Raw genomic sequence first — 288,358 nt, 5'->3', positions numbered from 1 at the left:
CCCGGACACTCCACCCTCTGGGTTTTGGGTGTTAGATTCCCCGGCTCGGGGTCCCGCGTCTTTTCCCCGCCGGCCCCGGGACCACGCGCAGGGACGACGCCGGGCCCAGCACTCGGCGCCTTAGCACCCTCGGGCCCGGGAGCACACGCAGACACGACGCCGGGGCCGGATGATGTCTTTTCCCCCGAGCCGGTGCTTGCAGGTGTTTGGGGGTTTTGGGGCATTTCAGAGGCCGCCTCCAGGTTGCGGGTCTTCCTCCGCGCCTTCTTACGGCGCGGGGGCTCTCCCCCCGCCTCACCGGCAGCCGAGATGGCAGTGGCCGCCGGCGTCGCTTCCCCTTGCGGGGAGGGAGATGGAGTGGTGGCGGGGGGAGGAGGGGCGGTGCCAGCCGTGGCCGCTTGGGTGGGGCTCGTGGCCTTGGAGGCGGGGCAGTTCTTCCTCACGTGCCCCGCCTCCTTACAAGCATGACACCGCACGCCCTCCACGGTCCAGAAGACCCGATAGGCGGTCCCCTCAAAATTGATAATGAAGGCCCCCTCCAGGCACTCCTCCCGGGCCAAGCGGACAAATACCTGGCGCCGGAAGGAGTACACATGGCGGAGGGCCGAGTCTTTGAGGCCAAGCGGGATTGGTGCAACCCCCGACCTGACCTCCCTCAATTTATTAAGGTGGGGGAGGAGGAGCTCACTGGATAGAATAGGCGGGACGTTCGAAATAATAATTCTCTGGGCGGTGGCCTCAAGGGGGTCCACCGCCAGAAAAGTCCCGCCCACAGTGAGTCCTTTTTGCAGGGCGAGGTGCACCGCCCGCTCGGACCTCAAGAAGAATATGGCCTTCCCATACATTTTAGAGGCCGCGACAATGGCTGAGGGGCCGACGACCCCAGCCATAGCCTTAACGCAGGCCTCTATTGTCATTTCAGGGTGAGCATAGCTCTTTACCCCAAGGGCCCTGGTGAGGAGGCGGAATGGTGACAGGGCAGCGGGAGCAGCTGGAGCCGCAGAAGCAACCACCCCCGCATAGGTTTTCTTTTTTTGAGCCCTGCCACCGGTGACAAAACCGCCTCCACATTAGCCCTCGAGGGCCCGGCCACAGGCAATGGTGAATTGGCCTTAGGGCCAGAGCCATGCCCACCCTGGGAAGGATTGGCCATTTTGTTTGAGGAAAGGGGGTGGGGGAGAGAGGTAGAAACAACCTCCCCTCTTTTAGGCAGGAGAGGAGTGGAGGGAGAGGAGTAAAAGACAGGGAGGCACAGGAGGGAAAGAGGTAAATGTCCAGGTGAGTGTCCTCGATGGTGGATGGACGGTGGGTGGGGGCCTGATGTTCTTCAGGCAGGAGGAGGCGATGTCTTCACCAGCTATTGCTGGCCTTACTGGGAAAAGGGCTGGGTTGGGGGGAGGGGTGGCAGAAAGATGGTTTCAGCACACACACACACCCTCCCTCTCTTCCTTCCCCAACTCCTCCGGCAGTCATCTTGCCTCCCCCTACAAAACACAGTCCTTAATTGCCCCCACCTTAAACAAAAATACACAGTTCAGACACCCACCTAGGATGTTGTTTTTCAACTCAGTCCTGGCCTCCTGGCCTTCCTGTCCTGTAGCAACAGCAGCAACTGTTCTCTTCCATCCCTCTCTCTCCTTTGGCACCACAGGAGCAAGGCAGCAGCAGCAGCACTGGAGGAGCAGCAGCAGAAGCAGCAGCAGCACACAGCATAAGCAACAACCCCAAAGGCAGCAGCAGAAACAGTTGAAACACTGAGGAGCAGCAACACCAACACCACACACCTTCTCTCCTCAGTATCAGGAAACCAACTGAATCCACAATTACCTCCACGAGATCGTTAAGAAAATGAACTCTTGATAATCTTTTAAATGAAAACCAAATCAACAAAATTGGGATAAATCAGGCACAGCCCCTAATTCAGGTCAGCTGTAAAACCAAGAACAAAGTTTAAAGGAAACTTACAAACTTTAAATCAAAATGTGATTAAAGGGGTCAACAAAACACCCCAGTCCCCGCGGTGCCCACCGAGCACGGAAGGCCTCGAGAGTGCCAGCAGACACCGCGTGCTCCTTCTCCAGGGACATCCGGCAGCGAACGTAGCCGCGGAAGAGGGACAAACAATCGGGCGGGACTCCCCCGTCGATCGCCCGCTGCCTGGACCTGTTAATGGCCAACTTGGCCAGGCCCAGGAGCAGGTTCACGAGGAGGTCCTCCTCCTTCCCGACCCCCTTCCGCACCGGGTGCCCATAGATCAGGAGCGTGGGGCTGAAGTGCAAACAAAACATCAATAAAAGGTTTTTCAAATAACTAAAAAGGGAGTGCAGCCTACAACACCCTATGTATACATGGTCCACGGACTCCACAAGACCGCAAAAAGGGCATGTGTCCTGAGAGTCCGTGAACCTATGCATCCTCTTATTATAAGGGACTGCTGCATGCAACACCCTCCAACCCAGGTCCCATATAGAAAGGGGGAGGACACCTCCGTAGAGGGCCTCCCATCGAGGGCCTCCGCCGCCGGACGGCAACAAGGCACGCCAGGGCGTGTCCGGTCGACGGACAAGGGCGAGAAAATGGAAGGTGTGCAGCAGCAGTCCATACAAAAAGCCCCTCTTTGCCGTGCCAAAAGGCACAGAGGGCATGTCCCCGAGGCGGCTCATATTGCGGGGCACCAGCACCCGAGGGAGGGTTCGGGGCTTGGGGCCAATGTGGAATTCCGTCCGAACAGGGGAACGCTCAGACGGAAGACCACCGCGCACCTGGGCCACCTCAAGACCCAAAATAACGTCGGGTCCGAGCACGACCGTTCTCAGGTCTTGGATGGCATCGGCTGCGACCTGGACACTCAGAGACGCGCGTCGCGCCAACTCCTGCGGGAGCATCCAGCCCAGTCCTCCGCCACCCAGCACGTCCCCGATCCTGGTCACCCCTGCAGCCACAGCCCTCCTCTCCGCCAACCACTGAAAAGGACGGAGGGGCGGATTCCTGAGCAGCGGCTCTCTGACGATAGCCGCTACTCCTGACGGGGGAGAGCTGCGTCGTGAGGCGACCACTTTCCAGACTTTGATCAGGTCCTGGTAAAAGACGGGCAACGCCTGCAAGGAGCCACCGAGGCCCAGCTGTTCTATAAACAGGAGCTGCACGTCATAATTCAGGCCGTGCACCTGACGGAAGAAATACGTCATCAGGGCACACCATCTAGGAGGAGGCTCGACGTAGAGGTATCGCTGCAGGGTCTGAAGGCGGAAAGTCGCCACCTGTGTGCGTAGGCACACTAGCGCCTGACCACCCTCCCTAAGCGGGAGACTCAGAACCTCGGCAGCGACCCAGTGCAATCTTTTGTCCCAGAAGAAGTCGACTAACAATCTCTGGATTCTTGTGACAAAGTCCGGGGGAGGGGTCAAAGTGACCAGCCGATACCACAACATGGCGGCGATCAGCTGGTTTATGACCAGAACTCGACCTCGGTAAGATAGCACTCAGAGCAGTCCTGTCCAGCGCCGCAGGCGAGCGGTGACTTTCGTCTCCAGTTCCTGCCAGTTTGCCGGCCAGGATTCCTCAGCGGGGCAGAGATGGACCCCCAGGTAGAGGAGGCTGGTCCTGCTCCAGGTGAAAGGCCTGAGCTCCTCGGGTAGGGGATCCATCTGCCACTGACCGACCAGGAGTCCAGAACATTTACCCCAGTTGATCCTGGCAGAAGAAGCGGCAGAGTAGACCTCCTGGCACTCGCGCATCCTCCGCAGGTCAGCCGGGTCACTAAACATAAGGAGCACGTCATCGGCGTAAGCCGAAGGACCACCCCGATGCCCGGCCCGCGCAGAACCAATCCCGACAACCTCCTCCACAAGAGGCGCAGGAAAGGCTCCACGCAAATAGAATACAACTGGCCAGACAGGGGGCAGCCCTGACGTACCCCTCTCCCAAAGCGAAGGGGCACCGTCAGGGACCCGTTAACCTTCACTAGACACTCCGCGGCGGTGTACAGAAGTCGGATCCGGGCGACAAAATGCGTCCCGAACCCGAAAGCTCGCAGAGTTCCGAGTAAGTATTCGTGATCCACCCTGTCGAACGCCTTCTCCTGATCGAGAGACAGGAATGCGCTCGACAGACCAGCCCTCTGGGAATGTTGGATGATGTCCCGGACCAGATGGATGTTATCATAAATGGTTCGGTCCGGGACGGTGTAGGACTGGTCAGGGTGGATCATGTGGTCCAGCACGGTGCCGAGCCGAGAAGACATGGCTCGGGCGAAGATTTTGTAGTCCGTGCTGAGGAGGGAGACCGGGCGCCAGTTTTTAAGAAGGCGGAGATCCCCCTTCTTCGGCAGCAGGGCAATCACAGCCCTGCGCCACGAAAGGGGCATCTCCCCGGTAGCAATGCTCTCCCCCAGGACCCCCGCGAAGTCGCTCCCCAAGACGTCCCAGAACGCCCTGAAGAACTCCACGGTCAGCCCGTCTAGTCCCGGGGTTTTGCCCCTAGAAAGACCGTCGAGTGCGCCGGTCAGCTCCCCCAGACTTATAGGGGAGTCGAGCTTTCCGGCGCACTCCGGGCCGACCTGCGGCAGGTCCTCCCACAAAACTCTACAAGCTTTCTCACTGGACGGATCCGGAGAGAACAGGGCAGTGTAGTAATCTCGGGCAATGGCCCTGATGCCCTCCGGATCCAAGACAAGGGATCCATCGTCGGCCAGCAGCGTAAAGAGCTGCTTACGGACCCCGTGCCTTTTTTCCAGTGAGTAGAAGAAGGGAGAGCCACGGTCCATCTCCTTAAGGAAACAGATCCGCGACCTCACGAACGCGCCCCGAGACCCGACCAGTTGCAGGTCCCGCAGCGCGCCCTTCTTCTCATCGTACACCGACCGCAGGGCCGGGTCTGCGTCGGGCTGACGGAGACGTGCCTCCAGGTCGAGCACCTCCTTCTCCAACTCCTCGACCCTGGATTTGCGTCTCTTTGTCGACCCCTTCGCGTACTCTTGACAGAAAACTCGGACGTGAGTCTTGCCCACGTCCCACCATAGCCTCAAGGAGGGGAAGCCTCCCCGCTTCCTTCTCCAGCCGGCCCAGAAGCGACGGAACGAGTCCAGGAACCGCTGGTCTTCCAACAACAGGTTATTAAAATGCCAGTACGCGGACCCCGTCCGAGCGCAGAACGAAGTGAGCTCCGCCCACACCAGACGGTGGTCCGTGCACAGAACCTGCTGTATAGAAGCAGCCGGAACGCAGGACACGTACGCCTTCGAAACGTAAAGGCGGTCGAGTCTGGACGCTCCGACTCCAGGTGACACAAAGGTGAACACGCTGGAGTCAGGATGGAGATTTCGCCAGACGTCCACTAAGTCGAAGGACCTGACCAGGTCCCGCAACTTACTCACACCTCGCGTGCAGTGCGGGGTACCGTGACGGTCCCGGACCCCGAGGGTGCAATTGAAATCCCCCCCGAGGACGATGCACTCGCCAGCGTCGATGGAGCCGAGATGAGTGGACACTTCTTCAAAGAAGCTCGCTTGCTGCTGCGTGCCCAGGGGAGCGTACACATTCACAAAATGAAGCACCGCCCCCCCCCAGACGCACAGTGCAGCAACCGGCCTGGCACCGGCTCCTTGACCCCCAAGATCTCCGGCTGAAAAAGCGGGGCCAACAAGATAGCCACCCCGCCAGAATTGGAGGCTAGGTGACTCATGTAGACCCCCCCTCGCCACTCCAGGAGCCACGTGGCTTCGTCTCCCGGAACGGTATGGGTTTCTTGCAGGAAGCACAACGCATACTTCCCGTCCCTGAGGACCGAGAAGTTCTGGAACCTGCGCTGTGCGGCCCTGCTGCCGCGGATGTTGACGCTGGCTATAGTCGTCTTCATTGTCAAAGGTACATCAAACCTTCACCTTAAGTCATTAAAAAGAAGAAGAGGACTTTTTAGTCCTTCCTCTCCTTCAGGAGCCCAGCGAGAAACGTTTGGACCCTCCGCCGCGCGTTCCTATCCAACTCAGGAGACTTGAGAGCCTCGCGAGTGGACCAGAACACCAGCGGAAAAGAATGCCACCGGTCCAAGGCCAACTGAACCCTGTCTCGGCGACCGCGATGACTCGCCAAAAAGTCCCGGAGTTCCCTTGGGGGGATGAGGGGGGAGTCAGTGGAGGGCACCAGGGGATCCACCGCCTCGCTTGAGAGCGACTCAGCGTAATCTCCACGGACACCCCATCCTCCTCCGGGTCGTCGCCTCCAGCTTCCGACCCCTCCCCCGCATTGAGTACGGGGGCTGATTCGGAGCTGCCAGCTGGCCCCACCTGTACCTCGATCCCACCCCCAGGATCAAGGCCAGAGGAGTCCTCTCTGGTCTCCTCTAAAGGTTTTGGGTCAGAGGGCAGCGGCAGTTCTGATGCCCGCTCTCCTCCCGGCACCGGGTCGTCCGGGGAGCTCAGGACAAGCTCCTGACCCAAAACTATGACGCCCGGTGCTAAGGTTTGGGAGGGAGCGGGAAGGCCTTCCTTTTCGCCGCCACCCAATGACCCGTTAACATTTTTTAAATTTTGAAAGCTACAGTCCCCCGACGAGCCAGAAGGTACCTCGGGGGTATCGAGGGTTCCTGAGTCGGGCACCACCTCAAGGGAGGTGCCTTCAGTGACCCCTGAGGGGCCCTGTTCAGGGGACTGCAGCAGGTTGATGGGGGTAACAGTGGTGGGAGTCGGTGCAGGGGTTTTGAGTTCCCCCAGAGGACAGGGCGAGATTTTACTTGGTGGAAACGCCACCACCTCTTCATCGGGGGAAGGGACACACCCAACTTCTTCAGTTTGGGCATCACCCACCTCCTCCTCCGAAGCGTGACGTCTCTTCCGGGTCAGGCTAGGGGCTAGGGAGACCTCCATTTCCGAGGCCCCCTCCTCCTTGTCCAGCCCTCCCGGACACTCCACCCTCTGGGTTTTGGGTGTTAGATTCCCCGGCTCGGGGTCCCGCGTCTTTTCCCCGCCGGCCCCGGGACCACGCGCAGGGACGACGCCGGGCCCAGCACTCGGCGCCTTAGCACCCTCGGGCCCGGGAGCACACGCAGACACGACGCCGGGGCCGGATGATGTCTTTTCCCCCGAGCCGGTGCTTGCAGGTGTTTGGGGGTTTTGGGGCATTTCAGAGGCCGCCTCCAGGTTGCGGGTCTTCCTCCGCGCCTTCTTACGGCGCGGGGGCTCTCCCCCCGCCTCACCGGCAGCCGAGATGGCAGTGGCCGCCGGCGTCGCTTCCCCTTGCGGGGAGGGAGATGGAGTGGTGGCGGGGGGAGGAGGGGCGGTGCCAGCCGTGGCCGCTTGGGTGGGGCTCGTGGCCTTGGAGGCGGGTCAGTTCTTCCTCACGTGCCCCGCCTCCTTACAAGCATGACACCGCACGCCCTCCACGGTCCAGAAGACCCGATAGGCGGTCCCCTCAAAATTGATAATGAAGGCCCCCTCCAGGCACTCCTCCCGGGCCAAGCGGACAAATACCTGGCACCGGAAGGAGTACACATGGCGGAGGGCCGAGTCTTTGAGGCCAAGCGGGATTGGTGCAACCCCCGACCTGACCTCCCCCAATTTATTAAGGTGGGGGAGGAGGAGCTCACTGGATAGAATAGGCGGGACGTTCGAAATAATAATTCTCTGGGCGGTGGCCTCAAGGGGGTCCACCGCCAGAAAAGTCCCGCCCACAGTGAGTCCTTTTTGCAGGGCGAGGTGCACCGCCCGCTCGGACCTCAAGTAGAATATGGCCTTCCCATACATTTTAGAGGCCGCGACAATGGCTGAGGGGCCGACGACCCCAGCCATAGCCTTAATGCAGGCCTCTATTGTCATTTCAGGGTGAGCATAGCTCTTTACCCCAAGGGCCCTGGTGAGGAGGCGGAATGGTGACAGGGCAGCGGGAGCAGCTGGAGCCGCAGAAGCAACCACCCCCGCATAGGTTTTCTTTTTTTGAGCCCTGCCACCAGTGACAAAACCGCCTCCACATTAGCCCTCGAGGGCCCGGCCACAGGCAATGGTGAATTGGCCTTAGGGCCAGAGCCATGCCCACCCTGGGAAGGATTGGCCATTTTGTTTGAGGAAAGGGGGTGGGGGAGAGAGGTAGAAACAACCTCCCCTCTTTTAGGCAGGAGAGGAGTGGAGGGAGAGGAGTAAAAGACAGGGAGGCACAGGAGGGAAAGAGGTAAATGTCCAGGTGAGTGTCCTCGATGGTGGATGGACGGTGGGTGGGGGCCTGATGTTCTTCAGGCAGGAGGAGGCGATGTCTTCACCAGCTATTGCTGGCCTTACTGGGAAAAGGGCTGGGTTGGGGGGAGGGGTGGCAGAAAGATGGTTTCAGCACACACACACACCCTCCCTCTCTTCCTTCCCCAACTCCTCCGGCAGTCATCTTGCCTCCCCCTACAAAATACAGTCCTTAATTGCCCCCACCTTAAACAAAAATACACAGTTCAGACACCCACCTAGGATGTTGTTTTTCAACTCAGTCCTGGCCTCCTGGCCTTCCTGTCCTGTAGCAACAGCAGCAACTGTTCTCTTCCATCCCTCTCTCTCCTTTGGCACCACAGGAGCAAGGCAGCAGCAGCAGCACTGGAGGAGCAGCAGCAGAAGCAGCAGCAGCACACAGCATAAGCAACAACCCCAAAGGCAGCAGCAGAAACAGTTGAAACACTGAGGAGCAGCAACACCAACACCACACACCTTCTCTCCTCAGTATCAGGAAACCAACTGAATCCACAATTACCTCCACGAGATCGTTAAGAAAATGAACTCTTGATAATCTTTTAAATGAAAACCAAATCAACAAAATTGGGATAAATCAGGCACAGCCCCTAATTCAGGTCAGCTGTAAAACCAAGAACAAAGTTTTAAAGGAAACTTACAAACTTTAAATCAAAATGTGATTAAAGGGGTCAACAAAACACCCCAGTCCCCGCGGTGCCCACCGAGCACGGAAGGCCTCGAGAGTGCCAGCAGACACCGCGTGCTCCTTCTCCAGGGACATCCGGCAGCGAACGTAGCCGCGGAAGAGGGACAAACAATCGGGCGGGACTCCCCCGTCGATCGCCCGCTGCCTGAACCTGTTAATGGCCAACTTGGCCAGGCCCAGGAGCAGGTTCACGAGGAGGTCCTCCTCCTTCCCGACCCCCTTCCGCACCGGGTGCCCATAGATCAGGAGCGTGGGGCTGAAGTGCAAACAAAACATCAATAAAAGGTTTTTCAAATAACTAAAAAGGGAGTGCAGCCTACAACACCCTATGTATACATGGTCCACGGACTCCACAAGACCGCAAAAAGGGCACGTGTCCTGAGAGTCCGCGAACCAATGCATCCTCTTATTATAAGGGACTGCTGCATGCAACACCCTCCAACCCAGGTCTCCGATAGAAAGGGGGAGGACACCTCCGTAGAGGGCCTCCCATCGGGGGCCTCCGCCGCCGGACGGCAACAAGGCACGCCAGGGCGTGTCCGGTCGACGGACAAGGGCGAGAAAATGGAAGGTGTGCAGCAGCAGTCCGTACAAAAAGCTCCTCTTTGCCGTGCCAAAAGGCACAGAGGGCATGTCCCCGAGGCGGCTCATATTGCGGGGCACCAGCACCCGAGGGAGGGTTCGGGGCTTGGGGCCAATGTGGAATTCCGTCCGAACAGGGGAACGCTCAGACGGAAGACCACCGCGCACCTGGGCCGCCTCAAGACCCAAAATAACGTCGGGTCCGAGCACGACCGTTCTCAGGTCTTGGATGGCATCGGCTGCGACCTGGACACTCAGAGACGCGCGTCGCGCCAACTCCTGCGGGAGCATCCAGCCCAGTCCTCCGCCACCCAGCACGTCCCCGATTCTGGTCACCCCTGCGGCCACAGCCCTCCTCTCCGCCAACCACTGAAAAGGACGGAGGGGCGGATTCCTGAGCAGCGGCTCTCTGACGATAGCCGCTACTCCTGACGGGGGAGAGCTGCGTCGCGAGGCGACCACTTTCCAGACTTTGATCAGGTCCTGGTAAAAGACGGGCAACGCCTGCAAGGAGCCACCGAGGCCCAGCTGTTCTATAAACAGGAGCTGCACGTCATAATTCAGGCCGTGCACCTGACGGAGGAAATACGTCATCAGGGCACACCATCTAGGAGGAGGCTCGACGTAGAGGTATCGCTGCAGGGTCTGAAGGCGGAACGTCGCCACCTGTGTGCGTAGGCACACTAGCGCCTGACCACCCTCCCTAAGCGGGAGACTCAGAACCTCGGCAGCGACCCAGTGCAATCTTTTGTCCCAGAAGAAGTCGACTAACAATCTCTGGATTCTTGTGACAAAGTCCGGGGGAGGGGTCAAAGTGACCAGCCGATACCACAACATGGCGGCGATCAGCTGGTTTATGACCAGAACTCGACCTCGGTAAGAAGAGATGTAACTCTTTCGACTACAAACACATTTCCATCTGTTCTTATTCAGATGAAGTTACATTGTTTCATCGTTTGCCAGTGTGAGATTTGAACTCTTGATCTTGGGGTTACAAACCCAGTACCATAACCACTTGGCTATTTAAGCCAAGCGATAATATTACATTTAACTCTTTCGAGTACAAACCCGTTTCCATCTGTTCCTGTTCAGATGAAATTACATTGTTTCATAATTTGACATGGTGAGATTTGAACTCTTGATAATCTTTTAAATGAAAACCAAATCAACAAAATTGGGATAAATCAGGCACAGCCCCTAACTCAGGTCAGCTGAAAATAACCAAGAACAAAGTTTAAAGGAAACTTACAAACTTTAAATCAAAATGTGATTAAAGGGGTCAACAAAACATCCGAGTCCCTGCGGTGCCCACCGGGCACGGAAGGCCTCGAGAGTGCCAGCAGACACCGCGTGCTCCTTCTCCAGGGACATCCGGCCGCGAACGTAACCGCGGAAGAGGGATAAACAATCGGGCGGGACTCCCCCGTCGATCGCCCGCTGCCTGGACCTGTTAATGGCCAACTTGGCCAGGCCCAGGAGCAGGTTCACGAGGAGGTCCTCCTCCTTCCCGACTCCCTTCCACACCGGGTGCCCATAGATCAGGAGCGTGGGGCTGAAGTGCAAACAAAACATCAATAAAAGGTTAGTCAAATAACTAAAAAGGGAGTGCAGCCTACCACACCCTATATATGCATGGTCCACGGACTCCACAAGACCGCAAAAAGGGCATGTGTCCTGAGAGTCCGTGAACCTATGCATTCTCCTATTATAGGGGACTGCTGCATGCAACACCCTCCAACAGGTCCCCGATAGAAAGGGGGAGGATACCTCTGTAGAGGGATTCCCATCGGGGGCCTCTGCGGCCGGACGGCAACAAGGCACGCCAGGGCATGTCCGGGTGGCGGACAAGGGAGAGAAAATGGAAGGTGTGCAGCAGTCCATACAAAAAGCCCCTCTTTGCCGTGCCAAAAGGCACAGAGGGCATGTCCCCGAGGCGGCTCATATTGCGGGGCACCAGCACCTGAGGGAGGGTTCGGGGCTTGGGGCCAATGTGGAATTCCGTCCGAACAGGGGAACGCTCAGACGGAAGACCACCGCGCACCTGGACCACCTCAAGATCTAAAATTACATCGGGTCCGAGCACGACTGTTCTCAGGTCTTGGATGGCATCGGCTGCGACCTGGACACTCACAGACGCGTGACGCGCCAACTCCTGCGGGACCATCCAGCCTAGTCCTCCGCCACCCAGCACGTCCCTGATCCTGGTCACCCCTGCGGCCACAGCCCTCCTCTCTGCCAACCACTGAAAGGGAGGGAGGGGCGGATTCCTGAGCAGCGGCTCTCTGACGATAGCTGCTACTCCTGACGGGGGAGAGCTGCGTCACGAGGCGACCATGTTCCAGACTTTGATCAGGTCCTGGTAAAAGACGGGCAAAGCCTGCAAGGAGCCACTGAGGCCCCTCTGTTCTATAAACAGGAGCTGCAGGTCATAATTCAGGCCGTGCACCTGATGGAAGAAATATGTCATCAGGGCACACCATCTAGGAGGAGGCCCGACGTAGAGGTATCGCTGCAGGGTCTGAAGGTGGAAAGTCGCCACCTGTGTGAGTAGGCATACTAGCGCCTGACCACCCTCCCTAAGTGGGAGAAGTACCCTAACCACTTAGCTATTTAGGCCAAGCCCGTTAAGAGGATGTAACTCTCTCGAGTACAAACACATTTCCATCTGTTCCTATTCAGATGAAGTTACATCGTTTCATAGTTTGCAACTGTGAGATTTGAACTCTTGATCTTGGGGTTACAAGCCCAGTATCATAACCACTTGGCTATTTAGCCCAAGCCTGTTAAGAGGATGTAACTCTTTCAAGTACAAACCCGTTTCCATCTGTTTCAGATGAAGTTACATTGTTTCATAGTTTGCCATTGTGAGGTTTGAGCTCTTGAGGTTACAAACACACTACCATAACCACTTGGCTATTTAGGCCAAGCCTTTAAGAGGATGTAACTCTTTCGAGTACAAACCCGTTTCCATCTGTTTCAGATGAAGTTACATTGTTTCATAGTTTGCCATTGTGAGATTTGAACTCTTGATCTTGCGGTTACAAACCCAGTACCATAACCACTTGGCTTGAGATTTGAACTCTTGATCTGGGTGTTACAAACCCAGTACCATAACCACTTGGCTATTTAGGCCAAGCTTAAAAGGAGTGGGGGTTGGGTTTTAGAGGCAAGGGGGAGGTGGGTACCATTTGGCGCAATGGGCACATGGAACACCCAAAGGAAGTATCCCCCCTTCCTGTCTGCCTTTAGCCAACATTGTTTCATAGTTTGCCATTGTGGGATTTGAACTCTTGATAATCTTTTAAATGAAAACCAAATCAACAAAATTGGGATAAATCAGGCACAGCCCCTAATTCAGGTCAGCTGTAAAATCAAGAACAAAGTTTAAAGGAAACTTACAAACTTTAAATCAAAATGTGATTAAAGGGGTCAACAAAACACCCCAGTCCCTGCGGTGCCCACCGAGCACGGAATGCCTCGAGAGTGCCAGCAGACACCGCGTGCTCCTTCTCCAGGGACATCCGGCAGCGAACGTAGCCACGGAAGAGGGACAAACAAACGGGCGGGTCTCCCCCGTCGATCGCCCGCTGCCTGGACCTGTTAATGGCCAACTTGGCCAGGCCCAGAAGCAGGTTCACGAGGAGGTCCTCCTCCTTCCCGACCCCCTTCCGCACCGGGTGCCCATAGATCAGGAGCGTGGGGCTGAAGTGCAAACAAAACATCAATAAAAGGTTTTTCAAATAACTAAAAAGGGAGTGCAGCCTACAACACCCTATGTATACATGGTCCACGGACTCCACAAGACCGCAAAAAGGGCATGTGTCCTGAGAGTCCGTGAACCTATGCATCCTCTTATTATAAGGGACTGCTGCATGCAACACCCTCCAACCCAGGTCCCCAATAGAAAGGGGGAGGACACCTCCATAGAGGGCCTCCCATCGGGGCCTCCGCCGCCAGACGGCAACAAGGCACGCCTGGGCGTGTCCGGTCGACGGACAAGGGCGAGAAAATGGAAGGTGTGCAGCAGCAGTCCATACAAAAAGCCCCTCTTTGCCGTGCCAAAAGGCACAGAGGGCATGTCCCCGAGGCGGCTCATATTGCGGGGCACCAGCACCCGAGGGAGGGTTCGGGGCTTGGGGCCAATGTGGAATTCCGTCCGAACAGGGGAACGCTCAGACGGAAGACCACCGCGCACCTGGGCCACCTCAAGACCCAAAATAACGTCGGGTCCGAGCACGACCATTCTCAGGTCTTGGCTGGCATCGGCTGCGACCTGGACACTCACAGACGCGCGTCGCGCCAACTCCTGCGGGAGCATCCAGCCCAGTCCTCCGCCACCCAGCATGTCCCCGATCCTGGTCACCCCTGCGGCCACAGCCCTCCTCTCCGCCAACCACTGAAAAGGACGGAGGGGTGGATTCCTGAGCAGTGGCTCTCTGACGATAGCCGCTACTCCTGACGGGGGAGAGCTGCGTCACGAGGCGACCACTTTTCAGACTTTGATCAGGTCCTGGTAAAAGACGGGCAACGCCTGCAAGGAGCCACCGAGGCCCAACTGTTCTATAAACAGGAGCTGCACGTCATAATTCAGGCCGTGCACCTGACGGAAGAAATACGTCGTCAGGGCACACCATTTAGGAGGAGGCTCGACGTAGAGGTATCGCTGCAGGGTCTGAAGGTGGAAAGTTGCCACCTGTGTGAGTAGGCATACTAGCGCCGGACCACCCTCCCTAAGTGGGAGAAGTACCCTAACCACTTAGCTATTTAGGCCAAGCCCGTTAAGAGGATGTAACTCTCTCAAGTACAAACACGTTTCCATCTGTTCCTATTCAGATGAAGTTACATCGTTTCATAGTTTGCAATTGTGAGATTTGAACTCTTGATCTTGGGGTTACAAGCCCAGTACCATAACCACTTGGCTATTTAGCCCAAGCCTGTTAAGAGGATGTAACTCTTTCGAGTACAAACCCGTTTCCATCTGTTTCAGATGAAGTTACATTGTTTCATAGTTTGCCATTGTGAGGTTTGAGCTCTTGAGGTTACGAACCCACTACCATAACCACTTGGCTATTTAGGCCATGCCTTTAAGAGGATGTAACTCCTTCGAGTACAAACCCGTTTCCATCTGTTTCAGATGAAGTTACATTGTTTCATAGTTTGCCATTGTGAGATTTGAACTCTTGATCTTGCGGTTACAAACCCAGTACCATAACCACTTGGCTATTTAGGCCAAGCTTAAAAGGAGTGGGGGTTGGGTTTTAGAGGCAAGGGGGAGGTGGGTACCATTTGGCACAATGGGCACATGGAACACCCAAAGGAAGTATCCCCCCTTCCTGTCTGCCTTTAGCCAACATTGTTTCATAGTTTTCCAATGTGAGATTTGAACTCTTGATAATCTTTTAAATGAAAACCAAATCAACAAAATTGGGATAAATCAGGCACAGCCCCTAATTCAGGTCAGCTGTAAAACCAAGAACAAAGTTTAAAGGAAACTTACAAACTTTAAATCAAAATGTGATTAAAGGGGTCAACAAAACACCCCAGTCCCCGCGGTGCCCACCGGGCACGGAAGGCCTCGAGAGTGCCAGCAGACACTGTGTGCTCCCTCTCCAGGGACATCTGGCCGTGAACGTAGTCGCGGAACAGGGATAAACAATCGGGCGGGACTAGAGGATGTAACTCTTTCGATAACAAACCCATTTCCCTCTGTCATTTCAGATGAAGTTACATTGTTTCATAGTTTGCCATTGTGAGATTTGAACTCTTGGTCTTGGGGTTACAAACCCAGTACCATAACCACTTGGCTAGTTAGGCCAAGCCCGTTAAGAGGATGTAACTCTTTTGAGTAAAAACCCGTTTCCATCTCTTTCAGATGAAGTTACATTGTTTCATAGTTTGCCATTGTGAGATTTGAACTTTTGATCTTGGGGTTACAAGCCCAGTACCATAACCACTTGGCCATTCTAGGCCAAATAGATGAGCTGGTAACTGTTTCGAGTACAAACACATTTCCATCTGTTCCTATTCAGATGAAGTTACATTGTTTCATAGTTTGCCATTGTGAGATTTGAACTCGGGGTTGCAAACCCAGTACCATAACCACTTGGCTATTTAGGCCAAGCAAAGCAGTGTTAACTCTTTTGAGTACAAACACGTTTCCATCTGCTCCTATTCAGATGAAGTTACATTGTTTCATAGTTTGCCATTGTGAGATTTGAACTCTTGATCTTGGGGTTACAAGCCCAGTACCATAACCACTTGGCTATTTAGGCCAAGCACAGTAGTATTAACTCTTTTGAGTACAAACACATTTCCATCTGTTGCTATTCAGATGAAGTTACATTGTTTCATAGTTTGCCATTGTGAGATTTGAACTCTTGATCTTGGGGTTATAAGCTCAGTACCATAACCACTTGGCTATTTAGGCCAAGCCTGTTAAGAGGATGTAACTCTTTCGATTACAAACCCGTTTCCATTTGTTTCAGATGAAGTTACATTGTTTCATAGTTTGCCATTGTGAGATTTGAACTCTTGATCATGGGGTTACAAACCCAGTACTATAACAACTTGACTATTTAGGCCAAGCGCCATTGTGAGATTTCAACTCTTGATAATCTTTTAAATTTCAACTCTTGATCTTGGGGTTACAAGCCCAGTACCATAACCACTTGGCTATTTAGGCCAAGCACAGTAGTGTTAACTCTTTCAAGTACAAACACGTTTCCATCTGTTCCTATTCAGATGAAGTTACATTGTTTCATAGCTTGCCATTGTGAGATTTGAACTCTTGATCTTGGGGTTACAAACCCAGCACCATAACCACTTGGCTTTTAGGCCAAGCCCTCTGTTTCAGATGAAGTTACATTGTTTCATAGTTTGCCATTGTGAGATTTGAACTCTTGATCTTGGGGTTGCAAGGGCAGTACCATTACCACTTGGCTATTTAGGCCAAGCTTTAACTCTTTCGAGTACAAACCCATTTCCATCTGTTTCAGATGAAGTTACATTGTTTCATAATTTGCTGTTGTGAGATTCGAAATCTTGATCTTGGGGTTACAAACCCAGTACCATAACCACTTGGCTATTTAGGCTAAGCCTTTAAGAGGATGTAACTCTTTCAAGTACAAACCCGTTTCCATCTGTTTCAGATGAAGTTACATTGTTTCATAGTTTGCCATTGTGAGATTTAAACTCTTGATAATCTTTTAAATCATGAAGTTACATTGTTTGCCATTGTGAGATTTGAACTCTTGATCTTGGGGTTACAAACCCAGTACCATAACCACTTGGCTATTTAGGCCAAGCTCATAGTTTGTCATTGTGAGATTTGAACTCTTGATCTTGGGGTTACAAACCCAGTACCATAACCACTTGGCTATTTAGGCCAAGCAAAGTAGTGTTAACTCTTTCGAGTACAAACACGTTTCCATCTGTTGCTATTCAGATGAAGTTACATTGTTTCATAGTTTGCCATTGTGAGATTAAACTGTTGTAACTCTTTTGAGTACAAACCCGTTTCCATTTGTTTCAGATGAAGTTACATTGTTTCATAGTTTGCCATTGTGAGGTTTGAACTCTTGATCTTGCGGTTACAAACCCAGTACCATAACCACTTGGCTATTCAGGCCAAGCTGACAAGATCCACAGGTAACACTTTTGAGTACAAACCCGTTTCCATCTGTTTCAGATGAAGTTACATTGTTTCATAGTTTGCCATTGTGAGGTTTGAGCTCTTGAGGTTACGAACCCACTACCATAACCACTTGGCTATTTAGGCCAAGCCTTTAAGAGGATGTAACTCCTTCGAGTACAAACCCGTTTCCATCTGTTTCAGATGAAGTTACATTGTTTCATAGTTTGCCATTGTGAGATTTGAACTCTTGATCTTGGGGTTCTAAACCCAGTACCATAACCACTTGGCTATTTAGGCAAAGCTTTGAGAGGATGTAACTCTTTCGAATACAAACCCATCTCCATCTGTTTCAGATGAAGTTACATTGTTTCATAGTTTGCCATTGTGAGATTTGAACTCTTGATCTTGGGGTTACAAACCCAGTACCATAACCACTTGGCTATTTAGGCCAAGCCAGCTTGCCATTGTGAGATTTGAACTCTTGATCTTGGGGTTACAAACCCAGCACCATAACCACTTGGCTATTTAGGCAAAGCTTTGAGAGGATGTAACTCTTTCGAGTACAAACCCGTTTCCATCTGTTTCAGATGAAGTTACATTGTTTCATGGTTTGCCATTGTGAGATTTGAACTCTTGAATTTGGGGTTACAAACCCAGTACCATAACCACTTGGCTATTTAGGCCAAGCTAAGCCTACTGCACCTGGTATTCCCAGGCAGTCTCCCATCCAAGTACTAACCAGGCCTGAGTCTGCTTAGCTTCCGAGATCAGACAAGATCGGGCGTTTTCAGACTAGTATGGCCGTAGGCCTAAACCCATTTCTATCTGTTTCAGATGAAGTTATATTGTTCCATCATTGTGAGATTTGAACTCCTGAGCTTGGGGTTATAAACCCAGTACCATAACCACTTGGCTATTTAGGCCAAGCCCTCTGTTTCAGATGAAGTTACATTGTTTCATAGTTTGCCATTGTGAGATTTGAACTCTTGATCTTAGGGTTACAAACCCAGTACCATAACCACTTGGCTATTTAGGCCAAGCAAAGTAGTGTTAACTCTTTCGAGTACAAACACGTTTCCATCTGTTGCTATTCAGATGAAGTTACATTGTTTCATAGTTTGCCATTGTGAGATTAAACTGTTGTAACTCTTTTGAGTACAAATACATTTCCATTTGTTTCAGATGAAGTTACATTGTTTCATAGTTTTGCCATTGTGAGATTTGAACTCTTGATCTTGGGGTTACAAACCCAGTACCATAACTACTTGGCTATTCAGGCCAAGCTGACAAGATCCACAGGTAACTCTTTTGAGTACAAACCCATTTCCATCTGTTTCAGATGAAGTTACATTGTTTCATAGTTTGCCATTGTGAGATTTGAACTCTTGATCTTGGGGTTCTAAACCCAGTACCATAACCACTTGGCTATTTAGGCAAAGCTTTGAGAGGATGTAACTCTTTTGAGTACAAACACGTTTCCATCTGTTTTTCAGATGAAGTTACATTGTTTCACCAGTGTGAGATTTGAACTCTTGATCTTAGGGTTACAAGCCCAGTACCATTACCACTTGGCTATTTAGGCCAAGCCTAGTTACATTGCTTCATAGTTTGCCATTGTGAGATTTGAACTTCCTAGTCAGATGAAGTTACATTGTTTCATAGTTTGCCATTGTGAGATTTGAACTCTTGATCTTGGGGTTACAAACCCAGTACCATAACCACTTGGCTATTCAGGCCAAGCTGACAAGATCCACAGGTAACTCTTTTGAGTACAAACCCATTTCCATCTGTTTCAGATGAAGTTACATTGTTTCATAGTTTGCCATTGTGAGATTTGAACTCTTGATCTTGGGGTTCTAAACCCAGTACCATAACCACTTGGCTATTTAGGCAAAGCTTTGAGAGGATGTAACTCTTTCGAGTACAAACCCGTTTCCATCTGTTTCAGATGAAGTAACATTGTTTCATAGTTTGCCATTGTGAGATTTGAACTCTTGATCTTGGGGTTCTAAACCCAGTACCATAACCACTTGGCTATTTAGGCAAAGCTTTGAGAGGATGTAACTCTTTTGAGTACAAACACGTTTCCATCTGTTTTTCAGATGAAGTTACATTGTTTCACCAGTGTGAGATTTGAACTCTTGATCTTAGGGTTACAAGCCCAGTACCATTACCACTTGGCTATTTAGGCCAAGCCTAGTTACATTGCTTCATAGTTTGCCATTGTGAGATTTGAACTTCCTAGTCAGATGAAGTTACATTGTTTCATAGTTTGCCATTGTGAGATTTGAACTCTTGATCTTGGGGTTACAAACCCAGTACCATAACCACTTGGCTATTCAGGCCAAGCTGACAAGATCCACAGGTAACTCTTTTGAGTACAAACCCATTTCCATCTGTTTCAGATGAAGTTACATTGTTTCATAGTTTGCCATTGTGAGATTTGAACTCTTGATCTTGGGGTTCTAAACCCAGTACCATAACCACTTGGCTATTTAGGCAAAGCTTTGAGAGGATGTAGTTGTACAGCCTGGGCACGTGTGTTAATTACTTGTACATGCTGTTCACTATTGTCAATAAACTCCCAAGAATGTCTCCCTGCCTATGGCTCCTTGTTCTGATGAGCAGTGTTCATGTCACTCAGATATGAAACCTTTCTGTACAAGTCAAAAGGCAGGTGTCTCAGTCCCGGGCCTCTTCCCTGTGCAGCCTTCAGACCAAAGTGATGGTCTGGTCTCACACTCCCTGGACACGTTAATTGCCTGCATCTCGATGGTGCTTGTCATTGCTGCCAGAATATAGTGGGCAGGTGTCACAGAGTTCTCTCATTCTCTCTGTGTGTTCTCAGCACCTTTAAGGTAGGGCTGGCTCCCATCTCTTCAGCATCTGTAACCAGTGATGCTGTGCTTCTGAAGGGCTCAGGTCTGAAGGCAGACAAAAGATCAGATGCTTTTAAAGTTTCATGGCTGGTGTCTCTATGATGTGACCCTGATCACATAGCGCAAGTGAGCTGCCCTCTGTCTGACTCCTGTCTGGCCTTTTCAGAGGCTCCCTGAAGATCTATGGAGTGTCCTCACTGCATGTCGTCATCATCCTCCTGTAATCGAGCGACTGTTAGGGCCTCCATTGTGTTTCCATGGCAGGAGCATTATCTCAGAGGGTATGTGCAACTGCCATAAGCCAGACTGTAGTCAAACATTCATAGATGCAATGTGAAGATCTATGCTGTCTCCTCACTACTTTTCGTCATCATCCTCCACAAATCTAGCAGCTATGAGGGCCTCCTGAGCACACCTGCCTCATCTGGCCAGTGCAAGGGCCTCATTGCCATCATTGTCGCCTTCAAGGACCTCCTCACCCTCATCAGCATCGACGTCTTTCTCATCGGAGGAGATCTCCAGCTCCTACATCTCCTCCTCAGCCAGCTCCTCTCCTTGTTGCAGCGCCTGGTTGTAAAGGGCACAGCAGGCAACAACGATGCGTAACACCCTTTGCGGACTGTATTGCAGGGCTCCACCAGACCGGTCCAGGCACCGGAACCTCATTTTCAGTATCCTGATGGTCTGTTCCACCAAGTTGCAAGCTGCAGCATGAGCCTCGTTATACCTTCACTCTGCTGCAGTCTGACGCTACTGCATGGGTGTCATCAGCCATGTCTTCTGTGGGTAGCCCTTGTCTCCGAGAAGCCATCTCTGCAGCCTCTGTGGGCCCTGGAAGACGTCTGTGACTGACTGAGAATGTAGAAAACAATGCACAGACCTGCAGGATGCATTTGTGGTGGTCGCACACCAAATGCACATTCAGCGAGTGGAAGCCGTTGTGATTGACATAGTTGACTGCATGTTGCAATGGAGATCTGAGCGCCATGTGAGTGCAGTCAATCACATCTTGCACTTGTGGGAAACCCAAGATCTGGGCAAATTCCAGTGCTCTTGCAGCCTGGCTCTCCTGGTCCCAGGCAAAATGCACAAAGTTGTGTGCCCTTGCAAAAATGGCATCTGTGACTTCATGGATGCATTTGTAGGCGGAGGCTTGTAATATCCCATAGAGGTCACCTATGGAGCCCTGAAAGGAGCCACTGGCATAGAAATTGAGTGCATTGTCACTTTCATGGCCTCTAGCAGCGGATGCCGTCCATGTCCATGTGCTGCCAAATCCATGCAGTAGTTGGCAGATGTGACCGACCAGTTCCCTAGACATGTGCAATCTTTGGCAGCACTAGTTCTTGGTCGTCTGCAGGAATGAAAGGCGGTGTCTACAGACCTTGGGTCTAGCTAGGCACCGACTAGTGAAAGCTCACTGTGGATCTTTGATGGTGCGAGCGTGAGCCCCAGTCGCCCCTTCTTCCAGAGAGTGCTGCTCCTCCCCTAAGCAGCCAGGCATTTCAGTCACTCTCTTTTCCGTCATCTTCACTCTCTGTATGCCATGAGGAATACAGCCAGTTCACCAGCTCCATGATCCTGATGTGCTCTCCTCCTGCAGGATGAAACAGAGATGCTTGGGTTAGCACTAAGAATCTCTCTTGGTTACATCTGAAGGCCCCTTAATGCATCCTGGGGTGTGTTGGCCACCACTTGGATAGTCACAGATTAGTGCACTGTATGGCTGTCCGAAACCCCACCTTCCTCCGCCTTACTCCACCTGACCGATTGGCAGCAGCTTTGCCCACTGCTGTGCTCTCAGCTCAGGTGCAGGCATTCTCTTAACCCACACTGCAAAGCTGCACTGTTAACTTGAACCATGGGGGAGACTGGTCCAAACCAGGATGATGACATTGCAAGGAGCTGTGAGCACCTCCATCAGGGAGTGACTGCTCCATGGCCAGCTTTAGCAAGGAGATTGTACAACATGCCCAGTCGTCCAACTGTTCTGCAGTCCACTAAAACGCTCATTTGTTTGCGGTCTGTGCCAAGGGATGTAAAGCTCTGGAGCACTTGGTGGCACTTTGATGCCTCCGCGTTGCTTGAGTGGGCAGACAAGCTAGAGGCGCAACTCCAATCATATCAATGTGGCTATGCCTGAACTGTCTCAGTCGCAAAGGACTGGTTACTTTGTACAAGGTGACCCTAATGTGTGGCTGCTTCCCTCACCCACTGCCCTCCCTACCCCGCACAAGTGCTTATGTACTACCATCAACCACAGGGCAGCCTTTGCAACAACTACCACCCCAGCAAAGTCACTTCAACCACAGGGCAGCCTTTGCCCCCACCCCCAAAGTCACCTCAACCGCAGGGTAGTGTTTGCTCTTACCTCTAACATGTCTCAACCTTGAAGTCCAACAGGTGTCCCTTGCGAGCGCTCTGCAACGTTACTATGCACTCACCTCTGAGTTCTCCTCAAAGTGCAGCCTGCCAAGTGCACACCTTTTATGTGCTGTTGCGAAACACATTGATATGATGGGTGGACAATCCAGCGAGAGGGGTCGAGTCCAACAGGCCTAGCCTTATAATGATATGCTGATGTATTACAATGAGGTTCCTGACGTCCGATGGCGGGAAACATGGCTCACCATCAACAGGCTAAGTGGATGAACGCAAACTGGATTTACGATGTCATGAAATGGATTTTTGGCCTTCTCGCCATAGTGTCCACTCATGCCACCAAACACAGCTGACATGAGCGGGCACAGATAATTCCACCCTCTATCTTTCTCATGAGGGTTTCCAATCTCACTCTCAAAGAACTTGCCTTGAGAATCTCATTCTCAAAGAATTTTCTCCTAAACAACGCTTTCTCTTGAATGTCTTCAACAAGGATCCACCTCCAGTGTTTCAATCTCTCCTCCTATGTTCCTCTCCCTGGATCACCAAATGAATTCAAGCCTCCCCTTCCATGCACTCTCTCTGATACACAGTCATATCAAACAAAACACCACTGCTCCAAAGCACTGCATTAAGGAGTTGCCGATCTTTGGCTGTCTCCTTAGATCTTCTGACTTCTCACAAGCCCACTTTGTTCTAAGTCTGCTCCCTGCAGCTCTGTCTTTTTAACTAAAAAGGAACATTTTCTTCTGCTCCTTACTTTCAATTACACTGGACTAGTTTCCAATCCCTGTCCTTGTTCCATGGCTTAACCATCTTCCTGGGACTTCTTTCTGTCCCACTCACTAGTTTTTGGGACTGTCTTCTTTTCTTTGGAACCTGCTCCCACTCTCGTGTCCAGCTTCTTCTGGCACCTTCTGCAGAACAGCATTCTCTTTTGGATCACCTGACCCCCTCCCCCCTTTTCATGCTGTTTCACTTTCTCTTGTTTCCTTCTGTGCAAGCACAGAGCTGGCTTTAATTGTAAAAAAAATGAAAAAGAACAAACTGCATTTGTGCATAGGGCATCTACGGTCGGTCAACATGCCCCAACTGCGCATGTGCAGAAGCCGAAGATCAGGAAAAACTAATGACTTGCGCATGTGTGACCTTTCCAGGGCCAGCGCATGCGTAAAGACTGCTGAGGCCTGTTGGGAACTGTAGTTTCTGAATGCCAAGGCCCAATCTCCATTTTTAAAAGGTAAGTTTTCTTCTTTCTTTTCCTGGGCTCGTTACAATGGTCCTCAAGCAGCAACTTATGTTTGTCTCAGTGTGCATCCCTAGGGATAGCCTGTAGAGTTCTGCGTTACGAAGTTGTTCAAAAAGAACCTCAACAAAAACCACTGCATCTCTTTCCAGACTTTCTTTCCAAACACACATTCCATAAGGTAGTGGGCGATGGCTTCTTCCCCACCATAGTCGCTTCAAGACAGCGTATGATGGCACTGAGATTCCATGTATGCATCAAGGATCTGACAGGGAGGGCCCTTCCCACCACCTGCCATGTTACTGTGTTGTTCGAAAGTCTGTAACGCATGTACTTTTGAAGGTACAGCTTTTGCGCTACGCACACACACTGCTAGTGTGACATGCACCGGATGCCATTTTGCTAATGGTGGTAGCACGAGTGTTAGGAGCATGCACCGGAAGTAAGCAGAGTAGGCAGACCATCAGCCAATGCGTAACGTTATTTTGACACCAGTGCTTCTATTTTGTACCTCACTATTCCAGATCTCTTAAACATGCACTACCAAAACTTTCAGCAGGGAGGACCAAACAATGCTTTTTAAAGGGATCATCAACTACTTTCAGATTAGTTGCAGATTGATTTTTGTAATGGGTTGCTATGGGTGTTATGAGTTTTCCACTACTGGTTAAAGTTGATAAAGTCGACAGGGAGAGGTGCTGCATGATTAGACCACTTGTTCCTAGTCATGGGTACTGTAGTTACCATCAACCTTGACCTGTAGCAGAGATTTAACAGAGGCAGTAATTGCTCATAGAGGGAGGACGGGGAAGAAGGGCTTTTAGCAAGAGGCCATGCCCAGCTAGGGTCTTCCGGGAGCATTTCCCTTACCACAAACTAATCCACAAACAGTATGCGAATTTTATGAAGGAGGTGCGCATGGAAATCAGCCATCTCTTGCAGGCAAACCTGCAGTCTCAGAGCTGCACCCATGCTTGTAGCTGCGAAGGTGACCATGGCCATGAATTTCATTATGATCACCTTAGAGACCAATAACTTTTAAAAAGAAATTCAAACTTCCAATGAATGACTGAAAGGGTCACAAGATTTAAAGTATTAAGACTTACTGTAACAAATTAAAAGCAACAATGACTAAACATTATTTCAGTCGGCAACTTATACTCTAAGCTACAGAAATGATTACCCATTTAACTGTTATATTTTACTCTGTCCCTAGAGTAGAACTTCATTCCCCAGGAACCAGCTCCTTTTCCCTTTCTGAGCCCAATAACTTCTACTCCCGGAACTGATTTTCATGGTGAGGGCTGAATTGGAGATCCCTCCCTCCAGCCAAAGCTTGGCAGATCTTTCAGTTTCATTTAAATCCCCAAGAACTTGGTCTCTTCATTCTGAGTGCGACATCCCACATCCTGCCTGGTGAACAATAAGAGACTGGCTGCCTTTATCTTTCTGCGCTTTCTCTGTCTCAGATTCTTGAAGATTGATTCTATCTGTGAGGTTCGGTGATACGTTTAGGAAAATCTGTAACCCAATCCTACAATGACTCTTCCCCTCTCAAACTTCTTCTACATGGCAACGTAATCACATTAATCCTGTATCCAGATAGAAATGCTAAATAACTATCCTCTAGACCCCAACATCGTGTATTAAATAGACAGTTTAAAGTATAACCATTTATAAATCTGACACTCCATGTGACTTGGAGACAAATGGTCTATTCACTGTCAGCACAGCTGCTCAGGTCATTGTTTAAAAGAATGAATATCCTGCACCTTCTTCCCAGTAAAACAACCTGGATCTCCCTTTAACAATCAAGCCACCCAAGCTTGTTATCAGACAGAATTCAGAGCAGTTCCACGTCTCCCTTCATTCCTCCATTTTATCCAAAATTAAAGGGAGTGCCAAAACATAACAATCTTACAAACTACATGTTGTAATATCAGCATCCTTCCAGGCTGGAGAAGATGAAATCTCTAACATCTAGTTTGCAGGCAACTGCTGCACAAAGGATGTGACTGACATTCTTTATGCTGGGGGGGGGGGGGGGGGGGGGGGGGGGGGGAGGTGTACATTTTGTTTTCTCTGACTAAAGAGAAACAGGCAGAGCATACATGAGGCTTTGACAGGCTAGCAGGCTTCCCCATGGTACCATTGATTTGCTCTGCAAGCGCCTTACCCAAACACAGGGATATACCGAATCCTCAAAGGGCTCCACTTCCTAATGTGTAGTTAAGAGTGTGATCATGTTCGATAGATCATGCAGAGAAATTCTTGGTATCCTGGTAGTAGTCATGACGCCTTTATTCTGCACTAGTTCACTGTTTTCTCAGTATTTGAGGCACCACATCAAACCAGGACATGTCTCCTGGCTGACAAGGGCTGTGGGCTGCACAACCCAAGCACAAGTGGGTAGCATGCACATAATGAGAGCAATGTTGTCATAAGAAACATCAAGGCAGGTCACTGGAGTGTTCCACTCTTCCAGAGTAGACTACCCTGGAAGAGCTCTGCAGTACTCGCTGGAACATGTGCCCGATTTATTGCAGTCCAATGTATCCAGCATAACCTTGCCATGATGAGGGCACAGCCCTTGCCAATAGGGATATGGTGAGCTGTTCTGGGGCAAGAGGAGGAGGGCCAGGAGGAAAGAAGAGGGAACAAACACATCCCTTTTCCAGCCTGACTGTCTGGGATTGCCTTATCCAACTATAGTTCCAGTGAACACAACTTCAAATCCCCATTCAACACAGTCACATACCTTCCCTCTGTCACTGACCATCGCAGCATCCTCTCGGTCACAATGCTGAAATAAAAGCCACCACAAAACAACCATTCCAAACCAACTTTATCAAAGAAACCATCCAATATTCCATACAAATGTCAACTAATACCCCTTGTGCATTCCCTTAGGACCTGTCTTCCAAGTGCCTTTGCCTGTCCTACATAGTGCTACCCCACTGATGCAACATAGCTGATGGAAGGAGCTAGCTTTCAATGGGGCAGTCTGTAGATGGCCTTGTAGGGGATCCTCAGGCACCATTGGCCCCAAGATGGCTTGGCTTTGGAGTGCACCACCTCGGCATGGGCGGTAATAGTCTTGGTTGGCTAACAGGCAACAGGAAGGGCACTGGCAGAGTGACGAAGGTGGGAGGGCAAATGCTGTCATATTGAGAGCCACTGTCACTCTCCTGCGGGTCTGGGGTCTCAGCAATTCTAGTAATCTGTTGCAGCACAGATTGCTGTACTGCTGCAAGTGCTCTCATGGAGTTGACCACTACTTTCATGCTTACAAGGATTGACTCCCTTCTCCTCTATGCTCCTGCACATTGACAACAGGCTTTCTGGCAGGCCTGCTAATGCACCAAGCATTTCATTACACATGCCCATCAGCCCTTTTCTGAATGCTGCTTCTGTTGCATTCTGCAGTCTCTCTCATATAAATAATTTTGTTTTTGTATTCTTCCTACCAAAGTAGACAACCTCACACTCCCGACATCATACTCCATCCGTTTTTTGACCACTCACTTAACCTACTATATCCCTTTGCAGACACTTTGCATCCTACTCACAACTTCCTACATTCCTTTGTACTGTCAGCAAATTTGGCTACAATACACAGTCCCTCCATCCACTGCGGAAACTAGGTATCTGAGTGTCCTTGTACAAGGATCACAAGAAGTATGCAGGTACAACAAGTAACAAGGAAATCAAATGGAATGTTGGCCTTTATTACATCCCTATTTTCAGGCAGCATTTTCAAATGCAATTGCTTATTTTTTTCCTGGCAATAGAAAATATTTCTTGATGGATTTAAGAGTGGTAATCTTGTGCAGTTTATTATGAAGCTGAAAATAGGTTTATCACAAAAAATGAGCATTTTTAATCAGTGTGGAGTCCAACTCCTGTGAGTAGCCTGATTTCAAACAACTGAAAATGACTTTATAAAAAAAACTGTACAGAACTATTTGGTAGATTAATTGGTTTACAGTAGTCAATTAGGTTAAAATATTTTAATATTTAAAAGCTTTCAAGAAGTACCTATTGATATCCGTGCACCAAAAAAATTATTTTAAGAGCCTCCTTGAAAGCCTGCAAACAGAAGCAAAGTGCAGAAACTTGCCATGATGAATTAATTCGATCTGGAGGTGTTACCAGCTTTCAGCATGTTGGGCTTTTTAAACCAGTGCAAAAGATCACGGAAACTCAATTTGCACTGGACATAATCTGCACTTGAAATTCCTCAAACCTGTGAGTCAGTTTTGCCGATTTTGGCTGGAAAAGCCAGTGTTATCTAGCAAAAACACTACCTCTATACCTATATTTAGATATAGATTTCAACTCATACATGCACAGGAAATCCACTAAATAACAAACTGCCGACATAGAAGTAGTCTCGGTCTATTTGGTTGCTGTTGCCTCTAATTTTACTTAAAAGGTCATGGTGCTGTCTACATATAAACACAGCTTTTGAAATTAATAGCATATCTATTAGCACAGATCAAACCTCAGACATTGTTAAAAGATTTCACGGTAAACTTAGCCAAAGCCAGCTTTCCGTCACTCTTCTTTCCTTCTAAAGAAAAGTGGTAGGAATTTTAAACAGGATAAAATTACTAAAATAAAAAGAAACTGATACAAGTGGGAGTTGCATCACAAGAAGTATGTAAAACATCTAATGCTGATTTCTTCCTACCGATAGATGCTGCCATATTCATGACTTGGCTGAAAACACTTCTTGCTGGTGGCTTGTCAGCTGCAATACTTTAAGAAAAAAGTGTTATTGAATTTGTATCCCAGCAGCTAATAATGTACATAAATGTGCATAGGATAGAGGGAGAAGCAGGGATGCATTGGATAGAGGAAGATCTACTGTACCTTATAAAAGGAGGGAGTAACTTACAGGTCTGTTTCCTAGATTCAACACAAAACAAGTCAGAAAAAATATTTTAAAATGATCATGTATATTTTATTGTTGCATTTTTTTCAATTAAATTTACATTTTACATAATTTTCTACAATTGGTGCCACAAGCGCATAACTAGAGACGATCTATATATAACTTAGTCAATAGGAAATCAAATAAGGAATTCAGAATAAACTTCTTTACTCAAAAAGTGGTAAGAATATGGAACTTTCTACCACAGGGGGTGGCTGAAGTGAACAGTATAGATGCATTTAAGGGGGAGCTAGACAAACATATGAGAAAGAAGGGAATAGATGGTCCTTTGGTAAATTTAGATGAAAAAAGATGGGAGAGGTTTGGACAGAAGATAAACAATGACATGGACTAGTTAGGCCGAATTGCCTGTTTCTGTGCCATTTATGTCCTATGTTCACAACACCCAACTTGGCTCCAAGGTAAGCAACATTACTTGACAGATAATCCCATTCCTGAGCTTGTAACCTCCAGAGTGGGAGTCAGATGCTAAACTACTGGAGTTTTTGTATCATCTCTGTTTAAATGGTTGTGGAAGCTCTCACATATATAACATTCCCTTCTTAGGATATACTTTTGTACATTTGATATTCTATTACACCTTCCAAATGCTTAAGGAAATAGGAATATATGAAATCAGATTTAATAATCACAAGTGATTAAAATGGAGTAATTTCAGTTCTTGAATCTGATCCAATTTGAACAAATGGAAATCTGAAATAGGAGAAAATGCTGGAAATGCCTATCAGTCCAGTCAGCATATATAAAGAGAAAAGGCAGGTTATAGTTTTTCAACTAATGATGGGTAGACCATCTGAAATTGAGATTTTTTTTTTAAACACATGCTGACTGACTTGAATCCAGCCTATATTATTAGCAAAAGTCAACTACACCTTGCAAAGTGAAACTATATGGACATACTCTGTATCTCCACATCGGTCAGCAATGCTTTTTAATATGAAGAGTTGTAGAAATAGGCATGAAGAAAACTAGTAACTGAGGTGTGAAGAGAATGGTTAGACAAGGTAGCTGAAAACTTGATTCAAGACAGGATTCTTTTTGGATTTTAAAGATGGAGAAAGAGGCAGAGAGATTTATGGTAGAAGCTCTAAAGAGTAGGTGGCTGAATACTCCCTTGGAATAAAAGGAGGGCTGGAGGGGAGTGGGGGGGAAACTCAAAAGGCTGGAGTCAGTGCAACATGCATTTGAAAAGGGCTATCGGGCTTGAGGAGATTGCATTGATAGGATGCCACAAGCTCATGGAAGAATTTTTAAAAAAGAACTAAGTTTAATGTGATTGGATGGAATGGTCACAGAGGACATGGGTGATTGGCTAATGGGAGTTAATGGCAGGCAATGTTCCGAAAGTTCCTGGGCAGGCTACTAACAAGTTGTTTCCTTTAAGTTGCTGTGTGTGCATGGCTGAGCAAAATATTTACAGGGCCCATGCACCACAAAAAAAAATGAAAGGGTACGATGGTGGCGGGATGAAACATGTGAAGCAGGTTTTTGATTAAGTTTAAGGATTGGTGGTCAGCAAAGAAACTTTTATAGCAGCAAAGGCTGAATGTAACATGCATAATGATACTCTGATGATAACAGAGACCTAGCTCAGAAAGGGTACCAAATATTCTTGGATACAAAATATTCGGGAAAGAAAAGAAAGGAAAGAAAGGAGGCAGGATGGGAGTACTGATTGACGAGAATGTTACAGAGCTGGGGAGAGAGGATGTTCTAGAGGGGTCAAGAACAGAATCGATTTTGGATAGAGCTGAGAAACAATAGAGCTACCATTACACTGCTGGGCGTATATTCTATGAGCCACCAACTAGTGGAAACAATTGCAGAGAACAGGTCCCCAGCGTTTGAATGTATATCACTTCTACTAAGTGTAAGTGAGCCATGCTACGAGCTTGATTGATCATCTTAAATTGGTTGTTAGCATAGCTGTTAGCGCACTCAGGTTGTTCAGCAAGTGCTGAGCAATTGTGGCAATACATTTAACAGTAGGCATTTTGTTTTGGATTTGGCAGGCGTAGGCTGGTTGAGTACAGTGAGTACTCTGTCTATTATGAACAGCCAGTGGAATTTGCCGTTTGATTCAATCAACCATTCATTGGGACGTACGACCTGCGTACCTAGCATTGTACCAGCACTGAAATGCAAAAAAATCGGAATATGTTCCAACCTTGAACCTTTTTTAAATTACCTGGAACCATGTGGAGCCAATAGTTCCTTATTGCTTTCTCCAAGCTAACACCTCAGTTAATGAGAGTTGACTTGCCAACCAGTCAGCACCACTTTTCCCCTGTGGTATAAATTGTTGTGATTGTTCAAAATATGGCATTCTTGAATTTGGCCTGATGAGTGCAAGATGAAAAGCTTTAGCAACATGTCTCTTTTCAGCAACATTCAAGTTCTGATCTTAATGATCTTTATTATAGACTGGAATGGTAATAATGCAAAAGGCAGAGAGGGGGAAGAGTTTCTGAAATGTATTCAGGAGGATTTCCTTGATCAGTATGTTTCAAGTCCAACGAGAAAGGCGGCATTGCCAGCTTTGATTCTGGAGAATGAGTTGGGTCAAGTGGATCAAGGGTCAGTAGAGGAACATTTAGGGGGCAGTGATCATAGCATCGTAAAGTTTAGGTTGGCTACAGAAAAGGACAGAGAGAGTTTAGAGTAAAAATAACTAATTTGGGAAGGGTCAGTTACAAGGAGGTGAGAACAGACCTGGCCCAGGTAAATAATAATCAAAATAAAAGCAAAATACTGCGGATGCTAGAAATCTAGAACAAAAACAAAAATACCTGGAAAAACTCAGCAGGTCTGACAGCATCTGCGGAGAGGGATACAGTTGATGTTTCAAGTCCGTATGACCATTCATCAGAACAGTTCTGATGAAGGGTCATACGGACTCGAAACGTCAACAGTATCCCTCTCTGCAGATGCTGTCAGACCTGCTGAGTTTTTCAGGTATTTTTGTTTTTGTTCTAAATAATAATCAAAGATTGGCAAGCAAAATGGTAATGGAACAATGGGTTGCCTTTGAAGAGGAGATAATTTGGGTACAGTCAAGAAACATTCCCATAAGGGAAGAAGGTTGGACAAACAAAGCCAGAGCTCTCTGGGTGACAAAACAGATAGAGAATAAGATGAAGCAGAAAAAATGGGGGCATGACAGATGCCAGGTTGATAATACAAATGAGATCCAGGCTAAATATAGAAAGTTTAAAGGGGAAGAAAAAGAGAAACAAAGAGATTGTGTGAAAGGGACTTGGAAGGTATTATAAAAGTGAATCCAAAAGACTTCTATTGGCATATAGGCATACCTGTCCAACCCAGCCAAATACTGCCCCACCAGTCTACTCTTGATCATCAGCAAAGTGATGGAAGGGGTTGAATGTACTATCAAGCTGCACTTACTCAGAAATAACTGGCTCACTGAAGCTCAGTTTGGGTTCCACCAGGGCCATTCAGTTCCTGACCTCATGACAGCCTTCTTTCAAACATGGACAAAAGAGCTGAACTCCAAAGGTGAGATGAGAGTGACTGCTCTTAACACCAAGGCAATATTTGATCGAGTGTGGCATCAAGGAGCCCTAGCAAAACTGGAGTCAATGGGAATCAAGAGCAAAACACTCCAAAAGGTTGGAGTCATACCTCGCACAAAGGAAGATGATTGTGGTTGTTGAAGGTCAATCATCTCAATCCCAAGACATTACTGCAGGAGTTCCCTAGGGTAGTGTCCTAGGCCCAACTATCTTCTGCTGCTTCATCAATGATCATCCCTCCATCACATGATCAGAAGTGGAGATGTTCACTAATGATTACACAATGTTCAGCACCATTTGCAATTCCTCAGATACTGAAGCAGTCCTTGTCCATATGCAGCTAGATCCGGACAACATTCAAGCTTGGGCCAATAAGTGACAAGTAATATTCGCATTACAGAAGTGTCAGGCAATGACCATCTCCAACAAGAGAGAATCCAACCATCTCCCCATGACATTCAATAGCATTATCATCATTGAAACCCCCACTATCAATATCCTGGGGTTACCATTGACCAAAAACTGAACTGGACTAGCCATATAAATACTGTGACTGCAAGAACAGGCCAGAGGCTGGGAATTCTGCGACGAGTAGCTCACCTATTGATTCCTCAAAGCCTGACCACCATCTACAAGGCTCAAGTGTCTTGGAGTACTTTCGACTTGTCTGGATGAGTGCAGCACCATCAACACTCAACAAGCTCGACATCATCCAGGACAAAGCATCCAGCTTGATTGCAGCCCATCTGCCAGCTCCAACATCCACCCCCTCCACCACCAACACATAGTGGCATCGGTGCGTATCATCTACAAGATGCATCTGCAAGTTCCTCTCCAAGCCATACACCATTCTGACTTTGAAATGTATCACTGTTCGTTCACTGTTGCTGTGTCAAAATCCTGGATCCCCTTCCTAACAGTGACGTAGGTATACCTATACCTCATGGACTGTAGCGGTTCAAGAAGGCATCCCACCTCCACCTTCTCAATTAGGAATCAGCAATGAATGCAGTCCTAGCCAGTGATGCCCGCATCCCGTGAACAAATTTTTTTAAAAAATCATTGAATGTAGCAGGGCAGGTTGAGAATGTGGCCCTGGGCTCTATAAATAGAGGCTTAATATACAAAAGCAAGAAGTTATGATGAACCTTTATAAAACACTGTCATAAGAAATAGGAGCAGGAGTAGGCCATTCGGTCCATTGAGCCTGCTTGCCATTCAATAAGATTATGGCCTATCAGATTATGGCCTTATCTCCCTCTCCTGTCTGTACCCTTACCCCTCGACTCCCTTGTCAATCAAAAATTCATCTAATTTAGCCTCAGCCTGAATTCTGAGCCCAATTCTGAGCAATTCACTTCAGGAAGCATGTGAAGTCTTTAGAGGACATGCAGAAAAGAAGGCTTATGAGAATGGTTCCAGGGGTAAGAGACTTCAGTTACATAGACTGGAGAAGCTGGGGTTGTTTTCCTTAGAGAAGGCTGAGGGAAGACTTGATAGAAGTGTTCAATGTACATTCATAACTTTTACTGGGGTTTTAACTCCAAAATGCTTCCCAGTTTTTCCATAGTTTTGAATTGTTGACAGTAAACATGTACTATTGGGCAGGCAGGCTGGAGAGTAATGTGGTGAATGACTTTAAAGTGAAACTGGCAACCTAAACATTGTTAAAGTTCATCTCTTTTAAATTAATTCTCTACAATAAGGTGCCGTGAAGCTAGTATTCACTATCAACCATTTCAAAACTATGAAAAAATCAGGCCAGAATACAAGAAATAAACAAGAGATCCATAACTTTAAAATAACATATGAGAATTCTGGCAGCTCTCTTAGTTGTTCATACCTGTTCTAGGCTTTATCGTACTTAAGTAAGGTACAAGTACAATTTCAAGTCCATATTCAGACATAAATATTAAACTTTTATGAAATCAAAATAAAGTTTCTCACCCTTCTGGAAAAACAAGCCTACAAATTCTTTTGTCCTGAACTGCAAATATGTACCTGTTTAAAATAAACAATTATTTAACAGACATTCAAAAAATACCCCAAATATAACATTTCAAAACATAAAAATAATAGCTACCCAATAAATAACTTACTGTTTTAGGAACTGGGTGGTGCAACGAGTTAAAAATGAGTCTTGGACTTTGGAATGTGGGTTTAAAGCCAGCTCAGATTGATGGGATGGAAGGCTGCTCCCTGACAACTACTAGGATTCTTCATGAACTAAGTTTGAGCAGCCTCAGTTCAACTGACTGAGGCCATCAGCACAAAATTTCCCCTAATTAAACACTATGACAATCCCAGTAGAGACCAAGGCCGGGATTTTCCGTGCCCGCCGGCATCAAGTGTGTTGAAGGCATGAGTGGACAATATGGCACGATCGGTTTTATGATGGCGTGAAACCAGTTTGCAATCATCTGCTCAGCCCGCCAATATCAGGCCACGTTTCCCACCATCGAACGTCATGAACCTCATTGTAATACATCTGCATATCATTATAAGGCCAGCCTGCAGGATCATATGCCCACGTTGGCAGATAAACACGCCGTCGTGTTTCACAATAACGCATAAGCGAACTACACCTGCTGGGCTGCACTTTGCTCGGGACTTCAAGGTTTGTTTGCCTACCTTGCTTCAGTCTGCACTCATAGTCATCAGCGCCAGGCTTCACAGATAGCACCACATCACTTTTATGGAGGCTCACGGGTAGGTCTCTACCTACCAGATCAGCTGTATGTGGGTAGCTTTTCAAAGGCTGCAGGGCAAGGTCTTGCTTGGGGAAGGGGGAAGAAGTGGCCTCAGGCAGGGGATGAGGCTGCAGGATGAGAGCTGTACTGGGGAAGGAGGGTATCCCAGGGTGTGTGTGGGGGCACATGTTGATCTGTGCAAGTGGCCTCAAGATGGTGAGGGCTGATGAGGCAGTCTCAAGAGGAGATGAGGCCAGATGGACATGTGAGGGTATGTGTGTGAGAATGGGTGGTGATGTCCCTTGAGCTGGCAGTGACTGAGATGCCAGTGAATGTGTGATGGACTTAAGGTGTGAGTTTAGAGTGATGAGATGGCTGCCATACCCTGGCTGCACAGATGAGATCATTCATCCTCTATCTGCATTGGATGGCCAACCTCTTCTGTGCAACATTGGCACTGACCACCACTGCCACCACCTGCACTGCCGAATTGGTGATGCTGCTGCCTGTCCTACAGCCAGAGTGGGGGTAGAGGATATCATGGCGGGCCTCCACAGTGTCCAAATGGCATTCCAATGATGCATCATTAAACCTGGGGGCTGCAGTCTTTCTGCCCTTCGTGGACATTTTCCCTGCAGTTGTCCTGAGTTGGAAGCACTGAGACGTGTGTGCATGGCTGGACTTTAAATATTCACCCGGCATGATGAAATGGTGAGGTGATGGTGTGGCAGGCGAATGACAGCCCACCTGCCATGGAAACGACATGTTTCCCGGGAATGCGTAAATAATGCAGCGCGTTTGGTATGATACAGCGTGAAAAGCTGCCATTGTGGCCAGCGGGTAAAACATTATCTTACCCGCCCACGACCACACTTAGTGCAAAACTGAGACGATTCCACCCCAATAACATGAAACAACCAAACATCCCAAATGGCTCCAATGGAAGAAACTGATGGATAAGAGCTCACTTTTACTGTAACAATCAAACCAGAACTAACATAAATTAAACATGCAATCTGCCACTGCCCCTGTCTTTATAGTCTGGTCTTGATCTTTCCAATAGCTTTCTCACAGCCTCCACTATGCAAAAACTCCAACCTGTTCAAAAAACAAATCAGCCACTGACAATCAATCCCACTATATCCTGTTCACCCATCACACTCCTTCTCACTTACACAGAGTGTCTCCAACACACAGGGTAAAACCTTTATCTTCAGATCCCTACCCCATCCCCGAAAATTCTTTAAACCTTACATGCCCTGTTGCACATATCAGTCTTCTGACCCTAGCTTATTGCACCTCCTTACCTTCCTCATCACACTGCTGATGACAAAGCTGTCTTGGCCTGATTCTCTTTAATCCCGTCCTTAAACACCTCAGCTCAGTCACTCCTTCTCAAAGCCTTCTTAAAATTAATCAAACTTTTTGTCACCTCTCATACCATGTTTCGTTGTATGATCCTTTTATTTTCTTACTCTTTAAGGTGCTTTGGGACATTTCCTATACTAAAAGATATGTCAAGAACGTTGCGGACAATGAACTGTTGTTGAACAAAATTTAGGATACTACAGATTATACTTTAAAACTGAAGACAGATAATTCAACATTTTTCTTCTTTGTTCACCCATTATATTAAAATGAATTGGACCATCGATTTAGAAAAATGCAGCTTGGTAACTAACCTAAAGATTTAATTATGAGGCCAGCCTGAAACACAAATGTACCAAAAAGATTGAGGTCTTAAGCTGCCAGAATCAACACAGCAATGCTTCATAAAAGAATGTATGGGTTGCATGTAACCATTTTACATTTAGAATCAAGTCATATTGTCCAATGAGGTGCCATTTATCTTACCTAGGAGATCTGATGTAACAAACATTGTAAAACTCATTTAGCTATACAGTTTGGTAAAGGGTTCACCTCATGTTTTGTTAGCATACAAAATAAGTAACTGCCTACACTGGTGGGTGTCTTTGGTCCTACCAGCATAAAAATCCAAAGCTCCATAATAAACCATATTTTATTGGCACTTTGCCTCCAGAACATTTATGTACCACTGCATTGTTAAGTACCGTGACCTCTTAAAATAACTGAACCTCAAATAATCCAAGGTAAAAGCTCTGGACATGGCTTTTTGAATCGCTTAATTGAACGTGGAGAATGGCAAACTGTAGACATGTGATCAGGGCATATCTGCCCATGGAAAGCCAGGTTCAATCAGTTTTTAGAATGATCCATATTTATTTCTATTTGGCATAACCTACTGATTAAGGCAGTGGCAAAAAGTGAGATTTTCAGATCGGTGAGATGGGAGTGAAGATAAATGCCATTTGTGGGCTTAACAGGTAGATGCTGAGAGTTGTTTCCCCTTGTGGGAGAGTCTAGGACTAGAGGACATAATCTCAGAGTCTGTCCGTTTAAAGGGGTTGTCCATTTAAGATGGAAATGAGAAGGAAGTTCTTCTTTCAGAGTGTAATGAATCTGTGGAATTCTTTGCCGCAGAGGGCTATATAGGCTGGGTCGTTAAGTATATTCAAGGCTGAGATAGACAGGTTTTTAGTCAGTAAGGGAATCAAGGGTTATGAGGAAAAGGCAGGAAAGTGGAGTTGAGGATTATCAGATCAGCCATGATCTCATTGAATGGCACAGCAGACTTGATGGGCCCAATGGCTTACTTCTGCTCCTACGTCTTATGGACCTTCTTAAAAGTGTCTAAACATTTGATCAAATTATCCACTAGGTGGAATATTACTGCCAAATATAAACGCATGAATCACATCCTACAAGATATTAGGATTACATTCAATACAGGAGCAAGACCGAGTGGATCAGAGATTATGGGCAACACTATGAGAGCGTTGCATCGTCTTGTAGGTGCACGTTGTGCCGCCAACAACTCCTGCTAACAGGAAACAGAGAGTAGGGATATTTGGGTCATTTTCAGGTTAGCAAGCTGTAACTAGTGGAGTGCCACGGGGATCAATGCTGGCCTCAATTATTTACAATCTACTTCAAGACTTGGATGAAGGGACCAAAGTGATTGGGCAAAAAATTTGCAGATGGAGTATAATGTGAGAAAATATAAACTTGTCTATTTTGGTAGGAAGAATAGAAAAACAGCATTTTATTTAAATGGAGAGAGATTGCAGAACTCTGCAGCACAGAGGGATCTGGGTGTCCTGGTAAATGAATCACAAAGTTATTATGCAGGTACAGCAAGTAATTAGGAAGGAAAATGGAATGTTGTTGTTTATTGCAAGGAGGGTGGAATATAAAAGTAGGGATGTTCTTCTAGTTGTACAGAGTGTTGGTAAGATCAACCTGGAGTCCAATGTACAGCTCTGGTCTCCTTACTTAAGGAAAGATATATTTGCATTAGAATCAGTTCAAGGAACATTCACTTGACTGATGCCTGGGATAAAGAGGTATCTTATGAAGAAAGTTAGGGATTGGGCCTGTATCCATTGGAGTTTAGAAGAGTGAGAGGTGATCTTATTGAAACATGTAAGATCTTGAGGGAACCTGCTAGGGTGGATGCCGAGAGGATGTTTCCCCTTATGTGTGAAACAGTTTAAAAATAAGGGGTCTCCAATTTAAGATAGAGATTAGGAGAATTTGTTTCTCTCAGAGTTGTTAGTCTGTTGAAATCTCTTCTCCAGACAGTAGTACAGGAAGCATCACTGAATATTTTTAAAGCCGAGTTAGATAGATTCTTGATTGCCAAGGACGTCAAAGGGTATGAGGATGGATGGGAAAGTTGAGTTGGGGCCACAATCAGATCAGCCGTTATCAAATGGCAGGGCAGGCTCGAGGGGCTGAATGGCCTACTCCTGCTCCTAATTCTTATGTTTGTTTGTTAGTATGATACAACCTCTTGAGAAGGTTGCCTGGATGGGTGTCCCCTGCATGCATTAGAAATGATGGGACGCTATCCTGATATTGCAGAGCCCCACCAGGTGACAATGCTGGATTACCTAATTTGGACCACGCAGATCGAGGCAACAAAGTCACACATCATTCCACAAAGAACAAGTGCTGAGCTGCAAAATGGACTCTGCATCAGCGTTATTAAAAAGGCCAGAAAAACAACCTGCAGGTAAGGTGATTTTCAATAATGTCTGTTATCGCAAAGTGTCTGGAAGTACTCTGGAGTGTTTTTGGAGGTGTTGAGGTGAATTCCTGGATTTGCTAGATAGTGTTGCTGCATCATCACGGGGAGGGCAGAGGATCAATGACCTGCCAAAAGTGGCAGTGTCTCTGGGTCTACAGTAGCAGGGAGATGGAGCAGAGGCTATGGAGAGGGCAAGCTCTGCATGATGCCCTCTGGCAATTTGGAGCTGGACTGCTCCATGCTCCTTGACAGGGACAGGAGGCTGTCTGGGCAGGCCAGCCAATGTACCCAGAATCTCAGTGTGTATTCCCACCAACATTTGCCTGTATGCCGCTCCATCATGGTCCTGATTTGAGTTTTCCGCAGCAAAATTTGCCTGGAACTTTACAATCCAGTGAGCTGCCAAATGACCCATTCTTAATCCCTGGCTTGGCTGCAGCCCATTCATGCCCTGTGATTCACCATGTGCCAATTCCACCTCCAGAGAAACCTCTAAGGTATGCACAGTGCCAGTAGCTGAGCTGGTGGCTGCCAGTGCCAGATCAAGTGACAGAATCTGTTTACCAGTGCTGTGCTATGGCTCTCTCTCTTTACCCATGGGCTGCTGTGACTGAGCAGACAGCCGTTCTTAGGTACCTGAAAGCAGTAAATGAGAAGACGGTTGGTGTGAGGGAAGGAGGGATGGGGTGGGGAGAAAGAGGTTTGTGGTCACACCATCTGCAGCTTGCATATTATGTCAAATAGCAGGACAAGAGTGAGCTGGGAGTAGAGATGCATGAGGCAGGAACATACCATCTGTCATCCTCAATGTTCTCAGTGATCCTGGATGACACAGACTCTGTCACAACCAGTCCCATAGTGCAGAGAACCAACTCCTCCATAAGGAACCACTTCTCTTCCACCGGTACTGCTCTGCTCCCAGCCTATTGTGCATCACCTTGTTCTGCAAGAGAGATGGCAGAATTTCACTAATGGTATTGTACTGTGTTGGGTGATGTGACTGCATAGCTGGATGTTTGTGGAGTCAGTGAGATGTGGGTGAGAGACTGAGGACATCAGTAGGTGTGGGCAAGATGGTTTAATTGAATATTGGACGCAAGTCTAGATTGCCAGTGAGTGCTGCGAGGTGAGTGATGGAGGTGTGGCACATTGGGCAGAGGGAGATGTGGTGATGTGGTGGGTAGGTGATGTCAGCTGAAGATGCATTTTCCTCCTGCCTACTTTCACTAGTAGTGCCTCCAGTGCTGCATCTGTCACTATGATACCCTCCATCTGCCCTGGTGTTCAGTTTTCCACGCTTTAAATTGCAGAAATATTGTTCATTGTAGCTTCTCTTTCAAAGGAACAAGATGGCTGCAACATGCACTATTAGCACAATGCTGCCCAGCCTCCAGTGGAGCACAGTGGCAGCCAGCAACAGAATAAAGGCTCAACCTCACACTACAATCATGGTAATGAAGTAGCGGTACCAAATTTATATGCTGCCCACCTCCAATGGAACCTGCGTGGGCAGATGGTAAATCATGACACCTGTTGTGCCCAAAAATCAGGGTAAGCCAATTTATAGCCCTATGTTATAGTTGTTATTTGACACATTCACATTCTGTCTATAAAATGAAAGTAGTCAGCTATTAGAAATCGGCTATATGCCAATTTTTTTATTCTTTCAAGGGATATGGGCATCGCTGGCTAAGCCAGCAATTAGTGCCTATCCCTACTTGCCCTTGAGAAAGTGGTGGTGAGCCGCCTTCTTGAACTGGTGCAGTCCATGTGATGTAAGTACAATCATAGTGCTGTGAGGCAGAGTGTTCCAGGAATTTGATCCAGTGACAATGAAGGAACAGCGATGTAGTTCCAAGTCAGGATGGTGTGTGGCAAGGACAGGAACTGGCAGTTGGTGGTATTCCCATGTGTCTGCTGCCCTTGTCCTTCTAGATGGTAGAGGCCATGGGTTTGGAAGGTGCTGTTGGAAAAGCCTTGGGTGAGTTGCTGCAGTGCATCTTGTAGATGGTACACACTGCCTCCAGTGTGCTTCAGTGGTGGTGGAAGTGAATGTTTAGGGTGATGAATGAGGTGCCAGTCAAGTGGGATACTCTGTCCTGGATGGTGTCGAGATTCTTGAGTGTTGTTGGAACTGCACTCATCCAGGCAAGAGTATTCCATCACACTCCTGGCTTTTGCCTTGTAGATGGTGGACAGACTTTGGGGAGTCAGGAGGTGAGTTACTTGCTGCAGAATTCCCAACCTCTGACCTGCTCTTGCAGCCAAAGTATTATAAGGCTGATCCAATTCATTTTCTAGTCAATGGTAACCCCCAGGATGTTGACAGTGGGGGATTCAGCAATGGTAATACCATTGAATGTCAAGGGGAGTTGGCTAGATTCTCTCTTGTTGGGGATGGTCACCTGGTACTTGTGTGGCGCAGGTGTTACTTGCTACTTATCAGCCTAAGCCCGAATATTGTCCAGATTTTGATGCATAAAGACTAGGATTGTTTCAGTATCTGAGTAGTCGCAAATGTTGCTGAACATTGTACAATCATCAGGGAACATCCCTACTTCTGATCTTATAATGGAGAGAAGGTCATTGATGAAGCATCCGGAGATGGTTGGGCCTATATATGTATATACGGGGGATGGTTGAGATATATATGCATATACAGTCAGCTTCAGATAAGTGGAGGAATAGGTTAGTGCTCTAAGTATTGTTTTACTGCAAAATGTTCAAGGTTTCATTTCCACAGAAGCAAGGCTAGTGAGATCATTACTGTTGAAAAAAAGAGACATGTCCACTCACCAGGACACTTCGCAAGAATACCAATATAAGGGGGAAAACAACAATTCATATTTATGAGAAGACAGTGCTGATTGGTTGGCAAGTGTACTCTGATTAGTAGAGGCGTTGCCATGGAGAATGCACAGTTGATGGTGACTGACAGTTAACTGCCAGCATTGTTTAAAATTTAAACCAGGCAGCTTGACCCTGATTGGTCAATGCACTGCCCTGATCATTATTCTTTCGTAATGATGGCTATTCTGAAAAGGGGCCCTTGAACGTTAAGGCCTCTCGCAATTGTGGGAAAGAAACTGGTAGATACTTAAAACAAACAACTATACTACAAAGCTGTGCTAGGCTTTTCATTTAATTATGCCTAATTAAGTTGTTTGTTGAAGAACATGTGTTCTTTAATGTGTTGAAGTAGAATAGAAGTTATTTAGGAAACAACACCATGGTTCAACAGCCTGATAAGAAATAAAAACAGCTGAATGGGATGGCCATAACGAATAGCCTTAGACAGAAATAACAGATAGCAGAATAGATACAAATAATGAAACTTTTGGGAGTTAGTTTGATGCCAGGGATGGAATGTTACTTGGAGAATGAAACGGGTCACGGAGAACAGCTTGAAATGCAATAAAGAAACGATGAGGTAAGATTAATTGATCAAGGCCAGAGGGTAAATGTGAAAGCTCAAGAAGCTAATGGTAGGTGAATAACATTAAAGGTGGGATTTTCGACCCAAGTTATGTTATATAGGGTATTTTGAAATAAAGTAAATTTCTATGGGGCAAAAAGGCCACATCAGTCCAAGTGTCCACCCTAAAAATGGTATCAAGTAAGAGATTTGGGAATGCTCAGCGCAGTAGACAGTGGAAAAGAACTCATAAGGGACACTCCACTGAAACACTCCTGAAGGGTTCAAGAAGTCGAGAAAACTTGCACACCCAAGAAGACAAGTGGAAGAAGGCAGAGCTGTTCATGCATGTCAGCTGTCCTGCTTGTCCTGGACTGGTACACGTTACTTGTCATGATCGTATGTTTTTTCTGTATAACTAGTTATATCCTGTTATTTGTTATATCCTGTCTTAACTGCCAATTAAACTCAACATCCCACCATACTGACTGCACTCAACCCTGACAGATTGATAAGATAGTGCTAACTCTCAAGTATCTTTCAAAGATTAAAAATACTACAAATTTGTACCCAAATAAATCAGGATAAGCCAATTACAGCCCTATATGGTTGTTATGCTATGTTTTCACACTATATATTCACATACTATCTGTAAAATAAATCTAGTCAGCCTTCTGAAAGACTGGAGACATCAATCACCAAGGCCATCTATTCCTAGCTCCATAACATCGCCCAACTCTTTCCCTGCCTCAGCTCAATTGCTGCTGAAACCTTTATCCATGCCTTTGTTACCTCGACACTTCACTATTCCAATACACGCCTGGTCGGTCTCCTACGTTCTACCCCCTGTAAAGTTAAGGTCAACCAAAACTCTGCTGCCCACATCCTTACTTGCAGCAAGTCTTATTCACCTATCACCCCTGGGCATGCTGACCTATATTGGGTTCGGGTTAAAAAATGCCTCAAATTCTCATATTTGTTTTGAAACACTTCCCTGGTCTTGCTCTTCCCTATCTCTTTAATCTGCCCCAGCCTCACAATCCTTCCAGATGTCTGCGTTTACCTAATTTTAGCCTCTTAAGCATCCTCAATTTTAACTGCTCCAAGATTAGTAGCTGTGCCTTCATCTGCCTAGACCCTAAGTTCTGGACTTCCCTTGCTAAACCTCTCCCACCTATCTTTCTTCCTTTAAGACACTCCTCAAAACTTACCTCTTTGGCCAGCTGTCCAAAAATTACATTTTGTAGCTCTATGTCACATTTTGTTTATAAAACAAAAGCTCCTTAGAAGTGCCTTAGGACATTTACTACAGTAAAGCAGCGGTTCTCAAACCCTTTCATCCCTGGACAACTTAAGTGGCCAAAAGACCACCTGCCTTTCTTACCCCACCCACTTGTGTTTACCACCACATAAAACTCATCAAGATTAATGGGAAGAATGGTGCAGCTTTTGATGATGCACCATTGAGGCGATGTCTGGTTTCAAGCTGGAGAGCTTCAGTCTCATGTCAGGTTCTACGTTCAGCCAGTTCCCCTTCTTTGTATCCAGCCCCCCGAGTGTTGAAAATCAATCTTGCAAGTGTATGTTTTTGGGAATGGCAGCAGGTGCTTCAGAGCTGCATCAGCAAATCCAAGATCATCGAACCATATGTGGAGCCAAAAGTCTCCCAAACTTTTCTTGCAGAATACCAGCTTCGGTGGCTTGTATTTTGAATCTGCCTGCAGACCATACTTTGAGAACCACTGTATTAAAGATGCTATTTAGATACAAGCGTTTTTGTTGTCTTGCTTCTTTTCGTTCTTTCCTGTGAGTAGAAGGGGTTTGTCTCAAGATCAATCCAATAGTTAGTGCCCTGCTCTCCTAAAGTACAGGATTCTTGCTAAAGATGTGGAATCACAACCCAGTCTAAACTAGTACAGGAACAAGACAGAGCAACTCAGGAATTCATGTCAGATGTCATGGTATCATTAACCAAGTTAGCAAAAACAAACTCATCAGATTTAAGGTATGACTTCATAAATACTTAATTAGAATTAAAACATAGAAAGGTAACCGTAGATATGTCACTAACTAAAAATTAACAATGTATTAGTTGGATTTAATACATACATGATTTTAATTCCAGTTGGTATACTCAGAGGCATACTGGAACATTCATTCATTCATCTTGATCTACGACAATACAGCTGAAGCCCCAGAATTTTAATCCCACCTAAAAATGGGTGCGCAGGGGACAAAGGGATCAAACCCCGTGTCTGAATGTATGGGCTCAATGATAACCCAGTATTAGGTCTCAAGCCTCATTATCATCAAAAAGCCTCAAGGATTGGCCTGCTAGGGTGGAAGCGAGAGCCCTCAGCTAAGTCCTTAAACAAAATGGGGGAGATTGTGAAGGCTGGGTAGTGATCAGGGAAGATTACTAGTAGGGAAGGGCAGAGGTCTGATTTGGGGAGAGGTGAAGCCAGGTGGGGGGAGGTGACAGATGTAATTTGGAGGATGGGTGGGGGGTGGGGGTGGTGGGGGTGGGGGGGGGGTACGGTGGTTGCGGTGAGTTTGCAATTGGGAGGTGGAGAACAGAGGTGGTAGAGGTCACAATGGGGAGAATGGGTGGGAAGGGTAACTAAACCAGGATGGGGAAGCTGTGGTCGACAGCAGTCCATATGGTCTTAAGGTGTTAAGGTGAGTAAGGAGCACTCTCGACTCCACATTAATGGGGATGCAGCAGTCCCCTCAAGAATCTGTTAGGTAGATTTGGTTGCCCTGAGTGCAGCTAATGTCAATGTTGGCTGCCTCAGCATAAGTCAATCTCACAGGTGACCTCAAACAGGTCTTAGGCCCCCTTACTTGAAAGGGACAAATGCAGGTTGAGGTTTGAGCCTTGGATATCAATTTCTTCCCTTACACCAGAGTACACCCATCTTGCAATGAATGTGTGTTTCCTGATCACCATGTTGAAAGTTTGCTGTTCAGTGCTGGAAAAATGACTGCTTGCAAAGTCAAATATCAAGGCAAAATGAAAAGAGTCAATAACATCTTCTACCTCCCCAAAGAAAGTGAAAGAGCAGAAAAGACAAAAATTCACTTCAACTGAAATCATAACCTATTTTTTCAAAAAATGTGATTTATATAATAAAAAGAAAAAAATTAGCAAGGTGAACTTACACAACCCAGAGTCCAATTGCAGTAAGGGAGCTAACCATAATGGGTACAAACATCCAGAGACTAGTTTTCTTCATTCTTAGCCTTCTTTTTTTCTTTCTTTAGAAACAAAGGTGATATTAAGATATTATCAAAAAAGGAGATAATATAATTTTTAAAAAGCTATCTGGCATTGTTGTGATATTTATTCATCTTGCCACATTTGACTGCTGACTAGTCACATTAATCACAATTGATAAAACTTTCATTATTGGATGAAGCAAAGTTTTAGGACACCTGTCTTTTAGCTCAGAGAACAATGGTTTAAATAATCTCAGAATGATGACAATTTTGTAAGGTTGCCAAGTGAAATTATCATCTTGGAGGGCAAGGGTATCAATGGAATGAAAATCATTTAGAACCTCACTGCACCAAGGAGCTTTTTTCCCCAATATCCTTCATGACCTCACCAATCAAACTCCAATTCCCCAAAATTCAGCTGCCTGTATGCCATCCCGAACTTCGCCCTTGTTATCCTCGATGAATTAGTAGCTCTCAGTCCCTCAATATTTTAAAGTAAAATCTTCATCTTCAGATTCTTCCATTTGCTTCATCACAACCAATCTTTACAACCTCTTACAGTCCACACCCTTCCAACTCTTGACCTTTAGTTGCAACTCTTATCTCTCTCGATTCAAGTGGTTAAACATAAAGTGAGGAAATCCTATTAAAAATTAGTTAAAATGTCTACAGCAATGCAGACAGTGCCCATAATAAAACAGGGGACCTGGAGGCAATCATGTGTTGGGAGGAACCAGACACAGTTGGGATTACTGTGATACAGCTGCAGAAAAATCAGGACTGGGAGGTGGAGTAGCTATGTTTATTAGTAATAACATAATGGCAACAGAAAAAGGGACAGCAATCAGCAAGACAAAACTAGACTTCTAATGGATAGATATAAATTATAAAAGGATCAATCAGGCTAATAGTATAGCCCACGGACAACCTAATTGTGAAAGTGGTGGAAGAAATATGCAGACAAATTAAGGAATTGAGTAAAAAATATAGAAAAATAATCATGGGGATTTAAACTACACTGACAGCGTGCAGGAAAAATATATTCTGCTAAAAGGAAAGAACAAACTAAACACTAGTGAGGATCCATGGATGAAAAAAGACATGAGGGAAAAATGGAGGGTTAGAAAAGAGACATTAAGTACATAGGCAACAAAGGAGTGCAGGATAAGAAAGAATACAGTTAACAATTACGAAGACAAAGAGGAACTATGAAATTAAACTATCAAGGAACATAAAACAAAGCTGTAAAATATTTTACAGCATATCAATAAGACAAGGAAGACTATAATGGGAATAGGACCATTAAGGAGTAGACAGGATAATGCCACAGGTAGCAATAGAGATATGACAGAATTTTTAAATCATTCTTTTGCTTTGCTATTTACCAGAAATAGAACAGGTCAAAATGACATTAAATGATAAGATGAGTAATGAGATAAGTGCATTTAAAATTTTAAAAAGGATTTATTGAATAAACTAAACAAACTCAAAGACAATAAAAAATCCTGTCTGGATGGATTACATCCACCGACACAGTAGCAGCAGTGTGTACCGCCTACAAGATGCACTGCAGGAACTCACCAGGTCTCTTTAGACAGTACCTTCCAAACTCACGACCACTACCATCTAGAAGGAGAAGGACAGCAGACACATGGGAACACCACTACTAGGATGTTCTCCTCCAAGCCACTCACTATCCTGACTTGGGAATATATCCCTGTTCCTTCACTGCCACTGGGTTAAAATCCTGGAACGCCCTTTCTAATAGCACTGTGGGTGTACCTACAGAACATGGACTGTAGAGGTTCCAGAAGGCTGCTCACCACCACCACCTTCTCAAGGTCAATTAGTAATGGGCAATAAATGCTCGTCCAGCCAGTGATGCCCACATCCAACGAATGAATAAAAAACTCATTCTCTGAACACCTTTGCCTGTTTATCTAACTTTAAAAATTTTCTCAAAACCCCATGTTCCAAAGTCTTCAGGTCCCCGCCCCCACCTCCACCAACTCCCTCCCAAACTTTATTTCACTGCAGGGCATTTGTTCCATTATCAATCCCTTTTTATCTTGCCCCTCAGCAGAGTATGCAGTGACATTTTTTTCATTGAAGATACCATATAAATACAAGTTGGTGTTGTTGAAGCAGAATAGAGAAAGTTTTGGTCTGCAATATATGAAGTGGGAACACGTGACACTTGCATGGGGTAGCCAAAGTGAAGAAGTACAATGTAAATAATAACATAGCAGTCAGGCTTTAAAACTACAGAAAAATGGGATGTTAAATGGTACACCGGTTGAGACATATTATCATCTTATCTCAAAGAACCAGCTTTGAATCTAACTCAGAACAAGAGATGAAAGTTTTCTCTCTGCAGGCTGCATACATCCTAAGAGAGGTTAACAGCCTCAAACCAATTCCTACTAAACAATAGCCACAGGCCAAAACTTCCCACAATTTAGCACGCCTCAGGTTATGTTATCTACTATTTATAGTATTAGCATATAAAGACATGAATAATCAATTAATTTGCAATTTTCCTATATCAGGCAAATACTATTGTCACATTTCAGGATCTTTTGACAATGCTGTCACAAACAGGATTTAAAAAGGTAGTTACCTTAAAATATGGTGTTTTAAAGAATCATGAATTCACACCAGTGAAAATAGGGCTCCGAATACAATACAGAATTAAGATGCTAATGAGCTAGCTTTTTTGTTCTTTTCCCATAAAGTGTGTAATCAATTTGTTAGCTGCTGCTGCTTGTAGCTACTTCTGCCAGGAGATCTGCTGTCATGTTGGATCAGGCTGGCCTGTCTTGCACCATCCTCACACATCCACTGTAACTGGTCTGCAACCGCTCTGTGACATCTGTCACCCAACTATGTCTAGCTCAACCCCTCTTTCTGTTGCCCTCCACTTTGTCCTCTAGAAGAAATCTTTGTAGCTTTTCAGCTCTGATCAAATGGCCAAAGTGCTGACATTTACTTTTCTGGATGGGAGTCGATGGCATATTGATATTGTTACCAGGGTAATGCTCTGGGTACCTGGATTTGAATCTCATTATAGATGTTGAAATTTGAATTAAATAAAAATCTGGAATTAAAAGCCTAATGATGACCATGAAACCATTGTTGATTGTCATAAAAACCCAACTGGTTACTAATGTCTTTTAGGGAAGGAAATCTGCCATCCTTGCCTGGTCTGGCTTACACGTGGCTCCGGAAAAACAGCAATGTCCCTCTGAAATGGCCTAGCAAGCCACCCAGTTGTATCAAACCACCACAAGGTCAATCAAGAATGAAACCAGATGGACCACTCGGCATCAACTTAGGCACCGGAAACAATAATGCCCCTGCAAAGTCCTCCTTACTAACATCTGGGGGCTAGTGTCAAAATTGGGAGAGCTGTCTCATAGACTAGTCAAGCAACAGCCTGCCAGTCATACTCATAAGGAGCATACCTTACAGATAATGTCCCAGGCTTCACCATCACCATCCCTGGGTGTGCTGTCCCACCGGCAGGACAGACCCAGCAGAGGTTGGCTCAGTGGTATACAGTCGGGTGGGAATTGCCCTGGGTGTCCTCAACATTGACTCAGGACCCCATGAAACTTCATGGCATCAGGTCAAACAGAGGCAAGGAAACCTCCTACCATGTACCGCACCCCCCACCCCTTCCTCAGTTGATGAATCAGTGCTCCTCCATGTTGAACACCACTTGGAGTAAGTACTGAGGGTGGCAAGGGCACAGAATGTACTCTGGGTGGGGGACATCAATGTAGCATGTCAGGAGCAGTATCTGGCATATCTAAAAATGAGGTGTCATTCTGGTGACGCTACAACTCAGGACTATTTGTGTGCCAAAAAGTGTAGGCAGCATGCAACAGACAGAGCTAAGCGATCCCACAACCAACAAATCAGATCTAAACTCTGCAACCCTGCCACATCCAGTCATGAATGGTGATGGACAATTAAACAACTCACTGGAGGAGGAGGCTCCACAAATATCCCATCCTCAATGATAGGAGTGCCCAGTACATCAGGGCAAAAGATAAGACTGAAGCATTTGCAACAATCTTCAGCCAGAAGTGCCAAATGGATGATCCATCTCAGCCTCCTCCAGAGGTCCCCATCATCACAGATGCCAGTCTTCAGCCAATTCAATTCACTTCATGTGATATCAAGAAACGGCTGAAGGAACTGGATACTGCAAAGGCTATGGGCCCTGACAATGTTACGGCAATAGTACTGAAGAATTGTGCTCCAGAACTTGCTGCGCCCATAGCCAAGTTGTTGTAGTACAGCTACAACATTGGCATCTACACAGTTAGGGGGAGGCGATGGCGTAGTGGTACTGGTAATTCAGGGACCCAGGATAATGCTCTGAGGACCTCGGTTCTAATTCCACCACAGCAGATGATGGAAACTGAATTCAATAAAATTGTCGATTGTTGTAAAAACCCATCTGGTTCACTAATGCCCTTTAGGGAAGGAAATCTGTCATCCTTACGTGTTCTGACCTACACATGACAGTGACGCCAGACCCAAAGCGATGTGGTTGACTCTCAAATGCCTTCTGAAATGGCCTAGCAAGCCACTCAGTTCTCACAAGTCACAAAAATAGAATGAAATTGGATGCACCACCCAACATCGACCTAGGCACTGGAAATGACAACGGCAATCTCAGCCCTGTCAGCCCTGCAAAGTCCTCCTGGTGACTAGTGCAAAAATTGGGAGAACTGTCTCATAGACTAGTCAAGCAACATTCTGACATAGTCATCCTCACGGAATCATATCTTATAGGTAATGTCCCAGACACCACCATCAACATCCCTGGGTACGTCCTGTCCCACCCACAGGACAGGCCCAGAAGAGGTGGCGGAACAGTGGTATACAGTCGGGAGGGAGTTGCCCTGGGAGTTCTCAACATCGACTCAGGACCCCATGAAGTCTCCTGGCATCAGGTCAAACATGGGCAAGGAAACCTCCTGCTGATTACCATGTACCGTGCTCCCTCAGCTGGTGAATCAGTGCTCCTCCATGTTGAACATCACTTGGGGGAAGCACTGAGGGTGGCAAGGGCACCATCTATATTCTGGGTGGGGTCTTCAATGTCCATCACCAAGAGTAGCTTGGTAGCACCACTACTGAACAAGCTGGACAAGTCCTAAAGGACATAGTTGCTAGGCTGGGTCTGCAGCAGTTGGTGAAGGAACCAATAAGAGGGAAAAACATACTTGATCTCATCCTCACCAACTTACCTGCCGCAGGTGCATCTGTCCATAACAGTGTCGATCGGAATACCAACTGCACAGTCATTGTGGAGATGAAGTCCTGCCTTCACAATGAGGATACCCTCTATCACGTTGTGTGGCACTTCCACTGTGCTAAATGCAATAGATTTCAAACAGACCTAGCAAGTCAAGATTGAGCATCCATGAGGCACTGTGGGCCAGTAGCAGCAGTAGAATTGTACTCAACCACAATCTGTAACCTCATGGCCCTGCATAACCCCCACTGTACCATTATCATCAACCCTGGTTCAAGAGTGCAGGAGGGCATGCCAGGAGCAGCACCCGGCATACCTAAAAATGAGGTGTCAACCTGGTGAAGATATAACACACGACTACTTGCGTGCCAAACAGCATAAGCAGTAAGTGGTAGACAGGGCTAAGCAATCCCATAACCAATGGATCAGGTCTAAGCTCTGCAGTCCTGCCACATCCAGTCATGAATGATGGTGGACAATTAAAGAACTCACTGGAGGAGGAGGCTCCACAAACATATCCATCCTCAATGATGAAGGAGCCCAGCACATTAGTGAAAAAGATAAGACTGAAGCATTTGCTACAATCTTCAGCCAGAAGTGCCGAGTGGATGATCCACCTCGGCCAACTCCGGAGATGCCAGTCTTCAACCACTTTGATTCACCCCACGTGAAATCAAGAAACGGCTGAAGGCACTGAATACTGCAAAGGCAGTGGGCCCTGACAATATTCCGGTAATAGTACTGAAAACTTGTGCTCCAGAACTTGCCGTGCCCCTAGCCAAGCTGTTCCAGTACAGCCACAACATGGGCATCTACCCAGCTATATGGAAAACTGCCCAGGTATGTCCTGTACACAAAAAGCAGGACAAATCCAACCAACCAATTACCACCCCATCAGTCTAATCTCCATCATCAGCAAAGTAATGGAAGGGATCATCATCTGTGCTATCAAGCAGCACTTGCTTAGTAATAACCTGCTCACTGAAGCCCAGTTTGGGTTCCGCCAGGGCCACTCAGCTCCTGACCTCATCACACCCTTGGTTCAAATATGGATAAAAGAGCTGCGCTCCCGAGGTGAGGTGAGAGTGACTGTCCTTGCTATCAAGGCAGCATTTTTCAAAGTGTGGCATCAATGAACCCTAGCAAAACTGGAGTCAATGGGAATCAGTGGGGAAACTCTCTGCTGGTTGGAGTCACACCCAGCACAAAAGAAGATGGTTGTGGTTGTTGGAGGTGAGTCATCTCAGCTCCAGGACATCACTGCAGAAGTTCCTCAGGGTAGTGTCCTAGGTCCAACCATCTTCAGTTGCTTCATGAATGACCTTCCTTCCATCATAAGGTCAGAAATGGGGATGTTCGTTGATGATTGCACAATATTCAGCACCATTCACGAATCCTCAGGTCGTGAAGTAGTCTATGTCCAAATGCAGCAAGGCCTGGACAATACTCAGGCTTGGGCTGACAAGTTGCAAGTAACATTCGCAACACACAAGTTTAGGGCAATGACCATCTCCAACAAGAGAGAATCCAACCATCGCCCCTTGATGCTCAAAGGCATTACCATTAGTGAATCCCCCACTATCAACATCCAGGGGGTTGATGGTGAGCGGCCTTCTTGAACCACTGCAGTCCATGAGGTGTTGGTACACCCACAATGCTGTTAGGGTGGGAGTTCCAGGATTTTGACCCAGCCACTGAACTGGACTAGCTATATAAATACTGTGGCTACAAGAGCAGGTCTGAGGCTAGGGATCATGTGATGAGTAACTCACCTCCTGACTCCCCAAAACCTTTTTTTCATAGCCTATGAAGCATTAGTAAATATTCTTGTTTACTTCTAATTGTTTATCGATGAAGTAACAAAAGAACATCCAAAAGCCCTTGAAGAAACAGTAGTAGAAGTGATAACAGAAATTTGTGATCAAATATATACCAAAGGATACGTTCCAAGTTACTAAAGAAACCTAGAACAATGGAGTGCAATCAATTTAGAACTCTAAGCTTAATGAGTTATTTCATTAAATTGATCTTGAAAATCATAATAGAAATAAATAATAACACATTTGAAGCAGAAATTAGTGAAACAAAGTCAGGAATTAGACCTGGGCCTGAATTTTCAGCTCGGTGGGCAGGCACGATCAGTGGGCCCAGGATCTGTTGGGAAACGGACTGGTGACCATGATCAGCCCTCGACTGCAATTTCACACAGGCTGCCCAATTAATAGCAAGCCAGTGTGAGATGCACGCTGAAAAGCTCAGCACTGCTGGGGTGGAGGCGGGAAGAGGGCAGATGATGATGACAACGCAGGCACGGGCCAGCGCTGACAGAAAGCTCCCTGAAGTCAGAGAGCTACCTCAGGGAGCTGGAGAACACAAACAGCAAAAACAAAGATGTCAAAAGCTGAAAAAAGTGTCCATACATCATAATCAGTCACCTGAAAATTTATGAAAAATGCTGTCCACAGAAATTTATTTATATTTCATTTCATCATGGAAATCTCATTCCACCTGTGGATGAGGTTTGTTGAAAAATGCAAAGGACACCTGGCCAATTCGCCATCCACCAGCCGTAAGGTTGGACGGGCTACGTAGAATGACAGACAACTGCGCCATTAATGGGCTTAATTGCCTTCTTAATTGTCAGTGGGCGCACTTCCAACTGTTGCGCATGCCCGCCAACCGAAATATTGCACGAGCGCAGGATGATGTCAGTATGCTCGCCCAATGTCATCTCACGTGATTTCACGCCTGACTGGGTCGGGCACGCACTCGCCTGATTAGCATTAATATCAGTCCCTGGAATAGGAACAAGAGAGGGAATATTTAACCTAAGATAAATATTGCGAAGTAAACAAGAACATTCACATATGCTTGATAGACTATGGAAAAGCATTCAATTGTGCTTATCACCAAAGCTTAATACACATGTTGCTTTGCTGACATCTGTTAACATAGCTCAGTAGTCAATAAAAAATCACATCCATTGTCCCGTAAAGTCACTGTTCATGATGTTCGGCTATTGTCCAGCAGGCTTTCTGAGGTGTGGACAGAAGGACATAAGACAGACTGAAACACTGTCAGATTTTTGAAACAGGTAGCTGCAAGATAATCCAACCTTCCAAGACTAAGAGGCTCAAAATGCTGGAAGAGAGTTAGAAGTCATTTTACTTAAATCAAGTTAGAGGGCACACTGATGTGGCGAAGGGTAGCATCTTCTTCATTTTCTACTATTACTTAACAATAAATTATACGAACTGAATTACAGAGATCTAATCATAATTTGTTCGTTCGTGTGCTGTGGAAGTAAAGCAATTTAATGATTTGCATCTGACTGAAAAATTCCTACTCAACCCTCTTGCAAAGATTAAATAAATACACTGTGAAAAACATAAATATTCATTTCAGGTTACAACAGAAAAATTGTTACACCTTTGAGTTATGCTATTGAACTGTTAAATCTTAGGTAGCTCAGGAACACTCCTAAATGGAAGACACTCAGACTAGTTAGAGCAGTGATCTTCACTATTTTTGAAGCAAGGGCCACTTTAGCAAAAAAAACCTGCAAAGTGAGAGCCACATTGACCACTAAATTATCATTGCTTACTACTCCTTCATAATGTTAGTGTGACTAAAACAAAATTACATATTATACTTAAAAATAAATACACGTACAATTAAAAGAATACAGCATTTATAAAACAATAACTGGAAAAATCTAAGGAATTAAAAATGCACCAATGCAAGCAAACTTTTTATGAGCTGAATAATGCAAAAGCTTACTTTAGAAACTGGAAGACCTAAATTCCTAAGTTGGTAAATTAAATAAAATTTATATTTTTAAGCTTATTTTATTTTAAAAGAAAAATGTAACTTTCTACTTACAGTGCCTCCTGCCTGCCACCAATCCTAAACCTCCTGCCCCCTTATCCTCCTGGTAGCTGCAAATCCTCCTCCTCCCCAGCCCTCAGTATTTGGTCCCTCCCCTTCCTCAACCTTCGAGCTGTGGTCTCTTGCCTGTCTCTTGAGTCACCCTTGCACAGAACCTCCCACACCCTCTCACCACTTCCTTCTCCTGGGTTTGCATTCCCATTCAAGATCCAGATCCAGTCCAAAGCCAGAGCTCCAATGTAGCAGAAATGCAAGTGCTGATGGTGCAGAAGTATCAAGCTGGGACTGCTACAATCCATGTTTTTTTTTAAATGCTCCCACTTGCTGCTTCCCTCTCCTGAAACCTTGCTATGAGCGAGGCAGCAGCAGCTTCAACAGTCATGGATTGTAGCAACCCAGCTCGTTACTTCTGCACCACTGTGACTCGTACTTCCACAACATCACAGCTCTGGTTTCAGGTCAGATCTGGTTCTTGAATTGGAACACAAGTCCAGGAAAGGGAAGCGGCGAGAGGGTGGGTCAGGGAGCGGCAGGTTTGGCGAGAGGATGGGTCAGGGAGGGAGAGGTTTGGCCAGAGGATGGGTTAGGGAGGGGTAGGTTTGGCCAGAGGGTGGGTCAGGGAGTGGCATGTTTGGTGAGAGGGGGGTCAGGGAGTGGCACGTTTGGCGAGAGGGTGGGTCAGGGAGCAGCACGTTTGGTGAGAGGTTGGGTCAGGGAGCGGCAGGTTTGGCGAAAGGGTGGGTCAGGGAGTGGCAGGTTTGGCGAGGGTGTGGGTCAGGGAGCGGTAGGGTTTGTCGAGAGGGAGGACTGACGAGAGGGTGGGTCAGGGAGCGGCAGGTTTGGCGGGGGTGTGGGTCAGGGAGCGGCAGGTTTGGCGAGGGCGTGGGTCAGGGAACGGCAGGTTTGGCGAGGGCGTGGGTCAGGGAACGGCAGGTTTGGCAAGGGCGTGGGTCAGGGAGCAGCAGCTTTGGCAAGGGTGTGGGTTAGGGAGCGGTTTGGCGAGAGGGTGGGTCAGGGAGCGACAGGTTTGGCAAGAGGATGGGTCAGGGAGCGACAGGTTTGGCGAGGGCGTGGGTCAGGGAGCAGCAGGTTTGGCGAGGGTGTGGGTCAGGGAGCGGCAGGTTTGGCGAGGGCGTGGGTCAGGGAGCGGCAGGTTTGGCGAGAGGGTGGGTCAGGGAGCGGCAGGTTTGGCGAGGGCGTGGGTCAGGGAGCAACAGGTTTAGCGAGGGCGAGGGTAAGGGAGCGGCAGGTTTGGCAAGGGCGTGGGTCAGGGAGCGGCAGGTTTGGCGAGGGTGTGGGTCAGGGAGCGGCAGGTTTGGCGAGAGGGTGGGTCAGGGAGCGGCAGGTTTGGCAATAGGTGGGTCAGGGAGCAGCAGGTTTGGCCAGGGGGTGGGTCAGGGACAGGAAAGAGACCACAACTCAGAGATCGGGGCCTCCTCGCAACTCGGAGATCAGGGAGCATCGAGTGGCTGCTCCAAAGTGCTGTCAGTCACATGGGAATTGACGTTAAAACGAATCTCACAAAACTCAACGAGATTACAGGCCCCATTAACCTACCAACATGGAGTCCGGGAGCCACACCTAGTGTTGATGGGAGCTGCCACTGGCTCAATGGCCTTGCAATGAAGAACACTGAGTTAGGAGTGATTGGTACCACCTAACCTGAAATATGTTATTATGAGATAGGCTAAGATATAACAGGCAAGGCTCTAAACTTGTAAATATTTTCCCCCCAGTGAACTCATAAAAATTGCCGAAGTAGAAAATAGGGACTGGGGGAGGGGAAATCACACTGATATCTTAGGGTTTGCTCTTCTTCTATGGTTAAAATCCAATACATTGTTGAAATAAAGCCAACCAGGTCAATTCTTCACCCAAAAAACCCCCACAAACATCGTAACGTCCTCACTCACAATGATTTACAGTCACCAACCAGATTAATTCACCAATTTCACTGGTCCCATCGACAAAAACACAGATTGAAACAGTGGCGCTGCCATCAGAAATTGCACCTCCAGACTTGCCTGACTCTTGACGATGACCAGGGATCCAAATGGAAGAAGCCATAGGTAAACAGTAATTATATTTAAATAATCACGACTAATGGTTCGCTTCTGTAATACACCAGTTAGTGAGCCACGCCACTCTAGTTATTTACTGTAGCCAGATTCCCCCTTAGACGGCTATTCCTTACGTACATACCAAAAAAGGTCTGTGGCTCTTGGCCTCACATCAAGGTGGACACAAGCTCTCTTATTTATTGTTGTACATGAATAAGATGGATTTTAAATGCGGAGGCGCACTATAAAGTCACTTGTACGGATAAAGACCATCAGTCTTCTGACAAGCTGAAAACAACGGCAGTGTTTGACTATGGGTTACTGGTAGTCACTCTTCCGAGGGTAGGTAAATGCTGAAACTCAGTGTTGTGCCTTTCAGAGACACTGCCTGCAGCTCCCAGCGCGGTGCCACCCAGAGCGCGCGCCGCTCTCACCTGGCAACAGGTGACTGACAGTGCCCCCGCCCCCCCGCGAGCCTTTGGCCAATCTTAGCCAATCCTGGAGACAATCGCATCATGACTGACAGGTCATTACACAATCAAACAATCGGAGGCGGTGTCTAACGGTAGAGAAGTTTCACAATGAAAACAAAAACCTGCGGATGCTGGAAATCCAAAACAAAAACAGAATTACTTGGAAAAACTCAGCAGGTCTGGCAGCATCGGCAGAGAAGAAGAGTTGACGTTTCGAGTCCTCATGACCCTTCAACAGAACTGAGTGAATATGAGGAGAGGGGTGAAATATAAGCTGGTTTAAGGTGGGGGGTGGGGGGGGAGAGAAGTTGGGGGGTGGTGGTGTGGTTGTAGGGACAAGCAAGCAGTGATAGGAGCAGATAATCAAAAAATGTCACAAAGGAACAAAGAGGTGTTGAAGGTGGTGATATTATCTAAACGAATGTGCTAATTAAGAATGGATGGCAGGGCACTCAAGGTACAGCTCTAGTGGGGTGGGGTGGAAAGACTAGCAGAGCATACAAGATTTAAAAATAATGGAGATAGGTGGGAAAAGAAAAATCTATATAAATTATTGGAAAAAACAAAAGGAAGGGGGAAGAAACAGAAAGGGGGTGGGGATGGAGGAGGGAGTTCAAGATCTAAAGTTGTTGAATTCAACATTCAGTCCGGAAGGCTGTAAAGTGCCTAATCAGAAGATGAGGTGCTGTTCCTCCAGTTTGCATTGGGCTTCACTGGAACCATGCAGCAAGCCAAGGACAGACAAGTGGGCAAGAGAGCAGGGTGGAGTGTTAAAATGGCAAGCGACAGGGAGGTTTGGGTCTTTCTTGTGGACACACCGAAGGTGTTCTGCATATTGGTCGCTCAGTTTACATTTGGTCTCTCCAATGTAAAGGAGACCGCATTGGGAGCAACGAATGCAGTAGACTAAGTTGGGGGAAATGCAAGTGAAATGCTGCTTCACTTGAAAGGAGTGTTTGGGCCCTTGGACGGTGAGGAGAGAGGAAGTAAAGGGGCAGGTGTTGCATCTTTTGTGTGGGCATGGGGAGGTGCCATAGGTAGGGGTTGAGGATTAGGGGGTGATGGAGGAGTGGACCAGGGTGTCCCTACGGAATGCCGCTTGGGGGGGGGGGGGTGGTGAAGGGAAGATGTGTTTGGTGGTGGCATCATGCTGGAGTTGGCGGAAATGGCGGAGGATGATCCTTTGAATGCGGAGGCTGGTGGGGTGATAAGTGAAGACAAGGGGGACCCTATCATGTTTCTGGGAGGGAGGAGAAGGCGTGAGGGCGAATGCGCAGGAGATGGGCCGGACACGGTTGAGGGCCCTGTCAACGACCGTGGGTGGAAAACCTCGGTTAAGGAAGAAGTAGGACATGTCAGAGGAACTGTTTTTGAAGGTAGCATCATCAGAACGGAGGCGAAGGAACTGAGAGAACGGGATGGAGTCCTTACAGGAAGTGGGGTGTGAGGAGCTGTAGTCGAGGTAGCTGTGGGAGTCCATAGGCTTGTAATGGATATTGGTGGACAGTCTATCACCAGAAATTGAGACAGAGAGGTCAAGGAAGGGAAGGGAAGTGTCAGAGATGGACCACGTGAAAATGATGGAGGGGTGGAGATTGAAAGCAAAGTTAATACATTTTTCCAGATCCCGACGAGAGCATGAAGCAGCACCAAAGTAATCATCGATGTACCGGAGAAAGAGTTGTGGGAGGGTGCCGGAGTAGGATGGAACAAGGAATGTTCCACATACCCCATAAAGAGACAGGCATAGCTGGGGCCCATGCGGGTACCCATAGCCACACCTTTTATTTGGAGGAAGTGGGAGAAGTTTAAGGAGAAATTGTTCAGTGTGAGAACAAGTTCAGCCAGACGGAGGAGAGTAGTGGTGGATGGGGATTGTTTGGGCCTCTGTTCGAGGAAGAAGCAGAGAGCCCTCAGACCACCCTGGTAGGGGATGGAGGTGTGGAGGGATTGGACGTCCATGGTGAAGAGGAAGCGGTTGGGGCCAGGGAACTGGAAATTGTTGATGTGATGTAAGGTGTCAGAGGAATCACGGACGTAGATGGGAAGGGACTGGACAAGGGGTGAGAGACGGGAGTCAAGATAACGAGAAATGAGTTCCGTGGGGCAGGAACAGGCTGACACGATCGGTCTACCGGGAAAGTTCTGTTTGTGGATTTTGGGTAGTAGGTAGAAGCGGGCCGTCCGAGGTTGGGCGACTATCAGGTTGGAAGCTGTGCGAGGAAGATCTCCAGAGGAGATGAGGTCAGTGACAGTCCTGGAAACAATGGCTTGATGTTCAGTGGTGGGGTCATGGTCCAGGGAGAGGTAGGAGGAAGTGTCTGCGAGTTGACGCTCAGCCTCCGCGAGGTAGAGGTCGGTGCCCCAGACAACAACAGCACCACCCTTGTCAGCGGGTTTGATGACAATGTTGGGGTTGGACCTGAGAGAACAGAATGCAGTAAGTTCAGAGAGAGACAGATTAGAATGGGTGAGAGGAGCAGAGAAATTGAGACGACTAATGTCACGCTGACAGTTCTCAAATGAAAAGATCAAGAGAAGGTAAGAATCCAGAGGGAGGGGTCCAGGTGGAGGGAGAATATTAGAGGTAGGTAAAAGGATCCGTTGAATGGGGAGAGGACTCCTTCCCAAAGAAGTGAGCACGGAGACGAAGACGGCAGAAGAAGAGTTCAGCATCATGCCAAGCCTGAAATTCATTGAGGTGAGGGTGTAAGGGTATGAAACTAAGTCCTTTGTTGAGCACTGAACGTACAGCGTCGGAGAGGGGAATGTCATGGGGTATAGTGAATACACGGCCGGGGCTGGGATTGGAAGTTGGGGTGGGGACGGAGGGACAGGTAGGTGTGGAGGGTCCTAGACGGGTGTTGGTGTCGATGAGTTGTTGGAACTTGCGTCCCTTAGCACTTGAGAGAAAGAGAAAAAGTTTCTTGTTGAGGCATCGGATGAGAAGGAGATTCAGGAGATTGGAGCGCCTAGGTTTGGGGGGGGTGGGGGGGTGCCTTAAAGCTCTCAGTCCCTCCTCATGCACAAGTGCAACATGTACAGCTCCGTGCCACCTCCATTGGGATTATTAAAATAGGCTCGCTTATAGCAGGCGATGTATTGGGAGAAAGAGCAGGATTAAGTATTGGCTGTGATGTAAATGAGGAATCACAAAGTCTTGTCTGATTTATTTTTTCTTTTATTCATTCACAGAATATGGGGCAGCATTTACCTGTCCGCAAGCGAGGTCGGGACCCTCTCGCCGATGCGTTAAATGATGCGCAGGCGTGCAGCCCGACGTCACCACACATCATTTAGATTTTCAGTTGGGTGGACGTGCAGCCGGAACTGTCAATGGCCGCTTAAGGCCTTTAAAAAAGTAATTAACCCAATTAATGGACCTGGCCAAGAGCCCAGGCAGCCTTCAAAAAAAAAAATGAAACCTCATCCACAGGCAGGATGAGGTTTCATGAGGGATTTAAAATCTGTATAAAATTTTAAAATAAAATTAATTGACATGTCCCTGCTTATGTGACAGTGTCACACGAGGGGACGTCAGGAATATTTTTGTCTTCCTTTAATAAAGCTTTCAAACTTGAGCCGAGCTCCCCGAGGCAGCATTTTGCCTCAGGGAGATCTATGTGCTCAGGGAATCCCTCACTGCCCACAGAGGGGTCTGCACAGCGCTTCTGGGTGGATGTCACACCAATTAAGGCCCGCCCACATAAAATAGCAGCAAAAATCCACCCGCACCCACACCTGCACAATTCCCTTGATGGGGGAAAATGCTGCCCATGGGCTTGCTTGGAATATATTGCATTGCACACAGGATCATAGTATTTGTTGTATCCAGTGCACTCAACTGTTACTTGATATCATGTGGAATTGAATTAGCTGAAGATTGGCACCTGTGATGTGGGGACCTCAGAATGAGAGATGGATCATCCATTCAACACTTCTGACTAAAGCTGTTTGGAAACACTTCAATCTTGTCTTTTGCATTTATGTGCTGGCTTCACCAACATTGAACATAAGAATGCTCATGGAATCCTCCTCCTGTTATTTGTCCACCACCATTCAAGACTCTTTGCAGCAAGATTATGGAGCAGATCTGATAAAAGTAAAGAACAAACTAGCCAGTAATGATGCAACATGAATGAATAAAGAAACAAGAGAAAATTTGAAACTGAAGAGCCATACTACAACAAAGGAGAGGATTACAAAAGGGAACAATAAAAGGCAAGGTAACTTACAAAATTAAATTATCAAGGAATACAAAATTAAACAGTATCCTGTACAAACACAAATCACAATTAAGCAAAACAATAACAGGAATAGGTTTAGGGCCATGTAGGGATACACATGATAAATTACCAGATCATGACTGCCCTTATTAACAGGGAGACATGGTGGACATGACATTAGAAGAGGCAATCAAAAAGGATCTAAGGACATTTAAGATAGAAACAGGAGAGATAATTGATAAACTAATCAAACTTAGGATCAAATCCTAGGTGTGGATGAATTGCATTAATGCATATTAAAATAAGTTAGGGAATAGCATCAAATATATATATATATATATATATATATAAACAAGTTCATTAAACAAGATAATAGTGTCAGATGACTGACAGGCTGGATGCAATTCTTGAATATTGCTGAATAGAGAGACATATTGTTGAAGGTTTTTGTCTTGTATTCATCAGGACAAATGCAAGAAAGCCAAATTTCAAATGAACACAACAATTTATACTAAAGGAGAAAAGGATGCAAGTCAACTCTGATTGGCTGAGGTGTTGCCAAGGAGGAAGCAATGGGGAACTAGAGGCTCCCCAAGCTCCCAGTTAATTTAAAAAAAGATGCAAAGCCTGAACATATTCCTTTTATTTGCAGAGAATGGGTCTCAGTGTATAAATGTAAATCTCTTCTAGTAAGCATAAATGAATCATGTTACCAGCTCAACTGATTACATCTTAAATTGGTTGTTAGTGTAGATGTTAGCACACTTGGGATTGTTCAGTAGGTGCTGCCCAATTGCAGAATTACATCTAACAGAAGACATTTTGTTTTGGGTTTTGCCAGCGCAAGCTGGTTGAGAATTCTGTACTCTGCCCATTACAAGCAACTGAAAGAACATGCTGTTTTATTCAGCCAATTGTTTGGACATACTGCCTACCTACCTGGCATCATACCAGCATAGGTGCATCAGGATAGCCATTGCCCATAGGATAGCTTTGATGCGCTCCATTTAAATTTAAATAGCCGAACTAAAATTCCCCCAACTGTTGTAGTGAGATCTGAACTAATCTTTGGTGGATTATTCTGGACATCTGGCCATCACTAATATGTTACCAGACAGTATGGGAGGCAAAACACAGGTTTACAGATGGATGTCTATAATAAAGAAATGCTGATTCTTTTTGTAAGAATAACTTTTAAAATCACAAAGTCTTTCATTTCCACTTGAGCTGTTATTCCTGCACAAGAAATTAAAGCAGTTGCTGCTTCATTCATTCACTGGGCAAATAACCTACATAGAGTTGTAGAGACTGGGAAGGGTCCAAGTTTATTCCCCAGTCCATGGGGAGTTGGCTGTTTCAGCTGCAGCAGCAAAATGGTTGCTACATTTGACCTCAGCACCTTGAACTAGGCAGGGGGAAAAAAAAAATCAGCCAGATTTCACACCAATACCCTGAGTTCTCCACTGGACAGTACAAGCATGTGGACTTTAACTTGGCTTTGATGCCCTCCATCACCAATGGCCTCTTGTCAATACACATTGTTTAGGCCCAGGTATGTAGAATAGCTGCTTGGTTGAGGAAGTGAAGGGCTGTTGTAGTTTGTAAAGCTAATTTGAGTAGAGCAAACCTCTTTGTTACAATGATCAGAAAATTGACCATTATAAGTAACACAAACACCAGAGGCAAGGCAAACATGGCATTTATTTTAAACTTTTTTTCAAACTCTACATTTAAGTTAATAGAGCATTAAACGTCGTAATATGCAAACTATATTTGCTGCAATAAATTGGTCAAATGGATAGACAGGTTATTTATGGCCTTTGTTCCCATTTCATTTCTGTTTTCACAAGCCAAATTCCAAATCTCCTAAAAAATATTCCATTGCCTTAAAAGTGCACTAGTGTCTTCCACCCATGAACGTTGTGAACCTAATGTGGTGATTATGGTGACGAATAAATATGCAATTATAGGATCTTGTATTCTATGCAGTCATATGAGAAGGCTGCTTCTGATTTTACTAGGAGCTTAGATGGGTAATTTCACTAGTAACACACCACAGGATTCAGCTCAGGTGAGGCAGGTACATTGGCATTCCCAACGGTACAAGTACTGGTATTTGGCGGGATGGGGAGGTGTGAAGGAGAAGGCTAGTAGGCAATTCAGCAATATTCTGTAATAAATAGATGGGAATAATTTTCAAGATGTTTCCTTATTTTACATGGGCTTGGTTTTGTTTTACAGAACACCTAAAAAGGTTATTCTATGTTACTTGACAGGTTAATGGGCTTTTTATTACCATAAGGAAATCAGAAGAGTTAATACTTGATTGCTGATATAGAAACAATAACTCATCCTAAGTGAAGCAAACCTGATACTAACATGGGTTGCTAAATTGCTTTTTAATTCTATTAGTGCATATATGTTCCATGAGGTTGAGTACAGCAGTGCATCTGGAGTTGCTCCACAGCCTCCTCAGGTTTTCATTCATCATTGCCTTCTCTCAGTTACTTTGCAAATGGTGTTTAGTGGGAAATACATAAAAATAATAAAACTTCAAGGATCTCAAGTGTGGGCTTAGAGGGGAGATGTAACATTAGAAGCACTCATCAAGGTTGTTAGATAGGTCTCCTTACTGAATTAATTATGCAAAGCACAATTATTTACAGATTTATTTTTAATTATCTATTGGCTCCTGTAGTCTAAAGTTGGATACAAGTCCACAGAATGAGTTTGTACAAGACTCTTTTCTAATTGCATGTGGCACATTTCCTATGAGGACAGTACCCTCATTTATAAGCAAAATGAAACCAACACCACAAAACTCAAATATGTTCACAGTTCATTTAGTAAATACTGCAAATAAAGAATGTGCTAGAGAATTGACATTTCTCAGATTGTATAGTATAAATCAGCCAAAGATAGATTTGCAGAAATACATATGAAAGAAAGTTTGCATTTAAAAAATTTATTCCTTTCCACAATTCATTATCACATATTACCACACTTACCATCTCCAGAAGGGAGGAATGGCCGAATGTGTAGAGTACTCTGCAATTGGTGTCATTTGTCAATTTTTTATATTACCTCTAGCTGGAATAAATTCTTCACCATATGTACCTCTTACCACCCAGCAAGACTGCAGGTTGGTGTCAGGGTCAATATACTCACAGGAAGATGATAGCAGGATTCAAGTCAATTCTTGGCATTCTTACCAAACTCACTTAACTAAGCTAAGTGACTTTAATAGCATTCAGCTCCAAGAACGTTCTGTTTTGGAGTTAGTGGGGGAACCAACCGTACTCATTGCAAAATCAGCAAAAAAAAAGCATGTGGTGCTTTGAGGACTTAGTATTTTCAAATCTATTTTGTTGGTATCCTACGATAACCCAAAACATTCGATACATGACAATGGCCAGAGATGGTGAACAGACAAAAGAAGTTGCTATCAGTGTTCAATGAGACAAAGCATGTCAGATTTTAAATAAAGGAAATGTTAGTGTCCTATAGCTGAAAGGTGGATAGAAGTGGCTGACTGCAAGCCATTTGAATAGTTTACAGAGAATTTACTGCTGGAAATATATATCTTGTGTTAGCCTCATCAGTGAATACCGTGGGTTATTTGGCCAGGGCAACATCACAGTGGAGCCAACACCAAATGTCCACTAATTGCACTTTCAACAGAGGTCACAGGATAGCAAATAGGAGCAGGAATAAGGGCCAATTTTCTCCTCCCTAATGCAGAGATACTGAAGTCAATTGGAGCCCTCTCACTACCCTCACTTTGGTTGAGATCACCGAATTCAGTATAGACTAGAATTCAACCTTAGGACCCACCCGGTCTGAATGGATCGCCTATTCACTGAATTAACTTACTATTCATTCAAATTATTTTCTACTCCCTTTCCCAGGTTCCCAGATGAGGCACCAATTATAGATGAAAGGGAAAGTAGGACTGTTGCTACCTCAGTCTTGTACTGTTCCTTTATAGGCAACTAGGTGATGCACAAGAATGGCCAAGTAAACACTCTCCCAGTATTTTCCTGGGAAAGACATTTGGTCTCCACTTGGTAGGCAGACAATTTAGTCATGTGATGGTTACAGATACAGACCCACACAAATCATGTGGTTAATTTCATAAGTACTTGTTCTTTAAATCGGAGTCGTTGATCTTTCTCTTTAAAAATAAAATGACAATATTGATGATTAATTTATTGAACTGTGGTCAAATCCATAAATAATTGCAAGGTCAGACTTTGGTTTATTCAGATATTAACAGAAAATATTTCAGGTAATCTCCTGTTTTATCATTAATAAAGAATACAATAGAAAACAATTAGGTACGCCATCTAACCCACAAATTAGGCATTAAACCCATTACTGAAGAATACTGTCACAAAATATAGGACAAATGGATTATATAAGGTCAAACAGAATGAACACATAATCTTGGAATTTTGAAATGGTGCACTGATTCTATCACAGGGAAAGGATGTAGACTCATTTCACACTTATTATTTTACACTCAATTAAATAGCGCAATGCTCTTATCACCAGAAAGGTGAGGATGGACCGACATTAAGTTGCTGTGATATCATGATGTGTTGCTGCATGACTTATTTATTGCACATTATCACATGCTTGTACCCTTTGCATTTCCCCTCCTCCCTCTCTCCAATTCCCCCTCTTTCTCTCACATGCACATACACACAGTATAAATAGCAGCCATCCCATTGGTAACAAAACAGCAGCAACTTCCTTTAAAGAGTTCTAATAGTGGAGGCACAAGTTGAATTATGATAGTCATTTGCACCCATGAAACACTGCCCAGCGCTCACTGTTAACTGTGTCATAAATGTATAATGGGGTAATATCACCTGCCAAAGTGTATTTTTGAAATTAATATCCAGCACATCTAGAATGCTCATGCCCCTCAAAACTTACTTAACAATTTGATTTTAGATTTTCATATGCCTAATACATTATTGCTCCTAACCATAACCAAATAAATAAAAAATATCATTTTATTAAGCAGCAAGGGATAGAGCAGCCAAAAGATTAGAATACTTGAACTTAATTAGGAAACATTCTAAGATCTGAATATTATTAAAGTTTTTCTCAACATTTCTCAAATATCCTGCATTTACTCCTTCCCATTGAGAAAAGTAGTCTTCTCCCGACCATGATTCATATGTTCATACATACATGAGGCCCACTTCTGTAAATCAGATTTATATTACATGATTTGGTCTCAAAAAGAAAGGCAGATAGCTATCAGTATCTTCCCTAAACACAATGTGTGCCACATCTGATAAACCTTATAAAAAGATTCCTTTTCCCCTCCAACAATTCTTCTTTGTCACACCAGAGGCATCCAAGAAGCACAGCAATCTTCCATTCCATCAGCACACCAAAATTAAATAATATTGTTTTGTTTTAAGTTATACAAAGATTCTTAATAACCATTTATACATGCAGACATCAAAATTTCAAGACTCTTCACTTTCCCCTTGGTAACTACTTTCTAGTACAAAGTTGTCATGGGTTCAAATAAACTGAAAATATATGAAATTATCAACATCACTGGCATTAACATTAAAACAATTTCATGTAGTTTAACCCTTTCAAGCCCACAACTCTGAATTTATGATGTTGCAAGACAACTGCTTCAACTTTCTAGAGTGGGAATTATTTCACAAACCTGTTTCATTAATCCATTATATTGACATCTTAACTGAATATAAAGTCTCCTGAGGGCAGAGGAAACTTGACTGATATACAGTTTTGCCGTTATATACTGCAAGACAGTGTGGGACATCTGCTGTCACTTATTACATCAGACTGTGGCAGGCAGACTAAGTATGCCTTTCTGCAGTCTGTAAAATATAATGAATGCACTCAAGGATGTCTTTGACTTGCATGGACTGAAAAGCGTTAAGTGGGGAAAAAATGAAACTGCAATAAAGCTAGATGCATTGTCATTGTCACAAGCTCAAAATGCAATGACTATATTTCCAAGTTAAAATGACAGCAAATTTAAATGAGTGAAATCTTCATATGGACGTTGAGATTTTCTTTGTGTTTCTTTTAAGTGCTCCCGTCCCCAGTCCTCAATTTGCGTGTTTCAATCATCTGCTTAGAGGCTCGCTTTCGGTCACTTGCCAGGCCAAGCCAACACATGAAATCAATAAAGCATGTTGTTGGGTTCAGCCGGAGGCCAAACTCGCTTGTTGAGTAGTCGAATGGAAATGTGTGGTGATAGTTGTGGAATCCTTCCCCTGTAAGAAATGCAGCAATTTAATATTTATCCAATATATTTCCTGTAGTGGTAATTAGGGCTCTACAAGGACCAGCACGGTGAATGACTTGGATACCAATGTCTATCAGACTATAGTATTCCTCCTCAAACCTCTTTTCAGCAGCCAATAATTTTTTTTTTTAGCTCTTTAGCGATCAGAGTTAAACAGGTTTCAGTTTCTGTAATTATTAATCCTCAGGGTTTTTTTTTTGCTAGATCTCTTTAAAACATCTTCTGTCCTTGTAAAGGAATCACAGAAAGTTAACATGCTGGTGCTGCAAGTAATTTGGAAGGCAAGTGGTATGTTAGCTTTTGTTACAAAGGAAAATGGAGTATACGAATAAAGAAGTCTTATTACCATTATATAATGTGAGACCACACCTGGAGTACTGTGTATAGATTTGGTCACATTACCAAAGGAAGGATACATTCACTTTAGAGAGAGTGCTATAACAAAGGTTCGCTAAACTGATTCCTGATTTGAGGGAATTACCCTTTAAGAAGAATTGAGTAAACTAGGCCTTTTACCCTTAGAATTTAGAAGAATGAGAGGTCATCTAATTGAAACATAAAATTCTTAAGTAGTTTGACAGAGTAAATGCTGGCTAATTATTTCACTGGCTAGAAAGTCAGGAACTGGAGTCCCAGTCTCAGAATAAGGGGTCAGCCATTTGGACTGAGATAAGAAGAAATTTCTTCACTCAAAGGATTGTTAATCTTTGGAATTCTCTGTTCGTGAGAGCTGTGGATGATCAGCCATTGAGTATATTCAAGACAGAGCAATTCTGGGGTACAAAGGAAATTAAGGGATGTGGAATAGTGATCCAGGTTAAGGTAGAAGATCATCCATGATCTTACTGAATGGCAGATAAGGCTTGAATGGCCTGCTCTTGCTCCTATGTTCTCAAAATGTACAATCGGCAATCTTTCACTGTGCCCAATTCAATTATTTATTTGATTTCATATAAATCAGTTAATTTTGATAATATGGTAAATTTGAACACAAGGATATTTTTTAATCTTATATCACAAGATGGCCAAGCAAGATGGCTACCGATAGGATTCTCCGCATGCGCAGACAGGTATGTCCTCATTTGCAGGAGAGACAGTGCCGGTTGGACGGCATTCACCCAGTTTCTGAGCCCCATGGCGGGCGGGCAGATGGGGCACGGCCTCCCCACAGGGGAAGCTTTGGATTCCGGGAATCGGGATGGGATGCTTCTGATCCCTGAAGCCGTTCAGTTTCTGAGCCCCGCAGCGGTGGGCAGACAAGTGTGGCATCAGTGGTGGGTGGACAGTAGGTGGCACCCCATGGCAGGTGGGCAGTTGGGGCACAACCTCCCCCCCAGTTTCCAGTGATCAGGATGGAGATGGAGGGGGAGGCTTCTGATCCACCTGGTGACAGCCTCAATTCCATTTGCAGCTTGGGGGCTTGTTTCTCCCAGCACAGCACATTTAAGTATCAACAGGGCAGGCAGATGATAGAACACAGGCTTAATTACACACCATCTCTTCCACACCACTGAGATATGCTGCTATGACAAGATGGTTTGTTGGAAGAAAGGTGCTTTCCAAAAAGAATGGGGGGAATAAAGGCAAGAATAATGTTAAGGAAATCAAATGGGATAAAAAAAACTGGGACCCCTGAAAGATCCTGCTGCCTGCGCTGTAATATTTCCAATTCCAGGGCTAGTGATAATTGTACATGTGCCCTGCTGCACCTAGCCCCCTATAAAAATGGCAGCAGCGTATACAACTGCGCAACAGCCTGACATAGTAATACTAACAGAACAGAACCATACCTTACAGATATTGCCCCAGATACCACCATCATCATCCCTGGGTATGTCCTGACCCACCAGCAGGACAGACCCAGCAGAGGTGGCAGCACAGTGATATACAGTCAGGAGGGAGTTGCCCTGGGAGTCCTCAACATCTACTCTGGACCTCGTGAAGTCTCATGGCATCAGGGCAAACATGGACAAGGAAACCTCCTGCTGATTACCACATATCACCCCCCTCCTCCCCTCAGCTGATATGTCAGTACTTTGAGGAAGCACTGAGGGTGGCAAGGGCACAGCATGTACTCTGGGTGAGACACTTCAATACCCATCACCAAGAGTGGCTGGTAGCACCTCTACAGATTGAGCCGGCTGAGTCCCAAAGGACATAGTTGCTAGGCTGGGTCTGCGGCAAGTGGTCGGAGAACCAACAAGAGGGAAAAACATACTTGACCTCATCCTCACCAACCTGCCAGCCACAGATACATCTGACCATGACAGTATTGGTAGGAGTGACCACTGCACAGTCCTTGTGGAGACAAAGTCCCGTCTTCGCATTGAGGATACCTGCCATCATGTTGTGTGGCACTATCACCATGCTAAATGGGATAGATTTCAAACACATCTAGCAACTCAAGACTGGACATCCATGAGCTGCTGAGGGCCATCTGCAGCAGCGGCAGAATTGTATTTGACCACAATCTGTAACCTCATGGTCCAGCATATTGCCCACTCTACCATTACCACCAAACCAGGGGATCAACTCTGGTTCAACGGAGAGTGCAAGAGGCAGTCTAGGAGCTTTGCTGATTGGGCCAGTGTTTATTGCCCATTCCTAGTTGCCCCTGAGAAGGTGGTGGTGAGCTGCCTTCTTGAACTGCTGCAGTCCATGTGGTATAGATACACCCACAATGCTGTTAGGAAGGGAGTTCCAAGATTTTGACCCAGCGACAGTGAAGGAATGGCAATATATTTCCAAGTCAGGATGGTGAGTGACTTGGAGGGGAACTTCCAGGTGGTGGTGTTCCCATCTTATCTGTTGCCCTTGTCCTTCTAGATGGTAGTGGGTTTGGAAGGTGCTGTCGAAGGAACCCCGGTGAATTCCTGCAGTGCATCTTGTAGATGGTACACACTGCTGCTAATGTGCCTTGGTGGTGGAGGGAGTGAATGTTTGTGGATATGGTGCCAATCAAGCGCGCTGCTTTGTTCTGGACAGTGTCAAGTTTCTTGAGCGTTGTGGGAGCTGCACTCATCCAGGCAAGTGGGGAGTATTCCATCTCACTCCTGACTTGTGCCTTGTAGATGGTGGTCAGGCTTTGTGGAGTCAGGATATGAGTTACTCGTTGCACGATTCCTAGCGTCTGACCTGCTCTTGTAGCCAGTAATTATATGGCTAGTCCATAATTTCAATGTAGGTTTGCTGTGAATCGATTTTGCGGGGTGAAATTGCCAGGACAGGAATGCGTAATGGGATCATGGTGGTTCAGTAGCCTGTTTTACACTGCACATGATTCTCAAGAATCTTTTCCATTGACTTCAATCTTGTCCTTTTGACAACTTATCTAATATCCCACTCTATCTTGATGTTTTTTATGAGTTTTTTGAGGTATTAAAATATTGTGATAAAGTTGTGTTGCACCCTATATATTTAAAATATATTGTAGTGAGAAGCAGCAGAGATTTCAGACTTGCTGAACACAGATATAATTGTGAACCATTCAATCTTTGTCCTCTGGCCTCTTAAAAATTGTGTTGCACAGAGACATCTAAAGGGTGCAACGCTTATTACTGACAGTGAAGACCTATATTGTTCAATAATTCCACTTTGTTGCTCAGGAATCATTTGATTTTTCTATCCAATGAGATTACTGATTAAAAAGAATCCAATTACACCCCTTGTATGAAATAATTATATTAAATGTATCATGCAAAATGGAAAAGATCTTGTGCAGTTTATCTGGGTTGCAAGTATTGAATCTTTCCTCCAAATATGAATTTATTGTCACCCTGTCCATATGGTGCAATGTGCAGAACATGTTTAATGAGGGCTGAGGCAGTCACTGAAATTAGTGTCATCATATGCACAATGTTATCAATAACTAATGGGATATTTTCCAGTAAAATTAGCAATATTGCACAATGCTGTTAAAGTAAATTTCATACTTTCCTGTTTAACAGTCACAATGGGTTCATCTATTGGCCGCGCACAAACTAACACATTTATATTGTTGCTGCTCTTAATATTAATGACCCATGCTGCATATATATCAGATGATATTTGTAACCAGATGCTAACAATGGGCATTACCTTTTTACCCAGACCTTTCTGTGATTTTTTTGGTGAATTAATTAGTGAATCTTGAAAGAGGAAAAATATCATGCATGGTTGAGGGGGAAAGTTAAGGCTTGGGGGTGGTGGAAGAAGGAATAAGGGGCCCAGAAACAGAAGAATCATAAGGGCCCATGCTTTCTCTCCCTGGCCCTGCAACCCACCACCATCCCCTCCCCTTTTTTGTGAGATAACTGGCTTTATAAATAAAGATATAAAGTTCAAAAGCAAAAAAGTCATGGCAAACCATTAGAAAACACAAGGAGCCACACAAAGATAAATGTGCTCCTCACTGTTTATTTATGTGACACATCAATCATGACACAAACATAAGTTGCAAAATACCTCTGCCTCTGGGTGGTACTAAGTATAACCACTGTATACAGCCAATGCCCTTTCAGTTTCTCATTATGCTTGAGCTGAACTGAAGGAGGCAGCTGAAGAACAGTAAACAGATAAGGAGGGATCCATGCCAAGGTACCATTTTGTTGTTGTCAGTCGTTCAATGAGGGTGGAAATATATGGCCGTTGACCCAGTGTTTTACTTTTGCAAATGATGTGGGTGCCATGAAATGCCATATAAAGGAGGACATCATGTATACTTTTGGATAACCATTACTGACATACACTTCTATTGAGGGAGGCTTTAGAAAGGTGAGGAACAAGATAACTGAGATGGAGTTGAAAAAAACAGGAGCACAACACAGTAAAACAACAAGGGCTGTTTTTTTTTTTAAAAGGGATTGCAAACTTAGAGAATACAGTAAATATATATTATTTTTAATAGTATACTCCTTGTAGTTTCAGGCTGCCGTGGATAAGCACAGGTTAGAAATCAATTAAAATTGAAGATGTGGGAACACAAGGGCCATCCATAATAGTGAAAAAAGTAGAGAAGTATATGAGAAATTAAGAAAATGAAAGTGGGAGAGGAAAAGCTGAGCAGATGCGAGGAAATTTTGAAAAAAAAAATCAAAAAGGAACAATAAAATATTTTACAAGTATATCAGAGAAAGAGAACTGATTAAAATCAGGTGGGATGCTGAGGAGAGGATTCTAATTGGTGGATGATGATCAAAAAATGGTGGTGATATTTAATAAGTGCTTAGCATTGGTCTTCACTAAAGAGAAAGAGAAGTAAGTAGTTGAAATTTGAAGTGATGAGGCCTTAGAAATTATTACTGAGATAATTCTCTGGATTTCTCCCCACTGACTGCTACAGCTTTTATGAAAACCCACATGTATCTAGGGTTACTTCCACTGAATGTTATGGCAACTGTGGCAGCTGATTGGGAAAAATCCCCAAGGAAATTCCCAGCTTCCCATACTTCAGGGTTCTATTGAGTGTGAATGTATACTGGAGGGCTGGAGACCAATATAACACCCATTTTTAACAAGGCGACAGAACTAATCCAAGTAATTGTAGATTAAAAACTTAAAAACTGTGGAAGAGAACATTTCATAATTCTTAATTAAGGACAAAATTACCATGTATCTAGATAAGGAAAAAGTAGTTAGAAGTAGCCAGCACAAATTCAAAAGGAATGGTTGTACTTGATAAACCACAAATTCTTTGCAGAGGTAACAGAAATGGTTGATGGAGGAAACATAGTTGATATAATGTGCATGGATTGTAGAAAAGTAACAGGTTACAGTAACAAGGTTACTTTTTTGTTTAAAATTTCTTAATCGCCTTTAAATGTCTCCAGTAAATGTGAAATTTTTTCTTTATTCTTTCATGGATCTGGGCATTACTAGCAAGACCAGCATTTGTTGCCCATCCCTAACTGCCCTTGAACTAAGTGGCTTGCCACACTATTTCAGAAGGCAGTTAAGAGTCAACCACATTGCAGTGGGTCTGGAGTCACACATGGGCCAGACCAAGTAAGGACGGCAGGCTTCCTTCCCTAAAGGAACCAGATAGTTTTTTATAACAATCGACAATGATTTTGTGCTCACCATTACTGAGGCTAGCTTTTCAATTCCAGGTTATTAATTTAAGTTAAAGACCACCAGCTGCCATGGTAGGATTTGAACCCTCCTTTCCAGAACCTAAGCCTGGGCCCCTAGACTACAAGTCCAGTGACATTACCATTACACCTTCTTCTACCCCTAATTATTATTATAAAATATTAATGAATATGGTATTAGGAGGAGGATAGTGATTGGATTGAACATTAAAGACAGTTTTTCATGTTTGGAAGAGAGTCATGGAGTTCCTTCGGGTTCTTTTCTGAGGCTACTTCTCTTCACTGTGTATATCAGTGATTTGGATATGGACCAGAACAAGTTGTGTCAAAATTTGTAAATGACACCAAAATAGGAGGTACCATTAATTTTTTTTAGAAAATCAAAGGAAGCTGCAAAGGGATATGGATAAGATGGCATTAGGAGGTAAAATGTGGCAGATGGAATTCAATGTTAGTAGGCTCGGTGCTGTGGAAGAGCAGAAGGATTGAAGGCAGCGGTTGACAAAACATTAAATGGTGGCACCTCAGGCTGCTAAGGCCAATAAAAAAAATACAAATAGGACTCCTGAAGGTAAAGTAGCTGTTGTCTTCAGAAGCCATAAAGGAAAAAGTATTTAAAAAGTTCAATTTGACTCCCAAAATCCCAGATACTTGGGACATGAAATTAGCTGCATCCCTGAGCTTCAGTCAGTCCCTTCCTCCTGTCAGTTAGATATCATAAGTTTGAGAAAGCATCCAAGCTCACAAAATAGCTTAACAGCTTGAACCAACTTCCTACTCACCAATTGCTCCAAAAGTAACAAATCTATTTTCTCTAGGGCCGATGTACTTGTCATAGGGTCTATTTCCGTACATGTGAGCAGCACTGTTCACCAACCATGTGACATTCAGGGATACTGTGTATCGAAGGATAGAAGCCAGGAAGTATGAATTCCACAAAGTCTCACCCCAGAAGTACCAGGGGATAAAAGTTGGCATGAAGAAACACATGATTAAAACAGAAGTCTTGTAGTACCTACGAAAGAGAGCAAATCATATTTAGACAGAAATCAACAGCACAATTCTCTTAAAAGCATGATCATCAGTATGTGTACAATGTAAAAAATACTAAAACTGGTAACACTCAGGTAAACCTATCAGTGGCTGGCTAAAAAGAGCATTAACTTCCCTTTCAATGATGGTTCTTTTGGAATCTATGAGTGTTATCTGCAATATACATGTCAGTTTTGGTTACCCTATTTCAAAAGGGATATCACACTATTGGAGAAAGTTCAGTAAAGAGCTGAAAAGGTTAATAACTGATTGCTGTACCAAAGGGCTAGGGTATACCCTGAAATTTTCCAGCATACTGATGGACATTTTAAGATTATGAAGCTATGTAGAGCATTTATCTGTTGTAAACAGTGATCCAGAACCATTGAGCATAAACAAAAGTGATAAATGCCATTCAAACAGAAATGCCATGGGTTTCTTCAAGGGGTTCTCCTGATTCATCCTCATAACTTTGCCAGAAACGCCAGATAGATACAGAAATAAGGTTTCCACTCATCTTCCACCAACTGGAAGAGCCCATTCTGGAAATTCCTGGTGAATTTCTTTAGCAAAAAGCTGATCATTATTAGGAAAAAACTTCCAGTTAGAGAGATCAAATAGAAAACTTTAAGGAGTTCAATAAAGTACCAGACGAGTTCCCAGTCTCTGAATGGACTCATTGTTAATAAATTCTGACAAATGATACAGGGCAGTCTCACAGGAAAGAGATAGGTTATTGGACAGACAGGCTAGAGGTTCAGTGATCTTCTCTTGCCTGAAGTGCTTTATTTTGCTATATTGTATAATATATAATGTAATCCATTGGAAAATGTTTTTCTGCAACCTACATAAAATTCTTATTGTGCAATGTAGGGTATGTTTCTCAGACAGTATGGTATATGTACATGGTCAATAGAATTTTCCTACTTAACCTTTCCTGCAATTGTTCACCCCTACCACCCCCACCCCCCTTCCCCTTATTTTCTTCCTTGTTCATCCAGCTCTTGCTGGAGTTGGATCCAAAATTCAAATGACAACTGTCCAGTTATGGCTCAGTCCATTATTGCTTGACACAACCTGGACTTCATACAGGAAATCACAGGCAGCAATGGGAACTCAAACTGAACCTTCCCATTCAATGCCTGGGGATAGTGTGGATCCTGGCTAGGATTAAACTGACACAGACAAGAGATAAGACCTGGGATTTTCTGGTTCTGAATATTTTAGCAACAGATTAGGTACTGTACCTGCCAATTCAATACCATCTTTTATGTCATATAATCTACATATCACTAATAGTTATTAAAAATGTAAAACAAAACTTGGAAGGTGGAAAGAAGCAATCAATTCTAAAGAACAAATGTGTGTCGCTTATATTAAGGGCAGATTTGGAATATTTGTTGGAGTAGAATAGTGGGTTAAACTGATAACACACCACTGTAAATATGAATACTGTCCTGAATGTTGCAATGTATTCAACCACAGAGGACATCACATCAAAACCTGATCCTATCTTCATCCGACATCCTGACGTCCAGGAGGCAGTCACTGGATAATGATCAACAGCAGGGACCATGGCCAATTGCATTTCCTTTAACTAGATCAGGAGCATTAAAGCAAATCTTAGCATTCCAAATGGCTGGCTTAACTGAAAATAGACCCAAGATTTGAAACTGGGGCCTTCTGGATTGTATGCCTGTAACTACACCAGGGACTCTAAGGGTAAACCATTGATGCACTGACAACTTTCTTCTTGGAAAATGGTTTCAATTCATACATCATTAGCTATTACCTATTTAACATCATAACTCAGTGCAGCACAATCAAAGACAATTGTAGGGTCTATGTATCAAGGTAAAGAACTGTACACTGTCAACATGTGCAAGTTATCTGTGAAAGATGCAATGCAAATTAAGTGGCCAGACATAACTCAAGTAGAATTTACAGGCTTGTAGTCACCAGCTCACCTGGAGATCAGTTGGATTTTCATTAACAATGCATTAGAATCTAGGCACAGTTCTTTTTGTACTTCTACATGAATGTCTTGGTATTATGAAACACAAGAACACTTGTGTTACTTTGGTTATCAACCCTTTCCTTATTTCTGAGGTAAATAAGTCTTAAAAGGTGGAAAAGAAATAAATACAAGATGTGAACATGTTTCTTAATGCCTCTGACAGCTGTAGCCCACACGATTTGATGGAAATGATAAAGTGGTTCAATGTGCATACCTTGAAAACCACTGACATTTCAAATCATGGCCAACTATATCTGAAACAATCTATAAACAAACAATATGACACTATTCTCTTGCCATGCCTCACTCATTGTCACGAAACTATCATATTTTTCAAATTATTGTAGGCTTATGGGTGAGTGTGGATGGTTCTGTGTAACTAATTTAATTAGGTTAGAGGCGCTTAGACTACAAGGCTGAAATTATCAAAAGAGTTGGTGTAAAGCAGACTTTTGAAATATAAATGGATAAGCTGGGATGAAGGTTCCACAGATAGAGTGTGAATGAAATTTGCATTTTTAGATAAGAAGTGGTTGTTCAATTTTCAAAGGGATGGCATTATGTTTACAACTAACGGGATAAGTGAGGCAAAGCAATGCGTTTATTTTTCCCCAAAAGTGCTGACCAAAATGATGACATGAAATATTTTTATGTAATGGGAAAGGTAAATTTCTAAAGACACATAGAACAATGGAATTTTACACATTAAAAAGAGAGAAACATGTGTAAAGAAGGGTGGAAGGTTACATGGGAGTGTGGCAATGTAAAATCTTGAAAGGTACACTGGGTGAAACAGCCTTGAAGAAAGCCTCTAGCCACTCTGCAGAAGAAGTGCTGTTCCAGTAACTAAAGTTGTGTTAAGTGGCTGCTTGTGTTAACCTTGCTGGATTACCTATTTAAATTTTATTTTGGAACTGTTGCCTTAAAGGGCTATGTAGTTGGGAGTCAGGTTAATTAGGAATTTTTGGATTTGTTATAATATCAAGTAAGTGTAATCTTATATATCTGTTTGAATTCTTTTCTTTTGTTAATAAATGTTTTAATTTAATTTTAAAAATCACTAAAGGTGTTAGTGGACTCATTACTTCTGAATTCAATGCACAAATCTTCTTATAATAAATACAAATTGCAAAACCGTTGTGATAGCATGGCCAAGTTTCCTGCGTGAATTTGGTCCAACGGCACATACCACCTGCTGCATCATAACACTCATAACTGAAAGGGTAGTCTCCCACCCCCCAACTCAAAAATACATGCTTAACATCGATTTGACTCCTAGACCTACAGACAAATATTGAAAAATTTGGTGAATTAATAAAAACTGGAACCTGACCTTGGGCATTAGAATCTATAATTTTTAAAAAAACTGATACCAAAGTGTAACAAAAACATGACAACTTTAAGATTTTGTAGAAAGGAAGTGCATGCAGAAGTAATGCCTTTAATATATCATAGATCAGGAAAGAGGAGTGAGACATGATTGGTGTGAATGGGAGCAATTTTAACTGCGGGAAACAGTCTAAAACGAGTGGTACTGAATTAGTGATACACCACACCTGATTTTCCTTTCAATCGAAGAGAATTCAGGCAGGGCTAATAATTAGCAACCAATTCGATATTGACCATTTTACACTATGCGCCAAAGTTATTCCTGATATCTCCAATTGAAGAGCTAGGACCAGTTCAGGTGGGATGGCTCAAAGACCTCCCCCTGTGCTGTAATATCTCTGATTCTTACTTGTTGACCCTTTGGGCTCCAAGCAGCACTAGTTAAAAGGAATCTGAATATTCTGCCTGCTGGTGTGAGCGATGGCATTACCCTTCATTATAAAGCAAGCATTACATCAGGTCTACTATCTGAGTGCATTGTAGCACACTTCTTGTTAAGGTATTGCTGTCAGATTCCACACCTTTCCATCTCCTGGCAGTTGTTGCTCTTCTGTGCAGTTTCTGCAAAAAAAATCAGCATTGCTATCAAGACTAATTTAGTAGGTTTTTAGTGGTAAAGTCACTTCCTCTGAACCATATAGTGTAGGAATGTCTCACATTCAGTCTCCAGTTTGTGCTGGTTTTCTAATCCAAATCAGGACAACATAGGGTCCTACCAGTCTGAAACAGTGCTCCTGGACAGGCAATGCCTGAGGGATTATAAGAACTTAATAAAAAGGAGCAGGAGAAGACAATATGGCCTATCGAGCCTGCTCCACAATTTGATATGATAATGGCTGATCTTGGGCTTCAACTCCACTTTCCCACCCACTCCCCATATCACTTGGATCCCTAAGAGACCAAAAATCTCTCTATCTCAGCCTTAAATATATTCAAAGATGACGTATCCATGACCCCCTGGGAAAGAGAATTCAAAAGATTTATAACCCTTTGAGCGAAGAAATTGCTCACTTTGTCCGAAATGATCGGCTCCTCATCCTGAAACTTAACCCCCTTGTTTTAGATTCCCCAGCCAGGGGAAATATTCTCTATCTTACCTTGCCCCTTCATAAGGTTGAATGTTTCAAAGATATCACCTCTCATTCTTCCAAATTTCAGAGATTATAGACTCAATTTACTCAGCATCTCATCCCAGGGACCAACCTAGTGAACTTTCACTGTACTGCCACCAATGCAAATCATCACTTGGTAGTGTTAGGAAATAGAGACAGTTTAAGTAAGTTATATTTGTGTTTGTGAGTGTTAGGTATGAGTTTTAGCTTTAATGTTTAAGTTTGATTTGTATTTCTGTATGCGTGTGTTAAGAAAAGGTCAAGTGAGTTTTAGTTTCACTTTAAAAGGTTCCTACATCTCTCATGAGTTTTATGACACCTAAAGAGAAGTCAAGTAAACAAGAGTTGAAAAAACTGTGCTGTTGCCTAGCAACAGGGGTCCAGGGAGGCAGGCCCCACCCACCCACACAGAAAAAATAAAAAAAAATTGCAGTTTTGAGTTCAGTTGGAAGAAGGTGCCAGGACAGGCAGGACATGAAAAGGGACATCTAGCAGGTTCTAAAGCTAAAGAAGAAAGTCCCCAAATCCAGGGGAGTAGAACAGGAGAAAATCCCAAGCAGACCTCCTAGTCAAAGGAAGGACAGGAACTTGCAAACGGTCTTGTTAAGTGAAGTTAAGAGTGAGGAGCAGAGAAAGGCTCCAAGCTTCAAGTTAAAGACTTGAATGCTGCAGTAAGCAGTTTTAAAGCGATATAAAGGTTTGTGAGAAGCCAGAAGGTCCAAAGAGACAGGTGAAGGTCTGTAGCTCTTTATTGTGGGTAAGTGAAGCAGTGGTATACTGTTGATGGCTGAGTCAGTGAGAGAGAGTGCATGGAAGAAAGCTTGAATGCACGTGGTGATTCAGAGGAGAGGAACATCGGAAGGAGAGTTTGAAACCCTGGAGGTGAACCCTTGCGGAAGGCATCTGAAAGAAACCATTGGCTTGGGAGAAGATTCTAAAGCCAGTCCTTGGAGAGTAGAGTTTGGAAACCCTCGTGTGAAAGATGGAGTTCAGTGGCTCACGGTGTGATAAGCGTCTGGGGGCAGGAGAGCGGGGTATGAGGAGAGATCCATAGCATCTGTCTGAGGTGGCATCTATCACTTGGTTTCAGTGCAGTGTCTCTGACTACAGGTTGCCTAATGGTTTACATGGACTGTATACTTACTGTGGGCATTAGAGTATAAGATAGCTTTTGTAACTTGTGTTATCCTTACAAATTTGTTTATATCGCTAAAGGTATAGTTACGGATGAAGGAGTATTGCAATATAGTTAATCTTTTGTTTAATAAATGTTTAATTCTTTTGTTAAAAATTCATCAGCTGAATCCTGTGACTCTGTTCAGTAGCTACTCTCCACACATCTAAACAAAAGAATAAAAGTTTAAAATCTATCAAGCAGGGCTCCCCCCTGGGGTCAGGCTTGTACAGTTGTAACATCAACTGGGATCATAACAGTAGTACAGAACTTAAGTATTGTTGAAAAAAAAAGAGACATGCTGTCAAAGTTTTTCATCTTGCACTCATCGACCTATCAGAGCTGACTTGCAAACCAATAGCATCCCTTTTTTCATGCAATATAAGCTGTTGTACCCTTTGAAATTTGGCATTCGTGTCTGTTCTGATGAGTACAAGGCATAAAGCTTTGACAGCATGACTCTTTTGTTCAGCAATACTCCAATGCAAGTACATCCTTCCTTAAATATGGAGACCAAAATTGCACACAGTATTCCAGTTGCGGTCTCACTAAAGCCCTGTACAACTGTAGCAGGGCTTCTTTACTCTTGTACTCCAATCCCCTTGCAATAAAGGACAACATGCTTTCCTAATTGCTTGCTGTACTTGCATATTATCTTTCTTTGTTCCTTGTATGAGTACGAGAGTCTCTCCCAACATCAACATTTACAAGGTTCGTGCCTCTTAAAAGTATTCTGCTTTTCTATTCTTACAACCAAAGTGAATAACCTCACATTTCCTCATGTTATACTCCATCTGCCACCTTGTTGCCCATCATTTAACCTGTCTATGTCTCCTGAAGCCTTCTTGTGTCCTCCTCACAGCTTGCACTCCCAGCTAACTTTGTATCGGCAGCAAACTTAGATGCATTACTCTCTGTTGCTTCACCTAAGTCATTAATGTAGATTGTAAATATCTGAGGCCGCACAACTGATTCCTGTTGTATTCCAGAGGTCACAGCCTGCCAACTGGAAAATGGCCCATTTATGGCCACTTTCTGCATCCTGACAATTAACCAATCTTTTATCCATGCTAAAAAAAAATCACACCCAACTCCATGAGTCCTTCTGTTGTGTACCAACCTTTTGTGTGGCAGCTTATAGAATGCGTTTTGGAAACCCAAGTATACTGCCTCTACTGGCTCCCCTTAAATCTACTGTACTAGTTAGATCCTCAAAAAACTCTTAATATATTTGTCAAATAGGATTTCCCTTACTTAAAACCAGGTTGACTTGTTCTAATGCTACTTTGCTTTTCTAAGTGCATTATTAAGACTTCCTTAATAATTGATTTTGGCACTTTTCCGATGACTGATGTCAGGCTAACTGGTCTGTAGTTCCCTGTTTTCTCTCTCCCTCCTTTCTTGAATAACGGTGTTTCATTTGTTTCCTTGATTAGTGGTGTCCCAACGTTGGTCTTCTATCAGCAGATAGGTACAAACAGATCAAAAGAGATGATTTGGTGCCAATTCTGGAGAAGAAAGGAAAGGGGAAAGATTGGAGGGGAAAAGAAGTCTGGTTTTGCTCCCTATGAAAACACAGGGTGAAGATTTGCTTTGATGTTATGTTTTAAAAGGTGATGATTTTGTTGTATATTGTTGCAGTTTGTATCTCTCCCTAATGTTACGACATGTAAAAAAGGGACTACTATTAATTGCTTCTTAAATAAGGCTAAATTTCAACTTCATCATAGAGATTTCTATGCATTAATTTTGTTTTTAAATCTATAATGCAGTGGCATTATTCAACCCCTGTCATATTATATCAGCTGTAGGAAGAGATATAGTCACATCTGTCATTGTCCACGTACAGCCTAGGAAACGGGGGTCAGAGTATGGGTGAGTTTATCAGCCCAGCTGTCATATACTCAGACGAACTATGTTAACACTTATGCAAATAGTTTGATTTTAATCTATTTAAATTATTTCTTGATTCATTTAGCCTTTTGAATACAGATTGGTTAATTATCTATTGGCAGCTTGTTGATAGTGACTTAACAATATTAAGGACTTTACCATTAGCAATGCCAAGTAAGTAACACTACTCCTTAGATGAGGACAGGGAAATATTTTTTAAGCCCATGCTTCAAACAATGGGAACAATCTTTTAAAAAAATGTTACCTTTTAATCTTATTGGAATGAAGCCTCCAAAAAAAAAACATTTCTATTAATGATGAGCAATGGTGAACATGTATTGCAAACTATTCCTAAGCTTTTATCCCACTCTGTAGTGCTTACTTTCTCTGGAACACAACAACAGGGTCAGCAAGGAGATCGCTAACATCCAGCTTCTTTCCTTTCTCCGCCACATCCGGATGTTTCCGAAGAAACAGCCAGCCGATATGAGAAAAGAAGAATCCACGGGTAGCATTGTGGGGGTCGGCGTTGGACTCAGAGTATTTGTGATGTACCCGGTGATCCCGGCACCATTCGTAGATGTCGTTCTGTGAGGAGACAGGTGCAAAAAGGTTAAGAGAGAGCTGACTATTAAATCATTTTACGAATAATCCTATATCTCCTGATCTAGTTCATTTTACAAACAGTGTAACTCTAACAAACCCATTATCAGCCCAAGTGGAGATGTAGGTCTGACATAACAAGGGTTGTCAATAATCGAGTGATTAAATCCCTTCTGAGCCAAATATCATGTTCGCCAGAATGACTCCCTGCACAATCAAGTACCTTGCATCTGACTTAGCTGATTGGGCCAATCACTTGGCAACTCAGAGCCCCAGAATCTTTCCTTACATCCCATAAAAACACAGCCAAGCTAGTATCTCTGGGATATGGATTATTATTGTTCCCATGTTCTCAAACAACACAGAAAGGCTGAGAGAAAGATCTTGACCGAACCTTCCATTTATTAGGTAAGACTTGCAGGATTCACCTGCAACATATTAAAAGGTCAAATTAAAATCAGACTTTGGCCATTCCATTGCCCAACAACTGCAAAAAACAGGACTTGAAAGCATGTACAAAATGCTCCGGAGACTGTTAAGGAGGCTGTAATCATCTATATTGTTTATTGAAAAAATTGTGCAAAGGAGACAATTGAGCCAGACCCAATGAATTGCTTGCTCCTGATAATGGTCTCTTGACATTTCATCCTAACTGCAATCTTATACACTGTTCCACTGAGGTGGTGACAACTAATATACCCGTCACTCAGTCGATGTTGGTCAAGGCAGGGAGAGATGGTGGTACAGTGGTAATGTCACTGGTCTGGAAATCCAGACATCCAGGCTAATGTTCTGGAGATATGGGTTTGAATCCCACTGTGGCAACTGATAGAATTTAAATTCAATTAATAAATCTGGAATTAAAAGCTAATCTTGGTAATAGTGACTGTGAAACCTTTGTCAATTATCGTAAAAACCCATCTGGCTCACTAATGCCCTTTAGGAAAGGAAATCAGCCGTCCTTACCTGGTCTGGCCGACATGTGACTCCAGACCCACAGCAATGTGATTGAATCTTAAATGCCCTCTGAAATGGCCTAGCAAGCCACTCAGTTCAGGTGTATCAAAGCACTACGAAGTCTAAAAGGAATGAAACCAGACGGACCATCTGACAAGACTCTGGAAACAATAATGACAAACCCAGCCCTGCTGACCCTGCAAAGTCCCCTTTACTAACATCTGGGGGCTTGTGCCAAAATTGAGAGAGCTGTACCACAGACTAGTCAAGCAACAGCCTGACATTGTCTGCAAGGTATGATTCGGTGAGTATGACTATGTCCCAGACACCATCATCACCATCCCTGAGTACGTCCTGTCCCAACAGCTAGACATGCATCAGAGGCGGCAGCATGGTGGTATACAGTTGGGAGGGAGTTGCACTGGGAGTCCTCAACAGTAACTCCAGACCCCATAATGTCTCATGGCATCAGGTCAAATGTGGGCAAAGAAATCTCCCCAGCGCCACCTACAGCAACCAACCCCCTCCAATCCCAACCACCTTCACCCGATGAATCAGAACTCCTCAATGTGAAACACCAATTGAAAGAAACAGAGGGTGGCAAAGGCAGAGAATGTCCTCTGGGTGGGGGACTTCAATGTCCATCACCAAGAGTGGATCAGTAGGACCACTACTGACCAAGCTGGCTGAGTCCTAACTGATAAAGCTGCTGGACTGGGTCTGTGGCAGGTGGTGAGGGAATCAACAAGAGGGGAAAAACCTACTTGACCTTGTCCTCACCAACCTGCCTGCCGCAGATGCATCTGTCCATGACAGTATTGGTAACAGTGACCACTGCACAGTCCTTGTGGAGATGAAGTTCCATGTTCACATTCAGGATACCCTCCTTGTATTGTATGGCACTACCACCATGCTAGATGGCATAGATTTCAAACAGATTTAGCAACTCAAAACTGGGCATTCATTAGCACTGTAGACCATCAGTAGTCGCAGAATAGAATACAACCACAATCTGTAACAACATGGCCTGCATATTCCCGTACTCTACCATTACCATCAAGCCAGGGGATCCAGCTTGGTTCAATGAAGAGTGCAGGAGACCATGCCCAGGAGCAGCACCAGGCATGCTTAAAAATGAGGCGTCAGTCTGGTGAAGCTATAAAACATGACTACTTGGATGCTAGAGAGCAGAAGCAGCCATGTGATAAACAGAGCTAAGTGATCCCACAATCAACAGATCAGATATTATCTCTGCAGACCTACCACATCCAGTCGCGAATGGTGCTGGAGAATTAAACAACTAACAAGAGGAGGAGGCTCCATAAATGTCCCCATCCTCAAAGATGGGGGAGCCCAGCATATCAGTGCAAAGGACAAAGTTGAAGCATTTGCAATCATTTTCAACCAGGGGTGGTGGGTGGATGATCCATCTCAGCCTCCTCCTGAGGTCCCCAGCATCACAGATGCCAGTCTTCAGCCAATCTGATTCACTACATCTGATATCAAGAAACAGCTGAAAGCACTGGATACTGCAAATGCAATGGGTCCTGACAACATTCTGGCGATAGTACTGAAGACTTGTGCTCCAGAACTTGCCACGCCCCTAGCCAAGCTGTTCCAGTGCAGCCAAAACAAAAATAAAATAAAAATACTGGCATCCAACCAGCAATGTGGAAAATTGCCCAGGTATGTCCTGTCCACAAGAAGCAGGACAAATCCAACCCAGCCAATTACCACCCTATTATTCTACTCTTGATCAGCAAAGTGTTGGTAGTGGTCTCAAACTGTGCTTGATCAGCAATAACCTGCTCACTGATGCTCAATTTGGCTTCTGCCAGGGCCACTCAGCTCGTTACACCTCTTTACAGCCTTGGTCCAAACATGGACAAAAGTACTGAACTCCAGAAGTGAGGTGAGAATAACTGCCCTTGATATCAAGGCCACATTTGACTGAGTGAGGCATCAAAGAGCCCTAGAAAAACTGTAGTCAATGGGTCAGAGGGAAAACTCTCGGCTGGTTGGAGTCATATCTAGCACAAAGGAAGATAGTTGTAGTTTTTGGAGGTCAATCATCTCAGCCCTGGGACATCACTGCAGGAGTTCCTCAGGGTAGTGTCCTAGGCCCAACCTCCTTCAGCTGGCTCATCAATGGCCTTCCTTCCAACATAAGGTCAGAAATAGAGATGTTCATTGATGATTGCAGTGTTCAGTCCTATCTCTAACTCCTCAGCTACTGTAGCAGTCCATGTCTATATGCAGCAAGACCAGGACAATATTCAGGCTTACGCTGATAAGTGGCAAATAACATTCATGCCACGCAAATGCCAGGCAATGACCATCTCCAACAAGAAAGAATCTAACCATCTTCCCATGACATTCAATGGCATTATTATTTACCAGAAACCAAACTGGATGAGCCATATAAATATTGTGGCTACAAGGGCAGGTCAAAGGCTGGGAATTCTGCACTGAGTAACTCATTTCCCTACTCCCCAAAGCCTGTCCACCTCTATAAGGCACAAGACAGGAGTGGGATGGAATACTCTCCACTTGCCTGGATGAGTGCAGTTCAAACAACACACAAAAAATTCAACACCATCCAGTACAAAGCAGCCGGCTTGATTGGCACGCTATCCACCACCTTAAATATTCACTCACTGCACTTTCAACGCACAGCAGCAACAAAGTGTACCATCTACAAGATGCACTGCAGTAATTCACCAAGGCTCCTTCGACAGCACATGACCTCTACTATCTAGAAGGACAGGTCAGCAGATGCATGGGAACACCACCACCTGCAAGTTCCCCTCCAAGCCACACACCATCCTGACATGCAAATATATTGCTGTTTTTTCACTGTCACTGAGTCAAAATCCTGGAACTCCCTACCTAACAGCACTGTGGATAGTCCTACAACACATGGACTGCAGCGGTTCAAGAAGGCAGCTCACCACCACATTCTCAAAGGTAATGGGGACGGACAATAAATGCTGGTCTAGCCAACGACACCCACATACAGTGAATGAATAAAAACAAAAAAGCCACTATAGAAAGCAGCCCAAGCATTCTTACTGAAGCTGAGTCAGGCGACAGTGCCGCAATCTGGGTTACTTCTTTGGCTTGGTGCCAGTAGTTGGTCAGCACAGGATCACCCACCATCCACATAGCCCAGACGCTGGGTGACAGCAATACGCACTAAACTAGGTGCCTGTAGCAGTTTTGAAAGCTATGTTGATGCAGCCAAAAATAATCTGATTGTCAGCACTACAGATAAACAGTCCTAGCAGTAAAAAAATTATACCCTTCATCAGAACCAGTCCCTATCTTCTCTACATGAGATTTGCTCCCCATCATTATGTATAATTGTGTAAGGTACACTGCCCATGTCTACTGACGATATACAAATATGATATAAAAAGCAAGCATGCAGGTGCAGCAAGCAGTTAAGAAGACAAATGGTATGTTGGCCTTCATTGCGAGATGACTTGAGTACAGGAGCAAGGATATCCTACTGCAGCTATACAGGGCCTTGGTGAGACCACACCATGAGTAGTGTGTGCAGTTTTGGTCTCCTTACCTAAGAAAGGATATACTTGCCATAGAGGGAGAGCAGTGAAGGTACAAATGCCTGATTCCTGGGATGGCAGGATTGTCGTATGTAGAGAGATTGGGCCGATTAGGCCTGTATTCACTGGAGTTTAGAAGAATGAGAGGGGATCTCATTGAAGCGTATAAAATTCTGACAGGTCTGGACAGGCTGGATGCAGGGATGTTTCCTCTGGCTGGATGTCTAGAACAAGGGGGTCACAGACTCAGGATATAGGGTAGGCCATTTAGGACTGAGATGAGGATAAACTTCTTCACTCAGGGTGGTGAACCTATAGAATTCTCTACTACTGAAGACTATAGAGGCCAAGTCACTGAACATATTTAAGAAGGAAATAGATATATTTCCGGGGTCTAAATGTGTCAAGGGGTATGGGGAGAGCATGGGAGTACAGCATTGTGATAGAATATCAGCCGTGATCATTTTGAATTTTCTATGTTTCTTTAAACAACAGGTGTAATGAATATAAAAATGTATTTTAAGAAAACAATGACTTAACTTCAAAGTTATGCCTTGTAGAATCTTCAAGGAATAATACATTATCATATAATCCTTTTATGGTGAAGATTTCCTACAAGCATAACATCAATGTCAATGAAAATTAATATCAGAGGAGATGTACAACGGACTGCTGATTCGCTATTGCCCATTTTACACTAGTGCACAGTCAAAATGATCTGCAGTCTGTGCTGGAGTTGCAACGCAACTGCGATGCAAGGAAAGTTTGTTTCCTCCCAGTTCAGAACACTGTGATGTCAACTATGCTGCTGCAAGGGGTCCCATTCAAGTGTTATAGAACCATAGAATGATTATAACATAGAAGGAAATCATCCAACCCATCTAGTCCATGCTGGCTCCCTGCAAGATCAAATCTGCCCTTTCTCCACAGCACAGCAATTTTTTTTCCCCCCTTCAGGTATTTATCAAGTTCCCTTTTGAAAACCACAATTGAATCTACCTCCACCACACTTTCAAGCAGTGCATTTCAGATTTCTAAAAATGGAACAATTGGAAATATTAAAGAGCTGGCTTCATATTACTTTCAATTTCAGTGACAAATAAAGTTTGTTCAAATTCTAGCAATACAGTATAGCCATTGCCTTTCAATTCATAAAAACAGAAGAGGAACTGAAAAAGAACCAGTAAGAATCAGAACCTTCTGCAGAATAAAACATAAGCTTACCCTATGTTGAATCCAGCCCCACTAATTCAATCTACTGAAGGAAAGTTCTTGAAAAATTTCTCTCTCACTCCCAAGGGTAATCATGTAAAACTCCAAAACATTTACCTCAGCTTATGCCTTCATTATTCAACTCTGATTGGCTCTTTTCCAGATGACACCCCTATAGTCACAGCAGCACAGGAATCATAGTCCATGGAGTATCTAATTATGTCTATAATCAACAACCCCTTTCCTAAACAGGCGTAATTTATTCAGCATATTAAGCATAGAACTCTAGCTTCACACTGGTATGTTCGAACGTTTTCTTTCAGTGATCATACCTAAATTTCTGAGCTGTTATATATTTCACCAATTGGAAGTTAACAGCCCAATTAAAACTGTAGAAAACGGAATTTCACACAAACATGTTAAGCATTAATTAAAATGCACAATGCAATTTCACCCAATGGATCTTATACCCCATGCCTTCTACATCCTTTACCACCAGCCATGGATTTTGCTTCCTTTTATTCTTCTTCAGTATTGCTTCTGTCCACTGTGTACAGCTTCAGATTACACATCGTAATAGTCAGTTATTTTTCCAATTGCTATGATTTGAAATGAAATTGCTATATTAGGGAGGAGCTTGGATACTTGTCACTGACATTTGTTCAGGAGTAATAAATATGGGACTATTTTGCTGCTGTTCTTTTGTCTGCCATTGTTACTGGCTGACCCTGTCTGTTAAACGGACAATCACCAGAAGTTGCCACAATTCAATAACATATGCTTACAGAGGCTGTCCACAGCTTCAGAATTTATTTCCAAATGATTCTCTATGTGAAAAGCGGATACAAGCCAAAACATCACACTCGATATGGTTGTCACAGATATCAGTAAAAGCAGCGCTTGACGGTGACCATGTTTGCAGTAAGATATATACTGCTTTGCCCTTATATTAATTTCTCTTGGCCAAATAGCCTCAGGAACCACCGTTCCTGATTAGCTTTGTTGGTGGCATGTCCAAGTGTGTCTCTTGCTCTGTAAAAGCCAGAAAATAACTCAAGACAGTTCTAAAAATACATAGGAACTCCCAAAACAACGCATACTTAACATTTTCAATACTTTGCCTTTACATTTTTCATGCTCTGACATGCTGTTGCAGAGTGATTTTAGTTACAACTACCTAGAATGTCATCAAAGTGAGTAGAAGAAATTGTATCTGCCTGCAGAGGAAGTTACACAGCTTTCCTGGAGCTGTTCATTTACATTTCCAGCAGTGTAAAGACCATGTAAAACATATATAAGCTGCTCAACTACCTGGAAATGTCTGTGTAATCTTAAAAAAAACAATTCAGCCTGATCTCTTCAGAAGCAGATTGGAGGACATAAGGAGTCAGACAGCAACAGTGTTTAGCTTCTCTGCATTTAACAATATTTTTTATTATATTTCTACTGAATTATGATCACTCAAGGATCATCTGGACCCAGAGGCCAGCAGGACATCACATCAAGCCAGAGAAGAAGAACATTGTGCTTCATTCAGTCAGACCTCCAAACCCTCCTGGAAGACACAACGGTGACCATGTTTGCAGTAGATATATACTGCTTTGCCCTTATATTAATTTCTCTTGGCCAAACAGCCTCAGGAACCACCGTAGGTACCAAGTCACCCAGAATAGTCACTTATGCAAGTGCCAACTCCTTTATCAATACCATCACACACACCCTTAGAGCTACATAATAGTGCCATAAAAATTGCTCCATATCCTCAGCAGAGCAAGCAAGAGCAAGGAAGCCCCTCTTCCTTTTATTCCTTCCCCACCCTCAGTACCAATATTATTCACTCTCAAATCAATAATTCTACAACTCTCCAGTTAAGGGAGTAGGGATGGTGTGGGGAGGCGGGTCTCTAAATCAGCATCTTGCACTATCCAATATCCCTCAGAGCAATTACAACAACCCCAAAATCTCTCCATCTCAATTGGCAAACATTCCTCAACTATTAACTTCATACTCATTTGCTTCTGCTCACAGAACAAAATGACACACAATGCTGACCAAAAGCTGGCCAATTCTGAGGTCCTGGGAGATACTGAGAAATGGTAAAGTGTAAGTGATACTCCATTAATTGAATATATGTGAAGGAGCCAAAATAACAACTGCTATGAGTTGCGCATAGCAGACAGCTGGTAGTAAACGAACATTAAGAGAACCTAGGATATGATAGTCTGAACTAGATGTAAAATCTTTCCGGCAATTTATGTGGAAAACATTCACTTTAACACCTACCTCAGCTTGCTTTAATTCAGTTCTGGTTCCAAATTTGGATTGTTTTGCTTGCAGCAAGCTGAATAGTTGAAACTGCAGCTGGTTTACTTATTAACAACATGAGAACAGAGCTCACTGTGCCCTCATATCAATTAAAATCAACAGACTATTAGTAAAGGTTTGAATAAAAAATTTAGATAAAAATTTTAATCACTCCTAGTTACATGTAGTTCAAGACAACATCAGCAATAGCCAACCCATTCTGCAGATCCAGCATCACACCAGTATGAAGCATACATCAATATGTGCCCTGTCATTCTACGTGAGGTTGATACAGTAATAATGTGGTTATGATGTTAAACTAGAAACTGAGAGATTGTAAGTTCAAAATCCACAATGATGACTTGCAAGATTGAACTTAAATAAAAAGAAACCATGATAATTTCAGGATTGTTGTAAACACCCAACTGGTTCACCAATGCTGTTCAATGAAGGGAATCTCACCAACCCTTTTCAATCTGGTCTAGATGTGAATCTAGTCACTCACTACTGTTAGGGGGAATATAGGGGTACATTAAGAACTTATTGAAAGGGAATGGACTACTTAAAATATCCAAGCAGCCAGTGCCTGCAAGTACCGTTAAAGGTCAGGCTGGACAGAAAGGAATCTGAACCTTGCACACCCTCAGAGCCTGTGACCATCAGCAAGGCCAGGCCGAACAGAGAGGAATGCAAATATGATAGACTGGGTGTCTTAGGAGTCAGACAGGAGCCTTAGGTTGAAAAACAATCAAGATTGGGTCTGTTTATAGCAGACAGGGAAGGAACAGATGGTCCTAGTTGAGATGGGAGGTCTCTGCTGGGGGTGAAAGTAGGGACAGATGATGCCTGTACCTTGGTACCTTTGTTACAAGAGAGATGTTTGTTTAATGTAAACCTATATGTTGACTAGATCGGAATCTGGAAACTGTTCTTGTACCTGATCAATAATGTATAGATATGGTGAACACTTGTAGTTTAGCAGAGTGCTATCTCAAGCTGCATTGGGATGGTTCTCTCCTTGCAATTGCTCGAATAAACAATCATGACCTGTACCTGAGACTCCTGTGGTCCGTTTGTCAAAGTGACCACAACAGTTTGGTGTAGTTGGTAGGATGCTTGGATCGGATCCTTGGGACAGCTCTGCAAAGTGGGTGAGTATATTTATTTACCCCCGCCCCCCACCCCACCCCCCATCCCCACCACCCACCATCCCCCCACCCCCACCCCACCCCGTAATTAGCGCAGTAGGCCTACCCGAGAACGGGTCTGGTCAAGTATCAAAGAATCGGGAGGAGGACTCAGGACTGGAGATAGGAGGCACCAGGGAAGGAAGCGGTGCCGTGCAGGTGGGCTAGCGGTGCCAAAGCCACGCAGGAAGGCCAGACCTCAGTTAAGAGGAGGCGGAGCCGTGCTGGCAGGTTACGGTTTGAAATATAACCTTAGCCAAAGCCACGCAGGGAGGCCAGACCCCAATGCAATTAGTGAAACCGCACATACCGCAAGTAACTAAGTTGTTAGGGCCGTGCAAACGCACCACGCAGAGATAGACAGGAATAAGAACAGAGTGCCGTCAGGAATACAGAATAGTGGTATGGAACTCGACTGGGGAACCGTGGACTCCATCACGAGGTTCATAGCAGAACGGCAGTCAAAACTAATCACAAAAATGCAGGAGGGGTGGAACCCACAGGGAACCCCTGGAGAACAAAAACAGTGATAGGTAGAGCAGAAAAAGGATAAAGGGAAAGAAAGGGATGAAGGTTATTATTATCTTATACCTGCAGTTGTGTAGACGGATTAATACTAAGTTCCAATCGATTAGAGAGAGAGACAAAGTCAGATTCAGGACAGATCAGAGCAGTGGTGGCAGCTTGTAGTGATACTGATCAAGAGGAGGAGAGCTCCAAAGGAGAAACCTATGATGGAGTTGGGACAAAACCACCCTTATACGAACCAACCGCCCCACTGTGCCCGTTGAATTCCATGGCCCCTATGGCAGTAATTGTTAGGAAAAGTAAATTCAAGAAAGGCGAATTAAAAACTGAAGGGAGAAAGGGGGCTGAGGAACAGGGGGAGGATAAAGAGATTGAGAGGGTTACGGAGAACATACCATTCAGCTCAGGGGAGCAGGTTTTGCTTAAAGAACTGCCGAGACTTAAAACTCGGCATAACTACCCAGATTTTTGGACCAAACTGCGGGAAAAGCAAGATGTCCAAGCAATGCACCCCCTTGACACCCATATACTGGTGAAGGCTAAATGCCCAGGGGATATCTGGGGAAGATTACCCCTGCAGCCTAGAAGTGGAGACTGGGCGAAACCTGGGACGTCCCAGATTGGCAGAAGGTGACAGCCCTGCACAGGGTCTTTGAGGAGGCAGTTAAGGAAGCCTTGGGGGAGGGAGAGATGAATTGGGGGTATATAATGTCCCATGCAGGATGACAAGATTTTCCTGAAAACGTGGAAGGATGATTGGGACCCGAAAGGTCCGCTACTGAATTTTCTGTAACTTAAAAAAATGAATTGATCTAAGTTACAAGAGCTGCTTGCGCTGAAGAGAGAGAGAGAGAGAGAGAGAGAGAGAGAAAAGGAGGGTACCCCTAGGGAGTTAATAAGCACCGACAGGCAGGAGCTGGGGAAATGTGAGCTTTCGTCAATTTGATCGTCCCTTTGGTGGAGCCTTCAAGATCCTCTGCTATTTGAAGTTTCGTTTAGAATATGAGAGTTCTAAGTCGTTAAACAGGGTTAGATGAACCAACCTTTGTACCATCCCCTTGCAGACTAGTAACACCAGCTTCCAAGCTGATTGGGACTGATACATACGAATTAAATTAACTCATACCAGTTAGTATTCCAAAATTCTGAGGGGAAAAAAAATTACCTGAAATTCAAAGGGATTTTAGGAATACCAAAAGACATAAATACACTGTCTAGGTGGTTCCAATGGATAAAAAAGGGTTTATTTTGAAGAGATGAATTGAATATGAATGGAAACCTGCATCCCAACAGCACTGTAATTTGAATTTGGGACAATCTTGAAATGTAAAGTGCAGTGTAATTTAACAGGTTACTTCGAATAATGAGGATGCTATCCAAAGGTAAAGAATGTGTCAATAAACATATGGGAATTATAACTTGGATACATATCAATACGCTTAAGAAAGAGGTAGTTTTAATTTTGATAGTGTAAATTACATTTGTTACAAAATTTAAAATTTGAGGTTTGGTTCCTGATAATTTCTCAAAAGGGAATTTTCATTTTAAAAGGTTTGACAACAATTGGTACTGACTCAAATGCTGCAAAGCTTTTGTATTTGTAAGTCTGTTCCCAAAATATGAAGCTCAAGACCTTGACAAAGTTTGGCAGAAATCCAATTTTTGGCCGAGTTAATGAATCTGGGATAATTCTAAAAGAAACGGGTCAGACACAATTTAGTGGGTTATTTTTGAGACAATAAAATGTTGTTTGAGAAGAAGATAAGGAACATGTCAATGCCTGATTTCTGTTTTTAAAACTGTTATGAGAATATTTTATTTATTTTAAAGTCTCTCCAGGCAACCTCAACAAGATAAGATGGTAGCTGTTGCATGCGTAAAATGGCATGAGGCAAGTAGGAGAAAGAGTTAGGGAAAGAGGACATCGCATGCAAACTTTTTTTTTAAGGGAACTGAATTTGATAATCTGGCCATCAACTGAGACATTGGAAACGCAAAGGGGGAGATAAGCAAAAATCTAGAGACAGAGATCCTCGTTGACACGGAATAGTTAATACGGCCCAAAGAGCAAGAAAACATTACAAACGATCAAGGCAATAGAGAAACTGACCTCAAAAGAATCTTAGGATGATCATGGTCAGGAGAAAAAAAAACTTAGAGGTAAAACTATGTGGAATCTGTAGTTCAGAAATTGAAATGTAAGGATAAATAACACTCAACAACAATTTACCACAAGGTGGATATAGGTAAAGGGAAAGCTGGAAAAAGGCTAAATTGATGTATTACTGATTGTATTAACGTGCATGCGAACTACAAAAAGTAAGACCACAGGATTAACGCTATGATGACAGACAGTTAAGTAGCTCCCAGAGAGAACTGTCACTGGAAGTGAAGATACTGAGCCATTGAAAGATAGGATAAGAAGGTGCATTGTAGAGTTGTGTCAGCAGTTTAAGGAATTGAGGTCCGACGTGGGACAGCAGCAGGAGACAGCAGATTGGAAGGGGTGGAGAATGCCTATCCAAATGGATTCAGATCAGGGAACTCATTTCACAGGAAGAGTCATTAAAGAAATGTATAAATTTAAATATAAACAAAAATTCCACATTCCCTACCAGCCACAGAGCTCAGGGATGGTGAAAAGGATTAACTGAACTTAAAAAAACATCAATCACAAAAGCAATTCAAGAGACAGGGAACAGCCCAATATTCTAATGCGCCTTAAGGCTATGTCAAACAGGACCACCAGGTTCACCCCATTTGAAATAATGACAAGGAGAGCAAAGCAGTTACCCAAGGGAATCATGGTAGAGTGGGAGGTGTAGGACCACTAAAAGGATGTAAGACTAAGTGAGGGAAATAAGTAAGCAATTGCTTGAGTTAAGGAAGGAAGTCAGAGACCGTCAGGTGATTAAGGATATGGAAATAGGCAAATCCAAAGAGCGATAATGGACCAAGTGAAGAATAAGGTGACGGTCAAGGTGAGCCCGAAGTGAACAGGCATGGACCATACGAGGTAATTATGACAGGTGATACATGTGCACTTGTAGATATGAGAACGGGAAGTAAACGGAGGCATTACACATAGTTAAAGATACATGACAATTGACCAAGCAGTAACCTGGAGAACGGGAGCCAAAGTTAACGTCTCCACAAATCTATGATCCTGATCGTGGGCGTATCAGTACTGGCAACAAGGCTGGGGATCATCACTGCTCATCCTGCACTGCAGGGAGAACTTTGGTACAGCACAGACAGTGCCGAAAGCGACAGGCAACAGGGAAGATAAATCCAACAGTAGGAGAACAAGTGCTTTCAAATTGTAGTAAGGGTTTGCTTCAGATTGGGCGTGGGAGGTCCGCCACTATCCAGCCACCTCCCACGTCTACATCCACAGTCCGAGTAGAAATAATTGAATTGATAATTGAAGTCCCTCAAACCATACCGACTGATCCACTATGCATCCAGGACCAACGAATGGTTTGGTACTGGCTAATCAGAAGTTTTGTATGATAATGTACACCATGAGCTGGTACCCATAGTCTTGAACATATCCAGAATTGCCCCGCCCCAGTGGTGCTCAACCCATATTCGAGCACTATATACAGCTCTGATGGACCAGTTGATGACTGAAGCATCTCAGTTCAACGGCAAGATGTGATCAGGCTTGGGAGGGAGCCGTGTTAAGCGCAGCCTGATAAACGATGCCGCTACGATATTCAATACAGGAAGATCAGTGGTTAATTCAGAACCTGGCAACTGTTAACCAGAAGGTCCGGGCCCTGAGCTTTAAGCTTAAGGAGATTTTAGAGTGGGGACAGGGAATTCATAACACCCAATTAAATACAGACCAGGACATGACACGGTTAATCCAAAGCCTGGCTACCGTGCTCAAAAGTCATGCGGGAACTATCAACAAACTGATTGAATTAGGGAAAAATATTTCAGATGAAGCGAGCAGAAATTATGTTTGCAGCACCTATGGATCTTGGGCACTGGAACAAGCCCGAGAGAATTGAAGACAGATTAATGAAGGGTAGTTCCTTTATGAGTAACTAATGAGCATTTATTTAATCTTTCACGACACAAGGATCATGACTTAACCAGTTGCCAGCTCAGAGGTTTAACACGTGTTTATAGAATGAATGTTGAATGTATAGTGAATAGCAATATGCTAATAGGCATTGTATTAGTAATACCTGTCATACCTTTGTCAACACCGGGCAGGACATTATATAGAATAGAAAATATTGGGGTTATACGGGGGGGTTACTATATTAAGTACCACGATATTCTGACCAGTGCAGAAGACAGAGAAGGAAATATGTTAGCACCACATTAGAAGGGTGTAGTATAGAGGCCACCACAGTAGTATGTGCACACTCAATATATGAGATGGAGGAAGTGAAGTGTGGATTTAAAGCAGCAGCAAACTGTACAATGGAAACCATATGAGCTGCAAAAGAACCAACCCATGTTGCATATACAGGGAATGGGAGATATCGTATCACCATGTGGCAGGAAAGAATCCAGTACGGGAGCAAACGGATATGCCCCACCCACAATCATTCGGTGTGCCTAAACCCACAGGTGCCGGCAAGGGTGGGGAAGGTGGAACTGGTTGAAATATACAAGAGAGGAACGACTACTATTCAGGTCGTGGAAAACCTTAAAGATAACCTGACACAGTATCTGATCCAGTTCTCCTACGAAATTCCCTTATTACCAGAGCACCTAACCATGATTCAGAGACAGGCTCAGCAGATGTACAGAACTTAATACACACTGCACCATAGGTTAGAACCTTAAAGGAGGATATCAAACAGATTCTTCTACATGGTGGGAGGACCTGTGGAACTGGGGCTCAAACATACAGATACACCCCTGGATTTGGATTATCTCCCATGGCCTAGTTATACTTCAACTGATATTGATTATCTATCTAACATACTTGATTCATCACACCCGGGGTCACAAAAAATGTGGCGCTGGGGGAGTTTTAAAAGGTGGAGAAGGAATTTGGCAAGTCAGAGGTTTAAATTCAAGGACCAGATGATACAGATGGTCTGACCAGTACTTTTTACGTACCAAAGCTGGATACCTGGCCAGGATCAATGGGCGGCGTTACGTAAAGAGGACGAACAGCACCACTTTAGTTGGCTACCTTGGGCTAGGCCAAGGGCCAAAAGGGGGGAACTGTTAGGGGGGAATATAGGGGTACATTAAGAACTTATTGAAAGGGAATGGACTACTTAAAATATCCAAGCAGCCAGTGCCTGCAAGTACCGTTAAAGGTCAGGCTGGACAGAGATGAATCTGAGCCTTGCACACACTCAGAGCCTGTGAGCATCAGCAAGGCCAGGACAAACAGAGTGGAATGCAAATATGATAGATTGGGTGTCTTAGGAGTCAGACAGGAGCCTTAGGTTGAAAAACAACCAAGATTGGGTCTGTTTATAGCAGACAGGGAAGGAACAGATGGTCCTAGTTGAGATGGGAGGGAAGGTCTCCGCTGGGGGTGAAAGTAGGGTCAGATGATGCCTGTACCTTGGTACCTTTGTTATTAGAGAGATGTCTGTTTGATGTAAACCTATATGTTGACTAGATCGGAATCTGGAAACTGTTCTTGTACGTGATCAATAATGTATAGATATGGTGAACACTTGTAGTTTAGCAGAGTGCTATCTCAAGCTGCACTGGGATGGTTCTCTCCTTGCAATTGCTCGAATAAACGATCGTGACCTGTACCCGAGACTCCTGTGGTCCATTTGTCAACATTACGTAACTGACTGTTAATGACCTCCACAGTGGCTTGGCAAGTTGTAATAAATTGCTACAAAATTCAAAAATAAGAATTAAAGTCAGATGGATACATTAGCAATCCAAGCATAAGGCAAGATTTTAATTCACTCAGAACTCACTCACTTGCACAGAGTTAAAATCGGGCCCATTATATCAGGACAAGACTTAGCCAATCTCAACCGAATCAACACTGCAAAGTCCCCCTCACTAGGAACTGGTGTTCAAGTTAGGAGAGCAGTTCACAGATTAGTCAAGCAAAAGCTAACAGAATCATGTGCATTAGCCAGATATCCCAACATTTGCCATGTACCAGCTGTTGTGTACAAATAAGCTGCTGTGTTTACCTGTATTACAATGGTGAGTGTAACTTTATTTGTAGGTCATTAATTTCTCTCCACAAACTTTCACAGAAATTTCATTTTTTAATTCAAGTCCCTGTGGTTTTCACAGAAATTGCAAATTTTAAACACAAGTTCCAATGATCTTATTAACATATCATTGGTTATGGAGAACAATGGACATTCTCTTGCTTTTTTATTAAAAGAGGAAAGTCTTACCAATATATCATATTCCAGGGACTAACCAGGAACAGTTCTATCTCTATGACTTCCTGCTAAAGAACACAACACAACATTTAGGATCCCTGGAGCCCAAGATTAGATTTTTTTATTTCACTAGCGGAGTTTCATCAATGCAAGGCTTTTTTTGTGACAGCACCTATAAGTTGATTTCTGTTTCCAGTAAAAGCATTAAGACCACAGCACATGCTCAGTTTGGGCCTTACCTTCCCATGAAAGCATCAAGCATTGGTAAATCATTTCCTCACAGCAACGGAGGGAGTATTCATAAGGCAAGTCACTCTGAGATACTCTACTGCAACTTCTACAGAACCATAGAAGTGGCACTCCCCCATGCAGTCCCCCATGACCCCAATTCTTGATTGCCACTTTCTAATCTCAGATTCCTCTGTTTAAAGGATTTCCTTAGCCATATTTAGTTTATTCTACATTTAGTACACATAATCTAAAATTACTATCACTGTATCTACTCATGCTTGTATTGGTTGGGGCTCTGGATCCTTGGGGCTCCTTGTACCACTTTACTAGCTACATCCCAACCCACACCACTTCCTCTTCATCTTCTGTCTTTTCCCACCTCAGTTTCTGCTACCTGACCTCCCATTTCCTCATATCTCACTCTATTAAATTTGGTCCCTGTCACAACAAGCCCTTTACGTAAGGCTGCATTAACTCCAAAATTTCAATCGTTGACAAGGCCATTTATGATTACTTCCCTCTTCCTTTCATCATCAATTTTTTCCTACCCATCATTAACCCCACTATATTCACCCTTTGCCCTAGAAAAAACTTCCTCTTGGGTCTCTCACCACCACACTCTCTAATTCCCAATTTCTTCTCCTCTAGCTCGCTAACTGCTAAAACATTGCAGCTTCAGTCAACAGTTTCCTTGGTTCTACTTTATGGGCAGGATTTTACGTCCCATGGCAAGCACACACCCCACCCACGATGATGTTGGGCAAGCGACCTGACATTATCGCGCACTCATGTGATATTTCGGTCAGCAGCCATGCACGAGAGACGGCAGTGCACCCACTGACAATTAAGAGGCCTACTAAGGCCCTTAATCAAATAATTGGAAGCTATTTTTCGCTGCCTGTCCAACCTTACGGTTGGCAGGCGGGCAAATCGGCCAGCGGCCTTTGGATTTTTTATGAAACCTCAGCCCCACAGGCGGAATGAGGTTTCCAGCAGTAATTTAAAAAAAAATTACACATCATTTTTAATATGTCCCTGCTCATGTGACTGAGTCATATGTGGGGAAACATTTCTCTCATTTTTATATTCTATATTTTTGATTTTAAAGTTCTTCAGCTCCCAGAGGCAACTCTGTGCCTTCAGGGAGCTGTGAGCGCTCCCCCGTGCATGCGCAGACTTTAGCACTCGCGCTCCTCCCGCCCTCACCCCAGCAGAACTGAACTACTCAGTGCACCTTTCACACTGGCTGGCCATTAATTGGCCAGCCAGCGTGAAGTCGTGGTTGGGGGCTGATTGTGGGCGGTGGACCATTTCCCGGCTGCTCCCAGGCCCGCCCACCTCGCCTGCCCGACCAACGGAAAATCCTGTCCTATATTTCCTTGTTCCTTTGAAATCATGTAGCAGCTTCCATTCTGGCCACTCTATTTATAAAGGCCCCATCTCTGCATCTTTAAATCAGGATTCCACCCAGACTCAAACATACATGGCACATAACTACCATTTTTTAAACTCTTTCATCTGTGTTGAACATTGCTGCTAAAGCCAGCATTTGTTGTCCAAGCCTAATTGCCCTTGAGGTGTTGGTGAACTGCCTTCTTGAACCACTGCAGTCAACCTGATGCAGGTACATCCAAAGTGCTGTTAGCAAGTTCCAGATTTTGACTCAACAATACAAAAGGAATGGCAATATAGTCCTAAATCAGGCTGGTGAGTGGCTTGGAATGGAACTTGCAGGTGGTGGTGTTATGCGTCTGCTGCCCTTGTCCTTCCAGGTGGTACAGGCCGCGGGATTGCAACATGGTGTCGAAGGAGACTTGGCGAGTTGCTGTAGTGCATCTTGCATATAGTACACTCTGCTGCCACTGTGCACTGGTGTTAGAGGAAGTGAATGTTTATAAGATGGTGCCAATCAAATGAGTTTTGTCCTGGATGGTAAAAAGCTTCTTGAATGTTGTTGGAATTACACTCATCTAGCCAAGTGGAGCGTATTCCATCACATTCCTGACTTGTGCCTTGTAGATGGTGGACAGGCTTTGGGAACTCAGGAGGTGAGTTACCCTGTGTAGAATTTCCAGCCTCTGACCTGCTCTTATAGCCACAGTATTTATATGGCTGGTCCAGTTAAGTTTCTGATCAATGGTAACCCCAAAGATGTTGATGGTGTGTGATTTAGTGATAGTAATGCTATTGAATGTCAAGGGGTGATGTTCGATTTTCTTTTGCTGGAGGTAGTCATTGCCTGGCACTTGAGGCGCAAATGCTATTTGCCACTTATCTGCCCAAGCTGAATACTGTCCGGTAAAATAAAAGCAAAATACTGCGGATGCTGGAAATCTGAAATAAAAACAGAAAATGCTGGAAAAACTCAGGAGGTCTAGCAGCAGTGAGAAACAGAGTTAACGTTTCAACTCCGTATGACTCTTCCAACAACAGCCTCCTTTTAACATCTGGCACCCCCACCCTCCTGCCTGAGCCCCAACCCAATCAAAAAGGCCTGGCCACTGTGGGTGCTTCCTCCTCCCCGGTCACTCCACTAACAATGCCCCCTCTGTCCACCCCAATGGGTCTCACCTCTCCTCCCCTCCCCACCCTGACACCCCCAAAACCCACCTGGTCCTGGACTCCCAGGACTTAGACTCTGGCAATAGCTTGCAGGCCCAGTACTGGCCACTGCAGCTTCTGGCACTGATGGGGCTAGAACTACTGGCCAATCTCTAGGGCAGGAATTCCTCCGTATGGAGGGGCAGAAGTCCCACCTCCAGCCAATTAACACTCATTGGAGCGTTTAATGGCTGTGTAGCAGGCTGACTCCTTGGATGGTGGGAAGGGAAATTCTGCCATACAAAAAATCCAAGCCCTTGAAATTTGTCAGCTGATGAGTTAGTCAGCTTGGCTTTGTAAAGGATAGGTCAGCCAGATTAACCTGATTGAATTTTTTGAAAAGGTGACTGAAGTAGTGGATAGAGGAATATCTATGGATATTATTTATATGGACTTCCAGAACACAATTGATAAAAAGAGACCGTTAGCTAAATTTGGAGCTCATAATTGAAGGCAAATTACTGACATGGTTAGGAAATTAGCAGAGTGGAAGGAGAGGGGAGGTACTCTAATCGGCTGGATGTGACTAGTGGTGCCCTACAAAGGTTCTGTGTTAGGGTCTCAACTGTTTACTGTATTCATTAACTTAGATGATGGGATAGAAAGCAACATATGCAATTTGGTGATAACACAAAGATAGGTGATATTGTAAACAACGTAGATGGAAGCATTAAATTACCAAGAGATATTGTTAGATTAAATGAATGGGCCAAACTGTGACAAATGAATTCCAATGCAGGCAAGTAAAGTCTTTCACTTTGAAACTAAAAGGACAGAAGGGGATTCTTTCTAAATGTTGAAAAGCTGCAAAGAGTAGAGGTCCAAAGAATCTTGGGGTTTCACATACACGGCTCATTAAAATGTCATTAACTGGTACAAAAAATGATCCAATAGCCGAATGCAATGCTGTCTTTTATATCTAGAGGACTCAAATACAAGGAGGCTTCAGCTGTACAAGTTTGGGTTCTGCCAGGGCCGCTCAGCTCCTGACCTAATGACAGCCTTGGTTCAAACATGGACAAAAGAGCTGAACTCCCAAGGTGAGGTGAGAGTGACTGCCCTTGACACCAAGGCAGCATTTGACCGAATGTGGCATCAAGGAGCCCTGGCAAAACTGGAGTCAATGGGAATCAGGGGGAAATCTCTCCACTGGTTGGTGTCATAGCTAGCACAAAGGAACATGGCTGTGGTTGTTGGAGGTCAGTCACCTCAGTTCCAGGACAACACTGCAGGAGTTCCTCAGCCCAACCATCTTCAGCTGCTTCATCAATGGCCTTCCTTCCATCATAAGGTCAGAAGTGGGGACGTTCGCTGATGATTGCACAATGTTCAGCACCATTCACAGCTCCTCTGATACTGAATCAGTAGAAGTCCATGTGCAAATGCAGCAAGACCTGGACAATATGCAGGCTTGGACTGACAAGTGACAAGTAACATTCGCACCACACAAGTGTCAGGCAATGACCATCTCCAACAAGAAAGAATCCAACTATCGCCCCTTGATGTTCAATGGCATTACCATCACTGAAACTCCCACTATCAACATCCTGGGGGATGCCATTGACCAGAAACTGAACTGGGCCAGCCATATAATTACTGTAGCTACAAGAGCAGGTCAGAGGCTAGGAATCCTGTGACAAGTAACTCACCTCCTGACTCACCAAAGCATGTCCATCATCTACAAGGTACAAGACAGGAATGTGATTGAATACTCCCCACTTGCCTGGATGAGTGCAGCTCCCACAACACTCAAGAAGCTTGACACTGTCCAGGACAAAGCAGCCCGCTTGATTGGCATCACATCCACAAACATTCACTCTCTCCACCACTGACACACAGTAGCAGCAGTGTGTACCATCTATAAGATGCACTGCAGGAATTCACCAAGGCTCCTTCGACAGCACCTTCCAAACCCACAACCACTACCATCTAGAAGGACAAGGGCAGCAGATAGATGGGAGCACCACCACCTGTAAGTTCCCCTCCAAGTCACTCACCATCCTGACTTGGAAATATATCGCTGTTCCTTCACTGTCGCTGGGTCAAAATCCTGGAACTCCCTTCCTAACAGCATTGTGGATATACCACAAGGGCTGCAGCAGTTCAAGAAGGTAGCTCACCACCACCTTCTCAAGTTCAACTAGGGATGGGCAATAAATGTTGGTCCAGCCAGCAAAGCCTGCATCCCGTGAATGAATAAAAAAAATACAAAGCCCACACCTGAAATATTCTTGGAGGGAGTCCAGCAGAAATTTACTAGAATGATACCTGAACTCCAAAGGTTAAATTGCAGGGCAAGATTAAACAAACTAGGGTTGTTTTCCTGGAATTTAGGATTTTAAAGGGAGGTTTAATTGAAGTTTTCAAGACATTCAGGGGAACAAATAGAGTAGATTAGGATAAACTATTTCTGCCAGTTAGGAAATCTAGGACTGAGTGGATTGTTTTAAAAATTACAGCCTGGCCTTACGGGAGCAAAATTGTGAAACACCTATTTGTGCAACAAATGGTAGAAGTTTGGAACTCTCTTCCACTGTAGCAATTGACGGTAAATCAATTGTTCAGTTTAACACCTGAGATTAATACATTTTTGTTAGCCAAATGTAGTAAGGAATATGGGGCAAAGGCCCATATGGAGTTAGATCATAGATCAGCCATGTTTTCAATTAATGGCATGTTAACGGCGTAACAGGCACAAGGAGCTAAGTGGTTTACTTCTGTTTCCGTGCTCCCATCCTCATCTCGAATGCCAAATGCAGAGTTTTATTGGGCCTTTTGTCTCAAAAATTAATGCTTTCTGAGCAATGCCCTCAGCCACCACATATCCAGCCCCAACTCCATATTTATAACTTTTTTCTCAGTCTCCCCACCCTTCACCCAGTCTTCCTAAATGCTAACTACTTAAGCACCTTTCCCTACCCCATTGCTTACCAATGTCAATGGTTCCTCTTAACTGACATCAATTCCCTTTTCAAAATTGCTGTCATAATCCCCTCCTCAAAATGTCAACCCTCAACCTCTCAAGCTCTTGTCCCATTCCTAAGGTTTCTTTTCTTTCCTTTTATTCATGCATTGGATGTGGGCATCACTGGCTCGGCCAGCATTTATTGCCTGCCCCTAATTACCTTTGAGAAGGCGGTGCCTTCTTGAACCGCTGCAGTCCCTGTGGTGTAGGTACACCCACAAGGCTGTTAGGGAGGGAGTTGCAGGATTTTGACCCAGCAACAGTCAGAATGATGTGTGCCTTGAAGTGGAACTTCCAGGTGGTGGTGTTCCCATCTGTCTGCTGCTCTTGTCCTCCTGGATGATAATGGTCATGCGTTTGGAAGGTGCTGCCTAAAGAGGCTTGGTGAGTTCCTGAGTGCATCTTGTAGATGGTACACATTGTTGCCAATGCTTGTTTGTGGTGGACAGGGTGATTGTTTGTGGACGGGTTGCCAATTAACCGGACTGCTTTTTCCTAAATGGTGTCAAGCTTCCTGAGTGTTGTTGGAGCTGTGGGGAGTATTCCATCACTCTCCTGGCTTGTGCCATGTAGATGGTGGACAGTCTTTGCAGAGACAGGAGGTGAGTTACTCACCGCAGAATTCCTAGCCTCTGTCCTGCCCTTGTAGCCACAATATTTATATGGCTAGTCCAGTTCAGTTTCTGGTCAATGGTAACCCTCAGGATGTTGTTAGCAGGGGATTCAGTGACAGTAATGCCCTTTAATGTTAAGGGGCGATGGTAAAGTTCTCTCGTGTTGGAGATGGTCATTACTGGAGATGGTCATTGCCTGGCATTTGTGTGGCACGAATGTTACTTGCCACTTGTCAGCTCAAGCCTCAATATTGTCCAGATCTTGCTGCATTTGGGCATGGACTGTTTCAGTATCTGAAGAGTCGCAAATGGTGCTGAACACAGCCAACATTCCCAACTTCTGACTTTATAGAAACACAGAAGCATAGAAACATAGAAAATAGGAGAAGGGGTAGGTAATTTGGCCCTTCGGGCCTGCTCTGCCATTCAATATAATCGTGGCTGATCCTCTATTTCAACGCCATAGTCCTGCAATCTCCCCGTACCCCCGATACCTTTAGAGGCTAGGAATTTTGGCTGTTCTCTTCTTAAATATATTCAGTGGCTTGGCCTCCACAGCCTTCTGTGGTAGAGAATTCCACAGGTTCACCACCCTAAGTGAAGAAGTTTCTCCTCATCTCAGTCCTACCCCATGTCCTGAGACTGTGACCCTTTTTTCTAGACACCCCAGCCAAAGGAAACATTATTCCTGCATCCAGTTTGTCCAGCCCCATCAGAATTCTATACATTTCAATGAGATCCCCTCTCATTCTTCTAAGTCCAGTGAATACAGGCCTAGTTGACCCAATCTCGCCTCAGAAGACAACCCTGCCATCCCATGAATCAGTCTGATGAACCTTCACTGCTCTCCCTCTATAGCAAGTATATCCTCTCTTAGTTAAGACCAAAACTGTACACAATATTCCAGGTGTGGTCTCACCAAGGCCCTGTACAGCTGCAGTAAGTCATCCTTGCCCCTGTGCTCAGCTCTCTCTCAATGAAGGCCAACATATCATTTGCCTCTTTAACTGCTTGCTGCTTTCAGTGATTGGTGTACAAGGCCACCCAGGTCCCTTTGTACATCAACATTTTCCAATCTATCATCATTTACATAATACTTTGCTATTCTGTTTTTCCTACCAAAGTGGTTATTTCACACTTATTCACGTTATACTGCATCTACCATGTATTTGCCCACTCACTCAATTTGTCTAAATCGCCTTGAAGTCTCCTAACATCCTCTTCACCAGTCACATTCTCACCAAGTTTCATGTTGTCAGCAAACTTGGAAATATTACTTTTGGTTCCCTCATCTAAATCATTGATATATTGTGAATAGCTGGGGCCCAAGCACTGATCCCTGTGGTACCCCACTAGTCACCGCCCGTCACTCCAAAAAAGACCCATTTATTCCTACTCTGTTCCCTGTTAACCAATTCTTAATCCAAACCAAATATATTATCCTCAATCCCATGCGCTTTAATTTTGCGCACTAACCTCTTATGTTGGACTTTATCAAAAGCTTATGATGGAAGGAAGGTCATTGATGAAGCAGCTAAGATGGCTGGGCCCAGGACACTACCCTGAGGAACTCCTGCAGTGATGTCCTGGAACTGAGATGATTGACCTCCAACAGCCACAACCATCTTCCTTTGTGCTAGGTATGACTCCAAACAGCAGAGAGTTTTCCCACTGACTCCACAGTTTTGCTAGGGCTCCTTGATGCCACACTAAGTCAAATGCTGCCTTGACGTCCAGGACAGTCACTTTCACTTCACTCTAAGATCTTTGACTATGTCGTGAAACCCTGGTACTTAAGCAGCCACATGCCTACAAGAATCAGCATATTTCCCAGTATAACATATTCTTAATGCTGACATGGTCTCTGCTTCAAATCACTAATTCTGGTGAGTGTGTTCCACAGCCTCACAACCCTCAGTAAAAAAACTCTCTCCTGATCTACGTCCTAAATCTATTATTAGTCTGACTTTGATGTCCCCTTTCTCTAGACTTCTCAATCGCTGAAACAGTTTTGAACTAATCTATCCCATTCCACCATCATTTTTAAATTCATCAGTTCTAACAAGAGCATTCCATTTTTTTTCCAAGTCTTTTTTTATATTTTCTTACACCAGACTGCATCATGAATCTGTGAAGCGTCCTTTCTATTGCCTCCGACTGTGATCTTACAAAGGTTTTATTGAAATCTAACACGGATCTTGACTTCTATATTTTGTATCTTTTGTCATAAAGCCCCACATTCCAGTAGCTTTTATTTGGCCTGATCTACTTTAGGTTCTGTTTCTTTAAGGCCTTTCCACTGTTGTCCAGCTTGGTGGGACTGCTCTCCTCTTGTTTCATTCTTATTTACCTAATCATATTCAGAGTATCACTTGCAACGGCTTCTCTTCCTACTGGTGCACTGTGACCTTTAGTGTCCCCAAGGATCGACCCTTGGCCCACACCTATTTCTCCTTCAGTGACATAATCTGAAAGCAAAGCGTTAGTTTTCACATGTACGCTGATAATGCTCAGCTCTACCACATCACCATTTCTCTCAACTCCTCCACTGTTGTTAAATTATCAGCCTGATGACTCAGTACTAGATACTGGTTAAACAGTCAACAGTCTGAGACTAAACCAATCTGTTTGCAACCATGTTGTCATTTTTGACCCCTAGATGAGCTTCCAATCATATATTATAGACTCATAGGCGTCATAGCACAGGAGGAAGCCACTCGACCCACCATGTCCGCACCAGTCAACAAAGATCTGACTACACTAATCCCATTTTTCAGCACTTGGCCCATAGCCCTACAGGCTATGGCTACGCAAGTGAATATCTAAATACTTCTTAAATGTTATGAGAGTTTCTGACTCAACCACCCTTTCAAGCAGTGAGTTCCAGACTCCCACCACTATCTGGGTAAAAACATTTCTCCTCAACTCCCCTCATAGCCTTCTACCTCTTACCTTACATCTATTCCCCCACTGGTTATTCACCCCACTACTAATGGAAAAAGTGTCTTCCTATCTACCCTATCTATGCCCCTCATAATCTTATACAACTCCATCAGGTCGCCTCTCAACCTTCGCTGCTCCAAGGAAAACAACCCCAGCATATCCAATCTTTCCTTATAGCTCAGACCCTCCAGCCCAGGCAGCATCCTGGTAAACCTCCTCTGCACCCTCTCCATTGCAATCATATCCTTCCTATAAAAAGTGGTGACCAGAACTGCAGGCAGTAGTCCAGTTATGGCATAACCAGTATTTTATACAGTTCCAGCATAACCTCCCTGCTCTTGTATTCTATGCCTCGGCTAATAAAGGTAAATATCCCATATGCCTTCTTAACCACCTTATCTACCATCCCTGCTCCTTCAGGGTTCTGTGGATATGCACACCAAGGTCCCTCCGATCTTCAGTACTTTTGAGGGTCCTACCATTCATAGAGTAGTCCCTTGCCTTGTTTGCCCTCCCCATGTGCATTACCTCACACTTTTCCGGGTTGAATTCCATTTGCCACTGCTCTGTCCACATGACCAGTCCATTGATATCCTCCTGCAGTTTATGGCTTTCCTCCTCACTTTTTACCACCCTTGCAATTTTCGTGTCATATGTGAACTTCTTGATCATACCCCCTACATTTAGGTCCAAATCATTTCCATATACCACAAACAGCAAGGGCCCAGGCACCGAACCCTGTGGAACCACGCAGGAACCAGACTTCTAGTCACAGAAACATGCCTCTACCATTACCGTCTGCTTCCTGCCTCTTAGCCAATTTTGGATCTAACGTGCCATTTTGCCTTGGATCCCATGGGCTCTTACTTTCTTGCCATATTCATGCCGTCACTACGACCACCTATTTCCACCTCCATCATATTGCCCGACTTCACCCTGTCTCAGCTCACCTACTGCTGAAAACCTCATTCATGCCTTCATTACCTCTAAACTTGATCATTCCAATGCACTCCTGGCTGGTCCTCCACATTCTACCCGCCCCGCCCCCGTAAACTTGAGGTCATCCAAAACTCTGCATCCAAAACTTAACTTGCACAAAATCCCCTCCACCTATCACCCACGTCCTTGCTTGACATATGTTGGCTTCTAATCAAACAATGCTTTGATTTTAAAATTCTCACCCTTATTTTCAAATCCCACCATGGCCTCATTAATGGCCCTAATTTCCTTCAGTCGCACAACCTTCCGAGATATCCGCTTATCTAATTCTTCATCATAAGTGCCCCTGGTTTTAATCACTCCACCATTGGTGACCATGCCTTCAGTTGCTTAGGTCCTAAGCTCAGGAATTCCCTCCCTGCACCTTTCTTTCCTCCTTTAAGGCACTCCTTCTTAGAAACACAGAAACTAGGAGCAGGAGTAGGCCTTCGAGCCTGCTCCGCCATTCATTATGATCATGGCTGATCATCCAACTCAACTGTCTGCTCCCGCTTTCTCCCCATACCCTTTGATCCCTTTCACCTCAAAAGCTATATCTAACTCCTCCTTGAAAGCTTACAATGTTTTGGTCTCAACTACTTTCTGTGGTAACGACTTCCACAGGCTCACCACTCTCTAGGTGAAGAAATTTCTCCTCATCTCAGTCCTAAACGGTCTCATATCCTCAGACCTGGTTCTGGACTCCCTTACCATCGGGAACATCCTTCCTGCATCTACCCTGTCTAGTCCTGTTAGAATTTTATAGGTTTCTATGAGAACCCCCTCATTCTTCTGAACTCCAGCGAATATAATCCTAATTGACTCAATCTCTCCTCATATGTCAGTCCCGCCATCCCAGCAGTCAGTCAGGTAAACCTTCGCTGCACTCCCTCTATAGCAAATACATCCTTCCTCAGATAAGGAAACCAAAACTGCACACAATATTCCACGTATGGTCTCACCAAGGCCCTGTACAATCGCAGCAAGACATCCCTGTTCCTGTACTCGAATCCTCTGGTTATGAAGCCAACATACCATTTGCCTTCTTTACCGCCTGCTGCACCTGCATGCTTACCTTCAGTGGCTGGTGTACAAGGACACCCAGGTCTCATTGCACATTCCCCTCTCTCAATTTATAGCCATTCAGATAATAATTTGCCTTCCTGTTTCTGCTATCAAAAATGGATAACGTCACATTTATCCACATTATACTGCATCTGCCCACTCACTCAGCTTGTCTAAATCACACTGAAGCATCTCTGCATCCTCCTCACAGCTTACCCTCCCACCCAACTTTGTGTCATCTGCAAATTTGGAGATATTACATTTAGCTCCATCTAAATAATTAATATATATTGTGAATAACTGGGCTCGCAGCACCAATCCCTGCAGTACCCCACTAGTCACTGCCTGCCATTCGGAAAAAGACCCGTTTATTCCTACTCTGTTTCCTGTCTGCCAACCAGTTTTCTATCCATCTCAATACAGTACCCCGAATCCCATGCGCTTTAATTTTACACACGAATCTCTTAAGTGGGACTTTGTCGAAAGCCTTCTGAAAGTCGAAAGCCTTCTGAAAGTCCAAATAAACCACATCCACTGTCTCCCCCTCATCAGCTCCACTAGTTACATACAGGAAAAATTCCAGTAGATTTGTCAAGCATGATTTCCCTTTTGTAAATCCATGCTGACTCTGTCTGATTCTACCACTGTTTTCCATGTGCTCAGCTATTAAATATTTTATAATGGACTCTAGAACTTTCCCCACTACCGACGTCAGGCTGACTGGTCTATAATTCCCTGTTTTTTCTCTGCCTTCCTTTTTAAATAGTGGGGTTACATTAGCTACCCTCCAATTTGTAGGAACTGTTCCAGAGTCTATAGAATCTCGGAAGATGACCACCAATGCATCCACTATTTCTAGGGCTTAAGTGCTCTGGGATGTAGATTATCAGGCCCTGGGGATTTATCAGCCTTCAATTTTATCAATTTCCCCAACACTATTTCCCTACTAATATTGATTTCTTTCAGTTCCTCCCTCTTGCTAAACCCTGTGTCCCCCAACATGTCTGGTATGTTATTTGTGTCCTCCTTTGTGAAGACATAACCAAAATATGTATTTAGTTGGTCAGCCATTTCTTTGTTCCCCATTATAAATTCCCCTGTTTCTGACTGTAAGGCACCTATATTTGTCTTCACCAATCTTTTTCTCTTCACATACCTATAGAAACTTTTACAATTAGTTTGTATGTTCCCTGCAAGCTTACTCTCGTACTCTATTTTCCCCTTCTTAATCAATCCCTTGGTCCTCCTTTGCTGAATTCTAAACCGCTCACAATCCTCAGGTCTGTTGTTTTTTCTGGCCAATTTGTATGCCTCTTCCTTGCATCTAATACTATCTCTAATTTCACTTGTAAGCCGTGGTTTGGCCACCTTTCCTGTTTTACTTTCTTAAAACCTATCTCCGAGCAAGCTTTTGGCCTAATATCACCTTATGAAGCTTAGTGTTATATTTTGTTTTAAAATGCTCCTGTGAAGCACCTCGGGATGTTAATACACTAAAGGTGCTATACAAATATATGAGTTGTTGTGAATGTGAACCAAACCCCAAAATCTGTCTGCTTATCACATCAACCAACTTTCAAATCTGAATTAGATTTATTTGGTTTTGTTTAAATCAAAATGAATTACCTCACATTTACATGCATGTGTCACATTTTTTGCCCATCATTTTTTAAGTAACTTTTTTTTTAATTTAAATATTCCCACACTTATTCCAAATTCCCATGGTACTTTAAACATTCACTTTCTACACCCATTCGAAGGAAATGGGAAATCAAAAGTTCAATTCCACATTTTGGAGATTTGAAGGTGAAATCTCAGTCCAAGTCTTTCCTCTCCCTCTTTTATAAATTGAAACACATCTGTTTGCAGTGTTACACATTAATTTCTTGTTTATATAGCTTACAGTGCTAAGAGACACTGAAGCTGGCATAGTTCAGCAATTCACCTTAGGGGTTGATTGGTAAAGACCAAGGTAAAATTTAAAAGAGCCAACTGTTTTATTCCTAATAAGCTTACTTTTCAAACAATAATAAAAAAAAATGACAGGAGCATGTTTTCATAATTTGATTTTAGTGATACCAACTTGATCCATGGCACTTTATTCACCTTTGTCTTCATTTTCTCGATCACTGTTCTGCCCTCACTTCCTTTTCCCTTGGAAGAGTTACAGACCCAGGGTGCTTGCACCTTCTATTATATCTCTCAAGGGAGCTCAGTAAGAAGTTAGTCAATATTATCAAGTTATTTTTCTGTAGGTGAATCATTCACCAGCGACTGAACCTCATATTTCAATCAGAATGATACTGGCGCTTAGAAGGTTAAATTATCAGGGCAGGGTGCATAAACAGGGTCTGTATTTTTTTGAGTTCAGTAGATTGATATGTCATCTGATCAAGGTGCCTGAAATGTTAAAAGGCTAGGGTAAATATGAAGAACCTATTTCCTCTGGCTGGGTAATCAAAAACAAGGGAACATAATCCTAAAATTACAGCTGGCCATTCAAGAGCAAAATCAGGAAACATGTTTTTTAACAAAAAGGATGGTAGAAATCTAGAACTCTCTCTCAAAAGGCTGTTGATGTTGAATCAATTGAAGTTCTTAGGATGGAGATAGATTTTTGTTGTGTAAAGATTTCAAAAGGTATAGAGCAAAGGAAAAAAAACAGATCCATATCAACCATAATCTTATGGAAAGGCTCGAGGGGCTGAATGGCCTTTTCCTCTAGTCTGCATGCCTTAGCTATTTGTTGATTTAAGCAACCTGCCATAGAGATCCTAGCTTTGTTTGCTGGTCTGTGCCTTTTCGCTGTTAATACATTCAGTACAAACGCGCTTCAGGAAAAACTGAAAAAATGTTCTTTTGGTTTTTCCAGCACCTGCAACTATACTCAGGATCAAAGCAAGGAAAATTACAAACTGCATCAACACTGGGTTTTGTGTGAACATAACTAAAAATATAACACTGGAAAGCAGTACAGCAGTGCACTGGGGCCCTAGCATGATTTCACTGGTTATGGATTCTTGCTTGCAGCCCTCTCAAATGCATAATTTTAAGACTTTCCACTATTGGCAGTGAGACTCAGCCACCAGATTAGGTTTGAAAAATTGGAGGTAATGTGCTGTGCATGACTTTCTAGTGAGTATCCAGGTTTCCAAGATACACATCAAATGGAGAAAGCTCAGTGCCAAGGGTATCACGCCAAAAAATGAACCCTCAATTATAGTTACAATGTTACATTGAGGGGTGGTGGCGGCAGATTAGTGGTATTATCACTAGACTAGTATTCCAGAGACACAGGGTAATGCTCTAGGGACACAGGTTCAAATCCCACCACAGCAGATGGTGAAATTTAAAATCAATAACAAAAGTCTGACGGTGACCATGAAACCATTGCTAATTGTTGTAAAAACCTATCTGGTTCACTAATGCCCTTTAGGGAAGGAAATCTGCCATCCTTATCTGGTCTGACCAACAGCAATGTGGTTGATTCTTAAAATGTCCTCTGAGCAAGGGCAATTGGGGATGGGCAATAAATGCTGGCCTAGCCAGCGATGCCCAGATCCCATGAACGAATGTTTTAAAGTTACCAAGTGCGCAGGAGAGCCAGGTCCCAGCGGGTAAACTCAGACAATCCCTAGTAACTAATATACAGATATCAAAATCATGAGGCCAAAAAAGACAAAGACTGATCCAAAGCATATTCCAACGTGGAGAAATGTCCTTTTTCATTAAAAGAGTGAAATGCATTAAAATAAATTAAACTTGTATCTTACAGTTGTTAGGAAATAGAGATAGTTTAAGTAAGTTATATTGGAATTTGTAGCTGTTAGGAATGAGTTTTAACTTTGAAGTATAAATTTGCTTTGTATTTCTGTATCTGTGTTAAGAAAGGTAAAATTGAGTTTTAGTTTCACTTTAAAAAGGTGCTTGCATTTCTAATGAGGCTTTTACAACTGTTGTAGCTAAGGTAAACAAACAAAGGCGGATGAATTGGGTTGCTGCCTAGCAACAGGTGTCCAGTGAGGCATGCCCCTCCCACAGACACATAGAATAAGAAAATCAGCAGTTTGTTTTGGAAGTTGTTGGGGTTCAGCTGGTTTTGAAGATAACTGCCAGAGAAGCAGCCTAGAAGGGGCAGAAAAAATTACTACCCAAGCTAATTTTGGTTGAAAGTAACTGCCACAGAGAGACTAGAACAAGTGGGCCAGGTAGCCAGTCCCAAGCTAAGGAAAGGACCCAAAAATCCAGGGGAGTGGAACAGGGGAAAGTACCAAGCAGGCTTTCTAGTAAAAGGGGGACAAGAACCTGAAAAAGGTCCTGTTAAGTGAAGTTAAGAGTGAGGAGCAGGGAGAAAGGCTCAAAGCTTTAGCTTGAAAGAATCAAAAGCTGCAGAAAGCAGATTTAAAGCGAGAACAGCTTGCAAGAGGCAAAAAGGTCCAGAGACAACTGAAGGTCTGTAACTCTTTGCTATGGGCATGTGAAGCGGTGGTACTGTTGTCAGCTGAGTCAGTGAGAGAAAGCATGTGGAAGACAGCTTGAATGCATGTGGTGACCCAGGGAAGAGGAACATTGGAAGTAAAGTTTGAAACCCTGGAGGTGAACCCTTACGGAAGATGTCTGAGAGAAAACATTGGTTTGGGAGAAGATACCAAGGCAAGGTTTTGGTGAGTGGAGATTGGAAACCCGCATGTAAAAGATTCAGTTCAATGAGACTGATTGACTCACAGTGTGACAAGTGTCGGGGGTGGGGGGAGAGAGTTGAGGAGAGATCCATAGCATCTGGTTGAGGTGACATCTGGTTTCAGAGTGTGGTGTGTCTGACCACAGGGTACCTATTGGCACATGGACTGTGTATTTACTGTCGACATTAGGAGTATAAGATAGCTTTTGTAACCATGTTATCCTTACAAATTTGCATTTATTTGTAAAGGTATAGCTGTGGGTGAAGAAGTATTGTAATATAGTTAATCATTTCTTGTTTAATAAATGTTTTCTTCTTTTGTTAAAAGTTCATCAGCTGACTTCTGTGACTCTGTTCAGTAACACCTCTCCAGGTATCTAGACAAATAAATATGATCCATCAGCTGAGTTCCCACCCGGGGATCTGACTTGTCCAGTGGTAACCTCAGCTGGGATCATAACAAAGTGAACAAGTGTCAATGCAAATAAGTCGCAGTCAAAAGGGAAAATAAAATAAAATTCAATTTACAGCAGAGAACAAGGCCATTCAGCCCAAATAGTCTATGTCCACACAAGCCTCCTCCCATCTTCCTTCGCCTCACCCTATCAGCCTTTCCATCTACTTGTTTCTCCCTCATGCATTTATCTAATTTCCACTTAAATTCTACTCACCTCAACCACTCTATGTGGCAGAATTTCCACATGCTAACCACTATTTAGATAAAGAAGTTTCTCCTGAATTCTTTAAGCGCATGAGACCCATTATTCATAACTAACAATTCACACGATCCATCACAGCAGCAAAGCAACTGCAATTTCACAGGAGTAAGACGACAAAATATCAAGATGACAATCACTAACATGACTGCTCACCGAATGTTTAGTGCTAGTTATTAAAGAAAATGGTTTTCCATGTTGTTGCTTTGGGTAAACATTATGGTCAACTATTTGTTTACTGGTAGTTAGTAGGGATGGTGAAGGGGAGCCTATAGTTTTTAATTTTATACCTGAAGGGTCTGACTTATTGTTAGTTCTTTTGTGCTTGTGGACCATGAGACATACATCTCTGTCCGGTGGGCAGATGTACTGTACTGGGATTAATAGCAGCAATGATGGTGCAGATGTGCAGTGTGACAGCACTCTCTTGTAACACAGACTTCGATCAGGCTGTGATTTTTCCACACAATGAGCAGAGAGAGCAAATGTGGAGCAGGGGCTGACTGCTTTCCTGCAGGAAAAAAAGGAATAAAAAAGTTGGTGAGGCAACCAGGCTGAGTTAACTTTTCATTTCCCATTTTAAATCCTTATTGCTGGACAGAAGTTTACAGAATACACGTAGTAATGTGGACTGATCAAATGATTGGGAAATAAAGAAACTCAGGCCTTACAGCTTGCTTAAGTTTTTTTTTAATTTTGTTAATTGGTAGGAAATATAAAAATAACATGTACTTCTCTGAATCCTGAACAGAATCTTGGGTTAAGCAGTTCATGCTGGCATATTTTGTTTCGAGTTCTTGAGGAGGAAGGACCAAGAAATGTGGGCTTTTCAGCTCAGAAAGCAAGAGATCTTATAGAGGGATATAAAACAGTTAAGGGTATAGAAAAAAATTAACCCTGATTCACCTAAAAGTAATCAACATAAAAAAAATCTGATTATCATATTGCAGTTTGTGGAAATTTGCTGTGTGCAAATTGGCTGCCATGCTCACTACAATTTAAGAATGACTACACTTTAAAAAGTATTTCATTGGTTGTAAAACGCTTTGAAACACCCGATGCTCATGAAAATGCTACATAAATGCAAGTCTTTTATTCGTTTAATTCTCTATTGTGACTATTTTCTTTTATTTGAACTTTAACCTTTATATCTTTCCATTTGTCATTCTCACATTGGAGTACTATTACCAAATACTGTCAGCTAATTGGCAACCAGCTGAGTATCAAACAATGCAGGACAGTGACACCAATCAACAATACAGAAGTGTCGACAACACAATGCAGCAACATGATCAATACGGCAGTACAAATCGATAATACAACATGATATAATATCAACAACACAGGATGGAAGCACAGGTCAACAACGCAGGACAGCAGCAGTTATCGACAGCACAAAACAACACCGCCAATTAACTGTGAAAAATATCCGTCAACAAATGATTCGCTTGTTTCATAGATGCTGTAACTGAAGAGAGGTTTCTGGAACGAAATACAGCCAGTTACAAATCACTATTAAAACTCTTTCTTTTTCCAAAATAGGAATGAAAATGCTTCCACAATCCTGGGCCCTGAATTCATGAGGAGACCTTGAGAGTAGAATTGGTGCCCACCCATTGACAATGTGCCTGACTCCATCTGAAATTCAGATAAGAATTTTGAGTAAGTGCTCATGCTGTTTTTGGTGCATTTGGGACAACTATCTTCTGACAGGGGAATGGGGAGAAGGAGAGAACAGGTTTCACTGCTGTATTTTGTCACAAGATCACCAACACCTCACACCCCACCTCCGCCAGCCACCACAAACCATCATTATAATGACATTTTTTCTTTTTTTTTAAAAAGAATGCTATTGTCTCTTTCTACTGACCAGAAATGCATTCAATTGTTCTTTATTAACTATTTTGCAAAACTGACCTTTAAATGCATAAGTTCACAGGCACTAAGACATTTACATCACAGAAGGCGGCCATTCGGCAATTCATTTCCGTGCCGGTCAACCAAGATCTGACTACACTAATCCCATTTTCCAGCGCTTGGCCCACAGCCCTGGAGGCTATGGCAACACAAGTGAATATCTAAATACTTCTTAAATGTTATTAGAGTTTCTGATTCAACCACTCTTTCAGTCAGTGAGCTCCAGGCTCCCACCACCCTCTGGCTGAAAACATTTCTCCTCAACTCCCCATTTAGCCTTCCACTTCTTACCTTTAATCTAAGCCCTCTAGTTACTGACCCCACTACTAATGGAAAAAGTGCCTTCCTAGTCAGCCTATCTTTGCCCCTCATCTTATACACCTCCATCAGGTCCCCTCTCAACCTTTGTTGCTCCGAGGAAAACAACCCCAGCCTATCCAATCTTTCCTCATAGTTCAGACCCTCCAGCCCAGGCAGCATTCTGGTAAATCTCCTCTGCACCCTCTCCAGTGCAATCACATCCTTCTTATGCAGTGACCAGAACTGCACGCAGTAGTCCAGTTGTGGTCTAACTAGCATTTTATACAGTTCCAGCATAACCTTCCTGCTTTGTGTTCTACACCTCGGCTAGTAAAGGCAAGCATTCCACCTTCTTAACCACCTTATCTACCTGCATTGCTACCTTCAGAGATCTTTGGATATGGACACCAAAATTCCTCTGATCTTCAGTACTTTCCAGAGTCCTACCATTCATAGTGTAGTCCCTTGCCTTGTTAGCCCTTGCCAAATGCATTATCTCACACTTTTCCGGTTTGAATTCCATTTGCCAATGCTCTGCCCAACTGACCAGTCCATTGATATCAAGCTGCAGTTTACAGCTATACTCCTCCAGCCTACCAATTTTCGTGTCAGCTGTGAACTTCTTGGTCATACCCCCTAAGTCCAAATCATTTATGTACACCACAAACAGCCTGTGCCCCAGCACCGAGCCCTGTGGAACTTCACTGGAAACAGACTCCCAGTCACAGAAACATCCCTCTACTATCGCTCTCTGCCTCCTGCCTCTCAGCCAATTTTGGATTCAACATGCCATTTTGCCTTGGGTCTCGTGGGCTCTTACTTTCTTGACCAATCTGCCAGGAGGGACCTTATCAAAAGCCTTGCTAGAGTCCATATAGACCACAACAAATGCATTACCCTCATCAATACTCCGGTTACCTCAAAAAATTCAATCATATTTGTCAAACACAGCTTTCCCTTAACAAATCCATGCTGACCACCCCTGATTAATCCGTGTCTCTCCAAGTGCAGATATATTCTATCCCTCAGAATTCTTTCTAATAACTTCCCCACCACCGAAGTTAGACTGACTGACCTGTAATTTCCTGGACTATCCCTTCTCCCTTTTTTAAAAATGGCACAATATTAGCAGTCCTCCAGTCCTTTGGCACCTCACCTGTGGCCAGAGAGGATTTGAAAATTACTGCCAGTGCCCTGATATCTCTTCCATTGCCTCTCTCAACAGTCTGGGATAAATCTCACCCAGGCCTGTGGATTTATCCACTTTGAAGGCTGCTAAACCCTCTAGTGCCTCCTCTCTCTCTCTCCACGTTAACTTCCTCTAATATTTCACAGTCCTCCAGCCTGATGTCTATACCTGCGTCATCCTTTTCCATTGTGAAGACCAACGCAAAGTATTCATCGAGGACTATATCCACATCTTCCGGGTCCATACACACATTACCTCTATGGTCCCTAATTGGCCCTACTCTTTCCCTAGTTATTCTCTTGCTCTTTATATATTTAAAAAAGCCCATTGAGTTTTCCTTTATTCTACCCGCCTATGCTTTCTCATGCATTCTCTTAGCTTTCCTAATTTCCATTTTAAGTTCACCTTGCACCTTTTAATACTCCTCTAGGGACTCTGCCATATTGAGCTCTTGGCATCTGCCATAAGCTTCTCTTTTATTCTTAAACCTAACCTTTATGTCCCTTGACATCTAGGTTTCTCCGGACTTGGTCCCCCTCTTGTCTTTACAGGAATGTATTTGCCTTGTACTCTTGCTATTTCCTCCTTGAATGCCTCCCACTGTTCTGACACAGTTTTACCTGCAAGTAGCTGCTCCCAGTCCACTTGGGCCAAATCATATCTCATCTTAGTAAAATTAGTTTTTCCACAGCTTAGAACTTTTATTCCCAGCCCAACCTTATCCTTTTCCATAACTATCCTAAATCTAACTGAGTTATGGTCAGTATCTGCAAAACGCTCCCCTACTGATATGCCTTCCACCTGCCCAGGCTCATTTCCGAATATTAGGTCCAGAACTGCCCCTTCCCTTGTTGGGCTTTCTACATACTGGCAAAAAAAGTTCTCCCAAATGCAACTTTTTGCTCCCTCCCTACCTTGCACACTAAAACTATCCCGGTTAATAGTTGGGTAGTTAAAATCCCCTATTACTGCCTTATTATTCTTATACTTCTCTGAAATTTGATTACATATTTGATCCTCTATCTCTCCCTGACTGTATGTGGGCTTATAGTACACACCCAACAGCGTGTTTGCCCCTTTTGTGTTTTTTACTTCTACCCATATGGCCTCATTTGATGATCCTTCCAAGATATCATCCTTCCTCACTGCTATAATTGATTCCTTGATCAATATTGCGACCCCCGCCCTCTTCTATCTCATCTGAATACCCTATAACCAGAAATGCTGAGCTGCCAATCCTGCCCTTCTTTTAGCTAAGTCTCAGTCATAGCTATGATATATTCCCACGTGCCTATCTGTGCCCTCAGCTCATCTGTCTTATTCCTCAGGCTCCTTGTGTTAAAATATATTCCATTTAGCCTTGTTAAACTCACTTCTTCATTACCTAGCCTATGTTTCCTCTGCCTTCCAGACTCACTTACTAGCATTTTAACTTCTAATTCCATCTCAACTTCTCTGTCTCCTGAACTACTTTTCAGGATCCCATCCATCTGCCAATTTAGTTTAAATCCACCCCAACAGCATTAGCAAACCTCCCCGTGAGGAGGTTGGTCCCGTTCCTGTTCAGCCATAATCTTGTACAGGTACCACCTCCCCCAGAAACGGTCCCAATGCTGCAGGAATCTAATCCAAAGTGTCCAGCATTACTAAGGAAAATCCTGAAAGAAATATATTGCACCATGTATTTCAATCACTGAATTTGAATTACTTTAGGTCAGCTCTTGAACATATTAGAATTTACAACAAGGTTGACAGGGAGAAGAAACTAGCAAAATCCAAGTTTTGCCCCAAGAAAAGGAAAGCCAGAATGGATTTGTTAAGGGGAAAAATCACATTTAACTAAACTAATGAGCTTTTTGGTGAGGCAACAGAGAGGGTTGATATGGGTCATGCAGCTGATGTGGCATACCTGGACTTTCAAAATGCATTTGATAAAGTGTTACATGATGAAGTGCCACATAATAGACTTGCCAGCAAAGTTGAAGTTCGTGGAATAAAAGGGACAGTGGCAGCATGGAGCTGGCAGAATGACAAGAAACAAAGTAGTGGTGAACGGTTGTTTTTTGGAGTGGAGGAAGATACACAGTGATGTTCCCATTGTACTAGGTTAACTGCTTTTCTTGATCCATATACATGACCTAGACTTGACATGTACAGAGCACAATTTCAATATTTGCAGATGACAACAAACTTGGAAGTATGGTGAATTGTGAGGAGGATTCAGAGAGACTTCAAGAAGACACAGACAGGCTGGTGAAATGGGCGGACACCATTCTTCCTTTCTTTATCGGCCTTCCCCAAGTTACATGGGATTGCCACAATGCTGGTTGGTCACACCATCGTATCAGCCATCATTTTTCGGATTCTGTGGGTGGTTTTACAGCCAGCTGCCCTTCCTGCCACTAACCCTCCCCATTTATCCAGGTTGGGGACCGGCACCGATATACAGTGGCATGCCTACACGAGTGGCTGGATTCTTTCGTAGCCAACAACTTGAATCCAGGGCCTTCCGGCTCAGAGGTAGAAGAACTACCCACTGAGCCGCTCTAGCTCCCTCCACGGTTGAATGGACAGACATGTGGCGGAATAATTTTAACACAAGAAAATAAGAAATGGTGCATTTTGGTAGGGAGAATGAGGAGAGGCAAAATAAAGATACGAGTCTAAAGGGGTGCAGGAGAAGAGAAACCTGGAAGTCTATGCGCACAAACTGTTGAAGGTGTATGCCAAGAAGCTCAATATCATCCAGTACACAGCTTGATCATTACCCCAAAGCCCCCACACTCCACCACCACTGAACTCAACATCCATCCAATCCACCACCAGTCCATTATGGCTGCAGTATGTACATCTTACACAGTAGACTGCAACAACTCAGCAAGGTTATATCAACAAAACATGCAATCTTGACAACCAAGATAAAGAATGGCAATGTTGGGGGAACACCATAAATCTCCTAATTCCCCTCCAAGTTCTCACACATCCTGATTTCGGCCGACAGCACTGCTCCGTCAGCATTGCAGGATCAGAATCAGAAATTCCCTACCTGATACAGTGATGGTGCTTTCAGACTGATGAGGACTGCCATGCTTTAAGGAAGACACCCACTGCACTAATCTCAGGGCAACTAAGTATGGACAATAAATGCTGGCCTTGCTAATGTTATCTACATCCTGACAACAGATGAAACAAAAAGGGGGTATTTTCTCATCCTCTGCTCAGGAACAAATTGGTGCCCATTTATTCTTTTTAAGTTGAGCTAACCTCTTTGCTCAGCTACACACAGATAATTTCTGTTCTGTTTTGTTTGTGGCACAACACTATTCAGTTAATTTTAGCCATTGCTTGCCAACTATACCAATAGCCCTATTCTGTAGCAGTTTCTTTAATAGTACCTTAAAAGTAATGTTTTCATTTCTTAATGACATTGAGGAAAATTTGGATTTCTATCACATGCAATTTTTGAGAGTATTTTCCACTGTTTACCATTACAGGGAATGGAGGAATAAAGCATCTGCATAGCTCATTCAGTTAATAAGGCAGTGAGGCAGAATAATGTAACTGATTGTTAACAGGATGTAACTTCCCACTAGTGGGATGTTAAGTGCCATTGCTATAGACAGTTTGGTTTAGAAATGCCAGCTGGATTTATCACCCCTCTCAAACTCTGACCAAAATAGCATTCCATCATCTAGCTGGAAGTTAACCCACTCCCACCCCTCCAATTGTTTTTGATTTATCGCTTTGCAGGGGAGCTGGAAGTGATGTGCATTACATTACACGAGCAAGTATATCAGAAACGGGGAAATGAGGTGTGGGGCCACTGTACAAAATTCTCAGATTTCTAACATTAAAACATTTTTAGCTGGAATTTTCAAAGGGGTTTTCCTGAACAACTGTTCTTCCAGGATTTCTTCAGAAATTCTACTTCCTTATTTCGATAGGTAAAAGCACAAGGTAGCCAACTGGAAAATCCAAATATGCATTCACTCATGCATGCATGTCTGCGTCAACCCAGAGCTGGCAGATCTGGCAGCCAGCAATTTACAGAGCAGCGAACAAAAATATGTTCAAATCCAATTAATCCAATATCTGATCACTAACAGGCTAACTGGGACATCCCATGTCAGTTTCATAACATACAAACAAAACAAACTAGAAGCATTGCAAGATCACAAGTTATTTACAAATGAAGGAGGGCAATCAACCCATCATCATTCATCCAACCAGAGGGATCTCAACATTACAATTACAGCATTCAATTGATTCCTAAATAATTCCAGGGGTATTGTCTACATTACGCAAAATGGAAGTTTAATCCACATGTTAATTTCTCTTTCTATAAAAGACAACTTCCTGATTTAAGTCCTAAAATGAACTTTAGTTGATTTGAAATAAAAACAAAAAATGTTGGGAAAACTCAGCTGGTCAGGCAGCATCTGTGAAAACAGAATTAACATTTCAGGTTAATGACCTTACATCAGAACACTTTTTAGGTAATAATCAGGGTTAACCTTTTCTACATCCTTAACTATATTATATCCTTCTGTAAGATCACTTGCCTTCTGAGCTGAAAAGCCCAAATTGTTCAGTCCTTTCTGCACAAAAAAAAAATGCCATTATTGGCTACTTGATCCAAGATTGTGTTTGTGATTCAGAGAAATGCATGTCATTTTATATTTCCTATCAAATAACCAGAAGATTTTTTTTAAGCCATAAGGCCTGAATTTCTTTGCTGCCCAATCATTCGATCAGTCCACAATATTCTGCAGACTAGTCTCTGAAAATAAGGATTTAAAATGGGCAAGGAAGAGTTATGTGAATTCAGCCTGGTTGCTTCACCAACCATTTTATTCCTTTCTTCCTGCAGGAAAGCAATCAGCCTCTGCTCCACACTTGGTCTCCATGCTCATTATATGGGAATATCACAGCCTGACACAAGGTTGTGCTATACAGTACATTAAGAGAGCACTGTCACACTGCACCATCATCCTATGTTACTGCTAATAATCCCAGTACCGTACATGTGCTCACTGGACACAGATGTGTGTGTCATGGTCCTCAAGCACTAAAGGATTGATGGCAATTCAGATCTTTCTTCAGTTTTAAATTCAAAACTAAAAGTTGTCATTCACTATCACAATTCCCACTAGCTATCAGTAAAGAAATAGTTGACCATAATGTTTACTCAAAGCAACAACCTGGAAAACATTACTTTTCAAACAATTAGCACTGAACATTCAGTGCACATTCATGTCACTGCATTATTAACTTTAATGAAAAAAAAGACTTGCATTTATATTGCATAACCACAGGATTTCCCAAAGTGTTTTGCAGTCAATTAAGTATTTTTGAAGTGTAGTAACAGTTGTAATGTTGTAAACACACCAACCAACTTGCACAAAAGCAATCTTCCACAAACAGCAACACTCTGATTGTAATCTGATGTTGATTGAGGGATAAATATTGACCAGGATACTGGTGATAATTCCACTGCTCTTCATCAAAATTGTGCCATGGGATCTTTTACCCCACCCAAGAGGGCCAACAGCTTCACATCTCATCTGAAAGACTGCACTGCTGTCAATGCAGCATTCCTTGCATACTGCACTAGAGTATCAACCTTGATTTTTGTGTTCAAGTCCTGGAGTGGGACTTGAACCCACAACCTTCTGTCTCAGAGGCAAGTGTGCTACCAACTGAACCATAGCTAACACTAATATGTAGGTTCATGTGCAGCTCAGGACTTCACATGCAGGGAATTACAATCTGAAGCGTATTTATTCCTTTTATAGGAAACAGGAGGTTCAGCCAAGTGTGTAGCTATGTTATGAAGAACTGTATTCTGTCTCTGTACCACTGTAAATTATTTCTGACTATAGACAGTGATACTAGGGAAATTTGATCTTGCACGAAAATGGGTGTGCAAGGGGTAAGTGAACACTATGTATTCATATGGTTCTGGGGGGCATATGGGGGCGGCTGTCATTGTGCGTTTACAGTGGACAGGTGAATGCTGCATGCGCTTGTTCATTTGGTCCCAGGTGAAGTGAAGGCATCTGACACATTGTTTCTCAGAGAAGTTCAAGTAGAAGCTCTCCCTGAAGATCCACTGTGATAGAGGCCTCGTGTGTAATACCCTTTGTCCAGCTGTTCTTGCTTTCTCCTGTCTTCTTGGATGTTTTTGCTTGTCCTCCAGTCCCAAAGGCAGAACTCCCTGACCACCTCTGGCTACAGTAAAACTGCTTAAGACAGACAAAAATAGTCAAGCAACAGTAATTACTGGTTAGCGCAAGTCAGAAATCCATTGTAGAAAGAATATTTGCAAAGAAATGCTCAGAAATTAAAAGGACAGGCCTGCAATTACCCCTTATGGTACCCCTAATGCAGATGTACCCTCCAAGCAGTGCAGCTCTGGAGGCCATCCTGCCTGTTTATGCAAAGGAATTGCTCTGCAATGACAGTCAGGCACTGAGGCAGAACCAGTTTCAAAAAAGTTCGAACAACAAACCAGGACACTTATATATTTTAAGATAGCTTTTTAATATTTTTGGCCCAAGTCCTGAATGTCAATGGAGGAGTTTGATCCAATTTGATGGGAGGTGTACTTCCAGCTTGGAATGGCTGAGTGCACCCACCCACCATATTGGACCCCTAGGCAACACAATCAAATTGCCAAGCCTCTGTTTTTTTGGCCCCACTTTCAGACCAGTTTCTCTGTGAAGAGATCTCAGCAAAAAGAGGAAATTTTGGATGGGAACTACTAAGCACAATTATGTAAAGCAAATGGCTATTTTTTTTTCCATTCTTTCATGGAACGTGGGCATTGCCAACTAGGGCAATTCTATTGCCCAGCCCTAACTACCCTTGAGAAGCAGATGGTGAGCCGCCTTCTTGAACCACTGCAGTCCATGTGGCATAGGTACATCCACAGTGCTGTTAGGGAGCGAGTTCCAGGATTTTGACCCAGCGGCAGTGAAGGAATGGCGATATAGTTCCAAGTCAGGAAGGCGTGAGGCTTGGAGGGGAGCCTGCAGGTGGTGTTGTTCCCATGCATCTGCTGCCCTTATCCTTATAGGTGGTAGAGGCCGTGGGTTTGGAGGGTGCTGTTGTAGAGGTCACGGGTTTGGAAGGTGCTGTCCAAGAAGTTTTGGTGAGTTGCTACAGTGCATCTTGTAGATGGTGCACACTGCTGCTACTGGGCATCAATGATGGAGGGTGTGGATTTTGAACGTGGTAGATGAGGTGCTAATCAAGTAGGGTGCTTTATCTGGATGGTGTCGAGCTTCTTGAGCACTGTTGGAGCTGCACCCATCCAGGGAAGTAGAGAGTATTCCATCACACCCTTGACTTGAGCCTTGTAGGTGGTGGACAGGCTTTGTGGAGTCAGGAGGTGAGTTACTCTTCGCAGAATTCCCAGCCTCTGACCTGCTCTTGTACCCACAGTGTTTCTATGGCCAGTCTAGTTCAGTTGCTGGTCAATGTTAACCCACAGGATGTTGATTATGGGGCATTCAGCAATAGTAATGCTATTTAATGTCAAGGGATGATGATTAGATTCTCTCTTTTTGGAGCTGGTCATTGACTGGCACTTGTGTGGTGCGAATGTGGTCAAAATTGGCCATGTAATGAGCTGTGTTTCTTCAGAACACAAGTACAGAGAAACACAGAAACAAGGAGCAGGAGTAGGCCATTCGGCCTTTTGAGCCTGCCCCGCCATTCATTATGATCATGGCTGATCATCCAACTTAATAGCTTGCTCCCGCTTTCTCCCTATACCCTTTGATCCCTTTCACCCCAAGACTAAATCTAAGTCCTTCTTGAAGCATACAATGTTTTGGTCTCAACTACTTTCTGTGGTAACGAGTTCCACAGGCTCACCACTCTCTGGGTGAAGAAATTTCCCCTCATCTCAGTCCTAAATGGTCTACCCCATATCCTCAGACCGTGACACCTGGTTCTGGACTCCCCTACCACCGGGAACATCCTTCCTGCATCTACCCTGTCTAGTCCTGTTAGAATTTTATAGGTTTCTATTAGATCCCCCTCATTCTTCTGAACTCCAGCGAATATAATCCTAATCGACTCAATCTCTCCTTATATGTCAGTCCCAGGAATCCGTCGGGTAAACCTTCGCTGCACTCCCTCTACAGCAAGTACATCCTTCCTCAGATAAGGAAACCAAAACTGCATGCAATATTCCAGGTGTGGTCTCACCAAGGCCTGTACAATTTCAGCAAGACATCCCTGTTCCTGTACTCAGATCCTCTGGCTATGAAGGCCAACATACCATTTGCCTTCTTTACCGCCTGCTGCACCTGCATGCTTGCCTTCAGCGACCGGTGTACAAGGACACCCAAGTCTCGTTGCACATTCCCCTCTCTCAATTTATAGCCATTCAGATAATAATCTGCCTTCTTGTTTTTGCTAGCAAAATGGATAACCTCACATTTATCCACATTATACTGCATCTGCCATGCATTTGCTCACTCAGCTTGTCCAAATCACACAAGCATCTCTGCATCCTCCTCACAGCTCACCCTCCCACCCAGCTTTGTGTCATCTGCAAATTTGGAGATATTACATTTAACTCCTTGATCTGATTGTTTAAAATCCTGGGCGGAGCATTTAATTTGTAAATTACTGGATGACGCAAGGGTTAAATAAGGTCTGATTCCTCCTTGTCCACTAAACTGGAATTTCACACATAGGTCTACATCATGTAGGCTATACCTCACATGGTATTCCAACTATTAGTTCAAAATATTCTTATTTCATGGAGCTGACTTCCCAGTTAAGATCAGGTTTTCCTTGATGCCACTGAAAGCAATCAGAATTCACTCAGCAACACAGCTCAAGTGGCAATCAGCACTTTCACCTAAGTTTTCTCATTTCAATTTTTCAGCTAAAGTGTATATAAACAAGGACTGCAATGAACAGCCATTCTGTATAACTTAAAGCCGACTCACAACATGAATTCTGACTCATGTTCGATCTTTTGTGCGATATAAACTGGATCCCAAGGCTCCTTGGATAGATACAAGATAAATGATAGTTGGAAATGTATTTACAGCTTACCTTAACCCATGACCATGTGGGTAGGATTGCTAATATGCAGCAGATTCACAGCTAACAGTACCCAGCCTCCCATCCTGCATAGGTTATCATCTTTTAGTTGCATACCACAGTCTGCAACTCACGGATTTTAAATCCTATTCAAACTTGTATATCTCCAGTAAAAATACACCGGGTTAGATGAAACAGGCAGGAGGAGCGTTAACTGGTACACACCAGTTGGGCCAAACAGCCTGTTTCTGTGCTATAAATGCTATGAAATTCTATGAAAAGCAAGTTCAGGTGCAAATGTTAGGTAATTCACTCACACTAAATTAAATGGGAATAAAATCTATTTTATAAAGCTTGATTTCTACTGCTCGTAACCTCAAATTACATTTCAGCACAACAAATACACAAATAAGATTGAATTGCTAGTTTCAACAACTATTTGAAAGTCATAAAAGTCACCTGAAAAGCCATGGAATTGGCAGCAGCTAGGAACATCCGCAGTGGCAGCTTTGCCTTGTAAGATCGGTGGCTCCATAAACGATGCGCACCAGCTGTCACTCCAAGAGCCGTAACTATAAAACAAAAATAAGCTGTGGAAAAATACAATAACTTGGATTAGTACCATGGCATATTACTTTCTGCATTGATGTCTGTGCAGCTGGCACGTACAGTAAAACCAGACCAATAATGCAAAGTGAGTTCCATACCTTTTTACCAAAATCATTGTTCCCTCACGTTATATCCTCTACACCAGTATACTGTGTTACTCAAAGGGAAGCATTCATGGCCCAGAGAGCTAATTGCCTCTTGAGTAATGAGAGTTATTGAGATGGTGGTCAAGTCAGAGCTTATACTGCAAACAGGGGGAAAGTCTGGGTAAAATTTATAGGCTTCAGTTCACTAAAGTAAAAAAAACAAAAATAACTGGAAATATACAGCATGTCAGCATCTGAAAAGAAAAAGTGGTTGCTATTTCCTCTGTTCTGTCTGTCAAAAGGTCAGCACATGAATCATTAATCTGGCTTTTGTTGTCAATGCTACCACATCTGCTGTGTACTTTCAATATTTTCTGGGTTTGTCTTAGATTTCCAACATTTGCATCTCCTTTTCCCCCATAACACTAAACTCACTTTAATAAGTTATTCTCTGATGACTAGGAAGAAATTAATCATGGACAGTAGCATAAAATGGTTCATAGCAAAGTGGGAGGCTGTTTTACACATGCCTGATTTTCTTTTCAGTTGACCATGTAAATGAGCGACAAAGTTTCAGTGGATATGTCTCAGAAGCAATGCAAATTATTGAGGAATATCGTGCAAAATCTAGCATGAATCTGAGCTGCACAAACTTCCTTGTTAAAAAATTATGCAGCACCACCTCTTACAGCATAACTCCATTGACATATTCTAGGAAATTGAGTATGTCAGAAATTTTACAATGCAAGGAAAACCACTTACTAACAATTTTACAAGTTTGTTTTCAACTACTTCAGGCATTTGACTCGGATTGAATTTGCTCTGTTCTTTGTATTAATTCGTGGAATGTCCTATTTCAAGCAAGTTCTCTATACACTCTCCAGAATGTCAACAAAAATCATAACACTGCAGATGCTGGAAATCTGAAATAAAAACAAAAAAGACTGGAAATACTCAGCAGGTCTGGCAGCACCTATCCTTGACCTGAAACATTAACTCAGTTTCTCTCTCCACCAATGCTGCCAGACCTGCTGAGTATTTCCAGCATTTTTTGTTTCTCCAGAATGTCAATCTGATTTGAAGCATAGAAAATAAATTGGTAATCCTAAGACTCTGTAACTCTTTCGAGTACAAACCCGTTTCCATCTGTTTCAGATGAAGTTACATTGTTTGCCATGTTGAGATTTGAACTCTTGATCTTGGGGTTACAAACCCAGTACCATAACCACTTGGCTATTTAGGCCAAGCCTCTAAGACTCTGTAACTCTTTCGAGTACAAACACGTTTCCATCTGTTTCAGATGAAGTTACATTGTTTCATAGTTCACCATTGTGAGATTTGAACTTTTGAGCTTAGGGTTACAAACCCAGTACCATAACCACTTGGCTATTTAGGCCAAGCCTCTAAGACTCTAACTCTTTCGAGTACAAACCCGTTTCCATCTGTTTCAGATGAAGTTACATTGTTTCATAGTTTTGCCATTGTGAGATTTGAACTCTTGATCTTAGGGTTACAAGCCCAGTACCATAACCACTTGGCTATTTAGGCCAAGCCTCTAAGACTCTGTAACTCTTTCGAGTACAAACCCATTTCCATCTGTTTCAGATGAAGTTACATTGTTTCATAGTTTGCCATTGTGAGATTTGAACTCTTGATCTTGGGGTTACAAACCCAGTACCATAACCACTTGGCTATTTAGGCCAAGCTAAGCCTACTGCACCTGGTATTCCCAGGCAGTCTCCCATCCAAGTACTAACCAGGCCTGAGTCTGCTTAGCTTCCGAGATCAGACGAGATCGGGCGTTTTCAGACTAGTATGGCCGTAGGCTATAGAATATTGTAACTCTTTCGAGTACAAACATGTTTCCATCTGTTTCAGATGAAGTTATATTGTTTCATAGTTTGCCACTGTGAGATTTGAACTCTTGATCTTGGGGTTACAAACCCAGTACCATAACCACAGGTACAAACACTGGGCTGCAAACATGTTTCCATCTGTTCCTATTCAGATGAAGTCACATTGTTTCATAGTTTGCCATTGTGAGATTTGAACTCTTGATCTTGGGGTTACAAGCCCAGTACCATAACCACTTGGCTATTTAGGCCAAGCCTCTAAGACTCTGTAACTCTTTTGAGTACAAACACATTTCCATCTGTTTCAGATGAAGTTACATTGTTTCATAGTTTTGCCATTGTGAGATTTGAACTCTTGATACTCTTTTGAGTAAACCTGTTTCCATCTGTTTCAGATGAAGTTACATTGTTTCATAGTTTGCCATTGTGAGATTTGAACTCTTGATCTGGGGGTTACAAACCCAGTACCATAACCACTTGGCTATTTAGGCCAAGCCTCTAAGACTCTGTAGCTGAACTTAAATGCACAGTTATTCAACAAGAGATTTAATTCAGAAAGTTAGACTAAAGACAGCAATTACATTGATTGGTTAAAAAGCATTGCTTGTTATGGGCTAAACAATGGAAGATCAGCATCCAGATTTCACCCATATTTTCATAACAGAAGCATCAGTCTACTGAATTACTTGGTAAATAACGAGGTGGGATCTTTTCACTACAACCAACGTTTCACCATATATATGAATTTGCTATTAAAAGGTTCTATTATTCAAATCTACAGAACTGTCATTACTTACGTAATTTATGTACATACTTGACAATTTTTACCTACATTTATGCATGTAGATTGTAAATGCATGCATTTGGTAATTCTGGTCTAGTCATGTTGCACATGCAATGTCGTTTGATGGACAGAAGTCTACATACCCCTTGTGGTTGGTCAACCCAAGTAAACACCAGGAACAAAATTAAGCTAAACTCCCATTATCTCACAGTCTGGGCAACATTCTTCCTGTGTGCTAAATGATCACATTTAAGTTTTCAAATTGGTGATATCTAGGTACACATTCCACACAGGAGGAAACAGATATTTTGTGTATAATGTTATACATGTGATAATTTTGTACCCAGTCAGGTTTATCTGTAATAGCCCCTAACTTTAATGTATACGGTAAGAGCTCTTGTCATCTGTCCTTTTTTGAACGAGTATAGATTTTGAGTGGAGTGTCTAGAACTTATCTTTGCATTTTAGAAATTATGATTTTAAATTTGCCAATTTTCCCAATTACAACTGTACACAATGAAGAAGCATTCTTTGAATTACTAAAGTTTGCAATTATTTACATCAACACATATCAGGGTGCAACATCTGTACTTATTTCTGCTCTTTTTAAGGTTTTAGACATGGCATAAAATAATGATTGACATTTCTCCAAATGGTGGATTTTAAACTTTGAATACTATGAACCACAAAAGGTATGTAATAATGAGAGACTTTTTTTTGGATAACGCTGCACCTTTTTATTGAACTTTAGTCAACATATACCATAATTTGCTCTCTGGTATTTGACTGCAATGTTTGTTGCCCATGGCAACTTCAAGCCAGATTAGATAATGCATGCAAACCAGGCAGCAAAAATACCCAAGCCATGAGTTCAAGCCCTGCAGATAAGAACAGTAATTTCTCATTAAAACTTTCTGATAGATCCAGGTGGCCATCTAACATTTTTATAACTTCCTGTTTTTCTAACTGACTAAAAAGTGTATAATTTGCTAAATGTGGTCTCTCCTTGCTATCTATATACAGTTCAAACTAGTTTAATTCAAATGATTTAATAATTCACATTTTAAGCATAAATTCTCAATTTACTATGTTATCAATGATTTGAATTAAGCAATGTTGAACCATTCATTTTAGTACAAACAATAACTTTGAATTAACCATATAAAAGTAATTTTTATAGATAGAGATTGCTGTATTATTTACCCAGGCTTTGGATTCAACCAGTCAAACACTGTAGATCAACCACTGTTTCAAGTTGGTGTTCTCAGTTCTCTCTCTCTCAATGATTAAAAATTAAATCTCCTGAGGAATATGGAGTGCCCATCAGTATTTAAACATAGGAGTGGAAAAACTGAGCAGTTCTCATGATGTCATGAGCCATTGAAGAAAAGTTCTGTGCATTGTCAGAGGTAGGAGTGCTGCCTATAAATAAATTGATGGCTGTACACTATTCGTTATGGACACAACTGGAATTTTGATTTTGTTTTGGATTAACAAAAATTGTTCCTCTCAATCATGTTTTCAACAGTGATAGATCATTGGGTAGTTCATTTGATATAATATTCCTGCATAATATAGCAAACTATAGCACAGTATTTGAATTCTGTGCAGAGATCTCATGGGAAACTTTGAATGTTTCTTGTGACAGTGAACGGTACATTCACTATTGCTCCAAACAATGCAACTGTTATTAATAGAAAACCTGTCAACACCAAACTGTTTGTTTTGCCATATATTACCACATCAATTTTCCCTTACCCCAATAACCTTAACAACTTCTGTACATACTTAGATTATTTACCAATAATCATGATTAATCTTAATAATGACACAATACCAACTTTCACATTTACATCCAAATTGATTAGACCCAATCTGTATTAACCTTAATACCATACATAGCAAATGGTAATTGGTAGATTTGCTGCATATCCAATTGTTTAGCTCCCTAATACTTTTAATAGTACACACAATACATTCTAATGTGCTCTTTATGAAAATCATTCAGAATTGGTGAACATAATCTGTATACACAATAATCTTTATAATTTCCATGGATATCCAAATGGTTTAGAATCTGTGGCAAACTGATTTAGTTACAACTGCAGTTATGCCATGGAACATGGGCTGATTCTCGTATTTTAAAATTAAAAGTTTATCTATACAAGTCCTATTTCAATAGGTCATAAATCAATCTCACAATGCTTCTTATGTGCACAGCCCAATTTTTGTGGTGCAAGCAAGAATCAACACATCACTAAATATTGAAGGTTTTTCATTGAAAGCCAGGTGATATTTTGTTGGTGGTCGCTTGACAATATTAAATACTAAATGATTGCTTACTCTTAAAGACGACCTTATTTGGAATACATATAAAATACTCTCCTGTTAAAGATGGGATATGACCATCTTTTAATGCAACATGGAATTCTTATTGATGATAAATTGTAGATAATAAGTCCAGACTGAATTATTGGTTATTCCAGAGCCTAGTTTACAAAACCGGCTAAATAAAATAAATCCAAGATAATTCCATTATTGATCACCTCAAACCTTCTTTGCCTGAAGTATGTTTAAATAATGTGACAACACTGCAATCTCCTGGGGGTGATTATAACAAGAAGGTAGATCAACGGAAAGTTAATTAACGCTGTTTCAAATCCCCTCCTATAATTTTTTACCTCTCTGCTCAGAAAAATGCGGGATTTTTCAGGTGACCGCAGTAGCCGGAGACTGAAACTAATAACTTGGCTCCGGAATTCACTCCCTGCCTCTCTTGCCCCCCTTAAAACGCTTAGGCCGTACCCCTTTCACACAAATTTTGGTCACCTGTCTCAACAGCTCCTTATGTGGCTCGGCGTCAATATTTTGTTTGATTGCCTGCTTTTTAAATGCAACTTGTTGTTCAAAGGACACCGCAAATATTCAGTATCCATCTTTTTTTTTCTCGGGGACGAAAGTGAACACCTGAATAACCGCTTTTAATCGTTCACATGATCCCCTAACTAAGAACTAATGTGACCAGATTCTCTGCCCAGACATTGACACCGGTGTGGGAATCAAACATGATGCGTCATTCTGTGACTGGAATACCTCTGAACCATTGCCGACTCTACAGTCTGCACTGTGGCGTCTGATTATAACTGGCCCATAGCGATGCGCATTAAGATTCATTTATTGCGACTGATAATCACTCACGATTTGCTGCTTGATTGATTCAGCCAGACCCCATTCCGCTCTAAGTGCCTGCCAGCACAGAGGAGGGTTTTTTTTTTCTTGCGAAACATTGTAAAGCCAGGGGATGGCCGTGCCCGCCCGACAGGAACACAAGCGGCGCTTCTTTGCAAACGTCGCATTTGCCACCCCTCCCTTCACACAGGGGCAGGCACTAAATTCACTACGGGGTTGTTGATTTATATATAAACTTACTGAAAACCGGGGTTGAGAGGGCGGCTGGCCTGGGTTTGGAAGGGTAGTGGTGGATGGTGGATGGAGGATGGATGGAGGGAGGGAGTGCGCAGTAAGTGCGGACACTTACCCCACAGCCATGTTAGCGGCTGAGCCTGCGGGAGGAGGGTCAGCGAGTACAGGGCGCCCAAATGCAGCAGGCTCATCAGGGCCACGTTTCTCCAGACGATTCTCTGTTCAGACTCGGCTTTCTGCTGCCTGTTGTCGGCAGCCGAGCTGGGGGCTCCTCCATTCGGTTCCGCCACCGCCTCCGCCTCCGCCTCCTCCTCCTCCTTTCCGGCGATCTTGTCCTGATTCTCCATATTCACCAGCTTTCAGTATCCCCGCTGTGTAAAGCCAGGCAGCAGTGGAGATGGCTGCCTGTTAGCGCAGAAATAGGCGGGGAGTGGGGAGGGAAGGAAGGCTACAGCAAAACCATTACCGGCAGCGCAGGCATCTTGCACCAAGTGTGCAGCCCTCTCCAGCAGGGCAGCCAATCACAGTCACCACTTAAAAGCTGCTCGTCCTGTAGGGAATGACTGCATCAAACCCAACACCCAAACCATAGCAACCAGACCATAGGCAGGGTCCAGCACCATAGCAAACAAACTATAGGCAAGGTCCAGCACCATAGCAACCAGACCAGAGCAACCAGGCCAGGAACAGGGTCCAGCACCATGGCAACCAGACCATAGGCAGGGTCCAGAATCATAGCAACCAGACCATAGGCAGGGTCCAGAATCATAGCAACCAGACCATAGGCAGGGTCCAGAATCATAGCAACCAGACCATAGGCAGGGTCCAGACCATAGCAACCAGACCAGGGTCAGGGTCCAGCACCATGGCAACCAGACCAGGGGCAGGGTCCAGCACCATAGCAACCAGACCATAGCAACCAGATCATAGGTAGGGTCCAGCACCATAGCAACCAGACTACAGCCAAGGTCCAGCACCATAGCAACCAAACCATAGGCAAGGTCCAACACCATAACAACCAGACCATAGGCAGGGTCCAGCACCATAGCAACCAGACCACAGCCAGGGTCCAGCATCATAGCAACCAGACCAGGGTCAGGGTCCAGCACCATGGCAACCAGACCATAGCAACCAGATCATAGGTAGGGTCCAGCACCATAGCAACCAGACTACAGCCAAGGTCCAGCACCATAGCAACCAAACCATAGGCAAGGTCCAGCACCATAGCAACCAGACCATAGGCAGGGTCCAGCACCATAGCAACCAGACCATAGGCAGGGTCCAGAATCATAGCAACCAGACCATAGGCAGGGTCCAGACCATAGCAACCAGACCAGGGTCAGGGTCCAGCACCATGGCAACCAGACCAGGGGCAGGGTCCAGCACCATAGCAACCAGACCATAGCAACCAGATCATAGGTAGGGTCCAGCACCATAGCAACCAGACTACAGCCAAGGTCCAGCACCATAGCAACCAAACCATAGGCAAGGTCCAGCACCATAGCAACCAGACCATAGGCAGGGTCCAGCACCATAGCAACCAGACCACAGCCAGGGTCCAGCATCATAGCAACCAGACCAGGGTCAGGGTCCAGCACCATGGCAACCAGACCCGGGGCAGGTCCAGCACCATAGAAACCCGACAGGGCAGGGTCCAGCACCATAGCAACCAGACCATAGCAACCAGATCATAGGTAGGGTCCAGCACCATAGCAACCAGACTACAGCCAAGGTCCAGCACCATAGCAACCAAACCATAGGCAAGGTCCAGCACCATAGCAACCAGACCATAGGCAGGTTCCAGCACCATAGCAACCAGACCACAGCCAGGGTCCAGCATCATAGCAACCAGACCAGGGTCAGGGTCCAGCACCATGGCAACCAGACCCGGGGCAGGTCCAGCACCATAGAAACCCGACAGGGCAGGGTCCAGCACCATAGCAACCAGACCATAGCAACCAGATCATAGGTAGGGTCCAGCACCATAGCAACCAGACCACAGCCAGGGTCCAGCACCATAGCAATCAAACTATAGGCAAGGTCCAGCACCACAGCAACTAGACCAGGGGCAGGGTCCAGCACCATGCCAACCAGACCCGGGGCAGGGTCCAGCACTATAGAAACCTGACAGGGCAGGGTCCAGCACCATTACAACCAGACCATAGCAACCAGATCATAGGTAGGGTCCAGCACCATAGCAACCAGACTACAACCAAGGCCCAGCACCATAGCAACCAAACTATAGATAAGGTCCAGCACCATTGCAACCAGACCATAGCAACCAGACCATAAGCTGGGTCCAGCACCATAGCAACCAGACCACAGACAAGATCCAGCACCATAGCAACCAGACCACAGCCAGGGTTCAGCACCAAAGCAACCAGACCATAGGCAAGGCCCAACACCATAGCAACCAGGCCACAGACATGGTCCAGCATCATAGCAACCAGACCACAGACAGAGTCCAGCACCATAGCAACCAGACCACAACTAGGGTCCTGCACCATAGCAACCAGACCACAGCCAGGGTCCAATATCACAGCAACCAAACCACAGCCAGGGTCCAGCACCATAGCCACCAGACCACAGCCAGGATCCAGCACCATAGCGACCCAAAGCACAGCCAGGGTCCAGCACCAGAGCAACCAGACCATAGCCATAGTCCAACACAATAACAACCAGACCAGAGCCAAGGTCCACCACCATAGGAACCAGACTGGCCCTGGCCAAGAATGACCATCAAATGGTCCAGGCAGCATGCAATCAGGGGTTATTTGATCCGACTGCCTGCCCTTTTTCCATGTTTACATTCAAGACAGGGTATCCTTGGAGATGGAGCACTTGAAGCCTTCTGCATCCAATAGGCACTGGGGTGACTAGGCCACTTGTGAAAAACAGAAGTTACAAAGCAGTAAGCTGATTATCTATATCCAGTGGGACCTCCATTGGCTGCACTCCAATTTTTTGGCTTTCTGATTATCCATCAAAATTTTCATGGGCAGTCTTGAGTTGAATGTTGTCATTACAAAGCCCACTAACACCAGTCTAGAATTTGATAAAAATCACCCTGGCAGCCTGAGAAAGGTTGCATTAAATGTGTTATTTATTCGTCTTGTTTGTGTTCCTGTAACTAGGATTAGCTGTACTGAATGTCTTAGACCAAAATCTGGGGACTCTGAATTTTTGAACAATTGCTATTATTGATCATTACTCCCCTTCCATTGGGACAGATAGATAAGATTGCATGATGTACTGCACAGGGGAGTCTAAGGTAATTGCTTCACCAAAATTAATATTTTGTAATGAAAGGTCATTGACTTGAAACCTTAACTGTGTTTCTTTTTCCACAGATATTGAAGTATTTCCAACATTTTCTGTTTTGATGTATAATCTCTTCACCATTTGTTCCAGGGGTTTTTGCTGTTATGAGGTTTGTTTTGGAATCACTGTGATCATTAACCTAGATTCACAAATTGTTATTATCTCTTCCTAGTGCAGTTTGATTAAAGAATTTACAGTAAATTGGAGAGAATTCCCACACGTAGTATGAATGTTATCTCATTATGCATCCACCATCCGCAATTATACAAGAGGAAATTTGAAATCCTGACCAACATAAAAGCAAAAAAAAATCAAATGATGTGACAAGTAACATGGTCAAATTTTTTGCAATAAAATGAGCCAGATCAACATCACCACAAAACAAAATCTACAATCCAGTTTCTAATCCAGATTAAGACTTGTCTATTTTACACTCGGGTTCCAGTTGTGTGCGCTGGATTTAAGCAAAGCACTCTGCTGTTATTTATGTTATTTACTTCTTTCGATATGGTTTAATGTAGAATATGTTGCTATCACGCTTTTTAAAACTGAAAACAAGTTCCGTTCACTGAGTTTTTCTTCATAATTCAATACACCAAGTGTCGGAATCACCCAGTTGCTCCTGCCTAAACACTCTCCAATGCATCGCTCTCTTTTAAAATAGGGGGCTGAAATTCTTGAAGGATCGTGTGTTGATGGAGCGCCTCCGGCTGCCCTGACCTTGACCCTGCCCCAAATCTTGGACGTAAAGTAGCAGCGAACCAGGGACCTTTGCTAATTATAGTGTTCCCTAGACATCTTTCCCCTGCAGGTGACCAGGAATTTGCTGTCTCATTCGGGGAGGGTTGGGGGGAGGGTGCATTCCATCCAAAGATTTGAGAATCATTTTAGCAGGGTTCCATTTTGCAACCCAATTCCAGGCAAAGAACACAAATACACCCATATCATGCAAGTTAACCTTGAGTTCAGAGCAAACGAGGCAGAACTGGGAGGATTTGAGGGTAACATGATCCCACTAGTTCATCTCCTTTTCAGATGTCAGTATCGGGGTGAGCGGATGTAAGAAGGAAATGCCGCCCCCTGTCAAATAAAAAGGCAGATGCTTGCCAGACAAGATTTTACTCCCCAGCCCCAACGACCATCGGTTTCTGGTATCACCCCCGACCAAAGTAAATACAAGGGCCAAGGGTATCCAAAATTATATTGAACCTTTCAAATGTGGACTCACTAATGAGGCCCTTTAGGTTATAATACCCAGTTTCAGGTAGGCATTATTGGGCCTCCCGCTTTTTACCCTTGCTCCAAGCGCAGCACTTATTTTAAGTTCTAAAATGAGATGAAATGAATTCCCATCCCTCCTTATACAAAACAGGATCATTTAAATTGTTTTTTTAAAAACGTGCATTGGTGATGCACAATTCTCTACAGCAGCCATCACGCTAAAGATAAACCACGTACATTTTAACAATTTCTATATATTTTACATTATATTTGGATGCACATTACAGTTTGTTTTTCTTCTGCAATTTTGTACAAAGTTTTGTGTCAATTTAGTTGTATCTTTAATTTTAAAAAGTACAAAATCCATACCAAACATGAGGGACACAAAGTCACTGCAATGACCTGACGTTCACGCGGAGTTGATATTACAACATTACAAAGAGCTGCAAGGCCCTTTGTGGTGAAAGGAGTTTTGTTGGGCAATGCTTTCATTTGCCTGTGCTTACATACATGCAAGTATACTGAATGTATATTAGGCAGTTGACCCAAACCCTGAAGCGAATGTTTAGGCTGTAAAATGAGCAATGTTTCTGTTAGCACATAATGGGGAGTTGATAGCTTAAAGTCAATCGTCAGCCTGAAATACGTCTGTATCCAGCGCAGTGTCAGAGGAATCCGATTATCGCGCTATCAGTCTAGTTCCAATCATCAGCTAAGTGATGGAAGGAGTTATTGACACTACTATCAAGCAGCACTTACACACCAACATCCTGCTTCAGTTAGGGTTCCACCAGGGCCACTCGACTCCAAACCATAAGGCATCCCTCGTCCAAACATGGACACAAGACCTAAATTACAGAGGTGAGGTGAGCGACTGTACTCAACATCAAGGCAGCTTTCAACTGCGTTTGTCAACAAACAGCCCTAGTAAAACTGAAATCAATGGAAATCAGGGAGAAAACTCACCAAAACAAAAACAGAATTACCTGGAAAAACTCAGCAGGTCTGGCAGCATCGGCGGAGAAGAAAAGAGTTGACGTTTCGAGTCCTCATGACCCTTCGACAGAACTAGAGTGCAGTAAGTTCAGAGAGAGACAGGTTAGAATGGGTGAGAGGAGCAGAGAAATTGAGACGACTAATGTCGCGCCGACAGTTCTCAATGAAAAGATCGAGAGAAGGTAAGAATCCAGAGGGAGGGGTCCAGGTGGAGGGAGAATATTGGAGATGGGTAAAAGGATCCGATGGGTAAAAGAGGACTCTTGCCCAAAGAAGTGAGCCCGGAGACGAAGACGGCGGAAGAAGAGTTCAGTATCATGCCGAGCCCGAAATTCATTGAGGTGAGGGCATAAGGGTATGAAACTAAGTCCTTTGCTGAGCACTGAACGTTCAGCATCGGAGAGGGGAAGGTCAGGGGGTATAGTGAATACACGGCTGGGGTTGGGACTGGAAGAAAGGGTGGGGACGGAGGGACAGGCAGGGGTGGAGGGTCCTAGATGGGTGTTGGTGTCGATGAGTTGTTGGAGCTTGCGTTCCGTAGCACTTGAGAGAAAGAGGCAAAGTTTCTTTTTGAGGCGTCGGATGAGCCGAAGGATAAAATGAAACTGGGGGCACGCGCAGCTTTGAAAAAGGGTACGGCGGTGCTGCTGGAGGGAGAGGTCAAGTGTGTTCATATGGCAGCGCATGGCACTGAGTGTGGATTTCAGAATATGATGGGAACAGCAGTCCGAGAAACGTTTTATGTCCCGGAGATACCTGTAATCCTGGGTGGGTTCGAAACATGAGGGGTGGAATTTCAGTTGAAATCCACGTGGGGTAAGTCGGAGACGGAGACAGTCACTGAGAAAGGAGATATGGCCGTGAAAGCGGGTTTTAGTAAACACCTTGTCAAACACTAGGAGGGAAATGGAAAGCAAGGAAGGTGAGCAAGACAACAGAGAGATACGGAAATCTTGTCGCAGAGAGGAACAGAACTTCTTCAAGGAGGTAGGCATTTCTTGAAGAGCAGTGGCAGTCAATTAAACACAGAGATAAAAACAAAAAAACTGCGGATGCTGGAAATCCAAAACAAAAACAGAATTACCTGGAAAAACTCAGGAGGTCTGGCAGCATCGGCGGAGAAGAAAAGAGTTGACGTTTCGAGTCCTCATGACCCTTCGACAGAAAACTCACCACTGTCTGAAGTCATACCTAACACATAGGAAGGTGGTTGTAGTTGATGGAAGCCAATTATTTCAGTCACAGGATATTGCTGGAGTTTCTCAGGGCAGCATCCAATTGTCTGCTGCTTCATCTATTACCTTCCCTCTATCATAAGATCAGAAGTGGTATTGCTGCCTGATGACTGCAGGACTCAGCTTCATTCTTCAGATAATTAAGCAGTCCATACTTGCAAGCAGCAAGATCTGGACAACAACCAAGCTTGGGCTAATAAGAGGAAATAGCATTTGTGCCAAACAACTAGGCAGTGTCCATTTCCAATATAAGAACCTAAACATCACTCCATGACATTTAATAGCATTACCATCATCAAGTTTCCCACCATCAACATCCTTATGGTCACCATTGACCAGAAACTCAACTGGAGCAGCTACTTAAATGCTGTGGCTACTACAGCAGGTCAGGGGCTGGGTATTCTGGAGTGACCGCCTAACTATTCAAAACCTCCCCAAGGCACAAGACAAGAGTGTGATGAAATATTCTCCATTCATCTACAATAACATTCAAGCAGCTCAACAACATGCAGATCAAAACAGCTGACATGATCCTAAACAATCACTCCCTCCACCATCGACGTGTGTACAATCAACATGCAGCAATGCAGCAGCTCATCAAGGCTTCTTTGACAACATCTCTCAAACCCATAAATCACAGAATGTTAACAGCACAGAAGGAGGCAATTCGGCCCATTGTGTCTGTACTAGCTCTCCAAATGAGCATTATGACCTAGTGCCATTGACCTACCATTTCCCCATACACTTGCACGTTGTTTCTATTCAAATAATCATCTATTGCCCTCTTGAATGCCTCAGTTGAACCTGCCTCCACCACTCTTCCAGGCAGTGCATCCTAGACCCAAACCACTCGTATGAAAAAGATTTTCTCGTGCCACATTTGCTTCTTTTGCAAATCACTTTAAATCTGTGCCCTCTCATTCTTGATCCATTTACGAGTGGGAATAGCTTCTCCTTATCTACTTTATCTGGACCCTTCATGATTTTGAACATCTCTTTCAAATCTCCTCTTAGTCTTCTTCTCTCCAAGGAGTACAGTCTCAACCTTTTGCAATCTATTCTCACAGCTGAAGCTTTTCATCCCTAGAACCATTCTTGTAAACCTCTTCTGCACTCGCTCCTATGTGTTCACATCCTTCGTATAATGTGGTGCCTAGAACTGTACACAATATTCCAGCTGAGGTCTAATAAGTGTCTTATATAAATTCAGCATAACCTTCCTGCTCATGTACTATATGCCCCTAAAAATGAAGCCCAGGATACCATATGCTTTATTAACTGCTCTCTCCACCTGTCCTGCCACCTTCAATGATCTATGCACATTTACACCCAGATCTCTCTGCTCCTGCACCCCCTTCAAAATTTCACCCCCTGTTTTATATTGTCTGTCCATGTTCTGCCTATCAAAATGCATCACCTCACGCTTCTCCGCATTGAACTTCATCAGCCACCTATCTGCCCACTCCACCAGCTTGTCTATGTCCTTTTGAAGTTCAGCACTGTCCTTTTCGCAGTTCACAACACTCCCAAGCTTTGTATCATCCGTAACCTTTGAAATTGTCCCCTGCACACCAAGATCTAGATCATTAATATATATCAGGATAAGCAAGGGTCCTAATTCCGACCACTAGGGAACTCCACTACAAACATTCCTCCAGCCCAAAAAATATTCATTGACCATTACTCTCTGCTTCCTATTTTTCAGTCAATTTTGTATCCATGTTGCTATTGTCCCTTTTATTCCATGACCAATAACTTTTCTCACAAGTCTATTTTGTGGCTCTGTGTCAAATGCCTTTTCAAATTCCATGTACGCCGCATAAAAAGTGTTACCCTCATCGATCTTTTCTGTTTCCTCTTCAAAAAACTCCAATAAGTTAGTTAAACACGATTTCCCCTTTAGAGATCTTCCTTATCAACCCATATTTTTCCATGTGATTATTAATTATATCCCGAATAATTGTTTCTAGAATCTTGCCCACCACTGAAATTAAACTGACCAGTCTGTAATTGCTGGGCTTATCCTTACAACCTCTTTTGAACGGGAGTGTAATGTTTGCAATTCTCCAGTCCTCTGGCACCACCCCCCCAGTCTAGGAAAGACTGAAAAATTATGGCCAGTGCCCCTGCAATTTCTACTCTCACTTCCTTCAATATCCTTGGATGCATCTTATCCGGTCCTGGTGCCTTGTCAACTTTAAGTACCAACAGTCTATTTAACACTTTCTCCTTATCAATTTGAACCCTTCTAGTGACAGAGTTTCCTCATCTGTCACCATGGCCTGGATAGCATTTACCTCCTTGATAAAGGTGGTGCAAAGTATTCATTTATACCTCAGCCCTTTTAGGTCCCTAATTGGCCCTACTCCTTCTTTTAACACCCTTTCACTATTTATATGCCTGTAGAAGATTTTGGGATTCCCCTTTATGTTGGCTGCCAGTCTTTTCTCATAACCCCTCTTCGCTTCTTTAATGAGATTTTTCACCTCCCCTCTGAACCTTCTGTATCCCTCTTGGTTCTCAATTGTGTTTTCTACCTGACACCTGTCATAAGCACATGTTTTATTGTTTATCTTAATTTCTATCCCCATTTTCACCCAGGGAGCTCTGGATTTGTTTGCCCTACCTTTCCCTTACGATGGAATATACCTTGACTGTGCCCAAACCAACTCTTTTTTGAAGGCAGCCCATTGTTCAACTACAGTTTTTCCCTCCAATCTTTCATTCCGGTCTATCTGGCCCAGATCCATTTTTGCCCCAGAGAAGTCAGCTCTCAACAAGTTAATGATTCTTACTCTGGATTGCCTATTGTCCTTTTCTACCATCATCCTAAAACATACAATACAACGATTGCTGTGTCCTAAATGTTCCCCCACTGACACTTGATCTACTTGGCCCATCTCATTTCCAAGAATCAGGTCCAACAATGCCTTTTTTCTTGTTGGACTTGACACATACTGCTGTAGAAAAATTTCCTGCACATAACCTAGGAACTTTAGCCCCTCTCCGCCCTTTACACTACTACTGTCTCAGTCTACATTCAGGTAATTAACACCCCCCATTATAACTACTCTATAATGCTTGCATCTTTCTGCAATTTCCCTGAAGATTTGTTCCTTTACGTCCTTCCCACTAGTTGACAGTCTGTAGACTACACCGAGCAATGTAATCGCACCCTTTTTGTTCTTAGCTCTAGCCAAATTGATTCTGTCCTTGAACCCTCTGGGACATCCTCTTTTCCACCACTACAATTCTCTCCTTAATTCTCTCCAATACTGCCACCCCTCCTTTCCTTCCTTTCCTATCTTTCTGAACACCTTGTACCAGGAATATTTAACACCTAGTTCTGCCCTTCCTTGAGCCAGTTCTCTGTTATCACCACAACATCATATTTCCACATGGCAATCTGCACCTGTAACTCCCCAATCTTATTTACTATACTCCGTGTATTCACATACATGCATAGTAACCTTGACTTAGATTTTATTACTTTCTCCCTAACCCTGACTCCACCTATTAACTTACTATGCTCTTGTGCTATCTGTCCCTCCTAGTATCTTGTACACCCTGATATTCCTCTCTAATAATTTTTCTTGGTTCCCACATCCCTGCTAGTTAGTTTAAAGCCCTCCGAACAAGGAACTCAATCCAGGCTCTGCTCAGGTGCAACCCGTCCAGCTTGTACAGGTGCCATCTCCCCCAGAGCCAGTCTGAGTGTCCCAGGAATCTAAAGCCCTCCCTCCTGCACCATCTTTTCAGCCATGCATTCATCTGTCTTATCCTCCTATTTCTGTTCTCACTTGCACATGGGAGTAATCTGGAGATTACTACATTTGAGGTCCTGCTTGCTAATTTTCTACTTAGCTCCCTAAATTCTGATTGCAGGACCACATCCCACTTCCTACCTAAGTCATTGGTACCAATGTGGACCATGACCTCTGGCTGATCACCCTCTCCCAGAAGAATGTCCTGCAGCTGCTCTGTGACATCCTTGACCCTGCCACCAGGAAGGCAACAAACCATCCTGGAGTCACATCTACGGCCACAGAAACATCTGTCTGTTCCCCTAACCAATGAATCCCCTATCACTATTGCTTTTCCTTTCTTCTTCCTCTCCTCCTGTACATTCAAGCCTTTTGTGGTGCCACAAACTTGGGTCTGAATGCACTCCTCTAAAGAATTAGTGCCCTCTCCAGCTTCCAAAAAAGGAAACTGATTAGTGAGTCCCCAGGGGACTCTGAAATCCAGAACTCAAGTTTCTGCAGCTGGCAGCACTTCCAGCACATGTGGTCATCTAGAAAACCAGTAGCATCCATGACTTCGCACATATTACAGGACATGCATTCCACTTGACTGAGCCTGCCATGTCTTAGCTCTATTTCCCCCGTGTTAATTTTATTCTACTTTGGATTATTTATATTACTTTATTATATTGGCCCTAAATTTCCCTTAGTCTTGGCGCTTCTCAGTTAAATCCAAGTATAACTATTTGTTTTAAAAAACTACACATTTCTAATTTACTCATCAGGTCCTACTTACCCAAGCCACCACTCTTCTTTCTGAACAAACGTGGAAAAGAAAAGGAGCACTTCCTCCCTCCTCACTGAACTCCCTCAGTCACCAAACTCCAACTTAGGCACTCTACTGCAGCTAAAAACAGCACTCCAGGCAGCTAGGGCAAAGACAGCAAGTAGACAGAATTACCTACCTAACAGCATTGTCGAAGCACTTTCATCACAAGGACTGTATCAATTTAAGAAAAATGCCGACTGCCACCTGCTCAAAGGCAATAAGTCATGCATAGCAAATGCCCTCATTCCGAGAATAAGAAATAAAAAGAAATTTCAGGTCTTACCTGACACAATGGTTGAGTTATTAAAGACAACTCACCCAAATCAAAGCATTCAGTCTCAGGCAAACACTTTAACATTTAACTTATTCTCATTGTTTTCGGCCTCAGACTTGTATCGTTTTCAATTCTTCTAAACTGCGAATGGTGCTGGACATTGTGCAATCATTAGCAAACATCCCCACTTCTGACCTTATGTTGGAAGGAAGGCCATTGATGAAGCAGCTGAAGATGGACACAACCCTGAGGAACTTCTGTAGTGATATCCTGGAGCTGAGGTGACTGACTTCCAACAACTACAACCATTTTCCTTTGTGTTAGATATGGCTCCAATCAGCGGAGATCTTTCCCCCTGATTCCCATTGATTCCAGTTTTGCTCGGGCTCCTTGATGCCACATTCAGTCAAATGCTGCCTTGAGGTCAAGGGCAGTCACTCTCACCTTGCCTCAGGAGTTCAGCTCTTTTGTCCATGTTTGAACCAAGGCTGTAATGAGTCAGGAGCTGAGTGGCCCTGGCAGAACCTAAACTGGGCATCAATGAGCAGATTATTCCTAATCAAGTACCGCTTGATAGCACTGTCGATGACACCTTCCATTATTTTACTGATGTTGGAGAATAGACTGATGGGGCGGTAATTAGCCGGGTTGGATTTGTCCTGCTTTTTGTGTACAGGACATAGCTGGGAAATTTTCCACATAGCTGGGTAGATGCCAGTGTTGTAGATGTCCTGGAGCAGTTTGGCTAGGGGCGCAGCAAGTTCTGGAGCATGTCTTCAGTACTATTGCCGGAATATTGTGAGGGCCCACTGCCTTTGCAGTATCCAATGCCATCAGCTGTTTCTTGATATCACGTGGAGTAAATCGAATTGGCTGAAGACTGGCAACTGTAATACTGGGGACATCCGGAGGAAGCCGAGATGGACCATCCACTCGGCACTTCTGGCTGAAGATTGTTGCAAATACCTTATCTTTTGTACTGATGTGCTAGGCTCCTCCACCATTGAGAAGGGGATATTTGTGAAGCCTCTCCTTCAGTGAGTTGTTTACTTGTCCACCACCATTCACGACTGGACGTTGCAGGACTGCAGAGCTTAGATCTGATCCATTGGCTGTGGGATCACTTGCTGCTTATGCTGTTTGGCACGCAAATAGTTCTGTGTTATGGCTTCACCATGTTCATGCTCTGCACTCTTCATTGAACCAGGGTTGATCCCTGGCTTGATGGTAATGATAGAGTGGGGGATATGCCAGGCCATGAGGTTACAGATTGTGTTTGAGTACAATTCTGCTGCTGCCAAGCATTGTTTGAAATTTAAACGAGGCAGTTTGATCCTAATTGGTCACGGCATTGCCCTGGTCACTTATTTTGGTTAGCTGAAACAGATGCAATGTGTATACATGTTCTTTCTGTCTGCAAACAACAGGGACCAGTGTATTAATATATGTAGCTTACAGTACACACAAATGTGCCACACTGCAAGCCCGGCTGACAGTCTTAAATTAGTTGTCGGTGTAATTCTTAGCACATTGAGGATTATTCAGCAAATGTCCAACTGCAGAATCACATTTAATGTTGGACACTGTGTTTTGAGTTTTGTAAGCATGGGCTGGGTGGGTACAGTCTGTACCTTGTCCATTGTCCTTTGTGAAGAGTGGCTGGGACATATTGTTTGATACGATCAGCCAGTCTTTGGGACACACAGCCTGCATACCTAGAATCACACTGGTACAGAGATTCACATACAACATTACTCATTTGTGACAGACAGAACGTCTTTTTGGCTTGACGGCTGCATCCTGTTAGTGAGGAATACGACTCATGTTGCTACTACATAGTAGTTTCACCTGTTGAAATCTGTCAGGGGATTCTCTACCATGGTTCACCACTAGCATATCTTCACTAGTCAATATAAGTGTTGGGATTCTTACAGCTCCATGTACTATAAGATTGGTCTGATTGGCAACCTTGTAAAGCGGGCCTGAGCTAGTTGCTCACCCTGCAAGCTTGATGCTGAAATAGGGCTCATCAAAGGTATCCTCAGGAGAATGGCTACCCTTATCAGATCATTTCGCACTGTATATAAGGCCATCACTTTCAGCCCTGAAAAGTGTCCAGTTTACCTCGATTACCATGGAAGAGCAAGGTATGTCAAAAATTTGAGCAACAGGTTAAGCTAGCTGTTTCACGCTGCTGCTATACTGTAACAACATGAGTGGAATTTGCCAATAACAGGATGCTGCCATCAAGCCAAAAAGACGTTCTGCCTTTCACACAAATGGATAATGTGGTATTGAATTTCAGTGCCAGTGTGATGCTAGGTGTGTAGGCTGTACGTCCCAAAACCTGGTGGATCATATCAAACAGCATGTCTGTTCACAATGGTCAAGGTACAGATTGTATCCAACCAGCCTGTGCTTGCAAAACTCAAAAGAGTGTCCAACATTAGATGTGATTCCACGATTGAACAATATTTGCTGAATAATCTTCGGTGCTCAGAGTTACAACTTAAGATTGTCAGTCAGGCTTGCAGTGTGGTGCATTTGCGTGTACTGTAAGCCACATATATTAATACACAGGGCCCTGTTTGTTGCAGATATAAGAACATGTACATACATTGTGCCTGTTACAGCTAAACAAAATAAGTGACAGCCATTCGCTGACTCATTCCTCAGGGCAATGCCTTGACCAATCAGGGTCAAGCTGCCATGTTTAAATTTCAAACAACGCTTGGCAGTTAACTGTCAGTCACCATCAATGGTGCATTCTCCATGGCAACGCCACTTGCCAACCAGTTGCCTTCCCCTTCTATTGGTATTCTTGTGAGTATTCTGATGAGTGCAAGACAAAAAGCTTAGATATGTCTCTATTTTTCAGCAATGCTCAAGTTCTATACTACCAAACAACTATAATATATACATTTATATATAAAATTTGACATTCTGTTGGCTTTCTTGATTGCTACTTTGTGCTGGCTGAACATACTGAGTGCCAAGTCTGGTATGAGTTTACATTGCTTTCAACTTTGTCCTTGGGTTTTACACTAGTCATGTAGTACGTCAGTCATTTTTCCTCCTATCATGAATCCTTCACACTTGTATACCATTGTCCTTTCCGCAATTATTTTCCTACATTTATATTTTGTCCTGACTTTACAAGCTGCCTATAAGTGCTATATTTTAAGCTTTAAATTTGATCTGACCTTTGCCAACCTTTGATGTTGCCTTTTTTCCCTTTCTAGAATATATTTGATTGGTACACTTTCTATCCCCTATTTAAATATTTCTGATACATGTTTTTATTTGCCATTTTTTCCTTCTGGCTAATTTGGACAAAATCCTTTTCTTTAAAAAAAAGTCTTACTTTACCTTGCTGTCTCCAGTCAGATACCCTGCTCTAACATTTCTATTCTTAAGCCAAATTCTAATAACTTACATTGATGACATAATTCAATGTGAGGATACCCATGGTGCAAAAACAGAAAATGCTGGAAAAACTCAGCAGGTTTGACCGCATCCACGGAGAGAGAAAAACAAAGTTAACGTTTTGAGTCCGTATGACCCTTCTTCAGAGCTGAAGAGAAGTGGAAATGTGATGCAATTTATACTGTTTAAGGGGGGTGGAGCAGGATGGAAGGCCAGCGATAGGTGGGGACAAACAAGGGATTGACAAAGGTGTCATGAACTAAAGGACAAAGGGATTATTAATGGTAGTGGTTAGTGCTAAAAAAAAAGGTGCTAATAATGGCATTGAGGTAAGGTCACTTTAAATTATATTACCAAGGTAAGTTATTAGAATTTGGCTTAAGAATAGAAATGTTAGAGCAGGATATCAACAAAAACAGAATTACCTGGAAAAACTCAGCAGGTCCGGTAGCATCGGCACAGAAGAACAGTTGACGTTTCGTGTCCTCATGACCCTTCAACAGAACTGAGTGAATATTAGGAGAGGGGTGAAATATAAGCTGGTTTAAGGGGGTGGGGGGGAGGTGGTTGTAGGGACAAGCAAGCAGTGATAGGAGCGGATAATCAAAAGATGTCACAGACAGACTTTTTTTTAAAAGAAAAGGATTTTGTCCAAATTAGCCAGAAGGTAAAAAATGGCAAATAAAAACATGAATCAGAAATATTTAAATAGGGGATAGAAGGTGTACCAATCAAATATATTCTAGAAAGGGGAAAAAGGCTACATCGAATGTTGGCAAGGGTCAGATCAAATTTAAAGCTTAAAAAATAGGACTTACAGGCAGCTTGTAAAGTCAGGATAAAATATAAATGTAGGAAAATAATTGTGGAAAGGACAAAGTGATTATAGCAGAACAAGGGCAGCATTGTGAAAAAGGACAACATGGAACAAGTGACAGATGGTCCTGTGGGGGATAGTGTGGGGGGAGGGGGCCGTGGTGCTCTGAAGGAGGGTCATACGGACTCGAAACGTTAACTTTGTTTTTCCCTCTCCACAGATGATGCCAGGCTTGCTAAGTTTTTCCAGCATTTTCTGTTTTTGTTTCAGATTTCCAGCATCCACCGGATTTTGCTTTTATACCCTTGGTGATGACATAGAAACAGAAATAAATACTTGGGGTTTCTTTCATTAGAATTATGCAGTTTATGGTGCAATATTAATGTGATAGAAGAGTTTGAAATTATGTAAGTATGGGACAAGGTAGTTAGAAACAAACGACTTCCATTGGTTGAGGGTCCAAGAATGAGAGGACATATTATAATCTTGTACCTAAGAGATTTAGAACAGAGGACAGGAAAGAATTGCAAGTCACTCCCAGTGTTAGTGGCTGAGGCAGAAACTTTTTTAACATTCAAGGTTAGATTGGATGGGTGGATGAAGGAAAAGGGAAGAAAGAGATGTGGGAACAGAATGGATAAATGTATATTTATATACATTTATATAATGGCTAAAGCTAAGGTTTTCCACCCACGGTGGTTGACAGGGCCCTCAACCGTGTCCGGCCCATCTCCCGCGCATCCACCCTCACACCTTCCTCTCCCTCCCAGAACCATGATAGGGTCCCACTTTTCCTCACTTATCACCCCACCGGCCTCCGCATTCAAAGGATCATCCTCCACCATTTCCGCCAACTCCAGTATGATGCCATCACCAAACACATCTTCCCTTCATCCTCCCCAGCGGCTTTCCACAGGGATCATTCCCTCTGGGACACCCTGGTCCACTCCTCCATCACCCCCTACACCTCAACCCCCTCCCACAGCACCTTCCCGTTCAATCGCAGAAGGTGCAACACCTGCCCCTTTACTTCACCCCTCCTCACCGTCCAAGGGCCCAAACACTCCTTTCAAGTGAAGCAGCGCTTCACTTGCACTTCCCTCAGTTTATTCTACTGCATTTGCTGCTCCCAATGCACTCTCCTCTACACTGGAGAGACCAAACGCAGACTGGGTGACTGCTTTGCGGAACACCTTCGGTCTGTCCACAAACATGACCCAGACCTCCCTGTTGCTTGCCATTTCAACACTGCACCCTGCTCTCATGCCCACATGTCCGTCCTTGGCCTGCTGCATTGTTCCAGTGAAGCTCAACACAAACTGGAGGAACAGCACCTCATCTTCCGACTAGGCATTTTATAGTCTTCCGGACTTAATATTGAGTTCAACAAATTCAGATAATGAGCCTTCTTCTCCATCCCCACCCCCTTTCCAATCCCTTTTCCAATAATTTATAATTTTTTAACAAATATATTTTTCTTTTCCACCTATTTTTAAATTTATTTTGATCTATTGTTTTATCTCCACGTTTTAGCCCATTTCGTTCCCTTCCCCCCCACCCCACCCCCACCAGGGCCATCTACCACTAGCTTGTCCTGCTTGCTACACTTAATGTCCCCATTAGCATATCCTTCAGATAATATCACCACCGTCAACACCCCTTTGTCCTTTTGTCTATGACATCTTTGGCAGTCTCTTCTTGGCCTCCATCTATCACTGGCCCCCTATCGAGCTCTGTCCCACCCCCCTCTTCCAGCTTATATTTCATCTCATTTCTATATTTTTTAGTTCTGATGCAGGGTCATACAGTCTCGAAATGTCAACTGTATCCCGCTCCGCAGATGCTATCAGACCTGCTGAGTTTTTCCAGGTATTTTTGTTTTTGTTTTAGATTTCCAGCATCCGCAGTATTTTGCTTTTATCTTAAAGTTTAATTGACTGCCATCTCTCTTCAAGGAATGTCTACTTTGAAGAAGTATTGCTCTTCTCTCTGACAGGATTTCCTCCCGTCTCTTTTGCCCTGTTCACCTTCATTGCTTTCCATTTCTCTCCTGGTGTTTGACATGGTGTTTACTAAAACTCACTTTCACAGCCATATTTCATTCCTCAGTGACTGTCTCCGTCTCCGACTTACCCCATGTGGATTCCAACTGAAGTTCCACCCCTCATGTTTCGAACCCACCCAGGATTACAGGTATTGCCAGGACATACAATGCTCCTCGGACTGCTGTTCTCGTCACATCCTGAGATCCACACTCAGTGCCATGCGCCGCCATATGAACACACTCGACCTCTCCCTCCAGCAGCACCGACGCACCCTATTTCTGAGCTGTCCTTGTCCCCAGTTTAATTTTATTCTTCGTCTCATCCGACGCCTCAGCAAGAAACTTTGCCTCTTTCTTTCAGATTCAAAGGAACGCAAACTCCAACAATTCATCGACACCAACACCCATCCAGGACCCTCCACCCCTGCCCATCCCTCTGTCCCCATCCTGTCTTCCAATCCCAGCCCTGGCTATGTATTCACCATACCCTCTGACCTTCCTCTCTCTGATGCTGAACGTTCAGTGCTCAGCAAAGGACTTAGTTTCATACCCTTATGCCCTCACGTCGATGAATTTTGGGCTCGGCATGATGCTGAACTCTTCTTCCGCTGCCTTCACCTCTGTGCTCACTCCTTTGGGCAGGAGTCCTCTCCCTGTTCAACGGATTCTTTTAGCTGCCTCCAATATTCTCCCTCCACCTGGACCCCTCCCTCTGGATTTTTACCTGCTCTTGATCTTTTCATTGAGAACTGTCGGCGTGACATCAGTTGTCTCAATTTCTCTGCTCCTCTCACCCACTCTAACATGTCTCTTTCTGAACTTGCCGTTCTCCGTTCTCTCAGGTCAAACCCGCTGACAAGGGTGGTGTTGTTATTGTCTGGTGCATTGACCTGTACCTCAGAGGCTGAGTGTCAACTCGCAGACACTTCCTCCTACCTTCCCCTGGATCATGACCCCACCACTGAACATCAAGCCATTGTTTCCAGGACTGTCACTGACCTCATCTCCTCTGGAACTCTTCCCTCCACAGCTTCCAACCTCAGTCTCCCAAGCTCGGATAGCCCACTTCTATCTGCTACCCAAAATCCACAAACAGGACTGTCCTGGCAGACCTATCGTGTCAGCCTGTTCCTGCCCCACAGAATTCATTTCTTGCTCCATTCCCTCTCCCCTTGTCCAGTCTCTTCCCACCTACATCCACGATTCCTCTCACACCCTACATCATATCAACAATTTCCAGTTCCCTGGCCCCAACCGCCTCCCTCTTTACCATGGACATCCAATCTCCCGACACCTCCATCCCTCACTGGGATGGTCTGAGGGCTCTCTGCTTCTTCCTTGAACAGAGGCCCGAACAATCCCCATCCACCACTACTCTCCTCCGTCCGGCTGAACTTGTTCTCTCACTGAACAATTTCTCCTTAAACTCATCTCACTTCCTCCAAATAAAAGGTGTGGTTATGGGTACCCACATGGGCCCCAGTTATGCCTGTCTCTTTAGCGGGTATGTGGAACATTCCTTGTTCCAGTCCTACTCAGGCCCCTCCCACAACTCTTTCTCCAGTACATCGATGACTGCTTCGGTGCCGCTTCATGCTCTCATCTGGACCTGGAAAAATGTATTAATTTTGCTTCAAATTTGCACCGCTCCATTGTTTTCATGTGGTTCAACACTGACACTTCCCTCCCCTTCCTTGACCTCTCTGTCTCAATTTCTGGTGATACACTGTCCACCAATATTCATTACAAGCCTACCAACTCCCACAGCTACCTCAACTACAGCTCCTCACACCCCACTTCCTGTAAGGACTCCATCTCATTCTCTCAGTTCCTTCGCCTCCGTTGCATCTGTTCTGATGATGGCACTTTCCAAAACAGTTACTCTGACATGTCTTCCTTCTTCCTTAACCGAGTTTTTCCACCCAAGGTGGTTGACAGGGCCCTCAACCGTGTCCAGCCCATCTCCCGCGCATCCGCCCTCACACCTTCCTCTCCCTCCCAGAACCATGATAGGGTCCCCCTTGTCCTTACTTATCACCCCACCAGCCTCCACATTCAAAGGATCATCCTCCACCATTTCCGCCCAACTCCAGCATGATGCCACCACCAAACACATCTTCCCTTCAACCCCCCCGGCAGCTTTTCGCAGGGATCCTTCCCTCCGGGACACCCTGGTCCACTCCTCCATCACCCCCTTCACCTCAAACCCCTCCCACGGCACCTTCCCATGCAACCACGGAAGGTGCAACACCTGCCCCTTTACTTCCCCTCTCCTCACCGTCCAAGGGCCCAAACACTCCTTTCAAGTGAAGCAGCGCTTCACTTGCACTTCCCTCAGTTTAGTCTACTGCATTCACTGCTCCCAATGCGGTCTCCTTTACATTGAAAAGACCAAACGCAGACTGGGTGACTGCTTTGTGGAACACCTTCAGTCTATCCGCAAGCATGACCCAGACCTCCCTGTCGCTTGCCATTTCAACACACCACCCTGCTCTCATGCCCACATGTCCGTCCTTGGCCTGTTGCAATGTTCCAGTGAAGCTCAACACAAACTGGAGGAACAGCACCTCATCTCCCGATTAGGCACTTTACAGTCTTCCGGACTTAATATTGAGTTCAACAATTTCAGATAATGAGCTCTCTCCTCCATCCCCACCCCCTTTCCAATCTTCCGTTTTCCAATAATTTATAATTTTTTAACAAACATATTTTTCTTTTCCCACCTATTTTTAAATTTATTTCGATCTATTGTTTCATCTCCACCTTTTAGCCCATTTCGAGCCCTTCCCCCCACCCCACCCCCACTAGGGCTCAGTGGGTCAGACGGCATTCATGGAAAGAGAAAGACAAAGATCAGCTCAAGGGTCTTTCATCAGATTGGAAGAATGAGATGGTTGATTATGATGCAGGGTTCCATTTCTCAGTTATGGAATCTTTCATCTTGATCAGCACATGGCATTGTTAAAAACGGCTAAACACTGTACATGACTATATTTTGAACAAGTTGAAACCTTAAGTTATGTATAAGTGGCATACACACTCAAGTGCAATATTTAAAGGTTCTGTCTTTAGTCAGAGATACGGTCTCTTTCCCCTTGAACATGAGCCAAAACTTGTAACTAGCTTGAACACTTTAAAAGCCTCCAGTTTACCCTGAAGGACCTGATTTGGTGAAATAGTGGCCTTCGTTAGCCACGGATTCAGGATTCTGGAAATCTTGGACAGCCAGAGTGATGATCCTCATTGAAGGAGATGGGGAGGAGTGATGGGGGCAACACACAGCTTCTTATGGGAATTTTGATCTGTTCTGTACTGAGAGAGGAAAATTTGATTGGTTTCTTTGATGCTTCAACGATGCTTCAGTAATGATAGCTTCCATTGATTTTGCTGACATTGCATAGGAAACAATCAACAGTGCTCCAGTAAGGCAAGAGTATGAGTGGAAGTGTCTTAGTATTTCATTTTTCAGCAGAAGGCAACATTTATTTTTGGCTTTAATCACTCAACAGAAAGATCTAAAAAAGAACATGAAGCAGGGTTATCTGAGCTATTGCAACCTCCTGAATTCGCTGTTAACACTGTATGACAATATCTGGCAAATGTACATCCCCAACATTCAGCTGTCTTGACTGTTATGACAAGTTCAACAGAAAAAGACGACAATGAATGTAAATAAATTAATGTTTATTTAAAAGATGAATTGTAGGTGTGCTTCTGAATCATAAAATTGAACATAGGGAAAGATTTGCTGCTGTTTGAACTTTTTCCCAAAACTTAGCCATAAATCAAGTATCGTCTTCCAGTCCATATAGCATACTCTTCCAGTCTGTATTGGTTCTAGACAAAGCCCTACACTTCTTTTTATTAAAGTACACTCTGCCACTAAATAAATCAGTGGTACATAAACCTGTATTTTAGTTTGATCAATAATGCATGCATCTGGATTATTACAATACTGTATGGATTCCATTTGTCCTATGTAGGTCACATAATTTAATGGCTTTTTTTTAAAACAGGCAATATAGACAGATTTAAAACATCAGGGTGCATTGCCACTGGATTTATATATATCTGATTATATATTGGAATGTTTTGCCTCTTTTATATAAAGGCGCTGTGGTAAGACAGCCAAAAAATGCAATATGGAATGAAACTTAAGTCCATTAATCATGGGTATTTAAATTGTCTTTGCTCATATTTTCATTTCAATCTAAACCAACATAGGTTTGGCCAACATTTACTTTTCAAATTATATAGCTTGCTTTTCTCAAAAAAAGGCTTTTATATCAAACACCTAATTTATTAGCCTGGGTGAGAACCACTTTCAGGACTGGCATGAATGCAGAGATTTCACTGAAGTTACTGGTGCTCACTATGTGCGTGTGGATGCTTAATCCCTCACTGTAGTTCCGAGTTTCGATGCTCCTTGCTATGTTGTGTAAACCGCCAACTATGGCTGGTGAGAGCTGCAAGAAATGAAGGAAAGTGTTAATATCAAGAACATAATTCCTTGACTGCAACACACTAGTGATGTGGCTTTTTGGTACCATTCACTCTATTGTTAATGGTCTTGAGGTGACCTCTAAAGAAATTTTTTTCCCGGACATTGCCTCAGAATTGTCAACATAAGAAATTAAGAGATTTTTGATCAAAAACAGAAACAGTGATCACCAACAAATGAAGCTGTGTTTATTGTTAAGTGTCATGAATGCTGAACTTTACAAGATGATTATGTTTTAAAAATGTCTCCTTTAACTTAAGATAAGGCAGAACATTCTGAAGTATGGGGGTGGGGGGGAAGAAGGATGAATTCTTGATAAATACCTCAGTTTGGAGAAATGCCTGTGTGATCCAGTTGCCATGGGGATAGAAACTCAAATTAACACTTTTCACAGTATCCCACAGAAAAAAGACAGCTGCTTTTTGAGATGCAGGAACAAAGAAGCTACTAATATGGAAAAGCAGGGAGAACTGTTTTGAATTAACGATCAAGAAGGGTGCTTTTAAGAGTGCAGTTCCTGTACAGAAGGGAACAGAATAGATGGAGCAATTGAAGATTTAAGGATCGGGTGTACGTTGCTAGGGACAATCGTATCTGGGAAAACTTAGGTGGAGTGGAAAAATTGTCAATTGGAAGTTTCAACCTGGCATGGCAGGGAGAGGCAACCTTCCTTTGGAGAGCTGGGAGTGGTTCTGGGACAGGTCCATTAATGCTACATATCTGCCAGAGTTGTGATGTAAGGCAAAAGGGTTCCGTAAGGCATACTTTGGTTGCATTAGTTAGTTTATATGAAAGCACCTTTTCTTTAGTTTGATGTATTAGTTACCTGTTAACTACCGTTTGATCTATATTGATTTTGGTTTGCATGTTATAGTAAAAGTCTTAAAAAGTGAAAGCCTGTCTTTCGATTCTTTCTGTTGGTTGTTGGGAAATTCATCTCTTTTAAAAGCTTATTGGTCTCTACAGGGAGTGTAACATAAGAATGTAATACAACAAAATATTTTGCAGTTTCAAACTTAAATAAATGAGTATCACACCAAATTAGTTAAAGATCTGGCCTACTGACTTTTGGAAAACTCTTCATGCTCAAAGCACAGCTCCAAATAGAGTCAACAATAAGATAAACGGGGAGCATTTGTGGTGGGGATTGTGTGCTCTCTTAACTGAAGAAGATAGCACAAGTGCACAGAGAGACGAAGGAGGAAGGGATTGAAAGGCAAGTTAAGGAAATAGAAAAATTGCATGACAAATGAACTCATTATGCTAAGGAATAGTTTTTCATATTCTAACGTGATAAACAGTGGCAGGGAAAATACAAATCACCCCATGATATAGGGGATTTGTGGCTTTAAGTCTCATGTTTTTCTAATGCTTTTTTCTTTGCTGATATTAATCACTAAGTTCCTCACTCTTATTAGCCTTTTGGTTACCCTCTATTTCTGGTATGTAATTCGTACCTTCAACTGTGGAGATAGACAAAATATTTATTCAACATCTTTCCCATTTCCTCATTGTCCATAAGTTTCCCGTCCTTGCTTCTAAGGGACCAATATTTACTTTAGTTTGTAGTCTCCTTTTTGTACATTTGTAAAAATTCTTACAATCTGTTTTTATATTTCTGGCTAGTTTACTCATGTTCAATTTTTTCCATTGTCAACAACTTTTTGGTCACCCCTTGCTGGTTTCTAAAACTCTCTCAATTCTCAGGCTCACTATTCTTCACAACAATATAAGGTTCTTTTAATCTAATCCCATCCTTAACTTCTCTAGCAAGCCTCAGATGGATCTTTCTTGCTGAATTTTTTTTAAATTAGAAGTTACATCTGTTGAATAATTTCTTTAAATGTTTCCCACTGCTTATTTACTTCCACACCTTTAATCTATTTACTCAATCAACCACAGCCTGGTCTCACCTTATATCTATATAACTGTTTTCTTAAATATAAGATTCTAGTCTGTCCTTTCCTGCCCCACACTGCTTGTTTTTACCCAAATTGCTACACTGCTTTACTGCCTCAACTTTTCTCTTCAGATTCCTAAATTTCACTTCACCTGGTCCCCACCACCCACCCCTACCACCCTTGGCACCCTCTCCCGAGTTTTAATTTAAAGTTCCATCCACGGCCCTAGGTATACAATTGCCAGGATGGTGACATCAGCCTTGTATAAGTGACTCTCATCCCAACAGAACAACTCCCTCTTTTTTCAGTACTGCTCTCAATGTCTCCTGAATTGAAACCCATTCTTCCCACACCACTCTTTGAGGCACACATTTAATACTCTAATCTTCTTGACCCCATGCCAATTTGCTTGGTTAGTAGTCCAGAGATTATTACCCTTGAGGTTCTGCTTATCAATTTAGAACTCAGTTCCTCAAATTCCTTTCAATGAAACTCATTCTTAGTTCTACCCATGTCGTTGTTTCCTATGTGCACTACAGCAATTGGATCCTCTTCCTCCACTGCAAGTTCTTCTCCAGCGAGATGTCTTTAATCTTGGTGCCAAGCAGGCAACACAACCTTCAGAACTCCTAGTCACAGCTAGAGAACAGTATTTATACCCCTGACTATACTGTCACTATCATATTCCTTTTTGCTCCTCCAACTTGACTGGTTTCCTGCACAATGGTGCTATGGTCAGTTTGCCCTTTTGCCTGCAGTCCTTGTACTCAGCCACACAGGTAGCAAGTACCTTGTACCTGTTGATCAAATTCAAGGGCTGAGGCTCCTCGATCACTATGTCTAGATCCAAATACCTACCTGATTCATAGTCACACCCTCCTGTCCCCGACCATTGACCAAATCTAATATTCTACCTAACCCTAGGGGTGTAACTGCCTCCTGAAACAAAACGTTGAGATAACCTTCCCCCTCCCCAATTCCTAGCAATGTCTGCAGCCTGAACTCCAGTTCAGCAATTCAGAGCCAAAATTATTAAAGCTGCAGACACTTAGGGCAGATAGTTAGGAAAAATTCAGTGCTCAGATTACACTGTGCTCTACCTTTACTTCCTAGGTTCATAAAAGGTGCCTGAGGATGCTGCTGGTTGGTCAAGTGCCTTGTCAATTGGCATCACTTATCAGAAATTGAGATGTGGACTGTGCACCATTTTGTGAGCTTCCATGCTGGAATTTTGAGCTTAGAAAGTTACCTCTATGAAGAAAGTAACTAGCAGAGGATGGCTTTCGCCTATGGAACTGTATTCATACATGTCATTGTTTGCAGAAGAGGGGAATTTTAAAAATATTGGGAAGGCGTTTTTCTTTATTCATTCTTTGCCCTCGAGAAGGTGGTAGTGAACTGCCTTCTTGAACTGCTGCAGTCCTTGTGGTGTAGGTACACCCACTGTGCTGTGAGGGAGGGAGTTCCAAGATTTTGACCCAGCGACAGTGAAGGAACGACAATATATGTCCAAGCCAGGATGGTGAGTGACTTGGACGGGAACTTCCAGGTGGTGGTGTTCCCATCTATCTGCTGCCCTTGTCCTTCTAGATGGTAGTAGTTGTGGGTTTGGAAGGTGCTTTCGAAGGAGCCTTGGTGAATTCTTGCAGCGCATCTTGTAGATGGTATATACTGCTGCTACTGTGCATCAGTGGTGGAGGGAGTGAATGTTTGTGGATGTGGCGCCAATCAAGTGGGCTGCTTTGTCCTGGATGGTGTCAAGCTTCTTGAGTGTTGTGGGAGTTACACTCATCCAGACCAGTGGGGAGTATTCCATCACACTCCTGGCTTGTGCCTTGTAGATGGTGGTCAGGCTTTGGGGAGTCAGGAGGTGAGTTACTTGTCACACTATTCCTAGCCTCTATTCTGTAGTATTTGTATGGCTAGTCCAGTTCAGTTTCTGGTCAATGGTAACCCCCAGGATTCAGTGATGGTAATGCCACTGAATGTCAAGGGGCGTTGGTTGGATTCTCTCTTGTTGGAGATGGTCATTGCCTGGGATGGTGGGGAAATGCAATTGGCATGGAAATCAGGAAATATATTCTTACCTTTTCAGATAATTTATTTGTTTCTGCTAGGGGAGGGAGTAAAAAAAAGAACCTGTGTCTATTGTGGGGTTATGCCAGCTGTGTGAAACCCATACTGCAGGAAATGAGGGGCCCAGCATGTTGCAAAGTGCAATATAAAAGGCAAGTGGTTCATTATACATTACTCACCGCCTGGTCCCGTAGCTTATCATACAGAGACTCCAGTCGCTTGTTTGCATCATCCAGCTTCCTCTTGGTTTGCTGAACAAACAATGTTTTATGATCTAGTTAGCAACTGAATAGCAGCAGAGAAATCAAAATAAAATAAGTATATTATAATGTTCTTACAGTCACAATTGTGCTTTTCTTGCTTACTAATTTCAAGTTTCCATCTGCTTTTCTCTCTGACTTACTCTGAAAGGGATATAGTTTTGAGAGTTGCAGCACCCTTTATGGACCACCCTCTGAGTTTCCATTCTTAGTGTTTGAATCTGCTAGCAGCATTCCACTATGGGCACTATCATAACAGAGTCCAAGCTTATCATTTACATCAGGTGCACTTTGCAATGGAGAGATGATTACTGGATGCTGGGAACCCTGGGCAACTCCTCCCTTTCCCAGCCAGAAATAATGAGAACAGCTGGAGTATAAATATCACATTCCAGCTGAAATCAACAAACAGCTCATGGCAGGAATCAAACCAAGCTGTATAAATCAATGTCGCACCGTATAACGCATTTGGTTCCTCAGGCACCAAAGTTATTTTCACGATGCAGTTTAAATATGGGCTCATGTACTTTCAAACTTTGAAGCCATGTCTCACAACTTTGGCACTGGAGCTGCTCTGCACGTTACTGAACAACTCCTAAGAAATGTCTATCAGATAGTCTTAAAGAGCAATCAGCCTACAAACAGGTGGTACAGTTAACAAGGTCAATAACACAACCTATTATCTACCCATACAAATGTAAATGAAATCAACTGTGTATAGCACATACAGGATCAGTAGCTGCAGTCATGCATCGCTGAATCAATCCTTCAAATGTGATCTTCAGAATGGCATGCTCTTCTGGAATGGGTTTCTTGGCAATTTTCTCAGTGGTTATTGGTTGTACTGGCTGAGCAAATAAAATAAGAGTCAAGAGTCATTATGGCACAGGAGCCCATCAAGTCCATGCTGGCTCTCTGTAGAGCAATCCAGTCCTTTTTTTTCTTTTCTTTTCTTACGATGTAGAAGGAGGCCATGAGGCCCATCGTGTCCGCACCAGCTCTCTGAGCATTTTAACTTAGTGGCAATTTCCTGCCTTTTCCCTGCAACCCTGCATATTGTTTCTATTTGAATAATCATCCAATGCCCTCTTGAATGCCTCAATTGAACCTGCCTCCTCCCTAACTGCTCACTGTGTGAAAAAGTTTTTCTCATCTCTCATTTGCTTCTTTTGCAAAACACTTTAAAACTGTGCCTTCTGGTTCTCAATCTGTTTACAAGCGGGAACAGTTTCTCCCTTTCTACTTTGTCCACTCCCCTCATTATTTCGAAAACTTCTATCAAGTCTCCTCTTAGCCTTCTCCTCTCCAAGGAAAACAGTCCCAACTTCTCCAATCTTTTCTCATAACTGAAGTGTCTCATCCCAGGAACCATTCTCGTAAACCTCTTCTGCACTCTCTCCAATGTGTTCACATCCTTCCCATAGTGTGGCGCCCAGAACTGTACACAATACTCCAGCTGAGTTCTAACCAGTGTCTCTTATAAGTTCATCATAACCTTCCTGCCCTTGTACTCTATTAATGAAGCACAGGAAACTGTATGCTTTAGAAACACCTCTCTATACTTGGCCTGCCATCTTTAATGACTTACATAAAAATACACCTAGGTCTCTCTGCTCCTGCACACCCTTTGGAATAGTATTCTTTATTTTATACTGTCTCTCTACATTCTTTGTACCAAAGTGTATCGCCTCACACTTCTCTGCATTGGACTTCATCTGCCACCTATCTGCCCACATTGACAATTTTGAAATTCCACACTGTCCTCCTCACAGTTTACAATTCTCCCAAGTTTTGTGTCATCCGCAAACTTTGAAATAGTCCCCTGCACACCAAGATCTAGATCATTTATATATATCAGGAACAGCAAGGGTTCCTGGGGAACTCCACAACAAACCTTCTTCCAGCCCAAAAAATACCCATTAACCATTACTCTCTATTTCATATCCCTCAGCCAATTTTGTAATTCTGTTGCTACTGCCCCTCTTATTTCATGGCCTATAACTTTCCTCACAAATCTGTTGTGTGGCACTGTATCAAATGCCTTTTGTAAGTCCATATACACCACATCAACAGCCTTGCCTTTATCAACCATTTCTGTTACCTCTTCAAAAAACTCCAGCATATTAGTTGGACACAATTTTCCTTTAACAAATCCACGCTGACTCTTCCGAATCAATCCAAATTTTCCCAAGTGGCTATTAATTCTATCCTGAATAATTGTTTCTAGAAGTTTTCCCACCACTGAAGTTAAACTGACTGGTCTGTAATTGCAGGGCAGATCTTTGCAACCTTTTCTGAACAAGGGCGTAATGTCTGCAATTCTCCAATCCTCTGGCATCTCCTCCAAATCTAGGGAATATTGAAAGATTATTGCCCGTGCCTCTGCAATTTCCACTCTCACTCCCTTCAATATTCTTGGATGCATTTCATCCGGTCCCAGGGCCTTATCAAATTTAAGTACCAACAGCTTATTCAAAATCTCCCCCTTATCAATTTTAAATCTTCCAAGTTACTGAGTTTCCTCCTCTGTCACCCTGGCCTGGACAGCATCTACCTCATAGGTAAAGACAGATGCAAAGTATTAATTTAACACCTCAGCCATGCCTTTTGCGTCTGTGCAAATTCCCTTTTTGGTCCCTAATCGGCCCAAGACCTCCTTTTACCACCGTTTTACTATTGATGCGCTTATAGAATACTTTGGGATTTCCTTTTATGTTAGTTGCCAGTCTTTTTTCATAATCTCCCTTTGCTTCTTGTGTTTGCTTTTTCAGTCTGACTTTTGCAGTCAACCCAATTCCCCCACTCTATCCCCATAGCCCAGCATGTTTATTTTATCTCAAATGCCTATCAGTTTTTTTCTGAAATCATTCGTCGTCTCTGTTTCTAGCACCCTCGTAGGCAGCGAGTTCCTGGTTATTACTGTGTAAAAACAATTCTTCCTCACATCCCCCCCGTATCTCTTGCCCAAAGCCTTAAATCTATGTCCCCTATTCCTTGTACCATCAGCTAATGGGAAGAGCTTTCCTTTATCTATTTAAATTCTCATAATCTTGTAAACCTCTATCAGATCTTCCCTCAACATCCTTTGCTCAATGGAGAACAACCCCAGCCTCTCCAACCTAACCTTGTTAGCTAAATTTTCTCATCCCTGGAACCATTCTGGTAAATTTTTCTCAAGGACCCTCATATCGTTCCTGAAGTATGATGACCAGAAAGGGACACAATACTTTAATTGTGGCCTAACCAGAGCTTCATAAAGGTTCAGCTTTAATCCCCTGCTTTTGTACTCAATACCTCTATTTCATAAAACCCAAGATCCCATATGTTTTGCTAGCTATTCTCTTAGTATGTCCTGCCCCTTTCAAAAATCTATGCACATGAACTCTCATGAACCCTCTGCCCACTAATAAGAACTCTGCTATTAAGTAAATATTGCCTCTCCCTATCCCTTCTACCAAAATGCTCATCAGATATATGCAGCACCAACCTTAGTTTTACCAATATACATCTCAAAATTTGCATATACAGTAGTAACATTGACAATCAATAGGCGTTGAGGGCTGCTCCCTCCAGCAATTAAGCTCGATTGTTGCAGGTGGGGCAAGTTATTACTGTGTTTCCTACATAGACAACTGTGTAGGAGAAGGCGCCACAAAAAGACACCTGCCAAAGCCAGCAGCTTATACTGAGAGGAGTGTGGAATTGAAGTGGGGTAGCAAAATTGCGAGAAAAAAATTAATGCAGTATACAAAGCAAAAAGTACATGGGAGGTGCTCACCCTATCCCAAAATAAATCACCTTAATATCCGTAAAACACTTATAGAGTAACCGGACAGATTTCTGCCAGCAGGTGGATTTTCTGTAGTAGAATAATACAGTTAAAAATGATATTTTCTTTGATCTTTAATCAACTTTGCCAATATTTGTAAACTAAACTCTCATTAAATTAGGAGAACAGGGCAAAGGACCATTCCACAGTTCTAACACCAATACATTGTTCCAGACTTGTACCCCCTCTATTATCTCCATTCATGCAGCCAAAATCCTTGAAGATTTGAATTGGTGCCTTTCTATTTTGTGCCTTTCTGGACCATTCTTTGGTTTCTTTATTTGAAACATTCAGCCATCTTATGTACAAAGTAATGTGAACTTGGGACTGAATCTAAGTAGGAAGCAACATTTGAAAGAAGCAAATTTGGTTAATTCAAAGGAAACTAAAATCAAATGGTGTGATGGAGTCTTTGCAACTGTATACGAATCAAGCATATTGCTTACATCATATTTTCCCACCCTTGATCAAATTTGTGATAAGTTAATCTCATTTAATCTGAGCCAAGTTTTCATAGGAATATAGAACTTAGGAGTAGGCCATTCAGCCCTTCAAGCCTACTCTGTTATTCAATAATTGTGGCTGATCTCGTGTGGTCTCAACTCTGCTTTCCTCCCTGTCCCCTATAACCCTCAGCTCCCATGTCGATCAAAAGTCTATCAAACTCAGCCTTAAATAAATTGAATGACCCAGCCTCCGCTGCTTTCTGGGGAAGAGAATTCCACAGACTAATGACCCTCAGAGAAAAAAAGTTCTCACCTCAGTCTTTTCCATGTATGTGATACATGAACAGATTTAAAGCCAAAGAAAATCTATACCTGCATGATGTCACCAGTAGGAGCACCAGGAGCTTCCTCCGTGCTATGCTTTGGCATCATTGTCTGTAGTGTGGGCTGCATCCCAGGCTGCAATATTCCTTGATATGGACTTTGAACGCCTGGTTGACTTGGAAGCTGCTGAGGAGTCTGGAATGAACTCTGCAGTGGAGGGTGAGGTTGCTGATGCTGCATTGGAGCCTGAGGGTCTGCAACTGGATTCATTATGGGAGCTGTGATGGGTGCAGGAGGAGTAAAGTTGCCTGGTACCTGCAAAATATAGTAAATTAAAATGATGAATGAGTAGTTATTAAACAAAAAATAATCTGCTTGGATTGTTTAATAAGTCAAAAAACAGCTGAAGTTCTGTAGCACTTATTGGAAATTCACTACTATATGCTTTGAGAGATGATAATTTATCAGTGCAGCAAAACAAATCCTACATCTTCTAGAGGATTCTAAAAATGACATTTACGTATAAATAATCAACATTAAGCAATGAGTTCATAAAGACCTTTCATCAAATTAAAATAGAAAGTACTGGAAATTTACAGCAAGCCCATCACCATTTGAACATGAGAAGTTCAGGTGGAGAACATTTATCATCAGCTCTGATACCAGGATAGAAGTCTCTTACCTGTCTTATCTCTTTGATAGGAATGAACCTTCTGGTGCAATGCCAGTAAATTTGCTGGTTCAGGGACAGGTCAGCCCGAGTGGAGCCTTATTTTTAGTGCTCACTTCCAAATAGGTCTAAGCGATTAGGGCTGCATTTTACAGGAGAGGGGGCGGACGACCAGAAGGAAAGTTGGCTGGAAGCTGACTCGCTCCATGCAAACCCGCCCCATTGCCCTAAGAAGCTGCAGGCAGGCTAAACTGGCTCACAGTGGGACTTCCCCCGCCCCCACCTCATGGAGGAGGAAGTCCCACCCTCACAAGCTGCTGACCATCAGAGCAGTCCTGGCAGCACCAAGAGCTCAGTGGTGGGCGTTGTCAGGCCAGCAAGCAGTCCCAAGAAGCTGTAATGGATCCTGGAGTGAAGTAAGTCTGGAATATTGGGTAGGGAGGGTTTAGCCAGCTTAGGGAAGAAGGTGGAAGGGGGTTGGGCTTTGGAGAGCAGATGGGTAGGGAGGAAGGGTTTGGGGGGGAACACAATCCTAGGGAGGCTGTCCCAGATATGCAAAGAGAATCCCCTGAAGATAGTAGCCCCCTTCCTTCCCACCCTTTTAAAAACGTTATGCCCATTCCTGCCTGCCCATGCCAACTTTATTATGGCAGGAGCAGCATGTAAGTGGGTTCAGTTGGCTTGTTAAACAAGCTCAGTTGGCCCTTAATTATATATTTACCTATGGTCGGTGGGCTGCTGATTTCAGTGCCTGCCCACCTGCTGAGCTTGAGGGAGGTGGGAAGGTGGTGGACTGGGCACCCACCCTATTTTACATGCTTCATTGCTGCAAACACGCCTGGCAGGGGCACATAAAGTCCAGCCCTTGAGTATGGAAACAACACTACTGGAGTGCGAGATTGATTTATTCTCCAGCTTACTAGCAGTCTTCGATCCAAAGGCAGCCTATGGCTGTATTTCTTGGAGTGGCAGGTGATGCACTAAGATTCCAAACCTTAGAATTGGTGGGGTGCTCGCGTTGTACCACTAGAAGCATAGGCATATCTCCCTAATATTTAGACAACCTTTCATCAGGATTTGGTACAGGGTTGTGGTCAGGTCAAAGCAGTGAATGGAAGTTTCACTCCCACACTATGGAATTTCTACTCTGTTGTCTACTTTCAGCATTTAGTTCTTTTCCCTTTATCTTTAAATAGCAATTTACCATAAACCCATGAAAGAATCTTACAGCATTGCACATTTCCTGACAATTGTACCTGTCATAAATTCCTATGTTCACATTTAAATGGAATTTCCCTAAGAAACTTATCAAGCTGTGGCTTCTCTTTCCCTCAAGTGCGGGCATTGCAGCAACACCTCTGGCAAGGTGTAAATACAGTGACAAGTTTACATAGATAGTGCCATTATAAATGTGGACAAAGAAAATCATAACAGATTACAAAAATAGGAACAGAATGCACAACCCTATGATGGAGATTGAATTGTCCTCATCTAATTACCTCTTGTTGTCTAACTATGCTCAAACTAAAAACTATATATTTCTCGACATGTGCCATGGCAGAATTTTTTTTTATTATTTATTCATTCAGCATTTATTGCCCATCTCTAATTGCCCTTGAGAAGGCGGTGGTGAGCTGTCTCCTTGAACCAATGCAGTCCATGTGTTCTAGGTACACCTACAGTGCTGTTAGATAGGGAGTTCCACAACTTTGACCCACTGACAGTGAAGGAACAGCGGTATATTTCCAAGATGGTGTGTAGCTTGGATGGGAACTTGCAGTTGGTGGTGTTCCCATGCATCTGCTGCCCATGTCCTTCTAGGTGGCAGAGGTCGCAGGTTTGGAAAGTGTTGTTGAAGGAACCTTGGTGAGTTGCTGCAGTGCATCTTGTAGGTGGTACACACTGCTGCCACTGTGTGCCAGTGGTGGAGGGAGTGAATGTTGAAGGTGGTGGATGGGGTGCCAATCAAGTGAGCTGCTTTGTCCTGGAAGGTGTTGAGCTTCTCAAGTGTTGTTAGAATTGCACTCATCAAGGCAAGTGGAGAGTATTCCATCACACTCCTGACTTGTGCCTTATGGATGGTTCACAGGCTGTGGGGAGTCAGGAGGCGAGTTGCTTACCGTAGAATTCCCACCTTCTGACCTGCTCTTGTAGCCACAGTAATTATACAGCTGGCCCAGTTCAGTTTCAGGTTAATGGCAATCCCCAGGATGTTAACAGTGAGGGATGCAGCAAAGGTAATGCTACTGAATGTCAAGGGGCGATGAATTCTCTCTTGTTGGGGATGGTCATTGCCTGGCACTTGTGTGGCACCCAAGCCTGAATATTGTCCAGGTCTTGCTGCATTTGGACACAGATTGCTTCAGTATCTAAATAATAGTTCAGAACAACTAGTTTAAAAAATAATTTAAAATATTTCTTATTTACCACGGTCTTTTTCTTTGGCATCCTACTGAGAGCTGGAGGGTCATTCCAACCATTTTGAGGTCCTGTGAAAAAGATTTTTTTTTAAACTAAGCTACTTGAGCACTGGTAAAGCAAAATTACTTCATCTCTTAAAGCAGCAGGCATCACCATTACTGACCAAGAACTTAAGCAGCCTTTTGTCTGTTTTTAAAAAAAAATTTCTCCCAACCCTCAACACTTATTTAAACAAGAACACTGAAGAGACTGAGCTATTCAGTTGTGGGTCTTCAGCTGCCTCTCCCTCAGGCACAATGATGGTGACATCAGGCTTCAAGCAATTTTTCAGAATTCCACAAAAGGCCAGGACTGATTTTTCAATCAATAGCTTAAATATTAGGACAAAAGAAGCAAAACCAGATTCAAAATGATCATGCACCTGAATCACATGTTGACAAGGTGTCAAAGTTCTATCTTTCACAATAGCAGTTAGCATAAAGTGCAAATACACCTGCTATTTAATAGCATTGCAAGTGTGCAAACTTAAATCAAGCACTGTAAGTGCTAAATACAATGAAGAGTTTCATTTTGCTGTAGTTCTTTAGTCTGACTTCAGATAAAGATATGAGCAATTAACCGCAAACATATAATCAGAATTCCTACATAATGCTATCAAAACATGCACTGAAATCCTTGTTGAGCCAGATTTTCACACATTAGTAAAATAAATGTTGTTCACCTCTGAATTTTGTTTTCATAGAGTCATGGAATAATTTACGGCACAGAAGGAGTTTATTCCTAAGCATCAAATGTATCATCCTAAACACATTCTGTTCCTTTTACATCCTCACTGTGTAAAAGATTCACTCACTTAATAGTCTCCTGTTCAACTCTTCTTTAAGGATCTCAAAGCTGTGGAACTCTACTCTCCTCTCAGCCTTTCCTTCCTCTCACAAGGTTCAAGCTTTGAAAACCCAAGCTTGCCATCACCTACTATTTCTTGATCTCCTATCATCTCCTATCTTTCCAGTAATTGTGGTATGCCCAGCTACAGGCCTAGGCCGTGCACACGATAAAAAATACAAGTGGCACTTCTGGACAAAATCTAGAGATGCACATTTGTCCAACTCACACATTTGTTCAACTCTTGCACTATGACATGAGCTTTTCTGTAACCTTTTCTGTCCTACGATTTGCCGGGCAAGGGTAAGGGATTTTAGTGAAATGACAAAACCACTGGAAATATTAAAAGCTATGGAATTGAATAACTGAGTTTTTGAATACTGAAATATATCAAAGCAACCTCAGCTCATTATTTACATGTCAAAGTGGCCAAACCATGATGATAAATTTCAATGAAAAACTCTTTTTTTCCCCCAGTGGACGCAGCATAAAATTTAATGTGCGCAGCATTTTACCTCACTGAACATTTCTGCCTATAAACAACACAGCAATTAACGCACAAGAATCTGCTCACAGGGATATAAAAATATTACCATAGTTACAGGTCACATGCCTTTGTCAATACAAAGGGCAAGAGTAGCCATCCTGAACTCCACTGGATGAAAACGTTTTATCTGGTGTCAAACACTTCTCTCCCAAAGGAGAAAACTTGTTATTTCACAAATCTTTATTTGAAAATAAAACTGCCCTAATATTTGTAGTAAAAACATTTTCTGGTTATAAAAAGATATCAAAATCAGATAGTTAACAAGTACACCATTCTTTTTCTTGGGTTTAATTCTGTCTAAGGGTCTCCAGAAAGCACACCCTTACACTCATCAATGGAACCTTCTCAATTATTTCCTTACTAGCATTTCATCCTTTCCCATTTGAGAAAATTTTAAAATGTAATCATATTTTGTAATGTTCCTATCAATCCAGATTAGATACAATTCTTCCAGTACTTCAAAAATCCCATGGCCAATAAGCATCAATTCAAGGGAGGGAACAATCTTGCATTTATAATGATACAAATGCAGCCGTCTGCAGAAAGTTTAAGCTAATCACACAGGATGAGTTAAAATTTAACTCAGAGGGAGGCAGAGGAGAGGTAATGACTTGGAAATAAGTACCAGAATTTTGATACCTGGTAAATGGCTTGTTTTTTGATATACTATGGAATTATATGCATCTTCCTGTCAAACAGTACACTTTAAGGATTATCTTTACCTTTATTCATTACTGATTGTGCTAATAACTATTAATCAGAGCCAGAAGCTAGCAGAAAAGAGTGGAAGTCAGCAACATTCATAAGCTGAATTGGCTCTAAGTACCATTACAATAATTTAAAAATCACATACTTGAAAACATTCCATATTTGAAGTGCAATAGTTGGTGCACTTATTTCATTTAAAGCAAAGCCACTCGGGGGTGTTGGGCATCACAATATTAATGCAGTATTATAAATAATCTGTTTCATTGGTTTAATTAAAATTCAGCATTATTAGGATTCCATTTGAATTTAGAAAAATTTATCCTCAAATCAACTGAGGTTTCCAGGGTAATATTTCACTCTCTCTACTTCACCTTCTAAGGAAGTAATTTGGTCCTGAGAATCTATGTCTCCTGTAGACAGAAGCAAAGTAAATTCAGAACAAGAGATGCAGAAAACATGACTTATGTAATTTCTAAATTGTTTTGTAATTTGGTATATGCTAACGTTTAGGGGAAAACAAATCGGAGGATGACTTAATAATGTGCATTGATAAAATAACCAAATCCTCAGAGATCAAAAGAACATCTCTCTTTTCAGTATTTCTTCTCCAAGTTTTTTTTTAACCTTTTATAAAAACAAGCAGGAAACTCCAGTTAGTATTTTAACAAATTTCTCTGTTAATCTGTCAAAAATTCTAAATCCTTTACATTGGCAATCCTTTTGCTACATGAAGTGCATTCTCATCGACATCAAGAGCACAGAGCATATGGCTTCCAATAACTCACCAGTTTGCAAGTTGGTGCTGTTTACACACTAAATTCAGGCTGCAAGGTGACTGTGCAGTGTTTGCACTGAAAAAGCAACCTGAGCCTGGTCAATTGGAACTCCAGTCACTTTGTAGTAAAATAGGAGCCACACCTTTCTAGGTTTGATATGGGCCCAAAAAGATTATTTCTGAAGCAAGTAGGAATGCAGCTAAAGTTAAGAGCTTGAATCTCAAAACCTAAATAGAGCATATGAGAAATCTTAAGCAACTCAAAATAAAAGCTGCTTGTGGTAAGTAATCACCTTTGTTTTTTTAACCAGTGACATAGGAGAATGTAATAGAACTGCAGGACATACACATTTTTCAACCTGGTGTTTATGCCATTTGAAAAGAAAATGCTGTATATTATTTAAAGGACTGTAGTTCTAAAGTCTTGAACATCTAAAAAAATTGGTGAGAAAGAAAAGATTGGTGGACAGCATTGATTTCTCCACACATTCCAAGCTAAGACAGTGAGTGAACTGTGTGTAGAGTTACAGAGTGCCACTGTCTTCCTGCATATCAGTGCACCATTAACTACCTTAAAATATGATCCATAATGAGACTACCAACGCACTGCAGTGCAAATCTGGATTTACTTCACTAGCCTATATCTCATTAAAGACTTCAGGGATCTGTCCCTTAGGTGAATTGACCCCAGCAAATTACTGCACCAAGTGGGATAGCTTAGACTAATGTAACCCATGACATTTTTCTCTATTTGCTGCTGCCCCCCAATTGATAATTTCTAGTGAAAAGTACAGCTCATGGTCATCCCAACGGATGGTATCAATGTCACTCATCAGCTCATTATCAAGTGGAATAATGCAGGAAGATGCTTTCCTGCATTTAAATTTTAAAAATAATTTGTACTAATCTTCAGACTTTTCCCTAAATCAACCATTCTATAACAAATATGGGACAAGATCTCCATTAATGCAATCCATATGTAGCCCAAATTGATTCATGTGCCAAATTTCCCTCCATATCACTGGACAGTCAGGAACTCAATTTGTGCATCCATTGAGCCCATCTACAATGTTATAATTCATTGGAGGAATGTGTTCACTGCTGGAAAGCCCAACATTTATTGCCTATTCCTAATTGCCCTTAAGAAAATGGTGAATTGCCTTTTCGAACCACTGGGTTGGTGTAGGTGCACCAACCCTGTTAGGTAGGGAGCTCCAAGATTTTGACCCAGCAATGATGAAGGACAGTGATATATTTTTGAGTCTGGAATTCTGTTCTTTTGTTCATGTTTGGACCAGGCTGAAATGAGGTCTGGAGCTCAGTGATCCTGTTGGAACCCAAGCTGGGCATTAGTGACTCGGTTATTGCTGTGTAAGTGCTGCTTAATGTAATATTGATGATACTTTGCTGATGACAGAATAGACTGATAGGAAGTAACTGGCTGGACTGAATTTGTCCTGCTATTGGTGGACTTTCAGAAGGCACTTCAAAAGTTTCTGAAAATAGATTGCTGGCTAGACTCAGGTCTACAGAACTGCATAAAGACAACTGGTAGGTATTACATAGAATTACAGCACAGAAACAGGCTACATGGCCCATCTAGTGCTTTTGCGCCAATCAAGCCTCCTCCCACCATCCTTCATGCAGCCCTTTGAACATACCCTTCCGTTCCTTTTTCTCTTGTGTGTTTATTTAGCTTCCTCTTAAAGGCATTTGGCCTCAACTACTTCACATGGTGGCAAGTTCCATACATTCTGAGTAAAGAGGTTTCTCCTGAATTATATATTTAATACCACTGTGCATTTTTAGTTTAGCACAGCTGTGATAGTGGCTTTATATTTTCTACTTACTCAAGGTGATAGTATATTGCCATAGTAGTAGCTATCATAGTAAAAGTGCTATAAAGAAAAAACCATACCAACACTTTGCATATTACTAAATTTGCTTGGCAAGTAAAGCCGTTAAAAGTGAAGGATTGCTGCACTGTTTGAGGTGTCATCTTTCAGATGAGGTGTTAAACTGAGGCCCTCTCTTACCTCTCAAGGGAAAATAAAAGAACATGCAACATTTTGAAGACGAGCAAGGGAGTTTTCCTGGTGTCCTGGCCAATATTTATCCCTCAAGCAACATCGCTGAAACAGGTTATCTGGTTATTTATCTCATCGCTGTATGTGGAGGTTGCTGTGTGCAAGTGGACCACCGCATGAAAGCAGTGACTACACTACTAAAATAGACTATTCTTTCTTTCTTCCTCCAGTAAACATTCAAGGTTAGATTGGGTAGGTGAATGAAGGAAGAGAGAATAAAAACAAGCAGAGAGCTGAGGCAAAAGGGGCAGTTGTGGATTAAAGCCCTTCAGAAATCAGTATCAAGGCCATAGCTCTTGACTTGAAGTTGGAACTAGAAAGGAGTATAACCAAATTTCCAGGAGACATTAAGCTAGGAGATAGATTTTAGAAATTTGTACTCCCGTAATTACTAACCCAACAGTTTTTGTACTTGAATTCAACAAAAGCTTGTACTTATGCAACACCTTTAAATAACAATCCAAGGAGCTTGACAGGAGCATTATAAAACAAGCTACAACACCAAAACAGGAGATATTAGGGCAGCTGACAAAAATCAAAGAAGTAGGTTTTACAGAGTGTCTGAAAGGAGGAAAGCAAGATAGAGAGGCAGAAAGGTTTATGGAGGGAATTCCAGCACTTAGGGCCCAGATAACTGAAGGCATGACGAACAATAATGGAGCACTTGAAAACAGGGATGCTAAATGGCTAAAATTAGAGGAGCACATGAATTTATGATGCGTTCCAAATGCATGGATCGCAAATTCATTAAAAAACTTCAAATAGACATAGATTGAATAAACAATTAGCAGATTGTTATAATAAACTCCATCTGCCAAAGTGCGAGATGGTACATTGCGAATTCAAGGTTGACATAAAGCAGCACATGTTATATATGAAAGTACTATAGTGTGATAGATGAACCAGAGAACTTAGAGGTTGTGAAACACACTTGCAAAAGTGATCAAATAGGCTAATGGAGTGCAGGACTTCACAAGAGGTATAAAATATACCTCTTAGAATAACTCTAGAGGGTTGGTCAGATCTAATTTGGAAAAGCAGCCTCAATGTTTTGGACTGAAGGAAAGTTCAACAATGGTAACTGACCTGAAAAACTTCAATCGTGATGAGGGACTGAATAAACCTGTATTATACGCTCTAGAAATGATAGAGTTAAAGGATTCAAGAAAATAACTTGCATTTTTATAGCACCTTTCACAAGCTCAGGATGTGTCAAAACCTCTTTACAGCCAATTAAGTACTTTTGAGGCGCTATCACTGTTGTAATTCAGCAAAAAATGCAGAAACTAATTTGCAAATAACCAGGTTCCACAAACAGCAATGAAATATATGATCAGCTAATCTGTTTGTGATATTGCTTGAGAGGTAAATATTGGCCTGAACACAAGGTGATCTTCAAATGTTGCCATGGGATCTTCTGTGCCCACCTAAGAGGACAGACACCTAAGAGGGTCTAGGTTTGACACAAAGCAGCGGAAAGGTCACACTTCCTGCAGTGTAACTCTCCCTCATGCTACATTGGAGTGTCCTAGATTCAATTTTCAAGAGTGGGGCTTGAAACCATGACTTCCTGACTCAGGGGTAAGAGTGCTTTCACTAAGCCAAAGTGATCAGATTGGTTTAAAATAATGAAAGAACCTCAACAGTGTAATTTACAACAAGGCACCTTGAGTTTTGAGCAAAGGCTGTTAAATGAAAATCCAGGAAAGCATTTTCACACAAAGGGTTGTGAAAGTGCAGAATGCGTTGGCTTGAAAGCCATAGGTGGCACATCAATTGTGGCATTTACAATGGAGGTGGGTATGTACTTGGGAAGTCAGGGTCTTAAAGGGTATGGAGAAAAATGAGAATCAAGATGAAAAAGGTAGAGCTACCATCGTGTCCAAAAGTGATGGGACAGACTTGATGAGTCAAGCATTCATCCCTTGTTCCAATTAGAAGAAAGTCTGATAAAGAAGCTTATGTTTTCACTATTGAGATGTCATACTCATGCTCAGAAAGATAGAGGTCAGTTGATGGGGTTATAACCTAAGTCCCCCTCCTTGGGGCAGTGGGGAAAACCACAAGGACTGAAAGTCTACATTAATTAACTGAAAACAAAGCGCAGGAGAGACATGCAACGTTTCAATGTTAACATTCTACAATTATATGGTTTGCCATCATGCACACTGCATGTGACCTTAGTTTACTACCTTAAGAAAAGACAGGTATTGTCTCCCTATGAAAGGTTTTGACCAAGAAAAGCATGCATCATTTTTGTCATGTACATATCATGCAAGGATGCAGTTTCACGTAATGCATTTCTGTTTGTGAACAAACATATTATGTCAGCCAAACACTTTTCATGAAGGTGGAGCCTTTTAAAACATCTTTAATTTAAGGGCAATGCTTAGAAAGATGCTTATGAAAGACATGCTTTCTTCTCCTGCATATAAACTATGATGAGGCAGAAACCTAAATTGCCATCAGTCATACAATGTTAAATGCAAAACACAGTCCAAACAAGAAAGCAAAAGCAACATGCCAACAACAACAGACCTGTTCTTTGTGAGGCAGGCAGCTCATTACTTGCAGGTAGTGTACCTGTTGGTCCAGTTGATGGTGGATAGCCGACAGAAGATGTTGGAGCTCCAGGTCCGCCATGCTGGTAGGATGCTCCAGAGAGAGGAAGAAAAGCTGAAGCAGGGCCAGGTGCTGTAGGGGATGTTTGTGGCTGTCCTGGATATGGAGGAGCCACAGAAGGAGGCAAAGAGTGAGAGGGAACAGAAGGCAAATATACAGATGGGTAGGAAGATGGGGGTGGAGGTGCAGTAGGTTGATGAGGTTGATAATAAGTTGGTCCCCCTGCTCCCTGAGGGAACTGCTGTGGTTGGTAAGCTATGGAACAGATTTACAATGTTAGTAAACAAGTAAGAATGATTAAAGAAACATTTATTAAACCTTATAACTTAGCAAAATATTAAACAAAATCAGGAGAACACAAAAACTGCAATAAGGTCCTATCAAAATTATACAATTCTACTGAGGGTTACCATTGAGACAAAATAAGGAGGTGGTGGTCAGAGGGGGTGGGGATCAGCATGGCTTCTCATACTACAATTCATCAGGATTGTAAATCCCCAACATCCTTCTTTCATACCGACTTTCTGACCCTTATTTGGATCGTTTACAGCATAGAAACAGGCCAATTGGCCTAACAGGTATACGCTGGTGCTTATACTTCACACAAGCCTCCTTCCACCTACTTTACCTCAAATTATCAGCACATCCTTCTATTTCTTCTTCCCTCATGAGCTTAACTACTTTCCCTTTAAATTTTTCTAATACTATTACTATTCTGTGTAGTAGTGAGTTCCATATTCTCAGCACTCTGAGTAAAAATGTTACTCTTGAATTACTTAGTGGATTTATTAGTGACCACCTTGCATTTATGGTCCTTCATTTCGGACACCCCAAAAGTGGAAAACTCTTCTATATGACAACCCTATCAAACCCTTTCATAATTTCAAAAGATCTCTACCATTAGCATGTTGCAAAGTATTTAAAAATATAAATTGATTTTCTATGGTGACTAAAGTACCTTTTTTACTATGAAATCAGGACTATGTATTTATCATTAAAAAATATTAAATCCTTTCCTATTTTTGTGTTTTGGTTTAAATGACTTCTTATGCATTGTCACCCCTCCTCCAATCCACCTTTAGCAGTAAATATTTCAGCCATCTTATAATAAACTGACCTTGCTATCTCTCTGCATGCTTTCAAAAGTTTCCTAAACAACTCACTCTTTGATAAATCCTTTGGTCACCCACCCCCACTAGCTCTTCCCTGCCTTTTTGAAGTGCTTGGGGAATTTGCCAAGGACTGGATGTGCTTTAAGTGCAAGTTGTCATTGTTGATGTCTGCAAATCATCCCAAATACTCAAGGTAAATGAATACAGATATGAAGGTAGAATTTCCATGTTGGACTTTATTGTACAATGCACAGAGCTGAACCTTATCACGCTTCTTTTGTTCATTACTGACTAAATGGGACTTTTGCATCGAGGTACAAAATTATGAGGGGTCCAGGTAGGGTAGACAGGAAAGACTGGGTTCCCCTAGCTGAGGGATTAATTACCAGTGGGCATAGATTTAAGGTGATTGGTAGAAGGATTAGAGGGGTCATGAGGAAAAACTCTCTCACCCAGGGAGTGGTGGCATCTGGAGTTCACTGCCCAATTTGGTGGTTGAGGCTGAAATGCTAAACTCATATAAAAGGTATCTGGATTTGCATCTGAAGTTTCGTAACCTGCGAGGCTACGGACCAGGTGCTGGAAAGTGGGATTAAAAATGAGCGGCTAGTTTCTTTCCTCTCTTTTTGGTCAGCACAGACACAATGGGCTGAATGGCCTCTTTCTGCACCGTAACTTTTCTATGGTTCTATGGAATCACAAAGCGACATCACCAAGCAAACGTTCAGTGCTTTTAGATACAGGAATTTTTTTGCATAAGGGGGAAAAACTTATACCATAGAATCATAGAATGGTTACAGAACAGGAGGTGGCCATTCAGCCCATATTATTCATGTTGGCTCTCTGAGAGACCAACTCAACTCGTTCCATTCTCCATAGCCTATTCTCCATAGCCCTGCAGATCTTTTGTCTTGAGGTAATTATCCAATTCCCCTTTGAAAGCCACATTGAACCTGCCTCAACCACACTCTCAGGCAGTGCATTGGAGATCCTAACCACTCGTTGTGTAAAAAAAGGTGTGTCTTCATGTCGCCACTGGTTCTTTTGCCATTCACCCTATATCTGTGCCCTCTAGTTCTCCCCTTCCACCAATGGGAACAATTTCTCTCTAGCTCTGTCCAAACTCATGAGAGGTCTAAACACTTCTATCAAATTTCCTCAACTTCCTTCTCTCAGAATAACCCATGCTTCTCTAATCTATCCACATTCTCATAAATCTTCTCCACACCCTCCCATACAGCCTTCACACCCTTCCTAAAGTGCACTGCCCAAAATTGCACATAGTATTTCAGTCAAGGTTGAACGAATGTTTTATAAAAGTTCATCATGACTTCCTTGCTTTTGTACTCTATGCCTCCAATTATAAAGCCCAGGATCTCCTATGCCTTTTTAAGCTGCCTTACCACTTTCAACAATTTGTGCACATACACACAGATCTCTCTGCTCCTTCACCCATTTAGAATTTAATTCCTTTGTTGCCTATTGCCTCCCCTTGTTCTTCCTACCAAAATGCACCACTTCACACTTCTCTGCATTAAATTTCATCAGCCACATGTCTGCCTCGTTCCAGCAGCCTTTATGTCCTCTTAAGATCCACCACTATCTTCCTCACAGTTCACAATACTGAGTCATCTGCAAACTTTGAAACTGTGCTCTGCATATCCAAGTCTAGGTCATTAATATATATCAAGAAAAGTAGCAGTCCTTGTACCAACCCCACCGTATAAAGTCCTCCAGGCCGAAAAACAACCATTAACCACAATTGTTTCCTGCTGCCACTATCGCTTTTATTCAAGGGACTTTAAAATTTGCTTGCAAGTGTTTTCTGTGGCACTTTATCAAACACCTTTTGGACGCCCAATGGGACCACATCAACCACATTGCCCTCATCAACCTATTGCCTCAATAAAAAAAATTCAACCAAAATTGAGTTTTTGCCTTTAACATATTTATACTGGCTTTCCTTAACTAATTCACACTTATTCAAGTGACTGTTAATTTTGTCCAGAATTATAATTTCTAAAAGCTTTCCCACCACCAATGTTAAACTGACTGGCCTGTAATTGCTGGGTTTATCCATGCACCCTCTTTTGAACAAGGGTGTAACATTGCAATTCACCAGTCCTCTGGCACCAATCCGAAGGAGAATTGGAAGGTTATGGCCTATGCCTCCATAATTCTCACCCTTACTTCCCTTAGTACCCTTGTATATGTTCGATCTGGCCCTGGTGGCCTATCAACTTTAAATATAGCCAGCCTTTCTAGTGTCTCCTCTTTATCAATTTTTAGCCCATCTAGTGTCACAACTACCTTTTTCATTACGATTTGCACAGCATCTTCTTCCTAGGTAAAGAGAGATGCAAAGTACTTATTTAGTGCCTCAGCTTTACCCTCTGCCTCCATGCACAGGTCCCGTTTTTGTCCTTAATCAGCCCAAACATTCCTCTCACTAACCTTTCACTATTTACATGCCTATACAAGACTTTTGGGTATCAATGTTAAATTGTTGTACAGATAGTTGGAGTTCTTCCTTTGGAACTTGAATTGCCCACATTTGTTGCCAATTTGGGACCACCATAATTCTATGCCGACAACACACAGCAGAATTACAATTATCTCAACTATTTCCAGGATGGGTAGGGCAGCAAAATGGACACACAACCTGCAGATTAAAAAAAAATTAATGCATCAAGCACTTGCTAGATATTTTCTGAAACTGGGGTCAGACAACAGTGACCAACACTGAACTTATTCATGAAATAATTTTTATGATAGTTTGAGTCAGAACAAAAAGCGATATTGCCCATTACACTTACTTTGAGGGAATGTCTGACGGGACCCCACTTGGGAATACATGTTAAAAACAGTTGATGTTGAAGTTGGTGATTGGACCTGTCCACTGAGATTTGGAATGCTCTGCAGTATGAAACCTGGTGGCGGGGCTTCACCCTAGGGAATAAGCAAAACAGCTTGTGAAGCTATAGAATTGTTTTCAAAATGCAACTTCCAAAAGTAAAGTATATCGCATATACTCGGGTAATGATCAGTCTTGTGTACAAGTCAACCCCCAACTTCTGGCCAAAAAAACGTAACCCTTTCTCTTTGCCACCTGATCGCTGCCTCCCCCACAGGCCGACTCTCCCTTTCACCAATTCTCCTGGTTGCTGCTTCTCTCACAGGCTGACTCACTCTCTCTCTCGCCAACTCTCCCGATCACTGCCTCTCTCTCAGGCTGACACTCTCTCTCTCACCAAATCTCCTGGTTGCTGGGAGATAGGGCTCAGGAGAGGGGCAGCGAGAGGGACGCAGTGAGTGAAAGGAGCTGTGAGCGGGAATGTGTCTCAGGGAACGGAACAGGCCAAAATGGCACGCATTGGGTCATGCATGCTCCATCGGCCCCGGCTTAATACAATGGCAAAGCAAACGTCCCAAAGTACATCATCGGACCCAAGAACATGCATGGATTTCAACCCCTTGAAGATATTACTTGTTTATAGGTCGACCCATACTTTTTGCCTATAAATTTGGGCTCAAAAAGTCAACTTTTACACGAGTATATACAGTATGTAGACAACAGAGGATAAAAGGTCAGTGTGAACATGTTAGAAAGTTGCAATGCATTGAGTGATTTGTATGGTATAATTAAATGATAAGTGTTAACACTCGGGAAGAGTGATTTCATTCAAATCCTTTCAGAATTTTATTGTTTTATGAAGTGTAAATCGTGTTTGACTAATTTGCTAGAGTTCTTTGAAGATGTGACAAGCAAAGTGGATAATGGGGATCCTGTAGATGTAATATATCTGGACTTCCAGAAGGCCTTTGATAAGGTGCCACGCCAAAGATTAATACACAAGATAGGATTACATGGAGTTAGGGGTAATATATTAGCTTGGATAGAACGTTGGCTAATCAACAGAAAGCAGAGAGTCGGGATAAATGGGTCTTTTTCTGGATGGCAAGCTGTAACTAGTGGAGTGCCACAGGGTTCAGTCCTTGGGCCCCAACTATTTACAATCTATATTAATGACTTGGATTCAGGGATAGAAGGTACTATAGCTAAATTTGCAGATGACACCAAAATAGGTGGGAAAGTAAGTTGCAAGGAAGAAATAAGAAATTTAAAAATGGATATGGACAGGTTAGGTGAAAGGGCCAAAATTTGGCAGATGGAGTTTAACATGGATAATGGTGAGGTTATCCATTTTGGTCGGAGGAATAAAAAGGCAACTTATTATTTAAATGGAGAGTAACTTCAGAATGCTTCAGTGCAAAGGGATCTGGTTGTCCTCATGCATGAATCGCTGAAAGTTAGTATGCAGGTACAGCAGGTAATGAGGAAGGCAAATGGAATTTTGGCATTTATTGCTAAAGGAATTGAGTATAAAAATGGGGAAGTGTTGTTGCACTGTATAAGGCATTGGTGAGACGTAAGACTGCACCTGGAGTACCGTGCATAGTTTTGGTCCCCTTACTTGAGGAAGGATGTAGTTGCATTGGAGGCAGTTCAGAGGAGGTTCACTCGATTGATTCCAGAGATGCGGGGCTTGTCTTATGAAGAGAGATTGAGCAGTTTAGGCCTTTACTTGCCAGAGTTTAGAAGGGCGAGAGGAGATCTAATTGAGGTATATAAAATGCTAAAGAGGATAGACAAAGTAGACGTGGAGCAGATTTTTCCCCTTGTGGGACATTCTAGAACGAGAGGCCATTGTTTTAGGCTAAGGGGTGGTAGATTTAAATCAGAGATGAAGAGGAATTACTTTTCTCAAAGGGTCGTGAATCTGTGGAATTCACTACCTCAGAGTGCAGTGGATGCTGGGGCGCTGAATAAATTTAAGGAGGGGATAGACAGATTTTTAATTAGTAATGGGTTGAAAGGTTAGAGGGAGAGGGCGGGAAATTGGATTTGAGGCCGAAATGAGATCAGTCATGATTGTATTGAATGGCAGGGCAGGCTTGAGGGGCTGAACTACCTACTCCTGCGCCTAGTTCTTATGTAGAACTTAGTTCAAAACAACCCACGTTATACAGCTGTCTATGTGTGTAAGCAGGTCTCATTTTGCACGACAGAGACTACTGGCCCAGAGCAGGAAAAGCAGGAGTTGGGGGAAGGCAACTACTGAAATATGCTTTTCTTTTAAAAGCAAAAAATTTCCAGGCTGAAGGAAGGTAGCAAAGCTAAGGGACTATGGGAAAGAGTTGCTGTGCGTGGGGTAGCGCTGACTTAAGTGGGCTTAAGTTAGGGCTGGGAGACAAGGTAGGCAGTCAAAGCAAGCATAAGAAGAGGTAGATAGAAGGCAATGAAAGCTTGGAGTCAGAGTGGCACCCATTTCTTTTAATACAACATACATTTTCAGCATTGATGTTTTTAAGCACCCAGTTCCCGTTTTGTTCACACTATCCTTTTAATTTGAGTCAACTTTTCTTATATGGCTCAACATTAAATGAAAGGCAGGAATTGTTTCTTAACACATTACAACTAACTTTATTATAACAGAAATCCATAGACATTACTTCAAATAGTCGTTTGGTAGTACAGAATTTGAGTATTGCTGAAAAAAGATATTTTATTGGAGCTTTTCATCTTGCATTCATCAGGACAATCACAAGAATACCAATGTCAGGGGAAGCAATAACTTTATACTGTGTGAGAAGAGAGTGCTGACATCCTGCAGGATGATGGCTATCCTGATCAGATCATTTCATTCTGTATATTGAGCAAACTCATGAATGAGCCTAAGGGCATCACTTTCGGCCCCAAAAAGTGCCCAGTCTACCTCAGATTACCCTGGAAGGGCAAGGTATCGCAAAAGTTTGAGCAACAGGTGAAGCTAACTGTTTCGCGCAGTAGCAACACGAGTAGTCGCCAATGACAGGATGCTGCCGTTAAGCCAAAAAGACATTCTGCCTATCACACAAATGAGTAATGTGGTATATGAATTTCAGTGCCAATGCGATGTAGGTATGTAGGCTGTACATCCCAAAGACTGGTGGATCATATCAAACACATGACCCTTCCGCTGTTCGCAACAGGAAAGGTACAGATCGTATCCAACCAGCCCATGCTTGCAAAACTTAAAACACAGTGTCCAACATTAGATGTGATTCCACAATCAGACAACATTTGCTAAATAACCCTCAGTGTGCTAAAACTTACGTTCACAACCAATTTAAGATTGTCAGTTGGGCTTGCAGCATGGTGAATTTTCATGACTGGAAGCTACATATATTGATACACAGGGCCCTATTCTTTGCAGGCAGAAAGAACATGTACACACATTGCGCCTGTTTCAGCTAAACAAAATAAATGACAACTATTCACTGGTTCATTCCTCAGGGCACTGCCTTGACCAATTACAGTCAAGCTACCTGGTTTAAATTTCAAACAATGTTTGGCAGTTAACTGTCAGTCACCATTAACAGGCATATTCTCCATGGCAATGCTTCTACCAATCAGAGTCCACTAATCAACCAATCAGCACTCTCTTCTCACATAGCATAAAGTTGATGTTTCCCCTGACATTAATATTCTTGCAATTGTCCTGATAGGTGCAAGGCAAAAAGATTCAGCAAAATGTATTTTTTCAACATTACTTCAGTTAAAAAGGACAGATAGCAGTAGCTGTATTTAATTTCTAATGCTTCATTATCTCCAAAATAATCGTAAAACATCTAAAGCACAATGCAACCTCATATTTTAACATTTTAATGTATCAATTTTAAGATTTTTTTTCAAATTTGAAAAATGGTACATTTCAATTGCTCACTCAAATATCGCTCTTGATACAAAAGTATCCAATCAATTTCCTCTTCACTCACCCTTTTTTTAAGATAGCAGCTCACACTACTGACGCGTTTAGGCAGTCATAGTTTGATTTACAGGTTTGCATAGAATCCTGCCTCAGGGAAAGGATTTTTTTAAAATACAAACTAAAGTTGTCAAAATTATGAGCAGAAATAAATAAATAATTTTTTGGTCAGTGGATATCGCCCAAAATGAATTTGATGGAGAAGCAACCGTGGCTGTCAAACAAAATGTTAGAAATTGCATCTCTTTCCAACCTAGTAGCATGTAGTTCAGAATGTTTGACAAAGGGAATTAATGCAATTTTACATCTTTTCACTGGCATTGAGCTCTCTTTTACTTCACCTTTGTAACCAACAAAAGAATGCATACGAACAGCCCCATCAGCAAAAATACTTGATCAGTGTCCTTTTTTTTGGACTCTGCAAAAAACATTATCTGTAGTGTGACCAGTCAGATCTATAACAACACTAGGCTTTTCCAGTAATCGAGTCCAACAATGCAGTGATTAAAACTGTGAATGAGAGTCGCAGAAAGCAACAGCAGCTGAATCTCTCAAGTAACTAGTACTTGCGAGTCTTCTTACTTCAGAATTTCTGTGAGCATCTTTACTGGAGCAGCAAGCACTGCTACATTATGTCACAATAAATCATGTTTAATTTGGGACGTGTGTGTGTGCACTTTCTTCAATGTTGTGCACATAAAATCTGCCCCTCACACCCCCAACTCCATCTCTAAAAGAAAATCCGTTCAATTGTAGTGAACTTATTGATAAGAGTTGCAGAAGTGGGGAAAATAACTGATGTTAAATATTCTCAATTTTTTTCCATCGTGTCCAATGTGCTCCATAAGAAGCTTTCATGGATATCTAGGTGGAAGGCACCACTTTACAGAAATATATCTGTTTATTCAGCATTTCCAAGCACACAAAATACTGCAAGAGAATCAGTTACTGTTTGTTTGAACTGATACCTAAGTAAATTCAAAATCAGGTTCTTTCCAAAATATAAACAAAAATATTCAGGAAAGGCAGCAATAAACCATAAACAAAGCTCAGACAGCAAGTGAAGCAGGCAAAGTGGATTAAATACTATTCTCCATTGCCGATGCAGTTTTTTTTCGATTGTGTTCTTTTGAGTGTGACCTTTTCTAAACTGCTAATTTGGGAGAGAGCAGTAGGTTAACACTGTTGTACCTGTATGTTAGATGCTGAGGCTGATGGAAAGCTGGGAAGGGCAGTGGAAGTTTGGTTACTCCATGATGTAACAGTAGGGGCAGGTCTAACCTGAATCAAACAGAGACAGACACCAATAATGGAAATAAAATAAGGAACTACAGAGCACTGATCCATATTTCATACAAAAGAAAGTAAAAGGATGACATGATAGCTTCCTTTAAAAGCATGCACACAAACAAAAACAAATAAAGGCCAGTGCATTATAAAGACATTTGACATCAAAGATAAGGAAAAAAAACCTTACTCATCACATTTTAGCAAGCCTGCTTTCTATTGAGATTAACACTCTTATGTCATTAAGACATACGATCACATAGCACACAGGTGAAGAAGAGATAAGTAACCAATAAAACAGCAAAACGTAAATGTATTTTGAACAAGCACCATTTAGTGGCTATGAAAGAGGAACTGATTCAAAGCAATGGTTAACAGCAGTTATTAATTTATCTCAAACTGACCAATAGATATTAGAGCTTAAAATGACCCTGTAATGAAAATAATCGAGAAGTCATTCCCATCAACTGTTCCAAGACTATTTTGTGACTAGGGAAGCCAATATCAAGTCCCATTGATTTAAAACTTTTAATTTAAACACAGATTATCAAAATATAGCAGGCAAAAAAAAAATAGGAAGACTCTGTCCAGTTTTGTGCGCTTTTCACAAAATTTGCCACTCACAGGGGATAGAATCAGCATTATTGCCCATTCGTAAATGTCCTAGGGAAGGTGACTGTGAGCTGCCATCTGGCATAGGTACACCAACAGTGCTGTTAGGCAGAGAGTTTCAGAATTTTGATCCAGCAGTGACGGAATGGGGATATATTTCCAAGTCACTTCCAAGTGTGAATTGGAGGGGAGCTTGCAGATGGTGGTGTTCCGATGTATCTAATGCCCTTGTCCTTCTAAGTGGTAACAGTCATAGGTTTGGAATGTGCTGTTGAATGAGGCTTGGCAAATTGCTGCAGTGCATCTTGTAGATGGTACACTCTGCTGCTACTGTGCACCAGTGGTGGAGGGAATAAATGTTTAATGTGGTGGATGAAGGTGTCAATGAAGCAGATGGCTGTCTTTGCCAGGTTGATGTTTTTGGTGCTACATTCATCTGGGGAGCGGTGTATTGCATCACACTTCTGACTTGTGCCTTGTAGATGACTTTGCAGATTCAGGTGGTGAGTTACTTACCACAAAATTCCAAACATCTGACCTATTCTTGTAGCTGCAATATTTATATGGCTGGGCAAGTTAAGTTTCTGGTCAATGCTGACCTCATGAAGTTGATGGTGGGAAGTTCAATGATGATAATGCCATTAGCGAAATGGTTGACTATGTCTTGCTGGAGATGGTCACTACCTGACACTTGTGTGCCATGAATGTTACTTGCCATTTATCAGCCCAAGTCTGGATGTTGTCTAGGTCTTCTTGCATGTGGGCACAGGTTATTTCAGTGTCTGAAGATTTGGGAATGGAACTGCACACTGTGCAATCACTGTGAAGACCTCCACTTCTAACTTTATGAGGGAAGGGAGGATCATTGATGAAGCAATGAACCAGTTGCAGAGCAGGGGCAGCAAAACACTGCACATGCTGGAAATCTGGAGCAGAAAATGGTAAAAACACACATTGGCTCAGACAACATTTGGAAACAAAGAGTCTTCAGTCAAAATGTTAATTCCTGTTTCTCTCTCCACAGATGCTGCCTGACCTGTTGAGTGTCTCCAAAAATTTCTGTTTTAGTTTAAATTACACAGCATCACCTGCAGGAATTGGAAGCTGACTACTGCAGTCCTTGCTTGTCCAGGAATGAAGTGTGGGGCAAATATAGTTGGGGTGAGGGATGAAAAAACTAAAACTCTTCTTTGAAAAAAATAAACAAATAAAATCATCATGGGTGGGGGAATTTCCTCTAAGTGCAGCAAAAAGATATAAACGCAAATATAACTACTTAACATAAATTTGCCACACCTAAAGCACACTGATGATTGCCCTCCAATAGACTTAAAAAATCTGTGCGCACTAACAAGCCCCCTGGACCTTAAACCTTGATTGGATCTATGCAATTATCTGACACGGTGGCTTTTGCTCTCAACACAACTGGTACAAGAACTGATGCAGGCATAAACAGCACAGTGATTGCACGTAAATCATGACTCCTGTTAGCCAATTGGGAATTGGAATCGACAATGGTCATGGAAAAGTACACAGTCCTAATCACTCCAGTTGGATCAGCTACATAACTGTTCCAGCTATGGGGTTTGAAAGGAGAGAAAATTGAGTGGGAGAAACTGGCAGGCAAAATAAAAGAAAACACAGAAAATGCTGGAAACACAATGGTCAGTCATGCTGCAGAATAACTTTGAGTGAGTGTAATAATCTCGAATGGAGAGGATTAATCAGGATAGCAGCAAGGATACGGTCTGATAGATTGATTCCCCAAAAGAATCTGGTTGCTTAATACTGCTATTCTTTGTTTTTCTGATATTGAATATATTGAAGCTGTGAAAAATTGTAACTTTTCAACAACAAGTCCTAGGCCCAATACTTTGAAATAGTTAATCAATGACTAGCTAGAAAATGAAGGCTGTGGGAACAAGCAAGATATTCCAAAAGCTCTCAGCCAAGTAAGTATTGATGTTGGATGGATAGAAGGAGTCTGAAAACTGTTCAACCACAGGATCTGCAGGTCTTCAGAAAGGATAAGGGAGGGGGTTCCTTTTTCAGAGGCATTTGGCGCCCAATTGAGGGATCTGGCATCAGTAGAGGGGGTGGGTGCTGAAAGCCAGAATCCTGCCCTCGGCCCACCGCAACCTCCATCCCACCCGAGTCAGGGATCCCTGGTGAAGACCTTGGAGTACTACTGGGAAAAGCCACTGCTCCTGATGGCACTGGTCGCCAATGGAGAACTGCTGGCCTCTAATTGGCCAGCAGCCCTTGGTGGGCAGGATTTCCTCCCCAGGGGTCCTAAATCTCCCCCTCAGAAGCAATGTGGGCTTCTCACTGGCTCTCTAACCAGTGGCTGGACCAACGACAGTTACATTAAATTCTGCCCATGTCACTGTTGCAATTAAGGGAATGCAGTCAATTTGCACATAGCAAACTCCCACAGTTAGCAATGAAATAATGGCCAGATAATCTGTTTTTGTGATGTTGATTCAGGGATTAATATTGGCCAGGACACCACGGATCACTCCACTTCTCTTCTCTAAAATAGTGTCATGTGATCTTTCACACCCAGCTGAGAGGACAGACAAGGCCTTGTTTTAATGTCTCATTCCATAGACAGCATCTCCAACAGCGCAGCATTGCCTCAGTACTACACTAGAGCGTCTGCCTTGATTTCTGTGCTCATGTTCTGCAGTGGGACTCAAGTCCACAACCTTCTGACTCAGAGGCAAGAATGCTACTAACTGAGTCATGAAAGGCTCCCAAACCATGGCTAATGTATGTGGTTTCTAGAAAAGTGACAATCACTGTGTCCTATTTGATAAGTTGCATCATAGCAGAATTTACTACACTGTTATGAAATGGTGCTGCTTAGCTTATAGCTTGTCATAAATAAAAATTGAATTGATACTTTAGTATTACGAGGACAATTCTGATTCAATAAGCATAAGACTACAAGGCGTAGGGGAAGTAGGCCATTCAACCCATCGAGTCTGCTCCGTCATTCAGTGAGATCATGGCTGATCTGATAATCCTCAACTCCACTTTCCTGCCTTTCCCCTATAACCCTTAATTCCCTTACTGAATAAAAATCTGTCCAGACTGCCTGTATAGAAAGCCTGAACCCAAATTACCTTATTGCCAACAGTCAATATCTGTGGAGGCAACGTACTGTCCTTAGGAATGAATAATAGACTACACTTGAGATCACAGCATTTTTGATGCTGCTTATTTATGCATTGTCCTTGTATTGGTAACAAACTAGGGTGGGGAAAGAAAAGGAACTCTTGCATTTATATAAGATCTTAACAAAATGTTCTCAGTGCTTCATACAATGAACTTATTTGGAATGCAGCAATAGCTGCTTAGTTCAGAGGGGAAATCAGAGGTCCAAGGTCCAAGATGACCAAACATTTAGTCCTACCAAACTACTATACATCCCATTTTATAATAGGCACTTCCATAGGCATATCTGATGTGAAAGTGATAAAAGCAAAAATTCAACTGGGCAGCACTCATATTTAAAAAGGCACTTAACTACATTTGAAAAATGAAACCTATTTTATGCAAACTATTATGGTAAAGGCCTTGAAAGATCTGGAAATTATGTAAAAAATTTCAAACTGTTCATTTAAAAAAAAAATCATACAGCACTCTGTTTAATAAGGTCAAATAAGTTACAATTGCAAGTAGGCCATGAAGTAAACAGAGAAAGTACATGCTGTTATGAAGATAATCAGATGTGGGCAGCACCAGGCTACAATGGGCCACAAACTTTTCTAACCAGTCTTTAGAAGTATTTATCAGAATTCAAGTGTATAGAAAACTAAAAAAACTGCATTCAACCGCCAATTACCCTGCAAATTCCCTATAAAATCATCAATCTAAAGATAAAGAAAACCCCTATTTTAATATAAAAATCTCTCAGGTTCAGTGACTCCCTCATGGTTTTAACAATGACACTAAAAAGGCAAAAAAACCAAGCAAATCAAAAATGGAGAAACAAGGCAATAAAGACTGACAGCGTTTTCCTCTTCAAAAGACTCCCTCATCACCTGCAACGTCTCTCTATAAAGATGTCTTCCTCAGAAGTCATGAGCAAAGACATCACCATTAACCACATAGGCAAGTTCCCCAAACAAGGGTAATACTGGGGGTGAAACACAAGAGCCAACAGTACAACTATCACACAAAAACCACTTTGAATGGTTTGGTCCTGACACACACACTGTTCCCTACTGACTCTCCCTCTCCCTGGCAACCATCTGAGGCTGAATCAGACTGTCCGCAACCTTGATGTCATACATAAATAAACTACCAACCTCATACTCGTGCCACACTAAGAATGGCTATTTTCACCTCCACAACATCACACGACTCTGCCTCAATCACTACTCATCTGCTATTGAAGCTTTCATCCATTACCTCTAAGCTGAGTTATTCCAACCTACTCCTGGCTGGCCTCTCCCACATTTTGCCCTCTGGAAACTTGACAGCATCCAAAACTGTAATGCCTGTGTCCTTACTCACACCTACGTCCTAATGACCCATTACTCCTGTGCCCATGGACTTGGATTGACTCTTAGTTAAGCAAAATCTCAATGTTAAAATTTTTGCTCATTTTCAAATTCCTCCATGGCTCTCCCTTCCCCATTTCTGTAATCTCCACCCATCCCACAATCCTCCAATCTTGGCCCCCTGATCATCTCCAATTTTAATAGCTCCACTATCCTGGCTGTGCCTTCAGCTGTCAAGGCCCTATGCTCTGGAATTCCCTCCTTAAACCTCTAGTTCTCTTTTCTACTTTAAGATGCTCCTTAAAGGGACTACACTTCAAAAGTTCTTCATTGGCTATAAAGTGCTTTGAGATGACTGGTGGTCGTGAAAGGCACAAGATCAATTCATTCTGAAGAAGGGTCATACGGACTCAAAACATCAACTCTGGTTTTCTCTCCACAGATGCTGTCAGACCTGCTGAGTTTTTCTAGCATTTTCTGTTTTTCTTCCATTATGAATTTATGTCTTTACTTTTCTTTATTTAAAACCTATCTCCTGGGCCAAGTTGGTTGAGAAAATGGAATTGAGGTAGAAGATCAGTCACGATTGTACTGAATAGTGGAGTGGGCTCGAAAGGCTATATGGTCCACTCATTTCTTATGTTCTTAGGTTTTTTGGGCATTTTTCTTAATATCATCTTACGTGGCTCAATGTCAAATTTTGCTTTATAATGGTCCTGTGAAGCACCTTGGAAATTTTTTTGTTATAGGTGCTACATAAATACAAGTTGCTGCTGAACGCCCAGAAACCATCAACACCTGTTGCATTTCCAACATCAAATGTTCAAGTGTTGGTACAAGGCATGTGGGTGCATTGCTGCTCATTAGACATTGGGCTTCATAATAAAAGTGCAACATGTGGTTCAGCCCTCTATGCAAAGCTGCTTGTTGATCTCAAGAGGCTTAATGAAACTATCACAAGCACCAAGGACTGAATTTTAACTGAAAAGAAATGGGTGCATTTGGATCAGGAGTGGGGTTAAAGTGTCAGAAGTGTGTTTGACAAACCTAACCCATCCATTTTTGGTTTCAACTGAAGCCAGAAGGTGGACAGACAACCAACCAGACACACACACGCATCCACCACACCTCCCACCCCAAATCTCTGGTTTCAGTCTCCCCCAAGTTTTATAATTTAAAATGTGCAGTTTAAGTGTGCCATACAGTCATTTCTGATTCTTCCTGCCAGGTAAGAAAATTGTTCAATTCATCACATGCTATGCAGCAACATCAACTGCTTGGAGACCCACAAGGACAGCTTTAAAAAATGTGATGGGCAAATGTTGACATAGGATTTTTCCATTGTAAATGGTAACATAAAAAGCATAACTCAAAAATTGTAGTAAAGGAAATAAGGTTAATTTAGGCAGAAAATACATGACACATGAAAAGTTTTTCATTATTTCTATATGTAAAGTAAAATTGTGTCTGCCTTCCTTGTCTGTTCAGTCATGCAGGAGTCTTCTAATTGATTCAGCACAAGTTCATGCCTGGTTCTTCTGACATTTCAATGTTTCTACTGTATGTGCTTGGTATCTACAGTGTAATTTGTGATCGGCTCAGTCATTCTAATCCATGACAGCTCCCTGCAATGTGCCTTCTAGCAGATTAGAACATTATTTTAATTGCTAATTTTACTACTATTTATAGGAATCTAATTTTTAAATTACGTTCCCAGTTCAAATAACATATGGATTGTGGGTGAACCATAGAATGAGACAGCAAAGAAGTGGCCACCTTGTCCAATATGCCTGTGCTAGCTCTTTGAAAGAGCTGTCTAATTGGTACCACTCCACTAGCCTTGCCCCACAGTGCTGCATTTTTTCCCTTCAGGAATTTATCTGATTCCCTTTTGAAAGTTATTAAACCTGCTTCCACTACCATTCATGGCTATGTTGAGGGATTTCAGAATGGAGTGAATGTAACAAGGCCCCAACATTAAATTTATATGTGCTGCTGAACTTCAGCTGTAAAGTCTGAACTAGATGATGAATATAGTATTAAGGTGCCAAGCTATTCATCATCATTTGATATATTCAGTACCAATCAGAACCTGAATGGTGAAATAATCAGAAGACAAATGGCCATGTCAAGTCCTTTAGGATGGCAAAGAACTGAGACAGGCTGCAGCAACTGTGAGATGCATGAATGAGAAGCAGAATGGAAAACACTGCAAATAACAACTGTGCATTTATATGGGAAAGAGAGTCACCCACCTCTCAATAGGAATTTGCAGAACAAGTGAGAATAGAGAGCACACCCCTAACCCCCCTCCCCAACTTTGCCCCTGTAACTTCACAATTCTCCTCGACAGCCATTCTGTCTATTCAATTAGAGTTGGTTTAATTAATATGCATCAATTCCTCCACTAGTTCAGTGAATAATACATTGCTGTAATTGTGGAACTGCTAATGAACAAAAAAAAAAACCAACAATAGATCACCCCAAGAAATTATTAGATATCAATTGTGAGATAAGGACTTTGAGTAAAGTTTTACGGTTTAGCACACCAGGTGAAGGAAAATTTGCACCTGGAGGTCAATCCAATTCCAGGTCCATATCAATTTCTGCCCATCCAGATAAATGAGTAGAAACCAAGACACAAATTGGTTTCACAAATGTCTGTACCTAATACCTACTATATCCTCTCATCGCCATCCAACAGCACTGGAACTCAAATAATTGAGTTTGGAGAGGGTTAAAATGAAAATCTTTGAATGCTGAGAACTTGAAACAAATTCAGGAATGAAAAATGTTTGAAATGATACACACAGAAGGGCAGGCAGTAGTTAAAAAAGAAAGGACTGGTTAATGTTCTGATTAGGATCCTTCAAACAAAACATTCTGCTATCTTATCCTGATTGACTTTCTGTGCATTTCAGCATTTATTAATTGTTTTTATTTAAAATGAGTTTAGGTACTGATTCCGTTACGATTACTAAAGAAAATCAGATTCAGCAACTTCAAGTAGCATTCAACTGTTGGCTTCTTCAGACTTCCTTCCAGAAAACAGTAAACTGCAATCTCCTTTCACGCCAAGCCTATTGATCATTTGCTGCCAAAACTCATATTTTGAGTTTCCACTGCAGCGAATAATGTCGAATAGGTCTTACTGTAGGAAATATGCACAAAATTAAAGAAGAAATGGTAGAATCCATGTGGAATAAGATGGTAACATTCACGTCTTCATTAACAATATAATTTGCCACTTCATATATCTGCGGTTATATTAAATCCTTACAGCACAAGGGCAAATTTTTTCCTACCTATCTTATCAGAGCCCTTCATAATCTTGAACAGCTCCTCCTAACCATCCTCATTCTAATGCTTCACTAGACTCTTTTGTCTGCCTTGTGATTGATGGTCAATGTTGGCTCCCTGTACCCAAATGCCTCAAAGTTAAAATATGCATCTCATGTTTAACTTTCTCAGCCCTCTCTATCGCCCACTGCAGAAACTTGAGTATTAAATCCTGACCGACACTTCAGTGTAATACTGAGGGAGTGGCACACAGTCGGAGGTGCAGCCTTTCGGATGAGATTTTAAATTGCGTCCCTGTCTGTCCTCTCAGGTGGGTGTAAAAGATCCACTGGTGCAATTTCAAAGAACTGCAAGGAGTTCTGGCAAACATTTACCCTTCAAACAACACCTAAAACAGATGATCTGGTCATTTTCACATTGCTATATGCAAATTGGTGACTTCATTTCCCTAGATTACAACAGTGATAACATTTCAAAAAGTACCTAAATGACCATAAATTGTTTTAGAGCACCCTAAAGCTATGAAAGGTGCTTCATAAATGTAAGTTCTTTCTTATTTCTCTTCTGTCAAGTGCCTTGAGGTGTTTTCTACATTAAACGTGCCAGAGAATGCGAGTTGCTGTTGCATTATTTTAGTTATATTATTATACGCTCTCTCCATGGTCTTGGCATCATTACCCAAGAAAGATGCCCAAAAATGGGTGCAATATTCTAACTGCAACTGAATGGATGATCCACAGAGGCCTAGGATTACCCTCTGTATTGTATGCCTTTAATTTTAAAATCCAGTATCCCAAAAGCTTTTCTTAAAATAAAATGACAACTTATACTCCCATCTTTAAATATTTGTATATCTAACTCCTAATTCTCTATATTTTTAAAGTCTTACTATTTACTTAAATCTCTTCTTGTCCTTCCTCCCAAAGTACACACCTCATTTTTTATCTAAATTTCATCTGTCATCTATCTGCCCAATTTATTAACTATGGCTTAATTTGATTGAGGCTCTTAGATGACACCTTACTAAAAATGCATTATCAACATAATTTCCTCAAAAACTTCAAAATTTGTCAAACTTACTTTCTACAACCCTGCACTGTCTTTAATTAATCTATGTCTTTATAGGCATATATTAATTTTGTTTTGCATTATGGCCTTCAGAGGTTTACCCACTAATGACAGGCTGACTGCTCTACTCTCTAGTTACAAAAACAAAAAATGTTGGAAAAACAGCAGGTCTGACAGCATCTGTGGAGAGGAAGACAGAGTTAACGTTTCGATTCCAAATGACTGCTCTTCAGAGCTAAAGGGAAGTAGAAATGTGGTGAAATATATACTGTTTAAGGGGGGTGGAACAGATGAAGCTGAATAGAAGGCCAGCGATAGATGGAGGCAAAGGAGAGATTGCAAAAGATGTTATATACAAAAGGTCAAAGGTTTGTTAATAGTGGTAGAGCAGGCTAAAGGAGGTGCTAATGGTGACATTAAGAGTGGAAAGCAGAATGTGATAATGGCCGGACCAGGGTAAGCATTCTGGAAAGTGACAGATGGCCCTAGTGGGGGTTGGGTGGGGTGGGGAGAAAAAGATCGAAAATAGGCTAAAAGCTGGGGGTAAAACAATGAATAAAAATGAAAAATAATAATGAAAATAAGTGGAAAATAAATAAATAAAAATATAAAAATGAATTTAGAAAAAAGGGGGATCAAAAAGGGGTGGGGATGGAAGAGAGAGTTCATGGTCTGAAGTTGTTGAACTCAATGTTAAGTCCGGAAGGCTGTAAAGTACCGAATCGGAAGATGAGGTGCTGTTCCTCCAGTTTGTGTTGGGCTTCACTGGAATATTGCAGCAGGCCAATGTGTTGAAATGGCAAGCGACAGGAAGGTCTGAATCATGCCTGCAGACCAAATGCAGACTGGGTTGACCGCTTTGCGGAACACATTCGGTCTGTCCGCAAGCATGACCCAGACCTTCCTGTCGCTTGCCATTTCAACACACCACCCTGCTCTCATGTCCATTCTTGGCCTGCTGCAATGTTCCAGTGAAGCTCAACGCAAACTAGAGGAACAGCACCTCATCTTCCGATTAGGCACTTTACAGCCTTCCGGACATAACATTGAGTTCAACAACTTTAGACCATGAACTTTCTCCTCCATCCCCACCCCTTTTTGATCCCCCTTTTCTCTATATTCATTTTTATTTTTTATTTATTTACTTTCCACTTATTTTCATTATTATTATTTTTAAGCTTTATTTCCATTTTTATTCATTGTTTTATCCCCAGCTTTTAGCCTTTTCGATCTTTTTTCCCCCACACTGTCCCCTCCCCCCACTCCACCCCCACAAGGGCCATCTGTCACTTTCTAGAGTACTTACCCTGGTCTGGCCATTATCACATTCTGCTTTCTACTCTTAATGTCATTATTAGCACCTCCTTTAGCCTGTGCCACCACTATTAACAACCTTTTGACCTTTTGTTTGTGACATCTTTCGCAATCCCTCCTTTGCTTCCACCTATTGCTGGCCTGGCTCTCTACCCAGCTTCATCTGTTCCACCCCACTTAAACAACTTATATTTCACCACATTTCTACTTCTCTTTATCTGGAGAAGAGTCATACGGACCCAAAATGTTAACTCTGTCTTTCTCTCCACAGATGCTGTCAGGCCTGCTGAGTTTTTCCAGCATTCTTTGTTTTTGTTACAGATTTCCAGCATCCACAGTATTTTGCCCCTGCTCCATAGTTACTTGGTTTATCCCTTTCACCTTTTTGGAACAGAGGTATTATATCGACAACCCTCCAGTCTTCTGGCGCTAATTGCAAATCCAAAAATGTTTGAAAGATTACAATTAAAGCCTCTCTGTTTCCTTCAGCATTCTAGGGTACATGCCAGCAGTGCCTTTTCCACTTTGAGTTGCACAAGTTTTTATTTAAGTTCAACTTCATTACCTATAGTTATCATAACCATATGCTCCACCTCCTGCATTCTTTCATCTTCACTATCATATCCTCTATGAAAACTATGAAAATCAAGCCTACCTTCGAAAAAACTGGAGCAGCTGACATGACAACATGAGCAAAAGACAACACCCAACTCAGATCACAAGTTGTTACAACCCTGGGTTATGTTAACATAGTTAGATATTGGGCAATACAAGCGTATAACTTGGTATATACTTCACAGAATCCCAACGGCACAGAAGGATGCCATTTGGCCCATTGTGCCTGCGCTGGCTCTCCAAATGAGCATTATGACCAGTACCATTGCCCTGCCTTTTCCCTGTACCACGTCAAAATAATCATTGAATGCCTTGATTGAACCTGCATCCACTGCACTTCCAGACAGTGCGTTCCAGACCTGAACCACTCATGTGAAAAAGTTTTTTCTCACATCACATTTGCTTCTTTTACAAATCACTTTAAATCTGTGCCCTCTTATTTTTGATCCTTTTATCAGCGGGAACAGCTTCTCCCTATCTACTCTATCCAGCCCCCTCATGATTTTGAGCAACTATATCAAATACCTTCTTAGCCACCTTCTCTCCACAGAGAACAGTCCCAACCTTTCCAATCTATCCTCATAGCTGCTTCAGCTTCTTCTCATCATCAGGAACCATTCTTGTAACCCTCTTCTGCACTCTCTCCAACGTGTTCACATCCTTCCTATAATATCCCAGAACTGTACACAATATTCCAGCTAAGGTCTATATAAGGCCTTATATAAATTCAGCATAACTTCCTTGCTCTTGTGCTCTATGCCTCTATTAATAAAGCCCAGGGTACTATATGCTTTATTAACTGCTCTGTCCATCTGTCCTTCCACCTTCAATGATATATGCACATATACACTCAAGTTAGTCTGCTCCTGCACACGCTTCAAAATTTCACCCCTTATTTTATATTGTCTGTCCATGCTCTTCCTACCAAAATGCATCACCTCATATTTCTCCACATTGGACTTCATCTGCCAACTATCTGCTCACTCCACCAGCTTGTCTATGTCCTTTTGAAGTTCCACACCACCCTCCTTGCAGTTCACAACACTCCCAAGCTTCCATAGCATCCACAAATTTTGAAATTGTCCCCTGCACACCAAGATCTAGATCATTAATATGTATCAGGAAAAGCAAGAGTCCCAATACCGACCACTGGGGAACTCCACTACAAACCTTCCTCCAGCCCGAAAAACATCCATTGACCATTACTCTCTGCTTCCTATTTTTCAGCCAATTTTGTATCCACGTTGCTACTGTCCCTTTTATTCCATGACCAATAACTTTTCTCACAGGTCTGTGGTGTGGCATTGTGTCAAATGCCTTTTGAAAGAGCATGTACATCACATCAACAGCATTACCCTCATCAACCTTTTCTGTTACCTCTTCAAAAAAACTCCAGCAACTTGGTTAAACATGCTGGTTCTTCCTTAGCAGCTCATATTTTTCCATGTGACTACTAATTCTATCCCGAATAATTGTTTCTAGAATCTTGCCCACCACTGAAGTTAAATTGACTTGTCTGTAATTGCTGGGCTTATCCTTACAACTTTACTGCTAATGATTTCATTAAACCATCTACTTGATCAGCATAGGAAGCAAATTTACTTAACAGGAATCTTACCTGAAAGCCAAGCTCTTATGATTAGAATGTCATTGAATTTACATTTCAAAAATATTCTACACAATATGAAAAACATATGCATGCCTAACCTTTGGTTAAAATATGTATAAGCCACCTCACCTGTGCATAGTATTGCTGGGTAGGTGCTTGTTGCTGTATCTGCCCTGGGGCGTGTGAATGGTTGGAACTGGATCTACCTCTTGAAACTTGCTGCTTCCCATGTGGAAAAGGAGCCAATTCTTGCCCAGCTGCCTGTTCACCCTGGGCACGGAACAGTCTGTCTCGTAAATGCAGGATCGCCGACTTGTTGAAAGATGAAGAAAAAAATTAAAATGAGGAAAAGATAGATAGGTTTATGAGCTTCCTCAAAGAGAGAGCTTTTCATTTTAAGGGGATGTGTCATGAAGGCAATTGGTTTCCCTCTACCTTCTTTTATGGAGGCTGATGCGATTGTGTCACAGTGGCAAACCCAGTCACCCATCACATCTTTCAATAAAGTTTCTCTTCTTAAAGTTGTGAAACTAAGCATGATTATTCTGCATCATCAAGAATATTTTTCTCTAGTCATTAATTTTGCAACAATTTAGATGGGAGTAAATTTAATGCTGACATTTTGCTCACTATTACTACAACTGTCTTCACTGTTACTCCCCTCTTAAAATGGGCGAGGAGAAATTTACAAAAGAAAAAGCTTATTAAAGGCCTATCCTGCGAAACATTGCATGAGCGAGGGGGGTAAACATAAATGAAAAATAAATCCTGAACTCAAAATCAGAGGAACAGTTATGCAGAAGGAGGATTCCAAACTATCAGCTTGGCTGGTAATTACTGTTTGAAAGTAATTTAAATCTAGCACCAAGTAGAAATATAACTCTTATGGATAATTCTGATGAGCTTTAGAAAATAATTTAATGGCAACAGTTTATTAATCATGCAATGCTGTTTTTATGCATTATAACTTCAAATTCACTTTGAAAGCAATGTATAAAAAAACTAATTGCGCTGTTATATCACACTAATAGAATGTAGTGATGTAATTTACATTTCATGAAAGGTGATAGAATTTTAATCCTATTTTATATACTGGAGTCCATTTGAATGCAAATGATCATTTCTGATCTCACTTGCTATCACTTTTGGTAACCTTTATGTCCTAAAGTTGTCATGGGGACCTGTATTTTACTAATACATGTCAGGTCATTGAACTGACTCGTGTCAAATGGACAGTACTCAGCTACATGAAAGTTGTTAGCTGCGAGACAGAATAACCAACACACTGGAAGAAATTAGGGTAGATCAGTTATTTCAAAACAGTTTTGGATGAACTTGAATTTTTACTACATGCAGAGTTTTGACAGACAACTGGGAATTTCTTCGTTTTCCTTGATCAGCAGATACATGTAGTTTTGACTATTCCGCATCAATATTACTGAAACTGTACCATTTATATATACATCCCATATGTGCCTAATTAACATTGCAATAGTTAGAACATTATCACAGGTGTATCACAACACTAAGGTTTTCTGTTCCTGCTCACAATCTTGTCACACAAAATTGCCCAAAGGAACACTCACTCAGGCATCATTTTGACTGACAATTGATAAAAATCAACAAAACTAATTCACTGTATTTTCCTAAAAACGGAAAATTTGCCTGTGATATCTATAGTAAATCAAGAATCCAATAACACAGATGTTACGCAAAGCTTTATTTGCTTTAATATTTATAAAACTGACAAAAATATGGTAAACAACTTGTCATATGTTGCAATTCTGCCTCTCCACAATCCTAGTTACTAAGGACATCGTAAAAATATTTTTTGTGAATCTTATCCTTGACTAAAAACTGCCAATGATGTGGCCCATGAAGTGCTCAAAAAGCCTGTCACCTCAAACATTAAGAGTCATGTGGGTGGGAAAGTGGAGAAGAAGCCAAAACACCTTTAAGGTCTCCTCTACATTGGAGAGACCAACCGTAAACTGGGCAACCGCTTTGCAGAACACCTGCAGTCTGTCCGCAAGAATGACCCAAACCTCCCTGTCGCTTGCCATTTTAACACTCCACCCTGCTCTCTTGCCCACATGTCTGTCCTTGGCCTGCTGCATTGTTCCAGTGAAGCCCAACGCAAACTGGAGGAACAGCACCTCATCTTCCGACTAGGCACTTTATAGCCTTCCGGACTGAATATTGAATTCAACAACTTTAGGTCTTAAGCTCCCTCCTCCATCCCCACCCTCTTTCTGCTTCTTCCCCCTTCCTCTTTCTTTTTCTTTTCTCCAATAATTTATATAGATTTTTCTTTTCCCACCTATTTCCATTATTTTTAAATCTTTTATGCTCCCCCACCCCAACTAGAGCAATACCTTGAGTGCCCTACCATCCATTCTTAATTAGCACTTTCGTTTAGATAATATCACCAACTTCAACACCTCTGTGTTCTTTTGTTCCTTTGCCTGTGACATCTTTTGATGATCTGCTCCTATCCTAACACCCACCCCCCCTCTACTTCTCCTCCCCCCCACCCCCCCAACCCATCCACCTTAAACCAGCTTATATTTCCCTCTCCTTGTAAAGAAAGATCAGTTCTGTTGAAGGGTCATGGGGACTCGAAACGTCAACTCTTTTCTTCTCCGCCGATGCTGCCAGACCTGCTGAGTTTTTCCCGGTAATTCTGTTTTTGTTTAAGGATTACCTGATTGGTATCAGTAGGAAGATAAGACAAAGCAGCAGCCAGACTTCCTTGAGCAGCTAACAGACCAGCATATTGACTCATCTTCTCTGCCAGAACAGCACCCACTCCATTATTGTTTGTTCCTTGGGTAAGTTCAATGGCTTTACGCAAAACCACTACTTTCTCAATAAGGTCCTGAAAACAGAGAACACAAAAATATAGAAGAAAACATTAAAATCTTGTTACTGGAGAAGTTCTCTCTCTGAATTAGGTTGCAGTCGGAGTTAGTCATAACAAAGCCTTGCAAACGTGGCCTTCTGAGTTACTGAGACCACAGAAAGACTTGAGTCACAGATTCCCAGTGCACAGGCTCATGCCACAATTCATGCAGCCAATGGCACAAAGTAATTGTACTATACTTACTTAAGGCTGACAGACAGGAAGACCTGGGGGGGCTGCGGGTAGGGGAGAAACTTCCCCATCATGTGGGAAGTCGCATTAACCAGCTGTGTTCAAAGGTTTTTGACCACACTTCAATGGTGTGTGTAACGTGCAGCTGGAGCACTGCTCAGCCATGTTATTGAGCAGCTACCTAATAATTATAAAAGTTGCAGGTCTAAAGAGCTTAGTTTACAAATTGTTTGCAGGCTCCCAGTCAGCATGAAGCTCAACATCCACAATGGGTTCTGCAGAGTCCCTTGCACATGCCTTAGACCGCTCTATGTAAGCAGCACAGAGTTGCACACTAAACCATTCAGAAGTTGATGCAAGAGTAGGGGGAGCCTTCAATGACAACAACTTGTATTTATACAGTGCCTTTAATGTAATTAAATGTCACAAGACACTTTACAGGAGCATTACAAAACAAAATTTGACATTAACCAAACAAGGACATATTAGAGCAAATGATGACAGGTTTGAAAATGTACCTGCAAAGATGGGTTTTCAGAAAGTTTCAATAAGGTGGAAAGAAAAATGGAGAGATTAAGGGATGACAATCCAGACAGTAGAGCTAGATGAGTTTAGACTCTGCCACCAGTAGAACAAAAAGCAGAGGGGGAGGAGGCAAAGAGGTGCTGGTGGACTAAAGAGTGCAAAGGCAATGCAAGGAGGATACACAACTGAAGTGAGACAAGGCCAGGTCAGCATTTCAAGGAGAGGATTTTAAAATTTATGTTGGAAGAAAAGGTGAGCAATAATGGAGCTGATGGTGATGAATACGTAAATGGACAGCTGAGTTTTATGGAGAGGGGGAGCAAGAAAGGCTGGCAAAGATAAGATTGGAGAAATCAGACGTATAGGTGATAAAGGCATGGACATTGTGGAGGTGGAAGAAAGCCAACTTGATGATGGATAGGGGTTTGAAGCTCAGCTTGAGACTGAACAGGAAATTAATATTTCAAACTATCTGATTTAGACTCTGCAGGTAGCCAGGAGAGAGAGAGAGAAGGGTCAGGGGTGACAGAATATGCAATTTATACTCATATCAGCTTTTCAACATGCATTAGCAATCACCTGATCAAAATAGATTTGTTTGTGAGACTTCCACCTTCTGCTTCTGCCTTTATTTTTAACTCATGTAGTTCTACCACTAAACCAGTTTCAGGTACAATTGGATAATTATTATTCAATGAAGCTGAGTCTTGTCTCAAAGTCTCATACATGGAACCGATAATACAAGCACCCAACTGAATTAATACAATTATTATTCATATTAAATGTCTGTGTGGGAATAGGAAATTCTCAAGCTGATGCATTCTTAGTATTCAAACCACAGTCCTGGGCCCGATTACCAAAATCTACACAATCTAGCCCCAGTGATCTTCACTATTTTTCAAGCAAGGGCCACTTTAGCAATAAACCTGCACTGTGAGAGCCACATCGACTACTATAAGAGAGGCCATTGCCTAATTCGCTCTCGCTTGTGATAACACACATCAAAGAGCAGAATACATTGTTCTTTCTGGTTGGATGCAGACTTGAAGTGGATTGACTTAGCCACGCCTCAGTTGCAGAATGCGCTTCTCTCTCCAGGTGAGCTGGTGGCGCACTCCTGTGCACCACATCCTACTGCAATGGCAACTGCCCCTTGAACACTTCCAGTAGCAAACTACATCGAAATGCCAGGTGGCACCTCCATGGGTGGTGTCAAGGTCGGCTCACTCCTGAAGGAGTGTGCCCATTTCCTGGAGACAAACAGATCGCCCAGACTCTCACTCTCTCATGCATGCAGAGTGCATCTCCCATGCACACACTCTCCCTCCCACTGCCACCCGTAAACACTCCCACTCCTGCATGTATGCACCCTCCCACTTGCACACACGCATGCGCTCTCCCGCTCCTGCGCCCACTCCCCCGCACGTGTGCACACTCCCGCACAAACGCTCACTCAGCCCCTGTGCGCTCGACCATGCCCCCGCCTGCCCACGTTCACGTGCTCGCCCACTCCTGCAGACGCACACACACCCACACATGGCACTTACTTAGCAATAACCTGCTCACTGACACCCAGTTTGGGTTCCACAGGGGCCACTCAGCTACTGACCTCATTACAGCAATTGGTTCAAACATAGGCAAAACAGCTGAACTCCCGAGATGAGGTGAGAATGTCTGCCCTTGACATCAAGACAGCATTTGACAGAGAGTGGTATCAAGGAATCCTAACAAAACTGGAGTCAATGGGAATCAGGGGAAAACCTCTCAGCTGGTTGGAGTCATACCTAGCACAAAGCAAGCTGGTTGTGGTTGTTGGAGGTCAGTCATCTCAGCTCCAGAACAGCACTACAGGAGTTTTTCAGGGTAGCATCCTCAGCCCAACCATCTTCAGCTGCTTCATCAGTGACCTTTCTTTCATCATAAGGTCAGAAGTGGGGATGATCGCTGATGATTGCACAATGTTCAGCACCTTTTGTGACTCCTCAGATACTGAAGCAATCCATGTCCAAATGCAGCAAGACCTGGACAATATCCAGACTTGGGCCGGCAAGTGGCAAATAACATTCACACCACACAAGTATCAGGCAATGATCATCTCCAACATGAGAGGATCCAGCCATCGCCCCTTGATATTCAAGGGCATTTCCATCACTGAATCCCCAACTATCAACATCCTGGGCGTTACCATTGACCAGAAACTGAACTGGACTAGCCATATAGCGCAGGTCACAGGCTAGGAATTGTGCAACAAGTAACTCACCTCTTGACTCCCCAAAGCTCTGTCCACCATCTACAAGGTACAAGTCAGGAGTGTGATGGAATACTCCCCACTTGCCTGGATACATGCAGCTCCCACAACACTCAAGAAGCTTGACACCGTCCAGGACAAAGCAGCCTGCTTGATTGGCACCACATCCACAAACATTCACTCCCTCCACCACCGACGCACAGTAGCAGCAGTGTGTACCATCTACAAGATGCACTGCAGGAATTCACCAAGGCTCCTTCGACAGCACCTTCCAAACCCAAGACCACTACCACCTAGAAGGACAAGGGCAGCAGATAGATGGGAGCACCACCACCTGGAAGATCCCCTCCAAGTCACTCACCATCCTGACTTGGAATTTTATCGCCGTTCCTTCACTGTTCCTGGGTCAAAATCTTGGAACCCCCTTCCTAACAGCAATGTGGGTGTACCCATACCATATGGACTGCAACGGTTCAAGGAGGCAGCTCACCACCACCTTCTCAAGGGCAATTAGGGATGGGCAATAAATGCTGGCCTAGCCAGTGAAGCCCACATCCCATAAATGAATAAAAAACCTCTCACGCACCCACTCCCGCATGTCTGCGCCCTCACACTCCGGTACACATGGGGAGGCGATGGTGTAGTGGTATTGTCGCTGGGCTAGTAATCCAGAGACCCAGGGTAATGCTCTGGGGACCGGGGTTTGAATCCCACCACAGCAAGTGGTGGAATTTGAATTCAATAGATATCTGGAATTAAAAGTCTAATGATGACCATGTTGATTGTTGTAAAAACCCATCTGGTTCACTAATGTCCTTTAGGGAAGGAAATCTATCGTCCTTACCTGGTCTGGCCTACACGTGACTCCAGACCCATAGCAGTGTGGCTGACTCTTAAATGGCCTCTGAAATGGCCTAGCAAGCCACTCAGTTGTAAAAAAAACTGCTACAAAGACATAAAAAAGGAATGAAACTGGACGGACCACCCAGTATCGACCTAGGCAATGGAAACGATAACGGCAATCACAGCTCTGTCGACCCTGCAAAGCCCTTCTTACTAACATCTGGGCGCTCGTGCCAAAATTGGGAGAGCTGTCTCACAGACTAGTTAAGTAATAGCCTGATGTATCTTACCTTACAGATAATGTTCCAGACACCACCATCACCATCTCTGGGTATGTCTTTCCCACCGGTAGCACAGACCCAGCAGAGGTGCCGGCACAGTAGTACACAGTTGGGAGGGAGTTGCCCTGGGAGTCCTCAACATTGACTCCGGGCCACATAAGGTCTCATGGCATCAGGGAAAACATGGGCAAGGAAACCTCTTGCTGATTACCACATACCACTCACCCTCAGCTGATGAATCAGTGCTCTTCCATGTTGAAGACCACTTGGAAGAAGCACTGTGGGTGGCAAGGGCGCAGAATGCACTGTGGGTGAGGGTCTTCAATGTCCATCACCAAGAGTGGCTCAGTAGCACCACTACTGATTGAGGTGGCCGAGTCCTAAATGACATAGCTGCGAGACTGGGTCTGCAGCAGGTGATAACGGAACCACCAAGAGGGAGAAACATGCTTGACCTCATCTTCACAAACCTACCTGCTGCAGATGCATCTGTCCATGACAGATGTAGGGGTGACTACCCCGCACAGTCATTGTGGAGACAAAGTTCCACCTTGACATTGAGGATAACCTCCATCATGTGTGGCATTACCACCGTGCTAAATGGGATAGATTTCAAACAGATCCAGCAACTCAAGATTGGGCATCCATGAGGCACTGTGGGCCATCAGCAGCAGCAGAATTGTACTCGAACATAATCTGTAACCCTGTGGCCCGGCAAATCTCCCACTCTATCTTTACTATCAAGCCAGGGGATCAACCCTGATTCGATGAAGAGTGCAGGAGGGCATGCCAAGAGCAGCACCAGCCATACCTAAAAATGAGGTGTCAACCTGGTGAAGCTATAACACAGGACTAACTGCCTGCCAAACAGCATAAGCAACAAGTGACAGACAGGGCTAAGCAATCCCACAACCAACGGATGAGATCTAAGCTCTATAGTCCTGCCACATCCAGTCATGAATGATGGTGGACAATTAAACAACTCACTGGAGGATGAGGCTCCATAAATATCCCCTTCCTCAATGATGGAGGAGCACAGCATATCAGTTGAAAAGATAAGGCTGAAGCATTTGCTACAATCTTCAGCCTGAAGTGCCAAAAGGATGATCCATCTTGACCTCCTCCAGAGGTCCCCAGTATCATAGATACCAGTTTTCAGCCAATTCGATTCACTCCACGTGATATCAAGAAACTGCTGAAGGCACTAGATACTACAAAGTCTATGGGACCTCACAATATTCCAGCAATAGTACTGAAGACTTGTGCTCCAGGACTTGCTGTGCCCCTAGCCAAGCTGTTCCAGTACAGCTCCAACACTGGCATCTATCCGGCTATGTGGCAAATTGCCCAGGTATGTCCTGTACACAAAAAGCAGGACAAATCCAACCTGGCCATTAGCCACCCCATCAGTTTACTCTCCATCATCAGTATAGTATTGTAAGATGGTCCGCTCCGCAACGGTCTCTCCCGGGCCTTGCAAGCAGCCTTTCCTTCCCGATGCCCAGACCTTGCAGCTAGCCTCTCCTCCCCAAGGTCCCAGCACTCCATTCTGCTCTCTGGGCTCTGGTTGGAGGTGCCAGAGCGGACCACCACTGGTTGGGGAGCCACACTTAACGTCGATGGGAGCCGCCACTGGCTCACAGACCTTGCATTGAAGAACACTGATCTAGGTTGACACTCAGTCCAGTACTGAAGATGTGCTGCAATGTCAGAGGTTCTGCCATTCAGATAATATATGAAAACAAGCACACCACCGCCACCCCCCCCATCCCCGTTTTAAGTTCAAGGGGTTCAAGATGCCTATTCAAATAAGTTAGTTCTCCCAGTATTCTGGTCAGCATTACTCTCTCAACCACCACCACCAAAACTGACTAATTGGTCATTCACTTCATTGCTGTTAGTGAGACCTTGCTGTGTGCAAAATTGCAACGGTGTTTGTTCACAAAACAATTTTATTGATTGTATGTGAAGAAATTGACGTTGTTAAGAAGAGACTTGATAAGGCACTATATTAGTACAAGTTCTTCCCTTTAACAAGATAGAATTTACTTAGACAGCACATAATAGCTAGGCACAGTGCTATGGATTGGATGGACACTTCACCACACTCTGGAGTAATGCACTGAACCAAAGCCAGGCAACTTTTTGTAGGGCCCATGGGAATACTTGAAGGGTGTTGACGAGTGGGGCTTGAATGCCAAGGAGGCCTCAGATGGAGACAGCTTCCCATCCACATTCCCAGACAAAGTTAATATAGATGAAAATGCTTCCCAGTCTATCTTGGGAGCAGAAATTTTGGACGCAGAAGGTATGTTACCAGCAAAATCCGAGTTGGTGTGGGAGGGGAATCACTGAATAGGAGGGAGATCTAGCTAGATTGTAAACAAGCCACAATGATACATTTCAATAACTTAACGTTGCTATTGTTTGTTATTCAAAAAAGCACAACTGCATTGCACCAAAAATCTCAATGACACTAACCTGAAGAGCAAGAGGTGAGTTTCCATTCTGAGCTCTATCCCAACAGGCTACTAGTTTTTCCACATTACCAGCACAGATATAGCACAGGCAGGCTTGGGCTTGAAGGCTGTTGTCCCCCTCGCTCTCCAACCGTGTGCCCAAAAAGTCTAAGATGGAGACAAGCAAAAGCATAAAGCACATTTAAAAAAAAATCTTTTTACCCATATGATTTATTTTCTATTCTACTTCTCTATTGTTGTGAAATGAAGATGCGTTACAGTGCCAGCTGGCATTACTAATCACCCACATGTGGCATCCTGTTCCAAATCCCCTCCTGCTTGGTCCCCAATTGGTGAGAAAACAGGGACTGAACCTGCTTTTTTCACTCTGTGGCACTGAACTTTTATGTTTCAATGCAGTGCAATTATTATCTGAATAGGACCCTAGAAAACGTTACAGTAAAGGTTTTGGAATGATATGTTATAAGGAAAGTTGTTCTGTCCCCGCCCCTTCCCTCAGATGTGCTACTCCTGCCCAGCTCCAGAATCACTGCATTTTCCTCCCACCAACCACTTATATGCACCCAATGACATGACCAAGAGTTAGTAGAAAGGGTAGGGAAATGAGGCATAGTTGCAGGCCTCTTGCGCCTTGGGTATAGTAACTTACATGCAGAGGAAACTTTATTGTAGTTGATTCCTATTTTATTCTTTATTAAAAGAAAATAAATATAAATTAATCTATGTCAAATGCAATCTGTTTCCATTTATTAAAACAACAGTGTCCGACCTCTTCAGGTACATCAGTGCTGCAGAAATACTTCAATACAGGAAAGGCATTTCTGTTTAATACATTGAGTAGGTTTTGTGGTTCCAACATACAGTGGCTCTGGTCACTTTACTCCATTTTTGGAGTTATGTGTCACTGGCATTTTAACAGATAGGCCATGCCACGCTAACAAAATAGCCTGCCACTAAACCAACTGCCTTTATGATGAATCCCTCTTGTTTGCAATCAGAGACAGGATGGTAAATACTTCAGGCTACAGGGCAAAGCAACACTACTCACCACAAAGTGCAGCAAATTCATCAGGCCTAGCATACGTCAACAAGGCAGCCAAAGCTTCCTTCCAGTTCTGAAGATCACATGATTGCAGAATCTCTTTCCAATCTCTTGTCACTACAGCATCTATCAACTAAACATTTTAATCAAAACATCAGAACAAAGAAGGTAAGCATTAAGGTTCAAAACATGGTCAAAACAAAGGCCACCTTACCCTGGTGATCTTGCTTTTTGTTTTAGCAAAGTATTTTTTTTGCGTCTTAGCCAGAAGTTCCTGTCCTCCAGCTATTGCTAGTATGATGGCATCTGCCATTCGATTATCATACAAGCAAAGATCAACGGCTCCTTCGAAGTTGCCTGTCAGCAAAGCCTGAGTAATCAGCCCATCAACATCTGCGGTATGGAAAAGGAATTTTTTTTTTAAATGTTTCGCCTTAGCAAAATATCTTAATGCAATAAATCCTTCAGTGCAGTACTGAAGGAGTGCTGTGTTGTTAGAGATGCTATCGTTCAGATGAGACATTAAACTGAAGTCCTGTCGAAGTCGACATAAAAGATCCAGTAGCATTAGTCCAAGTTCTGCTGATGTCCTGCTCAACATCCCTTCCTCAATCATTACCATTCAAAGCTTAACTGCAATTCAATGATTTATAGTTTGACCAAGTGCACAAACTGGCTTTTGCAATTACCTACATTGAAGCAACTACAGTTTATAAAGTAAGTTATGCGTCAAATAGAACCTGCAACATGATAAAAATCTTAAATATGTTGTATAAATGCAAATTCATTCTTTCCCTTGTTGATGTTTTGAGTCCATATGATCCTTCTTCAGAGCTCTGAAAAAGGGTCATTCGGACTCAAAACGTTAACTCTGTTTCTCTCTCCACAGATGCTGTCAGACCTGCTGAGTTTTTCCAGCAATTTCCTGTCTTTGTTTCAGATTTCCAGCATCCGCAGTATTTTGCTTTAATTCTTTCCCTTGCCTGACCCAAGATTAGCACACAGTTCCAATCTATCCTTACGGCTTGAAGCTAAAGTAGGCATGTGTTCTGAGATTAGTTAGTTGCTTTTCAGCATAATAGAAGTGTTGTGAGGAGCTGTGTGTTATGAGTAAACACCCCACCTCAGATGCTGTGTGTGGCAACAAATGTTGGAATAACTCAAGTTTTCCTTCCGGCTTCCAGTACTCCCACTGATTTCACATTTCTTATAGCTGCTGAAATCTCAGATTCACTCTTCTGGCAGCAGCCTCACAAAACAGTTGTGTTGAAGCTGCTCCTGCCAGCAGTTAAACTCAAGCTTTACATACAGGGATATGGGACTAACACATCTTCCCTCAGTAAGGCAATGGCTGAATCTACCATTTATAAAGACAGAAATTTGCATTTGTACAGTTGAGGGCAAATGGATGAATTCAGAGGGGGCTGACAGATGTGTTTATTCTTATTTTTATTTTGAGTTTGCATAAGGGAAGGGTAGGTAGGTTAACATTTAAAAGTAATGAGAGGTTCAATGGATTTCTGTGCATTAGAGATTTGGGCTTAGAAATCACATTGTTTTGGGGGATGGAAACCTGATGCCATGGGACCAGGGGGATAGGAAAATTAGTTCTGACAAGAACATCAGAGGCAGGAACAGATTTCACAATCACAGCTTTATTTTAAACGCTTCATTACGTGGGAAAGACTTAACTGCAAACACTATTCTCATTTGCTCAGATGATTATAGAGCACACCTTTTTACTTTAAATTGTTGCCAATTATTTTACATTTTCCCTTGCAGGCTACAACACAGTACATGCCACTTACTAGTTCTGTTTTACAGTATAGATAGTGCGATTACCTTCAAATCCTACAACAGTATATAGAACTCTGGAAAGTGCAATTCTGCTGGTAGTTAATGAGAATGATGAACTGCCTTGAACGTACAGGTTACTTTTCTATTTTCTAGAACTGATTTGAAAAGTTCAGACTAACTTCTGGAAAGAAAGCATCACACAAGATCTACTCAATATTTTGCTGTTTAAAACATTTTGTGAAACAGGCATCAACTATTCATTCTAGCAAGGGCTGACAGAGACTGAGCCACAGGAGTTTTCCTCTGTATTAGAAACTTCTAGGACTTGGTCTGGCACCTCGCAGGCTTTATGGAAATTTCCTCTTGCAAAATGCAGTCAGTCAGTTTTGCAGGTGAAATTTTTAAGGCTGACTAACTTTGGCAAAGAATCATGCAAACAAAAAAAAGTGGTGATTTTAGTTTTGTACATATGCTGACTCCTTTAATAAATTTGATGGTAGGAAGTTTACTTTCTCATTGTGATTTATGTTCTAAAGAAAAAACAAACTTCTACAAACTACTGACCTCCACTGACAGAAATATTAAATTTGGTTTCATCCTTATCTTGCTTCTCAGATGTGGACTCACTGAGGTCCAAATCTTCTTCATCCTCTTCATGCTCACTTTCTGCCTATGTAGTAAAGGAAAAGGTAATTATATACATACACAAAACACTCTCAAACACAGGCATCACAATCACCCATTTGTATTTTAAGATACAGTCTACCTTACTCAGTGTGCTAAGTGTTCTATTATTTTGAAGAAGATAGTCACCAAGAAATGTGATGTATAACTAAACTGTGGAATTCTGTGACTGTCAGCAACATTTTCAAGTATAGTATGGTCACAAGAGAGATCCTGAGGCATAGTCCAAATACAGATCAGAAAATGTATAATCCTAGACCAGGTTATGTCTTTCCCTGACAGTTCAGACAGTTCATCCAGAAGCCGAGTGCTGGAATAGCTGAGGCATATAGATCAGGAAGATTTCAGGTTTGATTCATAGTCTGTGTTCCATTAACTGACCTCAACCTCAAAGCAGCAGCAGAGGCATTAAGGCTGGCCTCAGAACCTCTCTGTATTAGAGGTGGAAAACCAGCTGTAGCTCCTATTCCTGATAGCTATCTGTCATCCATTCCTGGAAGTGTATGTGTGGACACCAGGAGAAGATGGATCAGCTATTGTGAGCTGCCAATATTCACTATAGAGACTATTTACACAAGGTAAGGTAGGACGACTGTACCCCAGCAAGGAGTCAGCACCTCAGGCAAGCAGGGGAGGAAACAAAATCCCCTTTGAAAAAAAATTATGTATGATCATTAAGCAATTTAACATTGGTCATTTACTTAGAAATTTGAAACATGAAACATTGGTTTTGAAGTGTGTGGGAATACTAGCAGCACAAGAAGTGTTATCTGCATGCACACATATAAAATAATGGGATTGATCTAATACCTCCCCCAGCAACTGATCTTCGATAGCAGGGCTGTCTTCAGCACTTTCTGCTGTATGCTCAAAGTCACCAGGAGCCTTAAAGTGGAAGGGTTAAAGGACAACACCATAAGGAACATTAGGAAGCACAAGCAAAGCCAAAAGACAACAATGTCGGCCAGGACAATGGGGTAAGCAGCTTATTCCACAAGTGATAGAAATCATAATACTATAGGTCTACGTGTAAGGTCAGTGAAATACTGTGCTTTTTATAAACGCTTCCTGAGTTGCCAGGTAATTGTGGTAAGGTACATTTCACTCAGCACCACCATCTATGGTTCCAAAGACTTAAATTTTTTTTTAAAAAAACATTACACAGTGAGTTAGCAGACCAGGATCTGAATCCAAGCCAATGGGGATCATGTCACTTTTCTCTGCTGGCTTTTACAGGTCCTACACAAAATGGGTTTTAGTCTTAACCATATACCAGTAGGTGTGACCCATGTAATATGATTTGGCACTATATTGGTGATTTCTCTCAGAAAGGCCACAAAGTGACTAATGTGGCAAATAATCATCCCAAAGATGCAGTACAGACTACCCTGAGATTGAAGCACACTAGTGAGAATGGAGGAAGCTTTATTCTGCAACTCACATGTATCACCCATCCTGAGAGTATTTGGTGTTGATAATGGTCTTTAGAAGTATTCCATTCCCTAACAATAACATCCTTCACTTCTCGAGTATAAAAAAGATCATCCAAAAGATACAATAAATGTTTATTTAAAATCAAAAGAACTGCAATTTTGAACCTTGAACAGGTAGGTAATATAGACTCCAAACTGAAAGCATTTTTGGATCTAAGTTTCATAAAGGCCCCTTTTAAAAAATTAAAATATCATAAAATATTATGTGAACATCCTTGTATTTTTCTCCATTCCCTTTGAACGTTTAATATTTCAATTAAACAGCGAGTGATGACATAATTGGAGGCATTGGCTTTACAGAGTTTAGAGTTCAACTGCAAAGGAGCCGAACCACCTAATGCAGATACAACTGTGAACCATGGGGAAATTCATTGTCAACTGCACATGATAATCTGCTACCTCACATCATTAGGCTCTGTAACTCTTCCAAGCCAATACTCCCAAAGTCATCACACATGTTTTGTAAATTAGAGTTTTTTTTTAAAAAAGGCAAATGAACCAAAAACTAAACTTCACCTGAATTTTAAAAACAGGGATCCAATTTCAGCTTTGTATAGTGGCTTCAGTTCTATTGTTCATAATGATCAATATTTATATTAATGCAGGGCTCACCTCAAAATTGGAAAAACGCAGAAATACACAGTCTCAACTAATCTTCTCTCTCACACACACACACACACACAGCAATCATTCTTATCTGTGCTTTTTATTGATATCACAGGTAAAAATATTGGCAAACCCTGGATTAAAACAAATAAGCCACCTAAAACTGAATAGAAAGCAACTGAAGCACATCTTATTCTCATGGTAAGCAGTAGCAGTTAATAAGACATAAGCTTTGCTGCACGCTTCCTATACAAGTGAATCAGGATTGTATTTACAATCCCAACACTGCTTCAAGCTTAGATTTTCTTTGGCCAGGTGCCAATGCCATTCAACCCTCAGACACAGGACTGAGGATAGGCATTGTGCCAATCCCACAAGACCCATTTAAACCACAACATTAAGGTGACAAATTGGTCTACAGGTACCAGGAACAGCTGTGAATGCGGGCAAGTTACATAACAGGCAGGGAGGAGAAGTCAACTATGGTTTATTGTCCAGATTCAAACCTAACATCCAAAGTTGCCCATCTGATTTAACAGGAATCTACCATACACTACACAAAATAATTACTTTTTTTTACTGTAAATACAAATAAAATTAATACTGGGGATTGGAACATTTCAATTCTGGCTGGCATTATTATACATCTGACACTCCCAGTTTTAGTACAGCAGAACATAACTCGCTCTCTGCTCTGGTCCTCAACCCAACTTCAGGATAACTACCCCAACTTATTAATTTATCCCTTTTCCATTTTTCACACCATCCATGAGTGGTCTCTTGGAATGAAACAGTCAATTAGTGACAAATAAGGGATTGTCTTATGCTGTAAACATGTACTCACTTGGAATTTGATTGAGATTGCCTAAACTCATTTCACATAGAACCTTTACAGCCAGCATGAGCAGCAGACTTCCATCCATTGAAACAGGAGTCTCTCAAGCCTATTAAACTGTCTAATTAGATTGTGGCTGATCCATTCCTAAATTCCATTTAGTACAGTTTAAACTTAAGCTCATAACGCATAGTGCGAAGGCCATTGTCTAATACATTGATGCAAACTTTAATCTTCAAAATAGAAGCTTGAGAGTTCGAAGATGGACTGTGTGTTCATTTTTCCATCTTGTGGAATAATATTTACCCCATGGTTTGCACAACTGTAGTAGAATTCAATAAAAATTAACAAATCAGAATCATCACATTTTCAGGTTAAATATTGATCAAGTTAAATAATCAGTATAATCAATTAAAAGGTTACTTCAGCAAATGCAGGATACAATCCAGAGAGATAAAAAAAGTGAGATTAGAGAAAATGGGGCAAGGTTAAAAGAAATATGATAGAGGTATTCAATATTATATGGGGTTTTGAAAAGATAAGCTAATTCTTTTGCTCAGTTAATTGGTAAATAGAGAACATAAGTTTAAGATGGGTAAAAGAATAAAGGGAAAGGTTAGAACAAGTACAGTGGAATGTCCTACCAACAACAGTGGTGGAAACAGAATCCACAACAGCTTTAAAAGGGGAAATGGATAAAGATCTGAAAAAGAAGAATTTAAAGGGAGCAGGAAAAGTGTAATGGAGCTGGACAAAGTGGGCAGCTCTTTAAAAGAGTTTTGCACACGCATGACGGTCTCTTTCTGTGCTGCAAAGTTCCATGTTACAACGTAGCATTATCTAACAGCTGAAACTATAACACTGAAAATCACGACGTGTTCCTGAAGTACAGCATGGGTGTCTCCTTACGACTGGAAATAAAATATAAAATACTGTTATCTTTACAGTACAGGGCAACCCAGGAAACCAACCTTAACTTTCAAAAATTCAAACAAGAGACCACAAGTTGGAAAAAAAATAGGAGGGGGAGAAAGGGGAAAGTGTCAATGTAGAAATAGAAATTGGTAAAGAAGTATCAATGTTATGGATGCGGCAATAGAAAAAGACTGCAATTAGCGAGATAAAAGGGAATTGGTCCAAAATAAACTGGAATAATCAGCAACAGGTTGAACGATTAGCAATGGGGAATCTTCAAAGATAAGATGCACAGAATGCAAAGTAGATATTCTCCTCAAAGACATAGAGGGAGTGACATGGAGTTCTATAAATACAGAAGCCAAATTAACCTAAAACTTGAAAAGGGAGATGTGTTAAATGAGAAGAATATTGAAGAAAGTCATGAGGAATATAAAATGTATTGTGGAGACAAAAAATAAAACATGAGAAATTCTAACAAAATAGTATGAGATTTTATAAGGATAATAAAAGGAAAAGAATAAGTCAAAATAATTAGGGATGAAGGGGGAATCTAGCTGGGGAGGTTGAAAGTGTGACAAAGATACATTAAAATATTTTATATCTGTTCCAAATCATGGTTAAAATTATAATGTAGATGTGGTAGAAAAGGATGCAGATGTAACAGTTAGAAAAGGAATTGAGTTCACATTTTCCCACAGAGTAGGTAAGTTACTGGGCTCTAATAACATGTACCCTTGGCAACTGAAGATAGTCAGAGAGGAGATAGCAGAGGCTCTGGCTATAGGTTTTCAAATCTCCTTAATTATGAAAAAGTGTGCAATAGAACTAGAGTAAATGTAACAGCCTTGTTCATGAAGGGAACAAAGAATAAACTAGTATCTTTGGGTCAGTTAGCTGAAAGTAAGTTATGGGTAAACTCAAAATCAAGGTAGCAATTAAATGAAGGGCAAGATAACCAAAGACAACCAACATGAAATTGTAAAAGCAAATCACATCTAAGAAATAGAAGTGTTTTTTGAAGAGAAGATTAATTGTATTAAGGAAATGAAGTTTACAGATTTTCAAAAGGATTCAATCAGGTCTCAGAAGAGGCTGGTTACAAACAAAATCAGACATGTGGTATAAAAGGAAATGGAGCAGTATGGATCGAAATTAATTCAGGATTAATGAATATTGCTCAGATTGGAGAATGGTTGGATTAGAGTAACTCAAGGCGCCAATGCTGGGGCTACTCTTGTTCTCAATAAATTTAAATGATTTGAACTTGGGTATAGCGAGTACAATGTCGAATTTGCTGACGTCACAAAAGCAGAGGCTATGGCAAAGTTCAAGAGGACAAAGCTTTCTCTGACCATTTGCTTGTCTCCCTTACCACCCACATCTCCCTACTCCCCTCTAGTCACACTTTCACCACCTGCTCACTGAAAAAAGCCTTCCTACCCTCCCCACCCCAATTTGCTTGCAACCGCCACCTCCAATTCCCAGATACCTTGCTTTTGGCTCTCGACCCTCAATGATGCTGCTGCAGCTGACATTTTGCTTAAACACCTCACTCACCTTCACGTTCAACACCATTCTTCCCAACAATATTATTACCATCTCCCACTCCTTCCTCCATCGTGCCACCCCTTATACAGTTTATCCCCATTCACTCAAGTCTGAGACATGCCAACATAAACACACGGAGTAACAACTAGTCCACCCACACATCACAGGGTCTGGCTTAACCACAAAGGTCTACTGGGCCTCGGTCTTTTCTGCCAAACTTGTCCATTATTGTGAAATCATCCTGCAAGGAAAGGATAATGCTAGGATCTTTTATTTCTATGACCAACTGCCTCTCTAAGTCCCTCTTCAATAAAGCCTCCTCTAGCATGAGGAGCTCATAGATTCCTTTGTTTCCAAGTTTAAGGACCATCATCCAACTACCTCTGCAGCTTCCTCCCTTTCTATTGTTCACTGCCACCTCCAATCCTGCATTCACTCCTGTCTCTCGAAATTTCTCTCCTCCTGAAAATTTCACTCATCTAGAAGTCTTCTCTTCCCTCGATCCTCTATTCACTTAGCTTTTGCTCATCCAACCCCCTTTTGCTGTCCCATACTACCGAATATTGTCAATGGTTCGTTATCATCCCAGCTGATGTTAATACTGGATAAATCAGATCCCAGAATGAAAACTGACTTGATAGATCCTAACTTTTTTTTAAACCATGGAGCTAAGTTACTGAACAAATTCACAGGAGTCTGGCAATGAACTTTTAACACAAAAAATAAAGTATTTATTAAAACAAAATAATTGAACTATATTACACCAGACAAAAAGTTGGAAAGATCTCAAAACAAACACAAGGGCCAGGATTTTCTGGCCCTGTTGTGGGCAGGACCTGCTACGAGCGAGGCGGTGCCCCAGCCAGAGGTCCACTGACTTGCGGCAGGACTGAAAGATCGTGGTGGCAGCGGGCAGGTGCGGAAAATCCCGCTGAAGATGACGATTCAAATTCCTGCTATTCCTTTACCCCAGCAATATCTTTACAGACACATAAACCAGTGAAGAATTACCACCAGCTTTGCACAAAGGTTTCAAGATTGGCACTGGCAGCGTTGCAAATGGTTTTCTTCCAGTGAATTCCTGAGCAGTCACTTGATACTTCTCACACAACTCATACCTCTCCCAAAGACACCCAAAAACCGCACTCTAAACTCAGTTTCTTCAACTGCAGTGCAAACAAATGAGTTTCCTAAACTCAGTCTTCAAGTAGCACCTCTGCCAAACTGATCACTTTACTGAGTCTTATAACTGATTATTCAGTTAACTACTACCCCAATAGCCTTGTAGTTTCTCTTCTAAGAGAGCTTGAAATCCCTATCTTCTCTCTCTGACAAAGAATGAACACTTCCTCTCTCAGTGTCTGTCACTGGATCACTGTCACTAGGCAACAGTAAAGCTTTTCTATGCTGTGTTTTTTTAGAATCACTGAACTTTCAACCCCTTTTAACTCATCTCTTTGACTTCAGGGGTTGCAAGACCTCATTAAAAATGCATAGATAAAAACAAACCCAGAAGACCTGAAACTTTTTAGTCACAAGGCTCCCAGGTACCAAGTTCATAAACAAAACCTAAGTGAAACTGAAACCATTTTTACCTTTCTCAACACACAAATATATATATATATAAATTCAACTTAAAATTATACTTTGTTCATAACAATTCCTTCCTCAGGCATTGCTCCTCTCTCCTTCAAAACCACCACTGTCACTTTTTTCTCAAAACATTCACCTTTGATCATTTTGCACTACCAAACACTGTCCCATCTCCAACACTCTTTCCCCTCAGATCTTTGAATGCGTTGTTGTCTCCCAACTCATGTCTAACTCTTCTATAACCCCCACTGTTACAATGCCTCCAGTCTGACTGCCACCCTGTACACAGCACTGAAAGGGTCCCTGTGAATGACATTTTCCATGATTGTGTGCATTAATTCTCCTCACCTTTGCAGCAACACAGTCAACCAAAACATTCGCCTGTAGTGATTTTCCTCTGCTGTCTAACTCCATAGGATTGATCTACAACAATTCTATTCATACCTTCCTTACTTCAGAGCATCTCCAACAATGGCTTCTCTTCCTGCCCCCACTATGAGCTACTGGAGTCCCTTAAGGATCTATCCTTGGCCCCCTTCTCTTTCTCACTTATATGCTGACCCTTGGTGAGATCATATACAGATTTGCAGTAAGCAAACACATATATACCGTTGACAAGTTATTCCTACCTTTTCACCACCTCCCTTGAGTATCTCTGTATTGTTAAGACTGCTAGCCTAACATCCAATGCCAGAGGATTCATAACTTCCAGTTGTTTTACCAAATCTCTCTCCCTCCCTGGCCACCATCTTGGGCTAAACCAGGTTCTTCATTATCTCAGCATCCTGTTCAATCCTGAGCCAAGTATCTATCTCTTGCAACATTATCCACCTTCACCCCTACCCTCAGCCTATCTGCCATTGAAACCCTTGTCAATTACCTCCTGATTTCCAGAACATTCCTGCTTCTCCAAAACTCTGCTGTATTTATTCCGTTCTGTTCATTCTGACCTGGCTGACTTGGATTTGCTTTCTGTCCTTCATGCATTGAAATATAAAATCCTTGGGTGACTTACAATATGCATGGGTTTACAAATCAGGGTAGGACTGACAGGCTGGGTCTCTGGAAAAAAGAAGGCTGCGTGGTAACCTAATAAAACCTTTAAAATTATGAAAGGTTTTTAGTAGAGTGGATAGAGAGAGAATATTTCCAGTTGTGAGGAAGGGCTTAACTAGAGGTCATCAATATAAGATAGACACCAAGAAATCCAATAGGGAATTGTGAAGAAACTTCTTCATTCAAAGAGTGGCAAGAATGTGGAACGCATTACCACAGGGTATGGTTGAATTGAATATCATAGACGCATTTAAGGGGAAACTAGAATATGAAGGGAATAGATGAGTACGATTGTAGGTTTGGATGAGAAAAGATAGAGGAGGCACAAGTGGAGCATAAACAATGCCAGGGGCTGGTTAAGCCAAATGGCCCGCTTCTGTGCCATACATCCTTTGTAATTTTGCTATTTCTCTGTTCCTCCAACTCTGACATCTCGCACTCTCCCACACTCTTTCTCCACCATGGATGGTTGTGCCTTCAGTAGCTTAAGCCATAAGATCTGGAATTTCTTCCCTTAAAATATCCAGCTCTCTGCCTCCTTTAACACGCTTCTTTAAAACTACCTTTTTGACTAAGCCCATCTAACATCTTATTCAATTTTATTTCTGGATACAGTGAAGAGCTTTGGGAGGTTTGCCTACACTAAAAAAAAACTCCATTTAAATGCAAGTTGTTGACATTGAATTGGCCACCTCTTAAAACACCTAATCAGATTTTCTTTTTTATTGAGGTTAATAGTGAGGGAAATTTGCAGGACTTAATGATCAGTTGAGCCAATATCACTCATTTGATGCCATTGAAGCTGAAAGTTACACCCATCAATTTAAAACTGTCAGTGATTAAGAACGAAGGAAGTGTTTAGGAGAAGCTTCTTTGTGCAGAAAGTGGAAGAAAATAGATGTGTCAGCCACAGCTCAGCTGAGTCAGATGCTTCTAGATTCAAGTCCCAATTCAGGACTTGAGCACAACATCTAAGTCAAAAGTTGTTTGAAGGTTTTCATGGTGAGAGCACAAACATTGGGGAAGGCAAATTTAAAGTTTCACCGTGTAAAATTTTACTCTGAAAAGAGCAGTTGTTACCTTAAGAGTTCCTTGGAAGAACTGATTGGCCTTAACGTTCTGGGCAGTGTACTCTGTGCGGAGTAATGACTGGAACAGGTGAAAGAGGCAGTTATATATGGTAGAGGATGGGAATATGGGTGGGGTCTTACTGCTGATGGTCAGGCTACTGTGTTTGAGATAGGTCAGTTCATTTTAACACTCTTGCTGCTGATTGGTCGGTACCACAATCAACTCGTCAGACACAATGGTCAATTTTGACGACAAGTCAATGTGCCTGTCCCAGAAACTTATCTTGTCAAACAACATTTGGAAGATTGCTCCTTAACCAACGGGGCTGCAATGTCACCAATAAAATTTACAAATTTCTACTGACATGCCCAAACTCAATATTGATTCAATGGCAAGGTTCCTATTTCAAACAAACAAATGGCTTTGCCATGCGATCTCCACTATCATCAATCGTCGCTAACATCTTTATGGAAGGGACTAAACAAATAGCACTTCAATCAGCTAGTCCTTAAACATAAAATATGTCAATGACACTTTTGCGGCACAACTTTATAATTTCCCACAATATCTTAACAATCAACGTTTGTATATTTAAAATGCACTGCAGCAATTCACCAAGACTCCTTCAACAGCACCTTCCAAACCCGCGACCTCCACCACCTAGAAGGACAAGGGCAACAGATGCATGAAAACACCACCACTTGCAAGCTCCTGTCCAAGCCACACACCATCCTGACTTGGAAATATATTGTTGTTTTTTCATTGTTGCCTGGTCAAAATCCTGGAACTCCCTCCCTAACAGCACTGTGGGTGCACCTACAGCACATGAACTGCAGCAATTCAAAGATGACTCACCACCACCATCTCAAGGGCAATTAGGGATGGGCAATAAATGCTGGCCTAGTCAGTGACATCCACATCCCGTGAAAGAATAAATATAAAAATTACTTTTACCATGGAGATGGGACCACAACTTTCTATACCATTTCTCAATGTTCTCAGGAGCAAGCCTCAAAGTGGCATACCATTACATCAAAAACAGAATTACCTGGAAAAACTCAGCAGGTCTGGCAGCATCGGCGGAGAAGAAAAGAGTTGACGTTTCGAGTCCTCATGACCCTTCGACAGCCAGCATCCGCAGTTTTTTGTTTTTACCATTACATCAAGTCTATCATAAGCCCACTCACACTCAGGCGAGGCAATGGCATAGTGGTATTGTCACTGGACTAGTATTCCAGAGGCCCAGGGTAATGCTTTTGGGTCCAGGCTTCGAATCCCACCATGGCAGATGGTGAAATTTGCATGCAATAAAAATCTGAGGATGACCATGAAACAATTGCCGATTGTTGCAAAAACCCATCTGGTTCACTAATGTCCTTTAGAGCAGGAAATTTGTCGTCCTTACCTGGTATGGCCTACACGTGACTCCAGACCCACAGCAATGTGGTTGACTCTTAAATGCCCTCTAAGCAAGGGCAATTAGGGATGGGCAATAAATGCTGGCTTAGGCAGCGATACCCAGATCACACGAATGAATAAAAAAAACTGACAGATACTGACCTACCGATTTTTCCATCATCCCTCCAATCAGTTTCCAGAGCCCTCATTAGAAGAACCTATACCATCAGTGACTAAAAAAGTCTACAACAAGAACTTCACCCCATTAAGTATACACTTCAGCTCAATGGATTCCCTTCACACAAGGTTAAGATACACCTGCCTGTTACTCACTCTGTAACAACTACTTCCACTAATGCAAGAGTCAGCCTCCTGTACATCGGTTCCACCTCACACAGAGTACAACGTAATCACAAGTCAAAGGATATTGAAGTGCAACACAGGTCATCTAAGAAGCTCCACTTCATTCTTCATACCCACAAAGACAAGAAACATCTTAAAATAAACCAGGAATTCACAGCATACCGTGTGATTGCGGACTTGTCTATGTCAGGGGAAAAAAGCCACAACCTACATATTAGACTCAAGGAACATCAAACCTACTTCAAACACAGTGAATGGGACAAATCGGCTATTGACAAAGATGCTCAACTTAATAACCACCACATCCAGTGGTCTAACTCTAAACTTACCTTATCCATCACATACTTGCCTACAAGGTACGTCAGGGAGTCTATGGAGGGCTACAAACACCACACCGTCGTCCAAGACAGCAGCCTTCTCGTCAGTGACATCTGGTTACCCTTAGTCAAGAGACACATTACAATCCATCTGCAGTCGACCAATCAGCTGCATGAATGTTAACTTGTAGCAGTCCAACCAATCAGCAGTAAGATCCCGCCCATATTTCCATTCTCCACTATATGTAACTATCTCTTTCGCCTGTTCTAGTCATTCCTCCAGACAACATGCAGAATATGCTGCCCAAAACATTGAAGCCTATCATTTCATCGAAGGAACTCCTTTAAGGTAACAACTGCTCTTTACGGAGCAAAATTTTACATGCTGTAATTGTCACTTTGTCTTCTTCAAAATCTAGGTTAACACTCTGATACAATGCTGAGGGAGTTCTGCACTGTTGGAGGTGCCGTATTTCAAATAAGGCTTTAATCAGAAGCCTTGCCTGAATCACAGGTGAGCATAAAATATGCCATGGCACTATTTTGAAGAATAGCAGGAAAGTTATCCCCAGTAGCCTTGCCAAAATCTATCTATTCCTCAACATCACAAAAGCAGGTTACCTGGTCATTACCACACTGCTGTTTTTAAGATCTTGCACATTGACTGCTGCATTTCCTACATATGACTGACAACACTTCAAAAGTAATTCACTAACTTTACAGCACTTTGAGACTTTGGTCTTGAAAAACATTACATAAATGCTTTATTTTAATGCATTGCTGCTGGTAATGATTGATGTATCTTTTAAGACAAGGTTAGATAAATCTTTCAAGCACAGAAAGATACAGGGCTATGCGAAAATAGAACAATGAGATTAATTTTGATTTCTTCTTGCAAAGAGTTGGCACAGACACAGTGGGCTAAATGACCTTCACCCGAACTGTAAACTTAAATTGCAAAAAATGACAGTAGCATTCTATTAATAATCTTTCATATAAAAACATTCATGCACAGTATTAAAGGGCAATTATTTTTCCAATTTCACAGCCTCAGATGGCAGAAATCTGTGCTACATTTTGTTTGCATTGTATTGTCTGTACCTGATATGCTGGAAGCCTAATCTTGTCTGTTCCACTTTGTAGTGCTGTTGCAATCTAAAGCAGAAATGTACAAATATTTAAGTTATCTGTGCTGGCCCAAAGAAAGTATTCCCTCAGTTACAATTCTGTATTGTTTTCATCCTCCTCCCTCCCAAGTATCATGTTACCAAATAATAATTTCTCTAACAGATCGAATGGATAATTTGAATAAATTACAGTTTATTTCTTTTTATCACTCAGATATCACCAGGAAATCTTCTACCTACCTTCTCTGCAAGCTCGTCTTGTTTGTACCCTAAAAGCTCCAAGTATTTATTGCGATGATCTTTCTCAAAGTTCACCTGTGAAAATAAGAAGGAAAAATCAATATAATGGGTCTGAGAGATAAACCAAATGAGCTGATTGAAGTATCAGTGCTGAATTATGTTTTCTATAACCCCTGAAAAATTTAATAGTGGAGATCAAAAGAATGGCTACAAATGTTGGATTCAAAACAGAAAATGTTGGAAGGGTCAGTCTGCAAATCAGCAAGAATGAGAGGGGACCAAACCCAACCAATGCACCAGCTAATGAAGTATAAGAATAAGGAAAAGTGACAAAGACCTGTAATACCAGCCTGTATAAAAACACAGAATTGTTACAGCACAGGAGACCTTTCAGCCCATCGTGTCTACACCAAATGAACAATTCACTTAGTGCCTTCCTCCTGCCTTCTCTCTGTAACTCTGCACATTCTAACAAGCATTTGTTCCATGTTTTGCTCATGGCTTATTCTTGCCACTGTTCCAATATTCAAATTACAACCATTTACATACAATTACATAAAATGCACAGCTCAAAACAGGCCTTCAGCCTATGAGGCCCACGCTGGTGATTATGCTCCACATGAGTCTCCTTACTTTTATCTTTGTTCTTGGAAGGTGAACATTACTGGCAAGGCCAGCACTTATTGCCCATCCCTAATTTTGCTAAAAGTGGTGATGGGCCATTTGGATATGAACCAAATTTCCTGCAGACCAAAATGAGCAGAGGAAGCATAAGCTTGAAACAGTTCCATTTTATCTAAATGATACAAGAGTGCCATTCTGACATATCCACATTTTTTCCCAGCCTTAATGCTGTGTTTATGGCAAATGAAATTAACCGCCATTGTAACTAGCTATCCAGAATTGCTAGGTGCCTAAGCAAAAGGGCCACATAGATTGTTTTGGCAATTTAAAACCATTTCAGATTAGTTTTCATACTTATGTCTCTCCTGGCATATAAGCTGTCATTAGGCTTTCTGACAATTGTTTTTTTCTGTCTGTAACAGCATTACTGCCACCAATGGAAAATCCCTCTCAGAGGTGCTGGAGAGAACAAGACAGCTACTAGGATGTCCGGCAGGTTGAGACGTTCAAGAGATGCTCAGTATCTATCTGCTGTCACCCAGACGCCTATTTATGTAGACAGGGGTGACCAGACCTCACCTTGACAGGTAGTAGACAGTAGTTGGAGGCTCCAACTCTGAAGGATTGGTTGTAACAGTAGATACATGTCACAGATGTCTGTGCATGCCTGGGCAAACTAGTTCTTATAAAGCATTCCAAACACACTGTATTATGTTTCTCCACTGGTCTAAAGCTTGGCCAAACACTCAGTTTTATTATGGTGCTTGGCAGCTATTGCTGAACTACATAAAACATTAGTGTATATAAATGGATCCAGACAACATCTAAAGATCACCATTTATTCAGCTGGTCAATAAATGGCAAAGCCTAGAATGTTACAGATTCGACACCTACTTTGTGCTGAATTATGCAACCCCCAGGATGGCCATTGCATTGTTGTAATTACCCACAGCGTCCCTGTGTTAACGAATGTATATTCTGCCAGGGTTCTTGCCCTTAATTGCTAAATGATAATGGCTGGAGGATGTACATGTATTTTGGCATTGGGTGAAATCAGATTCAGTTGTGATTATTCTGCTGTTGAATAGTCTGCTGACAATCTCTAGGCTCACACATGAAGAGTGAAGAAATACAGGAGGATAACTAGTGACAGTCCAGTAAAAGGTCAATGTAGCCTGAAGAAGAAATTAGGAAATAGTGGAAAAGAGGGAAATGACACTGGCGCTCGATAATATTTTAGTGAAACCATACAGCTGTGATCAGCAGGACCTCAACAAAGTTTAGAACCAACAAAAATGACAGAAGGACACAAGGTCATTGAGCTGAGAAGACAGGTTAAGAAAACAAATATTACAACTACTTTTGGATAGATTTCTAAGAGGCAACAATAAATCAGCTCTGAAAGTAAGCAGCAGATGGGAGGCTTCTTGAAACTTTACAGGCAATCAGAGAAGATTTTAGCAGATTGACTCTTGAAATGGCTAAACATTTTTATTGAAATCAAAGGATTCTTCAAAAGATAATTTACAGCCTTCAAGTAAAGAAACAATTGTTTCAAAAAAATCTGAAAACAAAAAAAGTTAAAGCAGGTAAAAATGAATGTGAAAACCAATGATCATTTCATGCAGCCTGAAGCCAAAACCAATTAGGAACATAGGAGCAGAAGGCCCATTGAGCCTGCTCTGCCATTCTATCAAATCATGGCTGATCATCAACCTCTGTAATTTTTCCCCAATATCCCCACATCCCCCGATGTCATTAATATCCAGAAACCTATCGATTTCTGCCTTGAACATGCTCAATGGTTCAGCTTCCACAGCTCCCTGGGGTAGAGAATTCCAAAGACTCACTACCCTCTGAGTGAAGAAGTTTCTCCTCACCTCAATCTTAAATGGCCTACGCTTTATTCTGAGACTGTCTCCCCTGGTTCCAGACTCACCAGCCAGGGGAAGCGTCTTACCTACATCCACCCTGTCACATCCTGTAAGAATTTTGTAAGTTTCAATGGGATCACCTCTCATTCTTCAAAACCCTAGAGAATCCAGGTCCAATTTCCTCGATCTGTCTTCATAAGACAATCCCGCCACTACAAGGATTAGCCTAGTGAACCTCCGTTGTGCTTCCTCTATGAGAAGTATATCATTCCTTAGATAAGGAGACCAAAACTGTACACAGGTCTCACCAAGGCTCTACAAAATTGAGCAAGACATCTTTACTTCTGTACTCAAATCCCCTTGCAGTGAGGCCAACACACTATTTGCCTTCCAAATTGCATGTTAGCTTTTAGTGACTCATGAACAAGGACACCCAGGTCCCTTTGGACACTAACACTTCCCAACCTCTCATCATTTAAGAAATACTCTGTCTTTCTACTTTTTCTACCAAAGTGGATAATTTCACACTTATTCACACTATATTCCATCTGCCAAGTTCTTGCCTATTCCCTTGGCCTGTCCAAATCTCTTTGAAGTCTCCTTGCATCTTCCTCACAACGCACATTCCCACCCAGTTTTGTGTCATCAGCAAGTTTGGAAATATTACATTTGGTCCCCAGGTCCAAATCATTTATATGGATTGTAAACAGCTGTGGGCCTAGCACTGATCCTTACACTATCTCACTAGTAACATCCTGCCATTCTGAGAATGACCCATTTATTCCTACTCTCTGTTTTTTGTCTGTTAACCAATTCTCAATCCACACTGGTACAATCCCATGTGCTCTAATTTTGTTAGCTAACCTCTTATTTGGGACCTTTTCAAAAGCCTTCTGAAAATCCAGATACACCACATTCACTCATTTCCCCTTATTTTTTCTGCTAATTATATCTCAAAAAATTCCAACAAATTTGTCAAACATGATTTTCCTTTCATAAATCCATGTTGGCTCTGTCCAGTCATATCATTATTTTCTAAGTGCCCAGTTATCACATTCTTCATAATAGATTCTAACATTTCTCTCCAACTGACATCAAATTAACAGGTCTGTACTTTTCTGTTTTATCTCTCCCTCACTTCTTAAATAGTGGGGTTACATATGCTAATTTCCAGTCTGCAGGAACCTTTCCAGAATCTATAGAATTTTGAAAGATAACCATCAATGGATCAACTATATCTATAGCAACATGAAGAAAAAATTTTGTACACAGCGAGCAATTAGGATCTAGAAAACACTGCCTCTAAGGATGTGGTAGAGATTCAATTGAGGCCTTCAAAAGGGACAGAAACAAAAATAGCTGGAAAAACTCAGCAGGTCTGACAGCATCTGTGGAGAGGAATACAGTTAATGTTTCGAGTCCATACGACTCCTTCAAAAGGGAATTGGATAACTACCTGAAGAAAAGGAAATGCAGGCCTAAAAGGAAAAGACAAGGAAGTGGGATGAAGTGAGTTGCTCTTGCAGAGAGCTGACATAGATGTGACAGGCCAAATGGCCTGCTTCTGTACTGTAACCGTTCTACGGTTCTATGAAAAGTCTTAACAATTCACTCTATCATCATTTCACCATACCTTTAAGAACCCCCAAACGCTCCTCTCGAAGTCTGTGTGGGCAGCATTTACTTTCGACCGACAGTACTCCACAAAGCCACCTGAATGTATAGTTGACTGCAGCTCATTGGAACGGTTCAGGAGTTCCGATTCTGTGACAACTTGACTGACGAACACTTGGAAAGGAACTTCCTGCTGCTGCTGAGGTTGGGGCTTCACGTTCTGAAATGAGACCAGCTTTCCTCCAAACTTTGCCATGAAATTTGGCAAAAAGTAACACACAAAACAAATAAACAGTGGAGAAAGAGGGGGAAAAGAAAAACAGTCCAGCAGTTAAATTCATATTAGAGTAATGTCAAGCATGTGTCATATTAATCAATTTAAACTAAATACTAAAATTACAATAATAAAAAAAAAATCATTGCACTAGCTTACAAGCATTCAAACACAGATTGATGGGAAGTGGGCAGTAAACCTCAGCCATGCCATCAAAGGAGAGGTGAAGGTCAGGTATTTCCTTGTAACAAAGATGGGAGAAAAATAAATAAATGGAAACCAAGAATTCACTGCAACTTTGTGACACAAAACTGCACACGGAGGGAAATTGCAATAATGTTACTTCCACCGCTTCTGAATATCCTGTTGGATATGGCACTCGGATTCTCCTGCCGAGTGTACCTGAGATTCAAACAGTGATCTGAGGCAAGCTGATGTCAATATGGTGAACGGTGAAAGCACCACAAATGACCTCAGTCTTCCTGGGCTGGGTATGCAAATTTAGCTGAGAATCTTGCTCTCAAGCACTATCCAGTTACTCCTACAGTAAATGTGCATTAGGATGTCAGATGAAGACATTAGCAGCCTTGCTGTGACAGCTCCTGTAATCAAATACCCTGTCAGCACTCGCTGTCTTAGTTTCCCATAAGATGAATAGATATTTGTGTAAGGCACAGAGATGGTGCAATCAGATGTAGATTCACACTCTGATGAACAATCACCTTCTGAAGAGGAGAGAAAGCAGGGGGCAGGTAAATGTGGAAAAAAAGAAACCTTGTGATTTTCTAAATTATTTATTTTTATCTAGATTACCAAGATTTCAAAGCTTACAGCAAATGTAGCTCCGACAGGGCGGCGGATCCACTTGGGTGGTTTTTTAAGAGGCAGCACAGCACTTGGTTGTGCTATCGACTGAGGGAGCTGCAACGGAGGAAGGGTTTGTCCAGTACCAAATGGATCCAAATTCCCAAAGGAGGATGAAATCTGTCAAAAAAAAGTGTAGCATTTGTAGATAATTGGTGACAGGGCAAGGAGGCATCACTTCAGAATTCAGATATACGCTTGCACTAAGGCCATTGTTGAAAATGGCAAATATTTGATTTGTCACACTCATTGCTTTCAGAAGAGTTCTAACAGAGACTCAAGAGCAAGTTGGTCATAGACACTGATCCTGGGGGCAACTTTTTTCCTCGTCGTCATGTCCCCCCACTTATAATTTTTGATGTCTTTGAAAAGCACGCCCTACTTAATCAACAGCTCATTGTGCTCATCATCAGCACAATTACAACCCCAGCAGTTTCTCTCTTCCACTCCTCTCATCCCTTACAACATTTCTCTGAGAGCCCTACGAAGGATCTCCTGATTTCTTCAACACCAAGGGGTGAGCACGTGTGATAGTTTAATACTGTAAGCTAGACTTTGGTGCTGCAACATTTGCCATTTAAGTATTGATGTTCCTCCTGAACCTATTGGCGCATATGCTGAAATTACGTAAAGGCATCTCTTATTAGAGACAGTGAAGGAACCAGAGCAGCAAGAATATAGTGACAAAATACACATGAAAAAGGATAAATCACCACCAGCTTCATAAAAGATTTATTTACATTGTCAACCTGTCGCTGCCTTTGTGCATCGAGATTCCCACCCATGAGGGAGTAGATGCTGATGTGGCCATCGAATGCGGCTGCAGAGAGGACAGCAGGATTCCTGGGGCACCACTGAATATCAAAGCACCATTGTGTGGCTGTAGGTAACTCATAAACCACCTGGTAACAGTCAAGAACAGGAAAACAATTAAGCAGAAACTAATAATTAAAATGGATAATACATGATTTGAGTCAAGTCATACATATAACTTTAATACTGAATTTAACTGAAACTGAATTTGAATTTGTAATACGAAAGCAGAAGGTTTTTGTGCAGGAATGTGCCATCAGCTATATCAATATGATCAACCATTCCTATTGGTACAGAGTTAATCATGTGCTATGGCAATAGGATTCGCCATGGACACCATGTTTTCTGTGAGCAAGGGTGAGGGTAGGAAATTGACTGGGTCTGAACAGTAGAGGAATAAGGGTTCTGGGCACTGCTTGATATCATTTAGGGATCAGGGAATATTAACATAGGATTTTTGCTTAGGTAATTGAATGGGCATGATGGAATCAATGCCGCAGTACATTTCGCATCACCGATGAAAGAATCACACAATGGGCCAAATGGTTCAGCTTCATTTTCTTCAAAGACTCATATTCTTGCCTGAAATATGTTTTTGTAGTTTTGTGATTATATTCACCTACACATCTCCTCTATGGAAGCCCATTACATAAAAGAGGAGACAGCTGAGATTTCCCCTTCATGTTTCCAAATCACTATCAAGTATTAACTTAATACAAAATGGCAAAAGGTAGCTGCTCCATTACCACAAGACTAATGATAACACCGTAAACGTGATGTCCAACGGGTGCTTTCCAATGTTCGTAGGAACTTTAATTGATGCCCTCCATCAGGTTTCTGCCCTGCTACAGTACAAAAATGGCTCTTAAAGTCACAAATAACTTCACAAAAGTCACACATCCTATGTGGCTGTGATAAAGGTAAACTATTCCTCCTCATCCTTCGCGACCTGCCCTGCAGCCTTTGACATGGGTGACCATACCATCCTCCCCAGTGTCTCTCCATCATTGCTGAGCTGGTTGGGACTGCTCTCACCTGATTCCAATCATATCCATCTAATCACAGCCAGAGAATCACTTGCAAAGGCTTCTCTTCCTGCTCTGTTACCTCTTGGTGTCCCTCAAGGGTCTATCATTGTCACCTCCTATTTCTCTTCTGCATGCTGCCCCTTGTCAACATCATCCGAAAACATAGTATCAGTTTCCACATGTTCACCCGTGACACCCAGTTCGACCTCACTACTAGGGGTTCTTTCAACCCCCATGCTGTCTCTGAATTATAGGGTTGCTTATCCAACATTAAGTACTGGATGAGCAGAAATTTCCTCAATTAAATTGCAGGAAAGTCATTTTCCTTTGCCCCAGCCAGAAACTCTGTTCCCTAGCCATCGATTCCATCCTTTCTTCCTGGCAACTGTCTGAGGTTGAGCCAGAGTGCTGGCAATCTTGGGGTCATATGTGACCCTGAGGTGAGCTTCCAACTACACACCCACACCATCTTTAAGACTGCCTATTTCCATGCTCATAACATCGGCAGATACTGCTCTGCCTCAGCTCATCTGTCACTAATCTGTGCCTTTGTTAACTCTAGGTTTGGCTATTCCAACACATCTTCTACCCTGCATAGGCTTGAGCTCATCCACAACTCTGCTGTTTGTGTCCTAACTCACTCAAGTCCCATTCAGCTGTCGCACCTGTGCCCGCTGACCCACACTGTACGCCACAACACAATTTTAAACTTCTCACTCTTCATTTTAAATCCCCCCATATTCTCCTCCAGTCCTACAACCCTTCCAAGATAACTGCTTTCCTCCAATCCTGGCCTCAAGCATTCCCAAGTTAAATTGCCATGCCTTCAACTCCCATGGCCCCAAGCTCAAGAATTCCCTCTCTAAACCTCCCTTCCTCCTTTGAGACTCTCCTTAAAACTTATCTCTTTGACCAAGCTTTTGGTCATCTAGCCTAATACTTTCTAATGTAGGCTGTGTCAAAGTTTTGTTTCTAACACTCCTGCAAAGCACCTTGGGACATATTACTATGTTAAAGCAGCTTTCCAAGTGCAAGTTGCTGCTGTACAAATTGGGATACTCAATAGACAGGCATGAATTTTAATGTTTGGCTCATTTGTGTGAGAAGACTTCTAAAATTTTCAACCTATACAAAGTTAAATGCAGCTGTGCACCTAATCCAGTGCAAAGCTGGTGTATTTTTTTTTATATATGTTTGCTTACTTCCGCAGTGTTGGGGTTCCAGCAAAGCATGCGATTGTCCTTCCCACAACTCAGTAGCAGCTCTGGGTCTGCCAGGCTCCAGGCAATGGCTAAAATTCCTCTGCAAAACACATTCAATTTACAAAATGAAGGAGCAGCATTTAATTCTCCCTAAATTTAAATGAAAGCTTCAGGACTTTATTTTGTTAAAAAGGAATAACCACCCCCCCCCACCCCCGAATGTTATTCCCGTCTTTCTGAAAATCCTGCCTCTTGCCAGGTTATGCTTATTCCAGTGCTAGCGACTTCCTCAGACCTCACTATCGCCAGCATTAACGTATCAATTGGATAATCCAGACTCGAGTATCAGGGCGCTATTTAACCACAGTGCCTTCACAGCCAAATCCAACAGATGCTCATATAATATCAACAGTGAAGGATCTTCAACAGTATTGGAATTATTATCCTTTTATAAGGTTTATACAGTGCAGTGAAATGACCTGAAGGAAGTTGAGGAGAACTTCTAAAGATTCAAAAGCAAATGCTGTGACATCAGCAAACACAACAGCCATTTTGTGCACAGCAAGGTCCCACCAACAGGGACAAGGTGAATGATCAATTAATCAGTTTTCTGGTGGAGGGCATCAGGAGAACTCCACCTTTCTTCAAATAGTGCCATGGAATCTTTTACATCCAGCTTAATAGGCAGCGAGAGATTCAGTTTAGTATTTCATCCAAAAGGTAGCAGTTCAGACAACAAATGTGCTCTCAATGTTGCACTGAAATATCAGCCTGCATTATGTGCTCAAGTCCAAGAGTGGGACTTGAACACTTGTTATTTTGACTCAGAAGCAAAAATGTTGCCAACTGATCCAAAGTCACACTTTGAAGATCTGACAATGATTGGCTGAGGCAGAAATAAGAAACTGAGAGCTGTCCAGGATAGAGAAGCATCGTGTAGATGGCCATTCTATGATGACACACTGAGAACATTGGTCGTTTTATTCACATAAAAAGTCAGGATGACAAACCTGGCGAAGAAGGCATGCTAGTGCATGAAGGGGAGCAATTTGTGGTGCACAAGCATTTTAAGATACAAACAATCTTGGAACCAATGAAGAAAAAACTCCGCGAAAGAAACTCACCAGGGCTCCTTCAACAGCGCCTTCCAAACCCATGACCTCTACCACCTAGAAGGACAAGAGCAGCAATTGCATGGGAACACCACCACCTGGAAGTTCCCCCTCTAAGCCACACACCATGCTTACTGGGAACTATAATTGCCATTCCTTAACGGCTGCTGGGTCAAAATCCTGGAAGTAGCATCCTAAAAGCACTGTGGGTGTACTTATACTACATGGATTGCAACAGTTCAAGAAGGCAGCTCACCACCACCTTCTCAAGGGCAATAAAGGATGGGTAATAAATGCCGGCCTAGCCAACGACGTCCAAGTTCATGAATAAATCATTTTTAAAAATGAATTATGTAATTTCATTGCTGCTTTATTAACTACCAGAGTTTCGGAAAAGGTTTAATGGATTATAGATATTAAGAAAAGGAATTAGAACCTCACTAAATCAATATTTTAAAAAACAATTTAATGATGACAATCCAACATGTCTCTCTCTGGTATTAACTCTACCTTGTGTGGTTTTCCAGCACTCGCAAGGGAGATGTTGCAAACCTAAGGTCCCACATCTGAATCACAGGCATTCGATCATCCTCTGAGGCAACGGCCATCTGTGTGGCAATATCAGGATGCCAGGCGAGTCCAGAACAGTGCATCTGCCAGAAGGAACAGAGCACTTGAGTAATAGTATATAAATGCTAGTAGGTTCCTAATGGCACTGCTCATAGATAAAACAAAACAGCTGGGGAGGAGAGTGCAGAAGAGAGGGCGAGCGAGAAAGGGGAGACTAGTAGATTATAAGACAAAGAGGGAAAACAGGCTTTTTTTTCCCACATTCTATTTTGATTCCTTCTTTAAAAAGTTGAACTTTTAAAGCATACATATCTTCTTTGAAGAAACGGAATAGGAAAATATGATTGGGGAGGATGGAACTGGTTAATGGGGCTTCTGGGCACTCAACAGCTACCTTGAGCAAGGTTGGTTAGTGAGTGAAAAGGGTTGAGCAGGTAGTTAAACAGGAAGAGGCAGGGCTAATGTTGAAAGTGAGGCAATGGGAGGAAGGAGAAAGGACAGTAGAGCGGTGAAAGAAGGGGATGTAATGGAGTGACAGAGTGGCAAAGGCATTAGCAATTTGGAGAGCTGCTGATGTCCAGGATTTCTTTACAACCCCCACCAGTAAAAATTAAATGTTGGATAGCTCCTTTCCCTGTCACACCACCCACCTGAAAGGAAAGAAGACAGAGAAGCAAAAAAAAAGAAACGAGAAAGCCAGGAACAGAAGGGGAGAGGGAGAGAAACAGCAACAAAAGGACATTAAACACAGGTATGAGAGTAATCACATTCTCATATCTACCACACACAACACCACCAGAAAACAACTCGCAGTTATTATAACACTAATTAATGGGTGTATCAGGGTTGATTTTCTGATGGGGAACATTGCCCACCAGTCATATATCAGAAAACTGCAGGCATGCCATGATCTCCATCCATTAAAACAGAGGACAACAATTTAAGGTGAATGGCAAAAGAACCAATGGAGACACAAGGGAAAACATTTTTTTTAATACACAGCGAATGGTTAGGATCTGGAATGCACAGCCTGAGAGTGTGGTGGAGGCAGATTCAATTGGGGCTTTCAAAAAGGAATTGATATGCACTTGAAGAGAAAAAAAAATTGCAATGCTACAGGGAAGGCAGGGGAGTGGGACTACCGACACACTCTTGCAGAAAGCCAGCACAGACACAACGGGACAAATGTCCTCCTCTTGTGCTTCAATCATTCTAACATTCTATAATAACATGGGGTGAATTTTCAGGACGTGCACAGTTGCAAGTGAGGTCCTCGGGGTAGTGCAGATTTGAAAAATTACTGGATGAGTGCAGCTCCAACAATACACAAGAATCTGAAAATGGTACAGGACAAAGCAATCGACTTGATCAGAACCCCACCCATCACCTTAAACATTCATTCCCTTGACCACCAATGCAGTGGCAGCAGTACACGGTGCACTACGGCGATTCGCCAAGGCTCCTTCGACAGCATTTTCTAAACCTGCGATTTCTACCACCTAGAAGGACAACAGCAACCAGTGCAAGGGAACGCCACCACCTGCAAGTTTCCCTCCAAGTCACTCACCACCCTGACTTGGAACTACATCGCCATTCTTTCACTGTTGTTGGGCCCAAATCCTGAACCTCCCTTCCTAACATCACTGTGGGTGTACCTACACCAGATCAATTGCAGCAGTTCAAGAAGATAGCCCACCACTACCTGCTCAAGGGCAACAAGGGATGGGCAATAAATGCTGGCCTTGTTAGCGATGCTCATATCCCAGAAACGAAAGAAAGAAAAAACTCTGATATACAAATACTGAAAATAATTATACAGGATTCTGTTTCTGTTGAGGCAAGAAGAGATTGTAAAATCCTATCTGAGCATGCAGCAATGCCCGGGAAGCTTTCTTTTCCAAAGATGTTACACTGAATTAAATGTTGGAGCATTAGCAACACAATCTGTCTACACCACATTCCCAGGAGTCTACCAATTCAGTGCGTCTGTTGGTTTAACTGTGCGTATTGGTATAATAATGTTACATGCTGCAGGAACATCATGTTTGGGTAGCAGTGGCCATAATAGAAGAGGAATAGCCAGCAGAGGTATACTGAGGCATTGGTGGGGAAGAGGGTGCCATTGGGTTAGGTCACAATTCTGGCTGGGCAGCGTCATTTCAATTCATATCAAATGCATATTAAAATTCTTTACTACAACTAAACAATGCAGCATGCTGCCCCAAACATCACCCATTTCCCAGAAAACCTACTTACACGGTTGGTGTGGTCACTGACTTTCAATATCGGTTCATTCTTGCGCAGGTCCCAGACAGCAGCACGACCACTTGGATTAGCTGAAGCCAGAATATGCTGCACTTGCCTGTTCCAGGCAACACAACTAATGTTCTCAGGAGGCTAGGGTATAAAATAAATATTTATCAGGGAGAATCAAAAAAATACATGATACATACGGTGACTTTTAACATCAGCACCTCAATTTAATTAAGCTTTATGGTATTGCATGATTTGACTAATCTGGAACAGAATTTCGGTTAATAACACTGTATGCGAGAGGTTCCAGATGCACAAAAAAGGCAAACTGAAAGTTGCCAGTTGGAACAATGGTTTAGAATGAATTCTATGGTCATAAGTGCTATGCTCTATGGTTTTGTGACTATGATGGCAGAAAAACTACCATCAATAGAGCCACATGGTTTTGAAGAACATCAGTGTATCAGGCACAGTGATAAAAATGTCAGGTGTTCACCCCACTGAAATTAAGATAAAGGTAAGTGTGACGGCCTTTTTGAACACTTCAAATCAAACGTAAAGGGGTAAATGGGTTCTTTAAAGGTGTAAGACATCTAACAAAGATTACCCTCCACCAAGCAACATGCTCAACTTTTAATTAAAATGCAGTCACATTTCCCACATAGAAAAAGACCCTAATAGATGTCTAATCCAACAAGCAATTTCCCACCTTACAACAAATGGCATTTTTACACCATATTTCACATACAAAAACATTTCAGAGAAAAGGAGCTGATGTCGAGCTTTTGTCAAGGAGTTTGAGGAACTGATTGAAAGCTTGGATGAAGAGCTTACTTTGGGAAGGCTTTTTAAAGGCTGTGCAGCACTTCCACACACAAAAGCAAGAGATTTCTCCCTCAGAGTGGGCACTCTTAGTTCAAAAAGACTTTCTAGCTTCAATGGGGAATATCTCCATTCCACAAGCCCTATTGCAAGCACCAGTACACACAAAGTGCACATTTTGTTACATACCTATTCAAATTGGCTGGGAATAATAACACATTTTCTGGAGTTCACCTAATCCTTTTGATTAATACATCTTCAAAATGATGGAAAAATTTTAATTTTCTTCTCTGAAGTTATTTATAAATGGTCAGTTATATGCAAGAATTTTACCTCAAAACATTCAGAACATGCTGTACATATTCTTAGGTTTAGCTAAACCCTACAAGCCACAATCCAAAGTCCTGCACAGCTACAAGCTACAATCACACAAAGGGTGTGCACAGCCAACTTCAGTAACTTGCTGTGTAACAAAAATAAACAGATGGCTTTTGTTTCACAAAAGCTCACAAAAAAGAGCTGAAATGAGAATTATTTTGCACAATACATCTATAGAATTGCACAGAAATGTAAATGGATTTATTTCTATCACACCGTGTGAAAAAGTGTTTCCCGATTTCTCCCTCGAATGGCTCATTTTATTATGTTCCTGCGTTACTTATTTCATCAGAGGAAGTAGTTTTCTACCCATCTAGATTTGCAAATTCTTTTAACATTTAAACAACTGAATCACACCACCTAATCTATAGTCAAGGGAATATAAACCAAGTATAACCAACTTGTCCTCATAATTTAATTATTTAAGCCCTGTTATTCTTCTGTGAATTTCCTTTGCTTCCCCTCCAATGTCAATCTATTCTTCCTGAGATGCAGTGCCCAAAACTGGGCACAGTTCTCTGGATGGAGTCTGACCAAAATTCTATAGAAATGAAGAAATTCAGATTCCTACTCCTGTTCCTGCTTCTACTATGTCTCACCTGCATCCATCTTCAATGGACCCACATTCCTCTATCATTTCCCCATCTTAATATGTTAGTAAAAAAATTATCTGTTAGTTTCAACATCCCTTGCAATTTTTTTCATTTTCCTTTTTTGTAGCTCATTTTCTTTGCATCCCTTTGTTGCCTTACAGGACTCTTCTAGTCTGGTGGATTTTCAGTTTTCCTTGCATCTGCATAAGCTTTACTTTTAACTTGATCCTGTCTCTTGCCTCATTTGTTAAACATAGCTCCTTAAGAATCAAATTGAATGTTTCTCTTTTAGGGGTTGATATTACACAATATATTCCAATGCCAGTGTGGTTTCAGTTGCATAATATAATTAGCTTAATAGCTTTCTTCATATGTAATTAAGTTTTAATGACAATTTTAGTATTAGTTAACAAGATCATATTTTCATTCATGATGTTTTAGATTAGTGTTAGAGTTAACAAAGACCATACAACATAGAATCATAGAATAGTATAGCAGAGAATGAGGCCATTTGGCTCATTGAGACTCTACCAGCTCTTTCAAAGAGCAATTCCCTCTACCACTCTTTCCCATATTCCTGTAACTTTTCTCCTTCAAATGTGTATCCTATTCCTTTTCGAAGGCTACTGTTTGATCTTCATCTCCCACATTCACAGGCTGTGCATTCCAAATCTTAACCACTTGTTGAGTAAAAATGGTTTTCCTTGCATCACCCTTGGTTCTTTTGCCAATCACCTTATAGCTATACCCTCTGTTAGAAACCCTTCAACCACTGGAAACAATTTCTCTAGTTATTCAATTCATAATTTTAAACACCACTAGTAGCCATCTCTTAGCCTTCTCTGCTCCAAGGAGAATCACTTCAGCAACTCCAGTCTATCCATGTAACTGAAATCCCTCATCCCTGAAACCACTCTAGTAAATTTCATAATTTTGAATTACTAGATTGATACCTGGAATGAGTGGGTTGTCTTATGAGGAAAGGTTGGACAGACTGGGCTCATTTCCACTGGGCATTTAGAAGAGTGAGGGGTGATTTGATTGAAGTATAGAGGATCCTGAACGGCCTTGACAAGGTGGACGTCGAAAGGTCTTGTGGGTGAGTCCAGAACTAGGGGGGCACTGTTTTAAAATTAGGGGACGCCCTTTTAGGACAGAGAAGAGGAGAATTTTTCTCTCTCAGACGGTTGTGCGGCTTTGGAACTCTCTGCCTCAGAAGGCAGTGGAGGCGGGGTCATTGACTATTTTTAAGGCAGAGGTAGATAGATTCTTGTTAGCCAAACGAATCAAAGGTTAGATGAGAACGTGGAAATCGAAACACAAACAGCTCAGCCATGATCTTATTGAATGGCGGCGCAGGCTCGAGGGGCCAAATGGCCTACTCCTGTTCCTATTTCTTATATGTTCTTATATGTCCTTAGCCTTTATTTTATACTGGGAGGCAAAACTCTGCTTCCACTGAAGTATAAGTCACAAAAGGCATAGATTATTAAAGGTATAATTTATAGTAGGTTCTAATGCAATTTATCGGAATCTGAAACTATGAAAATTAACTGTGTGTTGTAATCCAGCAGTATCATTTATAATCCAGATTCTATGGTAAAAGTACAGATGTGATGGGTTATCAGTTTATACATTTAAAAAGGAAAGTACAGTAAACTTGCACAAACTCATTAATTCCAGTTCTTTCATGCCATTCCTTAAGAAATTACAAGTGAAAATTAATACAATGAAGTTGCGATCCCCATAGAGACTGAAACTTTTTTAAAAGAAAGGAATTCCCATGACGCCAATGGAAAGAAACTTATGGACAAGATTTCACTTCTTAAAATTTTTACTGTAATGACAAACTAAAATCAACATAGATCAAACCTTAATTGTCATTTCAACGGACATGATGACTGAGCCATCAACCTCACCTACAATTTCACCAGCTAACCACAGACATATTGAACTGTTTAATGAAGAACTGTTTTCAAAAAAAATAGAAGTAAAGATGATGATCAAACAATGGCTGCCATGAGTCACCTGATGGCTGATACTGTAAAGTTGACCACTTCTCTGGCATTGCAGGCCCTGTAACATGGAATTTCACATGGGGGGGGATGCCAAGGCCCACTTTAAACAAGGATTCTTGAAAGGAAGGCATTAAAAATACAAAGTTCTGGACTTTTAATGCACTGTAATTCAGTGAAGGCAATGGGACACGCTACCTAACCAGTGTCAGCCCACTAGACACCAAAATCCCCCATGGAGGATGAAATAACCCCATCTCCTGTTGATTTATATCTCAAAAATGTGTCAAAAGGTTTCTGAGATGAAAGATCAAAAACTGGAATTGTTACAACCAGGCATTCAAGACATGGTAATTGAATTCCCTTCTGGGAATATTCAGAAATGAGTTTAAAACTGGCTCTGAAAAACAGAGAAAGAAGAACAAGCAGGAGGAAAAGAAACAAAACTGCCATATGAAGAGGCTGCTGGAAAAGAGCAGTAAGATTTCTTTCTCTCTGGAAGCAAATTTTGTGTCTTCCAAGACTGCAGACCTGAACCAAACCAACTCCAGAATTCAACTGGAAATCACCTAAATTCAACGGCCGCAACATTCTATAATCTACGCCTCACGGACATGCAAAGGACTTACTCATATATTATAACTTTTATTTGAACTCTTAACTTTCTTATTTCTGGTGTGTGTGTGTGTGTGTGTGTTGTTATGTCTCTTATTATTTTTCCTCCAGTTTTAGTAATTAATAAAGTTACTCCTTCCATGACTCAAGATAAGCTAGTTTGATTGGCTCCTTTTAAAAGGTAAATACATTTAGAGCAGAAAAGGTATCTATGGGGAAAATCATTTTTAAAGCATTTGTTGTGATCAGCCGAGGGGGCTGAATAAAAGGGAATCAGCTTACTCCTCCTCATCTGGTGGTAACATGATTAACAAGCAACTGATAAATCAAACTAAAGAAAAAGGTATATTTCACATTAACTAATGCAACTGAAATATGTCTTACAAAATGCTTTGATTCTATGCCATGCTACCAGCAGATATGCAGCATTAAAGGGACAGTCTCAAATTCACTCCTAGCTCTCCAGCAGGTTTACCACTCCCTACCATGCCTTGTCAAAATATCCAGTGCCTTTCAAAAAATAGTTTCATGCCATCTATCTGGATCCAATTATCACCAGCCAGGCACACCTTGATGACTCTCTGTTCTCTAAATCTTCCAGAGGCTAATCTGTTCCCTTCCCTTTCTTTTGATCAGAAACTGAACCCTTAAAAGCATCATGCAGTTTTCCCCGCATTTGTGAGCTCTTGTGAAAGGTGCTAAAAGCTGCCACTCAACACCTCTATGGGTTTTTATTTGAGTTCCTCTCCCCTTGGCAACCTGAGATCACATAGGAACTTTTCAGGACTGTTTGCCAGGAATTCCAATGACACTCTTTCCAGAATTCTCTTCCACTTTGGAACTAAAAGGACATTTCGAAACATAAACATCTTGTAAAGTTCAGCCTTCATGACAATGATTAAAACAAAAAAGGGAAGTATGTTGTGATGATCTTCAAATAAAAATCTCAGAGAAAGGCAATGTCAAAGTCTAATCAGCAGCAGACTGAAGAGCAAAGAAAAACAATGTTCTTGACCAATAAAAAAAAAAGTGGATATTAACCTAGCAGTCCCAATCTGCAGTCAAGGGCCATGAAACTGCAGCAGAAACTGATGGCACCTCAATAATTTCACTTCAGTCAGTAACATGCAAAAACTATAAAGTCCCAAATAAAATAATCTGTCACATTCAGAGTCAGGGCAAATTTAAGCACTCTGATTAAGCAAAATAATGGGCATGATATGAAGAAACTTTTCTCTAATCCTTTCTTGATAAAATATAGTCAACAACATAATGGTTTAACATTGTACTTTTCTTTAGTTTCATGATAGCTCCATAGGTGAACGTACTCAGTGCTATGACACTGAACAGTGCAGATCATGAAAGGTGTAGGTTTCATCCTTGATGTGCACTGTATTAAGTGATCATAACCGAGGGAACTAATAACTGGCCTCAGCATGTGAGCTTAGAAGAAAGATTGGTTTGGTGGGGGGGGGGGGGGAGTGACAAATTGGGGTTGGGAAATGACCCTACTATTGATCTCTATCCAGTAACCTCTGTCAGCAAAAGGGCAGCTGTTGAGCACTGGGCTCTATTGTGATGACCTGAATTGTTTCACAATCTATCACCAATAAAATGTTTGGCAAAAATTCAACTGAATGTCATTATATTTTCTATGATATAAGTATTTGATATTGATAGGCCCAGGGTTCAAAGTGCTAACAAGTCACAGCATGCTCCTTTTCAATACCACTTTGAGATAAGAAGTAATCACTTGTCAAGGTTTTTTTTTTAAAAAAATGAATTGCAATGATGTATTGCTTTTTGAAAGGAAACAAACAGGACACATGTGCAGCTCTGTGTGGCTCCATTTGTCCAAAAAGTCCAAATTCTAAATCAGTTAAGATCCAGTAAGCTGTTTGTTCATTAAGTTAGTATTGATGGCCACAGAACACTGTGACCTATATTCAAGCATTATATTAGAGCTGTGGAAGGAGAGGTACCAATACAGATTGCACTTTTTAAGATAGTGAGACCAACTGAAAGCAGCAGGTTGAACAAGCTAATACATAATTCTTCTGATGATAGTGAAACAAAACTTCAATCATGAATAATTACTATGTGTAAACAAGATAAAATCAAACGGGTGAGTATTCTTGGAACTCATTCTATCTGAAATAACTAATGCCTGCTGCTTTGATTATCGCTAGTGGGTTACATTCACATTCTAAAAGAAAGCAGGAAGTGTTCTTTGCACCAACTTCCCAACACTACTAGGAATTAAATGTTGATAAAATACAAGGAAACATTAATAAACATACCTGAGATTTTGTTCCAGGTGTCATTGGAGTATCAAAATTATTCAAATCCCAGATGTAGATTTCAGACTCATTGGCTCCTGAAGCTACTAGGTTACTCTGGTCAAAAGAAACAACTAATATCTTATTAGGTGTTCAAAAAACATTATCTCAAAGATTTTGAGAAAGGCAAGTTACACAGTTGCATTATCTCACTAATCCTCTCAGTTAAAACAGGATTGAAATCAAATGCTGTAACCAGATCAATGTGAGTGTCATTCTGCACCCTGCAACCCCTCAGCCAAAAAAGTGTTTTTTTTTTTAAAGTGACAAACCTTCAGTCCTCTTTGCCCATCCACCATATCCCAATCAGATCAGCCCCACCAGACCTTCCATGCATCTATTCAACGGCAAGTATCACAGATATGCTCTAGTGGCACACCAAGATGCACGGCTCCACCAGGACTTCTTGGGACATTGCCTTTCCAGTTTGAAACGTAAATTTGAATCCCTCCCAGATTGGTGGATAATTGCTTCTCTTTGCTGGCAACTCAATTGTGAAACGAAACCGATCTGTTGTAACCAAATTCCTATCGGGCATAGATCCATTGCACATCAGGCCCCCTAATTTGGCAATATTAGTTAGAGAGGTCACAAATCATGGCATGTGCAACAGAGGATGCCTATGAGATTATAAAGTTAAGCAATGTATTGGGATGCAGCACAGCCACTGCTGCACTTCAACTGGGAGTGTTTTATGTCAACATTGCACTAAAAAAGTAGAAACTTATAATTTGCTAGATGAAAAAGTGCAAAGCACCATCACCTTGCCTTCCATCATCCTGGTAGTTCCATGATACAACAATAATGGAGCTGATGATTAATCATGGCAATCAATTTCCATCAATTAGTCCAGAACAAACCAAGACATGAGGTGAGGAAGATCCCCAATCATGAAAACTTTTGGGACCCAAGGATTATTTTTCCCAGTAATGTCATACCTCACCTTGATCAAGAAAAAAAATTATTTCATGAAAAGGTTTTTATTGAAATCCGTAATTAGCAGATAGTTTGGACGTTCTGCTAACTCACCTGAAATGGATTGAAATCAAGCGCTCTAACCGGGCCAGTGTGAGTGTCATTCTGGCCAATCACAACATCCTCGCCTCCTGCTATAATTTCAGATGGATTGTACAGAATTATATTCCCATTTTCACCACCAGCAACGAGAACACCAGAAGATAGGCCATCAGTTGTGATATCATGAGCACCCCAAATAAGCTTATGGTACCTGGAGAACAAATAAAAATAAGTATACAAGGTAGCACTAGGCCAAACAGACCAACAATATTCCAGTTTGGCTTCTGATTTGAATTGATATGGTCATTGCAACCAGTTCATTCATTACATCAAGTCTACAGTACAGAAACAGGTCATCTGGCTCATCTGATCTATGCCGACGCTGAGACTGCACAGGTGCCTCCTCCAATCACTCTTCATTTAACCCGATTTACATATCCTTCTATTCTTTTCTCCCCTCTGTGTTTTTCTTAAATGTATCTATGCAGAGCAGAAAGGGGTGAACCCCAAAGAAAAAGGGGGAAGGCGTGAGGGAGTCAGCAACAGTCAGTTCTCCAGTTATAATCTTGTAGATGATAGACAGAGAGCCACAAATCTCAGATGCTGGCAGAATCAAGAAGCATCCTTCCTTCATGGGGAGGGCAAGTCCATCGGTCTGCTGTCACAAGCTAGAGGCACCTAGCTCAACAGCAGAGAGGAACTCCCCCTGTTAACCAACAGCATGCAGTGGAGGGATCAAAACTGATGCAGCAAAACACATTTTGAGCAGGACCCAAAAGTAGTTTGGTTTTACCTGTGTGGGGAAGAAAAGATACCACATGATTTCATATCCAGAGTGGAGTCAGCCAGGTCCAGCTCAAAGATCTCCAGGGAAGCATTTGTGCTGAAGGTAGCATCCAGCTGCTGGGCTGAGGTGCCTGTGTCAAAAATTAGAGGGAATGTAAAAATTATGCAATTAACCATATTTTCTCAATAAAGTTATTGTGAGCACAGTACCAAGATAAACTTTGGCTTTGGGTAGCTGGACATGAATCAAATGTGTCTTTGCCAAATGTTGGTTATTGACTGATAATATCAGGTTTATGAGCACACATGAGCTACAGTTTTTCAAGCAACTAAAAACAATTTCCCAATAAGTCGGGAATATGATGTTATAGTTCAGTTCTCCCAAACCTCCACTCAGGTTCACAGTAATATGCAGTTTCTATAAAATTGCTGCAGCCCCTATAATTGGAAAATGATTAATTCTTTGCACATCATAAATATGAGATTTTACAAGATTAATAAGTTGCAGTTTTTACCTAGGTACTTCACATTAGATATTGCAAATGTTCTCAAACATGTATTGCTGACCTCTCCAATCTGCAGAAAATACCATGGTTACAGGCGGAAAATACTCAGCAGTTCAGGTTGGATGCTTGGGGCGTGGGCCTCACCCATCACTGGTTTAATCCCAACGGCAGCAGGATGAGGCCCTTAAGTGGTCATTAATTAGCTACTTAAAGGCCTCAATTGGCCCACAGGCCGGCGGGCCTCCCGAAACCTCCCCACCACTGGTAAAATTGCGATGGGGGCAAGGGCAGTTGGGTAGGCAGCAAGCACAGCAACACTGGCATGGCACCCAATCTTATGAGTCACCCTGCCTGCCAACCCATACCCAGAGGTCCACAAAATCCAGCCCAGAGTTTCAAGATGATTTACATTCATGTTCACAATCAGCAACGAAGCACTACACTACAAACATTAGCAACATCAACAGGGTTTAGACAGCATAGCTTAGTTGCAAGTCATGACAGGCAAGGTACTGCTCATGCACAAACCACATTAACAGAGGCCATTTCTCTCAAGTTGCTAGCTGTAGCAATCAGCCATTCCATTAGACTCCTGCTGGAAGTGGGAGGGTTGAGAACCTTACTTGTAGCAGAAGCCTGGAACCTGCTGTGCACTGCGGGGTTAAACAGCAATGCAAAGAGAGCAGAATCTGCTCAGAGAGAATGACCATATTCTCTGATTTCCCTTGCGTAATACCAAAGAGACTGGCTGGTATAAAATTTTATACGTTTCTTACACACACTGTTTGCCGTGTTTTACTGTCACGTTTTCCAGATTTGTTCCTGTTTTACGTTGAGCCAGAGAGAAAGGTAACATATAAATCAAAATGACTAACATCTGGAAACCTGTCATGGTGAAATTAATAAGGGCTTCTTCACCTATCATGTCTCTAATTGACATTAATAATACTGCAGAACCTAGGAATCGCCCAATGATTTAAATGCCAGGATCTATCCACCGTTCTGTGGTGCTGCAAAACTCTAAGACCCAAACTAAAGACGAGCAAACTCAATGAATCACTATGGTAGAGTTCACTAAGGAAAACTGAGAGATCATCCACTTTGTATCTGAAATACGTTCTTAATGGTGGAGAATAACAGCTGTGGAGGAGCAATGAGATTTAGGTGACAACAGAGTCATAGAATAGTATCTTTTCAGGCCAATCAGCCCAATAAGATTGCACTGGGTCCTTCAAAGAGTAATCCAGTTAGGCCCAATCCTTCCACTTTTCACAAGTTTTCTTCAAATTTTTATCCAATTCCCTTTTGAAAGCCACCTGAGCCTTCTAGTTATCAATCTTTCAGTCATTGGAAATAGTTCCTCTTTATTTACTCTATTTAAGCCCTTCATGATTTTAAACACTTCTATCAAGCCTCCTCTGTTCACAGAACACCAGCATCCCCAGTCCATTCACATAACTACAATCTCTCATCCTTGGAGCCATTCCAGTAACACTCTTCTGTACTCTCTAGAAAACCTTCATGTCCTTCCTAAAGTGTGGACACTAATGGAGTAAAACAGGGCTGCATGCTAGCACCAATCCTCTCCAGCACGTTTTTCTCCACAATGCTCTCCAATGCCTTCCATGATGGTGATCCTAGCATCAAAATCAGATATCGCATAGATGGGAAGCTGCTCAATGTGAGATGACTCCAAGCAAAGACCAAAGTCTCCAAGGACATGCTTCACAATTTCCTTTATGCCAATAACTGTGCAGTAGCTGCTGGTTCAGAGCTGGACATGCAATGTAGCATGGATTTGTTCTCCAACACATGCGACAACTTCAGCCTTATGATCAGCACAAAGAGGGCTGAAGTAATGGACCAGCCTGCTCCAGGGATGCCCTATCTCGAGCCCAAAGTTTCAGTTCATGACCAGAACCTGTCAACAGTGGATAAGTTCACTTATCTCAATGGCACACTTTCTCAAGCTGTCTATACTGATGATGAAACACAGGCAAGAATTGTCAAAGTAAGTGTAGCCTTCAGCAGACCTGGAACATCAGTCTGGAAATGAAGAGGAGTAAGTCTGCCTACCAAACTGAAAGTCTATAGAACAATATAATCCTTCCCACTCTGCTCCACACATATGAGACACTCGGGCTGTGAGCCAGCATCCTGCCAAGAAGCTCAACTATTTTCATTTGAGCTGCCTTTGTGAGGTTCTAAAGATCAGATAGCAGAACAAACCCAGACATCAAGGTGCTCACCTGAGCATCCACACATATTGAGACAGTCACATCTGAGTTGGCCTGGTTATGTAGCCAGAATGCCTGACACTCACTTACTAAAGTGAACCTTCTATGGGGAGCTTGAGTCTAGGGTACGTTCTCATGGCAGTCAAAGGAAGCCCTACAAGGACACTCTGAAGGCTCCACTTAGCAGTTTTGATATCGACTTACCGAATCCTGGGAGAAGCTCACCCAGGATCGCTACACCTGGAGCAACCAAATAAAAAACATTGCAGCCTCCTTCAAAAGCAAGTGCACATCAGAGACAGTGAGAAAACTCAAGGAGAGGAAATCCCGAGCCAGCAACTTGTCCAAAACTCATTCGCCTGTGATAACCAGACCTATTTGCAGCAAAATCTTCCAGGCGTGGATCGGCCAAAGCAGTCACCTACGCGTACCCACCAGAACCTGAACACTCCAGATGATGAACATGGTCATCTTCGCCCACCCAGAATTGGACACAATACTCCAGTTGAGGCCAAACGTTTTTTTACAGCATGATTTCCTGGCTTTTGTGCTCGATGTCCCTATTTATATAGTCCAGATTCCCATTTGTTTAATTAACTGCTTTGTTAACCTGTCCTGATACCTTGAAAGGTTTGTACACAAGCATCCACAGGTCCTCCTGTACACAAATTACTCTTTCTACCTGTGCACTAGCTTTGCGTAATCAAATTGCTACTGGAGTGTTAGCCTTTACCTTTCGAGGATAGGAACTGAAGCTTTAGATAAAGCAATTCAGCCAGCCCCTATCTGGAGTATTGTTATAGGTTCTGGAAACCAAATCTCAGGAAAGATATAAACAGCGCAGATTCAATAGGATGAAAGCAGAATTTATGGTTAATTGGTGGTCTCATAGGAATTTGACAGTTTCCCTCCATGTATCCTATTTCACCTGCTGGAGGAATCCAGAACAAAAGGCATAGTCGAGTTAGCCCATTTAGAAATGAAATCAGGGAACACTTCTTCATATAAAGGGTATTGCAAATTTGGAACTCACATGCCCAAAAGTGGATGATAGCCAACTAAAATTTTCAAGGCTGAGACCAAAAGTATATAACTGGATATGAGCAGAGGCGAATACATGGGACTGTGGTACAAATCAACCATATTCTAACTGGTTGGTAGTGCAAGCTCAGGAAGTTGAATGCCCTGCTCCTATTCCCAAACATCTCTACAGCTGCTATCCTAACTTTGCCAAACCACAGGATCTCCCCAATGCTGCTGAAACCCATAACTTTCCCTCTTCCCTATTGCTGCTAAATATCATATACCTACCTCAAACCTGGTATATGATGCCAACCATCGTGCCATGTATCCTGGGCTTTCAAAATGCCAAGAGATAAAATTGAGGTAAAGAATATATAGCAATAATCAAGGATACTGATTAATTTTGACATTGAAAAGCCGGCAAAGAATTGTGGAATATAATCCCATGTAATAAAAATATAATTTGATATATTCAACTTTTGCTGAGATAATTTTACAGAAAAGGTAATTTAGCATTTGAAACAATTGCACATGGGGTCAATATCAAATATTAACTGTCAAAAGTAGAATCACTGTATTTTTTTTAAAATACATCTTAAAGTAAAAGGCATCTCGATTATAGTTTTTGTAAATATATTGGAGCTCAAAAACAACTGTTCATATACAGCCAGCAAGTTGTGGAAAGTTTCATCAAGTTTCACAGGATATCTAAATAAAAATCTTGACATATGAAGGCATTGAATTTCCACAGATATTGTCCAATCTCCCATCATACCTTTGGTGAGAGATTGACAGAAGACCTGGAGAAATAGCACAAATATTTAGCTGTTCACCCAATTTCATTGGGGATTCCACCATTTACTGTCAAAGTTATGGCAGGAGGTCAAGAGAACCACCAAGGGAAATCCAAAGCTAAAGCTGCTTTATGAATAGGTTCTGCTTATATACACAAAGTACTATTACAGGGATATTTGGTACATTGGGAAATATGGAAGAGAAAAGATTAAAATTTTGGATATTTATTGGCCTTTTCTATAAGTGATACCCCAATATATGGACAGTTTACTCAAATATTACATGCACCAACTTATTTATGTAACTGTGGTATCTATTTAGTGGTCAATCTCCTGTGTAATTGCATGTCCCTGCACAAAAGAAGTGTAGTTGTCATGTGAAGTGGTGTTAGAGGACATATGGCAACTGGACCAAGGCATATAGAAGTGTTTCAATTTCCACTTAACATTAAATATAAGTATGAAAATCTGTGAAACAGCAAACAGTTTTATTAAGAAACAGAAAAGTAAAATTGGCTAAAGCAAAAGACTTTCTCTGCAGTACATGAACTCCAAGAGGCAAAATAATGGCTCTAAGGTGCCACCACTGATGGGAGAATGTATTTACAAGATGACAAGTTTACATAACAAAAACAGAATTACCTGGAAAAACTCAGCAGGTCTGGCAGCATCGGCGGAGAAGAAAAGAGTTGACGTTTCGAGTCCTCATGACCCTTCGACAGAACTTGCGTTCGAGTCCAAGAAAGAGTTGAAATATAAGCTGGTTTAAGGTGTGTGTGTGGGGGGCGGAGAGATAGAGAGACAAAGAGGTGGCGGGGGGGGTGGGGTTGTAGGGACAAACAAGCAGTGATAGAAGCAGATCATCAAAAGATGTCAACGACAATAGTACAATAGAACACATAGGTGTTAAAATTAAAGTTGGTGATATTATCTAAACGAATGTGCTAATTAAGCACATTCGTTTAGATAATATCACCAACTTTAATTTTAACACCTATGTGTTCTATTGTACTATTGTCGTTGACATCTTTTGATGATCTACTTCTATCACTGCTTGTTTGTCCCTACAACCACACCCCCCCACCCCCCCCTACCTCTTTGTCTCTCTATCTCACCGCCCCCCACACACACACCTTAAACCAGCTTATATTTCAACTCTTTCTTGGACTCGAACGCAAGTTCTGTCGAAGGGTCATGAGGACTCGAAACGTCAACTCTTTTCTTCTCCGCCGATGCTGCCAGACCTGCTGAGTTTTTCCAGGTAATTCTGTTTTTGTTTTGGATTTCCAGCATCCGCAGTTTTTTTGTTTTTATTGACAAGTTTACATAGGTGGCTTCCAGTATAAATAGAATGGAAAAAGCTATGACAACTTGATAACAGAAACTGGGGTTCAGTGAACAAGAAATTCACAGTTGTAGCAGTTTTAGTGTACTATATAGATTGGTAAGGAACTTACTGCTCCCGCCTGCCGCACCCACGCCCTCCCCAGCCCAGGAAAGAATCAAAAAATACTTAATTCTTTGTCCGTAGCAGGATTTCTTTCAAACTCTTTTCACATACTTTTAATAGATGTACACCCTCTCCAAATTCCTTACCTCAGCACCCCCTCTACAACAGTACAACATCTCACTCATTGTCAACAGTGTCATAGATCAGATATTTAGACTTTTATTTGAATTATTAGAATTGCCCTTTACTGCAGTGTGGGTGATATTCTGCAGAACTTTATTCTGCAGAACTTAATACTCACATGTAATACATGGGGTGCAAATGCCATTTAATGTGGTCAAACTATTTCGACTGAGTAAAAGATGAACTATTATTTACTACTCTTAGTGCCTGAATAACTTCTATAACTTAGGTAATAGTTATCAATTAGCATCATTGATCAATGTCCAATATGAGATGCCTTTCTCCAGGGTGTGCTCAATGGGAGTGCAAAGAACTATGATAGCACAGTGCTCCACCTAAAAAGTGCTTAGAGAAACTCACTCAGTCACTTAGGTAAACAAAGATTTTCACTTAGACTTGGCCTTCAACTCAGACTTTGTTAGAGTTCCAGCAGAAGAGACACTAAGTCAAAGAAAAGAGCCCTTATCAGAGGCAAATTCATTTCCTTTCAATTCTCTCTTCTCCAGGAGAGAGTCACTTGTGCTGGACTATGGCTGCAGTGTTCCTATACTTCACCTATGTGAAGATGATCATTCTTTTCTAGTGAACCCAAATAGTAACGGTCAGCAGATCATTTTCACATACACTCCAGCTCTTGTCCTCACTCGACATCCACACTTTTCAGCAAATCACTGGATAAGGAATAGAAACATCACAATGTTTTCCCAATCTCAGAGATCCCATGGTCAAGAATATTGGGGGGTAGTAATGCAGTGGTTATGGTACTGGATTAATAACATAGTGGTCATGGGCTCAAATGCCACCAGGCTGTGAAATGGAATTCAGTAAATACGGTAAGTTATAGCCAGAAAAACAACTATGGAAACTGCTTCACTACTGGTCTTCAGGAAAAGTAACCTACCCCATCTGTTCACCACAGGATTTCTAGTCACACTGCATGGTTGACACTTAATGTCCTCTGAAGTGGCCCAGCAAACCCACTCAATATTCAAAGGACTGCCACCACCTTCTCAGGGCAACTTGGCATGAACAATAAATGCAGTCTTGCCAATGTTACTCACCTCACAACAACAATCTTTTTTAAAATCTAATCTTTCTGTCTCTATGTTGCCTGTTTCCTTTCCACCGCTTCTTTGGCCAAGACCAGTTGACTCATTTTTACGTGGATCTATATTTGTTAGGTCATTTTATCTGGACAATCATTCTCTTTTTGTAAGGTGCACTGAAGATTTTTGTAAACTGTTTGATTTGCTCAAATTGTTAATCTACTGCATCTTCAAGCCAACAGTTTTCTCACCTGCAGCCAGGTAAATAGGGTGTTGATGAGCTGGGCTCCATGCTTGGATAGCAGTCCGATTGATTTCTTTAAGTTTCATTCTTGCTGGCCGAGCTGGGAAAGAAAGAAAAAAGCAAGCAGCTCAGTGCTGGAATTTGGCAATAAAAACAAAAAGAATAAGAACAGTAGTTACTACAACGTTGCTCAACAATTGAAATTTCATCCTGAAGCATCAAATACAGAAGCAGCTGGAAAAATATTATTTTTTTTTAAAATTGGGAAACCTAAGAGCCAGAGTTTATATTGTTGGTCTACACCAAAGTTAGTCGTCATGCCAAGAAAGCAGGAGCAATGATGAGGTAAACAGAGTGGTGGTTAGGTGATACCCTTGGATTTTACAAGCTTATCGCCTATGCAAAAGAATGAATACACTGGGGAAAGATAGAAATTAATCAAGGTTTCAGGGGTGTCCACAGCCTACCTGTATCTTGTCCCTTTTAGTTTGTGTGGGCCCAAATAGAGATGGTCAGCAAACTAGTAATCTGTCCCATTGTTAATGATGCTTTTTTAAACAGCCTTTGGGACAGCTAAGGTAACCTGGATTGAATTTGCTTTCTATTCTCTCCCTTTCCTGAAGAATGTTGGTAAGAGCCACCACTCTGTTGAGCGTTTTAGTTATTTTTGTAAAATATGTATTTTCATTTTTGGTGAAAGTCACAGGTTATCCTGAATTTTTCTTCCTTGGGAAAGTAGTTGAACATAACTGTATCTACTGCACTCAGCATTTGTTAGTTTGAAGAGAGGGGATAACAAAGTCGAGCCTGGCCCATTCCTGATCCAAAATCCATAAACATATACTTTCCAAAAGGGGTCACTGAACAGTGATAAAGAATGGAAATATGACTATTCCTCCCCTGCCCCAGATAGATCAAGGTCAATCATACTGGGTATGGTAATATAGTGGATATACTGGACAAGCAATCCAGAGTCATGAGGCACCAAAACATCCTTATGGAACTTAGCATCTAAAAAATTGTCTACAATACTCCTCAAGCTAACAATTGCTGAGTGCAGTAGATACAGTTATGTTCAACTACACAAAACTACTTTCACCAGGAAGAAGAATTCAGGATAACCTGTAACTTTCACCAAAAATGAAAATACATATTTTACAAAAATAACTAAAATGCTCAATATAGTGGTGGCTCTTACCAACATTCTTCAGGGGAAGGGAGAGAATAGAAAGCAAATTCAATCCAGGTTACTTTAGCTCTCCCAAAGGCTGTTTGAAAAAGTGTCATTAATACTGGGACAGATTATCAATTCACTTCCTCAGGTATGGAAGGATCTTAGGAGCACCAGAAAATAACATCACAAAATGTGAGGGAGAAATTTAATTCTTTAAAAAAACAGTACTACATAGTGTTAGTAACTTGAAGAAGAATATTACTGAAATACATTAAACAGGGATACTGATTACCAGCAAGCAAAATAGTTCCAAAAAAATTGCTTTTTTATTACATGCTGAGAACACAACATCAAAGTACATCTGAACGCGAAACAGATGTCCATCAAAAACCAGAGTTTCACTGCCAGCCAAATACCATGATGGCTAGCTATTTAAATTTTATACCTTAAAAATCATTGAGAAAAGCAAGTCATCTCTATCAGATCACTTTATCAGTAACTGGTCTAGGTAGATGGTATTCCTACAGAGAATAATGTAGGAAGTCGGCAAAATTTCAATGCACATCTCAACAAAACAGATTGACAAATTTCAAGGGAAACAGTCAAAGAATGTCTTTCATTTTTAAAAAATCATCAGTGGGAATTTATCACAAAACTATCATATCTTTCATAATATTATTGTGGGTTTATAGTTGTCTGTGTGGTTGATTTAATTAGTCAGATAGACTGCAAGGTTGAAATTATCAAAAGAAGTTAGGTGTAAAAAGGCATTTGAAATGCTAATGGGTAAACATGGATGAGGGCAGCATGTAGGGTGTGAAGGAAACTTGCATTTTAAGATAAGTGGAAAGGTGTTTGGATTTTAAAGGGATGGTAGGATTTTTACAACTAACAAGATAAATGGGGCAAGGTTATTATGTTTATTTTTCCCAAAAAGAAAGGGGCCATTTTGACAACATGGAAGATTTTTATATCATGGGAAAAGTAAACTTCCAAAGACCTGCAGAACAATGAAATTTACAGATTAAAGAGAGAAAACGTATACTAAGGATGGAAGGCTATTAGGGGGTGTGGCCATGCGAGATCAAAAGGTGTACCATGTGAAGCAGTCCTAGGGGAAAAGCCTCCAGCCACTTTAGCAGAAGTCTGCTGTGCCCAGTAACTAAAGTTGTGTTACAAGCCTTTGGAATTCCACTGTCAAGTGCTGTGCTAACCTTGCTGGGTTGAGATTATAATTTCAAATCTTTTGGATAGTTGCCTTAAAGGGGGTCTGTAGTTGGGAACCTGTTTAATTAAGAATTTTGGGAATTGTTAAGACCAAATAACAATGTAACTGTAATCTTGTGTGTGTGTTTTTTTTTCCTTTTGTTAATAAATGCTTTAACTTAATTTTAAAATCTCTAAAAGGTATTAAAAGTCAATTTCCAGCATCCGCAGTTTTTTTGTTTTTATATATATATTAATAGAGTCAATCCTTCTGAATGAAGTGCATAAGCCTTTGCGTAATAAACATAAATTGCAAAACCGTTGTGATAATGTGGCTAAATTTGGTGCATTTGGTCTGCCTGGCACATATCACCTGCCACATCATAACTGAGAACAAGAAATGCTCAATTGTTAGCAATCCGCCTTTTTAAATAAGAGATACGGTTGGACAGCTGCAAATTATGAACCAAAGAACTAACAACTAAATTCAAGAGATTATATGTTATGTGTCAATTGTTGACATGATATGAAACAAGAAATAAAACACAGCTTCTAATGGGCCAGGAATATTTATCCTGTAATTGATCCTTATATTTCCATTTTTTATTCCAACTTATTTAGATCCTGGAACAAGCTTCGATATTGATTTTTTTGCTGATTTCAGCTAAGTCAGCAGTGGGGACTTTACAGTTGGTTTGAATGCATTAGATGGTGATATACTGTCACTGGACTATAATCCAGAGGCCCAGGTCAATGCTCTGGGGACATGGGTTCAAATCCCACCATAGCAGCTGGTGGAATTTAAATTCACTTAAGAAATCTGGAATATAAAGCTGGTGATGGCGCTTGATACTATTGTCAATTGTCGTAAAGTCCCATCTGGTTCACTAACGTCCCTTAGGGAAGGAAATCTGCCATCCTTACCTGGTCCAGCCTACATGTGACTCCAGACCCACAGCAATGTGGGTGACTCTTAATTGCCCTCAGTTCAAAGGCAATCAGGAATGGGCAATAAATACTGGCCTCATCAGTGATGCCCTGCAAAGTTCACCCTCTCCCTCCACATACAGTTTTAATCTGTCTGACATATAGAAGGAGGTGCAATAAGTACTTCATATTATTGGATGTTAAGAGAATCGCATAGTGAGATTAACACACCTAAAAATCAACAGAAAGCACATAAAAGGGGTAATGTCAAGAAAGGAATGGATAGACAGATTAGGATAAAGATAGCAATGTTGGGTAATACTGACATCCCATTACAGATAATTATACAGTGCAGGCACAAGGGGCCCAATTTTAACTGTGCGAAAGGTTGGGTTTGAATTGATTAAATTCAGGCCCAATGAGACAGGCAACCTAACTGTTTATGGGATAGGGAAATAGCATTTTACATTAAAACTAAAACTCTAATAAGATGAAAAGGCAGGAAAACTATTGCTGATAAAATTTAAATGATCCCATTTGTTGAGAAATTAACCTTGAAATCCAGATCATCATGGAGCAATTTGTTTCAGGAAGAGATCACTTTCCTGCTAACTTATATTATTCCTGGTTCTGTATTTTCTCTTATTCTTTATTTGCCTCCCTACCCCACCCTCACACTTGTCTCTTGAACATTAGCTATACTGGCGAGACCACATATATTTATTATTTTTTTCATGGGATGTGAGCATCACTGACAGGGCCAGCATTTGTTGCCCATCTCTAATTGCCCTTGAGCTGAGGGCAGTTAAGAGTCAACCACATTGCTGTGGCTCTGGAATCATATATAGGCCAGATCAGGTAAGGACAGCAGATTTCCTTCCCTAATTAGTGAACCATATGGGTTTTTACGACAATAGACAATCAAGCACCATCATTAGCTTTATATTCCCAATTTCTTAATTGAATTTAAATTCCACCAGCTGCCATGGTGGGATTTGAACCCATATCCCCAGAGCATTAGCCTGGGGCTCTGGATTATTAGTCCAGTGACATTACTACCACACCACCATCTAGTGTGTTCAAGCCAATTGTGGTGTCCCTACTACTAACTCAGCTGAAATCAGCACAAATCAAGAACAAAGCTTGTACCAGGAACTAAATAAATTGGGATAAAAAATGGAACAAGAGGATCAATTACAGGAGAAATGATACCTGGCCCATTAGAAGCCAGGTTTTATTTCTTGTTTCATATTATGTAAACAGTTAACACATAACTTATAGTCGGGGATGTGAGAGGGAATATGCAAATTTAAGTTACGAGATGCTCTGATATATTCACAAAAAACTGATTTACCATGCAGAAGCCATTTCCTTCCGCCTCCCAAAAAAATGGATCTGCACCTAGGCCTCTCCTAATACTGTTCTATCACTGGTCACTGAGGTCATGTGCAAAAATGATGTGCTGTTAATGTTCCTTGCACTGTTTCGGAGAAATGTCTATCTGATACTCCCGTGATAGTCAAACTTAGCTTATCACCTTCTTTAGTATTAACGTACAATTATATAAATAAAGAGTGAATGCCCATGTTGTGAAATTTTATGTCTGGACCAGATCAATATGAAATTTAAGGGTAAGCCCTTTGTATAAGGTTTTAATGCATCAACCTCTTTATTTAACTCAATTTTTGAAAAAAAAATCCTAGCAAACTGATGAAACTTTGCCGACTCTAGGTGAAACCTGGGATTGTGAGGCACGTGTGTTTTGCTTAGATATGGGCTACTTGTAGCCAATTTTTAGACAAACGGAAAATAACTCCACTGAGCTGCTACAATGGTCATCTGCACAAGCTCTAGCATGCTCACAATTATGAACTAAGCTAAGTTTTATGCTTGAATCAGAAATTCTGCACAGCCACAGAAATTGGAAGCAGTGTGGTAACATCAGAATTCTTCATTTCTCGATACTAAATTTCTAATCCGTAGGTGTTTTTTTTCCCAGAATTAATTGTAACCTGGTATTACAGCATTGTGACAGCAACCCTCCTGGCTCCCTTAAACCAGTGGTCACAGAATATAAACACAATGCTAGTATGTCTCAAATACGAAGCGTTAGAAGTTCCACAAGTTTCTTCTTCTACCTCGGCACAAAAAAGTCAATATCCAGAACACACCCATCAGTGCACTTCTAACTGAAAACTTAAAAAGAAAATGTTTTGTTGTAGCTGATGGAGCAATTCTGTCCAAGGTTTTCAGGAGGCCACCAGTAAGCAATTCCACTAAGTTGCCAACAAAAAAAAACGGTTGACATTTAATTAATTTTCAAGAGGTGGGGTATACAAAGGGAAGGGAAGAGACAAAATGATTTTGCGCTTCTACTCATGTCTCCCCAAGCCATGATCTCTGACAGGTCCACCCTATGAGTATGCAATTCTGTACTTAGTTGCTTGCAGCAGCCTGTGTGAACTCTGACTGCCGTTCCAGATTTCCCTAACACAAACAGCCAGGTCCCCCAGCCAATCCCGGGAGATCATCACATAAGTAACTGCGTAAATCGGCCCTGCACACTTGACACTCTGTGGTATGCTACAGTGCTGCTGCACAGCTATGTTTAAAATAATGGATTGCAGATTAATCAAAATTGCAAGACCCCCATCACAGATACAGTAGCATAGGGATCGAATCTTTCCAAGAAACAAGCCGTTAATTGTAACTTCCAACTAGCATCAGAAAGAGATGGCCCACAGGAATTAGAAGAAATAAATACATACTTACTTGGCCTACACTGACACTTCCAATCATTGGAGCCTGCATCAAAAGGCTCCTCGCAGGCCCCAGCAAAGTGCAGCTCCAGCGGATTCAAGGAGGCTGCGCCCCCTTTTTTACAGCACTAGCTGCCAGAGAGCCGATAAGTTTAAAGGGCCAGTAAAATTGATAGGCCAGGGAGAAGGTAAGTATAAAAGGTAAGTGGATAGGATTTGGGGGATGAGAGTTCAGAGTTCAGAGGGTAGGGGGTGTCAGAGGTCAGGTTGGGTGTCAGGGTGGGGGGTGTCAGAGGTCGGGGAGTGCTCAGGGGGTGGGAGTGAATCCTTGTGGGGACGGTTGAGGGCATGCGGGAAGATCCGTTGGGGAGGGTGTCGGAGGTGTGCGGGGAGTCCCGAGGGGGTCGGTCTGGGTGTTTACAATAATTACCCAGGAGCTAAAAGGGATTTTAATTCAAACTTTCTCTGGGTAACTATTGGTATAACCCTGGCGGAACCATCCAAAGTTTGTGATTTAAATCACATTTTCAGATAATTCCCAGAGCACAGCAGGGCAATTTCCCAGAGGAAGTGGCACTTCTGGGCAACTGTCGTGCAAACCCTTACCTGGGAACTTCCGAGAGGGGTTCCTCGGCACATTTTTGGGGTACCCCCAAATCTAATGCTGGGGAGTATGGAAGTCATGGCCCTATTTGATCCAAAGAGATCTTGGAGCCCAGGTACATATTATTAAAATGTCACAAACAGAACAGAAAATAATAAAAAGAATGGAATGCTGGCCTTTATATCTGGTGGACTAGAATACAAGAGGATAGACATCATGTTTCAACTACACAAAGCCCTTGTTAGACCACACCTGGTGAGAGCAGTTCTGGGCACCACACCTTAGACAGGATTTGCTGCCCTTGGGAGGGAGTGCAGCATAGATTTAACAAAATGATACCTCGACTACAAGGGTTAAATTAAGAGGGGAGGATATAAACTAGGGCCATATTCCCTGGAATTTAGAAAGTTATCGAGTGATTTAATCAAAGTTTGAAATAACAAATAGATCAAGAAAAACTATTTCTGCTGGTTGGGGAGTCTAGGACCAGAAGGCATAGCCTAATAATTAGAGTCACTCCTTTCAGAATTAAAATTTGGAAACACTTCAACACACACATAGAGCAATAGAAGATTGGAACTCTTTCCACAAACGGCAATTGATGCTGTTTAAACAGTTTAAATTTTAAATCTGAGTTTCATAGATTTTTGTTAACCAAGAGTATTAAGAGACACGGGCAAAGGCAGGTATATGGAGTTAGGTTACAGATGAGCCATGATCTCACTGGAGATGGCTTTTAGCCATAAAGCCGATAAGTTTAAATGGTGGAAAGGATGCAAGAGGCTAAATGGCCTAGTCCTGTTCCCAATTCCCCATGTTCCCTGCAGTACTGAATGCAAGTAAAGCTTAAAATTGATTAATTATAGAAGGATTCATTATTACTTTGGAAAAAGTACACTCTTACTTCCTTTGAAAAACAACTGCCTGTCCACTCAAATATATTTTGACAAGTAAATGAACAGTAATAAAAAAAGGAATGTACTTAAAGGGGTAAATCACATGTTCAATTCTTGGAGTGAGGCTCAAACACATGATCTCTGATGCAGATGTAAGAGTGCTGCCAAGAGATCAAGACTACCATAAAAGATGCAAGTGATTTTTTTTCCTAATTTATGAATAAAGAATCAGATCCAAACTCCCATATATACAAAGAGGTCCAAGAATATTTTTAATACTATTGCTCCAGTTTTAAAGATGATATTGTTTGTCCCAGTAATGAATGGTTAAGGGTATCATCCAGATTAGAAGGTCTTGGCGTTGATTTCCATTCTGAGCTCTGTACCTGACCTCAGCTGAGACAAAGGCATTAGACTTGACCTCAGTGTCCCTGGGCTAGTGGAATGGCGGAAGAAAACATCAACCAATATTCTCTTTCTTGTTGGAAAGTTGTGTGTATGTAGATGATGACAAGGTTGTCCGGACTGTGATGTACCCAAATGTACCTGTGGTTCACACACAAAGGATGTATGACACTTAAGAAGGTGGTAGTTGACATGAAGTAATCAGAAGCAAACAATTGAGAAAGAAAGAATAGCAATTATAGAGCATTTTCCACGACCTTGGGGTGTCCCAAAGCACTTGACATGCATTAAATACTCATATCGTGTAAGGGCTGTCGTAATGTTAGAAACACAGCAATTTGCAGGTAGTACGGTCCCACAAGCATCAATATCAACAAATAATCTTTTTAGTGATGTTTATGTTTGTTGAAGGATAAATATTGGGCAGGAAACTGGGGGAAACTATTTCGCTTTTAAATAGCACCACTGGATCCTGCATGCCCACCTCAGAACTCAGTTTGTCTAATCTGAAAGATAGCACCTCCAACAGTGCAACTTCCTCAGCACTGCATTTCTGCATTAGTCAAAATTGTGTGCAGAGCTCTCTATAGTAGAGCTTCAACCTACAACCTGCTAACTCAGAGGAGAAAGGAGCCAGAGCTGACACCTAGAGAGGTATTGATCTTACACAGTGATGTACTGTATTGGGTTCAGTATCAAGATTCACAGTTTTCCTTCCATCTTCCTTGGGCAAACAATGAGATTTTAAGCTTTAAAAGACTGTTACAAGCAACTTTCATTCAGCTGCAACATTCACTGTGCCCTCCTTCCCTAGAAAATCATGTCTTTCTACTGATCCGTCAAATCACCCTTATTTGCCTTGAAAGCGAGAGAGAAAGAAAAAGACTTGCGCTTATATATAACCTTTCACCACAGGACATCCCAAATGCTTTACAGAAAATTATGTATTTTTTTTAGAAGTGTAATCACTGTTGGGATGCAGGAAATGCAGCAGCCTGTTTGTGCACAGCAAGCTCCCATAAACAGAAATATGATAATGGCCACATAATATGTTTTTGAGATATTGATTGAGGGATAAACATTGGCAAAGACACTGGGGGTAACTCTCCTGCTCTGCTTCGAAATAGCGCCACGGGATCTTTCACATCCACCTGAGAGAACAGACAGAACCTCGATTTTAAAATCTAATTTAAGAGGCAGCACAGCACTGCAGTACCAGTCTTGATTTTTGTGATTAAGTCTCTAGAGTAGGTCCTTCTGACTCATAAAGGCGAGATTGCTACCAACTGAGCCATGGTTGGCTAATATATTAAAGCCCTGCTCTGGGATTTGAGCACTTCACTACAGTAGTGCCACACAATCAAAGGTGCAATTTTTTTTTTGAGAGCATTACAACCCCAATCTGCCTTTTAACAGCTGGACTTAAATAAAATTATTTAGAAAACGGAGGGCCGGGGGGGAGGGGGGTGGTGGGGGTTGGCGGCGGAGGATCAGGCCAATATCCATCCCTAAACCAAGGGAAGGGCAATGATCCAGAACAGGGTCCACTTATAAACATCTAGAATAGATCCAGGCAGATCAGAGACAGGATAGATAGTCACAGCAATGGTGACATATTGAATACAATGAGCAAACACACTGATAATACAATATTTATACAGCGAGTACGCCAACGTAAATGAAAATGAAACATTGAAACCAGGAGACAGACTGGGGGAAGGGGCAGAGATTCCAGCTCACAGAAAGTTAGATCCGTTACAAAGAAGCGGAGAAATGAGTTAAGTTTTAGGGGGCCAGACCCCACCAAAATAACATATAAAATATATTCCGGGCAGAGGAGTCGGCGCAACCCAAGGCCCGCCTGCTGCTTCCCTGCCGTTCCCCCCTCCTCAGCTGGGAACCGAGGCCTAGAGCTGAGGGGGAGGCTTCCACAGAGCAGCCCCGGGCCCCCGCTTACCTCCGGCTCCGCTCTGGCTGCGTCCGCACCGGGGCTTCGCCTATCACTCCCGGACCGCCGCCGGTGTCACAAGTCCACGTCTCCACCAACGTGGCAGCCAAAGCAGATTGGACCGACACAACAACACTTCCGCTTCCTCGAATTCCAGAGTCCGCCCAGCATCGCTGCATCACACGGTGAATGAGGAGGCAACCCTGCAGCAGAGGCACCAACACACCCAGCCATGCACTGGGCACAAAGAACTACAATCCAGTAACAGAGCAATCAGAGACAGCCAACAATCTCCAGCACACCGACCAATGCAATGGGTATATCCACCTATATCACACTGCGGCTCCAATATCCCATCTTGAACAATCCTGGCTAAATGGTTACATTTGAACGAGGGATACAGCAGTGTCCAGGAAAAGATATCCTAAACAACTTGAAAGGTCTGCCGATGAAAGATCATCAACCTGAAACATTAACTCTGTTTCTGTCTCTGCAGATGCTGCCTGGCTTGCTGAGTGATTCCAGAATTTTCTGTTTTTACATCGGGTTTTGTCATGTTTTCTTCTCCTTTCTCTTCGTATTTTGCCCCTACTTTCTGTAAAATAATGAAATAACCCAGGTGTAGCTCCTGTGTCAAAGCACCGTCAACACCCCTTTGACCTTTTGTTCATGACATCTTTGGCAATCTCTCCTTTGTCTCCAACTATCACTGGCCCTCTATCCAGCTCCACCTGTCCCCCCCCCCACTCCCCCTTAAACAGCTTATATTTCACCACATTTCTATTCCTCTTTAGTTCTGATGAAGAGTCATATGGGCTCGAAACGTTAACTCTGTCTTCCTCTCCACAGACTCGAACTCAAGTTCTGTCGAAGGGTCATGAGGACTCGAAACGTCAACTCTTTTCTTCTCTGCCGATGCTGCCAGACCTGATGAGTTTTTCCAGGTAATTCTGTTTTTGTTTTCCTCTCCACAGATGCTGTCAGACCTGCTGAGTTTTTCCAGCAATTTTTGTTTTTGTAGCCCCTGTGTTCCAGGTATAAACAGTGTCCTAATTTAAACTGCAGAAGCTCTTATAGTGCTGCTCACTTTGTAATTTTGTAAAACACCAAAGGCCCAGACCACATTTGTTGCTGGTGTTTTCACTGGAGCAGGTAATTCTCAGTCCAGAGCCACACAGGCAAAACTAAAGGTCTCAATTCATACAACATTTAGGTTTAACTACATCAGTGAATCACCTAAACCATTAGATGGCTTATCTGTAAAACTACATTCTTGCTATGGCTGGTTTGTGGGAGCTCCTATATGATATTGCTGATTAATTCTAGATGTATACTGCAGTGGGTTAGGTTTCCTGATCAATCACAACATTAGAAGCCCTGCCTGGAGCAAAGCATTGGCATCAAGTACAACTTACAGCTAAAACTGCCACACATGCAACTTCGTTTAAGCAACTGCACATTAACCAACGATATGGAGAGAAGATAGAGACCAGGAATACACTTTCATCTCCAATGTCAGGCCATGAAGTATTACCCAGGCTCAATATAGGAGATTGGGCCAGGAAGATTGCAAAAAAATCCTAACAGATTCTGTCCAATTTTCCTTCAATTACTTTAAAAGGAAGTAAAATTGTATAGTTTCTGTTATGAGTGTGTGATCCTCCTATCCTGATCTTACTTTTATGTGCTAAAGACACCTGGACTTTAAAAGATGACCATATACCCTGTGAGGGTGGACAGGCCTAAAGCTGAGAGAAAAAGAATCATAGATTCATGCTGCACAGTAGGCCTCCGCCCCATTGTTCTTGTGCCAGCCCTTTGAAAGACTTTCAAGTTGTCCCACAGCCTTGTTCTTTTGCTATAGCCTTGCAATCTTTTTCTTTCAAGCATATGTCAGTTCCCTATCAATAGACTGAATCTGCTTCCACCTCACTTTTAGGAAGTGCATGCCAGATCATAATAACTCACTATATTAAAAGGATCTCCAACTAAATCAGTGTCCTCCGATTATCAACTCACGGATCAGTGGAAAGTTTCTCCTTATTTACACCATCAAAACCCCTCACAGCCTCTATTGGATCTCCCCTCAACCTTCTCTGCTCTAAGGAGAACAATCCCCACTTCTCCAATCACATTAAATGATTGAAAATTCAACACCAGATGAGACCAATGATAGCCTTTCTCAAAATAATTTTGCGAAGGATTATGAATTAAGGCTGTAATTCTGACACAAATTCCCACATTCAATTAAAAAGAATCTGCCTTGGGTTTGGTAGTGAAAGCACTACTTGGTGTACAGCCAGACATTCAATATTCAATTCTCCATCTGTGTTATGCTTATCTCAACCAGGGAAGCAATTTGGGTAATATAATTGTCCAGAGTATCCCAACACTAATGAGGGAGAAAAATCAGTCAGGATGCTCTTAATTGCTATCCAGTGTCTACTGTGCAAGGATGTAGGGGAGGCTAGAATTTTCTCAATCGTTATACTCTCCACAGTTAAAAAGCCTGCTCATACTAAGGGGTTGCATTTCCATGAGGGCTGTGCCGACAATCAATTCCATTAAACAAGTTCTCTCTAACATTCCCACACAGTGCAGTGCAAAATGGAACATACTTCAATACACCATTTATTATACAGCACTCTGAACATGTCGGAAGCAAGAATGAAACAAAATGCTGACTGGTTCCAGGCTAACATCACTGTAATGGAACTTGTTATTGAAGCCAAGCAATTCGCTCTATTAATTATAAGAGAGATTTGGACCAGAAGACTCTCAATGCGCTAAGAGCTGCTTGCAATAAAGTCTAACAGACTGCTAGGCACTGTGCCAATGACTACTGGTCACAAGTTTGCCAGAATATCCAGATGTCCTCGGACATGGAACACTGGGAGGATGGAAGATGGGATCAAAAAAGCAACAGATCTAACAGCAAAGAAAACAGCTCCATTGAAACAATGGCAGATGAGGATATCACTGACTGCAATAAACAGATGTAAAGATCGGTGGAATACTACCTTGAGTTGTACTCCAACAACAACAACAACCTATATCTATAGAGTGCCTTTACATCAGTCAGGTGACCAAAAGCTCGGTCGAAGAGATAGGCTTTAAGAAATGTCTTAAAGGTGGAAAGCAAGGAAGAGAGGCAGAGAGATATAGAGAATGTATTCTGGAGCTTGGTACAGCCACCAATGGTAGAGCAATTATAATTTTGAATGCACAGGAGACCAGACATCTCAGAGGGTTGAAGGGCTGGAGGAGGTTACAGAGATAAGGAGGTGCAAGGCCTTGGAGGAATTTGAACACAAGGATGAGAATTTTAAAGTCAAGATCTTGCTTGATCAGGAGCCAATGTAAGTCAGTGAGCACAGGGGAGATTGAAGAACGGGACTTGCCACAAATTAAGACATGGGCAGCTGAGTTTTGGGTGCCCTCAAGTTTATGGACGGTAGAATGTGGAAGACCAGCCAGGAGTGCATTGGAATAGTCAAGTCTATAAGTATGAAGGCATGAATGAGGTTTCAACAGCAGATGAGCTGAGACAGGGGAAAAGTTGGACGATGTTGAGGGGAAACAGTTGCATAGTGGTAATGTCATTGGATCAGTAATCCAGAAGTCCAGGCGAATGCACTGGGGACATAGGTTCAAATCCCACAGCAGCTGGTGGACTTTGAATTCAATTAATAAATCTGGAATATAAAGCTACCCTCAGTAATGGTGATCATGACATCATTGATTGTTGTGAAATCTCATCTGGTTCACTAATGCCCCTTTAAGGAAGGGAAATCTGCCATCCTTTCCCAGTATGGCCTATTTGTGACTCCAGACCCACAGCAATGTGGTTGACTCTTAACTGCAATTGCCGAACAAGCCAGACATTCAAGGGCTTAGTGATGACCTGAACATGAGGTCAGAGCTCATCTTGGGATCAAATGTGATCCCAAGGCTGTGAACACACTGGCTTAATCTCAGACTGTTTCCAGAGAGAAGGATGGAATCGGTAGCTAGGGGAATGGAGTTTGGAACAGAGACCAATAACAAAAGCTTCAGTCTTCCCAACGTTTAATTGGAGAAAATATCTGCTCATCCAGTACTGAATGTCGGAAAAACAGTCTGGTAATTTAGCAGCTGTGAAAACATCAACACCAAGGGATCTCAAGACACCATAAAGAGTCTGCCTGTCATGGAAGAGCTAGATATCAAACCCCCACTGGAGAAGCTTAGCAAAGCTATTGGCTTGCTTGCCATTGGCAAAGTTTCAGATGATGATGCTATACTGCCTGAACTCATCAAGCTTGGGAAACCGGCATTCCTGCAGCATCTGCATGAGCCCTCTGTCTCTGCTGGACAGAGGCAGTGCATGAACCCTCATCTCTGCTGGACAGAGGAGGCAATGCCTCAGGATACATGTGATGCAAAGATTGTGACATGGTACAAAAACAGGGGCACCGCAGTAAACACAACTATTGAGTCATACCCCTGCTGAGTATTATGAGAAATTATTTGCCTGTGTTACAATTGTCAGACTGCAGAACTTGGCTGAACGTATCTACCCCAAGTCCCAGTGTGCTTTCAGACCAGGAAGATCAACAATTGATATGATCTTCAGACAAGCAGCTGCAAAAGAAATGCCATAAAAAAAGGGCACCACTATATATTGCCTTAATTGATCTCAGGCATTCGATCATGTGAGCAGAGGTGGTCTATTTAAGCTGCTGAAGAAAACTGGCTCCCTGCCAAAGCTGCTCAATATGATCCCTTTCCATGGCAACATAAGGCGTGAGGGCAGCTATGATGAGGCTATCTTGGAACCCTTCAAGATCCACAGTGGGGCCAAACATGGTTGCACTCTGGCACTGACACTCTGGAATATTCTCTTTGCTGCTGTCTAGCTGTTCAGGTCATCCACAGATGGTGTCTACTTACATACCAGAACCAACAAAAAGCTGTTCAGCCTTGCTCACCTGAGATCCATGACAAAGGTGCCCAAATCCTCATCAGAGAATTGCTTTATGCTGATGTTGCCATACTGGCATTTCATATTGAGCGACAACTTCATTATCAAATGGACAGACTCTCTCATGCCTGTAGAGAGTTTTGTTTGACTATCAGCATCAGGAAGATAAATATAATGGCAAAGAACATTACTAATGCTGATTAATGGTGATATGGCAATGTGATGCTGGAGTTTGTTGATAGCTTCACATACCTGGTCTCCGCTATCACCAATAATCTGTGATTGATGCTGGAATCAACACACTGTAAAAGCTGCAGCTATTATGTCCTAGCTGAATAAGGGGGTGTGGAACAACAGCAGACTGACTGAGAACACCAAGTCTATGTCCTCAGTGCACTCCTCTGCAATAGTGAGAGCTGCACAACTTATGCTAAACAGAAGAAAAGGTGGAACAGTTTCCACTGTTGCTGTCTCAGATTCAGCCTTGACATCTCTTGGTGGGACAAGGTTACCAATTCAAAGCTAATTTCATCAGCATACACTCATTACTAAACCTACAAAGTCTGTGCTGGCTCAGCCACATTCATTGGTTGGATGAGACAGCTTACCCAAAGACCTTTTGTACGGTGAACTGGACACCCGCTGGGGACATCCATAACTCCTCTACAAGGACACCTACAAGTGAAATTTAAAGATAGCTGACATTGACCATTCACACAGACAACTGGAAGACAGCAGCTGCCAGCCGTGACCTTTTAAGGCTGACTGGGGAAGCATTGGAATAGGCAAGGAAAAACAGAAAGCTCAGCTGACTAACAGGCCACAGAGGAAACAGAGACGAGCAAATCCTGCTGCTTCTCAGGCAACTGTCTTCATCTGCAGCAAATACAGTGGAGATTGGCGTGTCAGAGTTGGGTTCCTGAGTCACAGGAGGTATTGTTTAACATGGAGTTGACCACCAAGGTGGTAACCATTGTCTGAGGAAGTATAAGGCTGCTAGAATTTATCTGCCTGTAATCCACATAAACCCCACAGAAACTCATGTGAAGTTTATGCCAACGACTGCGGGGATCTAATTCTAATGTTACATGGCATGAAGGGAAGAATGAAATTTAACCCCTCACAGTCTAGGTTCATATTGCCCACTTGAATTAGAAGCTGGATGGTTACAGGTGCTCATGGTATCGCTCCCTTGCAAATCATGCAACTTCAGGGGAGATACAGAGAAAATAGTCAAACTAAAAACGTTCTAGTCTTATTCATTATATTGTCAAGCACCATCTCTGTGCTTATCTGAACTATGCTTCTATCCAAGATGTTCAAGTACACTGGCATCTACCCAATGTGCAAAATTGCCCAGACGTGGCTTATCCACAAAAAGCAGGACAAATCCAATCCCACCAATTACTGCCCCATCAGTCTATTCTAAATCTTCAGCAAAGTGATGGAAGATGACATCAACAGTGCTATTAAGCAGTACATAGCAATAAACTGCACACCTGTGATTAGTTTGGGTTCTGCAAGGGCCATTTGGTTCCAGATGTATTACAGATTTGGTCCGAACAGGGACAAAAGAGCTGGGTTTCAAAGGTGAGGTCAGAGTGACTGCACTTGACATCAAAGTTACATTTGACCAAGTGTCGCATCAAGAAGCCCTAGCTAAATTGAAGTTAATGGGAATCAGGGGAAAACTCTCTACCGTTGGGAGTCATACCTAGCACAAAGGAAGATGGTTGTGATTGTTGGAGGTCAATCACCTCGGTTCCAGACATTGCTGCAGGAGTTCCCCAGTGTATGTCCTAGGCCTGACCATCTTCAGCTGGTTCATCAATGATCTTCCCTCCATCAAAAGGTCAGAAGTAGGGATATTTGTTAATGATTGAAGTGTTCAGTACCATTTGCAACTCTTCAGATACCAAAGCCATCCATGCATGAAAACCTGGACAACATTCATTCAGCCTTGGACTTATAAGTAGCAAGTAACATTCAAATCACATAAGCACCAGTCAATAATCATCTCCAACAAGAGAGAATCCAACTAGCTCCACTTGACTTTCAATTCATCACCATTGTTGAATTCCCCCATCAACATGCTGGGGGTTACAATAAAATAGAAGCTGAACTGGAACAGCCATTTAAATACTGTGAGCAGGTCAGAGACTGGGAATCCTGCAGTAACCCTATACTTGACTCCCCAAAGCCTGTCTGCCATTTACAAGGTGCAAGTCAGCAGTGTTATGCAATACTTTTCATTTGCCTGGATGAATGCAACTCCAACACTCAAGAAACTCAACATCATCCAGGACAATGCAGCCTGCTTAATCAGCACATCTACCACATTAAACATTCACACCCTTCGATGCAGTGTGTACCATGTAAGACGCATTTGCCAAGGCTCCTTCAACAGCATCTTCCCAACCTGCAACTTCTACCACTTAGAGGAACAAGGGCAAGACATTAAAACACCACATGCAGGTTCCCCTCCAAGCCGCTCACCATCCTGACTTGGAACTATATCACTGTTCCTTCACTGTTATTGGGTCAAAATCCTGCAATTAGTTTTCTAATAGTGCGGTGGGTGTACCTACACCACCTGGACTGCTCTGGTTCAGAAAGGTAGCTCACCATCTTCTCAAAGGCAATAAACGCTGCTCTTGCCAGTATCACCATATCCCATGAATGAATTAAAAATGTTATAATCTGTTGTGCCAATGGCTTTTTAAGCACTTTTTCAAACGTTAATGCAGTGGGAGACAGTTGAAACATGTATATCTTCAAAAAGCATAAATATGAATCCTTATTCAGCCCTTCAGTTTTGGCAACGGCAGTCCATGGGGACTTACATAGGGAACTGCAAACTATCAGGTGATGTCAACATTTATCTATTTTTTAAAAGCGTACCTACCAACCAATTCTTCAACTGCTAAGTTTTCAGATGTAGTTACTAGAGATGAGTGGTTCTGCAATATCACTGGTGCTTTCCTCCACAGAAGCCAAATTTCATCCAAGTTTTTCCCCAGCCTTAGCCCTGAATCATTTCCCCATATGCCCTCCCCTCTTGTCCATGACATGACTCCCTGCTATGACAACCCTATTCCCTCTAAACAGCTACCCACCCAACTTTCCTCCCTGGCCTCTAAGTCAGTCGGTATTTATTGGATCTCTAAGTACTTTCCCTATACCATCATCACTTCTTTGCTCAAAGGAAACCCATTGCCCATCCTTGCAAATTACTCCATCTCCAAGCTTCCTTTCCTCCCAGCCAAGCAACATCTTGATTTCAAGTTCCTCACTTTCAAATTCTACCATGGCCTCACCCTTCCCTATCTCAAATAACCTCCAGGCCTACAACATTCAGACTTCTGATTTTGACCACTAGTATATCTCTTAATTTTAATTACTCCATTAATAGTAATTGTGCCCTCAGCTGCTGAGGTCCTAAACATTAAAAATACAGCACCCCCCCTCCCTCAAGACTTCGACTAAGCTTTTTGGATCTACCATCCCCCCCGTGGAATTGTTCAAACTGTTTGGTAAGGATCCTGTGGAGCACCTTGTGACATGTTACATTATATAACTGCAATTTATTGTGATGAGTATGTGCACTCAGGTGCTTCCTCCCTCTGCAAGAGACTAAATTAATGGATGTTCCTTCCCTTTTGCCAGAAGTTTGAATGAGTCTTGTGTTTACTGGAACCTCAACCAGACAAATGTGTTCAGGTAGTTAAGGCTGCTCAGGACTTAAGTGATTTCTTGGAATTATATATAGGCAAAATGGGTGTGGCAGTATACACACCTCATTAGCTGCTCAACAGCAGGAACCCTTATTGGCCTCAACAGCTCAAGGATTGAGCATACCCCTGTGATGCTCAATTAAACTACCACAGCTCATCAAACGTGAGTGGAACTATACCACTATTAGGAATAAAACACGTATTCTCCCAACAGGTTTGAAACATATCTCAGAGGAAGAGGGGCATCTGGCCAATTAGCTATCAGTAGGGAAACTGCTGTTACTCTTGCAGTAGCATTGGCCCAATCTCTTCATTGAAATGCATTGGTATCAATACTGCTCTCTTATAAATCAGGGACGAAATGCTTTTGCTATTATTTGACCTTAACCTGGCTGACGATCATTTGCCCTTTCTGAAACTGCTGGGATTGTAAATGGAGTGCATTTGTCAGAGTGGGGCTGTAGTTTGCACCAACTTTGGCTAAATAGTTGCAAGACGTGAATGGTTTTCCATTATTTTGGTACGGCTGTGAAATTACAACTATTGACATTTGTCCATTGGAATAAATCAGTGATATCTTCAGAATGGGAACTTGAGTGGAATTTCTAGGGAAAAGCACATACAAAACAAATCACAAGCAACTACAAAGTTGCACCATTTTGCTTGATCAATTTATTTACTTTTCATTTTTGGTTTAGCATGTTACAAGACTGCAGTAGTAATTAGATTATTCATTCTTCAAGAGGAAAAACACCTTCATTTGGACCCAAGTTACTTGCCAGGCATGGATTAGATTCAGTACAAACTGCAAACAGGGTCTGTGGAGATGAAAACAAATTAATGAGTTGTGAAAAATGCCAAAATACCAATGCCAATGAACATATTGATATCTATTCCACAAACCTGTGACAGGAATGATCTTTAAACTCTCACTTGCTTACATATCTTTTGTCAATGGCATAATTCTATTTGGTTTGGATTTTTTTTAAAGTGCTAATTTTCATTAAATAAAACAAGTTCAGTCAAAGCTGCAAGTTACACTATCAACTGCAAACATTTCTGGACTGTACCCTCATTTCAGTAGGCTTATAATCCTGCCCCTTATAGGGTCAGCTGGGTAGTTAGTGACAGAATATAATCAATGGGACAGTCATGAACATCTAGCTCAAAAAAAAACTCAATCTAGCTCCCCATAAAACAAGAAAACAATACATTTACCTGACCATTGGCAGACCAGGTTACTGCTCTGCACTGTAGCAGCACAGTTTAGCTGTTGGTGCTGATAGCTCATCAACCATGGTCTTGCCCTCCAAATCCTTTTAGGGAAGAAAGAATGAACTTCAATAAGCATCAAAACCAGAAGCACAGTTTTAAGCAGCACATATTTCAAAATGGACTAAAATAAACAAATTAAAAGTCTAAACAAAGAAACCTAGGACATTATGAAAAATGCAAAATTGCTGGGTCATCAAATGAACAAAACTGGGTATAGTTAAAGAGAAAAATACATTAGCCATTATACACTTTTCCACTTTCCAAAAGCAATGAAATCTAGACACTCCAATTACCCTTAACCACCCTGCCCCGGTCAGGAACACGCAAGAGGCCCAGACCTACCCAGCTTTCTTGTTCTTGGAAACGGCAATAATTACATTTCCAGATGCATTTAAGGGCACAGAAGCTATCACAACAACTGCTTTATGAAAACCAGCATTTTTTTTTTAACCCAAGCCACCTTGGTATAGAAAAGTCAAAAATATCACCAGAAAAGTGGAGTTAGCTCAGGAACAGCCTCTGAAGTTTCTGCAGATATTGTCTCAGAAATGCAAGAGACTCATCACAGCTAACAACTGTCCATTTTTTAAAGAAAATTATATTGCACAATCTTCAATTTGTATCACAACCCATCCCAACCAAAATAAAAATAGAATGTAAATATTATGGCAAGTGACCTACCCAAATCCTGATGCAGGGACTAGTAGCAAGCACAAATCCAGTATCTACTGGGGCTGAAGCACAAAACATTGATGACAGCCCCACCATTCAGAATGTACAAGTACTTCCCTTCCTTTAGATCCCTCAGAACTTGACCATCCTACAAAATGAATAGTGAGCAAGCCATTAAAATAAATCCAAAATGGCAGTCATAAAAGGCTATATATTCCCTTTTAAATTGACAGTGTTCACTTCAAAGGTTTGTGGGACACTCTTGCATGATGGGACATTTGAGGTAATTATGACCAAAACAAAAATACCTGGAAAAAGTCAGCAGGTCTGGCAGCATCTGCGGAGAGGAACACAGTTAGTGTTTCGAATCCGTATGACTCTTCAACAGAACTAAGTAAAAATAGAAGAGGTGAAATTTCTATTTTTACTTAGTTTTGTTGAAGTCATACGGACATGAAACGTTAACTGTGTTCCTCTCCGCAGATACTGCCAGACCTGCTGAGTTTTTCCAAGTATTTTTATTTTGGATTTCCAGCATCTAGTTTTATGCTTTTATCTTAGTAATTGTGACCAACCTTAGCAGCAGATTAGGCCATAAGGGAAGCTAAACTGCTCCAAACATTTTAAAGATTACCATTTGATTTAAGGCTTAAATATTGCAATTGTCACAATTGTGAGCAGGGAGGAAGAGCAACACTGAAATCTTTGTATGGCAGCACAAACTGAAAACCATACAGCAGTACAATTTTATCTAGAATAAAAAGCATTTTGCATCACAGATCACGTATGACATTAAAAAAGACAACTCAATCAAGAGAGGCAAAGGTTGATGCAACTTTTCTCATCATTCCAAAGCTAACAGTAAAGTCATTACACTGGTCAAATAAAACCCTGCACTATCTTTTATGTTCCAAAATTCTTTTAATGTTAAACTTAGCTAGTAAAGTCATAAAACCACAAAGAATCATTGAAGACAATGCAGTGTAAATGCATATTTTTCCATCTAAGGCACAGAGAGAACCATCTGGGGATACTGCCACAGAATTCAATGTGGTTGGTCTTTCCAAGTTTGCAAGGTTCCAAACCTAGTGATTAGTAGAGAAAAAACCCTCAAAAATCAGCATGATTGCTGAAGGAAAATACTACAAGTCATTTGTTCTACTTGACTACATGTCCTCAGCTTTACAACATAATCATAGAAAATCATGATGTGAACAGCAGTGAAAAAGTTTCATCATTGGACATGCATATTCATCATAATCCTTTACACATTTTCTTTACAAAAAGTATTGCAAATGCCAAAAGCAGAAATCACAGATGATAAAGAGATTTAAAAGATTATCTGGGTGATTATATCATTAATCGTTAAAAGAAAATACAACAGACAAAAGATGGTAAAACAAAGCACTCACCTTTAGGTACGATTGGAACACACATCTTAAACTAAAAGCCCATTCGTCTCCATATTCAGGGAAAGTGTATGGAAACGAGGACAATACAGCTTAAAACGTGGCCAGACCATCACATCTGATATTTTATCTCAAGGTGTAGCTGTGAAAGAGAAGTAAAAATTTAGTCCAGACATACCATTTACCCTTTAACTAATGCACATTAGTTAGACAAATCGAATGATAGAACTATTCTCTTACCTTACAAACTTGTCCCAGCCACAGGAAACAATGGGGTATTGCTGTTCAGACAGGAACGGGCACAAGATGCCCACTCTGTGTCCATCTTCCTAAAAACAAGAAAATGTAATTTTAAAAAATTTAGTTTCTATTAACACAGAAGAAAGGGCATTCTATCAACACAGGCAACCCTCATATTTGCAGGACAGGTAGTCTTCTCCTTACAAAAAAGGATAACTCAAATTGTGTGACCAAGTTTTAATCATCAGGTAACCTGCATTTTGTTTTCTATAAAGCATCTCCAGTAGATATACATTCAATGATGCACTACAGATCATGAAAACTGGAGCAGTTATGACATGACAAGAAAAAGGTTAATATGTACCTGTACAGTGTACTTGCATGCTTCTAAAGTGTTCCGCAGCTGGATTGTTTTGTAATGCAAACCAGATACAATGTGACGGTTATCTGCAAAGGCAACGCTCAGAATGCCTTTCATGTGACCAAATTGCTGGGTACATTCTCCAAAGAGATTTAAAAGATTATCTGGGTGATTATATCATTAATCGTTAAAAGAAAATACAACAGACAAAAGATGGTAAAACAAAGCACTCACCTTTAGGTACGATTGGAACACACATCTTAAACCAAAAGCCCATTCGTCTCCATATTCAGGGAAAGTGTATGGAAACGAGGACAATACAGCTTAAAACGTGGCCAGACTATCACATCTGATATTTTATCTCAAGGCGCAGCTGTGAAAGAGAAGTAAAAATTTAGTCCAGACATACCATTTACCCTTTAACTAATGCACATTAGTTAGACAAATCGAACGATAGAACTATTCTCTTACCTTACAAACTTGTCCCAGCCACAGGAAACAATGGGGTATCGCTGTTCAGACAGGAATGGGCACAAGATGCCCGCTCTGTGTCCATCTTCCTAAAGACAAGAAAATGTAATTTTAAAAAATTTAGTTTCTATTAACATAGAAGAAAGGGCATTCTATCAACACAGGCAACCCTCATATTTGCAGGACAGGTAGTCTTCTCCTTACAAAAAAGGATAACTCAAATTGTGTGACCAAGTTTTAATCATCAGGTAACCTGCATTTTGTTTTCTATAAAGCATCTCCAGTAGATATACATTCAATGATGCACTACAGATCATGAAAACTGGAGCAGTTATGACATGACAAGAAAAAGGTTAATATGTACCTGTACAGTGTACTTGCATGCTTCTAAAGTGTTCCGCAGCCGGATTGTTTTGTAATGCAAGCCAGATACAATGTGACGGTTATCTGCAAAGGCAACGCTCAGAATGCCTTTCATGTGACCAAATTGCTGGGTACATTCTCCACTATTTATTAAGAAACCCTGAAATAAAAAAATTGCATGATCCAGCATTCATCAAGTTGAGTGCAGCCAGCTACCCAACTGCCAAAAGCAAACCACCTCACCTGAGCTGATTCTAAGCACACAAAAAATGGCCACTTGAAACGTGAAGTTTTGATAGCACTTGCACAACGTCTTCTCGTCCCCTCAATTCCCCAAACCAATGACAACTACCACCCAGGATCTTCTCCAACAAAAAGACAACATGCAACTCTAGGCTAAAAATTTCATTGAAAGCAAAACCTGTAAAACCCCCTACACATCCATGTGTTTTTATGGGTCTGGGCACTTTACACTCCCGTTTTCTACTTACTAGATTAATTGCCTGCACCTCAAAGTTAATAGCAATTATTGCCAAATGGTGAACTTGACCACCAAAACTGACATCGTAAAAATGTCCCAGTGCCAACTCATAATCCAGACAGGGCAAACTGTCCATCAGAGATGACCACATCACTGACAAAATGCAGAGGGGCAACATAGTTTGTCTCATGCCTGAACAGTTAAGGCTTCTATATTAAAAATCAGACATTTAGTAAATTTAGATACTGATTCATCAGCTAATGGAGTGCAGCAGGAAATAATGAAATCATCCTTGCGCATGTTTGACATTACACTTAATGGGATCCAGTCAACTCTGTCAAACGCCAAGGTCACTGCATTCCGAGTATGGGTGCTGGGTCTGTCCTGCCTGCGGCACACCCATGAATGGTGGAGGCAGAGACCGTTGGCTGTATGAGATAGACCAGGCAACGAGTCTGTGCACAAGTTCTGAGACCTTAGCGAGGACAACATTGCAGGATTGACATGGCTGATTATGACATCAGTGAACCGGATGTTTTAGGACAATCCAAGAGCTAATATGAGCCTCTCTTTCTAGAATTATTTCATTGCTTAACTGAACTCAAATTATGTGAACTCCTATCAGCAACACGATCACTGTGTTATCGTCCATCCACGCCAGCATGGATGGGGAGGCAAACCCCATCCGGTTTCAAGAGCTTACGGTCACAGGGTTCGAGGAGAATCCGCCCGCCCACATCCCGCAGGGGGCGCCCAGTGGGTCCACGTGGCAACAGGGGAGCGCGAAAAGCACGGCCCCGGCCCCGGGGGGGCACGAGCCCAGCAGCTGCCGCTCAATCCGATCCTTAGCCTCGTCACTACGTGGCGACAAGGGAGCGCAAGGCCCAGGAGCAGGAAAAGCACGGCCCCGGCCCGAGGCTCCAGCGGGGCACGAACCCAGCAGCTGCCGCTCAGGCCGATCCTTAGCCTCAGCCTCATCACCACGTGGCAACAGGGGAGCGCGAGGCCCAGGAGCGGGAAGAGCACGGCCCCGGCCCGAGGCTCTAGCGGGGCACGAGCCCAGCAGCTACTGCTCAGGCCGATCCTTAGCCTCAACCTCTTCACCACATGGCGACAAGGGAGCGCGCCGCCCCAGCGCCAGGCCCAAGAGCGGGGAGAGCGCCAGGCCCAGCGCGAGCGACGAGGCCCAGGAACGGGAAAAGCACGGCCCCGGCCCGAGCCCAGCAGCTGCCGATCCTTAGCCTCAGCCTCGCCTCTTGCCCCATTACCACCGCCCCGGCTCCTTCCCTGATCCGGTGATTCGAGCGACGGCTTCAGCCCCACTCGACAACCCGGCCTCCACCTCTGATCCTGATCCGCGGCCTCGCCTCCTTCCCACTCCCCGTGTAGTTACCTCGGGACACCGACACGATGGTATCCGGGAACCGCGCCGTGGCGCCGATCTGGATGAGCCAGCCGCCGTGGCCCTGAAGCGGATCCCGAAAGCTCATCCGGTCACTCATGGTGCCCGATGAGTTCGGATCGCATTGGCGCCACTGCCGCCAACATGGAGAAGAGGAAAAGCAGCGGCTCTGCAGCCCGAATATAAGCGGCTGCGCCAGGGGCGGGCTCTAAGCGGCTGATTGACAGCTCACTGCCCCGCCCCCACCCACTTGTAAAGGGAACCAGAGAAAGGGGATTGTAGCAAATTAAAGCAAATATTTCTATCAAAGCAAAATACTGCGGCTGTTGGAATCGATGGGGTGCTGAATGAATGACCTGAATAGTTAACTTTGTTTTTCACCCACAGACCTGCTGAGTATTTTCAGGTTTAATAAAAATAAGCATTGGTAGAAGTACACAGCAAGTTAATCATCTTGCAATCATAGAATGCTTACAGCACAGAAGGGGATTATTTGGTTGGTTGTGTCCCTGTCAGCTCTCTGCAACTCAGCTAATCCCAGTCACCTACCATTTTTCCAAGAGCAAGGTAAATGATTTCTCTTTAGATAATTATTCAGTTACGTTTCAAGAGCCACAATTTTCTTTTATTTCTTCACGGGATGTGGGCTTCGCTGGCTGGGTCAGCCATTATTGCCCCCCAGTTGAACTTGAGAAGGTGATGGTGAGCTGCCTTCTTGAACCGCTGCAGTCCATGTGGTGTAAGTACACCCACAATGCTATTAGGAAGGGATTTCCAGGATTTTGACCCAGCAACAGCTGAAGGAACGGCAATATATTTCCAAGTCAGGATGGTGAGTGACTTGGAGGGGAAGGTGGTGTTACCATCTATCTGCTGCTCTTGTCCTTCCAGATGGTTGTGGTCGTGGGTTTGGAAGGTGCTATCGAAGGAGCCTTGGTGAATTCCTGCAGTGCATCTTGTAGATGGTGCACACTTCTGCTACTGTGCATTGGTGATGAAGGGAGTGAATGTTTCTGGATGTGGTGCCAATCAAGTGGGCTGCTTAGTCCTGGACATTGTCAAGCTTGTTGAGTGTTGTGGGAGCTGCACTCATCCAGGCAAGTGGGGAGTATTTCATCACACTCTTGACTTGTGCCATGTAAATGGTGGACAGGCTTTGGGGAGTCAGAGGTGAGTTACTTGTTGCAGGATTCCTAGTCTCTGACCTGCTCTTATAGCCACAGTATTTATATGGCTAGTGCAGTTCAGATTCTGGTCAATGGTAACCCCGAGGACGTTGATAGTTGGGGATTAGTGAAGGTTAATGCCATTGAACATCAAGGGGCAATGGTTGGATTCTCTCTTGTTGGAGATAGTCATTAACTGACACTTGTGTGATGCGAATGTTACTTGCCACTTGTCATCCCAAGCCTGGACATTGTCCAGGTTTTGCTGCATTTGGACGTGGACTGCTTCAGTATCTGAAGAGTCGCGAATGGTGCTGAACATTGTGCAATCATCAGTGAACATCTCCACTTTTGATCTTATGATGGAAGGAAGGTTATTGATAAAGCAGCTGAAGATGGTTGGGCTGAGGAGTTCTGCAGTGATGTCCTGGAGCTGAGATGACTGTCCTCCAACAACTACAACCATCTTGCTTTGTGCTAGGTATGACTCCAACCAGCATAGAGTTTTCCCCCAATTCCAATTGACTCCATTTTTGTTAGGGATCCTTGATGCCACACTTGATCAAATGTGGCCCTGATGTCAAGAGAAGTCACTCTCATCTCAGGAGTTCAGCTCTAGAGATTGACTCTGCATCCACCACAAGCTCAGGCATAAAAATTTTCCTCACATTTTAAATCGGTGCCTCTATTTCTTGACTCTTCTGCCAATGAGAAATGTTTTCCTATCTACTCTCCTAGACCTCCTATGATTTTGAATACCTCTATGAAATTGCCTTTCAATCTTAGACACACAGAACCACAGTTACACTCACAGATATATACCCTCAGACACACACACATTCTCTTCTTATAGACACAAAATCTCTCTCTCACACACAGAACACAGACACCCTCACACACACACACCCTCACACGCTCACAGATATATTATCTCTCTCACACACATACACACACACTCTCTCTTTCTCTCACACACATACACACACACTCTCTCTTTCTCTCACACACACAAACACACTGAAACACATGCACACTTGCACAGATACATTATTTCTTATATACACACGCACACACACACATATGCCCCCAAATACACAGTCACACTCACACAGGCATATTCTGCCTTCCACATAGAGAAACACACACATTCTCTCACGCACACACTCACACAGATATATTCTTTCTCATACATACACACACACACAAACTCTCTCTCTCTCACACTCACACAGATATATTCTCTCATATACACACACACATATATTCTCTGTCACATGTACACATTGTCTCTCTCATACACCAATTCTCTCTCTCTCTCTCACACATACACACAGACTCGCACACAAACACCCTCACACACACACACACGGACACATACACACACACACATTCTCTTTCTCTCATACATGTGGGAACACTCACACATATATTTTCTCTCTCACACACAAACGCAGCCACACACACATATATTCTATACCATACTCCAGCACACACAGTCACACTCGCAGATACATTCTCTCTGACTTGCATATTCTCTCCCACACACACTCACACAGATATATTCTCTCTCACACGCGCACACATTCTCTCTTACAGGCATCAACTCTCTCTTTCTCTCTCACAGGCACATACACAAGCAAACACCCTCACACACACACACAATCACATTCACAGATATATTCTCCCTCACACACACGTGCACACATTCTCAGATACACACACAGGCACATATACATATACACTCACACAGACATATTATTTTTCATACACACTCACAAACACACACAGATATATACTCACACTCAGATATATCATAGATATATTCTCCCTCACATACACACACATTATCTATCTTATAGACACCAATTCTCTTTCTCTCTCACACGCACACACACACACACAGTCACACATTCTCTCAATCTCTCTCTCTCTCCCACAAGTGGGCACACTCACTCATATATTTTCCCTCTCACACACCAACACAGACACACACGCATATATTCTCTCATACTCCGGCACACACAGTCACACTCACAGATACATTCTCCCTCACACATATGTTCTCTCTCTCTCTCCCTCTCTCTCACACACACAAACACACATACACCCCACAGATATATTCTTTCTTATACACACAGACACACACACACACAAACATCCTCACACAGAGACACGCAGATATATTCTCTCTTTCACTCACACAGATATATTCTTTCTCATGTGTGCATACACACACACACACACAGTCACACTCACAGATATATTCTCTATCACATGCTTACACATTGTCCCTCTTACAGACACCAATTCTCTCTCTTTTCCTCTCTCACATACATGGACACTCACACAAACACACACACACGCACACGTGTGGGCACACTCAGATTTGTTCTCTTTCGCACACATAAACACAAGCACATTCTCTCACAGAAACACACCCACAGATATTCTTTGTCATACATAGACACACATGCACACACTGTCACACTCACACATTCTCTCTCTCTCTCTCACACACAGACACACACACACATTCTCACGCACCCTCACATAGATACATTCCCTCTCACACGTATAGACATTCTCTTACAGACACCAATTTTTCTCTCTCACACATGTACACACAGTTACACACATTCTCTCTCACACACACGTGCAAAGATATATTCTCATACACGCAGACACAGACACAAACACCCTCACACACTCACAGAGATATATTCTTTCTCATACACAAACACACACACAAATTCTCTCCCTCTCTCACACTCTTACAGACATATTCTTTCTCATACACAAACACACACAGTCACACTCACACGGATATATTCTCTTTTACATGCGCACACATTCTCTCTCTTACAGACATCAATTCTCTCTTTCTCTCTCACACGTACAGGCACAGACACACTCACTCACAGACAGAGGTGGGGGCACACTCACACAGATATATTCTCTCACACCCAAACTCACGTCCATTCTCTCACACAAACACTCACTCATATTCTTTCTCATACATAGACATACATACGCAGTTGCACACACACACATTCTCCCTCCCTCAGACACACACGCACAGTCACCCACACATTCTCTCTCTCCCTCTATCTCAGTCACACACACATATTCTCCCTCTCTCTCACACATGTGCACAGATATATTCTCTCATACACGCAGACACACACATACTCTCACAGTCACACTAAGAGATATATTCTTTTTCTCACACGCACCTCACACACACATTCCCTCTCTCACACACACACACTCTCACAGACATATTCTTTCTCATACACAAACACACAGCCACACACACACATTTATTCTCCCTCACATTCACACACATACTCTCTCTTACAGACATCAATTCTCTTTCTCCCACTCACACATACAGGCACATACACACACAAACACCCTCACACATACACCAGTCTCATTCATATAGATATATTCTCCCTCACACGCACACACATTCTCTCTCTTATCGACACTGATCCTTTCTCTTTCTCTCTCTCTGTCTCTCTCTCTCTCACACAGACACACAATCACATTCACAGACATATTCCCACTCACACACGTACACACACGTCCTCTCTCTCAGACATACACACACACAGGCACGCACACACATTTACACAGAGATTTTCTTTCTCACACACACACATTCTTCCTCTCTCACACATTCACACTCACAGATATATTCTCCCTCTCTCACACACATGCACACACATTCTCCCTCTCTCACACACACACACACACACACATACACACACATTCTCTTTCTCACACACACACACATTCTCTCTCTCACACACACACACATTCTCTCACACGCACACACACATTCTCTCACACACACACACATTCTCTCACACACACACATTCTCTCTCACACACACGTTCTCTCACACACACATTCTCTCTCTCACACACACACACACACACATTCTCTCTCACACACACACTCTCACACACATTCTCTCTCACACACACACTCTCACACACACTCTCTTTCACACACACTCTCTCACACACACTCTCTCACACACACACACATTCTCTCTCTCTCACACACACACACATTCTCTCACACACACACACACATTCTCTCTCACACACACACATTCTCTCTCACACACACACATTCTCTCTCACACACACACATTCTCTCTCACACACACACATTCTCTCTCACACACACACATTCTTTCTCTCACACACGCACATTCTTTCTCTCACACACGCACAGTCACAGACACATTATCTCCCTCCCTCTCTCACTCAGACACACATTCTCATACACACTCGTGCACAGATACATTCTATCATACATGCAGTCACACACAGAGTTACACACACACAGTCACACTCACAGTTATATTCTCTCACACATAAACACACACACACACACACATCCTCTCTTCCTCTCTCACACACTCTCACAGACATATTCTTTCTCATATACAAACACAGTCACACTCACACAGATATATTCTCTCACACGCACATACATTCTCTCTTAAAGACATAAATTGTCTCTCACACATACAGACACACACACAAACATGCACACACACAGTCACACTCAAGGATATATTCTCCCTCACACACATAATCTCTCTCTCACACACACACACACACACACACACACACACTGACAAACAGTCACACTCACACAGATATATTCTCCCTCACATGCACACATTCCCTCTCTTACGGACACCGATTCTCTCTCTCTCTCTCTCTATCTCTCTCTCACTCACATACACACACCAGATATTTTCTTTCTTATACACAAAGACACATCCACACAGGCACATCTTCACACAATGACACTCACACACAGATATGTCCGCTTTTTCACACACTCTCACAGATATATTTTTCTCATACACCCACACACAGACAAACACACACATATTCACTCACAGATACATTCTCTCTCACACACATTCTCTCTCTTACAGACATCAATTCTCTCTTTCTCTCTCTCACACACAGACAAACACACACAAACACACACACACAGATATATTCTCTCTCACACAAACACACGCACATTCTCTCACACAAACACACACATATATTCTTTCTTATACATACACACACACACAGTCACACACCCACAGTCACCCACACATTCTCTCCCTCTAACTCACACACACACACACACACATGCACAGACATATTTTCTCATACGCACAGACACATGCATACCCTCACACATAGTCACACTCACACACACATGCATCCACTCACACACACTCATACAGATATATTCTTTCTCATACATGCCACACACACACTCTCCCGCACCCACATACACACTCTCACAGACATATTCTTTCTCATACACACACACACGCACACAGTCACACTCACACATATATTTTCCCTCACATGCGCACACATTTTCTTACAGACATCAATTCTCTCTCTTTCTCTCTCTCTCTCACACATACAGACACACACACCCACACACTGTCAAACTCACACAGATATATTCTCTCTCTCACACACACATTCTCTCTTACAGACACCAATTCTCTCTCTCTCTCTCATACACACAGTCACACACACACCGTCAAACTCACCAAGATATATTCTATTTCTCGTACAGAAACACACACATTCTCTTTCTCTCTCACACGCACGCACAAGTGTGGGCACACCACAGGTATATTCTCTCTCACACACACAAACCATTCTCTCTCTCTCACACAAACACACCTTCATAGATGTATTGAGTTGACGTTTTGAGTCCTCATGACCCTTCAACAGAACTGGGTCATGAGGACTCGAAACGTCAACTCTTTTCTTCTCCGCCGATGCTGCCAGACCTGCTGAGTTTTTCGAGGTAACTCTGTTTTTGTTTTGGATTTCCAACATCCGCAGTTTTTTGTTTTTATTACATAGATGTATTATTTCTCATACTAGACACATTAACACCACACACACACACACATGCACACACAGCCATACAGACATATTCTCTTTCTCACACACACTCATGCATATTTTCTCTCTCTCACACACACACACACACACGTGCAGGCACACATGCTCGCACCCTCACACACACAACCATATGCACACAGATATTTTCTCCCTCTCTCACACACACACATTCTCTTTCTCTCTCCCTCTTACTCACTCACATGCACACACACACATACACTGACACAGATATATTCTCTCTTTCACACACACACATTAGCACACATTGTAGGTTCCAACATTTTCACATCACCATTAAAGATGAAAAAGGGATCTCCCTCCTTTCTAAAGATGAGGAAGGGATCTCCCTCCATTTTGAGGGTGGAGAAGGGATCTCCCTCCATTTTGGAGATGGAGAAGGGATCTCCCTCCATTTTAGAGGTGGAGAAGGGATCTCCCTCCATTTTGGGGGTGGGGAAGGGATCTCCTTCCATTTTGAAGATGGAGAAGTGATGTCCCCCATTTCGCAGTCTTGCTCCGATTCCCCATCTCTCTCTCTCTCTCTCTCCCTACCTCTTCAGACTTCTCTTGAATTGTCACTCTGACTCTCTCTCACCTCATCATTTTCCTCTCTCAACCCATCACACTCTCTCTCACCCCATCCTTTTTCTCTCTTACCCATCTGTGTCTCCCTCTCTGATCCCATCTCTTTTTCTCTCTATCATCCTGTCTCACACTATTGCATAAAAACTTTGCGCTCACCCCACCTCCTTTTCTCTCTTGCCCAGTCTTCCTGTCTCTCTCCATCCCACCCAATCTCTGTCTCCCTCTCTGTGTGTCTCTCTCTCTCGCCAAGTCATTTTTTAGGCAAATTTGGATGTGACGCTGAAGGGAAATTATTTACAGGGTTACAGGCAAAGGGCAGACGAGTGAAACCAGTGAAACTGCTCTTACAGAGTGTCGACAGTAGCTCAATGGGCTGAATGGCCTCCTCCTGTGCTGTAACTGTTCTGTGATACTCACACAGGTTCCCTTTTCAATCTCGAGAAAGCTTTACTCATTCCTCCAATGTAGGTTCCAGCACGTCCACATCACAAGTTGGGAAATGGATCACCCTCCATTTTAAAGAGGGAGAAGAAACAGTGAGTTCCAGTTCCCCACCAGCCTCTGGGTGAAAATATTACTCCCCAATTCCTCTCCCATCCTGCCACAATTTCCATTCAATCTATAGTTATTGACCTCTCTGCCAGGGGAAATGGGCATTGCCATCCACTCTATCTAGGCCCCTGACCATTTTATGCCTCTCCATTATTCGGGATCTTGAGAGGGTGCAGAGGAGGTTGAAATGAAACAGACAGATACACAACAGTTAACTTCAATGCTGAGAAATGCAAAGTGATGCATTTTGGACAATGACTGAGGAGAGGCCGTATAAACAAAATGGGACCAGGTTAAAATGGGTGCAGAGAGATCTGGGGTTCAGTTTCATTTTTATATCTCAAAGATTCAATTTGGGGCTCAGAATCTGTCCGTTGAAGCTACTTTTCTCATATTGAGAAACTGTTAGCAATGGTGTTGGGGAATGTGACAAAAGCTGACCTTCCTGCATAGTGGAATTGTGAAACAAAAACAGAAACAGAAATACCTGGAAAAACCCAGCAGGTCCGGCAGCATCGGTGGAGAAGAGTACAGTTGACGTTTCGAGTCCTCATGACCCTTCAACAGAACTGGTCATGAGGACTCGAAAAGTCAACTGTGCTCTTCTCCGCCGATGCTGCCAGACCTGCTGAGTTTTTCCAGGTATTTCTGTTTCTGTTTTTGTTTTGGATTTCCAGCATCCGCAGTTTTTTGTTTTTATCTTAGTGGAATTGTGACTACTCTTTAGACAGACAGAAGGTTGTTTGAATGGAGATTCTGGGTTTAGTTGATTGCAGAAGCTGTGAATTGTGTCTCGTTGCAGAAGCTGTTCACAGGAAATGTCCCAAAAGATATGAAATGGTTTCCCAATGTCTGAATGACTTTCCAAGTCTTCAGAGACATGAAGCAGGCAGAGAGATTGTAATTTAAAAAACATGCAATGTCAGAGAATCACAGAATTGAAGTTGTGAGGCCTTCTTCTATTTCACAATGTGAATGTTTATATTTTAATCTGTAAAGCTGGGCTAGTGATTCAGAAAGCAACAGGTTCCAATCTCACACTTTGCTGTTGTGATTTTGAATTCTGAATTTTCTAAAATTGAATCTGAAATGAATAAAGCTTCAGGATGGGATGATTCACATTCTCTCTGTTGCTGCAAAGCCCCTGTGTGTGTGTCAGCTTCTCTGTATTTATTAACGGTTTAAGATAACATGATAGAATGCCACAAGTTTGCCAAAGCGCACCAAGAAGAGGCAGCATTGTCAGCATTGTAGCAGGAAGCTTCAAATAACAAAGGGATATGAATGTCTTAAGCTAATTGGCAAAATAGAGGAAGATGAATTAGAACAGATTCCTTTATAAATGGTGAGAAGCTGGATACAGTGGAGGTCCAAAGAGATTTGGGAGTCCCTGTCCATTTGTGTCAGTGTAGATTTATTAGAATGATACCTGGACAGCAAGGGTTAAATTACAAAGAGTTGTAATAACACAAAAGAGGGTTGTATTCCCTGGAATTTCGACAGATCGGGGTGATTTGTTCAAAGATTTCAGGAGAATAATGGAAACGGATGGGGTAGATAGAGAGAAACGCTTTTTGCTGGTTTTGGG

At 42.7% G+C, this 288,358-nt stretch overlaps 2 protein-coding genes and 2 non-coding genes across 10 annotated transcripts; all 4 read right to left on the bottom strand.

Moving 5' to 3' along the window:
- Positions 1–17,811: 17,811 nt before the first annotated feature.
- On the bottom strand, positions 17,812–17,930 carry LOC121285707. Its single transcript, XR_005944756.1, has one exon. It is a non-coding gene; the product is annotated as a 5S ribosomal RNA (ribosomal RNA).
- A 45,224-nt stretch (positions 17,931–63,154) lies between these two features.
- LOC121277595 (stearoyl-CoA desaturase 5-like) lies at positions 63,155–135,665 on the bottom strand. Its single transcript, XM_041187125.1, has 5 exons — positions 135,305–135,665; positions 128,894–129,024; positions 82,847–83,052; positions 74,630–74,862; positions 63,155–67,747 (listed from the first exon to the last, which is right to left on the bottom strand). The coding sequence occupies exons 1-5, from the start codon at positions 135,534–135,536 to the stop codon at positions 67,557–67,559; spliced, it is 993 nt and encodes a 330-aa protein (XP_041043059.1). The 5' UTR covers positions 135,537–135,665; the 3' UTR covers positions 63,155–67,556.
- LOC121285568 lies at positions 130,838–130,956 on the bottom strand. Its single transcript, XR_005944717.1, has one exon. It is a non-coding gene; the product is annotated as a 5S ribosomal RNA (ribosomal RNA).
- A 21,099-nt stretch (positions 135,666–156,764) lies between the features above and the next one.
- Positions 156,765–263,290, bottom strand: sec31a (SEC31 homolog A, COPII coat complex component). 7 transcript variants are annotated; one of them, XM_041187518.1, is made up of 29 exons: positions 263,148–263,290; positions 253,227–253,319; positions 245,744–245,867; positions 244,963–245,161; positions 243,895–243,990; positions 237,175–237,315; positions 234,859–235,001; positions 233,237–233,336; positions 230,934–231,095; positions 230,161–230,313; positions 229,075–229,302; positions 224,944–225,018; positions 224,678–224,731; positions 213,189–213,263; positions 212,259–212,364; positions 210,112–210,290; positions 209,904–210,030; positions 208,857–209,002; positions 202,089–202,262; positions 199,514–199,696; positions 186,260–186,349; positions 181,076–181,208; positions 177,064–177,402; positions 172,035–172,073; positions 169,530–169,591; positions 166,481–166,747; positions 162,562–162,681; positions 161,753–161,824; positions 156,765–157,561 (listed from the first exon to the last, which is right to left on the bottom strand). In XM_041187518.1, exons 2-29 carry the CDS (start codon positions 253,303–253,305, stop codon positions 157,382–157,384), a joined length of 3,846 nt encoding a protein of 1,281 aa, XP_041043452.1. In that variant the 5' UTR covers positions 253,306–253,319; positions 263,148–263,290; the 3' UTR covers positions 156,765–157,381. The 7 variants fall into 7 exon arrangements, with proteins under 7 accessions (XP_041043452.1, XP_041043470.1, XP_041043461.1 ...); XM_041187536.1 differs by having other exon boundaries at positions 177,109–177,402; XM_041187527.1 differs by lacking the exon at positions 172,035–172,073.
- Between the last annotated feature and the right edge of the window lie 25,068 nt (positions 263,291–288,358).

Source organism: Carcharodon carcharias, chromosome 1 (assembly GCF_017639515.1).
Source record: "Carcharodon carcharias isolate sCarCar2 chromosome 1, sCarCar2.pri, whole genome shotgun sequence".
In the NCBI taxonomy this organism is placed as follows: Eukaryota; Metazoa; Chordata; class Chondrichthyes; order Lamniformes; family Lamnidae; genus Carcharodon; species Carcharodon carcharias.
Note: the sequence above shows the minus strand (reverse complement) of the source record. Positions and strands in the feature narration are given on the sequence as shown.

Bases quoted from the DNA above. Each gene is read 5' to 3' on its own strand.
- LOC121277595 (XM_041187125.1), bottom strand. From the start codon at position 135,536: ATGGAGAATCAGGACAAGATCGCCGGAAAGGAGGAGGAGGAGGCGGAG. The intron at 83,053-128,893 runs GTGACTTTTATG...GTCTCCTCACAG, and splicing joins CCAATTCCATGGCTTTTCAG to AACGACATCTACGAATGGTG. The intron at 67,748-74,629 runs GTGAGTAGGAAG...CATTTCTTACAG, and splicing joins TGTTACTTTTGGAGCAATTG to GGGAAGGATTCCACAACTAT.
- sec31a (XM_041187518.1), bottom strand. From the start codon at position 253,305: ATGAAACTTAAAGAAATCAATCGGACTGCTATCCAAGCATGGAGCCCA. The intron at 233,337-234,858 runs GTAGAGTTAATA...TGTGTTTTGCAG, and splicing joins GTGCTGGAAAACCACACAAG to AGGAATTTTAGCCATTGCCT. The intron at 224,732-224,943 runs GTAGGTAGAAGA...TTTCTGCTTTAG, and splicing joins AAGACGAGCTTGCAGAGAAG to ATTGCAACAGCACTACAAAG.